At 35.4% G+C, this 212765-nt stretch overlaps 1 protein-coding gene across 6 annotated transcripts; it reads right to left on the bottom strand.

Moving 5' to 3' along the window:
• Positions 1-13310: 13310 nt before the first annotated feature.
• Positions 13311-196152, bottom strand: cadm1b (cell adhesion molecule 1b). Of its 6 annotated transcripts, none has more exons than XM_058745271.1 (11): positions 196015-196151; positions 80487-80507; positions 72924-73070; positions 67017-67169; positions 63268-63405; positions 58128-58286; positions 55642-55726; positions 54935-55107; positions 38298-38351; positions 17396-17521; positions 13311-17310 (listed from the first exon to the last, which is right to left on the bottom strand). In XM_058745271.1, the coding sequence occupies exons 1-11, from the start codon at positions 196088-196090 to the stop codon at positions 17192-17194; spliced, it is 1251 nt and encodes a 416-aa protein (XP_058601254.1). In that variant the 5' UTR covers positions 196091-196151; the 3' UTR covers positions 13311-17191. The 6 variants fall into 6 exon arrangements, with proteins under 6 accessions (XP_058601254.1, XP_058601252.1, XP_058601253.1 ...); XM_058745269.1 differs by having other exon boundaries at positions 55642-55738; positions 196015-196148; XM_058745270.1 differs by lacking the exons at positions 80487-80507; positions 196015-196151 and adding exons at positions 115402-115474; positions 115777-115822 and having other exon boundaries at positions 55642-55738.
• Between the last annotated feature and the right edge of the window lie 16613 nt (positions 196153-212765).

The raw sequence follows: 212765 nt of genomic DNA, 5'->3' as shown, positions 1-212765 counted from the left end.
ACTAGTAAAATATCTATCCTAATAAACTGTCTTTGATCAGAATACGCGGCTACTTTTTTAATGGCTGTCAGTGGAGAAAGATGCTTTTTGCCAGCATTATGATAGTTACTGCATCTACCAGCCAAAGGGAACAAACTGTGGCTCATCAGTCATATTTTGATGTTCATGACTGTGCTAGAGAAAAAATAAAAATAAATTAAATGATTGTTAATGACTTTTATGTGTCCTTATTGTCAAGGACAAGCTTGACAATGATTAGCTTTATTAATCCAGTTGTCCACCTCTGAAGAAAAGTATTGCAAGGTCTACAAAGGTGCTCAATATATCTTACCAGCACACAAGACTGTAATGGTCCTCAATTCCATTTGTTTTAGCTGTGATAAATTGCACACAGTTTTCCAACTCAAACATCCATAATTTGACAAACAGTGTCTTTATATGACCGCTAACTAAACAAGGTAACATTGAGTAGCTTACATTTGTCACTACATTGCCAATTACTTTTCTCCACCAGTGAAAATTGTTGAACAAAGCCACACACACAACTTGCATTTCTAAATGAATGAGTTTAAACGAATCGGCTGAGCGAATGATTCAAATGACTCACTTCTAAATACATTGTTATCCTGCAGAAAAATCCCTACCACTAATGCACAGACTAACAATCTGTTTGGAAATGACAAACACAGACAAGTGAAGTGACAAATAGTGAAAAGTCCATGCTGTGATTCTTATATCAACACTTCTGGAACATCACTTAGCCAATCAAATTGATTAATTCATTCATTTAAAAGTAGTTTGAAGAAGTTGAATTACACATACAGTATGTGAACAATGAATACAGGTCATGCTTTTTATACTACAATAGGGTCGGAATTCAAAAAAAGAAGTGAATATGTTGAATGTTCAATAATCAGTTTTGGCAAGCATATTATAACTTATACAATATAGACAATTGTTCATGAGCTTAGTCATGTGATCAGCATAAAAAAGGATGCTTTTTGACTTTTCTCCTCAGTCATTATCACCACCTATTTTCATGTTGACTTAGACTGACAAACTGCACCCTTACAAATAGTCTTTTGAATAATAATGGTGATGGGACGCAAGAAAAAGATCTCAGAAAAGATGACAGGATGTTTTTCCTGTGCTGTGTTGGCTAATAGTGCTTTGTATTAGATGACAGCCGATGACTATAACTTGGCATAATTCAGCTGCAGAATATGTCCATAATGTTTTTATATCAATGCACAAAGAAATAACACATGCATCTTTCCAGTAGAAAATCACCTCTTTTTCAGTTTTTGAATCATCAGATTCATTAAATAATTAAAATAGTGAATAATTTTCATCTAATGCATTGGTGCATAAGATGTTTTATTTTTGTTTTTTCCTTTGACAGACATTACATTTTTGAAGAGATTTTTTGTTATATGAATGTTATACTAAGATCCAGATACACATAGACAATTTAGGTTGCTTTGGTAATTCAGAGTGTGGGCAAATTTATTTCATCTCATTACTTGAGAAACCTGCATAGATAGATACCAGAAACTGAATTTTAATTGTGCTAATCTGTGATGAATGTCTTGACTCGCCAAATTTACATGCATCTGGCCTGAACCTTGTTTACTTTATGTCAACTCTCCCTTCACTTTATATCATAAATTATCTCATTATGTATTCTTAATGATCAAAACGTAAGAAAACTTGGTGATTTAGAAGTTGTTTTCCCTCTGCCAGCATCAGTTAGAGTAAATTGAGCATTGGGAAGTTTATAGGGGGGAAAATTGTCATATCAAGGACTTGGGGAAAATGTATGGCCTCGGTTTCCCAGTGCGTTGATGATTTTGTAATGCTTTAGTTCATAGTTAGCACAAACATGTTCTACAGAGAGATGAATGTTGGGATGGCAGCAGGACTTGTGTATTCTGTACTGTTTTCACACTGCTTGCTGAAGTTCACTTGGTAAATCTCCAAAACTTGCATTTTATTGTCTTATCTGGCTAATTCTGAAGGCAAACAAAGGATCTTGTGTTTGTGCCTTTGCTAAAACCAAAGTCCACAATGATGAATCAGCCAAAACTTTGCACATATGAGAGAATCAAAAAATAAGACAGGGATTTCTTATGAAACCTGTCATTTTCAGCTTTGCCCAAAAAATGCTTAATGGTCAAATGTTTTGAGTAATTACTACTTTTAATGTTTTTGAAAGACATCCTTATGCTCACCAAGGCTGCACTTATTAGATCAAAACAGCAATACTGTGAAATATTATCACAATTTAATATGTGCTTGAAGGAATAAATGTAATTTATCTATTTGATGGCAAAGCTACATTTTCAGCATTACTTCAAAAAGCACGCTAATATCCTGATTTTCTTCTCAAGAAACATTTCATATTATTATCAATGTTGAAAACTGCTTAATATTGCTGTTTTCAAAACTGATAATAACTGAGCAGCAAATCAGCACATCAGACTGATTTCTAAAGGATCATGTGACACTGAAGACAGGAATAATGATGCTGAAAATACAGCTTTGACATCACAGGAATAAATTACATTTTAAAATGTATTAATATGTTATTTTAAATGGTAATAATATTTCTCATTATTACTGTTGATTTTGGGCTGAAATGTGAGCTGAACCTGTTTTTGACAGGTTTTGTGAGATTCATCCAGATATATTCCTTTCAATACAGGTCAAGTTTCTTTCTAGAAGAAATCATTTAAATCCATTCTGTTTTATTCCTCAGCTCAGATAAAAGAGCACTCGGAATGATTATCCATTTACCTGAAATAACAGAGTTATCAAAAGACTAGCACCAATGGCCTCACAGTTCAAATAGTGCTTTTATTAATGTGCCCTTGAGTGACCAAACCAATGCTGACGGACAGTTAAAGAGACAGAGTCTCACCTTTGGCCTTTGCTGCTGTGTTCCGTCATTAGTGTTAAACGCTGCTATTAGAGCGCAGAATAGAATCCGTCTGAATAGAGCAGGGCCAACGTTTGACCAACATCACTGACGCCCAAAAAGGCATATTACAATGGGACTAAAAGCATGGCATGTAAAAAGCAAGTTCTAGCAGGGAACTTCAGACATGCCATATCACGGTCTGCACTGATCAGTTGCTGCTTGAACATATACGCGCACACACACGTTCCATCCTGATTATACATTTGAGATTGTACCTCTGGCTTTGGCATCTGCTTGCTGATGGCTTGATTATCTATGACGAGCCGAGCTCTGATTCACATTTTTACCCTCGGTGGAATAACTCAGTTGCAAATGCAGGGGTCTGATTTGCCTTGACACCAGGAGTGAAAATCTATCAAGAAAAATGGATTTAAGTTGACAAACCTCTGAAAAGTATTCATCTGCATTGTTTATGTAGTTTGTGGTAATACAACAGAGTAGAAACGGTAGACCTGAATATTTATAACTCTGCGCTGCTGTCCATTTTAGCCATTTAGCCAGATGTCCACTGATATCTCTGTATGCCAGGGCTGAGCACTGCCTGCCAAAAGGTTAAGGGATAATGGATAAATTATGACCGTTTCTACCAGAAATTTAATATATGGCCGGCACTTTCCATGAATATGATGTACCTTGGTGTCCAATAATTATTTTTTTCAAAGTATTAGGAACAAATTTCCATTTTTTCTTTTTGTTACGAGAACTAATAAATGTAAAAATGAACTAGATTAACTATTCTAACTATTCTAACTATGTTGTATAATTGTGATTTTTGCCTCTCTGGAGAATTCTCAGTTGTATCTACAATTAAAAGTCCAATCAGTGCATTTAAAAAGTTTTTCACATTAAATACATTGGTGTTTTCGTTAAGAGTCATCTTATGAGATGTAGACTAGTTTTCTGTAAAGGGATTTAATTTCATACGGTGTGCCTTTCCGCAATGCTTGAAATGACGTGATTGTAGTGTTTCGCTAAACGCCAGAATCCTCGTGCTCATTGGCCGCCGCCTCTGCTGATATGATGGAGTAGTGATATTTAGGAACATGTTTGGTGACCCCTGGCCTAGTGCTTTACCAGCGGAGACAACAGGAGAATCAGTACATTTATGGCTGGAGAAGAAGAAAAGACTGACGAATACAAAAACGATCATAAACATTGGTACGGCATACAAAGATGATGCAGACAATCCTGAGTGCTGCTGATTTTTGTTGAACAGGAATTACTTAATTATGCAGACCACTCCCTAAAACTCATAAATAGTATACCTAAATTTAATTGACATAAAATGTCAATTCTCGTCGATAGAGTAGGCTACAGCGTTTAACACCGTTGTAGCATTGGTAGCAACAGTAAATAACTCCTGATTGCAACTTAAATAGGAAATTGCAACTTAAAACAGGAAAGTCATAATTTTGACAAAAAATCTATTACCATTCAGTTGAATGGAGTTAAACTATTTGTAATTATGAACACATTTTAATTATAGCAAGAATTCTAAAATATTTTTAGTGTAATGTCCCACATTTTGTGTGCAACAATTTAACCGTAGCCTATAACTTTCCCCAGTCAAGAAATAATGTAACATTCCTTAAAATTTTGACACTGAAGAAGTATAATATTTATGTAATTTGGAAATTAATATTCTCAGTTGAATATTGTAATGTTGAATTTTGTCGACTTTTTTCAAATTTGTGTCCCTGGACCACAAAACCAGTCTTAAGTGTCAATCTGAGTAAATAAATAAGCTTTCCATTGATGTATGGTTTGTTAGGATCGGACAATATTTGGCCGAGATACAACTATTTGAACATCTAGAATCTGAGGGTGCAAAAAAAATCTAAATATTGAGAAAATCGCCTTTAAAGCTGTCCAAATTAATTCTTACCAATGCATATTACTGATCAAAAACGACGTTTTGATATATTTACAGTAGTAAATTTACAAAATATTTTCATGGCATATGATCTTTACTTAATATACTAATGATTTTTGGCATAAAAGAAAAATCTATAATTTTGACCCATACAGTGGGTCTATTTGGCTATTGCTACAAATATACCTCAGCGACTTAAGACTGGTTTTGTGGTCCAGGGTCACATTTGTCAAACTCACCGTTCAACCCCAATACTTAAAACAAGTTAATGTAGCAAAAGACTGTGACACAAATATTATTAAGTAATGCTAACTGTAAGTTTATCAGCATTGTTCCCCAAAAGTGTCAAGCCCCTTCTGAGTGACAGCTTCATTTAAGCTAAATTTGCAACCCTTTAAATGTTATGGCAAACAACAACAACAATAAAACATTTATTTAAATAAACTACAAAATAAAAAAATAGGTGGCTCTTCTCATTTAAGTTTTGATGAAAAGAAAAATAGGGTCTATTTTGTACTCAGTCCTTAAATGAAAACATGATTTCCTATGATGTCCATTGTTGCTGTTATAATTGGCTCTTGTACACACAAATGAACACACTCACCTTCTCAGAGGTCACAGTGCAATGAGTGCTGTGATGTTCTATGAACACTATAAACCTCATGTGGTAGACGTTTCAATAAACAATCACCATACTGAAGTGGACACTCAATTTATGATTCCCCAATGAGATATAAAAATAACTTCTCTGTTTGTCTAGACCCGCTGTGGCTAACAGATCAAAAAGATGACTCGCACAACTCGGCTGACATCTATCTAAGCGGCCCTCTCAGGGCTAAAGCGTTCTATTTTCCTGTCCTGTGATTGTCCGCAGGAAGAAGTGATGTGCAGTGAGAAATGGAGAGAAATAAGATGGCCAAAGCAGTAATCACTGAGCACTCAGCTATAGAGAAGCAATAGATGTTGCAGTAACATCTGCTGGAGGAAGTGTTCGCTGTGTGGAGCTCAGTCTTTGGTGTCACATCAAGGACAGTCACGATCTTCTTCACAGAGAGCTGCTCTGTCAAGATGGGTTGAGATAAACCAAAAGCTCTTGGGGGTAAGACACCAGTGCACTTGCAAATGGGTTACAATGTACAAGACCTAAATCCTGATTCCCTTGTGATCATTGAATATCCTAAAGCACTTATTGTTAATTGGTGGAATGTCAGACCCGTCTATTAAATGTCAATTGCTTTAAGTATTTTTAAATCATTGTTTGACTGGTAACAGATTTTCACGTCACTGTTGTCACTAGAGAGTTCTGGATTTCTTTGTTATGTTTCTTAGTTGCTAATGAGACTAGATCAGACAAATGCCCTTCACCGGACTGAAATAGCTCTCAGACAGATTTTGCCCATTTCCCCTCTGCAGTTTAGGTCTACTTTTATAGTGTAATACTTAGATTAAGGTATAGTTCACCTAACAATTTTGTCATCATTAACTCACCCTCAGTGAGTAAACTGTAACACTTTACAATAAGGTTTCATTTGTTAACATTAGCTAACTACATTAGTTAACACGCACTAATATTCTACAATACTTTTACATTATCTTAATATTAATTTCAGAATTTACTAATTCAGTTTTAATATCAAAAGCTGTATCTGTTAATATTATTTATGCACTGTTACATGTTAATCATGTTACAGTACATAATGCATGAACTAAACGTTAACTAATAAGACCTATTGTAAAGTCTTATGAGGGTACATTTACTGAACACAAGGAAAATAATGACAGATTTTTCATAAAAACCCACACTGTAAGAGTTGAGTTTTCTCAACTTGTCGTTTTAAGTTTATACAACAAAAATGTGAGAATCTCCCACAAAAATAAGTTGAGCAAACTCAAAAATCTGCTGAAGCTGGTAAAAAAGTTTTTTTAAGTTCGCTCAACTTTTTTTCTTTTTTTTTTTACAGTGCACTTGCATGAAATATGTTAAGGCCACTTATAAAGAGAGTTCACTTTCATGTGTTTCTTAAAAAAGTGCACTTATGTCAAATTAAATTACATTTTAAATCATGTTTTAATAATCATGGTTTTGTCATGATTTAAAGAAGTAAACTTATTGTTGATGTGTTGACGCCAAAGCACATATTCACTATTACTTTTAAAGTTAATATATTTAAATGTATTAAATTGCTAATTTATCATTACAAATGAGTAATCACAAATATATATTAGCCATGACATGCAAGTTTCAATAGAAATGACATTAAGGTATATTTTACTGTTTGTCAGTACATTCGGCAGTAGGCCTACACTTAAACTATATTTCAAAGACGGTAGATGTAAGTATGAAATTACATATAAAGATGTACTTAAGTTCTACATAAGCAGGTTAAAAAAGCACTCTAAAGTTCAGCTAGATATATACATCTATATATGACAGTATGTCAAGTTCAGCTCATCGTATAGATAACACATTTTCATTTAATTGCAATTAACATGAAGTCCAGTGTCTGAAAGCATTACAATCAGTTTGCTTTTAAGTATAAAGTATTAAAGTATATTATTTGATTTGTAATATTGTATTAACCATCTCCCCTAACACAGTTCACAAAATAACCACTAAATAAACTCATGATACATTTTTGTTGGTGCTATATGGACTATGCTGACAAAAGGGTGAAGAAGTAGCCTATACAATGTGAAGCTTACACTGGCAACGTTTCTAGGAGAAAACTGATTTCATGTTAAGTGATCTAATTTTCAGCAGTAAGAAAAAAGTGTTTTAAAGCTTGTTGTTTTGCAGAACATCGCAGTTATATATGATATGAGAATAGTAAGACCTGTAGTAAGGGAGTACATGCTATTTAAGGAAAATGTAATTATATTTTCAGAATGACATAATTTTTTCTTTCAAACCTAGTCTGTGGGGTAAACGCCTCCAGACGGCATTCCTTCCCACTATCATAATTACAGTAGTTACCATGTTCTGAATATCACATCTTTTGTTTTTAATTTATGTAATTTCCTGTAACTAGGTGGTTGAATAAAAATATTTGAACTTTATTTAAAAAAAAAAAAAACTCAAGTTTGCATCAGCCATTTACTTGGCTAGCCAGTTAGCATCAGCTAACAATATTTTTCAAATAGGCTGATTTTTAACAAGGTCCATTTATAAATATTCATATTAATCTATGGTTATTTATCTTGTCTTTTTCATTTTAAGCTAAAACTGCTTGTACACTGATTTTGCTGTGAATGTATTGCTTTGTCAGAGTGGGGGCATTTTACGCCACCTCTGGGGCAAAACACCCCCTTGGTACAAATCAAATTTTTGTTGAAAATCTAATAACAATGAAAAACTTTGGACATTTTTCATACTTGGTTTATAATTCATGTCATTGTCACTGAAAACTATTCTAGACGCATTTAACTTTTGTTTAAAAGGGATCTCTTTAAAATCTGCCATTTGTTATGTTTTGGAGTCTTTCTATGTATTAGTTATTAGTGTAAATGTAACATTTCAAGTTGTCTGTCACCCTAATTGAGACATTGCCCCCTATATATAGCTTCAAAGCAGTTAGCTACTTTTGTTTTGAGCAAGTGGATCTAACTGCTTTTTTTGAGTAGTAGCTTAACTGCAGTTGAACTACTTTAATTCATGAGTAGCTTGTCTTGACAAGCTATTTCAAAGTAGCTTCCACAACACTGTTATCAAGTAAAACCCATTAGGTGAAAAACAAGAGGAGAAACTGCATCGACTGCACAATGGAAACGCTTGACTACATGCTCCAACAATGCTGTCTTTATAGGTGGTAAACTCCTTCTTTGCCTGTGTAGACAAGTATACTTCCTTTAAAACCTTAATTAATTTGAAAACCAATTAGACTTTAACAATACCAAATAAGATGGCTAAAAGATAGGCGGTTAATACAAGCGCTGTGAGATTTGATTCTGCCAGTTAAACTTTCAGACAATAGTGGATGTGTCAATCTCAGATAACAGTGCCAGTGACTCAGCTCTTTTAGTCAGAGCTGTTTGTGTGCAGGGAGACATTGTACTGCCGCTTTCCGCTAGACCGAGTCGCACACACAGGGAAAGCTGTAGGTAGAGATCGGTTACGAGCTTTTCAATAAAATCAATTCCACATCCTATCGAAACTAGCGCTCTCTGAAGGGAACAGATCGCTGATAAACTGCACAGTCAAACGTGACATTTACAGCTGAGAAATATTGCCTTGTATCTGAAACATAAAACATGCCTGGGGGGACATTGTCCGAGAGTGATGTATGAGACTAATGCTTGCATTGGTTAATGTCATGTTGGCCATTTATCAAGGATTATTTTCGGAGCCGCCGCAATCTTTTGACGTGCCATTTGACATGTAGCCAGTGCAGAGAGTTTTCCCGCTGTTGCGCCCCAGATGTGTTTCTTGTGGTTAATAAAAAGGCCGGTGTAGTGTCAGCTCATGTAGCCTCCGGTCCATAACCCCAAGTATCAATTATTGCCATACAGTTTTTTGAGAAGTTTACTTTCTTCTCTCCCAGATATTTTGTGGCTCACCACATACTGTGATGACTCACCAGCAAACCTCGTATTCCCACTGAGCCGAGGCAGGCTGCCTCTCCCACTGACAGCAGCCATGGGAAAGATCAAGCTCTCAAACACACAGCCAGTGACAGCGATGAAGATATTTATTTGCTGCCTGCTCCGTCTGAGAATGTGGGTCAGGGGCAAGGCAGTAGCACACCCCCAGCTAAGCTGCCTGCTGCAGCTCCTCACGCACCTAAAAGTAACATTAACCCTATGTTGCCAAACAGGGAAGGATGCTGCGCTCCTCTGTTTGGGCACAATGGTGTGGTGAGACATTTGTTCTGGATCTGAACACAATCTGAGATGGTTCACATGTTCTCGGCTGATGAGTCAGTCTTAAAGAGAAAGTTCACTCAAAAATGAAAATTCTGTCATGAGTTACTCACCCTCATGCTGTTGCAAACCCGTAAGACCTTTGTTCATCTCGTATTCTCGTAGCTTCATAAAATTACAGTTGGACTATTTGGACTATTTTAACAATGTCCTTACTACCTTTCTGTGCCTTGAACGTGTCAGTTGCCTTGCTGTATATGGAGGGTCGGAAAGCTCTCGGATTTCATAAAAAATATCTTAAAGGTGGGGTAAGCGATTTCTGGTAGCCAATGTTGATATTTGAAATCACCAAAACAAACACGCCCCTACCCCAAAAGGGTCTCGCCCCTATTTTGATAGCTCCGCCCCACACATACGTAACATTACGCAACCCAGGCAACGATTAGTTCTGTGAAACAAAGTAAAACCAATGTTACTCACCTATCGAGGAGAAACAAAGCAACCGTGGCTTCCGATTGCATGCCTTCCCGCTCCATTAGTTCTCTCCAGCGCTGGAAAGCTGATCCGATATTTACACGGGTCGTACTTATTGTAACACCGTGTCTACACCGGACGCGAGTGGCGCGGTGCGACAAAATATTATAGAACTCATTATAACCCACTAAATCCTGTCTACACTGGATCCCAACAGTAAACTGCTGCCGCAGTATGGGTGTGGAACGACAAAAGGGTGAGTTATTAATGACAGAATTTTCATTTTTGGGTGAACTATCCCTTTAACTTACCATTTTTCAGTTAATTTTTGTAGGCAAAATGCAGTCATTTCAATAGGAATCTGCACAATCTGGAATTTTGCTTGAGGCACATAGATTTACCCATGCAGATTTCGCGACTGGTCATGTGGATTTGTTGCGTCGACCAACAGCTTGGTTTGAAAGTGACTTCTGTGCTACATACATGGATACACTATTGACAAGAGACAATGGACCTTTTTGTCTGCAAAATGTCACTAATACGATCGTACCTTTAAGATGCAGCCACACTTACCATTATTCAGCGAATTTTCATTACCGAAATACCGAAAATGTCATGAGAGGGTCAAAGATTTCGCAACAACTTCAAGCTGGTCACTTGGACTCTACGTGTTGACCAACAGAAAGCTGCTTGGTTTGAAAGTGAATTCAGTGAGCTGTGCTTCATTGCTACACTATTTGACAAAAGAGAGTGGACCTTTTTTGACTGCAAAATGTTATTGAACCTTTAAGATGCAGTCAGATTTACAATTGTTCAGCTAATTTTCATGGGCAAAATCCAGTTATTTTAATTGGAATTCATGTGAGCAGGAATTTTGTGAGGGCGTAAGATTTCACAACGACTTGGATCCGCCATGTTGACCAATAGAAAATGCTTGGTTTGAAAGTGAATTCTACGTAAGCTATGAGACATACATTGCAACACTATTGACAAGACAATGTTCCTGCAAAGGTCTGATTGTACCTTCAAGATGCGTTCACATTTACTGTTGTTCAGTGAATTTTCATAGGCCAAAATCCAGTCATTTAAATTGGAATCCACGTGTTTGGGAAGTTTGCGCGAGGGTGATCGATTTCCCCATGCGTATTTCGTATAGAGTTAAATTTGGCTGCACAGATTTGCTGCTTTTAATAACAGAAAGCTGCTTGCTTTGAACCTGACTTTTGTGTGAGTTGTATTACATACATGACCGTATATTGAGATAATCAACCTTTTTTCTTTCTGTGAAACGTTGCCAATTGTTTTTACACAAAACTTTGCCAATGATGTGTAAATGACATTGTTATTTTTGCTGAACGCTTTCTGCAAAAGAAGAAATGTTTCTATGTTCATACAGTGAAAGTCAATGGGGTCCAGTGTTGTTTGGATGTGAGAAATTAATCCAAATTACTCAATCACTTTGTGTCAAATTAAAACATTGAACAATGCACATATGCTAAATCAAGTGGCGACACTATGACTTGGCACATAGGTAAAATTTCACAGGCAAAAAGATCCATTGTTTTTTGATAACAGTGTGATGTACAGTATCAATCACATCTCACACAGAAGTCACTTTCAAACAAGTAGCTTTGTGTCAACAAGATGAATCCGTGTGACCAACTTGAACCTGTTGCAAAATCTGTCGCCCTCACATAATTTGTGGATTCCTTTTGAAATGCCTGGATTTGTCCGTGAAAATTCTGTGAACACTGGCAAATTTGCACAGTTTTTGTGTATTTTTTAATCTGAGGGACATTGACATTATCAACTATAGTTAGTGATGATAATTCCTGTAGTGTAAACAGTAGCACATGGCAATAAATTTGCCAAGGTCAAGGCCGGGTCTGATTCCTAGAGAATGGATGAACTGATCAAATGTAAAGCAATTTGGATAAAAGCGTAAACCAAATACATAAATGTAATTGACAGCATGTAACAGATGCTTAACTTAATTTAACACAAAGGTGAATCAGTGGGATGATTCTGGAAATCACCTCTGTGGCTCTTACAAATAATAAATAAGCGGTAGTACTGTAGCGCAGCTACGAGAAAACTGTGTGGTTCTTCTATTAAGACCACAATTTTTTCACCCAGGAGGATATTTACCACAGCACTGAAAGCATTAAAGTTATAACACTTGTATTTTGCGCTGACCTACACTTCCTAAGAATTTATGACCAATCAATGACCCTCTCGAGAGGAACTTCATGCATGAACTTAAGAACAGCAACTGAGAGACCGTATATAAATAACACCAGTGCTTTTTCTCATGGGCGGTTTTGCCTTTTTCATTAGGCAGAGATGTTCACAGTTATGCTTATGAAATGCACTGAAAATTAATAAAGAGTTGAACTGAATAATGTAATCAACACAAATGTGTTCTTACTTCACAGTAAGCGAGAGGAAGGAGTTGATGCAGATGTTATCCACAGCGTATCAGCTGTAACATTTTACAAGACAGTGTCCATGTTACACAAGTTACAGTAATTATAACTAATTTGAACTAATTTTATACATATTCTGAATGTTGCTAAAGGGCTCTGGGTGGTTTCATGGTAGTTGCTAGGGTGCTCTGATTGGTTGCTCTGATAGTTAATATCTAGGGTTTGCGTTTGTTTAAAATCCTTAATGCTAAGAACGAGCAATGTTAATAGTACTGCTTTCCTTAGCAAGCACTACTAATTATAATTGGATTAAATGGATTAATAGTTTCTTATTAGTCATAAAGGTTCTTAGGTGCCAAAAGTAGAACAAAAGTGCAAGTCATCTGGCAAGTCTCCTCATTCCAATGCAACACAAGCTCAATTATACACTAGCACGCTGCTGTTTCTGCTCAGTTTTTCCTCATGTTTCACTTATTGTAATTAGGTTTGGCACAGAATTTCACAACATATGTTTACAGCATTGCCAAACCACGAATCTCGATGAAATGTGCTATCAGGTAATTCAGTCTCAGTATGACAAATGAGACTATTTTAGCAATTAGAAAGAAATCGAATGTTTCTATATAAAAAGGTCTACACTTCATGGACACTTCATGTGACAGTAAACGTATAAAACACAATTAAACTGCTTTTTGAACATTAATACCTCTTTTTATTAAGACAGTACTGCTCCATTTCTGTAAAAATGTATTTTCATGGTCAAATACAAAGTGTAATCGGGAACATGTAAATAACTTTAATTACACAGGAATACAAACTACAGAGATGAGAAAATATCTGACATAAAACCTATGGAAACAATGAAGAATGGCTCTGGTGGTACAGGTTGTCTAAAAATGGAAAATGCATTGTAAATGTATGCACTAAGATTCACGTCTTAGATTTATTTTCTTTAAATAAACCTGTCATCTGCTGTGACCTATCTATACAAAGTAATATGAACATTTACACAGTGCACAGCATCTGAAGTACAGATAAAACATGTCGAACATGCTCTATTCTGCAGGATTTTTTGATAATAACTTAAAAGTCTTTTCTTTCAGATATGGGGCATCACTTTTGCATTCTACCTGAGATGCAAAAAATGAATTCATAGACAGACCTGAGACAGGGCAGAATCAAACCTACACTGAAGGTATGTTTGTGTGTGCATGTTTTTATTTTCTCTTCAGGTTTGGGCAGTTTTAGATCACTTACCATTTCACTTGGAAATATTAAAGTAAACATTAGAAAAGAAAGGAAAGGAGTGATCTGGCTGTATAGGTTGGTGGATCCACTGTGGAAACCCTCACCATCTTATGACTCTTTGTAGCCCTCACTCCATATTTGACATGTGAAAGTTGGAAATAGCTTCATGCCATTACAATTATAGTATGATAATTGAGCGAAATGATATAGTATATATTTATAAATTATTTTTTTTTATTCACATGCTTGGAATGTCAATTGGATGCACATATTGATCTTTTTTTATGTACACTACAGTTCAAAAGTTTGGGGTTGGTAAGATTTTTTTATGTTTTTGAAATAAGTTATGTTTACCAAAGCTGTGTGTATTTGAATAAAATAATGTATTTATTCCTGTGATGGCAAAGCTGAATTTTCAGCAGTCTTCAGTGTCACATGATCCTTCAGAAATCATTCTAATATGATGATTTGGTGCTTTAGAAACATTTCTTATAATTATCAGTTTTGAAAACAGTTTTGAAGATGCTTAACATTTTTGTGGAAACTATGATGCATATTTTTAATTTTTCAATAGACTGTTGAAAAGAACAGCATTTATTTGAAATATAATTTTTTAAACATTATAAACGTCTTTACTGTAACTTACTGTCAATGTCATATTTGTGGAATAATAGTATATATAAAAAGAAAGAAATAAAATCTTTTAAACCCCCAACTTTTGAATAGTAATGTATGAACTTGGGGCCAAAGTTTTTTTTTAGGGGCCATAATTTAACTTTCATTTACTTCGTTCTCAATCAGTTTAGTGTTGTAGGCGTTCAGAACATGATTTGTTTAAATAAATCTGCTGCTGTATAAAACCACAAAATTCTGTACAACACACAATGACAATCAAAAGGAAAGTTTCTTTCCATATAACCAAGTATAAAGAGTGGTATTAGCTACAAGAGCCTCGCACGAATATACCATAATTTATTAGCGTTTCAAATCTAAATAATGCTCACCTGTCAGATAATCTCAGGAATAACACTAAGAAAAACAAACAAACAAAAAATAACACTTGATAATACACAAATTCATGTAAACGCTATGACCAAACAATTTTGTCACAAGGATTTTACAATGTTAACCGCACTCTCACCATAACTCCAAAATGCCCCCATGTAGTTAATCACAAACAATACGCATCTGTCCAACTGTCTAGGACGCTGAATGAAGGCCAAAGATATGAAACAATGCCTGATATGAGCGTAATATTTCACCAACTATATACTAACTCTACGATAATGTAATAATTTCACGTTCTATACATTTATAATACACTTAGGAGTGAGGAAACGTAATACGTGTCCCTGGTAAAATTCTCCCTCGCATACATCACCTGAAAATAAAGCATGTTTGATGAGATAAACAGAACATTCAGGACTCACTTTTATAAACTATTGCATTATTGTAGAGTTATTACATTCAATCTGGCATCTACACATAAACTGGATTGAAGGAATCGAGAATAAGAGCTGCTAACCGAAATGTGTTGGAGGGCACAACTGTGAGTATGGCTTACAACATACAGGCTCCATCTATTTCATTTAGTACGAAAGTTTTTTTTATGTCACTATGAGAAGCGCACAGAAGCACTAACAATATTCGGAGAAACTCACTGACCTCGACCTCATACTGAGCCTACTGAATGAGAACAAGCTAAAAATGAAAGCTATTTTACACTCTGATAGATATGTTGTGTTTCGTAGAAGGGGACATCTTTGTGACGGCCTTCCTGTACAGCTGAGCCAGGTGCCGATCTGCTCTTCTTTGCTTTGGCATTCAATTTTAATGCTTGGGCGTTAATTACAATAAATTAGTCTGTGAGTGAAGCTGGTATATGGATAATGCGATACAAGCCGGAATGAATATCAACACAAGCCGATTATAATCACATACAGTATATCTAAGGAACGATTAGGGCTGTCAATCGTTTAAAAGTTTTAATCAAACCGACTATAAACGTATGCTGATGAATTAATCAAATTAATTCAAATTAGGCATAGGAGGACAATATACTGTTTGTTTCATTTCCATATCATTGAATATAAGTCAATCAGCCTACAGTCAACAGTAAATCATTTTAGAGCTTGTCTTGTCTGGTTGTTCAGTCTGTGATATTTTGTTGAAATGGAATTTTTTTTTTTTTTTTTTTTTTTTGACACCTCACGCCATGAGCACCACATTTTAATGCACCATGTGAGTAGTTAAACTTTGAAAAACAAATCTTGACATGAGTAAACAGGGTCAATTTAATTATTAACCCATAAATTAATTAATTAATTAATTAATAAATATCATTACATCTTTGGGGAGTTACATTACTTAAACTATAAATGATCTATTTTTTGCATGTTCATTGCACTTTGAATACAATTTTTTCATATATATATATATATATATATATATATAAACAGTGCTGCAGTTTTGATATTTATTTTTTTATAAAAACATTAAAAGATTATGCCTAACAATAATAATAATATTATTATTATTTTGAATGAATAAATAGATTAGACAAAATGTGTAATATCATTGACAAAATTTATATATAGATCAGGGGCATTATTGACTTGACTATTTTTTATATTTAATGGCACTGAAGTAATGTGTTCAATTGACAGCCCTAATATCAACACAAGCCGATTATAATCACATACAGTATACCTAATAAATAATGCAACAACACAATACTGCTGCTGAATGTTGTTGGCCACAACAAAAGATGTTTCTCTCTTCTCTAAGGGACTAAGGAGAGCAACAGGCAATTTGCCAAATAAATTACTTGGAATCAATCCATGAAAACAACCCAAGCGATCGTTCTGTGACCGAATCTTACATCGAAACTTTGTGTGTGGCTTTCTTTCAGACCTGCAGACAGAATGGCGTGAGAGAGAGCGTGAAGATGTACTGGCAATTAAAACCGAAATGAAACGAAAACAAAACAACTGTGGGTTCAGACTGTTCGAGAGACAGTAGCTTGTGGGTGTCCTGATGAAAGTGGGAACTTCAGTAAGAACAGAACAAGGCACAAAATTCTTAGCAAATGTTTAAACTGAACAAAACCGGCCCCAGCAGGAGGTGTTGGATGGTGAAGCGGTCTAAAATTGAGCTCTCCTAGTGCTCTGCCATCCCACACCCCGTCCGTCTCGATGGCAGCACCTTCTCCTCACCGTCTCTTCAGCTGCACAGGTGTGAATCCAGCCTGATTGAATCCCACAACCCCTACCTCCCAACCCAGCAGTCCACAGTTTGCTGTTCAGCACAGGAAACTAGCAGGTCTAGTCAGAGTTAAATGTAGTACTCCTTCTTGTCATCCGAATTGTTGTGTCCCCCCTCTGCGTTGATGATGGCAGTGTCGGCGTCCGCGGCATCGTCCGCTCCTTTGGCTTCGTGGGTAAAGTAGGTACCTTAAAACAGTAACTTTTGTCATTTCCACAGATAAAAAAACAACCCAAAATCAAGCCGAAGCCAGAGTCATGCCTTTTGATTTACCTTTGTGTCTTGCAAAATATCGTCCGAGAACAATCAGGAGACAAAGCATGGCGAACACAACCACTGCGACAATGCCACCAATGACGGCATGATCAATTTTCTGTGGCGCTCCATCTGCTCTTGAATCTGCGTCAAAGAGAAACACAAATGTAAAGAAATTAAGGCACCTTGTCGGTTTGTCATTCCCTGCCAAACGATGTTATTCTGCTTAAAATAAATTCATTAATGCCATCTCCCTAATACATTCACAGTCATCCTAATTCAAATCAACACATGCCTGATAGCACCAAAAATGCAATATTTAGACTAAAAACACCTCTCAGGGAATCTGGCAGACGGTTTTCACATGCTCTTGTTTGTGACATTTCCTGTAAATGTGTAAATCGCATGACACAGACTAGCAAATACTCAAACACAGTTTGTTTGGTTTGATCCTGAAACATCAGCTGTCTGAGCCAACACTGACACTGGGGAGATAAAGTTGCCACCCTAAGATAGATAGATAGCATTTATCCACATAAAAGAGAGAATGCAAATAACAGTTCTACCAATCACTATGGTAAAACACCCCCAATATGCATTTATAAAGACTGGCTTTTTTTGCTCATTTAGGCTGCATTTATTTGATAAAAAAATCAAGTAACAGTAATACTGTGAAATATTATTAGAATTTAAAACAAGTTTTCTATTTGAATTTTAATATGTAATTTATTCCTGTGATGGTAAAGCTGAAACTCCAGTCTTCAGTGTCACATGATCCTTCAGTAATCATTTTAATATGCTGATTTGGTGCATGCGGAAACCATGATAACCTGATAGAGACGTATATTAGCACCATATTGATTACTGGCTGACATTAGAGATTTATTTGTTTGTTATTTTATGGTGTTGGTCTATTTTGGTGCATTGGCACCAAATATCCATTTTTGATGCTGGACATTATAATGTCATTATTCCTAAATTCACTTGAGGCTTTTATAGTGAATGCCTTCAGCTTTTAATATTTTATTTTTAAATTATTTTTTGCTGGTGCATTTCTCCATTTATGTATGTAGCAAAAGACCTTTATTTGAGCTTTTGGTGCAGTGGCTCGTATGGTTGAAGACATGCTTTGTAAGAGAATAAACCCTGCACACATTCTAATTACACATTAAGTTTCCTGATGAAGTGCCTAGCAACCAAACCACAAGAAAGAATGTAGACCTGAGAGCAAGGACTGAAAGTGCCTCAACAGAACCCACACTGTATATTCCCCTCAATATTACTCATTCAGTTTTGTAATCAATAGCTTTTCATCAGGCATAAGAGCGATAGAAGCTGCCCTTTTCCATTTTCAGAATCAACACAAGCTAAAGCTTCAGTGACCGACCTACCGTTTTTCATCAAACCACATCTGATCCACAACCAGCGTTTCTTTGGATTTAATAAGAACATGTAGAGCTCTAACCAATTAGCCTACCTAGCACATTAAATGACTGAATACATGTCAATGCCGACGACGGCGTGAAAACAAGATCTTTTGATAAACCCGTTTCTGCCTGCAGCATACCAACAGATCCAGCCCAGCAGGATGACACAGTCTACTAAGATGCAGCTTTGATATGAACCACAGAGGTTTCTGCATTGATATAGGACAGGGAAGCCCTGCATTGCATCATGTTGCACCAGAGGCACCTCTCATGGCTCTGGCAGCCTGTTCCCAGTGCTAATTAGCATGAGACTAGGAATGAACACAGCGGAGAGGAGCACTGTCACATTCCATTCTCTCCGCAGTGCCGCCCCCTCCCGCTCTCCGCCGGCCCGGTTCCGCCCCTCCTCCCCCTCCTGCCTCCTGCTTGACACCAGCAGATAAATTAGCTGTCCAGGGGCATGGATATCTTTGCCTGCTGGAGGAAATTTTGGGGTGAACACAATTTTCAGTGACTATAATGCACACGTGTAATGGAAAGCTCATGTTAGCATTTAAGGCGAGACACTACAGGCAAAAACGTTGTTTTTCATGCACTGGTCAATTTTGAGATTTGGGGCTATTTGGCTTTTCATAATGTGTTTATTCAGACTAGTGGGAAGAAAACATGCAAAATACACTTAAGTGTTTATTGTATTGTACCATATCTATTTGCATCTGTAGATTTCAGTTACAATACATATCTTTAAAGGCTGTTTTCTCAAAATGAGGCAGAAATCTCCACTTCAGTAACACTTACATGCACCAAACGGTTTTGACAGAGGGGGTTTGATTATATATAATATTCCTGATTTTATACAACATTTTATTCCTAAAAACATGGTGAAAATGATTTATTCCCCCCCCCCCCCCAAGTCGACAGTATTTTCTGATTTAGGTTATAAAAAGAGATATCAAAAATCCCTTCTGTAAACACCTTTGACTCTAGTATGTCAACAAAATGAAACAGGAATTTTGAACCTGGCTTTATTCGATGTTCAGATTTCTGTTCTGGAAATTTATTTCAATTAGTACATATTTAATTAGATGTCTCACTTGCATATTTAAACATAACATTTCAGGGGGGAAAAATTGTAATTTTTATAATACTTTTTTCATGTAATCAATCAGCCTAGGAAGTATGGTGATATCTATTAGTTTATTTATTTTTATTTTATTACCCTATTCATCTGGGGTGTCTTGTCTCAAAGGAATATATCACTCAAAAATGAAAATTTGCTTAAAATTTACTCCCTCCTCAAGCCATCCAAGATGTAAATGATTTTTTTTTCTTCATGGGAACAGATTTGGAAAAATTTAGCATTACATCACCAACTGATCCTCTGTAGTGAATGGGTGCCGTCAGAATGAGAGTCCAAACACTGATAAAAACATCACAATAATCTACAAGTAATCTATTAATAAGACGTGTTTAAATTTGAAGTGTTGCTTCTAGCAAAAATACGAGTCCTCTAGCCATAAAGTTGCTTTTTCTAGCAAGAAAGCCATCTTGTCTGAATCAGGGGAGAAATATGCACATATCAGCACTATTTACAAGCACAAAACGGTCCAAAACAGCTATAAACAAATATCTCGGTGGATTCGGTCAGTGGACCTTTTTTCACCTGACGAAGTGTTATTATGAATTATTATGAACAGCTTTTTGCTTTACAAAACATTAACCGATAGACTGGAGTCATGTGGATTACTTCTGCATTATTGTTTGGGCTCTCATTCTGACGGCACCCATTCACTGCAGAGGATCCATGAGCAAATGATGTAATGCTACATTTCTCCAAATCTGTTCTCATAAACAAACAAACTCATCTACATCTTGGATGGCCTGAGGGTTAGCAAATTTTCAGCAAATTTTCATTTTTTTGGATGAACTGTTCTTTTAAGATGTGACCTCCCGACCCAAGCTGCCATTTCATAATGTGTATTCTGGACTTGGGAACCACAAGTCCAAACGTGCCAGCTTTAAACGGCACGTGGTGGGCTTTACAAACCGTGCTCGTGTTAAGCAGCCGGTGGGATACGAGTGGGATTTATTGGGAAATAAAGAGGACTTTTGCCTGATTTACAGCCGGGTGAGGCGGGGGGAAGACTTATGCACTGCTGCAGGGCCAGAGAGCTCATGTTTTATGAGTCTCATTCTGCATCTGTGCTGAAGTGACTAATTAAACTGCAGGCCACTGTCATTGCAGCAGCTGCGGACCAAAGTAGAACAGCCATGCGCTTATGAGCAGCGAAGACATGAGAATACGAAGCTTACGCGTGACCGGCCAATATAGTGTGGTAGTCTTATAGCCTTCCTGTCTATTTCTGGCATTTCCTGCTAAAAGGCACTTCAAAAAGTAATCAGGGAAATCTTCAGGAACAGAGCTCACAAATCTGTTCTCCGGCCCGCTTTTATTGGATTTTTAAATCTAGATTCAAGTTTCCGCACAGGTCATTCCCTGGAGTTTCGTCTCAGGGCTACGAGAGAAAGCCACACTGATGATATGAAAAGGGAAATTTCTTTTTAAACAAATCACAGCTCACCCAAGGACACCTAGGCGAAACAATGTGGCTAAGAAACGAAAATCACACGGCATTTGACTGAGGCACTGAACGACAGATTGTCTTCTGGCGAGATTTAACAAGAAAAAACATTAAGGAGAGGTTGAACATGAACTCATTCGGATTCGGGCGAGAAAGGACCATGGTCCCGGGGTACAAAGGGAGACCTTTCCAAACAAAGATTGGACCCTGAGCATGTGGAGCCTTTGAAGCATGTTTTCCTGATAGAGTCTCTAAATTGAGCTCGCAGGCCACAGGGGTGACAAAGACATTTGCGACTATCTGCGACACTCTGTGAGTTAAATCACATTCACATAGTGAAGTCAGTGAATGCAAAGCACTGCCAAAATATACTTTAAAAGCAGCCCGCTACATGCCACAAAGCATATGGCTGGTGACATTTTCCCCCTGAATTGTGTAGATGGAATGATAAATATGCCAAGAGTCCGGAGCAGACATCTACAGTGTGTGTCGGTGAGAGGCCTTTTCATTTCAAACTCGCAGTCATTCAGCTTTTCTGAGTGAGTTGCTGCACACAACCGGCTTGGTTTGTAATCACAAGGAAACATTAGTCAACTTCAAATAATAATTCATTTCCTTTGCACCGCAATCAAAGTGGAAAACTCTCGATCGGATAGAAAGCCGCTTCAGTGCATTCCCGTCCCTAAACCTCTCAAATGGAGCGTGTCCTTTACGTCGGAAAAGAAAAACAGGGGCTTTGAACCAGGGAAACTGTAGACGTGTCGTTTACTCCACAATGAAAAGAAGTGGCATCTTTGATAAAATCAGCCAGACTTATTTTGGCACCTCGCCGCCTGCTGAGCTATCTTTGGCAATTGGACTAAAGAAGTGTTGAAGTTATGTAGCGTTTTTACAAGCAATGGCAAACTTCACACTTTCACTGAATGCTTCTATTTCTGACCTTTATTTTGGCATTACGCTGATGCATTATTACTGGGTGAAAAGCCTCTCTTTAGTCCTGTTGACATGGATGATGATGATAACAGAGCTCTTTGCTACAGTGCATTTGGCTCTTTATAGCTCTATTTACTATACTTTTAAAACTCAAAGATATGTTTTATGTTACGTGGCTATCCACTACATCATACTAAAAGCCCCATCAGAAAAGGCTCAAGTACTCCATCAGCAACGGCAATTTTTTATTCGTATATTATACTGATATCATTTATCATTAATATTACATTATATTTTTTAGCATTATTATTTATATATATACGCATAATAAAACATATATAAAAACGTTATCCACATTAACTGTAGAACAATTACCAACTCTAACAAATATATATATACTGTATATTTTTTAAAGTAACTAAATGTTAAAAAGAAATGCATACAACAATTACACAATTTTTACAAGCTAGCCATGAAGTTATATTATCATCATCATGAATATATACACATGTACACACAATACACATATTTACACAATAAATAAATATTTATTTATACAAGTCTTACAAGTCAGTAATCTAATTTTTTCTTTAAGACTGTCCATATTGGTATATTATGTTATATTATGTTATATTATATTTATACAAACACAATAAAATATATACTCAGGTGTTATCCACATTAATTGCAGAATCCAACAGAAATATTATTTGTTTTCTTTAAAAAGTGAATATGCTAAATAAATAAATAAATACAGAAATAAAATGTTACACAAGTCTTACAAGTTAGCCATCTGCTGGCCATAACTGCAGATAAAAATGCAGATTGATTCTGTATTTTGTCAGAATGCATGGCAAGTTCATGAATAGTCCTTTTCATCTTCTATAAATATCGAACTACAAACATCAAAACATCTATTATAATAATCGTTTTAATATATCATGCTTGCAAAAATGTATTTTGTCAGGATGCATGGCATTATTTCATTCTAGGTTTTGTTATCGTGTTTTATTTACATCTTTTTCTACCTGCTCAGTGAAAGCTACGCGGTAAACAGATTCTCTTGTTGCTATGGTAAGCAAGTCTCTAGCAAGGAAATGTAAGTGTGAATATCTCCACAAAATACAATGTAGAAACAGTCACACACACTTATTTAATTAAACTTGACAAATGCATGCACAAATTGTGAAATAAATCCAAAGTAATGAATTCAGTGTTACTGGCATCACAATATGCGAAAAATAACAGCTTCAAAAAGAAGAGTTGCATGGCTGCCTCTGTTCGTACCCAAAAACAAAAACCCCGCAACTTTTTGTACCACGTGTAAAATGCATAATTCATGATAGGGCTATTAAGAAGAGCATGTAGGAGGTGTATTCCACATCTGGCTCTGGCCTACATTATGACTAACATGCACACAAGCCCAACAGCATGAGCACAGCTATAGCCTCAGATTACCCCACCTCAGATGAGTGTGCTATAACCCACATTCACTGCCAGCTGAATGAGGGCAAGATGAGGACGGGAAAGTTCAGAGACTCAATGTAAAATGTCGACACATTTTACTTTTTAAACTCACTGTAATAAGTGCTAGAAATAAGGCTGAAGCCACAGGGATCATCTCAGTGGATGAGAGTCTCTGCACTCAGTGCATAACTGGAGGATCTTCATAGATAATGTAAGAGCCGCTGCACTGTTAGATTGTTGATCAGTGTTGAGGTGTAACTAACTAAAAAAAGTAGTGAGTTAAGTGAAGTGAACTTCACTTTTCAAAATCATTACAGGCCTGCTGAAAGAAAAATACACCTACACCAGCCTGGTTTGCTGGCTTTAGCTAGTTTAGGCTGAATATAGCTAGTTCACCAGCTGCATGCATCCTAAACCACTCAGAAATACTGTATCTCTCTGTAATATGTAAGATTTGTTTTAGTGAATCAATACATCCTATATGGTTACTTTGGTCCATATGTAATGTAAGTCTAAATCATTATAATAAATCAAGCCATTCTAATGAATCGATTCATCCTTAACTCTCATATGTAGTGCTAGCAGGTCTGATTCAGTTTATTGAATTGTTTCATCCCAAACTCTTACATTTGTAGCGCTGGAAAGTCTGATTCATTGTGATGAATCATGAATTGTTTCATGTTAAACTCAGATTAATGAAAAGTCTCATTCATTCTAATGTATCAATCCCAATTAATAGGTTCATCCCAAACTTTCTCATATGCTATAAATTCTGGTTGATTCTAATGAATCAGTTCATCTTAAACTCTCTCATTCAGAGTGCTGGAAAGTCTGATTCATTCTAATGAATCAAGTCATCACAATGAATTGATTCATCCCATATTCTCTCAAATGTAGTGCTATAAATACTGGTTGATTCTAATGAATCAACTCAACCTAATGAATCGATTCATTTTAAACTCTCTCATTCATAGTGCTGGAAAGTCTGATTCATTCTAATGAATCAAGTCATCACAATGAATTGATTCATCCCATATTCTCTCAAATGTAGTGCTATAAATACTGGTTGATTCTAATGAATCAACTCAACCTAATGAATCGATTCATTTTAAACTCTCTCATTCAGAGTGCTGGAAAGTCTGATTCGTTCTAATGAATAAAGACATCCCAATAAAATGATTCATCTTAAACTCTCTCATACAAAGAGCTGAAAATCTGATTCATTCTAATGAACAGTTTATCGTAATGAATCGATTCATCCCAAACTCTCATATGTAGTGCTAATTCTGGTTGATTCCAATGAATCAATTCATCCTAAATGCTCTCATAAATAGTGCTAGAAAGTCTCATTCATCCTAGTAAATTAACATTTTGACAGTAAATTAACATTCAAACACACTTTCCAGAGTCAAGACAGACTATATATTTTTAAAATAATGTAAAGATTTGTTAAATGCTATAATAAATATTTGTGCACAATAAATTTGACTGTTTCTTAGTTTTAGTAGTTAGTGTTTGATACAAACACCCTAATTAAAATCATTAATGTATGTAATTTACATTAATAAATTAAATAATATTATACTAATTATATAACTATATAATCGAAAAATAGTCATTTTAAACATAATATTTCACCCAAAGCTTCAATATCGTAAGCTACTTTTTGGGCAACTTGTAATTTAGTACCGTTTCAAAAGAGCAGCTCAACTTTAGATGAACTACTTGAATTTCTGAGTATTTTGTAGTTTGACAAGCTGTAATTTCAAAGAGGCTTCTCCAACACTGTTGGTAATGCAGGGAAACACAAAACTGATCCACAGTAGTGCTCATGAACACAAGTGTACGTTATTTGCTTGTCATTATGCTGAAAAGATTAGTTTACGGTTTGCAATTGAGCTAAATTAAAAAGACAAAACTGAATGGGTGAATATTTTGGAATACAATGCAATTCTAATTATCTAAAACACTGAAGCACATGCAAGACAACAAACACCTGCTCAACTCAATTTGCTTTTGAAATCTCTCTCATGGGTTCATCTCATTAACACACAATTACCTCTCAAACAAAGCAAGACAATGGCACACAGCGAAGAGTTCAGCGCTCCTCTTCTCACATTCACAATGGAGAAAAAAAAATTGTTCATCTCACATCGGCTAATGCTTGAAACAATTCTGTCAGTTTTGGTTTGATTTCAGATAACGCTTGATTCATCCCAGCTGCAGACTGCGGTGGTCTGTGTCGTGAAGTAAAGTGTCATTTTTCATTGATGTGCCGTGTGAGTAGTGTTTTATTATGGCAGAATTCTGACAGTAGAGTGATAGAAAGGGAACTAAACATTGACACTGACATTGTCACAGGAGAGCGATGAGTACATTCATCCTCCATTGATTCTCTGCAGTTGCGTTCCCTCTGGAGGCTATATACACTTCTGCGGGAACCTCTTCAACAACAAGAAAAAACTTCACCAATAACTGACGAAATCCCTCTTTGCTCACTCGCATAGCACCCAGCATTGTGCCAACTGTAGAGTCAATTTAAACCAAATATTACTGAAAATATTTTAACAATTAAATTGGCATGTGGTCCAGACTGGTTTGGGTTTGACCAGCATGATTTTTTTCTGAAGCTGGTTGGCCAACGAGAGTTAAAGCCAACATGGAATCCAATTTACAGTATGTTTTTGGTGTTATCGCGAAATTTAATCAGTATTTCAAATGTCTAATCAAAACATTTTAACTTGCTCTATCTTTTGCAATTAACTATTAAATATTGTGTAGAATGTAAGGGCATCTGAGTTCAAATCCTATATGCAGTATGTATATGTGTGTGTTTGTATAAAATAAAATGCGACCCTGGACCACAAAACCAATCAATTTTTCAAAATTGAGATTTATACATCATCTGAAAGCTGAATAAATAGGCTTTCCATTGATGTATGGTTTGTTAGGATAGGACAACTATTTGAATATCTGAAATCTGAGGGTGCAAAAAATCTAAATATTCAGAAAATTGTTGTCTAAATTAAGTTCTTAGCAATTCATATAACTAATCAAAAATTAAGTTTCAATATATTTACGTAGGAAATATACAAAATATCTTCATGGAACATGATCTTTACTTAATATACTAATGAGTTTTGGCATCGATAATTAAAAATTAAAATCGATAATTTTGACCAATACAATGTATTTTTGGCTATTGCTACAAATATACATGTGCTACTTATGACTGGTTTTGTGGTCCAGGGTCATATGTAATAAACCAAGCAAAACACCCACTGAACATTTTCATTGTATGGAAAAACAAAAACAGATTTGACATTTTCATAATAACTCTGTTTCCGTTCCGTGAGGAAAAAAGTCATCCTACCCATACCCTCATAAAAAAATAATACATATTATTTATTATAAAACTCTGCAAAAGCCATTTTCACATAAAGCTGACATTTAAATGGATATATAATAAATATATCATTAAAAGCTAAAACTCCTCTGCGTTCTTGCACTGACAAATTAATCTTGTGCAAATAGTTAATACATACATTTATTTATTTCGCTTTTTGAAAGTGCATTTTTAAATAGGCATCCTGAACGTCAGGGCTTTCACGTTGACTTTAAGAAGCCTGCTGAGGACACTCAAAACACAACATTTACATGAGTTTATTGTTCTGAGCAGATGCTTTCTCACCAAGGTGACCTACAACAAACAATACGGCACTAACGCAACAATATAATTCACACCGAAATTGGCGAGGTAAACACCAACCAAAATCTCCCTCCTCTTCTTTCTTGACAATTTAGAAGTCATTTCTTTATAACAGGCAACTCCATCAAACTACGTTCTCCTCCTCCGCTATACTGCACTCCTAATGCCTAAAACCACACCGTATTTCACCAGACGGCAGAATTACTCTTGACAGAGAGCAAAGACCTAAATGAACACATAAACAAATAAGAAGTATACGAGGGGAATGCGAAGAGGGCTCGGTGCGCTCTTGAGTCATGATGACATCTCATGGGAGATGATGGGGGCTGTAAGCTGTGCTGGCACTCAGGTGAACACTGCCAAACGGGACTAAATTACAATCCGGGCGCACTGACTTGACTCCGTGCCATGAATTACTCATCTTCCCTCCATTTGCACCCGGCACTCATTTGCTCTCGTGCAGCATATGTGCTCCATGTCTGAGTGGCTCGCAGACAGTCGTGGCCTCAGCCGCTCGGCTTGCTGCTCCCCCTCGGCAGACAGGCGTAATTAAAACCGCACTGCTAAATGGGAGCTCAAATGGTCGCAACCTGTTTGTAACGGCGGAACAAGTTTCATTGAAAATTAATCACCTGAGAGAACGCCAAACTGTGCTATGATGAAGCTGAAAGCACTTTAGTTAAACCGCACTGGCAGAAGGTACTCGGCCATGTCTAATATGACTAGTTATGGCATTAACCAACCCTCTTATGCAGATGGATAACTTGCAGATGGTCCCTTTCCTTTATCTTATTTTGGCAGTTTATTTCAGAATGTTGCAGGCTGGACTTGAACCTGCATCTTCCACATGAGCACCATGGCTCAATGTCCATGACTCAACTCTTTAAGCATAATGTTTACACTATCCTATTATTTTCTAAAGAAAAGTACATTTTAAGTAATCACAGAGGACGTATGTGATGTACTGGATTTGGATTGTAATTTTGAGCGTGACTATTTTCATGTGCATTTTAATTGTAATAATATGTGTATCAGAAGGAATGAATGACATTGAGGATCATACCTGACATGACGCTGCTACTAGGTTGCCCGTTCTGAGCAATTTTTGTGATTGGACTCGCTTCAGGATTTCATTCTCTTTTGAAATCGGATGGGATGCCAGCAGTGCTTGAACCACCAACTGTTATTTTACACAGAAAGTTGGCAAGAAGGTATAAATTGATAATGAAGGTGCACTAGGCAGCACAGGGAGAAATTTAGCTTATAGTATTCAATGAAGGTCAAAATGAATAAGGAAAAACAATGTGAAAAATAATAATATACCTGCAATCACAGACTTTCCTATCCGGATCTGATTAGATTTCTTACGAGGAGTAAGAACAGTAAGTCATTTGCTCTGTAAGAAATGTTACAGTTTGCTCTGTTATTTTTACCATTGTGTGAGAAAAATACTGACATGTTTGATTCGGACGGGTTTAAAATCATGAAGTATGTCTGTGAAACATATTAACTAGTGTTGTTATAGTTAGCTAAAACTAATTGAAATAAAGCTGAAATGAAATAAAATAGAAATATTTAATGACACTTAAAATTAAATAAAAATGAGAAGTTCTGCCTTGGCAGCTAACTGAAATAAGTTAAAGCTGAAGTAAAACTGAAATAAAAATAATAAAAACAAAGACAATATTAACATAAAATCACATAACAATCGAAAAATAATTACTAAAACTTAAACTAAAAGTGAAAATATAAAAATAAAAGAATTCAAATTATTCATGAAAACTTTAATAGAATATAAATAATACTAAAATAACAGCTGTATTAAGATCCGATTCGAATAGGGTTAAAGATTAACATCAGTGTAACGTGGGGTTCTGTTTCATGTTCTTGTTTTCATGTCTTTTATTTTGAAGTTTAGTCACAGTTCCTGTTTGTTTCATGCTTCCCTTGCCCTCATGTCTTCATGCTATTGGTTCCCTTGTTCTTTGTATCATGTTCTGATTGGTTGTCCTAGTCATGTGTCTTGGTTCGCATTGGTTTGTTCATGTCATGTGACTGATTGTTTGTTTGAAGTAGCCATCATGTTGTCATTGTTCCTGTTCTTGTAGTTGAAGTTGTATCCTGCTGTCCGTGAGTCTAGTTTGTCCATGCCAAGTCTGTTCATGTCAAGTCTCGGACTGTTTGTATTTTGGATCACTTTTGTAAATAAACTGCACTTGGGTTCATCACTACGCTCTTCTTCAGTGGACTCCCATTACAATCAGCAAATATGAATCACTCTCATGCTTAAATAACTTCACTTCCTTTACTAGAGTGTAAATGAAACACTACATTTATGAATAAGCCTTAAATATGTTTTAGCAAATCCCTTTACTAATGGTACATATGGATGATATCTTAATTTCTCCCAAGAGAACTGTACTCACAAATCCCATGACACATGTTAGCTTTCTGAGCAGAAACAAACTCTGGAGGCTTTTAAAATGCACCGAACACATTAAAAGAGTCTGCTGTGTAAAGACTGTATATATAATGCACTATCTAGCTATACTTTGGATAACCAGAACAATCATCTGCACTTCAGTTGCCTGAAATGCTAAATTAAATGCATGACACCCAAACATCTGCTACCAGACACAGCTACCTGCAGGCCAACCTCAACTGAAAAAAAACTGTGAATAAACTGAATTGGCATAGAAAATGTTGCTAATCAGATCCATGTGTCAGTAGCGACTCACAATCTGGAGTTATAAAAAGAAAACATAACTAGGAAAGGATCACACATAAACTTCCTGAGGAAAAAGAAGAGCGACTGTTTACCTTAGCTGAGGGTTCACCATTATCCATCATCAGTGTATCTCAAAATCACACCTTTCCTGTCTAGAAATTAGCTTCCGCCTCACCTGAGGGATCTAAATCCCTATCTGCAGGAAATCTGCTCGGACTAGAAATAGACAGCTGGAGCAGAAGCTGTGAGGTAAAGTCCCAGAATTGGGTTTTGTAAAAGCACCGGGGATTTGATCTATCTGTCTGGTTGAAGCCGATGTCCTCAGAGCGCAGGTGATTGGTCTCTCTGGGGCAAAAAAAAAAAAGTTCCAACTTTGTGTGAGTATTAAACACAGGACAAAAGCCTGTCTGAATCGTGTGCTCACTGAGCCCTGGGGCTTTCTGGAAAATGAAATAAACAAATTGTAGAGGCAGGTACTGCAAAAGATGTTTGGTTCCTAAGATGTTTAACTTACTAAGTGTACTTCACCGTGGCATTTGCTCCTCCTCCATAGAAAACCATATTTAGGCCTTGAACTGTTGCCTGCTGCCTGTTGCTAGGCTACACAGTTAGGGATTGAAAATAAAACACTTATCAAAAAAGAGAAAAGTGCACTCGGGGTGTGAAAGCATAAACTGCGAGAATGAAAGGCTAAATGTCTCACGTAGCAGTGACAAAACCGAAAGGAGGATGTGCTCTTTGACACCGGTAAAGAAACCTCAATTAAAATCAAGTATGCAGAGGCTTCAATGAATAGAGTGTTACTCACACACAAAACATTGCTGTGCTAAAATGACAGTGCAGTGAAACTGAAAAACGCTCATCTGATTATATATTCATTAAATAGTATATATATGTGTGTGCGTGCATATCTGTCTGTCTGTTATTATATATTATTATATATTAAATAATTTAATTTTCATTTTCATCACAGAATACTGGGATTAATATTACATAATAATATAATTATTAACATATAATAACTCATGTTTTGTTACATATTACCATAACATCCAAAATAATGAAACTCCTCTGTTGTGTTGATTTTTTGGAATTTAAATTCAATTTATCTTCCTGTCATTCCAATTCCAATCTTGTAGCAATTCATTTCAAGTTTTCAACCAAAGGATGTCATTTATTAAATTCAGAATTTTCACTACCACAGACTTTTTATTTTTCACTCATGTATATATTCAGATGAAAATAAAAGGCCTAAAACTCACTGAAGCCTGTGATTCGAAATGTGGCCTCCTACAGCTCGCCATTATGCATGAAGGGAAATTACAAGACATGTGATAATCACTTATCTTCCCCTTACACAACAAACTTGAAATATTTTGAAACACGATCATGCACGTGCACTCGAGGTGGCCTTTTTTTTTTTCCTGTGAACGCACTGCAGCATGATCGCACGTCGCATCTTCTCATCAGCCCCTGATGGCAGTTCATTCACCCATTATTTCCTCCACTGAAAGAACGAGTTTCCTGCACTGAATTAATTCGCTGGGCTTTCATCTCAGTGTGTTTAAGCAAAGTGACATTCTCGCACATGTATGACTGCGGCATGACGGTAGACTGTGATATAAATGTGGCGCTATGAGAGTGGACATGAAAGAGCAGGAGCAGCAGGAGCGCAGAGCCGGCTCAGATGTATGCGTGAGGGGTAGCGGCTCTGAGCACGCTGGGCTGTCTGGACTCATGAGGAGGGCAGAGGAGAGAAGAGGCAGGTAGGAGGAAAGAGCGTGCAAAAAGAGATGAGATGAAAATAAACAGGACAAACAACAAACACCGACTGGGCAAAGCCCACTGATGCACTGAAACAACACGATGCAACTTCACAAACAGCAGTGTATAAAGGCTTAGGGTAGGGGACTGAGGGGGGTGAGATGAGCTTGGTGGTCTGCTCGGCTGCGTGGACGTCCAGCCCAAAGGAGGCCACTCAATGTCAATATAAACACAGAAACACAGGCATGTTTGAAATGAAATTTAGCATACTGCATGCTGCGCTATATAGAATGTCAAATAATGCACATTATAGAACGAGATATTTCGCCAACTTAAAGCACACTTCACAACCTCCTTCCATAATGTGATTGAAAATGGATATGCAACGAGATAGAAAAAATGTAGAGGAGAATTATGTATTTGGATATATTTTATATTTGTTACATCAGTCAAAAAACAAATATCACTATTTCGATTAGATGGATAGAACAAAATGATAGATACGTACATAGAAAAACAGAATGATACAGTATATCAATAGAATGCAAGATGATAGACAGATAGATAGATAGATAGATAGATAGATAGATAGATAGATATTTTCTATTCTATAGCCTACTTTCTGCAGAACATCTACATGTATCATTTAATGAGAGCATTGGAGAGTAAAATCCAAACAAAGGGTTTTTAACCATCACTCCGCATGCAGTAATCACAGTGGATTCAGCTCTGAAAGAGGCCGCACGGTTTGTGGCATTTTTCGTGTTTGATGCCATTCTTTGTTCTCCAAAAATCAACAGAGGAAACTTCTCTGAGTAGCTCATATGGGGTGACCAAAGGCAACATCTGGTACAGTGTTTTCACATCTGATTAGTACAACTGCATCTGGAGGGAATTCACAGTGATTTACTCTATGTGTGTACTGTGAAGCTTACTGTGTGACACCATGCTGTTACAACGAATGACGCCTGATAATGAGCCACCGCTGTGCATTTCATTAAAAAAAAAAATACATATATATCTTTAATAGACTCGGCCTTGTCTAAAGCCAAGTGCACACTATGTGACTTTTTTTTTCTGTCCTTTGCATTTGTTGCTTGTCAGACTGTACAATTTGAGCCCGGTGAGATCTTGGGTAGAAGCCAAAGCAGAGTGTGCGACATCAGCTCTCTTTTATGTCAGTCTTAGGACTTTGTTCGCAACTGACAGGGTTGACTGGTCGTTTTACATTATCAACTGTGTCACATTCTGACACTTCTCAAGAAAGCCATTGTGCTAATGTTGAAGTCTGTCATGGCTTAATGAAAGAGTGAATTTGTCGGATGCTTATTCTTTAAAGCAAACTCAAGGTATTTGTAATACTACGATTAAAACGGAAAGGGAATGATATATAAGCAGATAATTACATTGCATATCATACAGACAAGCTAGCATCAATGTTCATTACATGGTCAGAACTTCATTTCGCTGCAAGATTCATTACAGTTAATCACAGTACAATTAGCTCATTAGGGCTTTTCCAGTGTAGTCCAATTAATGAGCAAATGACTCTTTTAAACCAACTCTTTTGAATCAGAACATGGCGCAAGTGTAATGAATCTTTCAAGATGACCCATGAACTCAGTTTGAACTATTCTGAGGGATCCTTTAATGATCGAACTAGCAGAATGCTTACTAAATGAACATCACGTTATCATTACTCTCAGTGATGGAATATTTTTCCATCATGAAAGTTACCTTATTTTACTGAGCAGTTCCTGTTAATAAAAAATGTAACATATGAAGAGTTCATTTGCAAAAACCGATAAACGCCACTTTTAAAAAAAATGAACTGAGTGCCACATATAGTGTGATCTGAACCCTAAACACGTTTTGTCATAAAAAGCCTGTATTGTCCACTTTCAAGACATCGCGAATTCACGTTTTACACAAGCGCCCTTGTTGTTTGTGAACAGAAGCCGATAAATCAATTTGAGCTAATCAGAGCTCTGTATTCAGGTCAGGTGTCAAGACTGCTAAAGACTAGCTGAGAAGAAGTTTCGTCAAAGTTGACTAAAAGTGATCAAGGATGGATAATTTCATCCATCAATTTTTAATACCAGAAATGAAATTTAAAGTTTACTTCATTTGGTTCAATGAGCATTTTTTGGTTTAATCTGTTAAACAGCAATTTAGTGCATTGTTTGGGCTCTCTTGTTAATTTGTGTAAACTAGTTAATTAGTTAAATGTAAAGGTTTTTTGAATAATTAAAAAGAATTGGCTGAAAGAGATTTTTTTTCTCTAAGCAAGATTAGCTCTAATTCATTACAATTTATGTATACACAAAAGAATCAGAATCAAATCAAAACGATTCGGAAATAATCAGATTAACAGAATCGAGAGAATAGCCTATCCTACAATGTTTTGCAATCATCTGTGAGAGTGCTGTCGTTTTACAAAACCCACAGTTTGTCTCCAAAACCGTAAAGCGTGCATCGGGCTTAAGTCAGCTAAAGAGCCAAAAATGCAGCTGACAACAATGCTAGAAAACAAGATGCTATGTGCCTCAAGTCAACAAACAGTAAGAAAGGTCTAAAATTAGCCCATCTTGGCATTGTGTTGTGAAAGAAGATCGTAAGGTGGGAAGGAACGCAGTACATTCGTGGTGACAAATTAAATCACAGCCGAAGCTGGAGAGCTTGTTTTAAGACTAATGATACACAAAGTCTTCAGTGTGTTGTTTGGCCGGCAGCAACTCCATCATTCCCACGCAGAGCTGCATAAATGACGCTCAGCAGACAGATCCATGAGCCCAGCACCCTCCGCTTTACCTGCAGGCACAGTGAGCTCAGCCAGGACATATTGGATAGGCCTTGAAAAATTTCTGAGGAGGAACTCATTATATAGGAAAACATTGCTGATGTCTACATATAGAGCAAGGACACATCATCTTTTGTCTGTTCAAAGGGTTTTAAAGCAAATCTGGTAACCTTTAAATGTCTGCGTCGTTCCGCCGCAAAAACAAAGCTTCTGAAAGTGACTGAGTCAACAATCGGATGCGTCCGGCTGCCTGTCTCCACGTTCCGCTCTTAATTGGATTGTTTGGGAGATTCATGAAGGAGATTTCTAGGACAGGAAAGTTTGAGGTGGCAATACCGGATAACAAGAGGAGAAAAACATCTACAGATGCTGATGAGTATGTGCATTCATATCTAGCAGCAGTTTTCTGCTCTAACTTGACACCATCTTATAAAATATAGACCCACCCTGCGGCGCACCTGATCTAGAGCTCAGCTGTCTTCATTGTTTTATATTTCATCAATACCCAGCAGGGCGTCTATATATCCAGTTGGATGGTACACTTTTTGCCCTTTGACGAAAACCAGCTTGGCACACACTTGCACCTATCAATATTAATCTCTGATCCATGGCAGATCCAATCCCCTCGAAATCAAATAATGCTGACCGACCTCTCATACTCATAGACTTAACTCGCAGGCCTGGTCAGTGGTGTAGCGCAAATCTTGAGAGACCCTCCCACAAGAATGGGATGTCAAGAACAAGTGTGGGTGCAGTAGTAGCCTACCTCTGATGGAGACAGTTCTGCTATTTTGGGCAGTTTAGTAAAGACAAAATATAACTGCACTCTCACTGAAGCATTTTATTATTACCAACGTTTCAGCAATTTTGGGCAAGTTACATATCGATTGCATTAAATTTATATGACTAAATATATTTGTAAGGTTACATTTCCGTTTAAATACATTACAAGCAGCATAAAATGGTAGCAACTGTAATGCATTTTATTTGTGCATTATATTCCAAGTCTATTCAATTTAATACTTTATGCATATTGAATATTCTACCAAAATAAAAAAAATAGAAAGGACTGTACTATTATCTACATTTTCTACATTATCTACATTGGTAAGATTTTTTAATGTTTTTTAATGATTTTCTTTTTTTAAAGTTGAGGCTGTTTTACACAAAACTTTTGTGTACATTTTTCTTCTTTTGCCTAAATATCATTTTTTTCAGCCCTGCAGAAGCTACAGAAGATACTTACATGTTTCACAGAAGACAAAATAAGTTACATTTACCCTGATCGTCAAATTCAAAATATATACATATATAATGTGAACAGGCTGCTTCATTACTTTTCAGCCTCTACTTTGCTAAAAAAAAAACTTTTATAATGTAAAATCAGTATACAGTCAGGTAGGTAATACCATAATGCTGTGAAGCTGAACCATATGTATTCATACATTATATCCACTTGTATGGCACACGTTTTTTGCCCTTTCACAGAAACCAGCTTGGCACTCATTCACCTATCAATATTAATCGCTGATCCACAGCAGCTCCAATCCCCTTGAGCCAACCCCTCACACCCGCAGACTAAATGTGCAGAACCCAGGGTCACGTTTCTCCAACCGTAGCCGTCCACAGGCCCTAAAGACCAGACTGCATATCAGATAAAACACTGTGACTGTTTCAGATGTCTAGCAGGTCCCCCGAGTTCTCCTGTACTCACCGTGAGTGGATTACCCTCCGTGTCTGCTTGAAAGCAAGTTCTGCTCGAACGGTAATCCGAGGTTAAGACGGTTATACCAATAAACTTCTTACATGCTTACTCTGCATGCGGCGTAGTTAGGCCTGGGAATGAACACAAGAGAACGGCTCTTCCGAGCGAAAACCAGACATGACTTAGTTCAGCCTGATGATCACAGAGAAGTCCTGAGCATAGATGATTCCTCTGAAAGGCTGACACTATCACGCTCCTACTCGCTGTGCATGATGATTTTGCGAAAGAGGAGAAAGTGCGGCATCTGTTAAAGGTGCCACTATCGGTGCTTCCATTTAGCCATTTATTTTGTGTTATAAATGGCAATCATCTCTAAATGTCACCCCCTAAAGCTACTGAGCGTTTCAGCAAGACATTATGGCTTAATTGATTTTTTTTGATAGTAGAGTGCAACCCTATCCTTTCTCACTCTTTGCTAGCTCATCAAAAATGTATTACATTTCTATATAGCACCAATTACCTGCCATTGATTTATTTGCTGGGAATTCCTTGTCCTGAGCTTTCCTTTGCATGTTAATAAACATGGATTGGTAGAGTATTTTTAAGAGCTCAAGAAAACCTCATTAGGATCAGAATAAAACAGCTATTGGAAAATTGATAGCGACAACTGACAACAGCATTTATGAAAAAACACGATAAATCGTGGTTGATACACTAATGAAAATTTGGTGTAGAAAAAATTTTCACTCAGAAATTGCTAGTCAATTTCACAAATAATTACAAAGAAACAAAGTAATGCAGAATTAAACGAGAAATTTTGAATTAGAAATAGTATGAATTAGTGAAATTTGTTTTAGATTTTCTTGTAAAACATACTCCAATAACCCTGAACCTCTGCATAGTAAAAAAAAAAAAAAAAAAAATTATATATACTGTATGTAGAGAAACATCAACAGATATAGCACATTTGCATTTTCTTCCATTACTGGCCACAATTCTGACCTTGAAATCAGGATTAGGCATAAGACTACGTCTTCTGAATCATTTATTCTGTACACTTGAAACTCGGAATGATAGGAAAAATGATAGGAATCATGTGTTTGTGGCAATTTTTCTGGTTATTAAGTGATAATACAAGACTTGTTCAGCTTACAAATGATTGTCGAAAGCAAAACTGCTACAAAATGCATCATACTTTGTGAGAAAGTGTGATGTGTTAGAGCAAATGAGACACTATTTTTGGAATCAGCACCCCATAATTAGTATTGGATTTCATTCAGCAATTATGATGCAGGGCACTGTAATCTTTGTTCTTATTTACAACTTTAAAAATATTTTTTTTACAGTGTGTTTCATCAGAGCATTTCAAGGATGTGTTGATGTCATTCTTATGGAAGGCCGAGGATATTTGTAATCGTAATCTGAGGCATGGACACTCTGAGATCCTGATAAGATTTTCGCTCCAAAATGAATCTCTACGGTGAAAGATCAAGCGAGTGACAGAAAAGGATTTGACAAGCACAACCTGACAAGTGACAATGATGGCGAGGTGCCGCAAGGCCACTGAGTCCACTATCTGCGTCGAGATCTTATTAGGGCGGCCTGCCCGTCTCTGCACGAGCCCCTGCACTTTACCCTCTTCCCGCTGTCTTTTTTAGCTCATGGACAGTAACATGCATCAGTGGCATACTTACACTCTCTCACACGCACATACACGTAGATGCACAAGCACAGCAGGACACAGGAAAAATGTAAAAAAGGGTGAGATGGAGTGAGAACCCTGCAGCTCAAATGGGATACTGTACCTTGGAAAGCGTTGATGGTGGTAGTGGTGGGTGGGGGGGTTGTGGTGAGAACATCTAGATGGAGAAAATGAAAACACACATAAGAGGTATTAAATGAAGGAGAGAAGTCACAAAAGCCATCATGTTAGTATGATAGAGATATTTGAAAGAAAGAGGAACATCTCTTTACCTAAACCCCCTTTACACCTGGGAGCATTTTTGTCATCATATCATAAACCTGACTACATTTACTGGGCCATCTTTACTTTACGTCTTGTCTTCCAAGACTTGCCTGCATAATAACAGATCAATATGTGTCATTTTGATGGAATGATTTGTACATTTTCCAACATGCTGTTCTTTTATCAGGTCTTATGATCTGGCCATCCAATTTAATGAATATCTCGTTTTCTCTTTCCAGATCCTCGCAGGGGCAATTCAAAACTATTGTCTCCCATTTTCTTCACTTCTAAGCCTTATTAGCATCCTTTTACTGTGGGAATGTTTCTAAAGCAGGGAAATGCAATAGAGCGCAACAGTGCCTGCCCACTTGTTAAGCCGTCTTGGTTCCGGAAATATTTTTACATTCATTTTTTTTTCCATAGGGATTTAAAAAAAAAATCTTCATCAAAGAGTTGAAAGATGTGAACCCAACCAACTAGCTCTGAGATTAATCAAAACGTTACAAAGTCTGATTTGAAACAAAAATGTATTTGAAAACTGGACAAAAAGGGAAATGTACAAGAATATGCATTTAATGGCTTTAATGAGGGAATAAACTACAATCCCATGAAGCATTGATGAATGTTTTTAAAGTCTAAAGCTGCATTTATTTGGTCAAAAATACGATAGATCAGTAATATTGTGAAATTAAATTAATTAAAGTTACATTTTAAATGCAATTTATTCTTGTGATGGCAAAGCTGAATTTTCAGAATTTTCAGTGTCACATGATCCTTCAGAAATCATTCTAATATGCTGATTTCGTTCTCAAGAAACGTTATTATTATCAATGTTTAAAACATTTTTTTTGTTGTTGAAATTTAAGTCTTTACTGTCACTTTTAATAAATCTAATGCATCCTTGCTGAATACAATGATTTGTTTCTTTAAATCTTAATGACTCAAAACTTTTGAAAGTAATTAAATGTGTAATTAATGTGTAATTAAATGTAATTATGTAATTAAAAATAAATTCTCCCAAACCCAACCGTTGAGCTCTATAAATTGACTGTCCCTATTTTTTAATCTGTCAAAATGACATAAAATGTTTTAAACTATCCGTTAATGTAACGGATTTGGTAAAACATGGATAAGTTGCGTTTTCCATTTTATGCGGGTAATTGCAGACTTTTATTAAATCACGCTTGAGATATACTGTAATACAAGGAGTAAATGCACTAAAGAATGTCCAAATGTAAAGGGGACCTAAGACAGACAATAGCTCATAAATATCCTTGATTGAAACGAAAATGGCCTGTCATTTTGCTTTTACATGAAATTGCATGTCTGACTGTGAAGCATTTTCCTGCAAAACAGTGTTATTGAAACAGCTGAAGGCAAATTGGCCAGCTAGAGATATTTGATCAAATGTAATGTAAGAAACATGTAAAAAAAATGACTTGAATTGAAATGATAGGCTTACTACCTGCAACAATAGAAAACGACAGCTTAAGTAATATAGAATTAGACGTCCAAGCAATAGTATAAAGCCTGCATTTCAATGGGCATGACACTGGCCGACACGACACAAGCTGCATGATTAAACAAAACGCGCTGTGCCAAAGGCTTTGTTCAGACAGGCAGCAAAAATCCAATGTTTTGGCATATCTGACTCAAATCCGTTTAGTTGTTTTGTTTGTAGACTGAACAGCGAAAAAACCCCACATAAAATCCGATGTTTACAAAGTGATCTAAACCCCATCCAATCCGATTAAAATCAGACTTTTTTGGAACGCATCCGATCTGCTTTTGCCGACACAATGTGTATGCAGTGTCACACAAAAGTGTGCAATACAGTCTGCAGCTGTGTCCGAATGCACTGTATAATGAATGAGCGAATAAATCAGCAGTATTTGCATGAATGTGCCATGTGATTTCAGCTCTGCGGTGAGATGCAGTGATGGACGTGAGCACAGGCAGAATTTCCCAGTTTTCCATCCTCTCTGACAGCTGCACTCAGATGTTGTATGAGAAAGTTTCACGGCATCTTGCTGACGCTTTCATCATTACTACAGCAACTGATGTAGATGTAGCAGATATTGACTTACAAAGCCAAAACAAACGGATCCGATTTCATCGCTCGGATGGTCAGTCCTAAAGTTTGCATTCAAAAACCAAATGGGATTTACGTGCAGTGCAGAAAACCAAAAAGGTCCACTTGACTTGATTCAAATCTTCCCTATCATGCGGCGAGTATGGAAACGGGAGAAAAAGAAAATGACATTATGAGAATCATTTATTAATAAACACACAGTCATATTGGATACAGCCATCGCACAATCAGTGGAATAATGGGGCGCTGGCAAATGCGGCCGAGCTATTGTACTGTGGCTGTGCGATGTGACTATCATTCCACTTTTTAGCACAGATACTCAGGCGCCTTGCTGGGGAACAGTCGCAGCAGGCAAAATTGGCTGGCTGTCTCCATCACTTTATTGTCTGTGCTCCATCAAAAGATCTCAGTAGGAGCCCAAACACTTCCCAACTAATGATAAAACATCAAGGACAGGATAATGTCTCTGAATGTAGATGCTGGGAGACGCATCGCCTGATGAAAATATTTCAGGGATTTCGTGCGCCGTGACCGATTGCAGACGGGTTTTGGAAATGTCATAGTCTCGTGGCTGAAATTGTGCATGCAGGGGATACGGCCAACACAAAGGTCTGAATAGGATGTGGCATGCATAATAGTCAAGCAAACAAGAATTTTCCACGGGCAATTTGCAGGCTGGGTGACTCCTGGCTCGATGTTATGAGCGGCGAGATGCGAATGTGTTTGGACGTGCAATATTTCCATTTGTATGTGAAGGACGGAAAATATGAAATTCCAATCACGCGGTGAGAAAATGGACGATACGAGTACTTATCGCAAACGGGATTGTCCTGACAACACTTGCGAGATGTGTCCTCATAAAACCCATTGGCTCTGTTCCACTGTCTCTCAGCAATGCTGAATGTGTTGAATCTCTGGGTAATGGTCCAGATTTGAGCTGAGCCGGCATGAGTCAGGCCGACCTGCCTTTATTTTCTGTTATTTATGGTGAAAAAAAATCACACCAGGAGACCTGTTTGCAGGTGAAACCACCTCAACGACTGTGATTCTTAACATTTTACTGATTGAATAAACGCTGTAAAATTCAGGATGGGAACTGACATATTTGTCCTTTAACCAAGTACTATGAATGAAGGACAGTTATTAATTTTGGTTTGGTATGTGTGGAAATGGGAATTTGCTTATTATAGCACCACCTAGTGGGATTTGAGACCATCTCACTAAGTTTGACTTCTTTATGGTTTTTTGACACAAACAGAAAAATAGATAAGACATTTTATATGGAACACTGAAGAAGATACCCTCACTGGCCACTTTATTAGGTACACCTTGCTAGCACCGGGCTGGACCCGCTTTTGCCTTCAGAACCTCCTTAATTCTTCATGGCATAGATTCAACAAGGTGCTGGAAGCATTCCTCAGAGATTCAGGGTCATATTGACACTATAACATCACACAGTTGCTGCAGATTTGTCAGCTGCACATCCATGATCCAAATCTCCCGTTCCACCACATCCCAAAGATCTGGTGACTGTGGAAGCCATTTGAGTATAGCCAACTCACTGTCATGGTTAAGAAACCAGTCTGAGATGATTTGAGCTTTGTAACATGGTGTGTTATCCTGCTGGAAGTAGCCATCACAAGATAAAGGGATGGATATACCTGTAGTCAGTAACAATACTTAGGCAGGATGGATCCATGCTTTTCATGTTGTTTACGCTAAATTCAGACCCTGCCATCCGATTGTCACAGCAGCAACCTTTTTCCAATCTTCTATTGTCCAATTTTGGTGAGCCCATGCCAGTTGTAGCCTCATTTTCCTGTTTTTAGGAGTGGCACCTGGTGTGGTCTTCTGCTCCTCTTGCCCATCCGATTCAAAGTTCAATATGTTGTGCATTCAGAGATGCTCTTCTGCATATTTCGGGTGTAACGAGTGTTTATTTGAGTTATTGTTGTCTTTCCATCAGCCTCGAACCAGCCTGGCCATTCTCCTCTGACTTCTGGCACCAAGGCATCTGCACCCACAGAACTGCTGCTTACAAGATATTTTCTCTTTTTGGACCATTCTCTGTAAACCCTATAAATGGTTGTACATAAAAAGTAGATCCCAGTCTATCAGCAGTTTCTGAAATACTCAGATCAGCCCATCTGGCACCAACAACCGTGCCACATTCAAAGTCACTTAACCTTTCTTCCCCATTCTGATGCTTGGTTTGAACTTCAGATCTTCTTGATCATGTCTCCAGTTGCTGCCAAGTGATTGGCTGACTAGATATTTGTGTTAACAAGCAGTTGAACAAGTGCACCTAATAAAGTGGCTGATGAATGTATTTTGAACATTTGTTTACTGTTTAAAGAGAAGAAGTGTTTTTCTCCAACAACACTGGACCCCGCTGACTTTCATTATCTGGAAAAAAGAAGTTTTTGTGCTCCACAGAAGAAATATTTGGAATGACATGAGAGTGAGAAAAGATACACTGATCACCTGTGTAGGAATAAGGTAAAAATCATGAGGTAGCAAATATTACTCTAAATGAAACGTTAAATGAGCTCTCCTTGTGGTCTCCGACCCAATAAAATGAAAAACCTTTGAGTGCATGATAAATTATCTATGCTAATGTATAAAAAGCCTTAAACATACGCAGTGGCTCCCTTTATGTGGTGTATCAGTCCTATTCTCAATGTCAAATGTATTATGCTCAGCAGAAATTAAAGCAGTTGAAAGGCTGTCTAATATTGTCAAATATACAGTACACAGCTTTCATACTGCGTATTAGCGGTCTTGACAGAAACTTTGGCCTCATATCAAACATTACAGAGTAGTTGTAGTCATTCAGCGTCTGAGGCAGTCAAGAAAAAACTGATAAGATTGTATGTGGCATGCTGTGACATCGAGTCTAAATTTGCGTTTTAACAAGAGCGAATGTTACATGGGTTTGGCTCAGAGAACATCTCCCAAAGGAGCCTGAATATGGAGGTTAATGCTGGACATGGTCTGTGTCGATACTTATTCTCTCCCAACAGGCCTTCGCACAGAACATCAAGTGACTGTAATTGAAACACACACAATTCCCACTGGGAGTGACGTTGGTTAAAAAGAGCGGTAAATAACAGCACTGCCAACCTAGATGTAGGTGGAAACACATAGGGTGCCGGTTTAGAGGTTTAAACACACACATTAGAGTCTGTCAGTGGTGTATGGCAAATGCAAAAATAAAATACCATAACAGCCTGAACTTCAAAGAAATCATCTGCCACGAACATCAATATAAATTAAATGTAAGTGATAAACAGTCATAAATGAGATAAGGAAAATTAATGGTGTAAATAAATAATGAATAAGACTAATGATACAAACCTAATACTAATATCAATAACGTTATAATACAAATGCATTGTGATATATTATTGCAGTAATATTATATACTCATATGAATACATTAAATTAATATTAAATGCATATTAGTATTATTATGATATTATGTTACAATACTATTAAAATAATATTAAAAACCTACATTTATAATTGGAAAATGTGATTTGCACTAAGGAGGTCTATAATAAAAACTTTTTTCTGCAGCTTACATTCATATGCCACTAGATGGTAACAAGTGACATTTATCGAGTCATTGAATCGTTCGTTCAACCGATTTGTTCAAAAATACCGATTTACTTAGGGACAGAAAATTCTATCTGGATGCGAAATAAATGATTTGTTAAGTCATTGAATCATTCACTCAACTGATTTGTTCAAAATTCTGATTTATTCAGGAACAACAATACTATGTTGCTTAGAGACACACAAGAAATTTTGATCAAAAATGGACAAAGTAACCAGCAATATTATGCTTGAAAATGATATTAATATAATATAATAATTCCTATTAATCAATGGAACAATCATAGCCCTAACTCTTAAATCATAGAGCAATGATTGATTGATATTGATAAGATTGTTTATCTATGAACATATCCTTCTTGTTTGAATCACATAAACCATTTCTAATCATAATCCAGTGACTGGAAATTCAAAACAGGTGAACAGCACCATTTAAAACTAGAGACAGACTAAAAAGCAAACATGCAATTAGCTGGACTAGATTGATTAGCTCCACCAATGAATTAAATGCACTGCCTGAACTACACCTGCAAGCAATATTCCACTGTGAATGCTATACTGAAAATATGCAGAGAGGGTGTTAATAGGTACACACTAATTAATCTGGATGCCATGATTAGTGGGGGAAATCAATTCTCCTGTGAGCACCAACGTGTATTTAGCTATTTTTGTTAAATTTTAGCATGCTTTAGGTCAACATAAGAAGCCTCAGATGTAATTAAAAGCTCTTATTAAGCCATTCAAATCTCTACAGCTTTATAAACACTTTCACTTTGTATATTGTTTTCTGTTAATAAAGAGTAATGAGTCACTGAAGGATTTGCAAGATGTAAACTACATTTACATCAAAGATGAAATAAGACTCAGGGGAAAAGTAAGGATAATGAAGGCAAACGTATACAGAATGATACAAAAGAATAGAGCATGAATTCAATGTCAAGGCTGCAGACCTTGAGCATTTAAAATGACGTGCCGTTTCCTTCAGTGTCACATATTCCCAACTGCCAAATCTCCAGATAATTTAAACAACTTCATTATGATGATAAATGATAAACTCAGATAAACGTACATGAATTGCATTAAAGAAGTACCTGATCAGCAGGTTTTGCAGTCAGTGGAACAATCCTGCGGGCAAAATCACCTACCTGGAAAACCATTACAACTAGCCTGTATCTTTCTGAAGGAAAAGGACCATGAAGTGAACTGAACATTTACTAGAGAAAGTACTTTTCTATAGCTAGACGAAAAAAAAAAAAAAATAGTAAAAAAAAAAATACTCTATGTCCTTTTTCAGTTAAATGCTCATGTGAAAAGATGTAAGTGACCTAGTTTAAAGAACTAGGACAATTGACTCAGTGATCTATAGTGTTTTAGGACTGGCAGAAGGTATTGCTAGGTCTCTGTAGAGTAATATTCAGCAATGTCCATAAAAGCTTTCAGGTCCATTTAGTTGGCAATGTGCAGACGAATATTTCGTCATTAAAAATGTTGACTGCACCTCCTATGCACGCTTTTTTACTGTATATTTGTGATCACAAACAGAGATGAAGGGCAGTCATAGGGTGCCCTTGCAGTGAAAGGAGGTTAAGTGTCTTGCTCAAGGCCACAATAGCTAACAAAAGTGGCTTTAGAAGGACTTAAGCCTTGGTCTTCCAATTCACGGTGCAGATGTTTCCGGACTGAGCCACCCACAACCACTAGAACTGGGATCAAGTTGGATTTTAACCCTGTATCTCTTCACCCCGAAAAATACTTATAAAGTCATGGCATAGACATCCCCTGCAGCAGAGCAGTTACATCACATTTACCAAAGAGAAGATATTACTTCCGTCCTTTTCTTGAACTGGAGTTGACTTTAGTTGTATATCACAAAGCTTTTAAACTAGATTTGCAGCCCAAGATTTTCCTTTGTCTGGATTGGGACTAGAGAAAGGAACAAAGGGATATAAAATGGAACAGAAAATAGAAAAAATTGAGGGTAATCATGATGGTGCATTAGTGCAACAAACAAAATTGGTATCATTACAAATAAAAGCATATATACTGTACAAATGATTTATCATGTAACCTAAAAAGTGCTAGATGTGGTAAATTAACTGGTTTTATTCATGTCAAAAATACTATTAAATGTGACTGACTCATCCTGCTGCATTAGGTCACACCCATGAAACTCATTTTTAAAAGGTCAGAGCAGATAGAAATAACTCTTTAAGATAACTGTACAGTTTCATTTTGTGCAGCTTATATAGATGACTCTGCAAAAGTTTGGGGTCAGTATGATTTTTAAAAAGAAATTATGATTTTAGTTGAGCAAGGATGCATTAAATTGATCAAAAAATTGCATTAAAGAAATGAATAATCTTACAAATCTTACAAGTCCGGGGAGTGAATTTCGAGGGGGGATAGTGTTTCATTTCCAACTGGTTAGGTTTATTTTGAAATTAAAGTGATTTCTATATTTTATCCATTCAAAAGACTACGAAAGCGATCCCAGTTCTGCATATAAACGTAGCTCTGTGTTTATGGTTTGCTGCACAATGCCGTCTTTTGCCATTTAATACCTGCAGACTGCAGCCAATAGAAATGCTTTTCTATTGCTGCGCGTCCTGCTCCTCACAGCACGGACTGTGAAAGCAGGCTGCAGTTGTTGTCATTCATTGTAACAAAGTGAAGAGATGATGTAAATAATATATTCAGTGTGCAGTGTAGAGAGCTTCATTCATTAAAATGGAAGTTTGTGAGATAGCGATGAACGGAGGGTAACAGCTTTTTAATGATTATAGAGAGTTTGCAAATGTGAAATTGAATTTATACAACAGTTTATACATTTTTTTATTTTATACAAACGTTAATATTACGTGACTTACATTTTAGGAACACTGTTGTCTATTTTGCTCTATTTCATCAACAAAAATATAGTTTAAAAAAAGTCACAGCTGAGCCTCTGCGCAAGTCTTTGACACATTGCTGTTTCGTTTATGAATGAATCTTTACTTTTGAACAAATCTAGTGAGTCAATGATTCAATGACCCATTCATAAAGAGAGCCACTTTCTTCGTTCCTAAATGAATCAGCCATTTGAACGAATCGATTGAATGAAGGATTCAGTGACAAAGACAGTGGCTGCATCCGAAAACTGAAAAATGCTGCCTTCCGAGACGGCTGAGCTAAAAAAATAAAGATGGCGGCTGGAAGTTGCGTTTGGTGGTTAGTTTGTGTATAAATGTATATTTCTGATTAACTTTTTGCACTTTTGGTGTTATTTCTAGTGAGAAATGAGTATTATAGTAATTAAATATTCATTTAGTTATCACCAAAACTCGTTCTATTTTGTTGTAGATCGTTAAACCGTTACGCTGCCTCAGAAGCCTGTCCGAAATTAGTTTCGTGTGGTGCCTTCGTGCATAAACGCTGCCTGCAAAGTCATTGCCTCATAAGGCAGCGAGGAAGCAAGGCAGCTGCCTAAGTTTTCGGATGCAGCCAGTAGGTGCGTTCGACTTCATGCAGTACTGCACAGACCGATCGGCGGCTGACTTGAAGCAGTGCATGCCGGTTAGAAATTTAGTTTTTTACATTTTTTAATGCAAAACAAGACATGAATGTATTCCTACAAAGAACAAACATAAAAATAAAGACAAAAAACGAATATTCTGGATTTGCGTACATCAAATTATGGAATTATCTATACAGAAAAGTGCAAAAATAAAATCACGGTTAGAAATTTAGTCCGACTTGAACTGGCGCCGACGTCACGTCACTGTCACGTGTGGCATCAAAGTACCGCGAGAGCATTTCAAGAGCAGCCGGCTGGCGCAGCTTTTTCAGAGCGACTGCAAGGAGCGCTGATGACGACACAGCTTTTTCACGATTGGCCAAATTCACCACACGACAACAATGACGTGTGTTTCTAACATCTTCAAATCCAATATTGCTTACAAATCCGTGTTTTTTGAACAGTAAAAGCTTTTTTACTGTAGTCGCAATGTTGAGTTACGTTTATCATAAAACACTGATGAAAGCATATATACCCCCACTTTATTAGTATTTAAATAGTATATATTTACGTTGAACTTTATTCTTGAACTGATGGCGCTGTATTAAGCAGTATATAAAAAGTGTTTCTGTTGCTCATGAAAACGTTTCTGAAACGTCTGTGTATTTCACAAATATTGCATTTTATTCCCTTCATCTGTGATAGAGTATGCAAACACGGCGAGAGCGTCACTAACTGCAAGTGGCAGTTAGCGGCTACTCTCGTTGACCACCGTCTGTAGCCGTGCTTCAAGTCGAACGCACCTAGTGACTTGCTGCCACCTACTGGCAGTTTCTGTTTCATTTTTAAAGTATAAATTGAGTCATTTAAATAACTGAAATTTCTATATTTAAAACATTAATCGTGTAAAAGTGTAAAAAAAACATTAATCGAGTCGTGTAAAAAATTTCTTAAATTCTGTAAATATTCCTTAATGCCACATTTGCGCTCTTCTGTGCCATGCAAAGATGAATTGTTGATGCTGATTTCATTTGACTGGAAACTTATTCTTCCTGATTGTATCTTATTATTTTAATTGAATTTATTGTTTAGTTAGAATTTTTTGATAAAAGTTTATAAATCTAAATTTTTGTTGGCACAAAAGATGACATACATTTAATAAAGTTAGAAAAATGGCATTACAAAGGTTTAAAAAAGAAAAAAAAAAAAAGAAAAAACTTTAAGGAGTCAAATATCAATAGGAAGGCTAATTTTTGGGTCATTCCTGGGATTCAGTAATATTTCAGTCCCCCAGAGTTCCTAAAGTGGTGGTTCACCAAAATGAATTGTTAGAAGCTTTTCACAAAACTTTGGGATGCCCATTATAATTAATAAAAATAATTATTGCATTTTTATATTTTTAGCATAAAATAATGTCTTATATCTATCTTGAACCAAGCATTTTGTAATGTCCCTGAGTTTGTACTTAGAAAATTATTAACAAAATGTGCATAGTGTCTGTGATTTTTGGCAACAATGTAAGCATTTACTTCTGTTCCTTTCTTGTAAAAAATATTTTTCTAAAAAAGTCTGAACTCAACCCAGTCACACTAACCATTCTACGCCCATAATAATTTAGTCTCCACTCATATGTGACTTCATTCAGGTCTCTTTAATAGTGATGCAGAAAATGGTTAGTAAAATCATACTTTTTATTCATATTTTTGAGGCATGTTATAGTCAGGGAGGGTACTGTCAAGCTTAACAACTCAACCCCGTCATATAAAATTAAGATGGAAAATTATTACTTTTTCAACATTTTATTTTAATTCATAAGTATATACAATGTGTTTATTTTATTGCTGCCATATATGGTCTACTCTCCTATGCTACATGAGCAGCAGTGGCCATTTTGTGTGAAAAACCACAACCCCGTCACCATCAACCCCATCACAAATATATGTATTTCTCATTGTTACGGGGTTGTAAACTTGTGACAGGGTTGAGTTATTTGCTTGATTTATTAATATTTTTAATGAAAAAATATAAAATAGTCATGGTTTCAGTAAATATATATACTCCAAAATCATGACAACTCATATTTTTGTTTTAAATAGAATTTTTGACGTAATATATCCACTTAAACGTTCACAAGCATCATACATCAGAAACTGCACCCACATTTGCAGCAGAAAGACAATGTTGGCCATGCAGATATGTTGACCCAGAAACAAGGGGACAATATGAGAGAGAAACAAAACCAAAAATTTAAATTTAAGGCAATGTATTCCTTCAAATGTGTTACAGTCTTCAATCCCATCACACCTTGTCACATTAATATTTTTAGAAAAATATAGGGAAGACAATTAAGAACAAAAGTATTTCTTGCTGATTACCATCTGACATGTTAAGGGCTAAAACAATAAAATTGTGGTTTTAGTTAAAATTTTTAATTAAACATATTTTTTACAAAAATAAAGAGACTGTAGACACAATTTGTGTATTTTTAGCTTCAGTCCTATAAAAATGTGAAAATGATGATAAATGTTACTTTTGTTATCATTAAGTTGTTATCAGGGACACAAGAGCAGTTGGTAGATGTTTGCTTTATAACGATTTCTGTGTAAAATCCTTTTTAAACCAATCCCATTTTGTCTGTTACGGGGTTGAGAGAAAAAAAAAAAAAAAAAAACAGAAAATAATAAAAGGTCTTTAATGCCTGAGGTGGGAAAATATGATGTTTTGAATATGATATATTAAAATATGATGAATATTTGTTGGAGGTTTGATATGTGCCTAATGATGTGGGGTATTTAGAAGTTGAATCACATGTAGTTGAAAAACATGTATATTCCAAGTTGAAATGTTACCGAATCCCAGGAATGACCCTCCTGTCATTGATCAGAAGGTCTGTTCCTATTTTTTATTTTATTTTTTATTTTTTTTAAAGTAGGAGCACTAGTGCTCCTGAAAAGAAATGTAAGCATAGAGTCCTCAAGAATGTAATATTAAAAACTTACTGCAAACATTTTTGCAAAGTAATATGTGCAAATTCACACACAACGTATCTTTAATTTGGTCAGAATATATAGATATATATATAGATATATATATATAGTCATGGCCAAAAATATCGGCACCCTTGGTAAATATGACCAAAGAAGGCTGTGAAAATTAATCTGCATTGTTAATCCTTTTGATCTTTTATTTAAAAAATTCACAAAAATCTAACCTTTCATTGGATAAAATGGGGGGAAATATCATTATGAAATAAATGTTTTTCTCTAATACACATTGGACACAATTAATGGCACCCTTTTATTCAATACTTTTTGAAACCTCCATTTGCCAGTTTAACAGCTCTAAATTTTCTCCTATAATGCCTGATGAGGTTAGAGAACACCTGACAAGAGATCAGAGACCATTCCTTCATCCAGAATCACTCCAGACCCTTTAGATTCACAGCTCCATGTTGGTGCTTCTTCTCTTCAGTTCACCCCACTCATTTTCTATAGGGTTCAGGTCAGAGGACTGGAATGGCCAGCAGAAGCTTGGTTTTGTGCTCAGTGACCCATTTTTGTGTTGTTTTTGAGGTTTGCGTTTGGATTATTGTACGGTTGGAAGATCCAAACATGGCCCATTATAAAATTTCTAACAGAGTCAGTCACTTATTGATTTTTTATCTGTTGGTATTTTAAAGAATCCACGATGCCATGTGTCTAAACAAGATGTCCAGGACCTCCAGCAGAAATATAGGCCCACAACATCAAAAATACAGCAGTATATTTCATTGTACACATGGGATACGTTTTATCCCTGTGTTCACCAAACCCATCTTGAGTGTTTGCTGCTAAAAAGCTCTTTTTTTAAAAAGGTTTTCTGACCCCGAGACTCAACTATTTTCTGCAATTCTCCAGCTGTGGTCCTTGGAGTCTTTAGCCACTCAAACTCTCCTTCTCACTGTGCTAGGACGATATAGACACACATCCTCTTCCAGGCAGTTTCGTAACATTTTATGTTGATTGGAAATTCTTAATTATTGCCCTGATGGTGGAAATGGGAATTTTCACTGCTCTAGCTCTTTTCTTAAAGCCACTTCACTAATTTATGAAGCTCAGTTATCTTTTGCTGCACATCATAAATATATTCTTTGGTTTTTATCATTGTGATGGATGATTAAGGGAATTTGGGCTTTGTTTTCCCTCCTATTTATATTTCTGTGAAACAGGAAGCCATGGCTGGATAATTTCATGTTCATAATCACCCTGGAGTGCTCAAAATTGTGAATATGAATGGGAATATACTTCAGAGATATTTTACTCATAAGAATTTCTAGGGGTACCAATAATTGTGTCCAACGTGTATTTGAGAAAAAAACATTTATTTCATAATGATATTTCCCCCCATTTTAAATTCTTATCCAATGAAAGGTTAGATTTTTGTGAATTTTTTAAATAAAAGATCAAAAGGATTAACAGTGCAGATTAATTTTCACAGCCTTCTTTGATCATGTTTACGAAGGGTGCTGATATTTTTGGCCATGACTGTTTATATATATATATATATATATATATATATATATATATATATATATATATATATATACACATACATACAGTATATATATACATACAGTATATATACTGTATATTAGAACTAGTGTAACTTTTAAACAGGTCTTTTTGTAGAGTTTTGTATTTGAGAAAGTTTTCTTTTCAGCTAATCCATAAAATATGCTTAATTTCTTATCGGACAGAAATAATACCCTGCCTATTTTTTTCTATATAATTATTGTTATTGTTGTTATTATTATTATTACATTTGTTGTTTCCATCCAATTCCAGTTCCAAGTTCCAAAACAAATAAAGCCTTTTTTCGAGCAAATTAACTGAGTACTATCTGTGCCAGAGGCTTCGGTAACACAAGATGGGTTTTCACTCTCAGCATCTCCACTACAAGCTTATCAGGTTGTGACATGTATCTGTCCCATTGCAAATTCACATTAGCCTACAAAAACATTTGATCTGACATCAAAACAGTCCCCTTTGTTAAGGCCATGAATGCAGTAATGGTGTAAATGGAGAAACTGTTACACTGCCTCCATTGTCTTGGCATGCCCAGTATTACACTACACGCTTTCTGCAGTTTTAGGAAATGAGTGTCTGCTACGTCCACATCTTCCTGTTCAACGCTTCATGAAAAAACAAACGAAGTAAAAGACTGAGGAGCTGTAAGCATTTGCTCAACACAAGTCACTCTTTTACTGTGGCAGTAAAAGGAAATGCTCTGTAGCAAAAGCAAAGCTGCCATCCCCCGAGGAGCAGCATTAAAAGTAACTCTGACAGGCTGGAGAAGTATAGTGTGCCCAGGATTATCAAGCTACAAGAGGTCTTTCCACTTGTTTTAGTCCTCTGAGGTAGTGCATGCTCGACAATTGCCAGCGTAAATTGATTTAGAAATGCACCACAAGACAATGATTTTATTTACTGCGAAGCATGAGCGATTTGAGCCGTACTAAAGAGAAAAAGCAACTCTCAGGGTAACACTACAAATGCATATAATTTCCATTACAATAAGGCTTTTTATGGCTGAAAATAATTTGCAAAGTCCTCACTCACATATTACACAATGCTTGGGAGATTATAACTAAAAACCGCCACTTATACCAAGCCAGACGGCAATAAATCTCCTATTTTTCCGAGACGCCCACTCGGCGCAAATAGACCCAAACTCCTCGAGCCTGTGAAATGAGAGGAAGTGGAGTAATCAGCAGGTGGTGCTCGCACAGGTACATGTGACAGACATCGAACTAAGCTGGAAGTGGAACCGCTTCCAGGCATGAGATGCACACAAACTCTCCCATCTGCAGATGGGATGCTGATGACATCATTCCCAAACACCTGCCTCTGATATCAGCATTATCAGAAGCTAATAACTGCGACGCCGAACGCCTCAATGACGAGCCACTCTCTTCCATCTCTTCAGGCTAATGTCTTGGGCTCGACAGGACTGCCTGTAATAGCTGCAGCTGGCGGGCCGTTAGCGCTCCTGAACACAACCTGCTTTTAACAATAACAACACTTCAATTCTTCTATAGCAAAGCAAAGCTTTGTTAAATCCCAGGCTTCAAGTGCCACTGTCATAGCAATTATTGCCTTGGCTTTGAAAAATCCAGCTGTCAGCCCTTGTTAAGGATTAAACATGCGCTGAACACAATGCACTTCCTGTGTTAATAAGACTAGTACTATGAAAAACTCTCAGGTGACGTGTATTCAATAAAACAATTAACCCTCTATTGCATGCTTATTGAAAACAATGTTGAAAAAGACATTTCTGATTCACTTGTCTTGCATAAAATGGACCTCATTAGTAAAATCAAACACAAATAATAAAAAAAATTATAATAATAATAATTTTGGGATGAGGACAGTTTCCTTTTAGGTATTCTGTGCAACACTTAAAAGAAATTATTCAAAGACAGGTTTTTATTCATTTAAATATTTGTGAATAATTCTGTGAGACTTTTTAAAAATTCTTTTCTTTTTTTAAACAGATGTCACAGTCCTAAAAATATTAGAAATATTAAAGAACAAAGCTATTAAACTATTACATTCGAAATGAAATGTTAAAAAGGTTGCTACTAAAATAATAACTACATTAAAGTAGATGCATATCCACTACATTCATATACAGTACATGCCACTGAGTTGCTTCAGGGCAATAAACATATTTAAGCAATTCCTCAAAACATACAAATAATTTATGTGCCTCTAAATGTTTTAAAATAAAGCCTACTCACTAAGAAATGTGAATAATATTTTTTAAGGATGGAAAAAAAAGAAATCAATAAAAATGCTGTAATGAAGGCAGCTTTCCAATGCAAAAATGTGCATCCTCTACATGGTGCATTATGCCAGAAAAATATGTTGTATGACCAAAAAAATCATCCCTTCATTATTACCCATTTTATTAGCATCAAATGAACAAAACCCAGAGGCAACATTGTGCAATAGAGGGTTAAAAGCTTCTTTCTTGAACAAAACATCAAGCTTCTTTGAAAAGCAAATGCATGTGGAACTTGAAACCCTTAAGTCACAACACAACATTACGCAGCTAATTACATGTAGACATCAAGGGCTGGTTGTCCAGACACAGATTAAGCCAAGACTTAGACTGATACTGAAAACTAACCATTAACAGTGTCATTTTGTCCAAGACTATAGATTTAACTGTCTGGGAAACACTGCTCTTATGGATTGTTGTTTACAGACGCAGATTAAGTTGAAGTGCATACCGTATACATAAAGGATGTAATCATCGTAGGCTTCTCCCACTAAGTTAGATGCCACACAGCGGTACGTTCCATTGTAGGACTTGTTAAGGTTTTCGATGAAGAGATCAGAGCCAGTAATCACGGCGTGGGAGGGGAAATCATCATCCACTTTGAGCCAGTTAATTTGATGAGGCCTGTAAAACATCAGAGTAATCATTTAGTGCTCAGTGTGAAAATGCTCAGACGGAGGCAGAGAGGAGAGAATAATGCGCTTTATTCAGGGCAACTTTAGCACTGCTGTAAAATCAACACCTGTGCAAACAAATGAACATGATGCTATCAAAGTTCAGCTGCAAAGTCTTGTTTTAGTTCACATATGGGTTGATTTCTATTCTTTTTAGTTACTGGATTAAATTTCCAGTATGCAAATCTACAATTTTAGTAATCTATCTATGTGTCTGTCTGTCTGTCTGTCTGTCTGCCTGTCTATCTATCTGTCTGTCTGTCTATTCTGTGTATCTATCTATTGTGTGTGTCTGTCTATCAAAACAACAAAACAAATACAAAATAAGTATGAAATATCAACACCAAACCATGTACATATTTGCATACCTGTCTGTCTATCCAAGTTATTCTTGTTATCATCTGTTATTATCTGCATGATAAAGCAACCAAACGAATTCATATGAAATGAGTAAAGTGGCCTGAGGGCCCAGCGTTGGACTCACTGCGGTTTTCCTTTAGCTTTGCATGTCAGCTCGAGATTTTCCCCTTCTCTGGTCAAACCCTCAGGGAATTCCACCACAATCTCCACTTCTGGTTTATCTGTGCATTGGACACAACAAAGACACAAACACACACTCATTTACAGATGCACTGCAGTACGTTGATTCAGCTCGGTCCCCTTATCGTATCTATCTAATTATCATTCTAAGGCCACATACCTGCCTCTCAGTCTGATTAGAAAACATCCCCGGCAGGTTTGGACATCATTTGTGCATTCACATTTACATTCATGTGTATTATGCATTCATGCTTAATACAAAGACCTGTATAATGAAGGCAGCATATCTTAGCTGCTCTTCTGGGCTTCACTCTTCACGTTGCATTATATTAAGCCAACCTAGTGAGCCTAAAAGTGTGCGAACATGACAGTACGTGATTTTTATAGCCTGGGTAAAGCGTGTGAGGAAGGATGACACTGCTATGAATTTAAACAGTCAATTTAACAGTACTGTAAAATGTTTTTTCTTCTTCTCTTTTATCTATGTTAGTCAAAATGTCAAGCTGTTACAGTTGAGCTGATCCCTCCTGCCTTTTCTTCTCAAAGGTCACCCTGAGCAGTCAGCTATCTGAATAAATTAATATTCTGCCAAGATTACAAAAGGGTAGGTTAACCTTTCCAGGACTTCCCGTGCCACAAAAAAGCATGTGGCAAACGCTCTTAATCAATGCATTATTTGGCGGACAGCATTTCATGCTTACGCATAACAAGAAAGGGTCTGTTTTAATTAAAGCAAATGCCTAGACCTCGGCCGGGTTAAAAGGAATAGTTCACTCCAAAATTGAATTTCCGCCATTATTGACTCACTTGATTTCTTTCGTCCAAAACCATGTGACCATTTCCTCTGTAGAGCAACTAAAAATGGATCTTCTCCAATTTTATAGTGAGCACTGACACAAAAAAATCACCATTAGAACAATCCATATGATTTATGGACTACATCTGAATCCACGTAATATCTTTGGGAAACATTTAACCTCTTATTCACATAATCATCCCCTCCAGTGAACTGTGAAAACTGACCGGATCACTGAGTCACATTGATTCATGAACAAATCGTTCAGTGTGAAATAAATGGTTCATTGAAAAGAATCGGCTCACTGAAAAATGATTTGTTCTCTGATCTAAACTCGGTTATCAGGTTATAGCTCACTGGAGGGGAGGATTGTTAATCAAACAAATTTCAGTGTGTTCCTCGCATAAAGCTATCATGTGACTCAAAATGATATTTTGTATGAGTGTATGAGTTATACAGGCCACTTTGCTGCTGTTCATTTTTGGAGCTTAACAGCTGTGTGGTCACTAAGAACCGTCATTTATGGAAAACAGCTGCATGGAGATGCTTAAAAACATGAACTATTGACCTTAGTCAGGCTACATTTGACAGGAATGAAATGAGGCTGTGAGGACTTAAGTTCAGTGCATTCAATGGACTGTACTGTTGCTTAACAACATACTGATTGTTCAGCTGACGGAACATCTTTCTGAAAAAACAGTACTTTCAATAGACAAAAAATTCCATAAAACAGTTGGTGAAAATTACATGATCTAGTACCTCAAAGGGAGAGTTCACCCAAAAATTAAAATTCTGCCATTAATTACTCACCCTCATGTTGTTCCAAACCCATAATTCATCTTCGGAACACAAATTAAGATATTTTTGATGAAATCTGAGAGCTTTCTGGCCCTGCATAGACAGCAACACAAGTACCATGTTCAAGGCCCAGAAAGGTTAAAATCATTAAAATAGTCCATGTGGACTAAAATAGTCCATAGTCACATACAGCAGACTATTTTAATGATGTTCTCACTACATTTCTGTGCCTTGAAAGTGTCAGTTGCATTGCTGTCTGTGCAGGGCTCTCGGATTTCATCAAAAATATCTTAATTTGTGTTCTGAAGTAGAACAAAGGTCTTACAGGTTTGGAATGAGTAATTAATGACAGAATTTTCATTTTTGGGTGAACTATCCCTTTAATATTGTGTGCTATTGTAAAGACTGTAAGTCTGTCCCTCGCAGCCTCGTTTTCATCTGTGTTAAATTCAATATAGCATCTAACCTGACTAAAATCTATTCCTATAAGCAAATTTCTAGGCTTCACTCGTGTTAATTTCTCTATAAACGGTCTAATTGTGGAACGAAAGGTTCAACGTCAGTCAAATTGCTGCTTGAAGATGCTTAAAATGTTTCCTTTTGTGTTCCACAAACAAAACAAGTGTGATATTAGGGTGAATAATTTCATTTTTGGGTGAACTATTCTTGCCTAGGCCTCACTCCTGTTCATTTCCTCATAAACGGTCTAATTGTGTAACAAAAGGTTCTTTAGTTCATTACATTGTCAGTCAAATTGACCTCTGCATGCAGGTGGGAAGATTAAACCGAGGCTATTTTACAGCTGAAAGTTTTCTCCTCATCTTGAGATGACTCACACTGCACTTCCAGGTATTTCTGGGCCTGGAAGTCCTTCACGGCTGGGTGGTCAATGATGCAGATGACGGCCACTCCATCGTCCTCCTTAGAGACGGTGAGCCTGAGCCGGCTGGTGACAGTGAACATCCTGTCGTATAACTCCTCGACAGTCGCCTCACCTGGGAACGGCCGAAAGAGTGACATGTCAGCCATAACAAGCGAGCTCTCTCCATCCCGGCCTGCTCATAATAACACAGTGTCACCTAGAGAGGGAGGAGGGTCACGAGGAATGATACCATCACCTCCAGACAAATTTCACATTCATTTATTGTGGGAGACAGGTCTTTTGAGTGCACACCGAGCAGTCATGCTTAATACAGCGTGTGTAGGGCACATTCTGAGCCATGTGTGTGACGTCCAAACATCACAACAGGACATAAAACACAGGGTTGCATGACAGTTTGTTCACCATGTGAAAATTAAATGCTTTTTATTGGGGGTTTGCCACTTTTACTGATTTAGCGATGACATGAGCTAGACTACTGTTAGCTTTGCTGGTCCAAGGTGGTTTAAATTGGTCTCCAAGCTTGGGCAAGCTGGTGTTGCACAGGTTTAAAATGTGTTTGAATCTCAAGATCTCATGGCAATTCATAACTACTCAAGTTTTGGTGAATTGGTGGGTATTTTTTTATTTTTTTAATGAGCTGAACATACAGCACATCTTTGTACTATTTACATTGTATGACTCATTGTGAAATCACCACTTCACAAAATAGTTGTTTTCCCTTGAGATTGGGTTGAGTTCGGTCACATTTACTGTTGTTCGGCAAAATTTCCATGGCCATAATACTGTAATTTCAATAGGAATCTATGCAATTGGGAATTTCGCTTGGGGGCGAACGATTTCCTCATGCAGATTTCACAATGGGTTCAAGTTTTTCACGCAAAATCATCATGCTGACTAACATAGTGTTGGGAAGGTTACTTTGGAAATGTAATAGGTTACAGATTACAAGTTACCCAACTTAAAATGTAGTGTAACTATTTCAATTACTTTATTAAAGTAATGTAACAGATTACATTTGATTACTTTTGGATTACTTTTCTAAATTTCTAACAAATACTTTCAACTGTTAATCACTTTGAAACATTTAAACTAGGCAGGGTTAACCTTACAGTAGTATTCGACACTGATTACCGACAGACTTTCAAAATACTTTAGTACTTGAATTAAGATTATTATAATTTAATTTTAAAGCACAACCACCACAAAATTAGAATTATGTGTGTGAAAATATTCAAATGTAGCCCCCTTTGTAATCATTAACATTTTCATAAGTAACTGTAATTTAATTACACATCGTAATTAACTGTAACAGATTACAGTTACATTCATTGTTAACACTTTATTTTAAGGTGTCCATAATACAGAGTAATTATCTAGTTAAGTACTTAGTAGTAGTTGTTGTACTTACATGAAACAAAATATACTTACCATGTAACTAAGTTATGGAACTGCATGTACTTACAGTTTGTAATTATGTAGATGTAATAGACCGAGTCTGTTACACAGATACTTATGTAACCAAAAGATTGTTACATATGTGTTGCAGACTTTATACAACGTACTTATAAATGTAAGTACACAGACATAAGCTACTTAAAATAAAGTGTATCAAGACTGTACTTCATGTGTATCTGTACTGTATATCTTATCCAGCTGCACCTTAGTTTGATTTAACCCACCAGTACACAGCTAAAATACATGTAATACCTTTCTAATTACATTAAAATGACAAAATATTACACAGGCATAAGCTACTTAAAATAAATTGCATCAAAATTGTACTTAAGTGTGCACGTAGCTGTGTAACAGACTCAGTCTGTTACATATGTGTAACAGTAGCTGCCTATTACATCTACATAATTACAAACTGTAATTACAGGCTGTTCCATAACTTAGTTAGTACTTTAATTAGGTAATTACTCTGTATTATGACACCTTAAATAAAGTGTTACCCTGCTGGGTTTAAAAGTGAGTTGTGTGAGCTGTGTTTCATTCAATGTTATGCTATGACAATAGATATTTTACATTTTCTTGTCAACAAATTTCACCGAAATGTGACCCCACCTTTACACAACAAGCTTACATGACAAAGCTGTTTCCAACTTTCCAACAAACAGTATTCAAAATCTAAAATTTCTAAAAATGAATGCTGTAATCTATGTTTAGTAGAAAACAACATAAAAACTCAGTTGAGACTTATTTATATGAAACAGTGCTATAAATTTAAATATCTCAAAATGTCCTTTTATAGTAATTTCTAAAACTGTTGGTGTTTTGGTGCACCTGTTTCGCACCAACTCTTTTGGTGGGAAAATGTCTTTATCTGCACTACTGAGGCATTCACACGCTGCAGGTGCTGAACTTAATAAAGAGCTTGTTAATTGCTGGCAAACCATAGGATGCATTTGCAGGTTTGGCTCCAATTGATTGCAGGTAAATATTCTGCTTCATCCAGTGCTCTTTTTGTCCTCTGTGTTTTAAAATATTCATTTTACTGTCTTAATAAATGAGAAACCGCTTCAAATGTTTCAGTGTGTGAGCAAACTGTCTGAAACATGACTTGATTGTTCAAATATTGATAGGGAAAATGTAACAGCGCTACCTTGCTACTTAAAAATATAGCTTTGATACTGATATTAAGCGATGCTACCATCTTGATACTAAGAAATGTAGTTCAACTAATTGCTTAAGCTCAACACTGCTGCTAAGCAGTTTAGCTAAAACAATAAAAACATTTTGAAATAAAGAAATAAAGATGAAATAAAAAATAACTATTAGATGAAAAACTGAATAAGTTCAAATAACTTTAAACATGAAGTAAGTTTAAGTACTGAATTAATGATTTTATATAACACGATTACCTCTATGTGATGTGATATCATAATAGTAAACAGTAAAATTCACAAGATTAGCATTACTTATGATGGATGGCCAGGACATAAGACCATGATGAATTCATATGAAGCAGCTCTGAGGTCAGTAGCTGCCTGTAGGGTTACTGCCCATCATGTTAGCCCTCATCCTAAGACAATTTCTAGACTCAAGGGCATTGAGCTAATTGCAGCACAGAGTATGACGGTTTACTTGGACCTAATGAAGTGGGAAATAATTACAGCTTGGATCTGACCTATAGCTCATCTCCCTTCTCGTCTGTCAGCGCATACTAAGACACTGTTACAAAAAATACATCAGCTACTGTACACCAAAGACAATTTAAATCCTGATATTATCACCGTCTTTCAGTTAATGAGCACACAAATACCTTTCATCAAGGATTGTACAAATTTTGAATTGATTAATTGAAAAAAAAAAAAAAAAAAAAAAAACATAGAAACCATAATTTCCCAATTATAGGAAATTATCATAGGGTTTGGGACAATGTTGCCTGTTGCAGTTTAATCATCACACTTACACAGACTAATCAATGGACCAATCAATGATTTATTATCATTCATAATATGATATTAATATTCATTATATATTTTTTTTATTTATTAAATAGAATTGTGATCATTATAATGTTTGTGGCAGTGTGTTTATTGTTAACTAAAACTAAAACTACTAAAAAACATCTTCGGTAACTGAAATAAAATAAAATTTAAATATTACATTCTTTATTTGCTTATAATCTGTAAAATCAAAAATGTTTTCAATTATTAATTAATTAATTAAATTATTTTATTTATTTTAATGCACAATAAAACTTAAACTAAAATTTAGAAATGTTGCCCTGAAATAAGTTTAAGAACTAAAATGACTAAAACTAAAACTGAAATAAAAATAAAGCTAAATAAAAAAACACTAATAAAAATAACAAAAGCACACAAAAATGAATATATCTTTAACTAAAATGAAAAAGAAAACTGAAAAAAAAAAAAATTATATATGCAATTATATATAAATAATACTAAAATAACGTATTGGTTCATATTGCTGCAACTGCATATGAATATTTTTTAGAAACAAGTGATGGTTGAAATTTGTAGACCAGAGTGGAACGATAAGCTGTTAATTAAATATTAAATATAAAATGGTAACACTTTAGTATAGGGACCAATTCTCACTAACTAGCTGCTTATTAGCATGTCTATTATTAACATACTGGCTGTTTATTAGTACTTATGAAGCAAATATTCTGCATGGCCATACTCCACATCCCTACCCAATATCTAAACAAAACAACTTCCCTACTAACTACTAATAAGCAGCAAATTAGGAGTTTATTGAGGAAAAAGTCGTAGTTGATGGTTTGTTAATAGAGAGAATTGAACCTTAAAATATTGATATATCTTTTATTTATGGCAAAACATTCACACGCAGTATATGATTTTTGGTAAATAAAACTATTATTTTCCAAGGCAAGTCATAATAATATCCTCCAAAGCTTTACAATCGATGGTGTTGTAAGCAATATGTAATGACAACAGATTTCTTGTGGTTCAGAGTAACACTTTTTAATTACAAACCAGTCATTACTACCTTAATGTGTGTTTTCCGTGATCCTTACTGCGTACTAGCTAGTATTTGATCCATTTAGCTAACGAAATCTCTTGCCTTAGGCCACTGTCTGACTGCTTTCACTGCAGTTAATGAAGCTGTGATGTTTGTAATCCATAAACAGTTGACACATCAAACTTAGATTCTGTTTAAATGCGCCATATCATCTGCCATGTTTGCCTCTGTTTCCCCAGGTAGTCTATCTGAATGTTATTCAACAGTCCCACCCTGCTGTCTAATGGAGAAAAGCTGTTTATAAGCACATTAACCAGCCTGCACACTCTCTCCTTTATGCCAGCCCGCACTGCCTTAACCAGTGAGAACTAATATGTGGGCAGCATTTGCTGAGTGGGAGGTAAACAGTTGGAGTTCATTCAAAGCTACTTATTTAAGCTTGACTGAAAGCACCAAAAATCCTCTTTCAGAGGCCTGCGTGTTGTGATCTTCTTGTCAATTCACCGGATACACCTTTTGAAGGCTTAATTAAAAGTCATTACCAAGTCAGAATCTAGACCACGGTGTGTTGTGTGCAGATCAGAGGCATCAGTAATCACAGCAGACTTATCTGAACAATCTTGCTTGGATCTGAGTCAGACCTTGCAGTGGTTGGTCTCCTTTCATCCATTTGATGGTGGAAGCAGGTTTGCTGCCCATGGCGGTGCAGGTTATCTCGGTCTCATTCCCCTCGCTCACGATTTCCTCGCGGGATTCTAAGATTGGGTTGCCTGGTGGAACTGGCAGAAGATCAACAGCAGGATTAGAGATGGTGCGACAGCTCTTCAGCGTTGGATCAATGTTTTTTTATCTGTGTGCTCGCTAAAGGACAAACTGTTATTTTACTAAGATCTGACGATGACTATCGAGAACTTCAATTCAGTAATAAAGCGCACTGTGGTGGAAAAAGTGTTGTTTTTGAGACAATCTTGTTTTTTTTCTCAATCTGAAAATACCCTATAGTCTATGTTTTGGATTGGATGCTGGTTTCCAGCATTGATTGCTGGTGTGCCGGTGTCCCCACCAGGCATTTTAACAAGCTAAACCAGCAAGACTTCCTTAGTTCTTCGCAAGGTTTCTACCTCAAACCACCTAACCATGTTAGGGGGTTGCCACTGTTGCCTGTGGATTCCTCAATGTGGTTCTGTAAGGTACTATTTTTGCAGAGCTTCTGTAGAACAATATGTGTTGTAACGCAAATACACTACATTGCCAAAAGTATTGGGTCACCCCCTTCTAATGAACAGGTTTGACTACTTTAGTAATTTCCATGAGTACAAATCTTGATGTTTAAGCATAAAATCATATTCTAGGGAATTGTGTGCTTCTAATTTTAAAGCAACAGTTTGGACAGGACCCTTTTCTATTCTAACATGACAGAGCCTCTGTGTATAAGGCAAGGTTCAAAAAGAAATGATTGATTTAGTCAGTGTGGAAGAACTTGACTGATCTGCAAAAAGCCAAGTCCTAATCCCAGATGAACACCTCTGGTGTGACTTTAAATGCAGATCTTGAGCCAACAACTCTTTACCACACACCAATGACTTGTACATACACTATATGGACAAACGTATTGGGACACCCCCTTCTTTAGAACAGAAAAAGGCACTTCCAAAACTGTGGCATCAAAGATGGAAACATAATTCATGTATTTCAAAATTGTATTTCCATCTCTTTTGGAAGTGTCTAAAATGACTGCACCCATACCCACTGCGCCATGTGACGTCGGAGTGACGTCTTTTCCATGTTATTTTTGGACGTCCAATTTAGGTCCACTGAAGGGGTTGTTTTGTAACGCCAGGCGACGTCTTTTTTCGACGTCTACAGCACGTCATATATTGGCGTCCGTGGGACTTCCGTGTAAGGGCTATTTATAGTCCAAATGTGGTCGTTTGTGGACGTCTTTTCAACGTCAAATTTAGACTTATTTTATATATAATTTTTACTTAACTTCTATAACTGTAGTCCTATGTTTTGTTTGGCTCAGCAGCTAGATTCAACAGGAAAATGTAAAAAAAAAAAAAAACATGGCCTATTTGGCATACACATAATAAATCGTGACTGTTTATTAAAAAAAATCTGTATTCATATGTATCAATCATGTTGATAACAACAATGTTGATATTTGTAAATAAAAAAAATATTACATACAATCATGTAAATTTCCTGCACCTAGACGTCCAAATGACGTCCAAAAAAATACCCAGTTCAAAGGTCAAATGTCGAACGTCAATCTGACGTCCAATTTGGGTCATGGTTAGACGTCCAAATAGAGGTTGGACGTCTAAACCTAGTTTGGACGTCGAATAGATGTCCAGAATTGGTCATGGACCGACGGACCCAATATAGACATGATCTGCACGTCTATCCGACGTCCAATGTTTAGTGGGTATGTACAAGTCATTGGTGTTTGGTAAAGAGTTTTTGGCTCAAGATCTGCATTTAAAGTCACACCAGAGGTGTTCATCTGGGATTAGGACTTGGCTTTCTGCAGACCAGTCAAGTTCTTCCACACTGACTAAATCAATCATTTCTATTTGAACCTTGCCTTATACACAGAGGCTCTGTCATGTTAGAATAGAAAAGGGTCCTGTCCAAACTGTTGCTTTAAAATTAGAAGCACACAATTCCCTAGAATATCATTATATGCTTAAACATTAAGATTTGTACTCATGGAAATTACTAAAGTAGTCAAACCTGTTCATTACAATGTAGTGTATATAAACAGAGCTGGGTAGATTCCTTACAAATTGTAATCCATTACTGATTACACATTACATAACGAAAGTTTTAGTTAGTAACGTAACCTAGGTTACTCGTTCTGACTACTTTTTCGATTATTTTTTATCTAACTTGTTTTAAACTTTGTAAAGCACAAACCATAAAACAAGGCATTTATGGGTTCAGAAATGCATTAAAAAAAAAAAAAGTAATTTATCCCTGTGATGCAAAGCTACATTTTTATAAATGATTCATAAATGCCTTGCCTTCATAAATGATTGTAATATGCTGATTAGATGCTTAAAAATATTTCTTAGTATTATCAAGGCTGAAAATATTTTTCTTCTTAATATTTTGTGAAAACCACTATCCATTCAAAAATGTTGGGTAAGTAATGTTACAAAAGATTTCTATTTTGAATAAATGTTGATTTATTTATTTATTTTTTGCATTTTCTATTAAAATAATCTAGAAAAAAAGAATCACAGGTTCGACAAAAATATGCTTCAAGCAGCATTACTGTTATTTTCAAATGTAATAATATTTCACAAAATATTTGGTTTTAAACAAATAAATGCATCCTTGTTGAGCATCTGATACTTCTATGAAAAACATTAATTCTTAAATATTCCAAGCTTTTGGCATTTGTATGGGAGAAGGGGGTGGAGGGTTGATGAATAAAAATGCCAAAAAGCTGAAAACCATCTACAGCTGGTTTAAGCAGGTTTTCTTCAGCAGGATAACAAGCATAGGTCAAGCTGGTCTTTTGGCTGGTTTTAGTGGGTTTTGAGCACTTTTTAGCTGGTCAGGATGAAAACAGCCAGCCAGTTGAATACCATCTTAATCTTGGTCAAGCTGGTCTACGCTGGTTTTAGAGGGTGTTTGGGTACTTTGGGTTTTGGATCAGCTTCATCAGCTCAATTATGCTGATGAACAGCAGGGCTAGATCAGCAACAATCCAAACGGTTTCAGCTATCTCCGAAGCATTCAGAGGCACATACAGAAGCATTTCTATGTTTTGATGGTCTCATTGTGTATTTGGACAGTGCAGGACCCACTCCACCAACTGACAAGCTGTTTTACTCATGTTTCACTTCTTCATAGCACATTAACTCATATGGTGCTTTGCTGATGGCACTAAAGCGTCTGTCGCTTACGAGAGCTGCCGTTTGAGGGCTCTTTTTCTAATATCTTGCCTCATGCTTTCATGTCCTGTGGTTAAGAGTCCATGCTGTGACGGAACACATATCCTCATAAAACTCATGCTACTTTAGAGAGCACTCAATTCCATTCAGCTCTCCAGGATGTCCAAATATGCCGCATAATAAACCTCTAATGTTAGTGTCATTCAACGCAAGAGGCGCACAAAGCTAACTCCCGAATCGCTCGATGTAGCCTTTTCAACATCTAAGAGGAATTCAGTCAATACGCCTGCCAAAAGCGATCTACCAATATCAATAGCGCAACATCTGTTCCTTTTTGTTTGGCTTGTGTTATTGGAAATGGCATGAGAGTAATTGGTTGATATTGTGTCATGGTGAGATTCAATTAGACAAGTTCAATTGAGTGAAGGAATCAATTAGGTCAATCGATAATCGGGATTTTAGCATTCTGAAGGTAGACGTCATACCCAGCACAGTGATGTCTGCGTAGGCTTCTTGCGGGGGATCCGTGTAGAGCTGGCACACGTACCGTCCCTCGTCCGAGAGTGACACGTTGGACAACGACACCAGCAGCTCGTTGTCTGAGAAGTTAACCAGCTGAAACCGACTGTCCTTCAAGGCTGAGAAAACATAAAGAGTGAGGCGCGTACAGACGTGGATGAGTAGGAAGCAGACAAATCAGTTGTGAGTGTGATACAGTATTACAATAGCATAATAAACAAGAAGTTCACATTGAAAAATGTGTAAGATGAAATTTGGCCGGTTTGTTTGTCTTCTTTTATACGCCCACTAAAATAGCTCCTAACAGAATCAAAATGTTAAGCTTTTTCCCTCTGTACTGCTCACTTTCACTCTGTATGTTTCAATGCTTTTTGTAAAGGTTTTGCGTTTCCCTTGAGAAACTTTGTGTTTAAATGTAATTTTCCTCTCATCTCATTTTTTTTCCATCACCGTTTCCCTTTAGGGACTTCTTATAAAGCAACAGAGCAAAAAAACAGTAATGCTATACAGTTATATAAAAATACTTAAAGTGTTCCATTTGATCCATATACACACATTTATATACAGTACAATGACTTTTCACCTTTCAGCATGTTATGTAGATTTAATTTTTGAATTAAATTGCAAATATTTTTGTTTTTTAAGCATCATATTGTTTCAAGCTTATATTAGTTTACCAAAAGCTTTAATTAACAAAAAGTTCATGTCAAGAAATGTTTCAGGTGAAATTTGGCCATTTTGCTTGTTTATTTTTATCCCCACACTAAAATAGTTCCTAACAAAATCAAAATGTAAAGCTTTTTCTCTCTATACTGCTCACTTTCACTCACTTTGCGTTTCCCTTGAGAAACTTTGCATTTAAATATAATTTTCATGATCATTTCCCCTTAGGGAATTCCTTATAAAGCAAATGTATAGTATAATAATATATATATATATATATATATATATATATATATATATATATATATATAAATTTTTATAAAAAAATAATGTATTTTTTTTATATAAAAACTTAAATAGAATATAGGTAACACTTTACAATAAGGTTTATTAGTTAAACATTAGTTAATGTAATAACTAACATGAACTAACCATGAGCAATACATTTGTTACTGTATTTACTAATCTTCGCTAACGTTAGTTAATAAAAATACAGAAGTTCATTGTTAGTTCATGTTAGTTCACAGTGCATTACCTAATGTTAACAAGATTTTAATAATGTATTATTAAATGTTGAAATTAACATTAACAAAGATTAATAAACGCTGTATAAGTGCAGTTCATTATTAGTTCATGTTAACTAATGTAGTTAACTAATGAACCTTATTGTAAAGTGTTACCAGAATATAAAATATACTTAAAAAGTGTTCCATTTGATTCATATTTAAAAAAAAAAAAAACAACATAAAAACAATTATGCCTTTTCAAATTTCAACGTTATGTAGCTTTATTTTTTTTATCCATTTTAAATATGTGATATACATGTAGAATATTTGAAAAATACAGTATTTTTTATAATAAAAATATTAGATTTTTTTAAGCATCATATTGTTTCATATTGTTTCAAACAGTTTACTGAAGGCTTCAATAAATGTTCAATAAATGTTTCAGTAGAGCTGTTTTGAAAGAAATTTGGTTAGTTTGTTTGTCTATTTTTATCCGTGCACAAAACAAACAAACAAAAAAAACCTAACAAAATAAAATATTTTAACTTTGTATTGCTCACATACTCTGGTCTGGAAAGTTGTAAACACTGTAAAAAATAGTGTTTTTTTAGAGGTTGTAAATAAAGATTATTACAGTATGTTTTACAAGATTATACTATTTCAGACTTTCTACGTCAATATTTCATGTTTAATTCAATGTATTACTTGCTGTGTCAATGTAATTATTTATGAAATTTAGTGAAAATTGTTTTTTAAAGTACAGTTCAAGTTTGAACAGAAGAACTTTTGGAACTCCTTTCAGCCAATCAGATTAGAAGATCAGAACTACCTATATAATACTATATCATGAAGTTCTGGAGAGTTTCATTTAAATGAGCAAACTCAAAAACCACGCTTAAAGTTCAAGAAGTCAAAGCTCTAATTGAGCAACTCCATCAGAAGTTTAAGACCTTTGATGGTGCATTTTAAGAACCTCCTCTTAATCCCAACCCTGAACCTGGGAAGTATTTGTAAGTCTCCTTCCTAAGAATAATGATGAGGCCAGCTTGTTTTGCGCAGAAAGATGGTGGGTGGGGAATGAAAGGCCTGATTTTCTTAGTGCTCGGACTGAATTGCAATTGATATGGGGAGTTTATGCACTATGCATCAAACAGATCTATGACTTCAGACCTAAGGTAATGCCAGAGGACTGTAATTTCTCTACATCAGTACAGTCTATAGTAGTGCTGCAGAAGTCTGGGAGAATATGAAGGATATAAATCTCTGCAAAGCAAACCTGCGCATGAACGGGGCTCATTAGAGCGCATTATAAATTCTAAAGCATCAGAGTCCGTAAGAGGTTGACAGTGAGTGAATCTGATTGTTCTGTGTCCCAGCTGGCTCGAGATGCTCTTCAGCTGTCCTAGCCTGCTATCTCAAATTGACACACAGATTGGAGAATGAAAAGAGAAGGGGCACAGGAAATTACATGTAGTATGTTAAATGAAACAAATACAAATTGGATCATCTTGCAAAACAGCATATATCTTCTTATATTGATGGAAATGCAACTGGTAGAACATATTGTCTGTAATAAGCATATATGACCACACATGAACCGTGCTGTCTTCTAGACAATTGTTTTTTTCTGTTTTAGGAAAGGAGTGTACTGTAAACGCCGCACTGTTTTTGGACAAGACTTTGTGACATTGTCAAAAATATCTAAATAAGCACAATTAAAGCTGCAGAGCCTATAAAGGGACATGGTGACGGGGAAAAATAAATGAAAGGGAAGGAAATATTATATTTCAGTGTGTTTTGTGTTTCACAAAACTTGTGTTTTCCCTGAAAAACACTGCGTTTGCATTTAAATGAAATTTTCTTCCCATCTCATATTTTTTCCATCACCATGTCCCCTTAGTGGCTCATTATAGAGCAAATTTTTAAAAATGTTTTATTTAAAAATAATAATAATAAAGTGTTCCATTTGAACCATATATAAAAAAACAATTGCATGCTTTTTTAACTTATGTCATGCAGTTTTTTAAATTCATAAATCAAATTTGAAAATAATTGATACATAATATTTAAAATATAATTTTTTTTTTTTTATAATCAGTGTGTGTGAGTGTGTTTTAAGCGCCATAATGTTTCAAGCCCTTTAAAATAGTTTCTTAAAGTTGTCCTGGTGTAAAAAGGCTCTTTTATTTTCTCCTAAAACACTACATGCACTCTATGGCAGTGATGCCATAGAAGAACCATTTTTGGTTCCACAAAGAAACATTCAGTCAAAGGTTCTTTAAAGAACCATCCCTTTCTAACCTTTTTATAATCTGGAGAACCTTCTTTCGCTACAAAGAACCTTTTGTGAAACAGAAAGGTTCTTAAGATGTTAAAGGTTCTTTATGGAACCATTTAGACAAAAAGGTTCTTCTATGGAATCGTGAAGCACCTTTATTTTTAAGAGTGTGGAAACAACAACAACAAACAAACATAAATAAATTAAACAAATAAATAAATAAATAAAACAGTGCTTTGTAGTACTGCAACAAATAGCTTGGCATAAGATGTGCAAAGGGAACCATATTGACTTGAACAAGCTGTATTGTATCTGTTAGATGCACATAATCCATTTACTAATAGCAGAACAATACAAAAGTGGTTATAAACTACATAAAATATCATAAAGTGCCAAATATGATTGAAAAAAAGAGAAATGGGACAAGTTGCATCCCAAGGTTCTTTAATATTTAGGGGGAAAAAAAACATAAAAAAAATAAAATAAAAAAAACACATTTTCCTTTAGGTGAGACCTGTTGTACCCTAATAATGAAGTCATGAAATTTTAATGCCAGCAATGTGGGTTGCATTTTACCCTAAGATCCCAAGTGAATGAAATTTCCTAGGAGAACAGGAGAATAACAGTACGCTATACATACAGTAGACACTATAACACGACACTGAAACAGTCATCATCCTCTTGGCATTAATAGTATTATAATTTAGTTCACTTGAGTATACTGAAAAGGAAGTTCACAAAAAAAGTGACAAAAATATCTTTGAACGGAGAAATGTAATTTGTAGCGAATATCATTAAGTCTTGAGAAAATGAAAATGACAGTTTCTCCGACCGTCACTGTTAAAGTCACTGTTTAATTCTAAGTTGCTCTTAAAAGGCTTATAGAGCAGCTCTAGCATAAGTGACAGGAAATGAGAATAGCGGTCCGAATGTAATGTGATAAAACCTTAGCCATCGCTCCACGGCGGCAACAATAAACCGCCGCCGAATCATAATGCTAATATATAACGAAACGCACCATGCAATATATCATCGGCCGGCATCCACAGGTGCATGCTATATGCGCTAAGACACATTCACATTCTTGTGTCATTTTGAATGCACAGTGCCAGCCATCTGTGCTGAAGGGATAAAACTATGAATTGTTCAAGTGGTCATACTTTTCACAAACAGAGCTGGCAGCCCAGTAAACATTAGACAGAATAATACATTACAGCATTAAAGAGATTGAAGGCTGAGCATCCCTCCAGTCACATCCATAGAAATAATGTCAGAGCTTGAGGCGAGAACGCTCACTCTCCCTCTCTTTCTGTCTATCTTCCTCCCTTAAACCCCAACCCATATCCTGCCTTTCCCTCTCTCGCAGAACACAGCGATCAGAAAGCTTACGTCGGGTGTAACTGGTGCTAAAATATGCCCATTGGGAGAATTAGGTACCACCAGCACATTAATTAAATTAGATAAAGTCATGACAAAATTCCAACCTGACCTTTCATCAGTGTGTTCGAACGCTGATACGAGTGAGCGAGCGGAATTATAACGCAACGTAAATGTGTTTCTAACTCCAACATTCAATCACTGTGTTTCTTTGAAGAAAGGGGGTGTAAAATAACCCCGTTTCCCCCGAAGCTATGAAATCTTGGCCGAAAGGTCGAGTAGAACTGGAAAAAAGCATTACCGACATATGGCTGTGCATAAATAAAGAACAAGCATTAATCCCGATAGCAACCGAGAACATAAAATGTCTGTTTTCACAAAGTACGACACTGTTATCAGAGTATTACTTCAACATTTACTTGTCAAGAGGAACAAGACATCTACAAATACTTCAAACGTCCTTGAATATTTACTCGAACTGCAGGATACGGGATCCCGCGGAGAGACAGGCCAGCCGCACGTGTAAATTGCATTTGAAATGTCATGGAATACCTCTGAAAATGTTGATCTGCACACGCATCTTAGATTACCTCAGGAGCGACTCGTATGGAGAACGGAGGTTATTCGCACACATTAGTTAAACTAGGTTCGGATCCCGGGTCAGACCCTCACTTAGCAGCTCATCAAGGCCCTTATTTAGCAGGGAAGGCAAGATTATATGCTTTGCATGCAGAGCGCCGTTGAGCTTCTAAACAATCTCAAGGCTGGAATCTAAACGGTCCGCTCAGAGGACTCTAATCAGCCTGACACAATTACACTCTGTCACTCAATTATTGAAAAGGACATTGTCAACAATGCAATGCCTTGCTGCTCCTTTAAACGATAGGAAACACGCTTAGTTATGCCGTGGTGCCAAATTATGAATTTGCATGGGGTTACAGGGCCGTTTTGGTGCGTAAAATCAGAATGTTCTGCAAAAAACAATGCGGCTTTGGGCGGATTATGCCACTTTCTGCCATGAACATGAAAGAGAAGTCAGTACTGCTTACGTCTAACGTCTCTGAAGTAGATGGTCTGTCGGTTGGGGTTGAGCAGCTGGATGACAGAGTCGTCGTTGTTTTTCACCCGGCAGCTGATGATGGCCGTCTCGCCCTCGACCACCGAGACATTATTCGTCACCAGGTTCTGACCCTGCACTGTAAACCAGAGAAAACACATACAAGACTTACAAAACAGAGCAACAGAAGTATGAATCCCATTCATTTTCATCATATGGAATAACATGAAAACCAGCGTGAAAGTCAGTGTGATTTAGACTTTTTAGATTTTTTTTAAAAAACCAACCAGATTTATAATGAAGGACTACACTACCCATAATCCTGGAACGAAATCCACCAATCAAAAAAGACTCTGTTACTTTGGAAACAATAATAGTGGCAGATAGATCAGCAAAGACTTCTCATTGCAAATGAAATAATTAATCCCTGTACACACAAAACACAATAAAATTGCATTTGACATTAAAGGTAATATTGATATATTGAATGTATATTTTATGGTATTTAATTTTTTTTTTTTATATATATATATTTGTTTATAAAATACAGTATATTTGATATTTATTGCGTATATAAATTGATTAATTTTAGAGCTTAACATACTTTCCAGAAGGCCAACAATTCACTAAAAATGTTTTTTTTTTTATTGGTCTTATGAAGTATTCTAATTTGTTGAGATAGAGAATTGGTGGGTTTTTGTTAAATGTGAGCCAAAATCATCACAATTAAAAGAACCAAAGACTTAAACTACTTCAGTCTGTGTGCATTGAATTTATTTAATACACGAGATTCACAATTTGAGTTGAATTACTGAAATAAATGAACTTTTCCATGACATTCTAATTGATTGAGATGCACCTGTATGTGTATATATATATATATACAGATATATATTAGATTTTTAAAATAGTTATATTTAATAACTATATAACTATAAATAAATTTGAGGTCTACTGTGTATCAATAACTAGCACATTTTTTATTTTATTTTATTGCATAATTTTAAATGGTTAAAAAAAGTTTAAGTATACAGTTTCATACCTTTTACCTTCAATTTTCATATACTTATTAGCTTAAAATTCACGTTTGCCATTCTGTGATTCATCTCAAAGGCCACTGCTTTGGTTTATTGCTTTTTTACTGCAGAACTTTTGAAATCCCTCTGGAGAAAATGAATAAAAAATCCACTTCCGGAGCCAAGCCCGCTAAAAAAGTGAGCATCACTGCCATACCTGAATAAGGTTATTACATTTGGCATGTCTTATCACAATCTGGATTGTAATTACAATGCATCCACTGAACACAATTTTTCTCATTTGGCTGTTGCCTTGCTATTCAGTCAGAGAGGCAATCATGACACTCTTTCTTTAAGTACAAAAAACCCAGAAAATACTATTACAATTCAGATCCTGTTTCATTCTGTTCTGGTATCATGAAATTGTAAAAGTTGAGGCTGAAGCTGAATAGATGACTGCCATGATAATGCGAATCCTCATGAGGAATCCTTTGAATACTGATGTTTTTGCATAACACATGCATACATTTGCAGGGCATGAAAGAAACTAAGAGTGACGTGCAAATAAATGTAACAAGCAACAACGTTTGGAGAAGCATGTAGACGTCATGCAGGCGCGCGATGTTAAGATGTAGCGGCTGGGTTCTCGGTTTGGACGTATTGATTTTATAGCATTGTGTGTTTGTGGTGTGTGTGGAACACCCCGGCTACAAGACTGCAGCTCTCAGCAACCGAGAGGGTAAGGCTGGTAATTGCTGCTCACGGCAGAACTTTATCAAACCTCTCCATCTAAACACAAGCTGATGGAAGCTGGCAATCAACAGCGGCTCTCAACAGCATAATACCCAGACCCGAAGCTCTGCAAACACACAGGCAAGCACAACGTATCTGATACACTTCACTGCAAGCCAGTAACAGCTGATAATTAGAGGCTGCATCACTCCCTTATGGTTTACATTCAAAATGGGGATCCATTATACCTTGCAGGTGAAGACAGCAGAAAAGCAAAAGTCACCTTGCTGTATATTTATATCCACAGAGCTGAGAGGCATAAAAAATGACCAAAGAATGCTTTTAAACACTTTCTCCTCGCACGCAGAGTAAAACACTACTTTTAGCGCCGCCGTGAGACAACACCCAATGCAAATTTGTATGGTTGAGCAATCAGACGCCTTCAAGCGCTCATGACATTTACAGAGACCCGAAAAACATCTTAATTTCCCCACTACAACTGTGCCTGGCTCAGCCCCGCGTGTCCCAGTCAAGAACAACAAATCGGCGTGGAGAAACAACACATTTAGCTTGTCCTCCCGAGTTGTGAACGTTAGGGATGATAAAGCATCGTCCACTCCATGAAGGAGCATTAGCAGACAGGCATGCTGGGAGTGTTTGTGTGACCACAGAGGTGCTGTGCCTCCACAATCTGCGGCCATGGCGGACGCTAAACATCCGTGAAGCTAAGTTTCACGCTGCCGCAATCACGCCAAACAAAAGAAAGGAAAAAGCACTAGCTGGAAGGCCTGGCTGGAACTGAAAAGGCTCATAAGAAAGAGTTGCAGCGCATGTACGTCGAGGAAATGTCACTTTAAATTCAGCTGTTTCTGAAATGTTATGAAGCTAGCTGTGCTACATTAGCATAAGGTCATAAGTGATATTAGACTCTGGAAATGCATAATTTGGAAGGTTTTACAGACTGATGCTGGAACTTCTGTAAATGAGCGGCAAAAAGTATTAAATTAATGGGACAGTTAATTTAAGAAATAACAATCTGTCATCATGTTGTTCTAAACCTGTATGACTTTTGTATCTTTTCTTTTCACAGTTGCTTTCAACCTACTAGTCTCAAAGTGTAGGTGGAAAAATCACTGCAAAAAGAAAAGTTGTGAAAAATATTCCAGCATCATTTGACATTTTCTATGTGGTGGACTGAATTTCATACATTAAATATCCAAAAATCCCAAAATCCAACTATCCAACTTTAAAAGCCAAAACGATGATATGCATAACCCCCACCCCCCTCCCCACACACACAATAAAATAGCCAACTCACTGTCCATGTAAAAAAAAAAAAAAAAGAACATTACAAAGAAGCTCTGAGGAACCTGTAGGTGAACATGACAGATAGACTGCAGTCACACGAACGTGTTTTATCTTTGCAATTGCAGTCTACCTCATCTACAATGTCACCTCAAGCAAGCCAAAATGTGATTGGCTAAAAGACTGATTGTGATTTAACTCATTCATTTAGCCTTCAAGGCCGTGATAGTCTGGTTCAGTTCTGCCCCATAACCCCACCAAGGTGTCCATCCCTCACGTTTACAACGAGCTCTATCTCTGACCTCCCCTCAACAGCTCTTATTATATGATTATTCCTTAAAACCAAGTGTGCTGCCTATCTAAACACCATAGGTAGGCGGCTCACTAGATTTTGGCACACAGCCATATACATGAATAGAAAAGTAAATGTTCTTTATTACGAATATGCTATATAATAGGTGCTCGGAGGATTGGAGCATGCTACAGGTTGAGTCACATGACTCGGAAATGTAATTAACTCATGTGAAGTTTCATGACAATAGCATATCTTTCATTCTCAAAGCCTTTTTAAGAACAGATCCCATGGGTAATATTCGCATTTCCTGAAGCGAAGAACTTCTCAAAGTTGATACACATGAAAAGGTACTCTGGGAATGTGTTTTATTAATTTTATATTATATTAGTATTATTAATTATTATATATGCATTTTAATGCGAGAGTTGGCTTAATAATTCATTTAAAGAAGCAATTTTTAGAAGGTTATTAATGGCTTCTTCACTTCAAATATTCATTTTCATTTGCACTTCCAAGTCATGGCTGCTTGCCAACAGGTTGACGTGAAACTGTCTAAAAACAGACGATGGAACGCAGTTGTTAGGCAAACATAAACCTGTCCAACAGCTGTTTAGACAGCATCCTTTCCTGTCAGCCAGTGAAATTGAGTGCAACTGGGAAAGGAAATAGCTACTTTTCTGTTGAATGCACAACTTTACCATCTCAGATGTACCTATTCACAAGCACGCGGTAGGTTTGAACTATGCCCCTATTAAAGAAAGTTTTGAACTGGCTTTGTCAGAATGGCATAGGCATAAAAGAATTACTGATTCACTGACTGCAGAGTGTGGAGGCGTGCAAGTGCAGTAGTGAATGTCTTTGCATTGTGAAGAAGTCATTTGAAATAGATTACACGTCTGAATTTAAACCCATCTGTATGACTAGAAAAATTTCTTTTATGCCTTTTTTTCTTCACAAAATGGTTTCCTCAAAGTCACTTCCTTTACAACTGTTGTGTTTCCAGGTTTTTCTTCACTGTGTGAACGTCACAAAGCCTGTCATGAAAAAAAAAAAAAAGATTTGAAAAACAAATTATATTCTGCAAAAAGAAAATAAAGCCTACATTTAAAACCATTACGATTTCTAAAATTGACATTATTTCAAGAACATTTTTACCCCAACTCTCATTAGCATAATCTGCCCTGATGTTTAACTTTTACTATTCCTATTATGTTAAGTGATAATTTTCTTTATGTAATACAGTAATTTTAACAGTCAACAGTCAGTTTTAACAGTTAAACAAAACTGTTGAACAATGAAAGCAGTACCAGTAGAATTATGTATTTGCAATTTATCTCTATGAAATTTCACATTACGCTAAATATGATAACGAGAATCTTTTATCTCATTATGCTAATGATAATTGAAGAAGATGTCATTAAATAATGTAAGTGCAAAAAAAAAAAAATTCTTAATGGTCATAAAAGAAGCTTCATTTAAGCAAATTGCATTCTTTGGATTGTGGTGATAAATTGACTGTGACATGTGATTCAGGCTACTGCCGTTGATATGTTACACCGTGTCCTAACCAGACACGACACGACAACGTGAATTGACAGACTTTATCAAATATCACAGCCATTCAGAAGCAAGAAGTGCACTGCACTTCCAACGAAATGGACAAGTTTATAACCTAATTGATAAATACTAAACCTTTTTAACATTATTAAAAGTACGTAATGAGTGACCGATATTTTGGATATCTTGGACCGATATATGTGACCCTGCATCACAAAACCAGTCTTAAGTCGCTGGGGTATATTTGTAGCAATAGCCAAAAATACATTGTATGGGTCAAAATTATTGATTTTTCTTTTATGCCAAAAATCATTAGGATATTAAGTACAGATCATGTTCCATGAATATATTTTGTAAATTTTTTTACGTAAATGTATCAAAACTTAATTTTTGATCTGTAGTATGCATTGCTAAGAATTAATTTGGACAACTTTAAAGGCAATTTTCTCAAAATTTAGATTTTTTTGCACCCTCAGAATCCAGATTTTCAAATAGTTGTATCTCGGTCAAATATTGTCCGATCCTAACAAACCATACATCAATGGAAAGCTTATTTATAAATGATGATTTATAAATCTCAATTTCGAAAAACTGACACTTAAGACTGGTTTTGTCGTCCATGGTCACATATTGTCACGGAAAACACTTGTTGGTTCACATTGAGTTCGCCTTTTCGTACATGTTTGCTTAAATTTAGCTTATTTTCAACATCTGAGGTAAACTATCTATTGTTGCTTTCCATATGGCTGTAAATGTCACACAATATGAGATTCAAACTCAAATTAGACACTTTTAACATTGAATAAAACACATAGTTAGTACCTGAGATCATCATTGTAATAGTTTGTATGTTGTTGTTCCTATAGAAACAGAAACAGTTTCTAAAATAGAAACTTTGCATGTCGCTGTCGCAACTGGTTCGGACAAAAACTTAGATAAACATGGAAAAGATACATTTTATTGTGTGTCGCGGCATGGCATCGCATTGCGTGTAGTTAGGACACGGTGTTTCCCTTCACCTATTAGAGTAGAAGTGTAAAGTACAGTGACACTGTACTAAACTTTAAATATGGCTACTATAATAATTTAACTAAGTCAATTAAAGTAAAGTAAAGTAGTATACATTTTTAGACACATACCAGTTTTGTACTGGATAGTTAAACAGTGGAAGGTCGCTTTTGATAACATAGACCTTTGTCACATATCTATACGTGAGTGTTATCTAAATCCATTACCTTAAATTACTGATATTTATTGTAATTTTAAGATTCATGCCATTAAAAAAGTCAGCGGTTATTTTCACTGAGTGTAAATAGCGATAGAGGCTATTTACACTCAATGAAAATAGCATGTTTTCTTAGCAATATATGCTATTTACACTAAGTAGAAATAGCTATAGATTCTATTTACACTATTTTAAACTAGCAGGATTTTCTGCTATTTATACTACTTATTGCAAATAGTGGCAATTATTTGCACCTCAGTATTGTACTACATTAAAAAACGAGCCTGTCCGCCAACAAAAAACGACCCTATAGGTCGTTTGTGCAAGCACCTTATTACGACCTATATTTACGTTTTAAAGTTAAGCGCCCTCTAGCGCGCGTAAAAATAATGACAGTGTCGTTTTGCGTCTGTCATCATGAAATGACATATGACTGTCATTACCAATCAAAATGCGTGTTTATTTAAATGCAATGTGTGGACTTTTTACACCGATCTCACGATAATTCATACATATTTTACTAGGTGGCTAATTCGTACGAATGACCACACCTAACCCCACCCCTAAACCTACCCCTTACAGAAATCATGCGAAATCTTTCAGGGATTTGGGCAAACGACCTATACGGGCATATTGGTTGGAGGACAGGTTGAAAAAAACAGTATGTAATAATAACATTGAGTGTAATTTATCATTTTAATTCAAATTATTAAATGGATGCCACCTTATTGGGACAATACAAGCCCTCCCTACACCTACCCTAACCCTACCCAGTTTTTATTGAAAATAAATGCCTTTCCGATGTGATATGAGATTTGAAAAGAGACTATTTGCACTTAGTGTAAATAGAAATACCGATTTAAAAAATGCCAATAACAAACACTTGAAACAGCTGAACGAGAATTACTTCTAAGGGTTATGATAAGGGTTACAAAATTATACAGTTTGTAAAAAGTTGTTATTAAAAAAGCTAAAATATTCCATTTTAAGAGCACTTGAATAAGGTAGAAATGTTAGTAACAGTTCTCGATATCTGTGAAGAACTTGGCCAGGAACTCATGTGGGAAGAGAGTGTAAAGGTTCAGGAAGATGAGTCTTGCGTAAATCAACCACGAGTTTCATCTAGAATTATTCAATGGAAATCTGAAATGTGCCTGGTCCTGGGTGTTTTAATATTGCACAAGCGGTTTTGATGAAAAACTTCTAAAATGTCTATAACTTAGAGATAACAAAGCAGACAAGGTATGTCAGATTCTTAGGATCAGAAAAAAGGAACATTTAAGGTTGAAAAACATGCAGACTGCCTCAACGGCCAGCTGTAAAACCATGCAAAACTGGAGGAAAAAAAAAACGTGCAAAGAAAGAAAAGTTAGGAGTAGGAAGACGCTGAAAGGTGATGAGATCCAGATAGAAGAAGAACAGTACCTGATATGGTCTGAGCAGCTCCTGAGCAAGCGTAAGGAAAAACAGGACACATACAGTAGTGTTAAAGCAGGAAACTTTCAACTTTTCACTTCATCAGATACTTTGCATGCATCAAATTTCATTCAGGCCTGGATTTTAATCTTCTCGTAGCATATGTTAGATGACATGACACTACTGAGTGAGATCCCACACTTCTTTCTTTCCCACATTAGCATTTCCTTCAAGTCCTGTGTTACACTGTCCTCTTTTGATGGCAAACTGCCATCCCTGTCAAAGTCAAGGAGACTGTTGTAGAAGAAAGAGAGCTATAGAGTTTCCACTGCTGGACATCACAGACAGAGCAGAAAGACAAGAGATATACTGGCTGAAAAGGCGAGCTGATCTCATTTGTATTCGTAGGGATCCGTATGTAAAGTGTGCAGGTACATTTTTTGTACAGCTGAATAGACACAGAAACATTCAGAATCATTTGGACACTTTCTAAAATGTAAATGCACACCTTTTGAGAACCTTTGTAAAGTTCTGCTGCCGGTCAAGTACAAACTTCATGCTTTGCTTATGCTTGCTTTTTAAAATTGAGTGTTGAATGAGCATGAATCTATTTATAATAGCTTTAAAAAGTAAATGATGAATGCATTGTAAAAAATTCCAAAACAGATTTAATTTGACTATCATTTACTAAAATGTTTTAATTAAAAGCAACATTCTATAGTACCTATATGTCAGCACCCATCAAAAGTCTTATTTTTTGACATTATAAAGAGTTCTGCATGACTCACTAGAAAAGTATGAATCTGCAGGCTCTCTCACATCATTTGCCTTGAGGGAAATTTCCCAAAAATGAGTGTTAGGACTAGCATTATTATAATTAAACATCTCAAATACTGCAACAGATGTCCAAGATCTCAATATCTAACTAACAATCAAGTTTGCAGACGTTTCAAGATTGTAAGCATATCAATTAATATGGAGACAGTGTATGATAAACAGCATGAGGCTAATGAGTCCTGTAAAAAGTCTCCTCGATTCATCCAGCCTCTCACAGCAGACATACAGCGCTATAAATAGAGGATCCTCATGTCAATAAGCTCCTCAGCCTGACGTGTATCAGACGGGAGTTATGGCATGTCAGTAGGGCAGTGATTAGATGTCACCGCTGTCAGTCTTCTTACAAGATATTGATGGTCAGATTTCAGCAGAAGCCCATTTGATGCCATCCGAGTGTAGACAGCTGTGCTAGCAAGGCATCGTTCAAAAAGGATGATTTTGAAAGCTTATTCCTCTCAAACAACAGTTGTGCAATATGTTACAACTACAAAACTGATAGATATTAGGATTTGAGGAAATGACTAGAGTAAATCACATTACACCTTTTTGGGATCCTCATTTACTCACCCTCATGTCGTTCCAAACCTGTATAACTGTCAGTGGTACACAAAAGATTAAAAAATATTTTGTTTTGAGATTTGAATTGACCCCAGACCTGAAAAAATAAAAAAAAATAAACAAAATATCACATTTGGATTAACATGGGGGTGTATAAATGAACAACAATTCAAAAGCCTATAATCAGGAATATATATATATATATATATATATATATATATATATATATATGTGTGTGTGTGTGTGTTTTTTTTTTTTTTTTTAAATGCTTTTTTAAAAAAAAGATGCATTAAAATTGTTTTCTGAAGCTATATGAGACCTTTGTGTGAGGAACAGATAGATATTTAAGTTGTTAACCCTTGTAAAAAAAAGTAATATATTTAAAACACATGTATTTCACACCAAGTATATTTCAAATCTATTAAAATATTTACTGACATATTGCTCGAGACTTACTGATATAAAAATTATAATTAAACTTTATTTAGAGTACTACTTGTGCACAATGCACATTTCTTAATCTTAAGTCTAAAATGTGTTTTAACATCACTACTGATGAGGACTGTAGGATCTTTGAATGATAAATGAAAGATATTTAAAGTGTACCTGAAGTAGACTTGCAATAGTTCCACTTTGGCACAATCAAATATACTTCAGTATACTGTATCTTTAGTATCTTCAGCACTACTGGCGCACAATTAAAGTGCATTAAACTCAAAATTCACTGAAAATCTGCCTAGTATTATCCTTTCCTTGAATGGTTCGTAATAATTCATAAAAAAAGTATTGATGTCTGAATACATGGAAGAACCACAGACTGTATAATTTCAACTTAACGATTCGTCATTAATCGCAACACTACATAGCCAGCTCAAGAGAAAGATTTCAGTGAGTTACAACTAACTTTAAAGGAACACTCCACTTTTTTTGGAAATATGCTCATTCTCCAACTCCCCCCATTAGACCAGTAGCACCGCGTTCAAAAATGACCAAAGAGTTTCGATATTTGTCCTCTTTGGTCATTTTTGAACGTGATGCTAGTGGTCTAATCGGATTCAATGATCTATGCTAAGCTATGCTAAAAGTGCTATCGCCAGATCCAGAGATCAGCTGAATGGATTCAAAAACGGTAAAACTCAACTTATTAACTCTGGGGGAGTTGGAGAATGAGCCTATTTCCAAAAAAAGTGGAGTGTTCCTTTAAGCTATATTATGGTTTCATAACACTTGAAATATAGATCACAAGTCATGCAGGCCATTTTTATGATATTTCTAAAAGCTCTAGACACTATTCATTGTAAATACCTGCAAACAGAAAGCAGAACTTTCTTCATAAATTCTCAGAAAGAAAGTCATACATGTTTGAAGCAACATTAAGGTGAGTAAATGAAGACCAGATAAAGAATTCCATTAAGTAGCTAAGATCAAGCTAGTGTTTTTGACTATTTATTTATAATATGTGCATTAGTAAATCACATTAGGAACTAAAGTTGACCTCTGAATTGTGCCCTGCAGATATTCAGCCCCATTTCCCCTTTAATTTCACAGTTATATTTCTGGTTACCCCGCTGAGCGGCCATATTTGCGTATTCCGACCATGAGCACAATGCTATGTGCTTCTGTCCGTTTCTGTGGTGTGACTTTGAGCTTGTATGTGACCCGCTGTGCTTTCATTTAATTAAAAGGGTAGGGGTGGAGATTCAAAGTGTACCTTAACGGGGATCTGATGGAAAAATCTGTGCATGCCATGTGCGCCCAAGGACACATGATTAGGTCCTACGACCACCACAAAGCTCCTGGCTGGAAAACAATGACATTCTTTCTTGGACCATTTGTAAAAGTGATTCTGTGCTTTAATAGTGCCTTATAAAACTTTATATGATGCTACAAATAGACTTTTAACCCAGCTCCTTCATTACAAGGTAATAATAAATTCTACATTTAAAGCATTAAAGAAATAGTTCATCAACATTTACTGACCCATCATTAACACTTGCTGTTACTTTATTACTTTGTTTCCACAACTTAATTTGTATCCATCCATTTTTTTTCTTTTTCACAGATGTGTAGAAAAATTTGCATCATGTCACTTGATCACCAATTCATCCACTGTTTGGACTCTCATTCTGACGGCACCCATTCAGTGCATTGGTGGATCCATGGGTGAGCAAGTGCTGTAATGCTAAACAGTGTCAGGGAGTAAGTTACATGTAACAAAAATAAAAGTAGAAATTTTGAAGCATAGCAGCTGGTTTGAGCTGGTCCTGAGCTGGTTATGAGCTGGTCCTGAGCAGGAACTAGTTTCAGTAGGGCCAGCACATAACCAGCTTAAACCAGCCCATAACCAGCTCAGGACCAGCTTAAACCAGCTCAAACCTCCATTCTTCAAAACATACCTAACCAGCATATGCAGGGTTTTTTTTGTTTTGGTTTTTTTCTTCAAGAGGGATGAGTACATTTTCAGCAAATTTTCATTTGTGGGTGAACTATTTGTTGAAGTCAATTAAAATGAGTGAACAAATTATTACGATATGGCCATGATTTCCCTAATATAAGGGAAGGAATTAATTTAGTTAAATACCAGCAACTACATAAAACTAGGAAACAAATTAGTTGTGGGAACAACTTTCTAATTATTATTATTATTTTTATGTTTTTGGCCCTTTGACAGCCCCTGGTCTCTTTAAACCTTTGTTAAAGACTTTCATAAAAAGAAAAATCTTCACAAAAGTATATATTAAAAATCTAAAAAGGTGAGTAAATGATGATACAATAATTTTGGAGTGAACAATCGTTTTAATTATCATGTTGTCATAAAGCACTATGATCGTTCATGTTTTGTCTCGCGTTCTCATTTCACAATCCCTTCCTTCACCAGTCCCAAATGTGTTTTTAATGCCCATTGAGCATAAAATATAATTAAACTGAGAGAAACAAATGAAAGCACTATCGCCTGTAAGTGTTCTGTATGGTCACGCACTCACTACACTAAAGAAACATTTGTATAGACTTTCCATGAGATCAAGCAGAAAGAGCTTCTCTCTCCAGACGGCATATGTACTGATATCAGCCTCTTAGATATGTGTGAATAGTTATCAGAGAGTGTGAAAAGAACCTATTCTTGCTCTGTTGTTGGCCATTTTCCACTGGATACAAGATAAACGGTAATATTTATTCCAGTTTAAGTCTTAAAGCTTAACCCGCACTGTTGAAATGCTTATTTTGTGGAAGGTGCACCTATTAGCTTATATTCTTCCCTTTTCCCCATAATGCACTATTTCTTTATATAATAATCTGTGGTGGATGGCTGTGTGCTCCTGTCCCTGAGTCTGTCATTTGGAGCATGGGGACAGGAGGTGGATAATGAGAACATAAGGGTGAGAGGAGCTGACAGGGACATCATCCTCCCACTACGACCGACAGAACACAGGTCACAGAACAGTCACTAAACCTGCGCTCACCCACCTGGACTTCACATTAAAAATCTCCCTGCAGTGGACCAGGTCCACTCTGACTTTCTCCAAATACTGAGAAAATGCAATCGGTGGCACTGACTTCAAAATCACAAGATAATTACACCGCTTTGCATGTAATGATTCAGGAAGACGATTCTTAATCAAAATGCAACTAACTCTATTTAGCATAGCAGAATAAATAAGCCCATCAGATTTTAAAAAGCAGATCTTAGTGAATCAAACACATACTACAACAGTTGTAGTTTGATTCCTGAACATACAGTATGACTCTTATGAGCCAGTTAAGTGTGATTCCCAAACATGACTCTTATGAGCTACTTTTTTATTAGTATTTATTTTTAAAACAAATGCATACGGATGAACGAGTGTAGTGTGATTCAGAAAAAAAATGACTCTTTCAGTATGAGTCAGTTCTTTCAGTGAACCAAAAACATGCAGCGCAACAAGTGTAGTCTGATTCCAAAACGCATGACACCACTGATTCAGTTCTTTTCAGTGAATCAAACACATACACTACAATCGTAAGTAACTCCCGGGTAAGTGACTCTTATGCACTGGTTCTTTTTAGTGAATCTAACCAGCAGTTGGTGCAAAAGAATCGACTTAAATCAAAAGCTTGTGATTCAAAATCAAACTGATTCATGGAATCTGTCACTCCATATGGTTCTTTTTAGTGAATCAAACACATAAAACACAACCTGTGTAGTGTGATTCCCAAACAAATTATTCTTATGAGCCGGTTATTTTTAGTGAATTAAAACATTACAGTGCAACAAGTTTTCGATGCTTAGGAAAAATTGAATAATAATGAAAAAAAATAAATAAATAATAACAATGTTCAATTTTATGTTTCCTTTTGTCTGGTAAACAATTTTGGTACTGTGTTGTGCTCATTTGATGACCAATCTGTGTCCTGAAGTGAAACCAGTTAAGGACCGCTGATTTAGGTTTGTCCAATTTGCGAGGAAGGCTTCATATGCTCCATTCATTATAGATATTATAATTCAATCATAAGTGTCATACTATGGGAAATCATCTATCCATTTAAAAGGTTAAACCAATTACACTGCCATAGTGAACCGTTCTACAGAAACACTTCAGAAGATCACGATTCAAGCAAGAACGTTCAGCGCAACAGATACACAAACTGCTCTCCCCAAAACACCTGTGCTATTCAGTCACTGCGTCCCGCCAATCAGATCCCTGGGTAATAGCATCCATCAGGCCCAACTCCATTTACCATGAGAGGCACAAAAATGCATCAATTTGTTTGCTTTTTTAATGTCTTTTGTAGCACGCAATCAGACACCTGTCAAAAACACCTGCTGCCTATTTGTTGGGCTACAAAATAGAAAGGTGGCCCCTTTGTCTCGCCTAAGAGTTTATAATCAACGCTGTGTTTCCACACTGCAACCAGCATTTTTCAATTTCCCCTTCTCCTTTTCTTAATAAAATCACAGCAATCAATCAGCTGTGGGTGGGGGGGAATGAATGATGAAGCAAACATCTCGGCTAACCAAGCCTTCATTTGTCTAGCATAAGAGGAAATGTGCACCGCGAGGCGCGCTAATAATTACTTTTATTCAACTTTTGGCAGGTCAAGGTCCCTTTCTGGATGACTTTCCATTTGAGACCTATTATTTACAACATATCATATGATTTTTCACCTGGTGGTCCTGGTCTCTTGTTCCTATTGATCGTATTGCAATTACATATTTAGATAAATTAAGATAAATATTTAAGAAATAGCACATAAGCAAGAGTACATGGAAGCTCATTTTCTCACAATTCAGACTTTTTCCTTGCAAGTTTATATCGCAATTGCAAGTTAGAAACATCTCGCAATACAGATTTTTCTTCTTCTCTGAATTCTGAGTTTACTGTACAGCACATCTAGCAATTCTGGGGTTTTTTCCTTACAATTTGTTTCTGCCACTGAAAAATAACTAAAACAAACAAACAAACAAAAAGGTAATTGTGACTTTCTATTTCACAATTCAGATTTTTTCCCCAGAACTGAGAATTTATATCTCACAATTACCCCCACCCCCCCCCAACAAGAGACCAGGATGTGAAAAAAAGAATTATGAGATAAAAATGAAAGATGAAATGTCAGATACTGTCACAATTGCACAATGACAGGATTCATTGTGAATTTTTGTATTTTATTTTGTGCCACAAATAAGCTTCCATAAGAGCATGCTATTGCTTTTAAACAATATTTAATTACATTTCAGAAAAAAATTTGGCCAGATAAATGTCACAGCTAGGAAAGTACTAACTGGTAAATATTCACATTATTCTAGACTATTGTTTTGTGTCGTAATGTTTGCACTCTATTTGATTCAAAGGACCAAACTGTATATTTGTTGCAGGGATTAGGAAACGATCACAGAACATAAGCGATAAAACAAGCAAACAGTATTTTTGCAGGTCACAAACAAAACAAGTGTGGCAGGAAAATAATTTTCCAGTATGCTGGTTTGACAGTGGATAATATCTTTTTACTGGCTAATATCCTTCATGTAGGCGGCTGAGCTAAGCATTTCTAACCCTGTACAGTATACAGGGTTGTCATAACCCAGTGGAGCTAATATAACATTTATCTTTAGTATCTGTTATACATTACAAAACATGAATCAGAGCATTAAAAAATCTTTAGTACCTTTTCCCCCAACAAAACATATACAGTATTTGTTTTGACACGTTCTTTCTTTTAATTTCCATTTCCTTCTACTTCTGAAAATGAAGTCTCACCCCTGAGGAGATGCAAAATAAAGTGTTTGATTAGTTGTTGTTATTCACAGGCGACTAGAGATTTCTTCCTTTGTGTCTACACCGGTTCGGCTCCACGCAATATTACTGACCAGGATAACACATTAAACATTCAAATATCTTTATTTGAAACTAAAAGGAAATTATATTATTTATATTATTTAATCATTGCCTAAATGATTTGTGTGGAATAAAAAAGAAGAAGCATAAAAGCTGTGTAGAATAAAAAATGAAATTGTTTTATTATAATATGTATTCATCTACTTTTTTCATATAATTAATACTTTTATTCAGCAGGGATGCATTGAAACTGATCAAAATTGACAGTAAAGGCATTTACAATGTTACAAAAGATGCTAATCTTTTCTATTCATCTATATATTCTATTTTCTGTTTGTATTCATCAAAGAATCCTGAAAAAAATGCATTGTGGTTTACTCAAAAATAGTATGCAGTACAACTGTTTTTAAGAATGACAATAATAGGAAATGTTCCTTGAGCAGCAAATCAGCATATTAGAATGATTTCTGAAGGATCATGTGACATGAAGACTGGAGAAATGATGCTGGAAATTCAGCTTTGCCATCACAGGAATAAATTACACTCTTTAAAAAAAATAAATAGGGCTCAATATACTATATAATTTGAAGGAGTTTTTCATATTATTTTTTTACAGGTGTTTTACCAGTATGTTGAATTTTACACCTCATTGCATTGTGTTTTAGAGTTAATAGAAATGTCTGTAAAATTAATGGATAATGTCGTTTGTAATGAGCTGCCAGTACTTTTTCTGTTATTTTACGGTGTACATTTTAAAATATACTGTAATATGGTACTATATGGTAGAATATATAGGCCTATATATACATACCCAATTACATGCCTTTTGCTGTCATGCTATTGAAAGAAACTGGTAAAATGACAAGAAAATGATGGGGACTAGGACTGTTAATTATCATGTGTTGTGACCAGCGTGTCTCACAAAGAGTCTTTAAAGCATTTCAGATGACCTGAGAAGAATGTGGGCTGTTATGGCCTCACATCTGACATCGCACATGAAACTTCATATTGCTATGAGCATACAAAAGGATCCGTGAAGCGATAAACAATTTGAATATTTCCAAAACATGTTTCCTCACTGAAGGTATTCATTGACTGAGTGGCATTTTCCTCCCACAAACAGACCACAACTGTTATGCTACACCTGAGCCCATGTCTCAAAGGCTTATGGTTTGGACACATACGAATATTAAACAGCGGCACACTGCATTGTGTCTGAATTATAATCATTCTGAATTATGACTAAATGATGTGTAGACTGCGCTAGTATTCCAGTGCTCCTCCACTTGTAACGAATGCCTAGAAATGTTATGCTATATTAAAAGAATAAATGACATTCAGTCACTTAATGTTTCCAGAGTGTGAGCGAGCTTCATTCTCCATGCATCATAGCAGACGTGATGACGCAAACAAGTTGCATGACGAACTATGTGTCAGCTTAATGATTCACCTTGTGCTGTGGAGACCTCATGCAAAAAAAAACCCTCAGGGGAAACATAATTTATATTTCAGGGACTAAAATCAATATCATTACTTCAAAATAGTTACGGCTTTAAAACTGGTTTAAATACTAAAAATAATTACATAAAAGCCACGATTGATTATTTACTTACTCTAATGTTGTTTTGAACCCATATGATTCATTTTCTTCTGTGTAACATAAAACGAAAAATTCTGAAAAAAAAGTACTTATGTGCACTGTTTTATTTGCGCCTTCGATTTTTATTTTTTATTTTACAAATAAGATTATTTGAGTATGCTTTACAAGAAAATACAATTTCAGTTTTTCTATTTCAAAAGAAAGATCCATTCAGCTTGTTACCTTTTTTTTGTAATATTTGATGAAATTTACTAGCAATTTCTGAATGAAAATCAATTTTCTACATCAATTTTTTTTTTCTGTGTACCATAAAAGTTTCCATATGACATCCATATTACTTCTGAAGAGATGTTTTAAAAGATGTATTTGTAACAGTGACTGATTTGCGAAGGAATTGTTCTTTTAATTTGAACTTTTTAATGAATCAATGAATCGAGTTCACTGAACTGATCAATGATTCAGTCACCGCTAACAGTTTGAAACTTTGAATGTTTGAAAGAAGCCTCTTTTGCTTACCAATGCTGCATATATTTGATCAAAAATACAGTAAAATAGTAATATTGTGAAATATTATTACAGTTTAAAATGACTTTTAATATATTTTAAAATGTAATTTATTCCTGTGAAATTTCAGCTTCATTATTCAGAAATCATTCTAATATGCTGATTTGCTGCTTAACTCTTCGGGGTCTGAGGGTGTTTTGGGGCCCCGGAGAAGTTTTGACATGCCCTGACATTTGTGCTTTTTTCAGTTGCTTATAAACATTTTAATGGCTAAAGTCTAAAGAAACACTTATCAATGTTGAAAAGTTTTTGCTGCTTAATATTTTTGTGTAAACTGACTCTTTTTTTTTCAAAGTTCAAAACAACTTAATTTACAGTTGTAACATAAATGTCAATTTTGATCAACTTTAATGCATCCTTGTTGAATAAAATGATTAGTTTCTTTAAAAAAAACTTACTAACCACATACTTTTGAATGGTAGTGTGTATATATATATATAAAAACATGCAAATAAAATATATCAGAATTTCTCCTTTGGTGTTCTGCAGTACATTTTGAAACGAACCGTTTCTTCAAGTCTGTCTGGCATATGTTGTACGACGTTCAAAAATCAACAATTTTAACAGTAGTTCAAATTGTGCAGATACAACAGTCGTTTGTCCTTATGGAGGAAATTCAAATCAATATTAATTCATTCCAGTTTGCTATTTATGCTCCATTTTACCTGCTGCCAGTGTAAAGTATGTCTTATTGATTGACTGTGTAATTACCCAACTCGCTTGCTTAATTTGTTGTTAATTTGCCACTGATGGCAATCACATTTGACTGGCGAGAAGCCTGGTGCTCAGCAGCTAGTGTTTATCCTCCATCTGGCTTCTGCGTCGCCGTGTGTGTGAGTGTGTGTGACTGAGAAATATGTCTAAGCAAAAGCCATGGCACTAAAATAAGGTTTTAAAGCCTGGTCCATAAAGTCAGTAGCGTCTGCCAGAATTCATTGCTTCGGTTGGACGATCACTGAAGTGCTGCAGAATGCTGGGCGACGACGTGGCAAGTGGGGCACGTTTAAGATAAAAAACTGTGTTATCCGTGGTTTGTCATTTAGGTTCTGACATGCAGGAAGTGTGATATACATCTTTGCTGCTTCAAAGCACATGGCAATTTACACACAAGCGCTTTCTTTTACTGGCTTTCAGCATCAGATGTAGCACGGCTCACGCACATATTACGCATACTGATTTAGTCCATATGTATGTATACATGTATTCTATTACGGTTGCATTTCATTCGTTTTGTAAATAACCTGATGTTTCTGTTGTCTGCTATGACTATCGGTTATCGTTTTTTCTCTTTTTCCTGCTTGGTGCTTATTTAATCATGTTTTTCACATGCTAATCATAAATATTCTATAAATGAGTCTCATTTAGGTATATAACTACCCCCTGTGAGGCAAGAGCATATTTTCTAGAAAAATAAAAGAGAGAGAAAATGCTCTGCAGTGAAGAGGCGTAAAACATATATTCCCCAAACTAAAGTCCCACTTTAAGAGATGTTCTGGCTATTAAACAAAAATGGTTTCACTTACTGTATTTTTTTTTATTTCTGTTCTTTCTTTAAAATTGTTGTTTTTTGGTATGTTTTTAGAGATGCAGTAAGAATAAAAAAAACGATGCAGCATATATAAATATGAAAGGATGGTTCTTATGTAGATACTGACTATTTACATACAACTAGAAAAAAAGAAAAACAAATATGTAAATTGGAAGTAAAAATATAAAGTTTTTTTTTTTTTTTACATTTTAATGATAAAGTATAATGAATTCATATAATGACTTTTTTTTTTTTTTTTTTTTAACTGTAACACTACTTTGGAATTATTTAAATGAATGAGAAATTATGTAAATATAAATTTAAAAAATTTAAAGTTGATCATTATTATTATTTATACTTATGTATTTCAATTCGATGCAAAACTTTACATGCTAATCATGAACGCAACACAAATTTAATTTTGGAAGAACAGTTATGTAAACCAATTAAGAAATTATGCAAATTTGAATGAAAGAATTCAGGTTTCAAATTTTAGGTTTATACAACTTTTTTTTAGGCTTACAATAAAACAAACAAACAAATAAATGAATATTTACAATAGCCCAAATAAATTATAATAGTCATATAAATACATCAGAAAATAATGTGCATTTGAATTAACAATGTAAAGTATAAAAGACTACTTCAGAACAGTAGTTATACAAATGAATTAGGATATTATGTAAACTTTCTGTATGTAGAGCCCATTTCCGCCACTGAATAAAAAAAGAAAAAAGGCTATTGCAATTTTTAATCTCACAATTCTGACTTTTTTTCACAGAATTTTGAGTTATATAGTCAGAATTAGTCAGAGATATAAACTCGCAATTCTGATTTTTTTTCTCGCAATTGTGAGTTTATATCTCGCAATCTGGATTTTTTTCTCAGAATTGTGAGATATAAAGTCCAATTTTGAGGGGGGAAAAAAGACTGATATGTTCTCAGAATTGCGTTTTAAAGTCAAAATTGCAAGATATAAACTCGCAAAGTTTAAAGATTATATCTCGCAGTTCTGACTTTATTTCTCGCAATTGCAAGTTTCATATATCACGCAATTCTGTCATATATCAATATCACGCAATTCTGAGAAAAAAAGTCATAATTGTGAGATAAAAAGTCGCAATTACCTTTTTTATTTTTTTATTCAGTAGTGGAAACATCATTTTCTTCATGGGGTCTAAAAAAATGACAAAATTTTATGGTTTTAATACACTTGTGGGGACATTTGGTCACATAACATAGAGAATACCAGGACCACACATACACACATTTAAGTGCGTACTTTAAAAAAATTAAAAATAAATCCTCACATCCTTCTACTTCCCCTTCCTAAATCTACATCTATGCACTAAAGACCTTGGGCAATCAGTGAGAGAAAAGTGTAAGCTGTGATGGTGCTCGTCTCCGTGTTACCGCTATTCAGCGCTTAAACCTGAGAAAGAGGTCTAAAGTGAGGAAGCCACATGAGCTCTCAGTGAAAGGCAGGAAACTGGGCCTTTGATTGTCACCTGGCATATCAGTGCCTCCTCCCCAGGGGGCCGCCCATCGCACGTATACACACATCTGACAGGTGGGGAGCGGCTCCATACGCTCACTATGAGGAGCTCCGTTCAGCCAACAACAAACCCGGCAGCACACAGTGCTCTTTTATTAGGGGACTTCAGCTCTGAGTAATGTATTCCACACTCTGTATGTGGTATGAGGTTACAGGTGAAATACGAAATGAGGCTGCATCTCTGATGCATGTGTGTAACATGGAGCCAACTCATTATCAGTGCATTAGAGCTGCATCTGATGTGACGATTTACATGGGAACACCTGACACGTCTCTACAGCGCTCGCTGTACGTCATGCCGTCTGTTCCGCAAAGAAAAGAAAGAATGAAAAACAGAGTCAGTTCTATCACGGCTCTCTCAATATTGACTTATTAATTTTAGTATATTCAGTACCGAATGCCATTTCAAATAAGAATAAGTCCCTGTGTTCATGATGGTGCAGATGAAAACAAGGTTGAGGGATTTCCTCTGGGGATGTTTGTCTTTCATATCTCTCTCTGCTTTCTGAGTGGATCAGATTGCTAAGCCAAAGACATAAGCACTATTCTGAGGGGAATTGTTTCTCAAGGTGACGTCTGTGAAATAATATTTGCATGGCCAAGGGCTCAACAATGGATTTTTTTCCCCCGACGGCCCTATTGGGCCATAAGTTCACATCTCTGCTTTGCACATCATTTTACCTGGCCTCACCACAAACAAAAATATAAACAACATATTTTGAGAAATGTCTGGAAAATATTATATTTAGACTTTTTATATTGTAGCATTTAAAAAAAATTAAATAATCACCCCCCCAAAAAAATCGCAATTAAAAAAACAACAAAAAAAAAACAGATTTTTTCATAATTCCCACCAATTTTTAGCAATACTTTCAAGACCAAAACAAAACAAGCTCCCTTTGTGTCAAATACCCAAATGCTGAAGCATTACAGTAGCTCAAACAGTAGAATATGGTGCTAGCAATACTAAAATCATGAGTAAAAAATATAAATGAGTAATATAATGAATAAATTATAAATAAACAACACATTCTCACTCACAACTCGTCACATATTGACACTTGGTCAGGACCCCTTTGGCATCGTTTTTCCTGTCCTTGTTTAGTTTGATTGTTTATGATTTCGTTCAGCTGTGTGTGTAATTAGCCTGTGCATTTAGTTCCTGCCTGTTCAGTTCCTTTTCGTCTGGTCTACTTGTTACTCCCGGTGTTCCTGTGTGTAAGCCCTGCCTTGTCTTGCCCTATTTGATTTGGATTAAAGACTGTATTTGAGTTTATCCTTGTCTCCTCGCTTCCCTCGTGTGTGTGCACACCGTGACAATTTCCATTATTGCATATATATTGGGGTGTGATTTTTCAATGTAAACAGTCACAACAGTTTTATTTATATTACACTATTTACACATCTATGAGCATGTAACCCAACCCCTACCCTTAAACCTACCATTTGTCAATAAGACAAGATATAACAGGCAGATACAACTGCCATCATAATTTATTCAAAAAGTATTAATATTCCAAGTCTTCTGAGGCAAAATGATTCATTTGTGAGAGGAATAGACGCAATCGTCGTCTCCATCTGCCGTAAAGCTCATCCTGTGTGCTGCAGTTTGTGCGCAAATTCAAAAAATACCTCCAGAAGAAGCCTTTTTTTGAATGAGATGATAGTTGTCATTTATAGGCATCATTTACCGTGGGGATGTCGCTTTAAGCACGAATCAGATGGTAATTATTTCTTATGGTTACGTAAGTTATTTTCAACATTTGCAGTAGTTAGCCTGTGATTTTATTGCCGTTCGAATCCAGAATGTCTGTTTTTCTCCCAGCACCTGCATAAAAAAACCTGTCTGAAATAACTACTGTTTTTTGACAAACACCAAGGTTCTGTGGTAATTTAATTGCCGCCTGAGTTAAAAAAAAAAAGATTCAAAATTCTTTGACCACATTTTTGACAACTGCCGAGCACATTCGGTTACTGTTTCGCTTTACTGTAATTTGCATATTTATTACTGAAAATGCTGGGAAGTGTTTACATGAACAATATTTCATAACTGCTCCACCACAGCGAGTGGGAGCTGTTAAGAACAAAAAGAAGAAAGATAAGAAATGCATGTAAACATTTGAAATGGGTCATTATTATGGCACCAACAGGTACGCAATAGGCCTACAATTTAAAAATAGGTATTATATACATTTGTAAAAATACCTAAAAATATAGAACAAGCAGCTTTGTGTTTACCTCATGTAAATAAGTGGTTGCAATAAGTTATTTCAGCTAATCTCCACATTTTTAATGACATCCATAATTTTGAGAGATAAAATGCAAGACAGAAAAAAAAATTACTAAACTAAAGTGCATCTATTTTCCCATTTTTAAACAAGAGATTTATATTTAAGATTATATAATATGCAATCTTTAATGTATAATATAGATTATATAATATATAGGATATTATTAAATATGAGTTTATTTTCATTATTCCAAGCATGTGACATTTTATTTACAGCAGACAATCATGTGACTGGCAACGTGAGCATTAACTCCCTTCTCCACTGTGAATAAACTGCCATCTGAATCCATGAGTTTTATTGCAGAAAAAATATATTTTTACAGACCTCCACATGAGAAACAATTACTGTCCGAGTAGGGCTTTAGTGTCGTTTTTGATGCTTTAAAGCTAAAGCTAAAATAAAACAAAATAAAATATAAAAAACTATAAAATAAAATAAAATAGCATGCAAAGTTCTCTGAAGCAAGATTATTTTGAGCCAAATATCCCAATGCCAATTCTGAAGCGTTCCAGTAACTCAAACAGTAGAATATGGTGCTAGCAATGTTAACCTCATAGGCCTATGTAAAAACATCTGCCAAAAGCATAAATAAATATGAATACATATAAAAACCTGAAAAATGTCAAACACCAGCACAAAAGCATGGTAAAACTAGTGAATTTGTGTCCTTTTTGAAGCTTTAAGGCTCCAGTCCTCAACTGCAAGGACCAGTACTTTCTTCAAAATCATCTCCTTTTACACGAAAGAAAGTCATATAGGTTTGGAATAACACTAAGGTAAGAAAATGACAGATTTTTCTTTTTTTTTTTTTCTGAGTTATTCATGTAAAACAGAGCCGACACCCATTGAGAGCGAGCAGAGAATCAGGCATCCACAGGCTGACTCTGACAGAGAAGCCAGCGCTCAGTTTGAACATTGATGTTAGTTAAGTGAGGGCAGCCGTGGCGTGACTAACAGCTCAATCTCCCTGACTCAAGGTGCAGAGCATTTCTGTACCAGAGATCTTTCACTGACGTGATGGAAGCGCAGACAGCTCTGAGATATCAAGCCTCCATCATCTGAGGGAGATGAGCTGCTCCAGCGGCCTTTGAAGTGACAAACATGCTGCCGTTCTCCTCAAACGCATCATCTGAGTATGTGCAACCTTAGCAAATGTACACCGTTAACAGCTAGCAACATGTTTCCGACATGTTCTCCATAAGCTGGATAGAGTATCAAGTGGCAGTTACCACATCAAGATTAGTGGTCCTCATCGGCAGTCGAAACCCACAGCGTTTCCAAAAAAATGACCCTCTACCAGCTAAAATGGAAATCAAATCATTCTGGCAGCCATTACGGAGCAACCTCTGAGGTTCACAGATGCTAATGTGAAGGGAAGTGGAGTTAGTAAGTGGTGTTTATCACTTTAAAATATTGCCCTGTCCTTTCACTGCATGAACGGTGCAATTACCGGCTCAGTGGGGTGTTGTGCGGAAGAAGGAATGCTGGGATCCAATATATGGTGATGGTGACGCAGCCTCTGATTTTTGGCTGAACTGAATTGGATTTCAGTGACAAAATAGCTTCTGTAAATCATAAGAAAAGGCCAAGTAGACCATCAAATAAGAAGAAGATAGGTGATTTGATTTATTGCTTTAATCCAGGAGAGATTACTGCTGTCTGTGAGCAATGTAGTCAAAGATCTCCATATTTCTTAAAAAGCTATAAACAACCAGTTTGCACTAACAAAAGGTGTTTTGTTTTGGGCATTTATTATGTTACTACAATGATACTATAAACAGGGGTGCATATAAATATTTCAGTCTGGTTCTCATGAGAGTTCCTGGAGATTTGGTTTGGTGCTCACACTGCACATAGTGTGAACCATTAAATACAACTAATATATATATATATATATATATATATATATATATATATATATATATATATATATATATATATTAATAATAGTAATAATAATATAATTGCACTTTGTTTATTTAGTTAAAAAATAAATAAACAAATTAAGAAAGTATAAAATATTATTATTTTAAAATAAAAACCTGCACACCGCTAATGCGCACCCCTGATTATAAAGTACCTTTGAAGTGTAGGCCCTAAATATCATGGTATATGAAGAAGATCATATTAGACATGCACAATGTATCAGTACCATATTGCTTGTAGTCCATTCTTAGAGATTTTTCATATTTAATTGAGGATGTTCATGTGTCATCTTTTTACATTTAGATTACCTTTGCCATCATCTTTAAGGGATAGTCCACCCAAAAATGAATTGAATTCTGTCATCATTTACTTACCCACAAGTTGTTCCAAACATGTATGAGTTGCTTTATTCTGCTGAACACAAAAGAAGATATTTTAAGAATGTTGGTGACCAAACAGTTGACGGTACCCATTGGCTTCCATGATATGGAATACTAATACTATGGAAGGCAATGGGAACCAAAACTTTTCAGTTGCCAGCATTCTTCAAAATATCTTTGGTAACACTTTACCTAAAGCCTTTATATACAATGCATTATAAAGGGTTATTAAAGGCTATAATGCACTATACAGTCGCTTTGGTGCATTTCTCAGATCAGAAATGTTCAACCTCCACATCATCTAGTCACTTGTGCACATCATAAAAGCAGTTTCTCATTCTTTTAAACAAGTTGCGATTGCTTTGGTACATTCATGCAACCAATCGTATACATTTGTCTGCGGTTTCAGTTGCTAATATCATGTTGCTCAAAATGCATTATATAGTTCTCTGTGCTATATTCTTACCTCTGAAAACATCTAGTCATTAGTTCATCGTATAAGTCATTAAACACGAAATGGTTGACCTAGTTGTCAAGGATATTTTCTACACATTTCTATTAGTCTTTTTCTTGTAAATTTGCCATGAATTGTGCAAGTGAATCTTGACTCTCACTAATGAAGAGAATGTAGATCAACCAATGATAAATTCTCTGAAATAGCTCAAAGGTGCATCTCATGAATCTTCAATTGGAAAGCATATATAGACAGAGGACAACACAAGAGTTACAAATTCTGACGATGGATGAACATCCAGAAAACGATCAGGGTCAACAGCCGAGAGGAAGAAGAGGAGTAAGGATGCATGGTGGAAGGATACAGAGGCGAAACAGAGGAAGAGGCAGAAGAGGCCAAGGACAGAGGCGCATTTCATATGAAATAAAGGCCACTATTGTCGACCACGTTGTCAATCATGGCCTTACAATGGCTGAAGGGTGCAGCTAAATATTGGGAGATCGACCATATCCTCAATAATTCAAACATTTCGAAACAGTCTCTTTCAATCAATATCCCACATACAGTAATGTGTAAATTTGTACTTTTGAAATGGCTATATGGCATACATAAGAAGCGCAGCCTTCTGCATTTCAGTACAGTAACTGTCATCCAAACTGTTTCCATAGTTTACATCAGGTAATACTAACAGAGTGCACTGTTATATTGACAACATGACTAAGCATTTTGACTATCTTGTTTGTGAACAATGACACAAGGACTTTTCAGTCTGATGGCACTCATATGTTCATTGACATAAATACTTTTGAGAAATGAACTAAAGATTTTGAGTAAGTTACAGGCTTTTGCATGTAATCCATTGTGTGGTGCTGTTTGTACAAATAGTTTCGAGAGATGCACCGAAGCGACTGAGAAAAACTGTAATTATTCATTATGTGGGTTGTAATATGTTATATCTTGTCCTAAATAATTATAACCGAATTTAAAATGCATAGTGTAACAATGAATTGATAAGTGTTATAATGTATTAACTGGTTACAATTATCCATCAGATTGTACAATGCATTATAAGGTTCATTACAAGGCATAATTAATGTATTATAACTACTTTTATGATGAATTATACATAAAAGCTTTAAGTAAAGTGTTACTGCTTCTTCGGGTTTCAGGTTTGGAAAGACATGGGTGAGTAAATGATGACAGAACTGTATTTTTTGAGTAAACTTTTCCTTTAAAGTTCATCTTTAAAAACCCAAACAATTTAATATCAGTGTACAATGTAATATTCAGTAAATCATTTATTTTCATTCTATCCCTAGTAAATATCAAAGTACCATCATATTACCATCTGATATATCACTGTACTGTGGTAGCACTATGGTATTTTTTCAGAGTTTGACTGGTAATGAACAGTAAAAAATAAATCACTGTATTTTGTTTTATTAATTAAACAAAGCATAGCCGCTCTGATGCAGCAACTATCACAAAATTGCTAATTAAAACATATTCCTTTTCTTGGTTGTCATTAGAGAGGCATGCTTAGGTAATGATGGTGCGAAGTTGCCAGCCTATATCTCCAATGTCTGCAGCCAATTAATGAGTAAATAATTATGAACTAAGCTGTGGGAAAGACAGCCATTCTTTGCAGACACCACACTGAGATCAGCAGAATTAAAGACTCACCGCCCTCAGTTCAACAGATCCACCTACAGAGCCCATTCCTACTGCTAACCCAACGAGTTGCCTTGGCAACAAAACAATTCCATTTACTTCAAGTTAATTTGCATTTGTTTTGTTGTGTTAATATTATGGGTTGGGTTACATGTGTTAAAGAAATGTTAAAGAAGGAAGTCTCTACATTTGAATCTAACAAACTTGAACAAAATACAAATTTATATAATACCTGTATAAATATAAATATATGTGACCCTGGACCACAAAACCAGTCTTAAGTCGCTGGGGTATATTTGTAGCAATAGCCAAAAATACACTGTGTGGGTCAAAATGATCAATTTGTCTTTTATGCCAAAAATCATTAGGATATTAAGTAAAGATCATGTTCCATAAAGATATTTTGTAAATGTATTACCGTAAATACATCAAAACTTCATTTTTGATTAGTAATATGCATTGCTAAGAACTTAATTTGGACAACTTTAAAGGTGATTTTCTCAATATGTAGATTATTTGCACCCTCAGATTCCAGATTTTCAAACAGTTGTATCTCAGCCAAATATTGTCCGATCCTAACAAACCATACATCAATGGAAAGCTTATTTAGTCAGCTTTCGAAGAATTGACACTTAAGACTGGTTTTGTGGTCCAGGGTCACATATGGTATATAAATATTTTTATTGTGGTTATAACCAGAGTTCTGTCATGACAACTCTCAGAGAGTTTAGCATGGTAATGTACATGGCAATGTTAATGTGTTTGGTATTGGCGGAATAGATTTGCTACACTGCTGCTGCTGCTGCTGCACCAGAGAAAGTATCGAGACTTGCTACTTCCAATACATCCACAGACAAACTGTATAACATAAACATATAACATATACAGTCATGACCAAAAAATATTGGCACCCTTGCAATTCTGTCAAAAATGCAACCCTTCTCTCAGAAAATTGTTGCAGTTGCAAATGTTTTGGTACTCACATGTTTGTTTGCATTGGAACAACACAAAAAAAACAGAAGAAAAGTCAAATCTGATACAATTCCACACAGAACCCCAAAAATACACTGGATTAATACAAATTTGTTTTAATACAAATTATTGGCACTCTTAACTTAATATTTGGTAGCACCCCCTTTGGAAAAAATAACTGAAATCAATCGCTTCCTGTAACCATGAATGAGTTTCTTACACCTCTCTGCTGGAATTTTGGACCGTTCTTCTTTTGCAAACTGCTCCAGGTCATTCAGATTTGAAGGAGGCCTTCTCCCAACTGCTGTTTTGAGATCTCTCCACAGGTTCTACGGGATTCAGAACCATTTCAAAACTCTCCAGCGCTTTGTTTGTAACCACTTTTTGAAGTGTTTCGGGTCATTGTCCTCCTGGAAGACCCATGACCTCTGGTGGAGACGCAGCTTTCTGACACTGGCCACTACGTTGCGCCCCAAAATTCTTTGGTAATCATCAGATTTCATGATACCGTTCACACAGTCAAGGCATCCAATGCCAGAAGCAGCAAAGCAACCCCAAAACATCTTTGAACCTCCACCATGTTTGACTGAAGGGACTGTGTTCTTTTCTTTGAAGGCCTCATTTCTTTTTCTGTAAACAGTGCCATGGTGTCCTTTACCAAAAAGCTCTACTTTTGTCTCATCTGTCCACAGTACGTTCTCCCAGAAGGATTGTGGTTTTGTCACATAAGTTCTGGCAAACTCCAGTCTTGCTTTTTTATGCCTTTGTGTCAGCAGTGGTGTCCTCCTGAGTCTGCTACCATAGCGTCCCTTTTAATTCAGATGGCGACGGATAGTGCGAGCTGACACTGTTGCTGTGTCTGCAGATCAGCTTGAATTTGTTTGGAAGTTAATCTGGGTTCTTTATCAACCATTCGAACAATCCTTCGTTGTAATTTTTCATTAATTATGCTCTTCCATCCACGTCCAGGGAGGTTAGCTAGTGCCATGGGCTGTAAACCTCTTGATGATATTGCGCACAGTGGACACAGGAACATTAAGATCTCTGGAGATGGACTTGTAGCTTTGAGATTGTCCATGTTTTTCCACAATTTTTTTCTCTCAAATCCACAGACAACTCTTTACACTTCTTTGTTTTCTCCATGCTCAGTGTGACACACAACACAAAGGTTGAGTCAACTTTTGTCCATTTTAACTGGTTGCCAGTGTGATTACTATATTGCCTACATATGTTACTTGCCACAGGTATGTCCAAATACAAATTACAGGAGCATCACATGCTTGAAAAGCAATTATTTCTTACAATTTTGACAAGGTGCCAATAATTTTGTCCAGTCCAGAGTTCTGTGTGAAATTTTATCAAGTTTGATTTTTCTTCTCTGTTTTTTTTGTGTTGTTGCAGTGCAAACAAAAACAATAAGCACGTGAATACCAAAACATTTGCAATTGGAACAATTTTCTCAGAAGTGTTGCATTTTCTGACAGAATGGCCGATATTTTTGGCCATGACTGTATGAAATAACCCCCATATATAAAGTGAAAGTGAAAGTGAAGTGACATACGGCCAAGTATGGTGACCCATACTCGGAATTTGTGCTCTGCATTTAACCCATCCAACGTGCACACACACAGCAGTGAACACACACACTGTGAACACACATCCGGAGCAGTGTGTAACATACACGAATCACCCCGGGTGGAGCTGGGGAAGGTGGAGGATTTCTGAAGCACACTGCAACTGCTACAGCAAGCACTAGCCAAGAATTTGAATGTTGAAAACTCATTGGCTGCTGATGTCAAAAGAAACCAATCAACTGCACCCTGTGAATAATGATATAATCATATCACACTGAGTTAGAACTTATCAGCCTGCATCTAGAGTTTCATGACCTAGCACAGCCAAACATGCGAATTGTGAAGTAGTGAAGTCCTCTTGCAACTTCTGGACAAATAGCCTAAACTACAGCTTATTCTTATTATTATGTTTAATGTACGTACCATTCAGAGGTGGGGGTTAGCTGAAATAAATTAAACCACAACTATACTTAAGTGTGAAAAATGGATTTAAATGTATATACACTACAATTCAAAAGTTAAGTAACATAAGAATGTATATTTTAATTTGGCAAGGATGCATTAAATTGGTCAAAAGTGACAATAAATACTTTCACATTGTTACAAAATTTGAAATAAATACTATTCTTTTGATCTTTCTATTCATCAAAAAATCAAGAAAAATATTTGTGTATCATGATTTCCATTACAAATATTAAGCAGTACAACTGTTCTCAATATTGATAATAACAAGAATGTTTCTTGAGCAGCACATCAGCATATCAGAATGATTTATGAAGGATCATGTGACACTGAAGACTGGAGTATTGAAGACTGGAGAAGACTGAAAATTCAGCTTTGCATCACAGGAATAAATTACATTTTAAAATATATTCAAATAGTTATTTTATTCAAACTGTTATTTTAAATTGTAGTTATATTTCACAATATTACAGCATTTACTGTATTTTTGAATCAAATAAATGCAGCATAAAAGACTCTCTCTGCATAGCAAATCTCTCTCTCTCTCTCTCTCTCTCGATAGATAGATAGATAGATAGATAGATAGATAGATAGATAGATAGATAAATGCATAATATCCAAATAGCCTATAGTGTAATATTAAAAATTAATATATATAAAAAAAAATTAAAAATAATTTAATGCATTTAATTCAAAGCTAAATTCTCATTGCTGATGCAACTGGCACAATGCTGGCTCTGAATGTGGAACTTGTTGACTTATGGAGGAAGACGGGGACTCTGGGAACGGAGCGTTTCAGGTTCAGCACATCCTGAGGAAGGTATAACAGTGTCCCCATTTCCAGTGCTGCTTCAAAGTGTCTGGTGTAAGCAAGCCAACACATGAAAATTTCCACCCCAACACCAGCGAAAGTGTCCTGGCCCGCGGCGTCACTGTCTCATCTCACTGTCTAGCACTCTGAAAGCGCAGGACAAGGAGGTCAGGAAAAACTAAAGAGACGCAGGACACTTTCCATGACCTCCTGTCACTGCTGCCATGGCAAATCCCATGCTTTACTACAAGATCCAAACCACCCAGGTCACAGTCTGTTCACCCCACAGGGTTTGGCAGAAGATCCCACAGCGAAGGACCGCAAGCCACAGTGATGATTTATACATGTCCTGCAGCAAACCCATGACTGAAATAGACAACTGCCTATTTTCTAACGCTCAGATCTGGCAAACCATCCATCACTCCACTACTGCTCAACAGTATCCTACTGTCTGTTGTTTACAATGTGCATTTTGTTTTGTACTGTGATATATTGTTTTACAGAACACATTGCATTTTGTAGTCCTGTGCTATTTTAGTATCATACTATATACTATTCATATTATACTATACAATATATTATTTGTATACTAATATTATATACTTATACTATTATAATATTATACTTTTTAGTTTTATTTCAATTACAAAAAACTTTATAAACATTATACAGTATCTCACAAAAGTGAGTACACCCCTCACATTTCAGCAAAAATTTTTGTATATCTTCTCAAGGGACAATACTACACAAATGAAATTTGGATACATTTTAGAGTAGTCAATATGTAGCTTGTATAGAAGTACAAATTTACAGTCCTCTAAATATAACTCAACATATGGCCATTATTGTCCAAATAACTGGCAACAAAAATGAGTACACACTAAATGAACATGTCAAAACTGTGTCCCAAGTGTCAATATTTTGTAGGGGCACCATTGTTATCTAGCACTGCCGTAATACTCCTGTGCAGGTTGTTGCTGGCATCCTCTTCCACTCCTCCATAATGGCATCACGGAGCTGCTGGATGTTAGACACATGGTGCTTCTCCACCTTCCGCTTGAGGATGCCCCACATGTGCTCAATAGGGTTCAGGTCTGGAGACATACTTGGCCTCTCCATCATCTTCAGCTTCATCAGCAAGGCAGTTGTCATCTTGGCGGTGTGTTTGGGGTCGTTATTATGTTGGAAAACTGCCATTCGGCCCAGTTTCTGAAAGGAGGGTATCACCTTCAGCTTCAGAATGTCATAGTACATGTTGGAATCCATGTTTCCCTCAATGAACCTCAGCTCCCCAGTACCAGCAGCACTCATGCAGCCCCAGACCATGATGCTACCACCACCATGCTTGACTGTAGGCAAGATACAATATTCTTGGTACTCCTCACCAGGGCGTCACCACACATGCTGGACACCATCTGAGCCAAACAAGTTTACCTTAGACTCATCAGACCACAGGACATGGTTCCAGTAATTCATGCTCTTGGCCAGGTTGTCTTCAGCAAACTGTTTGCAGGCTTTTTTGTGAGCCAGCTTCAGAAGAGGCTTCCTTCTGGGACGACGGCCATACAAACCAACCTGTTGCAGTGTGCGGCGTATGGTCTGAGCACTGACAAGCTGACCTTCCACTTCTGCAACCTCTAAAGCAATGCTGGCAGCACTCATGCGTCTGATTTTTGAAGCCAGCTTCTGCACCTGACGCACAGCACAAGGACTCAACTTCTTTGATCGACCCTTGCGAGGCCTGTTCCGAGTGAAACCCGTCTTGGAAAACCTCTGTATGACCCTGACCACTGTACTGTAACTCAGTTTCAGGGTGTTACCGAACTTCTTATAACCTCAGCCATCTTTGTGGAGAGCAACAATTCTAATTCTCAAATCCTCAGAGAGTTCTTTGCCATGAGGTGCCATGTTGAACATCCAGTGGTCAGTATGAGAGAACTGTACTCCAAGCACCAAATCCATTTAGACAAATGGTATGCAAAAATGTAAACAATGTACAAAACATTTTAGTTATCCATTAAATAAACTCTTTTAAATAAGGCTATCCAGATATATACAATTTGCAGCATTAAAGAAGACATTTACCACTCATCAGAGAGGGTTTTACCGCACAAATTGTCTAACAGCTAAAGAACAGTAAGCTGTTAGCATGCTAGTAAATGCACTGCTGCTAAAATTTCCTTCACTTGAATAGCAAGTTGTCGGATGACTAGTCATCTAAATGCTGTTTCAGGCACTACATGTTAATCTCTATCCATGGAGCCTAACAACTTCTCAATCGGTTAATTGAAAAGCTGCCTTTATTGAATCTTGAGAATCTTTATTTACAGGTATAAAAAAGAACATCAAGAATGAAGTGACAAGGACAGGAAAGTCGTATCTGCTTGTGTTTTCCTCAACTATAAAACAAAACAAGAGCCATTAAAACAGCAAGTGCTTTTACAATCACAGTCTATTGTGGTGGGTAATAAACATTCAGGCAGGAACCTGATGGTGCTTTGTCAATGTACCACAGCAATAGTAGATGAAAGCTTGATTAATTTGGTTTATTAAGTAAGCAATTCAATTAGGCAGTTTCATCCTAGGCCATCAGACGGTCAGATCCTTTGGATTGCAGTATAGAGAATTTGGTGATGTGGCTTCACAGGAACTATTGTCCACTTTAAAAAAAGAAAGAAAAAAAGGCATTCTCAGTCTCCTTTCAGGACAGCTGTTCTTTCATTTCCAAATTACTAGCAGATTGCACAGACAGATGACACAAGTGCAAATGCAGAGTGGCTAAAGAAGAATGACAAATTAGCTGCAACACTGTTGCCTCTCAGCGCAACTTCTTTTTGAAACTAAAGGCGAAAGGGGAGGAAATTACCCTGCTAATTACTGAAAATTACAGCTGCTCCATTTATGCCGTTTTATGAGCTTTCTGGAGCCAAATCGCGTGACTCTTTAAAAACTGACATTTCACAACGTGCAACAGGCTGCATGTTATTCAGCTCAGAACTGGCAACAGGCTACAGAAATAACATCAGTGATTTATAGTCTTTAAATAGTTCAACCATTAACTAGACTGTCTATCAAAACATCACAACGAGCGTTAGATTAATGTGGCAGATCTTATACGTAAGATTAACCAAACAAAATCTCAGCGCCATATGCAGATGCATCAGACCCTTTGTCTTTCGATTCAGCTAGCATCTCTTAAAGCACTTCCACACGATCAATTATTAAAATCAGCCTTAAATGGCTCCCTTTGTCAACAATTTTCGAAAATCTGATTTATTCTGTGGTTTAACAGTTTTGAGAGGTAATTTTTCATTTAAATGGCCTTTAGCATTTCTTATTAAAATACATTATTGCTCTTGTAGATTTATTTATTCAATGTGATAGATCATTAGTCAGATTAATGTAATGTGCGTTCTTTCCATTAGAACCGGTGGCTTTGGAGAGCAGCTTCCACAAATTTCCTTTGCACTGCTGAATGAGGCAAGAAGGATCCAGCCCGACTGAATTTAAATACATGTGCAACACTATATTCTATTATACCATTTTCAACACATATTTCCTTAATACTTTACAATAAGGTCCCTTTAGCTAATGTTAGTTACAGTAATGCACGAACTATCATAAACGAAGTGCAATACATTTGTTACATTATTTATTAATCTTTGTTTCTCCCATGGATTTTTCTCCATTTCTGTCACCTAATGGAGCTCAGGTACCTAGCCACTGTCGCCTTTTGACTTCTCAACTGGGGTACTTAAAGATTCTTAAAGTGATATTTCACCCCCAAAATGAAAATTCTGTCATCATTTACTCCAAACTTGTTTAAGTTAGAGATATTTGCAGACAATTTGTCAAATTGCAGAATGCTGGTAACCAAAAAGCTGAAAACAATGACTTCCATAACATGGAAAAAAATACTATGAAAGTCAATGGCTGGGTGAACTGGGTGAACTATTCCTTTAATATTTAGTAATATTATTGATTTGACAGCACTGATACTATTGGATGAGAACAAAACTTGTACTAATTTGAGCTGGATGATAACACTATTCTTCTATCTTCTGTAGAGCTGCTTTATAGCTGAATCAACTTTGTCTCATAACTGTACAGCTGCTTATACAGTAGCTGAATTGAACTTGTTTAATAATGAATGAACTTTTTAAATACAGTCGTTAAAGTGAACTGAATCAACACTGAACTAAACTGAGCTGCTTTAAGGCAGAAGTTGAATTGGTCTCATATTTGAAGAAGTTTGCATCACTGTTATTTTCCTTTTTATTATACTGTGAAGATGTTTTGAAACTTGTTTTTTAATAATCTATTCCTATATGTTTGAAATTGACGTTAACTAATATTAATAAATGCTTTAGAAGTATTTTCATTAGTTCATGTTAATTCATGTATTGTTACAAACATTAATAAATGGAAACTTATTGTAAAGTATCACCAAGATATTCATATTTCATCACGCTAAGCTAGATAACCTTGATTTAACTACTACTAACCCTTTATTTCACCTCATCTTCCAAATAAACGGGCAACCTAAATTGCACACAAAGTGCATTTTAAACTCAGTCGGATAAATACTCCCTTCTGAGACCCTCTCTGACATCGCGCATTACCTCGTCCCACTAACCTAGAGCATTTCCTGCTATCTGCAGAAACGGTGGGTTTAGTCCCCACTCGCCTTTCTTTCTGCTTCAGTATCTCATGCTCTTCAAACAGCCTGACTGTCAAGGATCCAGCAGCCTCCACTAGAGAGAATTAATCACTCTTCATTTCCATTCAATTCAGTGCCCTCCGCGAACACAGACGGCAGAAAACCTCCGCCGCCGCCTCGAAATGAGCTCCTCAATCCACTGATTATCCAAGCTGAACTTTCAACCTCCAGAGAGCCTCCATCCCTCCACTCCAACGCCGAGACCAGGGCAGGAGGGCATCTCTTTCTTGTTAAAAAAAACCCGGTGGTAGTTAACACTCCGACCCGCTGCTGACATTACGCGCGAGCGAGAACGCAGAGTGACAAATATGTTTCATTTTGTTTGAAGTGCCGCGCGGGCCGCTGATGGCAGGAAAACGGCGCTAGAATGCCGCCAAATGACCATCAGCTGGAGGTGTTTCTGTACAACAAACGAGGTGGTTGCAAATGCTCGGGCGGAACATTTTTTTTCCGTTTAAATCGGCAACGGGCCGCCCAACAAGGCTCATTTCTCACCGTCTCATATCCTTACACGCCATGGCCCCCAGCGCACCCTCCTGTCACCTCGGTGTTTGTGTTGTCCAAACCGTCCTCCCGCACGCCGCCCGCGGCCCATCCATTTTTCCATCCAATCGATGCTGTGCTCGGACAGCATGTTCAATCAGAGGCCGAGAGCGGTACTTTTCTGCTAGCTGCGAGAACAGGTGGCCTTTAGGGCCAAGTTTAGAAAATCTTCTCCCTGTGATTATGCCCGCAGCACTGACAGCTCCGTTTTTACCCTGGCCCTGATATGCCACCCTCGCAAATTAACACAGGCACGACGAAGCAGGCAGCACCCAGCCAAGGTGGCCCCTCGAGGGCCTTAATCCTTGCACTGACACTTTAAAACTGTTTAATTTAGATTCCGCTCCCTGGAGAGCTGCCATTGAGAGAGCAGGTGTCTCCAGCCACGGCGAGCTAGATTTCCTATCATAACGCCCTTTCTGACAGGAAAATCAATTTCCCCCTCCCCAGGTGTCAGCTCACCCTTTCGTGGCGGTTATGAAATGAGCCCTCGGACGACTGAGTTTCAGATGTGAAAGTAATTAGCGGTCTTGGACGTAACGGGACAGGAGCTAGCGAAAGTTCATGCGGATCTGTGCTAATTGCTCATATCCTGGTTAGTGTTGGATGCTGGAAATAAAAAGACAAGGACTTTGGTGCAGGAAAGTACTTACAAGGTGAGACAGATTTGTTGCTTTGAGACACACTACTGTATATTCAGACAAAAAAAAATAAAAATAAAATAGCCTAATTCATGCACTTTGAGTGGGGGAACTTAGAAAAGATTGATTTCAAACTAATAAAAGACTGAAAATACTGGTAAGTTAATAGTTTTTTTTAGACAGAATTCGATCAATAGTGACAGTAAGGGCATTTATAATGTTACAACAGATTTATAAAACAATGAATGGTGTTCTTTTGAACTTTCTATTTCATAGAATCCTGAAGAAAATGTATCACAGTTTCCACAAAAATGTTAAGCAGCACAACAGTTTTCAACATTGATAATAATAAGAAATGTTCCTTGATCATGTGACACTGAAGACTGGAGCAATTTGGAGCTTGTGAAAATTCAGCTTTGCCATAACAGGAATAAATTACCTTTTGAAATATAGTAAAAAACAAACGAACAAAAACCCTTCAAATTGTAACAATATTTCACAATATTACTGTTTTACTGCTTTTATTATATATATATATATATATATATATATATATATTTGTATGTGTGTGTGTGTGTTATTATATTATTATTATTACATGACATTTTTATTTAATTTCAATTTATGGGAAGGTGAGTATTTTACAGTAACACAGTGTGTATGGTAATTTACAATTTTCCAATAAACAAGTTACTGTGTTACCATTTTTTTTATTCAGTCTATCTATTTATCTATCTATAAAATCATGGCAGCTATGAGGCAAGGAATGGAGAGTTAAAAAAGTCTACTCTAGGCCAACTAATTCCCATCCCAACCTCCAGCTCTTTAACAGTAAGAGAGTGAAATAAATGAGGACCAGCAGACATCGGGGAGCAAAGAGAAGCTCGATATGCAACATTACAAATGCAGCTGCATGCCCCATCCTGTCAGGCAGGGACATCCAGATGGGATTACTCGAGATGTGAAGTACCATATCCAGCCCTCAGACTGGAAGGCACAATTAAGAGGGAACTTCTGAACTGCATGGCAAATTGCAATGAGACTCAAAACATTTTATTTTCTGCATAATATTAGGGATTTCTGATTAATAATTCATTAAGAGCATGCCTTTCTAGATAGAGACTTCGTTTTCACTGGCAGGTTGCAATTGAAGCTATGAGAGGAAGTTTGAGATGGGAGAGAGTTTGATAAAGATCACGTCCAGAGTTTCATGCAATCATCTACGATTTCAACCTGTTAGCAAGATATGATGGCACTTGAGGCTATCAGACATTTTTCCTGTTAATGCAAAGCTGTTCTTTGGTTTCTCAGACAGTTGAGAGGAGAAAATGGAAGAAATGGGCAGCTCAATCTGATACTTTTGATGATGTTGCATCAAGAAGTCAATTCTCAGATAAAATTATTAAATCAACAGAATGTGAGGCCCTACTATAAAGTTGAGTGGATTACTTGTGGATTATTGTAATGTTTTTATCAGTGGTTTGAACTCTAGGATCCACTGGTGAGCAACTGATGTAATGCTAAATTTCATAAAATTTGTATAGATGAAGAAACAAACTCATCTATATATCTTGGATGGCCTCAGGGTGAATAAGTTTTCAGCAATTTGACATTTTTGGGTGAACTATTTCTTGAAGTTTCCCTGGGTCAGGTAGGACTATTCTACTCCAAACCAAGTCCGAGGTAATTCAAAAATTCAATCACAGATTGGATGCGTTTGAAGAAGTTTTCTCCGAAATGTTGTGATTCCACAAGAACACAGTTTGATAGATTCACCTACAACATTGCAGATGATAAATGCACTACAAATGGAAAGTAAACATGATGCATAGACATGTTTTTTCAGAGACTGATAACTGAGTGTTTTACGGCACATTTGCCAATTTCCTTTTATACATATTTGCATTTCAAAAAAGCACAGAGACAGTCCCTCAGGCATGCCACCAGGAAGGCATTTTCATAACTGCATCCACTGCATAAACCTGCAAATTCTTCCCTTAAGGAAGGTCCCTGACCTTTGGCCACACAGATTCAAATGTCTTCCGGCAACGATCCAGAATTACAGCTTTGATAAGTTAAATGACATGCAATGAAGACTCTCCACAAACAAAGCTCTGTGCCCAGGGCAAGATCTCGGCCTTGGATCACCAACGTGTCCTAATAAATACGATGCCATTGAAAACAAAAGTTCCAAAGTTCCTTGCCACATTTTTATTTCAAACTAAAATCTAGTTGAAATTCAACCTGCGTGATGCATTGTTAAAATCACTCTGGTGCGGTTCTGGTACGGTTGCTGAAAATTCCTGTCAGCAGAGTAACCATGCTTGAGGCTAATGCTCTTTGTAAAGAATAAAAACACAAGGAAAGTATCTTAAAGGAATACTCAGTTCAGTTTCAGTACAAGTTAAGCTCAACTGATAGTGTTTATGCTATAATGTTGATTACCATATTTTCCTTTGTTTCTTAAAAAAAAAAAACTGTTACAGTGAGGCACTTACAATGGATGTGAATGGGGAGAATTAAAAAGATACAGACACAAATATAAACAATATGCATGTTACACAATTGCTTACTAAACTTTTCTGTGCTCAGTAATATCATTTTTTTTTACATTTTCATTGCCACAACAATGTTAAAACACTGTAAAATAATGATTTAAACAGCTTTATAGATCAACTAATATCAAATAATTTTAAAAGAACAATTAGCTTCAATTATCAGCTTTACATTTCTCCATTTAAATCTTTCAAAAATGGTCTCCAATTACTTTGATAGTAAGTGCCTCACCAAGTGTTATTTTAGTATTATTTATACACTTTTGTAGTATTTATTAATATTTTAAATTAGCTTTAATTTTTCTATTTTCAGTTTCCATTTTAATTTTTATAATGTGCTTTATATATATATATATATATATATATATATATATATATATTAGATTTCTATTTATCTTTATTTTTATTTTATTGCATTTTTAGTTTTTTTTGTTTTGTTTTTTAAATATAAATTCTAAAGTAATTATTTAGTAATTATTTTATTTAAGTTGGCTGCCGAGGTAATATTTCATTTTTTAAAAATCTAACTGATATTTTATTTTATTTCATCTTAAATTATTTTAGTTAACAATAACACTGATTATTTCTGCCAAGAATGAAAAGAAAGAAAGAAAGAAAGAAAATGACTGACCAGTTGATAAAGCATTACACCACAAATGCTGTGGATTGAGTTTAACCTGAACTGAACCTTGAATATGCCTTTAATGTGCTCCATATGAGAAATCAACTGTATCAACTTTAATTCTCACCACCTTATCAAATCTGTCACAGGTTTTTGACGACCATGTGCATCTGACCAATGAAGAGCCCCTGAAGTTGAATCAGCAGATCGTGGCGTGAAAGATTCTGATAAGGCAGCCGTTCATGTAGAAAACTGAGATTTACCGGCAGAGTTCTGAGAAAACCATCTACACATCAAGGTCAAATGGCAGCCAGCGCTAGAGGAGCATCTCTGAGCGGCTAGTTGGCATACTGCATCTTGCTAAACAGTGTGTTTTGGACATTCATTGATGGCTGGGTGAAGATACAGTTTGTGTTTTGATCCATTGTTGGAGTCGACATGCGTTCCCCCCTGATGCCCATAACTCGTTCGTTATCCGCTGAGCTGCCGCCATAAAAAATGTAGAGCGAGCGCTTGTGAACAGACTCTTCCTAGATTGACCTGTCAATCCAGTCGGTTTCCTGACATATCAGCACCCCAGCTAAAAAAGCGCGACGTTAGCCGCTCGATGCATCCCGTCCCAGCTGAAAGTTATCAAGCGCACCTTGGAAAAGTGGCACTACGTCCTTCAAGCGCCAGGCGTGATCAATGGGCCCAATGACCTGTGCGGCCAAACATACCGTGTCGTTTCCAATGTGGTAATGTCACGGAAGACCAATAGCTACCCATGGACGCTTTCTCATCTGCCTGAAGAATCACCCGTTCAGCCAAGAGTTTGTGTGAGATGGTTTACACACAATCCCGTCCATCACAGACGTCCACTTTTGACCTGACAAGCCATCAAGAATGCCACACAGACATATTCGACGATATTCCACTGTACATTAGCGTAGTTTAATATGAATATGGGCATAATGTGCATTCATTAATTATTTACCTGCTGCCACCCAAGACTGATGTGGAACATTCTGGAGTCTGTCATTACTGCGCCGACATACAGCTGCTGACAGGAAACCAGAGCTTCTGAATCCATCTGTGCCAACAAATCAAGCCTTTCCCAATAATCACAATTGCCTGCAATCCTGTGCAAATCTGCTCTCCAACAAAGAGATTTCCCGTTTTGTCAAAAAAATCCTGATGGCAAGCTGTTGAACATCAGTGTGCTGATTATTACCAGAGGTGGAAGGAGCTTTTTACTAATCAATGGCAATTTTTTTTCACTTTGATTTATTAATATTTTATTATCATTATTTTGTTGTTTGTAATGTTGCTTCTAAAAAACTTCTCAAAAACGACTCCTACACAACTAAATTACTTTTAAAAAAAATTTTTTGATTGCATTGGTATGGAGGACATAACAAACCTCTTTACTGCAGGGGGCGATAGAGTTACCCTCAAAAGACCAGTGGTGGAATACATACTGTACTTCAGTTTGAGAATGACTGAGCTAAACAAAGAGAGAACAAAACGTTTCTTTTTTAGAGCAAAATCACTAAGGCTTGCAGATGTGGCATCAGTTCCTATACGAAAATTAACCATTGTTTTACTTCAAATAAAACCAAAAAACCATAGTTACTATAGTAACCACAAATTAACCATGGTTTTGCTACACTAACCATAGTTTAACCATGGTTTTTGTAGTAAAATTGTGGTTATACAATGGTTATGCATGTGTGCAAACACTGTTAGTGAAGAGTTTGAGAGGAATTATGAGACGTGATGGATGAACATCACTTTTAAATAGAATTATTTTTGTTTTTTTGTATAAGTTTCCAGTCAAGCTGTAATTTTACTTAATTACTCAAAAGGTGTGAGAATATTATCTATTAGCATACACACTTAAAAAATGTGAAAATATTATCTAATTTTGTGTATTTAGCATGCACACATAAAATTATCCTCAGCAAAGCAGAGGAGTTTTCAAATTCCAAAAATGTTAAAAATGTCATCTCCACCACCATCATTTCTACCACAGAATGCTGTTAAATATAATAGGCTACATCATTAGGGAAATTGCAGAAATGATGGAAATTTGATGGGAATAGTGCAAAACTTAAAGATAAAATACCAAACTCTTCTCTGACACTGTTGTCTCCTTGGTGAACAAGTGCACCAACTTTTTGGAGGGGAAAGAAAAGAAGAAAAAAACTTTACTAGCAACAACAATTGTTAATTGTTAGCAGTTGAATTCGGTTACAAATTGAAACATTTATACAAATCATTTTCACACAATAAATATTTTCTTGTTTATTTCAATCTTAGTTTAGCTCAGTCATTCGCAAACTGAAGTATACCCACTGATATACATACTGTTCATTGATGCCTCATTAGTTGCTGTTTCTATGGGCCACCATGAAAACTCAAGAGCGAGATGACTCTGCATCTGCAACCATAGTTATATGCATGTATGAATAACTACATTTGCAACAGAATTCAGTAGATGATTTTGCTAAACTAACATATCACAAGACATTAGCTAACATGACATTAAAAAGTTATCATGGTTTAAAAACCTGTAATATTGAGGTACTACATACAGTATATATAAATGTATGAAAATACAACCCAATACATTCTCACATGTGAAAGTTTATACCACTTCTTTGCGAAATTTGAATCTCTGCAGTTTTTACAACCAGAGGCTGTGCGATATTGTTGCATCTTGGAAAATGTATTAATTTTTACCATGAGTGACAACATGTTGAGCATTTCAAGATGGCGGACGCGTTGACATGTCTGGAGCTGTCAAATGTGGAATCTACCTATACATCTACAGTTGTATTTGTATACCACCAGTGGTCTTTTTAAGGTAACTCTATCGCCCCCTGCAGTGTGGAGGTCTGATACGTCCAGACCAATGCAATTGTAAATTTTATAAATACAGTTCTGAGCTTAAAGGGATAATTCACCCAAAAATGAAAATTCTGTCATTAATTAATCACACTCATGTCGTTCAAAACCTGTAAGACCTTTGTTCATCTTCAGAACACAAATGAAGATATTTTTGATGAAATCTGAGAGCTTTCTAACCCTGCATAGACAGCTATGCAACTGACACGTTCAAAGCCCAGAACGGTAGTAAGAACATTGTTAAAATAGTCCATGTGACATCAGTGGTTGAACCGTAATATTATGAACGTACATCGAAGACTGACATGGGAGAGGAGAAATTGTTGAATAAAGTCATTATTTTTGTTTCATAAAGCTTCATAACTTTACGGTTGAACCACTGATGTCACATGGACTATTTTAACAATGTCTTTACTACCTTTCTGGGCCTTGAACGTGTCAGTTGCGTCTATGCAGGGTCAAAAAGCTCTCGAATTTCATCAAAAATATCTTAATTTGTGTTCTGAAGATGAATGAAGGTCTTACGGGTTTGGGACGACATGAAGGTGAGTAATTAATGACAGAATTTTCATTTTTGGGTGAGCTAAACAATTCAATTGTTTAGTAGTAGTTTTAAAAAAACAACTTTTAGGAGCAACATTGCAGACATCTAAATAATAATAAAAATACCACCGATACGTGAAAAGCTCCACCACCACAGGCAGTGAGCAGCACACTGATTATTAAACAAAAGATGAAAGTGAGTCAAAAAAAAAGAAAGCAGTTCTTCCTGTACAGTCTTCCAGCAATCGCCAGTGCTAAACTACAATGATTCTCATTTCCTTTGCAAAATTAAAATGTTTACTCTGATTACACCTCCTTTGGAGTGGAAAAACAAGACAGCGCCAGTCTAGGAGGAGGGATCCCACTAAGCGCAATGGCATTCTCGCAGGTTTGTGTGACTGATGAAAGCAGCACTGTAGCCGTCACAGCGCACTCGGCGCACCCATGCAGGCCTGTGTGTCTGTCTCCCGGCAGCTCTTCATTAGCCACCTGCCTGTGATCAGACTTCCACTGTACCTGCAGTCTGCTCTGCCAGCCTTTCAAATGCCAGCGATACGGTGGCAAGAAAGACCTACTTACCACTCATCATTATGTCTAACTACCTCTGAGATTTCTTTTCTGCCGTTTAAACCGAGGAAGCACGTTATATAATTGGCCAGGCGACTGAGTCTGCGGTCTGTATTTTCAGATGACATGGAAGAAGAAAGCGTTTTGCATAAAACAAGAAAACATCCCACTTTGCATCTCCAAGAGATTCCTCCGAGTATTCGTAGGTCATTATCCAAACAGATATGTGCATATTTGTGTTGACATGATACACATTTGGCATACAATTATCACATTTAGCCGTGTGTTTTTTCCCCCTGTAAATGTTCCATAAATACATTAGCGCTAATGATTCTTGATGAAATTTGATTAAATCCTTCTACTCCACTGTGGCAGTCTTATGACTTTTTTACTTTCTGCTATAGAGGGCGGATTTTAATATAAACATAATGCCTCCCACACGATTACTTGCACAAGATGAACAGTCATGACACATCCTTATCTTAAACAAAAAATAAGTGGTATTCTGTGCTGATAATGCTAACTTATATTAAACATGACTTGTGTTACCTCTCAAATGCAGATGGATGGAAATTCCTACTGCAAACAGCCACATTCTGTTTGGGCCTGACAACCCCTGTCAAACTGGTTTCACCCATCTGTCATTGGTGGTTCAGTTCCGCCTCACTCTCACACCATTGAGCTGGTTGGGATGCTCAAAGGTCAATGACAAAGAGCTACTGGAAGAGTATTCATGAACTTTCAAAACCTTTTGGGACATTGCCTGCAAAAGTTTAACTTTAAGGACTTAAGTGTGGTGTAACTGTGGTGTCATGTGGTGCAACTAATGAAAATATATTAAAAAGTGTAATCAATTAAAAGGTAAGATACCTTGAATACAGCAGAATTTTCTTCTCTTTTTTTCACAAATATTTTTGACCTTTTTTTCAAATATTAATAAAAATATTCTTATTCTTATTATAATTATTAAATAATGTACTATATTATTTTTAATTAAAATAAGTGGTTAAAAAATAAAAACTATTATTTTATCAATATTAAATATGTTTTTGGGGTGTCAGACCCAATGACATTTTACAAAATGAACTAATCTTATCTTGTCATTAAGAAGGTCAGTTTTTCTACCTTTTGACATGATTTTATATGACAATATTTTTAAATATTTGTAATAATTGAACAAAACTGTTTCACTGCAGACTAGAAAAATCTATAATATAGTTTTGATTAGAATTTAATATTACAATTAAAACAAAATAATATAAATTATTATTATGTGTGTTTAAGATAAAATAAAGGAAAAACATGAACTTTCAAAAACTCTTCAACAAAAGTTGAATGACTCTAAAATGCTATTGTATAACTATTAAAAATAAATAAAAATATATATATATTTATATATTAATTACTCCTAATATGATATCAATAATTATTAATTATCAATTATTTTAACATTTAGACATTATTTTATAATTATTCACATAAATATAACATTTTACAACCTGAACTAACCTTGCCTTAATCATAAAAAAAACAAAAACAATTATTTGATATTTTTATGCATGTTGGTGAAACCACATGAACTGACTAGATGGATGACAATGTTTTCAAAAATACTATCATGCAACATAATAGAAAAGCTGTATTCAAATCATTGCATTATGAAGCGCATTAGACAATGTGTGTGTTTTTTTTGTTTTTGAGCCTTAAAATGTCCACTGGTCATTATTTAATTTAGCAATTTCTGTAATGCATTAGTTTTTAATAATTCTCATGGACATTTAATAATTTGTGACTTTTCAGTGTGACTTTAATCTTTATTTTTTGGCACATTTTACCTGTAAAAGTGTCACAGCTACGGTGAATGAAACGCACGAAGAAGACGATGAACAATGCAAATAGTCTTTAATAATCCACAATAGGGCAAACACAGGACGGACAGGCAGGATGCACACGTAGGGACTAAGGCTAAGCAGACCAGACGAGGGAACACAGGACTGAACACAACTATATATACTGAACTAAATGACACAATCAAACATGAGGGAAAACTGGGTCACACAGAGGGATGAAAACACAACAAAACAGTTCAAAGGGGTGTGACAAAAAGAAAGCCTGCTTAATAATTATGCACACCTGAGTATAAGGCATTTTTCACTTCCAGCCCATGTTAATAATTATATATTACTTATAAAATATTAAATCTAAAATTAATAGCAGTTATTAAGATTGATGTGGTGTGGAATTGGTAAAATGTGCTTAAAAAATATGACCAATATATTAACCTGCACAATACCTATGGACACTGTGCACTTATATATATATATATATATATATATATATATATATATATTTATTTGACATTCACTGCACAGGTGCACTGTAGGGGAAATAGGTTATGCTCAGCAAGAATAAAGAGGGACATTGCAGATGAAAAACAGGTGAAATTAGCTCAGGAAAAAGGAACATCAGTCTCCTGAGCAAAGTCAGGGAATGAAAAGACAAGAGCACATGGCCGTCTATCATTCTGGGCCAGTTTATAGTGGTATAAAGTAAGCAGTGATGCATAATTCATCTCTCATGTTGACCCCTGTCTGCTGACCTGGCAACACACAGAAACCACACCCATGATGGATGCTCGCTTAAGTCATCTATTGGCGCAGTTTTGCCAGAGATAAACTCTGTAATTAATGTCTTAATTTTGTTATCTCTCATTTATTTCCATGGCGTAGAGGTGACTCTTGCTGCGGATGGAGAACAATGGGCATCTGAGGAGACGGGCTTTTGGCAGAAAAGCATGCAGGAGAAATGCTGAATAACAATACCATCATCCATCATAACATGCTGAGAGTTAGCAGACTACAATCAGCCAATGGTGGACCTCCTGGGACGGAAGCAGAGCCTGAAATAAGCAAACTTCTCACAGCCCTGCAAACTTTACACTCCAAGAGCAGAGGAACATTCATTGGAGTAAATCATATGTGCCTGCTGATATTATGGGTGGAATATGGTTGATGACCAGTTCCTGAGAACACACAAACAGCTTACAAAACAAGTCCACCAAGCAGAGTACTAAACGACTATAACAATACTCAAATAATGCTCGCAAAGATGATGTTTGTGTGAATGTGAACCTGCAAAGTGCTAAAAAATATTCAGCTTGTTTTTCTTTATTCTTATTATTATTATTACATTTTTATAATAATTACAGTACACTGTTTATTCATTTGCTTTAAAAAAAGAAATGGATCTTTAAATTATTCTGAAACAATTAAAAGGTAATGAGGCTTAAAGTTTGGGAATGAAACAACATAATTTGAATTAAAACAAAAATTTTATTAAATGTGATGAGATAAGCCATTTTTCAAAGAAAGATTTTTGTCTCTCTTTTTTATCTCCTACTTTTTTTCTTCTCATTTACGTAACATCAGGCAAAATGATTGCTGATGAAAAGTAACACGGGTAGATTTACATTTATTGTAACACAGAAACAAATAAATATATTTTTTTAATTTATTTTATTTATTTGTTTGATCCACAAATAAATTACCTGTATAAGACAATTCTTTTAATGAATCATTAAAAATAAAAAAAATAAAACAGCAATTAACAAATTAAATTAATAAAATTATATATTAATAATTAAAAAAAAAAAAAAAAGGTTACCAGGTTCAAATCAATGTGATGAATCCCTCATTGAATTAAATGAAAAAAAAAAAAAGTCATCTTTATGAAAAAAAAAACAAGGTGTTTTATTATTCTGAAACCTTTAAAAGGGTGATTTTGTAAAGTAAAATTTGGTAATAAAACAACAGTTTCAATATTTTGTAGTCTGAATTGAATTTGATAAGACAAAAAGCTATTTTGAAGCTTTTTTCTTCTCTCTTTTCTTCTTTGTTTCTTTCTATTTTTTGAATGTTGATTTTACAATAAATAAAAAGTATAAATAAAGAATTTTACCTAATGAACAAATTACTTTCATGAGCAATACTTTTAATGAATTAACGAAACAAATGATTCACCGAAAAAATGTCCTGTATTGTTATTTTATGTTATTAAAAATGGCAAACTCGGTCTTCGAATCTGTCTGATGAATCCATCATTGAATGAAAAATACATATACAGAGACATTTAAATAATTACCGTATTAAATAAATATTACCATGCCAAAATAAATATTAATATATATATATATATATATATATATATATATATATATATATATATATATATATATACTGTATGTATATCACTATTCACTTTGCTGCAACACAGCATAAACCAGTGTGGCATCAAACACTAGAACTGAATGTTATACTTTCAGAATTTTTAAACCAAATACAGTTTTTCCAGTAATGGATTACTTGCTTACTAAAAGTTAGAGTACACAAGTACAAAAGCCATCCCGAATACCCAGCTCTAATTAATATGCACCTCCTTCGGTTCTCACAGAACAAGGACGTGTTCACAGTGTGTCCTGTGAATTTGCTTCTGCACTTAATCTTTTTTCAATTTACAGGTAAGTTAACAGAGCCATCAAGCAGAAGCTACGTGGGTTAAGAAAGTGATAGCCATGCTCGGGAACGGCCAAATGCAATCACTGACTGCAGCACAATACAACAATGAATCTGACAGAGGGCAGGAACCTTGACAGTGGATGGAGATGGAGATCAATGAGAATTCTAAATGGGCATTGTGCAACACCGAGCACCAACAACTGAATGCAGCACAACACCCAGAGTTCAGACACAGGCAAAGGGGCCACGGCTGCCAATCCATCTAATCAGAGAGATCAGCGGTTGCGAGATGCTGGGTGCAGTTTAAAAGTGTCCATTAACGCTAAATGGCTATACATTCTGACTGAAGCCTTGAAGAGTAAAGCAATCAGATACAAAAGAGCGCTTCATGACGACATGGCTGGTATTATACAGAAACATAAAATTGTGTGATGGAGATGATATTGTTCATGTCTGGCTTGGTGGATCATGATTGAGAGAGTGCTGAAAATAAATGATAAACTGATAGCAGATTCATTGTCCAATACATGGTGTTGCAAATGCATTTTGATGATTACAAAAGACTTAAGAGGGTATTTTTATTTTCAAAATAAAATGATTTTGGAGTCAATTTTGTGTAGATTTTGTCTCCATTTAATTGCAGCAATAGTGCTCATAGTGACAGCTCATTTTTTAACAGCCAATTTATAAAAGGAAAATACATTTTATTTAAATACATTTAAAAATGTAATTCATTCATGTGATGTAAAGCTGTTTTTTAGCATCGTAACTCCAGTCTTCAGTGTCACATGATCATTCAGAAATAATTCTAATAGGTTCATTTTCTGCTCAAGAAATATTCTTATTATTATCAATGTTGAAAAAATCATACTGCTTATGGAAACCATGATACATTTATTTTTTTTTTTTTGATTCTTTAAATGGATAGAAAGTTCAAAAGAACATATTTTATTTGAAACAGAAATCTTTTGGATTAATATAAATGTCTTTACTGTCACTTTTGATCAATTTAAAGTGAAAGTCAAATCAACTGAGCATCTTACTGACCCTAAAGTTATGACATACTGTATGAAAAGAGGTTGAAATCACATTGACTCGTGTCTTATACAAAACACATACTATACTAGTTCAGAGTTCGTCTCTCTGGAACGGTTTATATGATATAATTTCTCCATGGAGAAAATAAATGAGATTTTTACTTCTACTAGAGTGTGACCATTGCACCTTATTTTATTAAGTTGAATGATATAATTTATGTACTGAACATTGGTATTATGTCAGATATTAGTCACCCTGAACTCTATCCACATCAATCATTGACAAAACCCATCTTAGATGAAGACTACTTAAAGAGACATTTGCACCTGGTCAATTTAAATCCAACGTTTAGTTGAATGAAGACTTGAATGTCTGTCCAATGAAATGAGATTCAAGGCATGATTTTAGCAAGGTCACTGATCACACCAATTATTACATATTTGAGAGCATGGGAGGGATATCAAATCCTTATATTCTCAAGTTCTAGTCCTATTAATGCAGTCCTTGTACTAATAAAGGAAAGCAAATTCGTGCTGTATAATGATGCTTGTCCCTAGGCTCTTTTGACTTTTTCCAACACCTAAGCAAACCCTCGCCCATGTTCATTAAAAGACCTAGAAGTACCACAAAGCCACTGCTACATTTGTGAAGGTTTCATTGTGGGCTTGTCTCCTTCTGTTGATCTAACCTTTATTGAGCCTTTATTAATTCAGAGTCCAATTCAGCTGTATTAGATTGTCATGAGAAGGTGAAATTAACAAGGTGAACATAGCAGAGACTAATGCCTTGAGCCCGGCTCATGCTGGGATCACACCGGCCTGTGAGTAATTACTTCAGATTGGATTGCTTTAAAGCAAAGGTTCTGCTCTGGAAATCTCATTTTGACGTCAGCTTCATCAGTCCGTAGTTTGGATTTGACATCCTGAGGTCTTCATTCTGAATTAAAATGATTGATAACTGACTATAGCAGAGCACGATATTTAAAAGAATATTTAGAGTGAAGTTCAGTAGCATATGGCTTACATGTTGACTACAACAAAATAGAATTTCCACTTTTCTCTTATTTTCTTTAAAAAAAAAAAAAAGTTAGTTAACAGTGAAATACTTACAATGCAAGTAAATGGGGTCAATTCATAAACATAAAAAAACGAAGTTAAAACATATGTTAAGAATAAAAAAATGCTAAAATGTTACTAAAATGTATTATTCTAAGAAAAAAAATCGAATTGACATTAAAATCTGTTATTTTATTTTATTTTAAATTGCACTATTATTTCTAAATATTACTTTTCATTGTATTTTTGATACAAAATAAATGCAGCCTTAGTGAGCATAAGATACTTGCTTCAAAAACATTAAAAAATCCAACTTGATCTCACGATGAAAACGTACCTATGGGAACTTTTTGCAAGACGCAAAATACGTACAAATAAGTACATATCACTGCAGTTTCCAACAGAAATGAACACTAGAGGTGGTAAAACAGCAAGCACTTGTAATTGTTTTCGTACATAGTACACATATGTTTCGTTTTCTGACCACGACAAGCTTGCTCAGTAGCTCAGCCGGCACGGAATTGGATCTAAGAAGCGGAATCCTTGGGTACGAATCCTGTGAAAAACATGACTCACGATGAAAGAGCTCAAAGATGAGAGATCGAAAAACAAGCTAAAGCGGCATGCTTGCGATTGTGTTTTTACTTCACATTCGCTTTTGTTTATACTATCTGTGAGGTTTAGGTGTAGTGCAGAAGGTACGTTATTTTAAAATGCCATGAAGTATTATAGTGCTAAGGAGTTATAGCGCCACTCAAAGGACATTTCAAATCAGAACTGCGGTGACACGTACAAAACCAACATCACATAAAACATACCAAACGTGTGTTCATCTGTTCCGGGGGAAAAAACAAACTCTCTTTTAGCGCCACTTAGTGGACATTTCACATCAAATATGTCACGAAACATAAATGGCGCTACCCATTTCTCGTCTTGCAAAAAAGTTCCCACATGTAAGTTTTCGTCATGAGATCAGGGTGAAAAAAAAATCGTACATATCCCAAATGTTTGAGTATGTATTTATGACTACTACTACTACTAATAATAATAATACAGTATATCCATCCATACATACAGTACAGTACTGGAATGTCATTTCAATTAGTTTCACCCTTGATTGTGTTTCAATACAAAAAAAGATTCCTAAAAGATGAGATTGTTCTCTAAAGAAAATATATACTCCAAAAACACACAAATGGATTATAAAAATACTGCAAGAGCTTGAAAATCCCCTTCTGGAAAAGAGGTTAATGGTTAGAATTCCAAAGGATTGATATGTAAGGAGAGGAATAGAAAAGATGACGAATAGTCACCAGGAGGGAATCAATGGGCAAGTCTGGAAAGCAGAACAGAAGTCTCATTAAATTTCTAAATAACACTATGGAATCTCGGCTCAAACCGACCCACTCAAAACTTCTCTCGCCTCTCAAGCTTTCAAACACAGAGACAGCCTGCGTATGCCACTATATTACATCCACAAGACACTGGAGGCTTGATCAAAGCCACGAGCAGTCGAGACGTGTGAGTGTGAATGGAAGATGCTCCTGTGTGCAGGAGGCCAGTGCGATGTTCTCACCTTAATGAAATCTCATTAGTGGATGGAGCAACGTGTGGTTAACTGTTGTCACTGTCTGCGTACAGTCACAAACTTGAGTGTTGGACATGGCCGTCACTTGAATGGACGTGAGATGAAAATTATAATGGTGGTCCCTCTGATCATACAGACAACCAGAGCTAGAAATATTGACAGATGAAACATGAAACCAATACATACATGATTAAACAAACCACATACATGATATTGAATTTGTTCTTCAAGTAATCTTTGGTTGCATTTACAAAAACAAAGTATTCATGAGAAGAATGCTAGAGCAGGTGTAGCCTTTAACAGTGTACATATAGCTTCATATAATATATTTTCTGCCTCGCTGTATGATCAGAATCTATATTAGATCAGAAAAAAAGTTCCTTTAAACTCGCTGGGGTTTTGAACCGAGTTTTGAGGAGAAGAAATTGTTTCATGTCATACATTGTAATATGTTCAGCATTGTTAAACATTGTTAAATGTTAAACATTGGTGGGAAAAAAAGTGTAAAACATGTTTTGAAAAGACCGATATTTACTGTCAAAAGCACATTGCAGTAGATAAATAAATAAATAAATTACAGATAATATTTTAATCATTGCTTTTGGCTTTAGGACAGGGAAACATTTAATAATTTATTTTTAATATCACACTATTTTCCCCTTATACAGTATAAATGAGTCTCGCTATAGGAATACTATAGTATGGGGGTCTTTTGCAACGGGATCATCATATTTGGGGGCCCTTAGCATCCAAACGTTTGAAAAACCCTGGTCTAGACCGAGTCTAGACAGGGACCAGGGTCCACTAGGGGGCTTCAGCAAACTTCCAATGGGGCCTCAAAATATAAGACAATATAAGACAAAAACAAAAAAGATTTGAAATAAGGTAAAACTACTAAAAATCTAAATTGTTATCAATATTATTTTATTTTGTATTTTACTATTTTATTTATTCATTTATTTTTCAAACTAACTAGGGTCTCATGGTCTTGAAAAACCTGGATATATGAGCCTTATGAGTTTTAAAAGTGGTATTTCTAGACCTAGAAAAAGTCATGGAAATTACTTTAAAAATGAAAACATTATGAGCTATTTTATAATGAATTTTAATCAACAAGCTCAAAAATATTTTACTGGTTAGAAACTATGTAAAAAAAAAAGAAAAAAAGTACATTAGCTTTCTGTGCTAAGCTAATGCTAATTGTCTTGAACAGGGATTTTCCAAACTTGTGTCTGGTGACAATAAATCAATAATTATTATCGTGAACTGATAAGAAGAAGATTCATTTACAGATAATATTTTAATCATTGCTTTTGGCTTTAGGACAATGGAATACATTATTTATTTATCTATATATTTGTTTAATTTTTAATATCACACAATTTTTCCATTATACAGCATAAATGATTAGAACATTATGAGTCATTTTAAAATGAATTTCATCTTTTTTTTTTTTACTTTTTTTTTTCTTGTTAGAAGAAGCTCAAAAATATTTTACTGGTTAGAAATTGTGTAAAACAACAACAACAACAACAACAAAAACAACGAGGGGCCGTGGAGTCATATCTTGCAAGTTGACAAAATGTACAGAGTCCATAAAATTTTTAGCAGCAAGGGCAGCAGGCTGACCTGGCGATTTCGGGTTCTGACATCTAGGCTGGCACACAAGATAACTGGTCCACAAGGAAGAGTCCCGTTTGCTCCATAGGGCCTGTCCATCCAGACTATGTGTTGTAGGGCTGTCTCGACTCTTTCAGGATTCAAATGCCAAGCGATACGCATTCACAATAAAAATTTCCTGTGAAGAAATGTCTTCGTGAGCCTGTACAAATCCTCACAGACAGCCAAATCTTAGCGCGTTCGGTATGCCAGGATGTCTCCAGATGAATCCAAGTCCATAAATTTACTGTGTGAAACTGTGTATATGCCAACTGTGTATTTTACGGTGTATTTGCCAACATAAGATCCTCCCTGGTTGTATCAAGAACAAGCAAAGGCAGGCATTCAAGATTCAGCCAGATCACAATGTTGTATCTTTTTCCCTTTGTAAAACAGTGCTACTAGTGAATCTCCGTCGCTGCCATCTGCTCCAAAAGCAGATGGTGTGTAATGTCAGGTTTACTCACTCATTTCACACCCAGCCTATTACTCCTTCAATTGTTTATCTTACCCCCATCTAAAGGTCACGGTTGCCATTTGGAAATCACCACGGGTCTGGAACATTCATGTGCCCTTTCTCTGACATGATCTACAAGGGGCACGATCTCTGCTTGCCTTCTCTGACTGGACAGCTAATACAGCGAGTACAGACAGGCTTCTGGAAACGCTCTGATGCTTGACTGCCCCGCTGAAAAATCCAGCATTGCTGGTCACCAGCATATAGTATGTTTTGCATGCTGGGACCAGCATGGGATGCTGGTTGCTGGTTTGCTGGATCCCAGCATGGGATGCGGGTCGCTGGTTTGATGGTCCCCAGTACGTTAAGCAGGTGTGCTGGTGGACCAGCATAAGGTATGTTTTGCATGCTGGGACCAGCTTGGGGTGCTGGTATGATCCCAGCAAGACCGTAACAAAACTTGTGTATGTGTTACATATCCCATTTCTTTTGAAATTGGTTAGTTTTTGTAGTTAAAGACCAACACAATTTTCCAAATGAATTTAAATAAACTACTTAATAAAGAAAAGCACATGTTGCTGGTTACATGTTTACAGTGTAAAATCCCCAGTGTTAAACAAACACTGGTCAGTTTTCATATGGTCCTGATCTATAGAGCATAAAAGTGAAAGGAGTGAAATTGTTTCCTTTATGAAATGAATTCCTTATGAGGCCAAAACTCAGGAACTCTCGCAGCATACACGACATGCAATAAAACAATAAACGTTCTAATCTGACAGGAAGATCTGGGAGAAAGACCATTTACTCATCTGTCCCCTGACCCATCCTTAGGCTCCCTCCTTCCCCCCTGGGCATGACATAGAAGTATCAAGAACTCAAGTTGCCAGACTTACAAACTGAATTTATTATATCTTAAGAATTAATGATCTTAACCCTTTCATGTTTGATATCATTTTAAAGGTCTCTGTGCGATTGGTAAATTGGTCTCAATTTCACAGTAGTCACTTGTATTATGATATAAAAATGTAATTGTGTTAAACACATTGTGCCCATAGAGCACACTGTATAGTTGGTTGTGCTACTACATGTGCACATAGGCTGATTAAGTTTAAGAATGCTTTGCTATGCATTTTAGACTGTGTGTCTTGTGTTAAATTAGGATAACTGTTACATACGTGACTATGTTAAATTTGTTTGTCTCCTGCGTAGGTCAGTTGGCTATTTCCCATATAGCCACAGTCTCTATGTACAGGAGCAGGGTTGTCACGTGGTTATAATGTGATTCACAATTGCCTTATCCTTTCTAAATTTGCTTCTAATTTTTTCATTATGTAATTGGCATGATATAACTTTACCTGACTAATAATAAATTGTAATATTTGATTTATTCTGAACTGTCCTGAAATCATTATGACTATTAGACTGTGAGGAGGCTTTTGTTACCGCAAATCTACGGCCAGGATAGGTCAAACTGAAGGCTCATGAACGAATGGAGCACTAGGCACGTCATCTGAGACCTCAGATTTCTGTCTATCACTGGTGCTAGAAAGTTGTACGGGACACGACTAAGTAAACTACTCTTTTTGTCATAAGCAAGCAGTTGGCGGCAGACAAGGTATTAGTCTACCTACATCCTCTGACTAACATTGGACTGGCCAGTATGTGTCTGTGAGATCTACGCAAAACCCAGGGTGTGAGACTCTATGCGACATTAGGTCCCCAGTGAATGGATAATTGAAAGTATGGGATGTCTAGGATAATTAAATATCTAAATTAATATATAAGTGATATTTGTGATCAGTTTTTAATTAGAAGTACAGTCTAAATTTAATGATCACTTAGAATTGGAGTCAGATTGAGCACGGAGCTAGACCAAAATTGAAACTAAATCCTGATGAATTCAGAAGCGCAAGTAAAAGACCGAATGCGCATTAAACCCTCGACCAGGCCGCTGGATTCCGCTGTTTGGACTAGCAGGTGGATCCTTACAAAAGTAACACTAAAGCAGTGTTGTAGTTAGTAAAATAAAGTAGATTCACTCTACAAGTGATGAGTGAGCATTAGTGATGACACCTGCAGTTAACAAGCAGAATCACCTAGGATAAGAGGAACAGCAGGAACAGAAAAAAAAGTGAAGAGGTGAGCAGAAACACAACAACTACTTACAGCCACAAAGCCTTAGATTAAATCAATATTGCACCAGAGGATGATTAGACAACTGCAAAAACAGAATTACCATATTCCCTTATTGCAAACCAGTTTGGCTTTATTTCTTTCATATGGTACATGCACAAAGATTGCTAAAGCCTTTTACCATTATGGTGATTAGTGTTTCCTTTAGTTGAGCACTTGTCCATTGACTTTGGTTGAATTAATTCTGTTTCAGCAATTGTTAAAAGTGCGCGCTATCATTATTTTCAAGAATATTTTATGGTCCTGACTGCACTGACATACCTTGAAATCAGTGACTGACTGCCTGGATTTGGACATACAGTATGTGACTTCCCAGATAAGTATGAAAGTCTTTAAAAACAACAACTTTCAGTTTTGAACCTTCAATATAAAGTCGTTATTAACTGTCCCATTGAAAGAGCTCTTCTCATAACCCGTTATCCAATGGACACAAGCTCTTTTTAACTGATTTTTACTGGCAGCTGGTCTCCTGACACTCAACCCTACAAACCAGCATCACCAGCTCCATTTTGCTTGAGAACAGCATGCATGGATATGCTTGTCCACCAGATAGACCAGCACTATACCAGTATCAATCAGCCTGGACCAGCACTATAACAGCACTAACCAGCATAAACCAGCCTAAACCAGCACTATACCAGCATAAACCAGCACTATACCAGGACTAACCAGCATAAACTAGCACTATACCAGAATAAACCAGCCTGGACCAGCACTATACCAGCATAAACCAGCACTATACCAGCATAAACCAGCCTAAACCAGCACTATACTAGCATAAACCAGCCTGGACCAGCACTATACCAGCACTAACCAGCATGGAATCCATACTGGTTTATGCTGGATTTTTCAGCAGGGTGTACCGTTTAGGTGTTTCAAATATTCCCTGTCAAGCAAAGAGTTTATCAGTAATATGATTAAACGGCGCCTCCTCTGAAACCTCTTAAGATTTGACAAATTAGAACAACTGCTGGGTATCATATTAATAAGTACGGAAAGAACTTTTTATGAAACAGTGCACTTTTCATCTCCATTCTAAGCCTATTTACTATTTCAAAGAGTTGAGAAAGCAGAGTATGGAGTTAAGCATTCTATCCAGTGGCTCCAGATTGAAAAAGTTCTTACATCACCATACTAAATCCTGCATCTGAATATGGGTTGTTGACGTGACATGGCATTTTCACTGTCTCACAAGATAAAAATGAATATAATTAATATTGTCGTTATTTAAAATGCTGTAAATCATTAAATATTTCTTCGTCCTACATGGAACTGTTGTTAAAAAGCTGCAGTGTTATTTGATTTTTTTTATTTTTGAGTCAAATGTCAAAATTGTCCTATGGTGTGACTGTCCCAAGCATGGTTCAGTCAATTACAACTTTTATAAATAAAAAAGAAAAGCATAAAAATGTTAAGAAATACACCCAGCATAATTGTACAAGTGTCTGTTTTAGTAAATGGCAATAATTTTTTTTTCATCTATATATTTCTGAGAGTGTAGGAACTTAATACATTTTGTCTCTGAAAACCATGTCCTATGGTGTGACACCATATCCTGATTTTAAATCGGCCAATTCCAGAGAAAGCTTTAATTAGTTGAAGGACCCCATTCATGGTCGTGTTACTGAAGCCCCCTGTGAAGCCCATGACACGTGCAAATGGTCAAATTTTGTCTCAGAATTGTTCAAATATTTAACTTTTTTGGAACCACTATAAAAGTGTTACATTTTGTTGTCCTTTGGTGTGACAACCCTAAATTATATTTTTTTAATTAAAAAATGTATGTTAAACTACATAATCATGGAAAATGATGCAGATGTGTCTTGCAAACCGCTAATGACTGGTTAGCTCAGAATAGCAAGGTCATTAATTGACAGAAAAAGGCTGAAAACGTCCTATGGTGTGACAGAAAATGTCCTCCGGTGTAACGCCTGTACTGTCGCAACACAGGACAAAGATGTCACACTACAGGACAAGGTCTCTTTAAAAAGCATTTTAAATAATTAAATAAGAAAATAACTCCTTTTATTATTTTTTTGATCATTTTCAGTGTTCTTAAATGCAATAATTACATTAACTATTTTCTGATGTTTTTACAGAAAACTTGTACTTGTACTGTATAAAGTGTCATGAAAATAAGTATAAAATGTAATACTATGTTTTTGAAACAGAAAGAATTAAGGGAGAGATATTAGTGGAAGAGAGAGGACACAGAAATATAGACAGAAAATTAACAGGGATCCACGCAGAAAGGAGGATATTCTAAGAGAACAATGCAGAAAGTAAATAGAACAAAAATGATGCCTTAAAATGAGTAGCTAAATAGTTTAAAAAATTTATTCACATCTTAATGAATATAGTTTGAATATCAATCATATTTAGCTGTGCCACACATGCAGAGTTTCAGTAACATACTGACTGACTAAGAGACTGAATTTTGTTGATAAATTATTTTGTTTTGTTTAAAAAACATGTTGATATTGTTATTGATATTGATATTATCAAAATATTATCAACATAAATATCCTTTGACGTTCAAAGTTAAATATACCTACTTTAGTAACTACCATTTCTGTCCTTTAGTGTGATGTAATGTCCTATGGTGTGACGTAATGTCTTATGGAGTGACACACATAAAAGAACCACAGATTTGTTTTAATCTCAAAATATCTTTAAAAAAAAACAGTTGAGTATTGCAATAGGGGAGATACAAATACCACTCAACTTAAAATGGTATAATTTTCAGCAGTTTTGAATGGATGACAGCAAAGTTTATCTTGTTGTCAAAGTTTGTCTTGAAATTGTCCAACACGTCATGGGGGAAAAAATTATGTTAATTATAATTTCATATTAAGCAAATAACGCTATATGAAAATAAGTGTCTAACAATAAAGATAAATCTTTCTCATGCTATTTATATATTATTAAGAGTTTTTTTTTTTTTTTTTCTTAACATTTGCTATGTCACACCATAGGACAAATTTATGGTACAGTTCAGTAAAAATGTTTAAAAAAACAATGAAAGAATTCACGAAGTTTGTGACCCTTTATATTTTGTCAAAGATCAGACTTTACATAAATATATGCATTTCTTCTTCAAAAATGGTATTTTGCAAAAAAAGCATTTTTTACTGGCTATTTGTCAACTATCCATATGCCTACTTCCCGCCTACAGTAGTACATCCAAATATGCAGTATGCAGAAAAAAAAAAAAAGTATTCACGAAAATATGACGTATGGCTGACAGTTTTCATCAAATGCAGTATGTAATTTGGCATTGCATAATTTCAGATACAGCTAATAAGTTATTTTTGGTACCTCCTTATCTCAATAGCCTTGGACTTTGTACTGCCACCTGCTGGTGTGGATGTATAAAGTTTATTACTGTAACTGCTGCTTCATATCAGAATGGCTTTTGTTTGTTTGTTTGTTTACATGTCTAAGGGTTCTATAGTAAATCATATAGAAATTGTAAAAAAAAAAAAAAAAAAAAAGTATGGGAAACTACTGCAGACTTACAATATATTTATTGTGAAAAAAACTGCACAAGTAAATATTAATTTGATTAATTAAAAAAAAGTTTCTAGATTTAATACAACAAAATAAATACTGTTTTTACATTTCAAGATCACACTGTTTTTCCCTATACCGTGCAGAGTCTTAGAATATATACACTAGCTGCCTTTATATTGTAGAAGGGGTTGCTTTGCATCAAAACTTTTCATCTTTTTTTACAACATAGTACATGTACATTTTATATTCTTGTATTGTACAAAGCAGTACAAGAATATAAGTTTGTTTTTGTTGTGTGCTCACTTCCTGCTTGTGTGTGTGTGTGTGTGGCTGTGACTTGTACAGAGATATTTGATGGTGTGATGACTGTGGGCGTTGTTTGACCACACTTTCCGCTTGAGGTCCTGCTGTTTGTCCTCACTCTGTGGATTATTGCAGTTTGTTTCTTTGCTCCAGTGGGCATTACTTAGTTGGAAGTGTTATTTTTGCATTCTTATTCCATTTGGACTGGTGGATCACACACACACACACACACACACACACACACACACACACACACACACACACACACACACACACACACACACACACACACACACACACACACACACACACACGATCACTACAGCATACATGTGCATTATGTTGTTGACTCCAGCTGTTATGTTTTACATTTACAGTACATTTATGCATTTGGCTGACGCATTTATATAAAGCTACAAGAACACTTTTTTTGTGTGTTCTTAGTTTTATGTTTATGTTTCATACCAGTGATGCTATTGCTAACTAAAATTAAAACTATTATTATTATTATTATTATTTGTAATTGAAATAAAGCTAGAATAAAATAAAATATAAATATTAGATATTCAGGTGTTGCCTTGGCAAATAACTTTAAGTTTAAGCTGAAGTATAAAATTCTAAAAAAGCTAAATAGAAATATTAAATGGTACGATAAAAGCTAAATAAAAATATATAAACACAAAAATAAATTAAAAGGATGAATGAAAATGACAAAAGCACATAAAATGAATAAAACAAATTAAATAATAAAATAATACATATTTTAAAAATAGTAATAAATAGTATACTACAATAAAATAAAAATACAACTCTTTTAAAACTGTTTTGTAATTGTTATTATTACTATAATATTACTATAGTAACTGGGTCGAACTGACATAACTAGTCTTGTGTAATACAAAATGTCCCAACTGGCAATAATCAAATATTCAAACTGACCTGACCCATGTTTCAAGTCAGTTGGACTATTGAAATAAGCATGATTATTAATAAATCAGTTATTAAAATGACATATGGTGCATTATTGATAAAAGATCTTTGAAGGGGCTTTTCATTCAGCTGTCAAAAGGCCCGTTTAAGACCTCTAATGAAAGTCTTTGAAAGTGGCAGTACCACACCTTCCATTTTAAACATTGGAATGTTGAAAGCTTGACATAAACTGTTGTGACAAGTGCAGATATGGTGAAAATAACTCAACAATCCTTCAAAGATGCCACGCTATCTTTTTTATGTGTATTACTTCAAGTGCATGCTTGACCTAGTTCTGTAAACAAAGAGAGCTGAAGGTTTTGCCGCACCGGAGGTTCTGAATGAGAGAAAATTAGTTGCATAACCAATTAGTTGAATAAAAGCTATGCAAAAGAACTATTAAGAGGAAACAAATTAAATCCTTTAGCCGTACAGTTTCGTCTATGGCATGCTAGTATTGACGAGAACATTTCAAGAGGGCACTGGTTAAACACACTGATTCTAAAATGAAATAAAAACATGATTCAGGTATAAACCAGGCAGAATTCATAGACATTGTATCACGCTGATAAAGCAGCCTTAGATAGGCTTTTACTGTCTAATATAATTAATGAATCCGTACTCCCCAACCATTATATTCCAATTTATTGTACAGGAAGGCCATAACGGCCCAATAACTTCACGGCAACGAGAATGAAATACACTCAGCTTCCAAATGAATGGATGTCTTGCTCATTTGTTCATCTGTACTGTCAGAGATATAACTGCTATTAAGAGCAGGTGCTTTAAAAAACCATTTACATGTTTTACAATTGGTTTTTGATGCTTTCTAATATCAATAAAAGTAGACTTTTGATGTTCTCTCATTGAAATGTCATTATGATCCTGATCTATCACACTGGGAGATTTCATTGCTCCTTATTCCTCAACCAGCGCTGGTGAAAACAAAAACCCAAGCATTTTAGAAAGAGAAATTTTTCTACATTTGTCTGGTGAATCAAAAGAACTTTATGGCACAGATTTACTTATGGCACAGATACCTAATTAGTTTCCATAAGTGGGCAATAACAAGAACATGGCATGTGGACAAATGCACCTCCTGCATTCACAGCCATCTGTTTGAGCCCCAACTTTTGGACTAGTTGCAGAATGGATAATGATGTGGATACTATTTGACAGCGTTCGTCAGAGAAAACGTCTACTAGATCTTTAAGATTCAGAGACAGATGGAGATTATTGTCATGTGCAGTCAGATAAATACTGATTCATAGAAATGAAAACAAATGGCACACCTGGGCAGTCTGAATTGTTCGGAAATAGCAACAGCAGCACAATATGTTCGTCACATTAGCTAATTACAATGGGTGATAAAGTTGTAGGACATTATTAATAATAATAATAATAATAATAATAATAACATTATTGTCACAATAAAAAATGTAAGATACCAGTGAAAATTTGACCATTCTCGATACAAAAACGTACAAGTTAGAAAACAAACTCCTTTGTAAAATAGTTATTATATTGTATTATATAAAATAATATATACATTATATATTTTGTGAGAATATACTATATGTATAGGCCTATGAACATTTCAATTTAATTTTAGTATTTTAATGGATTTGACAATGTATGAAGATCTATCTATCTATCTATCGGTAAGATTTTATAATGTTTTCAAAAGGTTTCTTATGCATTTACTATATACTGTATGGTGTACAGTGTACAGTAAAAACAGTAATATTATAAAATATTAGTATAATTTGAAATAACATTTGTCTATTTTAAAATATAATTTATTCCTTTGATGCAAAGCTGAATTTTCAGCATCGTTACTCCAGTCTTCAGTGTCACATGATCCTTCAGAAATCATTCTACTATGCAGATTTGATGCTCAAGAAACATTTCTTATTCTTATCAGTGTTGAAAACAATTTTGCAGCTTGAAACATTATACATACATTATAAATGTCTTTACTGTCACTTTTGATTAATTTAATGCATCTTGCATAAATAAAAGTATTACTTTCTTTAAAAAAATAAAATAAAATAAAGTTTGAAACTCAAAGAAATACCTACATTGAGGTCTTATGTGCCTTAATGCTAAAACAAACCTAGCATATTCCCAAAGGAAGCAGTAGCCATTTTCATAATGGAAGACATTCATCTTGAAGCTAAGCAAACACCTTTCAGTTTCATAAGGGCTCTGAATGAGTCAGTGGTCAGCTCTTGATGGGTGGCAATACCTCATACACACTGGGCTGCAGAGTCAGCACCTGCTAGCATGTGTACACATCCATCCAGAGTGCATTAAGTGTTCAGTGCTGCAATATGTTGCCTTAATCAGTCTTGCTTTCTTTCATTGGCACCAATCAACTGTAACCACTGTTAACAAAATGAGAAATGCTTGCCAAGTGGAAAAGAGAAGGAAAATATTATTAAATCAGCTCTACAATCTACACGTAGTAGGCATATGTGGAGCTGAGCTTATGTGTTAACAAAACAACATGTAGACAAATAGAATCATAAACAGTTCTGGTTCTGATTCCTCTTACCGATTCAGGTTCCTTAACAGTAACATTAACAATTGTTGGTACTTTTGAATGGGTGGCATCAGAAGGAGATTTCAAACATCTGATAAATACATCACAATCCACAATAATCCACACGACTCCAGTCCATTGTGTAACATATTATGAAGTGAAATGCTGCATGTTTGTAAACAAACAAATCTATTATTAAGGCATTTTAACTTTAAACTTCTGGTCACTTCTGGATGAAAATAGTCCAGAATTCATAATAATGCTTCCTCCAGTTAAAAAGATCATCCTGTTGTCCTCTCACATCAAAATCCACTGACACATAGAACTGTTTTGGACTGTTTTCACTTGTAAACGGTGCTTGATCTGTACACAATTCTTTCCTGATTCAAGACGATGTTTTCATTGGAGAAAGCAATATTATTGATATAAGACTCATATTTTGGCCGGAAACAACCATTTGAAGTTAAACATTTCTACATGATGGATTTGTTTAGTAAAAACATGTAAATTGTGGATTACTTGCATTACTTGTGGTTTATTGTGATGTTTTTATCAGCTGTTTGAACTCTCATACTTACGGCACCCATTTAATGCAGAGGATCCATGGTGAGCAAGTGATGTAATGCTAAATTTCTAACAAAATAATCTACATTTCAGATGGCTTGAGGATAAGTACATTTTCATCAAAGTTTCATTTTGAACTATTCCTTTAAATAAACAAAACTGAGTGTGCCACAACTTCTCAGCTCAGAGTTGGCTAATATATACCCGTTTTATACCAGCAACATTTGTCACACGCTATGAGAGGACAGGGTTCAAATGAAACCTATGCCATCGGTGATTATGCACTGCATTGCTTGCTGAGCACCTCATTCTCTGCAAGGACACTGATGCGTGCTATTTTTCGAGCACTATTCATACAGTAAATGTGTTTCTTAATAGAAATGTAGGGACTCTTCTAGTGAGGCCGTATATACCCTCACAACCCAAAAAGAAAAGAATGGCACAACACATTTCCACATTCCTCTTTCCAAGTGTGAAAAAGTGCAGTAAGAACTGCACTTGGAAAAGCCACAAATAAAGAGCTGTAGCTTTCACAGCAACCTTAAGGTTGCCATTAAAGGTTTTAAGTGAGCACCCATTTGCTGTGCCCAGCAATCAAGAGACAGAACGCGGAATACACAGACTGTGCTCCTCAACATACCTAGATAACAGACTTCACACTATTTTAGTAGCCAGAAAACACTTGCTCCTTGGAAAAGACACCTCTCATTTGGCTGAGAGATCAAAAAAGTCCAGGCAAGTGCTCCATTTGAGCAAAACTAACCGTGAGAGACATTTTGACTGGCTAACAGAGTGTCGTGAAAAGAAAATGGTCATTCTAAGAGACACGGATAAGTGTGCGCCTGGAGAGGACTTGGCATCTCAACAGCCTAGTTCTAACATCTTTTTGTGCCATTTTATTGGGGAATACTTTACAGATATAAACTCACAACCACAAACATGTGAGATAAATGTTTTAATAGATCAATTTGTGTGTTTTTTTTTTTAGATTGTTCTGTCCAAGAAGAGAAGGAAAAATTCCCCAAAATCTAAATAAATGAACTAATGAATGAACGAACGAACGAACGAACAAATGAATGAAAAGTGAGTTTAAATAGTGTGTAAATCATTTTTCAGTGATACAAATAAAGTGTGGTTAAAGTGACTAAAACTGATTCATATGATATATAATCTAAATAATGATATTAACTTTAATAATTTTTACAAAATGTAAAATGTACAAAATGTAAAACATACAGTAAACATCTCATCAAGTGTGTGATTTTTAAAAATTGTGTGAATATTTTTTATTTATTGATTGCAAACATCAGCTACTAGCTCCGAATAAATAAATAAAGATTGCATCAGATATGATCCATATAATAATAATAATAATAATAGTAATAATACTTGTTATAATATTATATTATCTGGATCATATTTTATACAATCTTTTTGGATTTTTAAAAAAATTAGTAGCTTGTTTGCAATAAATAAATCAATACATAAATATTATTATTATTAATATTATTATTATTATTACATAAAAATCTCAACTGACAGTTATCAATTGTGTGGTTTTTGATTGATTGATTGATTGATTAATTGACTGATTCATTTATTTTCCTTAATTACAATTTGTATTTGTCACTACTAGCTGTTATTTATTATATATTGTATAAACAAACAAACAAATATCATGCACTAAATGATTGACACTTAATTATGTGGCTTGGATTCAATTAATAATGTGTTAACGAATAAACAATACAAAATATAATAATACTGTTTTCTTCTTGATACAGTAAGATAATGGTGTTTCAAATGCCTTTAACCCATAAAACATTGCATTAATATATAATGGACAACAAAAACTCATATCCAGAGAGGCGATTATCCTGCTCACTTCAGAAGCCCACTACACACAGCAATCAGACGTGCACCGAATGACTCCAGCACTGGAATAAGACGGTAAATTTCCATTGTTATTCCGCATCCATTATTGGCAAGCCGACCATTTTAAGACAGCTTAATTAAGTGCCCCAACTCCGCACGGACACCAAGTTCATTATGTATATTGATGTATCTATCTCAGCTCTCCGGTGAATATTTCTGAGTAGGCCACAGCTTCCAGCTGCAAAGGACTCTCTCTGGACCCATTCAAAGGACACATTCTCCATGGATCTGCCTCTCGATGGCCACAGGCAACGGCCAAAACACATCTAAGGCAGTACTTATGTTAATAAAGCCTCATATGAAGGATTTCTACGTACGGCAACAAAATCAACAACCCGGTAATGATCCCTGCTTGGCTAGAATGAAACAAACTCAGTCCTGAGGCTGCTATAAAGAAGGTCAGGTAAACCCACAAGCCGCGAGACATGTGGCAACGCCAAAGACGTCTAACAAAAGCAGCTGGGTAAATTAAGGTGAAAGGAAAAATGGAAATAAGACCCTTAAGACTCTGAAAAGAAGCGCTTAGGGGGCAGTGTCGGGGGTAAATGAGGAATGGTCAAGCGAAGGGAAGGGGGCTGGAGAAGTGATGCAGACACCGTCCGTGCCGCTCGTCGTTCACATTCACACTCAGCCACGACTGCAAGCCATTTAATTAAAAGGAGCTGAGCTGTGACAAGAAAGAGAGGGGACCTCAGCTTCTGCAGCGCCTACAGCCTCAAACACAATCCACTCGGCACAATCGATACGCAGCCTTTCCAAAGCTGCTCCTTAACCACGCGCACACAGTGTGGCTCTGTAGCGTATTCTTAGCATGTTGACGTAGGCTGGCTTTTCATGTCAGGGTTTACTTGGTCGAAAAAACATTCCTCTGCGTCTCCGCAGGGATGGGCTTTGACTGAAACACAGATGGCTTTAAATATGCTTAAAGAGTACCCACTAATTTACGGAGTGTTGTATGATGCATGTCTTGTCCACAGCACTAGTGATTACACTCTTAAAAATAAAGTTACTTACTAAGAAAAAATGGTTCTTTTAAGAACTTTTAAGTGAAAGGTTCTTGGGGGAACCCAAACTGGTTTCGTCTATATGGCATTGCTGCAAACCTTACCGTAATGGTGTGTGCACACCAAAAGCGAAGCCAATATTTGATAGCATTACTCGCTCTAAATTACTTGCAAGATGTTTTTTGCAACACTCACAGCAATAAAAAAAAAAAAAACCTCTCCGCCATTTGCTGATACAACCAGATGTGTCGATAAGCTCTTTGCTGATTGGCTTGCACGACAACGCGTCATGCAAATTTCCTGCTCGAGTTGGCATTTTTCAACTTGCGCGGAAGACGCTATTGAGGTGAATATCACATGTTCGTGCCATTCGCTTTTAAGATTGTAGAACCTTTCCATTGCGCAAAATGTTCTTTAAAGTGGACAAGCGGCAATGCATCATGCGAATTTCCCGCTTGATTCGAAATTTTCACATCTATTCGCATCTTTGCATTGACTTTGTATATAATCAACTTGCGCAAATAATTAAATCTGCTTTAATTAAACTGAAGCGAATATTCGCATTGTGTACTCACTCTAGATTACTCCCAGGATGTTTTTCGCGTCACTCGCATGAATAAAAAACATAATAATGCTCTCCTCCATTTCCTGATACAGCTGGACGTGTCAAACCGGACATGTCAATAAGCTCTTTGTTGATTGGCCTGCACAATGACGTGTCATGCAAATTTCCTGCTCAAGCTGAAATTTTTCATCTTGAATATCACACATTTGCGGAAATCGTGTTGCCTCAGTGTGAATTCGCATTTTTGCATTGACTGTAATCTACTCATGCAAATAAATTAATAAGATTAATGTTTTTAATCTTATTAATGGCATGTTTTTCAAGTCATTCACATGAATAAAAAAACATAACATGTGTTCTAAAATGTTCTTCACACTAAGAAAAAACGGTTCTCTTTGGGGGAACCAAAAAATGGTTATTCTATAGTATTGCTGTGAAAACCCCTCTTTTGCTCCTTTATTTTCAAGAGTGTTGCTGTAAAAACACCACTTTTGAACCTTTACTTTAAAAGTGTAGAACCTTTCTGCACAAAATGTTCTTTAAAGTGGAAAAAGCTTCTTCACTGAAAGGTTCTTTGGAAAACCCTCAATGGTTCTTCGATGGCATCACTGCAAAAAAACTGCCATTTGCCATCCAGCGACGCAGGCGGTTAAGGCAGGAAGTGATGGCAAGACGACTTGTTTGCACTTTCCTTTTTCCCCCAGCATTATGCAAATAGCTGTCACCCCATTGCCTCTCAATCTTCTGTCTGCGTTGAGCTGAGAGCTCTCGCTCATCAGGGGACGGGCTCACTTGGGCACACTCGGGATACGAGAGACAACAGCATCACTGAAAAATACTAAACAGACTCTGATCACACAAGATGGTGGATGAGGAATTTGGCACAATTTGCTGGGCTTTATTCGTCCAGTGCTATTCTAAACAACTATCAAGAGTATTCTCTAAAAACAACATTGTGTTGTCAGATTTTATTGCTCACAGCTCAGGAGATTTAAAGGGATAGTTCAGCCAAAAATGACATTTCTGTCATCGTTTACCCAAATCTCTATGAATTTCTTTTCAATCTCATTTGCGTCATGTCTATGACACTAGACGGCATTGCTTCTTGGGTATCTTGTAACCAAAAATGATGCATCAATTTTAAATAGACAGACATCAAATAGAGCACACAAGCTTTTTTTGGAACTTGAGAGCCCACAGCCAATATTTTATGGAAAAGAACAGTGTAAACATTTTTTCAATAATCTTCAACACACACACACACACACATATATATATATATATATATATATATATATATACACCACTGTGCTGTAAAAGACTGATCTGTATAGTTACCAGAAAAGTTTGTATGCAGTTCTTGCTGCTAAAGGTGGCACAAACAGATTTTAAGTTTAAAGGGGTAATTCGTTTTTCAGATGGGTGATAGGAGTTGGAGAACTATTTGTTTACATTTTTACAACTTCTTTATTTTTTTTTTTTAGATACAATATATATATAAAACAAAACTCCCTGTTGAAAAATTGCAATAAACATGTATTTTCATTAGTGTATTTGTGCATCTACAGCTGACTATGTTTTATAATCATTAGAGAACAAACAAATAGATTCGATGTTAATATTTACTTATAATAAAAGCATTGCTAGAAAAAAATTGCAGTGCTTCATTTTGCAGTAAAGTTGAACTGTTTGGTTAAGATCATTTTGTGTTTGGATGGCTGTGCTAATTGTTTTGAGAACAAATACGTTGCATTGGAGAAAAGTGTCAAATCGACTGAGAAAAACTGTAAAAAGCTGATAATCAGAAGACTTCAACAAGTCCGCTTGCTCTCCATTTAATCGCATTGCTGTCTAAGAGAAACAATTAAAAGCATAGATTAGAGAATTAGAGAAATTATGATATTAAAGCCAAGATACATGTCATAAAAAGCTGTGCTTCAATATCATGCTTTGCACGATTATTATTCAGAGCCTAACTTGCTCAGATTTTAGCACATTTATTTATTTGTTCAGTATGTGTGTGTTTAGTTAGCTAATACCCAAAGCGGGTGATGTTTTATTAGTTTCAGTATGTCTGTCAGCCAAGAGGCCTGGGCATGGCTCTTTCTGAAATTTCCCTCTAATCAGGCAAAATGTACACATTTGTTGCATAATGATGATGGGCATTTTTAAAGGGGCAGTTCACTCAAAATGAACCTTTCTGTAAAAGGAGAGCTTTAGCAGAATGTCCTAGCAGCACTTTTTATACACACAAATAGAAAATGGTTTACAACATCAAGCTTTAAAAATAAAATAACAAGCAACAAAAAAGTAATTTATTTTTTTTTTTTAATGAATGAATGAATGAATTGTTCCTTAAGAAGAAGTCATGACTTGCATTCTCACTTTTCAAACAACTATGGAGAATCCAGCTGATCATATTTAGCAGTTAAAGACAGAATAGGTGTTTGAAACTAAAAAGATAAGAAGTCTGTCTACAGGATATTTCCAACAGGGCACTTGAGTACAGTATCTTATCAATTCATCATGAGCATAAAGCTAATAGAGCTTCAGAACTCCATTAATGATCACCGACAGGCTCTGTAGAGTAGATGAAAGGTGTAACATAACAGGCCGGGCTCATAAAGGAGGACGCCATGCAGCTAATGAGGATTTAGACTGTCTTATAGAAGGGCAGGCAGAGAGCCAGAAGGCCATGGCTTTCAAGGGTTTCAATACAGGCTCGCCACTAATTACACATGTACTAATGGCATAGATTTTCATTAGAGATAATTTAAGTCTGCTCATCCGAAATACTGTCTGGACAAGGCTGTGCTGCATGTACCGTGCCAAATGCTTGGCATGCTGTTACAAATTCTCACAAACTCGTCTTCATCAAGCTGACTGGATATATTATTTATCAAACAGGATTGTTAATCCAATTATCATATATTATTTATCAAAAGTGTAGCTGGTAATTTGCTAATTGCTAGATTATCAGTATATGAGAGTTTAATATAGTTTTTGAATAGTAACAGTGGTTAAATCTATGTAATTACAATTTATATACTCTGTAAGAAAGCAAATTAAAGTTAACCAGAAACTATAACCACAACTAGCATAGGTCCAAATATTTGTAAATAATAAAATGTACTATACAATATAAAATAAAAAACATAATATCTAAATAATTTTGTAAGAGATAATTTAATAAATACAAATTATTTTTTCTTAATTCTAAAAATTATTCATTCTTTGAAGAAGACAAAAATATATATATAAAAATAAAAATAGCTGAATATTTAATTATTGATATATTTTTTCCTAATATTCTAAAGAAATACATTTTGTAGACTGTTGGGATCCAAACAACACTGAAGCCATTTGACTTCCATTACACTGACTAAAAAATATATATTATGATTTATTAAAACATCATCTCTTATGTTCCACACCAACATGATCTCACAGAATTCCGTGTAATGTTCACGGACTTAGACACGGGAAGTCCTGGCCTAATGGTTAGAGAGTTGGACTCGTAATCCAAAGGTTGCGAGTTCGAGTCTCGGGCTGGCAGGAATTGTAGGTGGGGGGAGTGAATGTCCAGCGCTCTCTCCACCCTCAATACCACGACTGAGGTGCCCTTGAGGAAGGCACTGAACCCCCAACTGCTCCCCGGGCGCCGCAGCATAAATGGCTGCCCACTGCTCTAGTGTGTGTGTGTGTGTGTGTGTGTGTGTGTGTGCGCATGTTGGATGGGTTAAATGCAGAGCACAAATTCCGAGTATGGGTCACCATACTTGGCCGTATGTCATGTCACTTCACTTCACTTAATTAACCTCTGAATCTGTGGTGGCGAAATTGCCGAAAATTCTGTGATGGGCTCACAGAAGTGATACCAATTACCAATGTAAGTCAGTGACAGGCATCAGCCGTGCTCCATGCATGGAAACCCTTAGCATCAATATGCCGACGCGATACTGGGAAATTTATCGTCATCATTATTGTTCAGAACTGGGTAGGTTTAGGGTAGGGGTGGGGTCAGGTACGACAGTGAAAGTATAACTGCATCGGAGTCACTCTTTTTACGTGGTCCGATGCAGTGCTGGTGCTGGTGTTGAACCAGTGAATCCGTGCGTGGATCACGGCTGATGCCTTCTGTGAGCCCAATTTTCGGCGATTCCGTGATGCCACCACAGATTCGGGGTTAATTAAGTCCGTGAACATTACACGGAATTCTGTGAGATCAGGTTGTCCACACACACATTTGTTTCTTTGAATTGTGGGGACTTTCCATAGACTTCTATTACTTTTGTACTGACCAAACAATATTTTCTATCCCCTAACCCTAAACCTACCCCTTAAAGAAAACCTCCCCACAATGTCAAAAATTTCAGGTTTTACTATCCTTGTGGGGAAATTTGGTCTCTACAATGTAGCATAAACAAGTACACACACACTCACACATTAGGGAAAAGACGATTTCATGGTGACAGAATTTTAATTTTGGGCTGGACTGTCCCTTTAAGGCCATGAATAACATTGCAGACCAAGACATAAAACACACCGGCTGCCACTGATCTATTCCAATCGACAATTACTTTAGCAAGTTTGACTATTAGGAAGTTATGTAAAGACCATATCTAACATTCTCTAGACCTCTGAGCCGGCACAGCCAGACGAGCACCTTCTGCGCTAAGCGTACGGCTTAGTAATTAGCTTTTGTTCATATTGATTTCAGTGGCAAAGGAAATGTATGCTAATGCAAGGTGGACTTAGTTTAGCTTAGGAGTGCTGCCAGCTGCCAGACTGGATTACAGACATCTCAGAAACATGTCAAAAACTGAGCTGTCTCCCCAAGGGCTCTGCACGCTCTGTGCCAGCTCTGTTAGTGCATTTTGTTTCATTGTCATGGCAGCAGAATAGTGAAGCCTTGAAGGATTATCCAGGAACACACGATTGGAAAGACTAACTTCCATGAGACTCTCGCAATTTCATCGAAGGTGGATATAGACCTGTCAGGCACAGACAAGAACAGGACATACTCCTGTTCAGTGCAAAGGCAAAGATATGTTTTTTGGTTAAAGGCCTTAAGCCAGCCAACAGGAGCTGTGTTTCTTTAATACTGCTTATGAACTGTCAAAACCAATAAGCCATGTCAACTAATGAATCTGAGAACGCTGAAATGTGAAACAATTGTGTTATCACTGTAAGAGATACACTTAAAGTGACAGTTCACTTCAAATTAAAACTCTGTCATCGTTTATTCACCACCTTGTGAAAGAAAAGTACACTTTAGCATTCTTTTATAAAAGAAATAAATTACAGTATACATAAGTGTGACCTGAATGTAATATCTTCTGACAATTAATTGCATATCGATTCCAGTTAAATTAAAATGTTTTATAATTTACATTTATATTAAAGAACACCTATTTTAATTAGAACTTAAATACATAATTTCATAATTCTAAATTTAATTTACTGACAATGCTATTGTGGTAAATGTATTTATTTAATTTCTATTAAAGTTTATATGTCATATTTTTTAAATAGATTTTTAATTACACATTTGCAAGGATTAAGTTGCAATTTAGTACATTTAAAATATATCACTGTGTAAATGTCAGTTAAAATTATAATCAAGGACATTACATGTGCTTTAATAAGTTAGTCAACACATCAAAATAATTGTACTTTAAATCATAGCAAAAAATTGAAAATGTACTTTAAGGTAAAACTTTTAATTTGACATTCATAAAAAAATAAAAAAAATAAATAAAAAAACTCTCTTTAAGAACACTTAAGTGGCCTTTTATTTTATTAACATCATATAATCAGTAAATATAATTTATATAAATTGCATGTAAAATGTATATACTATTATGATTGACTGTTACAGTTTAAAATTACTTTGTGTTTAAAAATAATAAACAATTATGATTTAAAATGCACTTTAATCTGACATTCACAAAAACTCTCTTTAAGAACACCTAAGTGGTGTTTTATTTTATTACAGTGTTTGTCAATCGATTTGACACATTTCTCCAAACTCAGGTCACTGTTCTCAAAACAGTTAACACAGTGATCTGAACACTTTATAATTGTCCTAAACAGATTGTACGTTTTTATTCATTTCATACAAATTACAAATCATGCAAATAATTTTCTCAAAACAAAGTGCACAAAACTCTCAAATGTTTAACACAAATCACAAACATTATGTACCATTTGTCCAAACACAACAAACAAAAATCTGTCATTTGTCATTCTATCAAATGAACATGGTATATTTTCGATTGGCCCTAAACTGAAAACTCGGTTAATCATACACTCAACACGGGAAATGCAGTTTTCCTAACAGTTTACACATTTATCATAATTGCTTTAGAGTAATAATAAAAGGAAAAGTATACAAAAATAAATAAATAAATAAAAAAAAAAAAAAAAATGGGGGCCGTTAAAGAAAGAGGTGTAAGTCTATAAGGCGGTGGAGTGGGTAGAGGAAGGGGTGTAATGAGAGAGAAGTTGAAAAGTGTAACAGGTAGAAAAAGATGAGCAGAGAGGAAGACGTGAGAAAAGAGGAGGAGGAACTGGAGAAGAGTAAGAGATGAGTAGAGAGGGGGGCATTGGTTTAATGGAAAGAGCATGAGGAGAAACTGTAAGAAGACATGGACTTAGAGTACAACAGGGTGGAAGGAGAAGATGAATTTCAAATGAAATCAGAATTAGCCTAATTGACCATCATGGCATCTCCTTTAGAGACTTGTAATGGGTTGTACTATGATTTTTGATTTTTAGATTTTTAGTCCTCCTGGGACAACCTCTGTTATTTATTGTAAATGTTCAAAGATTTTTCAGAATTTAAGTTTGAGATCATTCAGGTGGACAATCAAGATTATTTTGAATGGAACAGCAGCATTGTTGACATGGTGGTCCAGAACAACATCACCAGACACAAGGAAAGAGGCCTGTGGAGATGTTGAGACAGAAGCTTGTCAAGCACGGATTCAACCTTCTTACACTTTTTCTCCTATGATGCAAGCGCAGCAAATATGAAAATGCAAATTCTCTTCCAGATGTAAATGAAAGGCAAGATGTGTGTGTGTGTGTGTGTGTGTATGTGTGTGTGTGTATGTATATTATATATATATAGACCACTGTGCTGTAAAAGACTGATCTGTATTTACCAGAAAAGTGTGTATGCAGTTCTTGCTGCTAAGGTGGAACAAACAGATTTTAAGTTTAAAGGGGCCATTCATTTTTCAGATGGGTGATAGGAGTTGGAGAAATATTTTTTACATTTTTAGATTTTTTTTTTTTTTTAGATATACCCAATATATATATAAAACAAAACTCCCTGTTAAAGTATTGCAATAAACATGTATTTTCATTAGTGTATGTGTGTGTACAGCTGACTATGTTTTATAATCATTAGAACAAACAAACAGATTTGATGTTAATATTTACTTTTAATAAACGCATTACTAGAAAAATTTGCCGTGCTTCATTTTGCAATAAAGTTGAACTGTTTGGTTAAGATAATATTGTGTTTGGATGGCTGTGCTAATTGTTTTGAGAACAAGTACGTTGCATTGGAGAAAAGTGTAAAATCGACTGAGAAAAACTGTAATATCATATAATCTGCAAGCACAATTTATATTAAATGTGTATACTATTATTTTGTGCTTAATGGATGAACTTAGTTTAAATACATACATACGTTTCCCCCATACGTTATTTAAAAGTGTACTCTCTTTAAGTACTTACATAGCCTTTTTCATGAATATTGTATTATCTGCAAGCAGGTTTTACATACAAATGATATAATAATATAATTTCAATATATGTAGTACACAACACATGCACATTTCATACAGTTAAGTGCACTTCTTTTTCACAAAGACCCTCATACAGTTATACACCTGTATGACTTGTTTACGAGAAACACAAAAGGAGCACAATGTTCACACTGCTCTTTTTCACAAAAGGACAGTGAATAGAGAGAGTTTTAACTTCAACAAAACTACAGCACATTTAATTTGAATGGATTGTAATTAAACATGAGAGAGTGACTGATTGTCCTGCGTGAAACAATGTTAGCAGAAGCAAAAATGACAGCGGCGCACAACAGGGTCAATTATCTCTGAAATTGTGTAATGAAAATTAGGTTCGCTAAAGGGAAAATCATTAGAATTGTTAAAAACGACCTCCTGAACAAAGTGTTTTATGAGCAAGCCTTATGCCAAACACACATGCAAAGCCGCCCCAGTTTCCCCGTCACATATCAATTGAGTTAATACAAGCTAATGGTAATAATTTGTCAAGCTTACAATCTTGTCTGTGCAGTTCTAATAATGAGTGAAGCCGGTCTGGTCTGGCCCTACTGCAGTTATTACTGGTGTAATTTGGGCCACCCTAGAGAATTTTTAGATTTAATTTAAGCATTTGGGGATGATGCCTAGCTGTGACAATAGCGATCCATCTTTTTTAACACTCCTAATCTTCACGGAGGATCCGAACCTTAGTTGGAGCCTTTGATGGATAACCCCTCCTCCTTTTCATATCTCCCTGTCTCTCTATCTATCTATCTCTCCTCCTGCGCTTCCTGCAGAAATACTATTATCAAAGAGAGGGAAGCAAGACTGGAGTGGAGCCACGTTGTCCGATGCAGTTTGTGGGTGGACGTCATACTGTATCTGCAGCCAGCGTTAAGAGTTTCTGAACAAAAGTCTGCTCTTGTTAACAATTCTCACACCATACAATTCATCTAATAGTTCAAATCCCCACTCAGAGCTCAAAGATACAGAGTTTGAGCCAGGATGAGAGCTCACTCACACATAGAGCAGGAAACCTGTAGATTCATCCATACTGTTATGAAAAAGATCAAAATGGGCGAAGATGCAAAGTATGAACCTAAAATTTACCCTATTTACCACCTTAAGCTCTAAACGACTTTCCTTTTTGAGTGACATCACCAAGGCCTCTTGAGTTTCGACCAATGAGTGCTGCCGATGTTTTCGATGTAATGAACTGCAACACCCTCTTTTCATAATCCGACTGATTTCTGATGGCTACAATCTAGTATAAAAAATATAAACAGAGTCTGGCGTATTAAGTATTTCCTGAGTGTGTAATTCACATAGTAGAAAACAACATGGAATGCACACATCAATTAAGTTGAAAGTCCAAGATCCACTGAGAAACATTTTTTTACTGAATATTTTCATACAGTGACAATGAGGTCCAAAGTGCTCAAAAAAAAAAATAATAATAATAATAAAAATAATAAAATAAATAAGTGACTGTGCAGAAAAAAAAGGAAAAATATAAAAATAACATAAAATAAAATAAGTGACTGCAGAAAAAAGGAAAAATAATAATAATAATAAAATAAAATCTAAAATAAAATAAGTGACTGCAGAAAAAAAGAAAAAGGGAAAAATTCAAAAATAAAATGAAATAAAATTCCAAAAAAGGAAAAATACTGGAAATGTTTCAGTCCATCCTGCACTATCTTCAGTTTTTCAAGCAATGCTTGTCACTTTATGAAAATTTAAAAAAAAAAAAAAAAGAAAATAAATCTTTTTGAAAATTTATGAAAAAATCACTAAATAAAATTGTATTTCAATGGATCTTGGATTTTGAACTTGATTGGTGTGTGGGTTTTCTCGTTTAATATCCAGTTTGACACAAAATACATCACAACACAAAATAAAATTGATTTTTATTAAGTTTCATCACCAGCAACATCAATAAATAATGTCTATTTTGCACTTTTTTTCTTCATAAAGCAACACGTCATATAAAATAAAATAGATTTTGAACAGCTTATTGTATTTAAGTTTCATCATCAGCAAAGTCAATCCGATTTAAGTCTATTTTCCACTTTTCATCATAGAGCCGCCTGTCAATATTAAGCCTGCTGAATGCTTCCTTTCACCTATTATTTACTAGCAGCAAAAAGGAGGCCATGTCATGTAGAGGCCAAATATATTGTGTTACGCTGTAAATTGAGTGGCCTGTCTGTTTTATCTTTTTGAAAGTAATTACTATAAGATTACCATCTTATATGCCTGACTCACTAGAAAATGACTGGATCCAGTATTCATCAGAGATCATTATGAAAAACATAATTAAACATTTTGGGGCTTTTAACTATGAGTTGCTAGTTATTATTATTATTATTATTTTGAGGTATTTTGGAGACTATAATAGGATACAGAAACCATCCAATCAACTTGATCATTCTTACCAATGGCTGATTGACAGATGTATCGAAATTAGTAACTGGTTTCCATATACAAATATATTTGACGTTATATGAAAATATAAAAGTATCTTACGTCATGAAAGGTGAATAACAAAGTATACAATTCAAAATGTATGGAATTCACCAAAACGGCATGATTGTAAACATAAAACTGCTTAAATATACCTATAAAGCGATGTCGCTATTTAATATGCATGTTAATATGACGTTTTATTCAATATCAATAAAAAAGAGTCCCCGGGATAGATAACATATTCTGTAAATTACCATTTATCATTCACGCTGCTTACCAATTAAGGAATTACAGCGAGCTTCTGATGGCATAAATAAATAAATGACGGAGTGCAGTTATCCATCACAAATCATCTTAGACCTCCTGTCATCTCACCCAGCATGTTCCCTTTCCTCAGCTTTAATTAACTTATTTTGGAAGTGCTGACAAAAAAAATAAATATATAAGAGTTTAAAGGGAGAGGAGCAGTGTGGGGAGTTGTCATGGAGACCTGAAGCATCTGGCAGAGTCCCAAGAGTTTAGCAGCCACTTCTCTCTCTCTCTCACTTTCATTCTCATTGGAGCATGAACATCTGTCATGGCCAACACAACATTACCGATAACTGCACACCACAATCAATCTACTCAGCGCATAGGCCCCTGCAATAACACTAGCAAAATACACCTACAACTGTTCGTCATCACTGTAGATCCCTTATCATATTTAATCCAATACATCATTTTAAGAGCAGAGATCCAACACACAAATGTAAAGAGGATGTATGACTGAAATCAGTCTTTCCTTGATATTCCTTTAACATTTACAATAAAAGATCTGCAGAAATTAGAAAAAAATGTATATATATGAACAACAACATTTTTCACACCCAAAGCGATTAGTTAATCATAACAGGTCATTTACAGAAAAGTCTTAAAGGTACAGTAGCATTTAATTAGCTGACATGAAAATTAACATTTTGTGGGAATAATGAGCTAGATATTGACTTATAATGCTTTTAATGACTAATATGATATTTTTGGGTGTGTTTATGTTATAGATAACCGATATGCAAATTTTAAATCAATTTACTTCTGTTTTGACTCAATAATATTACAATAACAATCAAATCAAGTATATTTATACTACGAAAATAAAAACAATATTCACTATGAATATAATATATATATATATATATATATAGACAATTTTTTGTGCGTTTACATGCTAGATAACCGATATACAAAACCTTTTTTTTATTTTTTTCAAATCAATTTATATAACGGTGTGTCAAGGCAGGAAGGCGCTGGAGACATCAGGAGGTTTCGTAAGAAGTAACATTTAATGGTAAACTCAGGATAGTGGAAAACACACACTCTAAATGTAACTGAGATCAGACAAAGACTGCAACGAAACTGAATGCTTATAAAGAACAGGAAACAAAGGAGTAAACGAGATGATTAATCCAAAACAGGTGGGGATAATAAACGATGATTAACTAATGACAAGAACCGGAAAAGCCAAAACCAAATAAGGGCAAACAGGAAACTGGAAGGGCAAACACGTAACAATTTACTTCTGTTTTGACACAATAATATTATAATAACAATCATGGCAAGTATATTTACACTACAAAAATAAAAACATAATATTCACTGTACTGTAAACAAAATGTTGGAAGGGCAAAAATATTTAAGTTGAACTAATTTTATTGCTTGGCCTTAGTTGAGAAGACATGTTATATTTAGTCTGCACAAATATATTTTAAAAACATTAAATGAATGGTTATTTTCAAATCCAGTCAACATTCAGAATGCTAAATGTTGACTAAACTAAAACATTTAGAAAGTGTTTTATGAGTTGTATATGGCTATAAATGTATATGGCTGTAAGTGGCTATAAGACAGTGTATGTCAAGTTCAGGTGTCAGGTAAAGTTAAGTCAAGTGGCACTGAATAAATATTTGTACTTAATGTTAGACTGAATTTATCAAAACGTATATTTAAAAGGTGTAAATGTTTTATTTAAAAGGTATATATTTATACACAAACGTACAACATATATAAAAACATTGAATAAGTGTTGTATGATTTAAGTGAAGGGAATGTGGTCTTTCACCTTGTTTAATCCATAAAACATTTAATGTCAAAAGATGTGAAACTATAATGAATTTTAGCTAATATTGGCTTGTTGTATGATTTTTTTTGTGTTTCCGTGACGTGAAAAGATAATAAATAGATTGTCTTTCTCCATTATGCTTAATACGACTAGTGTTAACCGAAATCTATGAACCATGTAACTAAATGTAAACCACAGTAATGCGCTCATTTGAAGTTAACATGGGTGTGTTGAATGGGTTTTTGCGTGTGTAAACTTTTGCAATTGTCCCGTGAAGTAAAAAGACGACATTAAACGCGACTAACAACCAGCCACGGTGAAATGTCGCTCTTTTCAAACGGAGCGGATTAACGTTACACAGCGTTTCTGGTCTCATGAATGGCGCTTCGGAAGAGAAGTTCGTAGTAGTAGTGAATCAGTAGATTCACTACAGACCGTGGCTTAGTAACCAATTTGGACACCTGATCAATCAATTTGTAAAACGTCACCACTGGTATTTATCAACAACAGGCAGGACCGTTATATTTTGATATTATTTTTATGCTACTTCAGGTAATTTAGCCCTATAATATTAAATGTACATGTTCTATTACAAATCCAGTCAGCATCAATGCTCCCTGCAACTTTTGCTTTATCACACTGATATTGATACATTGTAAATGATTTAAAAGGCATCATTTCATTTTTTTTTTTTTACTTAAAATGTACTTTTCTTTCTCCATCAGGGTGTGGCCAAAGGTTTCATTGCTGCTTTGTCATCATTGCAAGATTCCAGATGCAACCCAGTCAGTTCTTCCAAGGCACCAAACACCAGACCGCTCCACACTACATAGTGTGTGTGTACTTTCAATTAGAGTTTTTACTACAATTATAATGAGCTTTATGTTCTCAGTGGCATCTACGCTAATATTAGTCTGTTTCATTCTTTTTCCGAGGTCACCATAGCCACCCAGATCCAGTCTGTATCCAGATCAGACAGTGGATCAGCACCTAGAGTCCTGATGACCTCTACAGCCCTGAATGTCAGCGGAGACCATGTCAGCTAGATGAGCTCCAGAGACAGATCCCCTCCGAAGACCTCGTTGGCCATCGGGACAAGACCACGAGAAACAGACAAGTCCTCTGCTCAATCTGACCTGTGTTGCAGCCTAGAATTAAATGCCATGCTGGTTTCATCTGGTCACTGATGGAGTTTTGGGTCCTTGCCACTGTCGCCTTTAGCTTGCTTATTTGGGGACGCTTGGCTGATTGCACAGACATTATTGGAAGAGCACTGAACTGGATGATGTCCTCACTGAATCACCAATGAACTGACTTTAACTGGAAAAATGACTTGTTAATGTCCTCTTGCATTACTGACAAACTATTTTCCTGTTTGACTCTGTAAAGCTGCTTTGACACAATCAGTATTGTATAAAGCGCAATATAAATAAAGTTGACTTGACTTGATTTTATATACTGTAACTTTTTTTTTTTTGACTTCTGCCTCATTTTAAAAATGTAATTGTGAACAGTAATAATATTTGTAAATGTTTGTTTGCTGACATTTTGTTTAGCTTGTTTAGTTTTTTCTTAGTTCATTAAACAAAGTTTAAACTGAATTTTGCAGTTGTATTACAGATGCAATGTGTCAACTGGAGCTTTAAAGGGATAGTTCACCCACAAATGAAAATTTGCTGTTAATTTACTGACCCTCAGGCCATCCAAGATGTTGGTGACATTTTTAGTTTTAGACTGTTTAGTTTGTATGAAAAATGTTATAAATGAAGATTGTTATTAAATAAAGGCTATTATGTGTTGTAATGTGTGTGTTTTTAGTGATTGATAAACACCAGTTAATCATTTTTAATAATTTTGTTAAACTATAAAAATATATGTTTATGTAGTTCCCCAGCAATTTCTTATGACGCCCAAATAATAAATCTTAGTTGAGGTAACACATAAAACACATAGAGTAAAAGGTTAAATTTTAATTGACATAACTCGCTGTAGTCTTCTAAATGTTTGACCAATTAAAACATTTTAGTTGAATGGACTATAAAACTAGTTCACCAAAGGTTGAGCCAACTAAAAAATAACAATTCAGATAACACTTTGAAGTCAGAAATTGACTGAACGTAAAATTTCTGTGGAACTAGTTACTAAATAATAATTAGTTGAACCCGCTTGAATTTTTTACAGAGTATGAATATAATATATATTTATTCATACTCACCACATATAATATAAATTGTGTTTGTTGTGGAGTGACAGGAAATAAAATACATATTTATAGTGTTTTTAATTTGTGTAAAAGTTTTGTTTTATTTACCAGCATTTTAAATTATTTCTGAAAAAATAAAATAAAATAAATAATAATAATAATAATAATAATAATAATAATAATAATAATAATAATAATAATAATAATAATAATAATATGACTAATACAACAAGGTGATTTATCAGTGTTTTCTTTTTTTTCTCTCAACAATGCAATTTTGACCTGGTGTAACTTAAGGTAAGGTGCAACTTATTTTCTGGAAAATACAGCATTATTATTATTATTATTATTATTATTATTATTATTATTATTATTCAGTGCATTAGTTAATTTACCTGCATGTGAATACTAGTTTTGGATGTTATTATTTAGAGACCAATTTAAATATGTCAATATGGGCCAAAAATACTAATATCTACATTGTACAAACTAAAATGGGTTTGCTAACAACATTTCACATTTTTCCATTTACTAACAAAGCAGACTTCATGAAGGGAAAAAAGCTACAAAAGAGTACATATGATCAATTCAAGAGCGTTTGAATGTTTAATTCTGCATGTCTTATATCAGGGCTGTAATTACTTCAGATCTTAGTATATTGTATGTAAAACACATAAAGTCATAAATATTTTTCAGTGAAACAATCTCCAGGATATGGGAACCATCATTACATATTGTTTCCATAAAGTGTGTTTCTGTGAAAAATGCACAATTTATCCATTTAGCTACAGCTGTCAATGTAGGGACATATGTTGAGCTCTCCCTAGATACCAATTAACTGGCTCTTGCCCATTATGAGAGCTAAAGAACATGTTCACATTAGCTCTTTTCTACACAATAGCGTGATTTGCTAAAGAGATGATAGCGAGGCTCTCTGTCTGTGGTAAATACATTAATGAAGACAGCAATTAACGCAAGAGCTATAAGAAATATAAACGAGCGCTCGCATGAATGAGAGTCAGATAAAGAACCACACAGACCGGTTCTGCCAGGCGGGAACGAAACCGGCTTAGAGCAGCATCTCTTTATCTGAGCATTTAAGCAGAAAGAAAACCTTTAGATGCCAGATTGTCATTGTCGGGAGCCGTCTTGTTCCCATTATTTATTTATTTTTTTCATGAGGGAAGAGAAAACAATGTGAGCTTCCATTATAGTGGCATCATTTTCAGGAGGATGTGTTATTACGGCCCTTATTCACACAATGCCGCCATTCATTTCACATTCATGCTTCTACTTGAGACGCGAGGCAGATGTTGCAGCGAACCGCAAGCTGGACGATGAAGTGCATGGAAGGAGAAGTCGGATGCGAATCACAGACACCTTTTGTCGTCAGCACTCTCTTTTAAGAAATTAACAAGGGACTGTGAGCGAGGCGGACAATATAGAGACAAAAGAACCTGGTTGGCGGCAGCAATTTGGTTTTTTCTCGCTGACTTTGAGAAAGCAGCAGAAAATGGACCATCTGTTTGAATTACTAAGGTAACTCTACAAGGAAGTGGTGAGGGAGAATGCAGACTTTCAACTGCCGAAAATTCAGGGTGCTGCACAGCAGGAGCGATTCTAGGATTTCAGGTCCCTTATCTAAGCATGAGCTGATTTGACTCGGTGGAATATTTCTTGCCTTAAAGGGATAGTGCACACAAAAATGAATCATCATTTACTCAATCGTTCCAAACCCGTATGACTTTCTTCCGTGGGACACAAAACAAGAAATTCTGAATAATGTTCTGGTTCACGTAAAAAAATAAATAATGCTAAATAGCACTAAAAGAGGTTCATTGGCTTGTAATCATAGGGGAACCACTTTCAGTGCTATATAGCACTTATCCTTACCATAAGAGCAGGGATGGGCAACTTTGGTCCTGAAGGGCCACTGTCCTGCAAAGTTTAGCTCCAACCCTAATCAAACACATCTGAACAAGCCAGTCAATAGGAAGCTTCAGACATGTGTGTGTGATTAGGGTTGGAGCTAAATTCTACAGGACATTGGCCCTCCAGGAACGAAGCTGTCCAGCCCTGTATGAGAGGAACCCCATTTTCCTCCTTTGATTTTTAGATATGTCACTCCACTGCTACAAATGGGAATTTACTATAAATGGCAAAAGCCGTTTTGATTCACTTTTCGGATTTTCTGAGGTCAAAACTTGGGGCGTGGGAGCACTCTGTATTTTAATGTCATTTTTTTTATCCTTTCCCCAACTAAACTAAAATACTAAAAGAGAGTTAGAGAACACTTAAAGAACTATGGAGGGCCTTAATGGGTTCTTTTTATGGCAGTGGTGATATGTAGGCCTAGTACCTCAACCACCCCAAAGAACCACTGAAGAACCCATTTTTGTGTGTGTGTGTTGCTCTCTTCTGACTTGTGCACCATAATTGAAGTCCTTCATATGTCAGGTAATGTAATCTTTTATGAAAAGTCAAGCTTAGTTCTGGTTGTCCAAAACCACATAAATCCAACATGAATACATAGAGTTATGAAGGACCTGGCACACCTTTTTCACTGATAGGTTTATGAAACACATTTTTGGTGACTTGCAAGGGGAAGAATGAGAATTCAACAACCTTTGTATAATTCATGCACAATTCACTGTAAATCATTTGTCAAGTCATTAATCAAGTGAGCTTAAAATGAAAACAAGAAAAAAAGCTGCCAAAGTAGTAAAATAAATAAATAAATAAAAAATGATTAATAAATAAATTCAAAGAAAAAACTAAGTAATTCCCCTGGAACGCATTCTCTCAAAATAAGTATATGCTAGTTTTGCTTCTCAAAGTAAGTGTATCTCTCTTTAATGATTTTTAGATATTTTACAGGAAAACAAGATAGAAATTAAGAAAATGCTTTTTTGCACTGTATGATACACAGAGCTAAGTCTGCTTCAAGCATAGCCTGGGGCGTACAATATGTGGGATTGGTTTTAAATGGAAAGTACCCATATCCATTTTATCATATGTGGCTAGTCCGACATTCTATTTGAGTCGATGGATAGGATTGCATAGGTGACAGAGCCATAATGTATGTGGGAGAGACATTGTGCTGTGCTGATAGCATCCTGTTCCTAAGCAGTTGGAGTGGGCAGTGAGCGCTAATGTGGTACATTTTTCAGGCAATGTTCTGATGAATCTGATTTTAATGGTAGACATCACGCTGTTTTTGAAGAAAAACACATTCGGTCTCGCAACAGCTCTCCTGTAGAACACGACAGTCACACTGAATATATTACGAGCCATTAGACAGTCGCACTGACATCAACAACATGGCTTCAAGACGTGCTGATTCAGTCTCATACCCGACAAATCGTGTCTGCATGTTATAAGTTGTAATGCTGATACCATATAAAATGCAGTCAAAGCTCACATTATGTCTATGGACTCCCTTGCTCTCGTGTTATTAATGAGAAGTGGGCAAATTAGTCACCCGTGCAAACATCAAAACAAACCTCTCTACTCTATTAGATATTAAATTCACACTAACAAGCTCAGCTGATTTTGTTAAAGAGTGTGAAAAAAACAAGGCCTTGCAACTAAATAGTGCTGGGCGGTATGACCAAAAATTTATATCACGGTATTTTTCAAAATTATACCGGTTTCACGGTATATGATGGTATTTATTTTTTTCATGCATGACCGGGTGTTAACCACATTTTCTGCTGATTGAGAGAGAAAAAACATTCAAATTTCATTCTTTTAACCCAAAAAGCAAACTATGCTCCCTTCGAACTGGTTGTCTTTAAAATACAAATGTTGTGTAATCCCAGGCTATCTGTAATCAGAAGCACATTTAAAACTGGAACATAATTAAATTTCATTCACATGTGTTTCATAAACACATACAATCCTTTCTGTATTACAATCCGCCATCAAAATGATACATTTAAATTATTCTAGCTGCTGTGAGAAAAGACTATAAATGATCTGTCACCTGCAGGATCCTCACATGCGGTAGCCTAGTAGCCGAGACAACTTCTTTATGTTTATAGACGTGACGTAATGATGCAGCAGCATGCTCGAATTTCCCGAGAAAACCTACCCGTACCACTCAAATTAGAAAACATTATTATAAGCTAACCGTTGTGAATCGTAAGTAAGGTGATTGTCTTGAACATTGGCTGGTTATGTACTTGCTCAAATATTGATTTCGGATCATTTTTAACCCAAAAACGTTACGGACTGCAGCTTTAAGCTACTAAAAGTAGATAATTACTGATAAAATAAAAGCCTTTTTTCCTATTGTGATCAATCAATCAATCAATCAATCAATCAAGCAATCAAGCAAAATGATGGGAAACTACCAGTAAAGTAAGAACTACTGTTATCTCAAACAAAAATTAACAAAACAAACACTCATACTAAAAGAAAAAGAAAAAAGAAAGAAAGAAAAACAGAAATAAAAATGAACAAGAACTATATAGACATTAAACTGAAAAAACACTGCATAACTAATAATGTCAAAAACACACAACAAAATTAAAACTTTAACTAAAATTAAAATGTAATAATACAAATTATTTCAAATTATTAAAAAAGTAGTATATCAGTTATACTAAAATATCCTGTATTAAGTATACCAGACTTTATTTATTTATTTGTTTGTTTGTTTATTTATTGCATAAAAATAAGTTAAGTTTGCGCTTTAAAAAGGCACAACTGCAGATATTTATTGCAAACATGCACTGTAGGTAGAAAAAATACCCTAATTCTAGATATTTTCTGGGCCTTTTAAAAAATAAATAAAATAAATATTTATTTATTTATTTACTTATTTTATTCTACACAGCTTTGTTTCTCAATTGCAAATTGTTTTCAGACTATAACTATGCCTAGAATATATGTTTTATTTTTCCTAGCTATAATTTTATGAGGTTAAAAATAAAAATAATAATTAAATGCAATGACTTAATGAAAAATAAAATAAACAAAGTTATGAAAATATTCTAGATAGATAGATAGATAGATAGATAGATAGATAGATAGATAGATAGATAGATAGATAGATAGATAGATAGATAGATAGATAGATAGATAGATAGATAGATAGATAGATATTTTAAGATATTCTCACTGGAAAACAAGACAAAAATACTAATTAAGATAATGTTGTTTGCTGTGTACATCATGACCGTGAGACTTTTTAAAAAGCTCTCTCTCACACACACACACACACACACAAATCCCATGTACAGTACAGACGGAGCAAACAACAAAGGCTCTTTCTATTCCCTCGAATGAGAGCAATCACACTTGAGAAGGGGCAGCTGCTGTATCTCCTTTTGTGTGGGCATTTTAGACAGCTCTTCAGCGGGCCACAACACAAAAGGAGTCAAATGTATTTTCTGACCACAGAGGTGAGACAGGCCCACCATCAGCAGCCATCTTCCTCACAATGTCTACGAGAGCGGCAATCATCCAGCACGAAGCTCACTGATGGATGAACTGAGAGCCCCAACCTCCCTCCAGCCCTCATTCACCGCACGCTGCTATGAGACAAAATAGAGCACAGCTCAATTATAAACAGATTGACAGTCACATTATGCCATAACAACAACCCAGTCACTCAGGGCAGGGATGAAGCGAAGAGCAGCTCAACCCCACATTACTACGATGTTGATGACGGATTGATGCTCGCTAGATCGGCGAGAGTGTACAGACAAGGCCGACTGAAAGGGGCGAGATGTGCTATCAGCTGAGAGGAAATGGAAGCCTGACGGGATCTGACCTTTCCCGACCCCAGTCGGTCTTCCAAATGCTGTGTTAGGGTGCCAAGCTCATGCAAATGTTGATGAATTACGCTGCTCCTGTCTCTCCTGGTCAAATCATGAAAAGCATCAGATTCTGTTTGAAGACATTTACCGTCAAAAGATCAAGGGTCAACCACTGTCTTACACTATCAAAAAAAAGTTTAAATTCAACATGAAATGACATTCTCTGGCCATTTTACTTCCATAATATGATGTATTTCTAAAATTTGATAAAAAAAAAAAAAATGTAGGGCGGGACCTATTTTTATTTGTAGAGAGGAATTTTAATTCATTTTTAATTAAATTCTTAAATGAACAATTCATATATTGGGATTTCGTCTTTTGATTTGTAGGGAAGACTTTTCTTTGTTTCATTTTAATTAAATAAAACACTTAAATTAACATTTCATATAATGGGATTTCATACTTTTATTTGTAGTGAGGACTTTTATTTATTTCTTTTTTATTAAATAGGCTAATACACTTAAATTAACAATTCATAAACTGGGATTTTGATAAGTGGGTGTTACACAACAGAACGGACCAGATCTGAGTGTTTAGGCATTATTAACAAAATAATGCCTAAATGGCTAAATTTAGCTAACATTGGCTAACATTATTCAACAAGTGACATTAGAAGAAAAGTCAGACAGAGCAAGTTGTTACATTTTGATGAAATAATACAAAGACATTTTTCCCTTTGGAACAGTATGCACTGATGAATGAATGTACAGAAACGTGTAATAAAAAGTATCAAAATACATACATACTAGGGGTGGGAATCACCAGAGGCCCGATACGATATTATCATGATACTTGTGTCACAATACAATATTATTGTGATTTTAAATATATTGCGATATTTTGCGATATTTTGCGATATATTGCAATTTATTACAATTTATTACCTTTTTCCAACTTCAAATTATGTCCCCAAAGGAAAACTTTGACAACATCTGTTTTAACTAAAAAGAAACATTTCTCAGTTTGTTTATCTCACACTGTAAAAAATAAAAAAATAGTAGAAAAGTTGAGCGAACTTAAAAAAAAATTTTTAACAGCTTCAGCAGATTTTCGAATTGGCTCAACTTATTTTTGTGGGAGATTCTCAAATTTTTATTGTATAAACTTACAATGGCAAGTTGAGAAAACTCAAAAATCTGCTGAAGCTGGTTACCTTAAAATTTTAAGTTGGCTCAACTTTTTTTTTTTTTTTACAGTGCACTTCAATTTTATTGCTGCAGTGCAAAATGGGATTGTCAAGCAGACAAACTGACTCAACACTTTATGTCAAAATGTCAAAAATGTCATAAATGTCAACACCTGCCATAAATGTTGTATGCAACTGTCAAACTCAATTATTTGTATTACACTCTAGTCTAGTCCACCTTAATTAAATGTAAACAGGTATGCACTGCTGTGCTATTACAGGTATTTTGAACAATGCAACTTGAACTTTTACAAGAAAGTTGTGCAGACCCTTCAGCAATTGGGGCATTTGAAAGTAAATTACTGTTAAATTTAAAATAAATAAAACATATTCTTACATCTGATTTAAATGTGGATGGCGCTTTCCTGATAACTTTCCGCAATGCCGCCATCTTTATTTTAAGTTACTGCATGCTGAAGGTAACCCAGCTGACCTCACCAGAAAAAAAAAAATCAACACCACCATCTAGAGGACTGTAAAAAATATATATATATTTTATTATTCTACTAAATAGTGTAATAAAAGATCGTTACTTGGCGTCCGTGTATCGATACAGTATTGCCGCAGAAAATATTGCGATACTATGCTGTAGCAATTTTTTCCCCCACCCCTAATAAATACATACATACATAAATGCCAGTAATGTAAGATGTTTTTTTTGTTTTTTGTTTTTTTACCTCGTTAGCAGGTTTTTTTCTTGTATTAAGCATAACTCAGTTAATTTAGATTCCTTATGCAAAAAATTACTTACCATCTTATGTCATTTTGCTTCTTATTTTTCATCAAATAAATGCAGCCTTGGTGAGACATTTCTTTCAAAAAATTTAAAATAATGTAATTATTCCAAACTTTTGACCAGTAGTGCATAAATCCTAAAAAGCATATAATTATTTGGAAAAAGAAATGGTGAAATGAGATCGGGCATGATATAGGCAAGATTCAAACCTGCATTTCCCATACGAGCACCATATGGCTCAAGAATATGCCACGGCTTGAAGGCTGGTTCATTTTGATGGCCTTTCCGCAGTCGTTTCTAAGAGAGCAGCAGAGGACGGCTCACAATGGATGAGGAGGCTCACTTGTGTGCCAAAGACTAACATTGAGGAATTAACTGTGTGTCTCTATTTCCCCTGGCCTTCTGCTAAAAGCCCATTAATAAAGAACATGACAGAGTAAGGAGGCTGATGCCTCCAGCCACCAGCAGGACCTAGTTTGACCTAATACACTATCCAAGAGATGCAGCCACACTACAGCTCCCTACAACTCAACTGTATCCTACAAGAAAAACAAAAGAGGAAATCAAGACAATAAGGCAACCAGAACTGCCATTTTTTACAGCTTCTGTCATTGCTAGAGTTGTTATGCAAACCACACAGTATATTTTCCAGATGATATACTTTCAAAAAGATCATTTTCAGTGGGAAGTGAGGTAGAAATTTCATTGTGAAAACGAGGTGATCCTTTTATTTATAACCCAGCGTGAGAAACACAACACATTACAAATTAGGTGATTAATTTGCTGTCATATTGAGGGAAACTTAAGTGAAAAGCTGGGGGCATTGTCATTGTGTTATATCATGTTTTTGTAAAGCATTACAAGGTTCAGATCAATATTTTCTTGTCCCTCATATAGCGCCACGTACTTTATTTCCAGCAGGAGTTTCTCATTGAAGTAAATGTGGCCTATTAATACCCATCCCCGAAACATCCTCATTATACAGCGGCACCGATGTTGTATGTACAGTTATTGGTCATCAACACAAAGTGCCACAAGATGTTATGTGTCTACATTAGAGTTTGGTTTGTGAACCACAGACACATAGCAGATAAAACCGTGCACTGGGCTCCTTTGATCAATATCCTGCATCTCTGGCGGTGATGAAACAGGGAAGGGAGTGAAATTACTCTGACATATGAAAGGCCACTACATCTTCTTCATTTCCTGTCCTTTGGCAATGAAGTGGCCATAAAGGTAGTGTAAATACACAGCCTCATTACACAAAAAGTCTCACATTTTCTGAAATTATCACCCATCTCTTTTTACACTCTCAGTGTGAAAAGTAGTTTTCAGAGAGGTGTCTTGGTTGTTTATTTCATTCAGTGTGTTTCTACTCACCGAAAATTTTGAGGGATAGTTCATCCATAAATTAAACTTCTGTCATTATTTACTCACCCTCATGTTGTTCCAAACCATAAGTTGTTTTTTCTTCCAAGATAGACAGACAGACAGACAGACAGACAGACAGACAGACAGACAGATAGACAGATAGATAGATAGATAGATAGATAGATAGATAGATAGATAGATAGATAGATAGATAGATAGATAGATAGATAGATAGATAGATAGATAGATAGATGGATAGATGGATAGATAAATAGACAGACAGACAGAATGAACAAATGAATGAACGGAGAAACAGAACGATTGAACAAACAAACAAACAAATGATAGATACTGTATATGACAAAGACAAAAACAAATACACTTGTCCAAATATTACCATTTCATTCTGGGTTTTTTTAACTATACGTATTTATTTACTTATTGATTTATATACTAATGTAAAATTTAAAATAAATAAAACTATACTTATTTATTTATATACTAATATAAATATCTAAATATAAATTAGCAAACAAAAACAACATTTACATTCGCCACATATTCAAATATCACAAAATCATTCTGCTTCAAAAAAAACATAAATATATATACAAAATCAATCTAATATTATAATACTGCTTATTACACTCACCAAATGTCATAATATTTTTCTGCTTTAATAAAGAATGAATGAAATTCTGCATATTTGTGGAAAGAAATTACTAATTGAATAATTAATCTTAGATATGCAGTTAACAATTTGCTTTAGTACAACGACCATATACAGCAAAAGCCAATTATTTCATTTTAAATTTAATTGTATTTATTTTGTCGTCTTTATATTATAATATTATAATTCTCACACTGTATAAACGTCTTGTTTTACATTAATACATTTATATGCTTTTAACAAAGGTTTTACGAAGAGGGTCCCTGATAAGGTGATCATCAAGTCCTTCATATCAAACAGTTCAAACGAAGCCAATATAATGTGTGTTCATACCGAGCCTTAATACTCCATGATGCCAAGAGTGTGTGTCCTAGATCATACGCGTGTCCTTTGATGAGTGTTCTGAGGATGCTGGAAAACTCTGGGAAACTACATTGAGGGCACTGCTTTATGACCCATTTTAGCACAGATATATTTGGGAGCAACAGGAGTTGAACAATGAACAGAGTACAACTGTGTATCTGTGTTGAAGAGACCCAGTTTGATTTCCTAACTGAATTCTACTACACTGCATGGAGCGCGACAAAAAGCTAGACACAGCGGTTGGCAAAGCTCGCTATTAAAAGCAATAAAAGAGAGGTGAAGAGGGGTGAACACAATCTAAAAATTCAGCTTTTGGTTAATATGTCACTTTTCTGGCTTCTAAACGTCCATCAGCATTTTTGAACGCAACTAAATAGCATCATGCCGCTGTATACGAGCAAAGGTTATCCCAGAAATGGATACGCTGGGGCTGTGATAATGTGTTATATATGACACGAATTTGGCGAACTTGAACCTGTTTGAGTGACTGACATGTCATTTAACACAGGCAGTAGGGGAACACAGGTAGAAAGTGTCTATTTAACTGGCTCGTTTTTAAAAAGTGCCACTCTGAATAATTTACATCTAACATTTTCATTCGACCCACTTAAGTTACAGAACCGCACTGAGGTGGAGAAGCAATGAGATGAGAGTTACTGGCCGTAAAAACTCCCTCCAGAGATGGAAAATATCACAGGTGGCGGAGACGGTAGGGGACGTCCAAATCTCCACTTCCAAAGTGAAGCCCGTCGGCAGTGGGAGAATAAAGGGGGATGAACGCAATATGGTGTGTTTTTCCCTTGGCCTAACAGTTTGACCTCCTTGTATGAGTCAAGTACCAGGAGAGCTTGAAAATAATTAAGGATCAAAAGTGACTTACAAATCCCTAACACTCCACATCGGCCTTAAGCAGACTTATCAGACTGCTTCACGTCACATTATATTTCATATCCAGGTACAAAAAATAAAGGAAATACAAATAATCAAGAACTTCAAATTAGTTTTTTTTGTTGTTTTTGTTTTTGGAAAACTGCACAATTTAATCAACATTTTGTGATCATCAACATGGCTATAAATTATTATAAATTATATAAATTATTATGGCTATAAATTAATATTATTATTATTACAAAATAATTGCAATTACTACTTAAGTAATAAAAATAATACCACTATTACATCACTATTAAATACACATTATAAAAAGAATAATAGTAATAATAAAAATAATTATTATTATTAATAATAATAAATATTAAAATATTAAAACATAAACATAGAAATATTAAAAAGTATATTATACAAATACCAATAATTAATAATACATTATTAATGATAAATATTATGATTATTAATAATTTACATAATAATTTAATATTTATATGAAATGACATAATTATATAAAAATATTATATTAGTATATTATTAGTAGTAGTAGTAATAGTTGTAGTATTACTAAATATAAATATAAAATAAAATCCACAAAATCCAAATGATAAATATTATAATGTAATCATCCACTGTAAAATAAAAAAATTATAAATGCATATTTTAATTTAAAATACCATATACTTTTTATATTATTATTATTATTATTGCTGCTGTTGTTGTTATTAGAAAATAATAGAAATAATTATTAATTAATTCATAAAATAATATCACTATTATATCACTAGAATAATAATGATAATAATAACTAGTATATGATAATTATAAAAAAATATTGTTAGCAATATTATTATTATAAAAATAACAATAATTACAAAAATACTATAATGAAATATTTCACTGTAAAACAAAACAATAAGAAAAGTATATTTTAACATGTACACACACAGACACACACACATATGGTGGCCAAAATTGTTAGAACCTGACAGATCTGAAAATATTGACCTTTTTTGCCTCCAAAACATGATTTCATTTCATAATGTTCATGAAACATGCAGATGGATGCTCTGAGCACAACACATATCAGATGAAGTGAGTCGTACTGTTTTTATCCACTTTTAACTTTAATATTTGGTATGTCCACCTTTTGCAGCAATTTAAGCAACACATCTCTCTGGCATAGTGTCAATATATTTCCTGAGAACTTCAACACATGTTGCGCTCCCAAATGTACCCAAACTCGGAGCAGATGCAGAGATGAGTTTGTGTGGCACAGCATTTACTGCAAACTGATCAAACACTGGCAGATCATTTGTTTTTATTCTGTTATGTACAATGCTTTGGCAAAATGTATCTAAGTATGTCATGCCAATAAAGCAATATGAATTGAAGTAAAACAATAAATAAATAATAATAATAAGCTGCTCGTGTAATAACACAATGGAGTACTTTACGCTGAAACATGCAGTGCATATATTTATTTAATTAAATTGCAGCCTTTGCAATATGAAAATCGCCTTTCGGTTTTAATTTCGATTAAGCATGCAGGTCTACTACGAATGTCTGTCTGTGTTAGTGCGGCACCGAGAAGGAGTTTGTATCGGAGGTTGTCGGTTTGGTGCTGCTCAACCATGACTAATGTTGCAGCCCATGCGGCCCGGCTCTCCGGCACCTCCTGCCTCATAGATCTCAGGCTCAGGGGCCTGGAATCTGTGTCGCCACTCCATCTGCTGACCCTCCTCCTCCAAGAATGCATCCCACCCCCCCATACGGTCAGCGAGCGGGACTCTCCTCCAGCTGGAGGTGAACTCAGAGGTCTCTCTTAATAAGTCCAGTGCCAACGTGACGCCCAACCCACACCTCTACGGCGCTGACGCAAAACCAACGGAGACTCCATTTATCCATCTGCCTGCCTAGCTGACAAGACCAGCATGAATTTACAAGCTGGTTTATGCCGTTTATCAGGAGAAAATGCTAGGCAACTAGCACAGTGTTTCTGCTGAAGCTGGTTGAGAGCAGCATCCCAAACACAACATATGTTGAATTTTGACAGGGTGATGAGCAGAAGTCAGATCTGACAGCGTCTTACTGAAGCTTCACTGACAAACACTAAAAATTAGGGCTGCCAATTAAACATTACTATTTATATGGATTAATTATCAAGAAAATAATGCAGAAACATAATAACACAATTAATCATCACCCTGGGTGGTATGTAAAATCCATATTAGTGTTTCTGTGGATTGCTGTTGAAAGCTTCAGAGGAAAAAAAGGGCTAAAAATGTTCCTGTTTTTGAAAGAAGTACTTATTAAATATTAAATATAAATATTGTTTAATATTATTACAATGAAAAATAACTATTTCCTACTTTAACATATTTAAACATTTCAACAGCCAATATCGCATGATCCTTCCGAAATGATTCTAATATACTGATTCGGTGCTAAAATAGCATTTCTTAGTATTATTAATGTTGAAAACATTTTTTTTGCTGCCTTACATTTTTTTGTGGAAATTTACACATTTTTAAAGGATTCGTAGATAAATAGAAGATTCAAAAGAACAGCATTTCTCTGAAACATTTTTTTTTTAGTAACATTAAAAATTACTTTACTGTAACTTTTAATCAGTTTAATCTGTGCTTGTACAAAGTATAAATGTATTCCAAAATAAATGTATAATACATATTACTGTAGTATATGTGTGTAATTTTCAAAAGAACTGCATGTATTTGAAATAGAAAATTTTAATAAAATTTCTGAAATCTATTCACACTATTGTAATTTTATATATATATATATATATATATATATATATATTAGTGCTGATGGGCAATGATTAATCGTGATTAATCGCATCCAAAATAAAAGTTTTTGTGAACATAAGATACGTGTGTGAATATATGTGTATATATATATATATATATATGTATGTATATATATATATATATATATATATATATATATATATAGATATATTGATATAGATATATATAGATAGATAGATAGATAGATAGATAGATAGATAGATAGATAGATAGATAGATAGATAGATAGATAGATAGATACACTTGACAAATTCAAAGCCTTTGAATTATCTTTATTTGGGCAATTTTCTTACTGATACATGAAGCACTGATAAATGCGATTAACTGCAATTTATTAATCAGCGTATCATGTAATAGATTAGATTAAACATTTTAATAGGTTGAAAGCTCTACTAAAAATATAACCGATAACCAGAACTTCTGTCTTGCAGCATTCTATGACCTTGTTTTTCATATTCACTAACTGACAAAAAATGATATTATAAAACAATGAAAATGGGTTGTTTGGCTGACTGACATGAAAGACAAAGTTCAAAGGGATGGAATATTACAATGAATTGCATCATATGAGACACTAGAGATTCAGTTCCTGAGGAATATGACTCTCAGATATGAATAGAGGACCATGAAAACCTCAGAAGCTGTCTTGATCACGGTTTGTTTAATCCAGTCTGACATGAGTTAGATGACAAACAACACAAGAGAAAGGGAGAAGGAGAGCGACTAAAGAATATTTATGCACAAACAAACACTCTTCTCTTTGTGACGCAAACACAAACAAATGTTATTGTTAAAATGATAACAACAAACCAAAAACATTCCGCTCAGATTCCAGGACGATTGTTTACTGAGGAGTTGATACAGCATAAATCTGAATAGATTTTCAAGGCCTGACCATGACAGTCTAATTTGAGCTTTATTTCAAAACGAAGAACCACAAGAACATACCCTCTGATCACCACAGAGCCGCAACACCAGGCTAAACACAGGGCGTTTCCCTCTGGCAGGGACATAATAATACCCTTCTATTTTGGTACCAGCAGATGGGAGGTTATTATAAGTTACGCTCCAATTTTCCTCCCTTCATTTTCAAACTGACTGTAGAATTGAATTTGGTAGGGACGCTACATTTATTCGAGCTCAGGTGTCATTACAAGGTCTCTTAACTTTCAAAATGAGCCCAGTATTGAGCCAATCGCATGCTGCGCCTCAAACATTACAGTAGAGCTGCCGCATTTTACCAAATATGCACAATTACTCTGTATATTTGTTATCTGGCTAAAATATATTTCATATATACAGTGGTGTGAAAAAGTGTTGGCCCCCTTCCTGATTTTTTATTTTTTTGCATGTTTGTCACACTTTAATGTTTCAGATCATCAAACTAATTTAAATATTAATCAAAGATAACACAAGTAAACACAACATGCAGTTTTTAAATGAAGTTTTTTATTATGGAGGGAAAACAAAATCCAAACCCACATGGCCCTGTGTGAAAAAGTGCTTGCCCCCTAAACCTAATAACTGGTTGTGCCACCCTTTGCAGAAACAACTGCAATCAAGCGTTTGTGATAACTGGCAATGAGTCTTTCACAACGCTGTGGAGGAATTTTGGCCCACTCTTCTTTGCAGAATTGTTTTAATTCAGCCACATTGGAGGGTTTTCGAGCATGAATGGACTGTTTAAGGTCACGCCACAGCATTTCAATTGGATTTAAGTCCAGACTTTGATTTGGCCACTCCAAAACATTAATTTTGTTTTTCTTGAGACATTCAGAGGTGGACTTGCTGCTGTGTTTGGAATCATTGTTCTGCTGCAGAACCCAAGTGCACTTGAGCTTGAGGTCACAAACTGATGGCCGGACATTCTCCTTCAGGATTTTCTGATAGAGTGCAGAATTCATGGTTCCATCAATTATGGCAAGTCATTCAGGTTCTGAAGCTGCAAAGCAGCCTCAGACCATCACACTACCACCACCATGTTTGACTGTTGGTGTGATGTTCTTTTTATGAAATGCTGTGTTAGTTTTACGCCAGATGTAACGGGACACACACCTTCCAAAAGTTCAACTTCTGTCGCATCAGTCCACAGAATATTTGCCCAAAAGTCTTGGGGATAATCAAGATATTTTTCTGGCAAATGTGAGACGAGCCTTTGTGTTCTTTTTGGTCAGCAATGGCTTTTGCCTTGGAACTCTCCCATGGATGCTGTTTTTGCCCAGTCTCTTTCTTATTGTTGAATCATGAACACTGACCTTAATTGAGGCAAGTGAGGCCTGCAGTTCTTTAGATGTTGTTCTGGGTTCTTTTATGACCTCCTGGATGAGTTGTCTTTGTGCTCTTGGAGTAATTTTGGTGGGCCGGTCACTCCTGGGAAGGTTCACCACTGTTCCAAGTTTTCTCCATTTGTGGATAATGGCTCTGACCATGGTTTGCTGGAGTCCCAAAGCCTTAGAAATGGCTTTATAACCCTTTCCAGACTGATACATGTAAACTATTTTGTTTCTCATCTGTTTATGAATTTCTTAAGATCGCGGAATGATGTGATGTCAGACAGGTTCTATTTAAGTGATTTCTTGATTCAACAGGTCTGGCAGTAATCAGGCCTGGGTTTGGCTAGTGAAATTTAACTCACCTTTCTAAAATAACGTGGTTAATCACAGTTCTTTCATGATTTAATAGGAGGGGGCAAGCACTTTTTCACATAGGGCCATGTGGGTTTGGATTTTGTTTTCCCTCCATAATAAAAAACTTCATTTAAAAACTGCATGTTGTGTTTACTTGTGTTATCTTTGATTAATATTTAAATTTGTTTGATGATCTGAAACATTAAAGTGTGACAAACATGCAAAAAAAAAAAAAAATCAGGAAGGGGGCCAACAGTTTTTCACACCACTGTATATATTAAATATATTTTAGCCAGATAACAAATATACAGAGTAATTGTGCATATTTGGTAAAATGCGGTAGCTCTACTGTAATGTTTGAGGCGCAGCATGCGATTGGCTCGATACTGGGCTCATTTTGAAAGTTAAGAGACCTTGTAATGACACCTGAGCTCGAATGTTTGATGATCTGAAACATTAAAGTGTGACAAACATGCAAAAAATGTAAAAATCAGGAAGGGGGCCAACACTTTTTCACTCCACTGTATATATATATATATATATATATATATATATATATATATATATATATATCTTTAAAATTTGCATTTCTTTCTGGCTACTATGTATAGGTTTCTATGAAAGTACGGGTACTTCTGAATGGGTTGAGGCTGGGATTTAGTGCATTTGAAGTGAAAGTACTTGATGAACATATACTATGTGTGGAGAGCATTCACTCAGCATCGTTATCTCATTTTTGACCAAGATGGCTTTTAGCAGCTTTTGCATTGTACTCTTCATATATATATATATATATATATATATATATATATATATATATATATATATATATATATATATCTCATGGCCAAAAAGGCACCCTTGGTAAATATGATCAAAGAAGGCTGTGAAAATTAATCTGCATTGTTAATCCTTTTGAAAAATCACAAAAATCTAACCTTTCATTGGATAATAAGAATTTAAAATGGGGGGAAATATCATTATGAAATAAATGTTTTTCTCTAATACACATTGGCCACAATTAACGGCATCCTTTTAATTCAATACTTTTTGAAACCTCCATTTGCCAGTTTAACAGCTCTAAATTTTCTCCTATAATGCCTGATGAGGTCAGAGAACACCTGACAAGAGATCAGAGACCATTCCTTCATCCAGAATCACTCCAGACCCTTTAGATTCACAGCTCCATGTTGGTGCTTCTTCTCTTCAGTTCACCCACTCATTTTCTATAGGGTTCAGGTCAGAGGACTGGAATGGCCAGCAGAAGCTTGGTTTTGTATTTGTATTTATTGTATTTAGCATCTATATTTACACTATGGTTCAAAGGTTTGGAGTCAGTATGCTTTTTAAAATTTATTTATTTTTTAATTATTATTATTTATTTTTTTATTCAGCAAGGTCCAAATAAATTTACTTAAAGGACAGTAAATACACTTTTCTAGGTTTTCTATTTCAAATAAATTCTGTTCTTTTGAACTTTATATTCATCAAAGAAAAATGGAAAAAAATGTATCACGGTTTCTACAAAAAATAAATAAATATTAAGCAGCAAAATGTTTTAACAAGGCTGAATTAATGGCTACTGAAATTTTCAGCATCCATTACTTCAGTCTTCAAGTGTCACATAATCCATCAGAAGTAATTCTGATTAGGTGCTCAAAAAACATGTTTTTTTTGTTTGTTTGTTTTTTCATATTAAAAAAACTATTTTTTTTTAATTATTATTATTTTTTTATTATTATTATTATTATTATTATTTTTATTTATTTGTTTGTTTATTTGTGGAAACTGTGATACTTTTTTTCAGGACTCTTTGATGAATAGAAAGTTCAAAACCAAAAGGTTTTATTTGAAATATAGGTAACACTTTACAAAAAGGTTCATTAGTTAACTACATTAGTTAACATTAACTAATAATAAACTGCACTTATACAGCGTTTATTAATCTTTGTTAATATTAATTTCAACATTTACTAATACATTATTAAAATCTTGTTAACATTAGGTAATGCACTGTGAGCTAACATGAACTAACAATGAACATCTGTATTTTTATTAACTAACGTTAGCGAAGATTAGTAAATACAGTAACAAATGTATTGCTCATGGTTAGTTCATGTTAGTTAATACATTAACTAATGTTTAACTAATGAACTTTATTGTAAAGTGTTACCGAAATATAAATATTTTGTAACATTATAAATTTATTTAAATTAAAAACTGACCCCAAACTTTTGAATGGTAGTGTATATTAAAGCTGTTTTTATCGACAAAGGCTATTTCAATTATTGTTGACTAAAATTAGCAATATCAGAAAGATTAAAATGGCACTTAATTAAAACACAGACGAAAAACAAAAACATAATTTACTTTAGTGGAAAAAATGCGTAAACAAATAAAAGTGAAAGCCATGGATGAAAGCCACTGGTTCCTGTGGTGTTCAGTGCTGCGATTTTAATTAAGAAGTGTCGAGCCACATTAGATATGATGATCTCCAAAAGATACATACAGTTTTGTATTTGATAAATGTGCCATTCCTCTGCACGCACACCCAACGTAAAGTTTCTGTGCACAGCATCCTTATTTTAAAGCTGATGCTGAAAATATTTCGCCCTTAGAAACAGGAACAACAACTCCAAAAATACTTCCAAATGGGTGGTTTTCTCACTGAGTTCCCTTGTTACCACAAAGGCTGCCAGTGAAAAGGTTGAGGAGCCATCTGTCAGCATTTGTGGTCTGCTGTAGCAATCTGCTTTGGTCTTGCAGAGACTGCCTCCTATCCGGTTACAGAGCGGGTCGCCACCGCGAGTGCAGACCGCCGAGGCTCACACCTCAGCTACTGGGAGGACTAATAACAGGCTTGATCACATCTGTTTACCATCGCTGAACTCCAGGGGGGCTTTTCTAGTTTTAGGCTGTTTAGTTAAGACGGCAGCATCGCTTAATTAGTTTATTCATGTTAGACGGAAAGAGAAGAGAAGAGGTAATTAGGAAACTGCGCGTTCGTGGATTTATTTTCTTTTTTTGAACTTCACATGGATTGACAGCTGTTTGATGTGCACGGAAATGACCATCATGCATCTTGCAATCAAGCAAATATGGTTTTTTAAGTGCTCCTGCAGTGTATTGATATGGTAGAGTGAGGGCTTGATGCTTGTATTCTTTCTGTTTCATTATCTGTAGAATACACCAATATTTCTTTAAATCTGAAGATGCATCAAGCTTTTTCAAATCTCACAAAAGTAGTCTAAAATATCTGATTATAAAGAGCACATTTTGAAATGTATATATATTATATTTTCAGATATATTTTCAAAGATCTTTTTTTTTTTAATGGACAGATGTTGATAATATATTATATATATATATATATATATATATATATATATATATATATATATATATATATGACAAGTTTTAGTTATATAAAAAGGCCAAAATATCTATTGAAAATATAATGAAAATATATTTTAAATGTACATACAATATACTGTATTTACAATACATTTTATTGTCCAGTTGTGTCCATTATACAGTTGTGGTCAAAATTTTACATACATTTTGCAGTATTTACAAAATGTTAACTATTTTACCAAAATAAGAGGGATCATACAACATGCATGTTATTGTTTATTTAGTACTGACCTTAATAAGATATTTCACATAAAAGACATATAGCCCACAAGAGAAAATATTTTTTATACTTTATTTTTTATATTTTTTTATTTTTTATTAATAAAATTTATACAAAAGACCCTGTTCAAAAGTTTACATACACTTGATTCTTAATAATGTGTTTTATTGGTTTTGTTTTGTTTTGTTTTGCGATAGTTGTTCATGAGTCCCTGGTTTTCCCTGAACAGTTAAACTGCATGCTGTTCTTCAGAAAAACCCTTCAGGTGCAGCAAATTCTTTCCAGCATGTTTTGCAGCATCTTTTGCGTATGATTTTGAAATCCATCTTTTCACACTGAGGGACTTACATGCAACTAAAAGTTCAAATGCTCACTGATGCTCCAGAAGGAAAAACCATGCATTAAGAGCCAGGGGTGTAAACTTTTGAACAAAATGAAGATGTGTACATTTATCTTATTTTGTCTAAATATCTTCTCTTTTTTTCATTTAGTACTTCCCTTCAGAAGCAACAGAAGACACATGTTTCTTCAAATTCAAAAGGTTTTCACCTCCAGGCTCTTAATGCATTGTGTTTCCAGCATCAGTGAGCTCTTGAACTTTTTGTAACAGCTGCATATAAGTCCCTCAGTTGTCCTCAGTGTAAAGAGGATTTTAAAATCATAGTCATTGTTGGAAAAGGGTATGTATGGGCATATATGTACATATAATCTCACCTATTGTGTTGCAAAATAAAATCTAGCCTAAACTTTGACTTCTCTCAGTGGTTCCTGCAGCATTTCTCCTCCACCCCATATTTTCAGTTTCTTTCCACACTAAGATCCTGAGGGGACAATTTGTTCAGAGTTCCAAGCTCAGGCACTGTCTATTGTGGACATAAAGCCAAATATGTGGGAGTTTCTTCAACTTCGGGCACTTTTTTATGTCCCAGGGGTGGCTTTTTATTAAAACTACCAGATTTCAGCTACTTTCATTTTGTTATATGTCTTGGAAACATTTTACCATGTCTACATCAAGATTTTCAATCTTAAAATAATTGAAAATTGGAAACAAATCGAATCTAAAGTGAAATAAACATTGCATGCATTTTTTCAGAAGTTGTACTTGTTTACCAAAGCACAAAGTAGTGCCAGTAAAGAGCTCCATTTTATGGTGTTTTACATTTTGCCGCTGCCAAACATTTGTAATTTTGTGAGGGAAAAGAAATCGATTCATTGTGTTTATTCAGAATAGATAAAATGAACATCTGACCACAGGAAGACCATTAGGAGCCTGAGGTCTTTAAGAGGGCCGGCCTGTGCTGTGTAGACATTTCCCTCAACCCACAGTTTAAACAGGCAGCCAATGTTAGTAAAATGAAATACTCAAGGAAGACATAAGTCTCATTAAGGCTCATAAAGGACATCCCTAATAAGATCCTTGGCCTGACATTAAGGAGCTCTCTAGTGATGGCTGATTAATTGCAGGTGCAAATGAAAGCTTTGGAGAGAGCTTAGGTTCTGTGGATGTAATTTATCCTTCTATGTCCTTGCAGATAGGAAAATATCTGGCAGAGCTACGGTGGGTTCACCTGGGGAGATGCGCTCCCACCTTAAAGGACAGCTCCATCGTTTTAGCTCATAATGGGCTCTTTCCACAAAAGGAAGTCAGGCCGGGGCATGGGCTTTATTTGAGAATCCATAAAGCCAAGAGTCAAACGATCTTTAAGCGGCAGAGGGATGCTTGAACAACAAAGCCCTGTAAAAGAAGATGTTTGTGAAATATATGTACATCCCACCAGTGAATATTTCACACAGCCCTCCAAGAATTCAGAGAAGAGCTTAACGCAGCTTCATGAATGATTCTGTTTCTTTGAAACACAAGCAAACACGGCAGAGTAAAGAAAGCGAAAACACTGTAGAAAAAAAAAAAAAAAAAAAAGTTTAAACATATTCATTATGAGCTACCCAGGATTTTGAATGTGATTTTAGCTGTTTTTATCTGTCTTTCTGTGCCCACGAGCTGTCGGAGAAACAACACAGCTAAAGACACAGGGGTCACAAAGAAAGGCTGGCGCGGAATAATTTGCGAGGGACCCATAAGAGTTGTCCAGAAAAGGTCGACCTGAAAATACAAAGCACGCATGAAAGGAGAGATCAGCTGCTCGAGCATCATTATGCAGTTCCGTGAACCTACTGTGCCGTCCCTTCAAATGAACACAGAACATTACAACAATAAGCATCTCATTTGTATCTTTGAGAAATATAAGGAGAGTGGGGTAAGATGTGTCGCCCCTTGATTTAGCAAAGTTAAAAGCAGATTTTATACTAAAAACATGGCAGGTAAAAGCTAAATAATATATATATATATATATATATATATATATATAAAATATATATAGGCCTATATATCTAAAATTCTGTCACGAAAATCTAGATGAAGCAGGTTGAGGTTGATGTCAATCTGACATAATGACATCATTATTCACATGGAACAGCTGATTGGCTTGTTTTTGTATCAGCAGCCAATGAGCTTGCTGCTCAACATTCAAATACTCATCCTCAGCTAGTGCTTACTGTGGCAGTTGAAGTGCATTTAAGAAACCCTCCACCTTCCCCAGCTCCACCTGTATATATCTGCTACAGGGCAACTCTTTTCTACATTATATATTTTAAAATGTAATTCATTGTTAAATAATCTTATCATTTTGCTTACCCCATTGGCAGATTATTTTGCTTGTTTCGAGCAAAAACTCACTTAATTTGGGCCCGAACACCAATGGTGTGAGGACCCTCTTGGAATTGCTCCGTTTATTATTTTGACTTGTTTTTGCTGAAAACAAGACAATAATTTTTACTTGTCTAGAAAATCCTTCTTGATTTAAGAATTTTTAGATATTTTGGCTGGAAACAAGACAAAAAGCATTTTTTTGCAGTGTATGACTAATAAATTACAGAATGTTTAGCAAACACTGAGGAATCAAATAGCCTAAATAAGAAATAAAAAACAGAAAAATTAAAGAAAGCCTCCATAGCGTAACGTGAGGTAAACAGCAAAGATAACAAGCTTTTTAAAACGAAAACAAAAAGAAAAGTAAAACTAAACTGGCTGTCGATGACAGGACTTGCATGTTTTTTTTTCCCCCACAAGAATACCAACATGTTCACATTCTCTGGTTTAAGAAGCGGTCTTTTACATTACTTTAGTGTGTCTGCCATCATTTCCTCAATATTCACGGCATTTTCACTAAAAAACACATTTATTCCTCATTTACATTTGTATTCATATTTGAAATGCTCATATATTCCCCAAAAAATGTCCCTTGACATGACACCACTTTCCCCTGTGTCCCCAATTTCTATGGCTATTTGTTTAACCACTAGTTTCTCCCTGCCTGGAAGACAAGTTAAGCAAAAAGTGGCACAGCTTACCCCCACCTCCCCGACTTGGCAGACTCAAAGTCACTCTGAGGGGCCTAGGTGTGATGTATACATTATACGTCATGTGAACCAACCAGCGGGACTGATAATGATTTAAAAGGCTCAGGGAGACAAGCCCCTCTAAAAGGGTTGTGACAGCCCGCCGGCAAGCGGCTCGCTTCTGACAGGATGTTTACATCATAGAGCAATACATCCTGATGTCACCTTCAAATAGGCCGTGCTTGACTGAAAGCCTGATTGGTCCCATAAATTCTGGCTCTAATTACATCTGCGAAAGAACACGAGCCCTCTCGCAAGCCTTTTCGGACAACTATTAAAAGAAACAATGAACGGTACCGTCACACCACTTTGCATACGGTGACAAGCTGATATGTCATTGTGATGGCTTAATGCACCATAATTAGACCACTGTAAAACTCTGATAGCACCCGAACGGCGACGCACGAAGCGATCAAAAGGACAGAGATGTTTCTCTGGGAGAGATTGAATTGATGTCAGTTAAGAGAGATAATGAATAATGGAAGGTGACTGACTCACACAAGACAAATAGCAGGAGACAAAAACAAACATACATTTTGTCTGCAGCTGATGTCCCCCTGTGTCTCTGGAAGCATCATGCATAATTATACATAATCACTGAACAAGGAATACCTTGCACCACAGAAATCCCACGCCACCTAAAACATGTCATTCATCATAATAATAGCTATACTAACTAACCAATTTAGGCCGATAAAGAACGAGCCAAAGGTCCAGTGTGTGCATTAAACTTTAAGTGGAAGCTTTTGTGCTTTGTGCAAGCCAATGTAGAGACCCCTGATAATGAATAAATCATATCACACTGATGACAATTGCATTAACCTTTTTATATCAAACTGAATGCTGCTTATTACTTTGGTGTCATTGTACAAAAAAAAAAAAAAATTTAAACTGACTGATACTGATTTAAGACATTGGCTTTATAGTAAATAAAATAAAATAGTTAGTTATATTCAAGGACCCTCAAAAAGATTGATCTAAAATGAATAAACCCCATATAATGATTTTGTGTGTGTGTGTGTGTGTGTGTGTGTGTGTGTGACAATTGCATTAACCTTTTTATACCAATACCTTTAGTGACATTTTTCCATGCTGACTGATACTGATTGATAAAATAAAATAAAATGATAACCGTTTTATTCGGGATCTTAAAACGATTCATTCTAACAGCCATTTGCTCCCACCTGAACTAGGTTTATGATGTTAATACCAGACAATCTCAAATTCACCCCGTTAATTATCTCTGTCAAATAACTTGTTCGACCATCAATAAACAAATATGCTGAAGCTGTGACGGCTGGCAAATCTCATCAAATGATTTAATTACCAGTTATTGGATGACCATGTGTGTTGAACTTTAATTATCTAACTCTTCATGGTCAGACAGTTGCAATTTTTGGTTTGCAGAAAAGATAAATGTGCTTCTGCCGAGATGTGACGAGCAAACAGAGATGAGGAGCTGTTGAAAAACACACATTTAAACTAACTTAACACCCCAATGACACTGGAATAAGAGGATTTACTTACTATCAAGTAGGGGTGGGCGATATGGCAAAAATGTAATATCACGATTTTATCACGATTCTTTGTTATGTTGGTTTTACTATTTTGCAAGTTGTCTGAGCAGTACAGCCAAACCAATTTCCCTATTATAAAGACAAAACCTTTCAAGGTAACAAAAACATTAAAAAAGAATGGCGGATATTTAGGCCAATGTGTCATTATTTTATCTTTGTTATTAAAAAATGAGAACAAAGATACACATTACACATACACGTACTATACAAATAAAACAGTGTTTTATTTTCAGGTACAATAGGTGTATTTAGCAGGAGCATTCGAGAAATTGAATCAACAAATATAAAAATAAAACACTATATAGATTGATTCCCATTAAATCAACTGTATTAATGTTTTTCAGTCAAGAGTAGTGAGTGATTTTTCTCTTTGTGTTTTGGTGTTTTATTAACATTGAAGGAATAATTAACCCCAAAATAAAAAGTGTTTTATATTTATACCATCATTTACTCACTCAAAAGTTTCTTTAAACCTGAATGAGTTTCTTCTTCTAAACATAAATGCTATTTTGAGGAACATGGAAAACCAAACAGTTGCTGGTCCCCAGTGACTTATTCCATAGTATTTTTTTTTCCTTCTATCAAAAGTCAATGTGGACCAGATACTATTTGGTTACCCACATTCTTCAAAATATCTTCTTTTGTGTTCAGCACAAGAAAAAAATTAATACAGGTTTGTACTTTAACGCGTACGATCACACCGGTGTGATTAGAACGTTCAGTGCGTCACGTCATCAACTGCTGAATTCAAATCTGCTTTCTGGCGCGGAGCCAGATCAGACGCGCGAGCGCTTGTCATATTATCACTTATTCAGTGTTTTCAACCATATCCCACTAAACATTGGACGTCGGATAGACGTGCAGATCATGTCTATATTGGGTCCGTCGGTCCATGACCAATTCTGGACATCTATTCGACGTCCAAACTAGGTTTAGACGTCCAACCTCTATTTGGACGTCTAACCATGACCCAAATTGGACGTCAGATTGACGTTCGACATTTGACCTTTGAACTGGGTATTTTTTTGGACGTCATTTGGACGTCTAGGTGCAGGAAATTTACATGATTGTATGTAATATTTTTTTTATTTACAAATATCAACATTGTTGTTATCAACATGATTGATACATATGAATACAGATTTCTTTTAATAAACAGTCACGATTTATTATGTGTATGCCAAATAGGCCATGTTTTTTTTTTTTTTTTTTACATTTTCCTGTTGAATCTAGCTGCTGAGCCAAACAAAACATAGGACTACAGTTATAGAAGTTAAGTAAAAATTATATATAAAATAAGTCTAAATTTGACGTTGAAAAGACGTCCACAAACGACCACATTTGGACTATAAATAGCCCTTACACGGAAGTCCCACGGACGCCAATATATGACGTGCTGTAGACGTCAAAAAAAGACGTCGCCTGGCGTTACAAAACAACCCCTTCAGTGGACCTAAATTGGACGTCCAAAAATAACATGGAAAAGACGTCACTCCGACGTCACATGGCGCAGTGGGATAATGCTAATTTTAGATTTCAGACATTTAAATACACATAAGTTCTAGCAAAACCATACATTTATAGTTTGTAAAATACACGCTGATGTCTATGGAAGCAGCAATAATGATCCTTACAAATATAATCTGACGACATGTTTTATTGATATCATATACAGATTGTGTAGATAACTTTAAAGTTTACTCTTCTCCCAGTTTACTGGAGACTTACTTTAACGTGTTTCGGGAGGAAAGGATGAATTTACGTGTTGTAAATCCCACAGCTGGGATTCAGCGCGAACAAACATGGCGGCGCCCATCACCCGGTATAGATCAACTAACACGGTCATTATAAAAGTGTTTAAACAACCAAATACATTTAATTGCACATATTTCAGAATCGGAATATCAGATATTTCATAATATAGCGAGTATGTTTGTGAATATTAATATTTAAAAAAGGAAAAACTAAATAAAAGCAATCCATGTGTCATACAGCGCTATTAGAGCTGCGGTGTGTCACATGACAAGCATGAAGCGTCGCCATGGAAACAATAAGGCTATAAATTCTAAAATAACGGTCGCCTAAAAAAACTCACGCTGGGGGCTCAGCTAGAATATTTTAAACTCAGGCGCGAAAGGGTTAAGGTGAACTATCCCTTTAATGACAGTCGGCAGCATGTCCAGTACTGCCCCTTTAAGACCTGCAAGCATCCGTTTTCTCTCAGCTGTTTACTTACTCATTTTAGACATAAGCAACGGAGTCTATACATAAACCTTGTGTGTTTTGACAGTATTAGTGCACAAGATAACTTCAGTAATCAGGCGCTTTTTGACAGGCTTTAGCTCGCGCGCTTCGGGTGTACGGGCTCAGAAAAAGCGCACGTCAGCCAACGCGTGATAAAACATTTAAGGCTTTAAAGCAGATCCGAATAATGTACAGTATATTGAGACGGAGGAATAAGAACTGCAGCTGATAGAATGTGCGCTGTAGCACGATACTACGATATTTCTTCAAAAGCAGATCGTGGAGACATTTTTATCGTCCACGATCAAAAATCGTCATATCGTACACCCCTACTATCAAGCGATGATCAAAAGATACATATGAACAAAACTTCATTAACTAATTAAAAACAGGCAGTTTGTAAAACCTTCTATGCAGAGTTCCAGTACGTCTTATATAACCTTCCCTTCCCGGTTTTCTGTCTGTGCCACACGACTGATAAAATGTGAGGGGCTGAATGGGGTTTTACAAATAATCCAACTTTCATGGCAGCAAACCAATTACTGAGGCTAAGATAACCTCTTCCCTGTCAGGAGAAATTAACCATTGTTTCACAAAGGCCAGTCAGCGCTCTTGAGCATCTGCTTCACACTTGTTGCCTATAATGTAACATTAATGTGGCATGAATCATTTGCAGTTCTCAATGCAACACACTTAGTTATTACTTATTTTGAATGAAATGCCAAATGGATAAATGTTGTCCCTGGCTCCCAGAGAATACTTCATGATTCTTTCACTTTAATGTAGTTTTACTGCTTTAATCACCTCAAGCATCGTCTCCAGGGTGTTTCTATCTCAACACAGACCTTTATGCCTTCAGCAAATATTTATGTATCATTAAGCAACATCAACAATTCATAACGTAGCACTCTTTGCTTAATTAAAATTAGGGAAATTATTAATTTAATTTTTAATTAGGGAAAAAAAACCCTACTTCTACAAGCTTCTGTGTTTCGTATGTTAGAAATAATTGATGACAGACTTCTGAATTATTGAAAATGTGCTTCTCACTCAAAATGGTAATGCATAACAGTCCAGAGACAATTATTCCACTTGCACCACAGTTACCATAAATACATATTTATATATAAGAACTTTCAGGTTTGTAGAAGTACTTCCATATTCCACAAATTATGTATCTTGTTCAGAAACAGCCTCAGATAATATCACTTCTGCCCAACAGCTGAAATCTCCATGCTTTATTAAAAACATTTTTAAATCAAATAATAATTTTGTGTATTGGAGAAATTTTAACCGTTTCATGGTAGTTTTTCGAAATAAATGTATTATATTACATTATATTATTCTCAGAAAATACACACATATACATATACACTATCATTTAAAAAGTTTGGAATCGGTAAGATTTTTAATGTTTTTTTGTTTTGTTTTTTTTAAGAAGAATCTTATGCCCATCAAGGCTTCGTTTATTTGATAAAAAATACAGTAAAAGTAGCAATATTGTGAAATATTATTACAATTCAAAATAACAGTTTCTACTTTAATATACTTTAAAATATAATTTATTCCTGTGGTGGCAAAGCTGAATTTTCATCAGCCATTACTTTGTGTCACATGACCTTTTAGAAATCAGTCTAATATGCCGATTTGTGCTGCTTAATATATTTTTTTAAACTTCTGATACATTTGCCAGGATGAATAAAAAGTTAAACAGAAATCTTTTGTAACAATATGAGTCTTTACTATCACTTTTTATCAATATCATTGCTGAATAAAAGAAAGAAAAAAGCAGCGTATATTGTTACAAAAGATTTCTATTTTGAATGAATGCTGCACTATAAATGCACTGTACTGTAAGTTGTCCGACTCTTTGGCACAGCCATGCATTTACAGAAAATTACTAACGTGCTAAAATTACTAACATGCTATCAAATCACAGTCAGGAATTCAACAGCACCTCTATTTAATAATTATATAAAGGTGTATGCTACAAAAAATACACAATCCAGAAAACCTCCTTTCACCAGCCTTTTTCCCTCAATCCTACTAAGTGGATTCTGTATCTGAGATGTTCTTAGGATTGCACTCTCCTGGATTGAGATATTGAGTTTTTCCTGGTTTCTGTTAAAACCATTTTCCAGCACAGCGCCAAGAGCCCATATCAGCAGTGGATCTACTTGGGTTCTCTGGCTTGTCACTTTCTTTCTAGCTTCTCCTTTAGTTCCTGATATTTCTCAAGCTTGTCATCCAGTTAGATATCTATCACTGCAGCTCCATGTTTATGGCACCTATATGTAAACAGCAGATGGGGAAGCTACTCTGAAACTGACACTTATCAACCTACAATCGAATCATAATTCAAGGCATTTCAACTGCAGTCAAGCTAAGCTACAAGCCACTAAGAAAATGTTGCACAAAGATGACTACATTTGAAAGCCAAACTACAAATTATCTCAAATTGTGCTGTTGCTGAAAACCTACATTAATGTATAACATCCCTGTCCTTGTATTACACAAATATCACACAAATCAATGGCCTTGTTACGTTAAAATCAAATGGTGCTATTGTGTGAAGTGATCACAGCTCCAGATGAGAAAAGAACTTGTCAGCTGATGTGTAGAGTAGAGGGATCACATTCCTATTGTACAGATGTAAACCACTATAAATACAAAAAAGAAAAAGAGATTTTGAGCCAAACCCAACACATGATGGCTCAGATCCTGATGTTTATCTTCTTAATCCCGTCTGAGTCTCTGAAACCATCACAGACTTTCATCAGAAGGGAAAAATATGAATGTAAACTTGATTTATTTAAGTGACGGCATCATATTTTTCTTTATTTGTTTTTATCATCATCATTAAAATGAGGGAAAGGCTTTACTGCTGTGATCAACAACAACGGTTTTAAACTAATGAGGTGTATTCTGAGGGTCATGTACACCAGGAAAAAAAAAAAATAATAATAATAATAAATAAAAAATAAACATGAGAAAAAGCTTTTGTTCACAACAAAGCAATACTTTTTATAAAAATTAAGAAATAAAAATATAAAGGTACATTTTCAGGTTCACATCAGTGTTACTTTAGCATCACTGAGATACTACTATTGATTTTATTAATATTTTGAATGTTTTTAATTTTATATTTTAGTTTTAATTAAAGTTATAATATTTAGTATTTAGCTTACGTATTTATTATTTTTGTCACTTTTAGTATATATATATATATATATATATATATATATATATATATATATATATATATATATATTTATTATATACTATAAAACACTGTTACTATATCTAACATATATAACATTATACTATATATAACGCTAATACTGTTTATAAAACAGTATAAAATTGTATATATATTTTTAAATATATATTTTATGTATTTTTGTATGTGCAGTATGTGTGTATATATATATATATATATATATATATATATATATATATAAGGAGTTGAGCGATTATCCGCCTGGCCAAATATCGGCGCTGATATTAAGCATTTTTATGGTTATCGGTATTGGTCAAAATGATTTAAAAAATAAAATAATTTAAAAGCATTTAAAGAAAGTTCTTAACAGAGCCTTAGTTATTCTTAATTTTGACATTAATTTTCATTTTTACACCAGACATATATACATCAGTTTAAAATATCGGTTACCAGTCTAATGGACCTGTAATAATCGAAAAACACTTATCGGCCAACCCCTAATATATATATATTGTTGTATTTCAGTTAATGTTTATTTTATTGTTTGTTTTAGTTAACTATAATGACTCAGATTCAGACCGTAATAATTTTGCATATTATTATGCCTATGAAGGTAAGGCTAATTAATTAATTTTAATTAATTTAATTTAGTTTTAGGGCATTTATGTATGATAAACAAATTTGCTACTGCACTGAATCACTTATACAATGTAAAATCTGGTTTATGAAGTGAAACCATCTGAGAACCATTGATCTACAACACCTTCCAGGGCTTGTTATTATCTGAATGGTTCTCTTGCATTAACCCGTCCCTGTGAAAAGAGCTAGAATATTGTTCAGAGACCTTCACAGAGACATGCTACATCATGTTAACATCTGTTTAAATGGATGAAACAGGCTCTCACCTCAAATATGAGCTTTAATAGCTACCGCAAGCGCAAGGTTTCAGCTTTGCTCTTAATGCTTTGAGGTGACATTAATAACACGTCATTCCTAACAAACGCCTGTGCATCAGGCAAAGCTGACTGAAGGGAAAAAAAAAACATCATGCTATTCTGAGGACCGATATGGAGATTCAGTCTGACACATTTGATACTGTGCTTTTCTTCAATCAACCACAAAGGGGGCTTCATTACATGGACACCTTTCTCCCACCGGACCAGCGATCAATAGATGGCTGATTCGGCTGAATTAATATGATTGCTCGGGGTGCATTGTCCTGATTCAACAGTGACAAATGATAAATTAAAGTCCTATTGTACAACAGTAATTAAGATAGCGTGTCTCAATAGGATAAAGAAAGCGCAGAGCTTTTCAGCAAAGTTAAACCTTTTAAAACCTTTGTTTTTATGCACCATTGAGGCTTCTTGGCAAAAAAAAAAAAAAAAAATGCAGAGCAATTTAAGGAGCTAAGATTTTCAAAACAAAGACTTAAGTGTTGATACGTGTCTACATCAATATGTAAAACGTTTTTAAAATTTACAATAAAAAAGAAAAATATGAAACTAAAACTAAAAATAAAAAAAAAAACTGTGTAAAAATAAACAAGGCTCTAGCAACCAGGTTTATTATTGTTAACTAAAACTAAAACTATTACAAACACTTTTATTCATCAAAATAAAGCTGAAATAAAAATATAAATATTAGATGAAAAACTCCCTGAAATAAATTCAAATAAATTCAACTCAATTTCAAAGCATTTCAAAGCAGCTTTAACATTAAAATTAAAGGTGATTTGTTATCAGAGACGACTGAAACCTAACAGTAATACAATTAAAATAAATAAATAATTAAATAAATAAAATGCCAATAACAACATTACTAAAAAATTAATAAAATATAAAATATAAAAATATAAGAAACTTAATCCCACCTCAATAGTGGCAAAAGTGTTTTGCTATACATTATGACCACAATAAGTACATTGTACTTATTTGAATTTTTTTTATGTAAGTACATAGTAGTTAAGGCCACCTAATATAAAGTGTGAACAAATGACTTCAATGTCCTAATTGAACTATTGCCTAATCCTGGCTTAACCTAAACCCTGTCTGTGAAACCAGGCCTTAGTGTATTAAACGGGCATATTTCGATTTTACTACCCCAAAAAAATGACACGCACCACTGTTAACGGCCCAAATCAATGGCGCTCATTTTCCAGCAATGATCCCAATTTAGCACAAGCGGATGCGAGCATGACTGTGCAGACAGATGTTGCTGTCCCAGAACCTCGTTTTGCTCGAGGTGATGAGATCAACCACTGCGAGTATCCAGCGTCCTGACATTCTTAAGTATTTAGCAGCTCAATTGAATAGCACCTCCCCTCTGAGCCGCCATCTGTACGTTCTATTGATTGGTCACTCTCTCTTACTCCGACAGCTGGAGTCCCACTCTACGTCTCGACTGATCGATGGTGATGCGATCAGCAGTCGAGACCGCATTCACGATGTCACTGTGGTTTCTAACCAGCTCGCACCTCGCCAGTTTAAATATTAAAAACACTGAGACTGCGATCAATTTTTGCTTAAAGGGAAACGGAGGAAGAGAAGCCGCATTCTCTAGCATTCGTGAGAACAAAAACAGGGAATGAGTAAATGCAGGGGTCTCTGGAGATGATGCTGAGACCTTATAGGTTCCATCAACAGCTCTGTTTGTAAGTGGGTCACATCTCGTTGAGCTTTGGGGGCATGTCACCATTCATATGTTTCTGAACATTTTTCACGACAACTCTCAAAGCATGGTGAGATGAAGTAGGTCATCACGACACACGTACTGTATAAAAATATGTTTCAAGAGTCTATTGCAAACACAAGCTGTAAACAGACTCTAAACATACCTATCGGCGCATTATAGGAAGAAACTGGAATCTGTTTTTATGGGTTTTTGGGAACAATGAGTGCAAGGGTGGAGAACAAATGATTTGTACTGTTATTATTTGAGGTCAGCATGAATCACAACCTTTTTTGCTTTTTGCACAAGATACTCATTGAGAAAAATACAAGAGTGAATTGATGTGATTTTATCCATTATGGATTGTAGACATAAGGTGGTTGAAAACAAAGGGTTGGAAAGTTTCATGCTTGTGATAAAGTTGTTTCAGAGGACGAGAAGTGCTAAAAGTGCTAAAAGAACTAAGGCATATGATAAACAGTTCATAAAAATGCTAAATTTGGTATTACAATGGGGTGAACTTGAATAGGTTTGGACTTGGTCCTGGTCCCCAATGTACAAGGCAAAGGTGACACCAGAATATACATTTTCATAATTCTGTTTCACTGAAAATACAAAATGTTATAGACATATGCTCTGTCACTGACATTCAAAAGTTAAAAAATATTGTATTTTAAAAACAATTTTCACTTATTTTATAACCTTGTATGTTAGTGAATGACATATGTATGCAAAAATAAATTATTATTATTATAGGTTATCATGGTAGACATGGTTTTGAAGATATATTTTTATTGCATACATTAAAACTATGCAAAAAAAAAAAAAATGCTGCTGGACTATAAAGTCCAATCATCTGTGCCCTTTGGATGCTGGATTTCTAAATTCATCAAAAAGCAAATCACTCCAAGGCACTCGAAATGATAGTAAAACAATTTAAAAAGCTTTTATTCACATGGCTTCAGGGGCGGATTTGGGGGTCTTAAGCTAATTTCAGGCACGGGGCCCCAACACAATAACTATATGCTCTTTTACGCCTAACCCTTATTTTGCTCGCTAGCTCTCTCTCATTAGAGCTATAACTATTATTTATTATAACTATTACCCCGTAACAACTTAGGTAGCCTAAATAATTAGTCAACCTGATGCTATTCTAAAGCCATATTAAGCTACCTTATTTTTTTCGGATCACAAAAGAAGACATTATATTAAGAAAATGCTTGTACTTGTCCATTTAATGAATTGTAAACTTCTTCAATCTTTTTACAAAAAGGATTAAAATGTCATAAAAATGATCCCATTCAACTCGTTCCGTATTCCAAGTTTTCTTAAGGCATACGATAGGGTTTGCCGAGAAACAAATCGAAAATGTAATCTATTAAGCAAAAATCTCCAGTCATTGCATTTGTGTATTTATACACGTTTTTAGTGTATAGTTTAGGAAAACATACAAGAGAGTCATTTTGAAACATCAACACAATAATTTCTTTACGGAGGTGAATATACCTGTTCTGAGACAGTCAAAACAGCTTAGAATGCGCACAAAGAGCGCGCCGTCTATAATCACTAAAAGCTGTCACTCACTTCAGTTCATCGCGTTCTCACAACGTTCCGTTAATAAGCTCTCTGCACAATGAATCTCTTATTTACATCTTATCTACAAGTTGTTATAATGAGTGGATTCACAAGCTTGCAGAACTCCGCACCTGACAAAAACTTGCCGTTTTGAGTGGTGAGTGAACATTTGACACTCTCCATAACACAAATAGGCTACATACTGGTGCATTTGCCAAGTATGTTTCGCGAATATCAGACGGGGCCCCCTGATTCCCCGGGGCCCTAAGCGGCCGCTTACCTCGCCTATTGGTTAAGTCTGCCCCTGCATGGCTTTACATTAAAAGCAACACCTTATATTTTTTATATAAATCCATGTGAATAAAGCCTTTTTATTTTTTTTTCACTATAATTTCGAGTGCTTTGGAGTGAATTTTTTTAATTTATTTTTTTAATAGTTTTATTGCATTTTTTACATCACATATGAAACTACTTATGGAGGTAGACAGAATTATGCCGAATTATGTTTTTCAAAAAGATGCTGCAGAGTATGACCTCATATTATGGCTGTTTTAGTGTCCACAGAAATATAATTTATAATATAATTAAATGTATATATAATTATTTAAATATAATATCATTTAATATAATATCATTTTTGTAAAGTATGTTAAAATAATAATAATAAATATATACATATTATATAATAAAAAACAATTGCATTATTATATTATAACAACAACTGTAACAAACTACTATATATATTGTTTGTTTCCAATATCTTTATTATACTGTAGTGTGTGGGTATGTGTGTGCGTTTTTGTGACAAATGAGGACATAAATGTGTATAATGACAAGGGTATGACATAGGTATTACAAGGAGAAGGTGACTTTTCAGGACATTACCCCATGTCCCCACTTTTCAAAACGCTTATAAATCACACAGAATGGAGTGTATTGAAAATCTGAAACAGCACAAAGTTTCCTGTAAGGGGTAGGTTAAGGTGTAGGGCAATAGCACATACTGTTTGTACAGTATAAAAACCATTACGCCTATGGGATGTCCCCACTTTTCACAAAAACAAACGTGTGTGTGTGTGTCCTTGTGCATGCTTATATAATAGTAACTTTAATTTAAAAAATATTAAATTCCGACAATAAAGACTTTGGAAGCAAAACACTGACATTTGAAAGGTGGCATAATTCAAAATCCCTCCCAATATGACAAGCACAGTTTAAAACCGGTCAATCGTGTCAGCAGCGTCGCAACGCTACAAAGGTTTCTGCAGCTCTTCAGAGGCTGGTAAAGCAAGCAAGCGGTGCACTTTGCGCCCTGAAAAACAACATAATTTGATTTTTTTTCATGGTCAGTGCCAAAACAATTCTGCCAACTAGGACAGACAATGAGCTTGGTCCATGAAAGACAGGGCAGAATGAGAACAATGACAATATTTATCACAGAAGACAGGAACCCCCTCCCCTCATCATATTCCACTCTCATTACTCCAGCAGTGTCATGAATGAAGCATTCTCTCTCCACTGGGGCTTCCTTCAATCTGTTACCACTAATTGACTGTGTGCTGCTGCATAGCGCTCAACTGGTATCTGTCCTACAGAAGCGATAGTCTATCTGCTTCAAGCATCATTTTCCTCCCAGTCTAGCACCGGCAAGAGGATACTTCAGCTCTGATGTTTAGTAATACGGAGGTATAAACAGAAAACTAAGACAGGAGAGGTCTTCGTAGTGCTTCACATCAGCCCCTGTACTTGTGTGTTGACTCACTAGAGAGGCTTCTGTTGTGAAGTTACATAAGTGGATGAGCAATATGTAATAACCCCAATGGAGTCAACTAACAGATTGTGGACTCGTATTTAAATATGGTTGGTCTATTTGCTGAAATACACAAACACAAAATGAAGCAGAATTGTTGAGCTTTCAAAATTATATAACTTTAAAGCCTGCTTTGAACTTCGTCTTAAAAAGACTCCTTTGATGCGAGATGCGGTTATTCTGATTCAAGTTCCTTAATGACATTGCCAAAAAAAAATAGATTAAAAAAATCTCATAATTGTGCTCAGCAACATCATTTTCTCACGGCATATCATCACCATCTTCACGTCTACACAAAGATCTCACATTTCCATCTCGACAACTTTAGCATCTGGTAGGAGCATAATGTAGTGCTGTGCATTATTTAGCAATCAGCACAAGGCTTATTAAGCAGGGATAATGTAAATCTAATGAGCTATAAATTCTTCGCTTTAAATAGAAAAGAAAATTATTCCAACAAACGATCTTAGAAAGTTAATGCACCAGGGGTAAAACGTTTTAATTCACTGCCAATCAACAGTTTGCTGGAATTCAGGAGAAACAAATACGTGACAATCTCAGCAGAAGAGTGCAGAAATTTCCCAACAAATGACTTTCAGTGCAGCTCCTCCGCCATATATGAGCAGGTGTCATATATGAGCATTAGTCTTTTCTCTGCGGGTATGTTTTACAAGGTTTCTCGTTTGATTTTAGAGGGGTTTAAATTAGTGCTGATTGTTGTGGGGAGTGTCAGACCATTCATCTTCCATAACATTCATCACGGGGCATCGTGAATTATGCAAAAGCTGCAGTGTGTTTCTAATATTTACAACTCGAGCTCCTCACACTGATGGAAACTCTACCTGTGAGTCACGCAGACTGAAAATTACCCTTGACATGAAGCAATTTACATGAATATCCCATCTCATTACAAAAGTATTGTTTGCCAGTGAGAATTGCCCCATATCAGAATTGTTATTATCTCTATTATTTCTTCTAAGAGAATATATATTCCCTCTCAAGCCAATGCAGTTCTCCTGTCAGCTCACGCTGTTAACTGCAGTCGACACTCTAACTGTTGAATGACGATGACTTGCTGCTTTCTAGCATTTATGTGTTGGTATGATGGCAGAGCATATTGGATTAAAAGTTATGTATATATATATATATATATATGGAATATATATATATATATATATATATATATATATAAAATAGTTGAATCTCAATAAACATGTGCTCAAAACAGCTGCAAGTAATAACCAAAACATGCTGTTGAGATGGATTTTAACATGCTACAATGCAGGAAAAATCATCTTCCACAAAGTATTTCATCTTTCAACTACCTGTAAGTATATATAGAATGGATGGATATCCAGTCAGAAAATAGCACGTCTTGCATTATACAATATTCTAGGTGGTTATATGAGGATTCAAGAACACTTACAGGAAGACAAGTGGCTTTGAATTCTCCTACAGGAAAACTTATATATACCTCTTGCCTCAGACAAAAGCATCATTCACACACAGAAAAGCCTCTGTTGTTAATACAGGCAGCGCCATCCACAAACGTCTATTACAAAGGTGGTTTTAGCAGTGAATAAATTGGGTAACACACAAAATAATCACTCAAAAAAAATAAATAAATAAATAACAGGACTATAAAAAATAACTCAATTCTAACAGAATACTGCAATCTCACTCCCAGAACACAGAATAAAAAGCCAATATCTTACGGAAAACCTGTTGATGGATGGGAGGCAGAAGGAGCTATCGTGGCAAGCCATTTAAACATTTATTCCTTAAAGCTAACTAGTGTATATTTTTGTTTCTAGTATAGTATACTAGTGTAGAATAGTGTTTTCTATTATTATTAGCAAGTAATTCAATAGTGATAGTGTCTTTTTCAGTTTTTGCATTTCTACTTTTCCTGCTTCCTAATCTATTTAATAAACCTGGCATTGTGTATTATGAATATTATTGGCTCTTCGATGAATTGCTATGTTCCTCCTCCTTAATGATAAACACATCTAATAAATTAAATGTTAATTTCACTAACGCTTGTTCCTTTGCCACAAATCACTTTCCTGATAATGACTACTTGGGACTACCTGTGGTTCAGATATAAACTTCATTTTCCTCTACTATTTAGACTTCACTTTCAACCAACTTTACAACTAACTATTCATTAGGCACTAATGATTCTTTATAAGTTACCTTTAGCTGTTCAAACAATAAGTAAAAAAAAAGGCAATTTTAACTTGGTAAGAAATGTCATTAGTAACAATTGGAATAGATATTATTGTTTTGTGAATAGATAGTAGTATCTAATAAATGCTAGTCAAACTGGAATAGATGATAGTAGCTTTTGGATAACTACTACCAGGCCTAACTTTTGGATAACTACTTTCTGGATATACCAGAACTTTTGGATATCAGTTATCTAAATAATATAAGCACTAGTAAAACCCGGAACAATCACTTGTACCAACTAATCCTACTAGCCAGAAGTACTGTAAATAGTTGATTTACTTATGAAATCTTATGAAAATTAACCATGTACTGTAAAAAAAAAAAAAAAAAAAGGTTGATCCAACTTAACATTTTAAGGCAACCAGTTTCAGCAGATTTTTGAGTTTGCTCAACTTATTTTTGTGGGAGATTCTCAAATTTTTGTTGTATAAACTTAAAATGACAAGTTGAGAAAACTCAAAAATCTGCTGAAGCTGGTTGCCTTAAAATTTTAAGTCGGCTCAAATTATTATTATTATTTTTTTTTTTTTACAGTGTGGTTTTATTATAGTAAAAGTTTAGTAACTATGTTTTTTTGGCAAATTGATTATCATTTGTATAACCACAGTTTTACTACAAATACCATGGTTAAACTATGGTTAGTGTAGCAAAACCATGGTTAATTTGTGGTCACCATGGTTTAACCAACAAATTAACCATGGTTTATTTATTTATTGGTTTAATTTGTAGTAAAACCATTGTTAATTTTTGTAAGGGCACTTATTAGGGCACAGATCCCGATAGAACTCAATAATGATTAAATCTATACTTGTCAGAACTGGGATGTCAAGTATCCAATGAATAATTGTATTAACTGAAATAAGTACTAATAACATAACGGTAGATTTTAGCTAGCAAAAAGCTATAAATGTTAAAACAGCTTGCCATAAGCGATTCTCACAGCATGCTCCATCCACACAGGAGCGTTAACCACGTAAGCCAGGAAAACTACAAATGAAGCTGAAAACAGTCTTTTTAAGAACACTAACACCACATTAAACCACTCAACAAAATGACAATGCCAGTATAAGATTTCAGAGAGATCTAAAGATGACCGGTATGTGTTCACAGACACATTAGACAAGTGCGCGCAATGTCACTCCATGAAGTCAATGCATTAGTGCTGCTATTCTGCAATGTGTGCGTTATTTGTTTAAAATCTACGTTAAACATGTGCATTAAATATACATAAGCACTATTTTGTATTCATTTAACCGTTTTCAGATCACCAGAATGGAATACTGACTTCTGGTTGTGAGATACGGACTTGCGTCCCTCTCATCAGCAGCACTAGGGTACTGTACTTTTCTCCAGCTAAACAACCAAAAACACCATCCAGAACAGTCAAACGTGCTGAACAACTCCTCACATGACAGCTTTTACCATGTAGACAGTTGCAGATAAACTATGAGAGCTTTGAGAGTGGTGCATATACTGGGACCGCACAGCATCATTGACGTGCGCAAGTGTTACATATGTTGTTTACACACTGCTCTCGCTTCGATACTAAACATAAGCTTTCACACATACTCCGCTTGTCTTACCTTTATGCAAAAACGTTGCGAAAATTACGTAGAAAAAGAGTGAAATAGAGTGAGATCCGAGTCCCGAGATCGCCATGTTGAACACCTGCTTCAGACTGGCGGCGCTAAATCACCTAGAGACGCTCGCAGGATCATGAGATGCGGAGAATCGGGAGGGAGTAAACACGCGCGCGCGCGCGCACGCACGCAGACACAAACGAGCGCGAGCGCACAAAGTATGCAATTCTACTGCAATTGTCGCCTGTTAATTACAGAAAGTGTATGTTTCGTTCAAACTGCGCGAAATATCTATCTATCTATCTATCTATCTATCTATCTATCTATCTATCGTTTGTTCGTTCATTGGTTCTGTCTCTCAGTCTGTCTGGATTCGTTCAATCTGTCTGCTCATAACTCCAAGGTGAGTAAAGCATTAATAAAAAAAAATGTTTTTTTTTTCCCTATTAATCAACTTTTAATACATTTTAATCATCTATCTATCTATCTATCTATCTATCTATCTATCTATCTATCTATCTATCTATCTATCTATCTATCTATCTATCTATCTATCTATCTATCTATCTATCTATCCAAGGTGAGTAAAGCATTAATAAAAAAAAAATTTCTTATAATGGATTTGCAATATTTAAATTTTTGAGCTTTAATTTTAACAAAATTAATCATTTGGGCGGTTTGTGTTTGTGTGTGTGTGTGTGTGTGTGTGTGTGTGTGTGTGCAAAGTGTGTGTGAATTAAGCATTTCTCTATCGCATCACAGTGTTTCACACACAAACAGCGCCCCCTATGTTCATAAGCGAGGCAGAGCAGCTTCAACACAAACCAGTATCAGAGGCGATATTTAAACTGTTGTTTCATTAGCTCCTCACCATTATGGCATATTAAGACAAAAACATATTTGAAATATGGATCCAGACACAATAAACATAGAAAGCTTTTAAAAGAAGAGTAAAAACAAGCATATAAGTGACACCGCAAAATACAGCGATGTCATTGCAGTTGTCCAGCTGCCCACCCATAAATCACGCAGAATACTCATCCATCTGTGTATGAGTATTTGTAGTGATTTATGAGTGCAATCATTTTGTAGCATTCCATTGCATTAACCCGTCAGTCATCTTAAGTTAGCAAAATGCAAATGAACTCCTGAGCATTTTCACTTTCTTTGCTGGAGCTGACCGTTAGTCTAAATTTATTTGAAATGTCTTCTCTACAATTTGGTGACCGTGTACATTACGTTTTGCATAAATATTACTATAGTTAACTGTAATGGCAATATGAACAGCTGTGTGCAGGTGATTCTATAAAATAATTACATATTAAGCACATGTTGTTCATTAAAATTATTTAGTAGGGCTACTTATTAATTTATTACACTCTAACATAATACATTTCAGCTTCATCCTACAAGGCTCAAAGAAAATTTAAATAGGCTATTATTAAATGAATAGATCATCCCCCAAATTAAAATTTTAGATGGTTTAAAGTTAAAACGCCTTAAAGATAGATTAAAGAAATAAGCCCAAGAAGCCGTGGTTTACAGTGAATACACTGTATTCGTGCCTTCAACCCCCTTAGCTATTATAAATTCACTGTAAACCACGGCTTCACGGGGCTGATTGCTTTTATAAAACGGTTATTCCATATACGTAGTAAGGTTTCACAAAATAAAACAGAGCAAATAAAGTGCAATGATATTAATAAAAACATTACTCTTCCGCCAAAAAATGTAGTTCCTCTGAAACTGTTGTGGTTCCAACAAAGTGGTTGCTGAGCAACACACAAATGTAAACAAAGGTGTATGTTTGTAGAGTAATAACAGCTTCGAACTTGGCTCAACCAATCAGAATCAAGGACCGCAACTATCCATTTTATAATTGTTTTTTTAAAAACATGCAGATTTTTTATAAACATACAGATGTTATATGTGTGGGCGAGAGTTCTGTTGACTATTGTGATGTTTTTATCAGCTGTTTGGGCTCTCATTCTGACGGCACCCATTCACTTCCATTGGTGAGCAAGTGATGACCTGAGGGTGAGCAAATTTTCAGCAAATTTTACTTTATGGCTGAACTATTCATAACTTATTACCTAGTATTAAAATAATATTGTAAAAAAACAACTTTCAGTATTTATAACTAGAAGTAAACTGTAACCAAAACCTAACCAGGTTTCTTTGGCCACCAATTTGTTATCTGGACTTGGTAATACCATGGTATACCTTAAATATACTTTGAAGTTATACGTAAATATATTATTATAATTATTATAATCATTCAGAACTAGAAAATACTAAGTTTTTCCATCTAATATAGTGCTCTAAAGTTTTAAGAGGATGATGAAGAGGAGAAAAACACTGTTAAACACTTGTTAAAGTTGTTTGAGTGATTTGTAGCTCTATTCCCAGAGGATGTCAAAATGTTTTTGCTCCACACTTCTAAATAAGCACCAATTCAATGAAGTGTATCCCAAGGTTGCAACCAAAACATTCTCTTTTTTGTTCATTTAGGGTTTCTTTGTTTACCCAGCAGTTGCTATCAAGAATTATGAATAGGCCGAATCATTAATTATATTGACAAATACTCATTCAACAATACTTCTCTGGAACACCAAAGTGAGGCAAACCTATCCATATAAATAGCCTTATTCACAGTGGACCTGAGAGACCAAAGCCTAGACTTCGCTGTTTAAATCTCGAGTATAATCGAATTCTTAACTAAAGAATTGCAGCATATAGCTGTGTGCTAGTAGTGGTATAAAAAAAAAAAGAAAACTAGGGAAAAATAAACCGAAAATTACAGCAGAGAAGTGCAGGGATTGGAACAGTGTAGTGTATAATCTGCCCTGTCTGTATTGCCATGGCAGTACCAGTAACCGAGCAGACAGAATGCCATCTAATTGCTCAATCTATTTGCATCTTTTTTCCAAGTGTTTCATGTCAATCCTCATTCTACGGCAGACACAGATAGCATTTAGAACCTAATTTTAATCTCCCAGCCAGTTTTCTTTGCAACGATTGAATTCCACGCATCAAATTCACTTTTGATATCATTATCCGTGGCAGGCTGCCAACTCTAACGTTCTTAAAGGTAGCAAATGCTACAGTGAGATATTGTATAACAGCATGATAACAAGCTTTGGGTAATACCTGTCTGGGCTGTTGTATGTGACACAGTAGTAGGATTGTTTTTTGCGTCCCTGGCTTCATTTTTAATCAATAGAGTTCAGTTTCCAAACACAGTAAAAGGCTTGCTGAGGATCGGACCGTCTAGTTTATAAAGCAGATAGTTAAGAGTCTGAATTCTGATTCACAGTCTTCATTAATGAACAGCAACCGTAAACAGCATACAGTAATACTAATGATATATATATATATATATATATATATATATATATATAATACTAATGATCATTTGAATCAGGATAAATTGTTGTTTTCCCCAATAACAAATTAATACATTTAGCCTAATGGTTTTTGAATGTAGGTGTCATACTTACACATACTTAGTGTTACTGCCAATAATTATTATCATTATGATAACCTCTGATAACATTAAATATGTATCACAGATATTAAAATTCAATTTTGTAAATACATTTTTAAAAATTGAATTAATTATAAGTGCTTAATTGGATTTGAATTTAGGCATCACACCATTGTATACAGTTTAAAAAAGTTATAATTATAATTATAAAAATTATAATAATATAATAATAAAATTATAATAATTATAATAAATTATTATTTGCTAAAGGTAATCATTATATTTAATAATTCAGTTTTTTTTAAGGTTAAAGGGATACTCCACCCCAAAATGAAAATTTTGTCATTAATCATCTTCTTTCATCTTCGGAACACAATTTAAGATATTTTAGATGAAAACCGGGAGGCTTGTGACTGTCCCGTTGACTGCCAAACAATTAACACTGTCAAGGCACAGAAAAGTATGAAAAACATCGTCAGAATACTCCATCTGCCATCAGTGGTTCAACCGTAACGTTGTGAAGCGACGAGAATACTTTTTGTACGGAAATAAAACAAAAATAACGACTTTATTCAACAATTTCGGCAGTGTAACGTCACCGTAGCTCCATTTTGGAGAGTATCGCTGCACGCAAAATGCATACGCCCTTCTGTGTCAGCCGCGACATAGGGATGCACTGTTTGCGTTCAAATCAAAGCGTAAATCCACGTAGAAAACGTATCCTTGTGTCGTGGCTGACACAGAAGGGCGTACGCATTTTGCGTGCAGCGATACTCTCCAAAATGGCGCTACGGTGACGCCACGGTGCCGAATTGTTGAATAAAGTCGTTATTTTTGTTTTATTTCTGTACAAAAAGTATTCTCGTCGCTTCATAACGTTATGGCAGATGGAATATTCTGACGATGTTTTTCATACTTTTCTGGACCTTGATAGTGTAATTTACTTGGCAGTCAATGGGACAGTCACAAGCCTCTTGGTTTTCATCTAAAATATCTTAAATTGTGTTCCGAAGATGAACGAAGGTTTTACGGGTTTGGAACGGCATGGGGGTAAGTGATTAATGACAAAATTTTCATTTTGGGGTGGAGTTTCCCTTTAACTCAATGCTCAATGTGAGCTTTAGATGATGGCAAAGGTGCACAGTGTAAAATATTTAATTTTCACAGAAAAAGACTTTATACAGTCAAACAGTTATACAGTCATTTTTACATTCAAAACCTTTTTCAGGGCACCTTTGACCTTAACTCACATTAAGTAAAAAAAATAAATAAAATGGAATCATTAATTACAAACAATTATTATAATTATCTTTAGCAAATATTAAAATTATTAATGGCCACAACATGGTACCAAATTACCATACCATATATGGTGAAAAACTGTAAATAGTTGGACATGGCATTATATGTAATTTTACTGTAAAATACTTTCAAAGTTATTCATTAAAACTAAAAATTATGTAATTTATGGTGAAAAACAATGAAAGGGCATTCCAAGAACTCCCTACGTGATTTGTGTTACATTTTCTATATTATATAATGTTTTTTTGGTTTTTTTGCATTATGTTTGTGTCATGTGTTACCCTGATAGTGTTTTCTTCTTGTCTGCATAAACCTATGCACCATCTATAATAAAACACGATCAATAGTCATATATAGTTTGTATATATGCCTGCTAGCGATGTTTTATGAACAGACCACTTACGATTCATTATGTGGCTTTCTATTAGACCACCTGTGTTATCATGGTGGTCATCTGTACATTTGAAGGAAAAAATATTTGGTATATTAACATTATGTCACTTTATTATATACTGTAAAACACACAGGCACCAATGTGCCATAATACAGGAAAAACTGTCACAGTACTTTTAAAGGTAATTTTTAAGGTGTAATCTGAAATGCATAGATGGGGAAATGAGCATGAACAATTAAATATCAATGATCCTGATAAAAAAATCTAATAAATAAAAAATAATAGTGATTGATAATAGTGCCACTATAGCAGGTTAGTTTGGAAATGTAATAGGTTATAGATTACATGTTACCCATAAAATGGTATAAGTAGTGTAACTATTTCCATTACTTTATTAAAGTAATGTAAGTTTTTGATTACTTTTCTAAATCTCTAACAAATGTTTTTAACTGTTAATCATTTTGAAACATTTAAAGCAGGCAGGGTTAACTTTACAGTAGTACTCAACATTACTGTCACACTTTCAAAATCCTTCATCACTTGAATTTAGATTATAATAATTTAATTTGAAAGCACAGCCACCACAAAATCAGACTTTAACACCTCTTTTAACTTTGAGATCATTCTGAGGTTAAATACAGATTTCAAATCATAACATAAAGTTTAACAGTTATGATACTGTTTTTGAAATCAAATCCTTGCATAGCTACGACAAGAAACACTGGCATCTAACAATGCCCTGAAAAAAACAGATTACAGTTACATTTCTTTTTTAATTAAATTATGTAATTCCATTACGTATAATAGTTACTCCCCAACACTTACTATATCGCACATGCCTAACTCTTCAGGCACTCTGACACATTCAGAGATCGCTTCAAGAAAACAGTCCATTCAGACAGTTGGTTTTCTACGAATTTTTCCATCTTTCTAGGTCCAACATAAATCATACAAAACAAGGAAATGTAGGAGATGGTATATTGGATGATTGAAGCTTCCCTGTAGTGCAGGCTGGTCACAGCTCAGCCTGATCCCTGTAGCACATAAGAGCACTGAACCGCAAATCCTGTCCACTGGTGAGCCCGTGTATAAGTGTGTGTGTGTGTGTGTGTGTGTGTTTGTGTGTGCAGGTTGACCGCTGTGTGCCATTGAACTCTCCGGGGAACCACAGGAGGAACAGAGAGCCAAGACAGTTGAATTCCCTTTGTTTTGCCTTGAGGCTACGGCCGTAATGAATGCTGACAAAACTCATAAATTCCTCATACTGGGGTGCCACATATTTCCTCTAGCCCAATGGTATCAGTGCAATGGCAGTGGCAGATTTAAAAGGCATTAAGCAATTTATCAGGCCTCCACGATAGACATGGAGGCATGAATCAAAAAAACACAAAGCATTCTGGGCTGTTTCAAATCACCGCTTCAGATCATCCTTGCTTACAGAGTTCTCTATCAAAAATATCGCTACGCAGAAAGAACAGTTCACCGTGTCTGGGGACCTCTCTGTTGAGATACTCTGTAGAAAAGACTGATTAAATGTGATTCTGCAGTGCATATAAACAGGTTTTTCAGAAAAACTAGGAGTTGCATCACCAAGGTCATGGGTTCGATTCCTAGGGAATGTGAAACTGAAAAATGTAAGCTTTGAATACACTTACAAGATCCTTTGGATAAAAGCGTCTGCTGAATGCATAACTGCATAAATGTAAAACATAAATAAGATCACTTGTAGATCGCTTAATGTTAGGTATGGTCTCAGTATGAAAGGACTCTTTTTCAAAAAGGTAAGTAAGTGGTTTACAGTAATTCAATGGTTCCTCATTAGAAATGAGTTTTGAATATATACCATACAAAATAACCACACAGACTCAACTGAAATACCTCTTGTTGTGTAACATGTAGTGGAAAAATACCAGAACTGATTCATGTGCTCTTCAAGTGAAGATGGAAACATCGTAATTATGATTTATGAGCACATAAATGATATGATCTGTATAGATAAGTGAACATAAATGAATTATAATAAATAATTGATTTATTAGTTGTTTTGATTTTGCTCTATTTCTATCATTTTAAAAGCTAAAGTTGATAGAACTTGACTATTTTATTTATTTATTTTTTGCTATATGCAACAAATATTTTGTTTTGATACAATATAAATAAGTAATAGAAATGAGTAAGTTTCATCATTTTGAATTAAGATGTATGGTTGGGTTTACTGTTCACAATATAATTCTTTTGTTTTGTTTAGGCTATAACTTCTGTTTTGTGTTTCCGACTTGAATGCATGCCATGTTGTAATAATGATCCGACCTTCCAATATGCACTTGAAAGCAGCATAAGCACCACTAAATTTAACTAACATAAACAAATCTCTTTCAGTTCAAGCACCAAATAGAACATAAGCATGCTAAATGCTAATGCATCAACATTTACTAATTCCTAGGAACAAGAAACCCACTGCCCAGTTTTAATGGAACAAAAGAGATTGTAGTCCCAGTATAGGCTTTCATTTTACAAAATGAAGTGGATTTAATACAATTAAATTATGGTCACAAAAGAAATTACGAATTGTTGCATTAGCTCATTTTAATCAAGTAAATTGAACAAGCAGGGGAAAAAAATCATGTCTTGAGTGTAATGTAATTAAGATGTCTTATAATACCTTGTTTTTGTCGAATTTGAAAGCAACAACATGCATCATTTGCAGAGAAGCCAATCCCAAAATGCACTGCCACAAGCTCTGTGTGAAACATCCACCTAAAATGGTAAAATAGAGAAACTGTTAAATGATAAACAAACATTTGATAAGAAAAAAGTTCCAATTTTAACTATAAAATAGATTCTTGTTTTGGCTTATTGGAAGATCAGGCTGTTAGCTTAGCAAAATGCTAATGACAAACTCTATTGAAATACAACAGTCCAGTCTGCCATGTGGGATGATTGTGTTAGAGTTGTACTTAAGCTATATTGCATACTGCAAAATGATTACTTCCCAACATATATTCTGTTCTATTTTCTAGAAGAATTCATATCAAACACAATGCATGTAATTTCCTGTAAGTCACGTTGATGAAAAAGCATCTTCTATTTTGTACACAACATGCAGAACATATAAATGTGTGTGTGTGTGTTCTAAGAAGGCATTTACTTCAATCATGATGACAGTCTCAATGATAAACTACACCACATATTCACTGACCGAGTGAAACGCAACCATTTCACTAGTTTTTTTTCCCCCTTTGCTAACTGCAGTGTTGTATTAAAGTGCAGCACTCTGGCAGATACAGTGAGTCATTCTCTGATGGAATAAAATAAACCACCGTGGCTGATCGTAATGCGTGCCCTCACGTCTTTATGATCCTGTCAGCTTCTCTTTCAAGATTGACTGAATGTAATGTCTGTTACATATTTTCAGAAATCTGTCAACATCAAAGGCATCGTGGTATTTATTGCCTTTATTTGTGTTTTCTTGCTGTTCAGGGCTGTTATATTTTAGCATAGCCCAGGCAGTTATACTTGTCGAAATAGAAATAGGTTGTCCAATGTGTGTAGATATAAAACAGCACTGTTTTATAACAAAATACATAATACATTTTATTTACCGCTTTGCTAATTAGCTTTTGTTTAATTTATACGATGCCTCTAAATGGGTTTCGCCTGTAGGGGTATTTTTATGGATGTGCAAAGAATGATCTATTGAATGCTGGTGCTGCAGTCTTCTCTCTGCTGAAGAGGCAAGCGCAAGAAATACGCAAAAGTTCTTGCTGTGAGTATTGATTTAACTGCGTTCTGTTAATATTAAAAAAAATCTCAAAAGTACACACTGAAGGATAACCCTGTCCTGTCAACTGACCAGCTTCAAAAAATACTTTTAGGTTTTAAGAATATAACCTAGATCACTGCTTCTTAGCTGGGTCCCAGTCTGTTCTGATAAGGCAGCAGACGGCAGTAACAAAACAATTCTAGATAAAAAGTAGATAAATAAATGGGTTTATTAACTTTTAAAAGGGAAAATGCTTCCTATGTCTTTTGTTTTTGACATCAAATGCTGCACACAAAATCCTCATCCTCAAAAACCATGAGCAAAACTATAATGTAAAATAAATAATGATCCAGTGACAATGAGATATGAAGTCACATTATGATATATGAAGGGAAAATGCTTCCAATATATTTTGTTGGTGACATCAATGGCTGAGCGGCCAATCAACTCTAGGCAAAATCCCCATCCTCAAAAGCTATCAATGAAACTACAAAAAGTAAAAGGAATAATGAACCAGTGACGTGAAATCACAATTAATTGCAATTGTGAAAAAGTTAAGAGTTAGAAAAATAAAGTCAAAATTCTGAGATATACAGTGCGATTATGACACCAGGTGCCACTTCTGTCAGCTAAGAAGAGGAATCCTGTCCAAAAACCCACACTTGCGGTCTTGATCACTTGAGAGCCCGTACATGCAACAGGAAGTAAGTGGCGCAAGACTTTCCCAGGTCTTAAAAATGTCAAAGTGCAGTTCCCTTAATGCACACTAAATGGTATTCAAGAGTATGTGTCCCATCATGCAGCATGTTCTGGAAATAAATCAACTTTTTGCTGAGATCTTGTGAGATGTTGAGGAAACCTATCGTTCCAAACACGTAAAACCTCCGTTCACTTTCGGAACACAAATTAAGATATTTTTGATGAAATCAGAGAGCTCTCTGACCCTGCAATGCAACTACCACATTCAAGGCCCAGAAAGGTAGTAAGGATATCGTTAAAATAGTCCATTTAACATCAGTGGTTCAACTGTAATTTTATGAAACTGCGCCTTGTTTACAAGCAGAGGAATGCACACACATGCATCGTGGTACTAACGTGAATAGCGGCGGAGACCCGGACCCGGAAGAGAAGAGTCGTAAAATTCTTTATTTTTGTTTTCGCTGCACACAAAAAGTATTCTCGTAGCTTCATAACAATAAGGTTGAACCACAGATGTTACATGGACTATTTTAACAATGTCCTTACTACCTTTCTGGGCCTTGAACATGTCAGTTGCCTTGCTATCTATGCAGGGTCAGAAAGCTCTCGCATTTCATCAAAAATATCTTAATTTGTGTTCTGAAGATGAATTAAATGACATGAGGGCAAGTAATTAATGAGAGAATTTTCATTTTTGGGTGCAAGTATCCCTTTAAATATTAATAATAATAAAAAATTACATATAATTTTGATGTAAAAGGTAAAGTGTTGTAAAGTGTTTATTGGTATAGAGTATGTGTATGATAATTTGCATTTATGCAATATTTGCATATCACTTGGCTAATTAGATGCACCTGAACTGTGTCATCTGTTATAGGGACCACTAAACAGACATTTAGAAGCTTGTTTTAAAATGCCAAGTATTGAAAATCAAAACAAAGCTCTGTAAACACTTAAATTTTACAGCATCATAAAGGCTGGAAAACACTACTTGACTTTTAAAATCTGAACAGATTTTAAAACACTGGGCATCATACAGTTACCGACTTTGTGAACAGTCACAGAGGAAAAACTGGTCATCATCATACACTAAACGACTGAGGATCATACACTAAAAATTGTTCAAATCACAACAAACACGCACAGAAATGTGCACCTTGCTAGGAAATGCCTGACAAATGACAGTATGTGTTCTAAAAATCAACCCAAAATATATACATTTTTTATATCCTCCGAATGGATAGAATCATATGAAGCTAAAAAAAAATAAAAAGTTCTGTGATCATCATACTGTGACTCTCTGAGAAAACGTTAACTCAAATCTGCAGACTGGCTCTGACATTCGGCAACTAGCGTCAACTTCTCCGGACTGTAAATTGGGGCAAAATTGCATAGTATTCCAGCCTAAGGTGTGCCCCATTGGCTAGTGAAAAGTTCTACATACACCTCTGATCTTCACAACCACTTGAACACTTGGGCGAGAAACAGGAAATACGTCATGTAAGTATACAAGTGATCAAGTGCAAAGCCTGCAAGTGTGGGTATTTGGACAGGCCCTGAGGCTACAATTCACACGGGCTCCGCAAAAATTGGACAACTTTAATGAGTCTCAATTTCTGCTGTGACATTCGGATGGCAGGGTCAGAATTTGGTGTAAACAACATGACGCAAGAACCCATCCTGCCTGGTATCAACAGTTCAGGCTGGTGGTGCAGGTAGAGTGGTATGAGGGATATTTTCTTGGCACACTTTGGGCCCCTAAGTACCAGCTGAGCAGTGTTTAAACCCCACAGCCTATGTTTTATTGTTGACCATGTCCATCTCTTTATGACCACAGTGTATCCATCTTTTGAAGGCTACTTCCAGCAGGATGATACACCATGTCACAAAGCTCAAATCATCTTAAACTGGTTTCTCGAACATGACAATGAGTTCACTCAAATGGCTTCCACAGTCACCAAATCTTTGGGATTGCATCATGAATGTGCAGCAGATATGATGCTATCATGTCAATATGAACCAAAATCTCTGAGAAATGTTTCCAGCACCTTGTTGAATCCATGCAGTTCTGAAGGCAAAATGTGCCCCAACATGGTACTAGCAAGGTGTACCTAATAAAGTGGCTGGTAAGAGCATATATTTTTGTTTACTTTTGTATGATGAACAATTTTGGTTCTGTGTTGGGTTGCCACTTGGTGTCCACATGTCTAAAACAAATTAAGTTATGACCTTCATGTCAAAATTAGATGACGTGAACAACCTTCTTGATTGAAATCAATGTCCATAAGTGACATCTGCAATCAGTGTAAGGGTCTGTGATTACAAACAAACATTTTTGGCTTGTGGTTTTGGTCCTTTTATGCTGGACTGATAAGTGTATTAATTATTTAGTTGTTATTTTGAACTGTGATATATACTGGGGTGGACCAAAGTGTTTGTTTTATTTGAGAGGATTTTTTAACTGATGACCAAGTAACAATGCACACTGATTGGAGGGCTTTCGAGGTAATCATAAACAGGGCATTTCAGAGTCAGGCGGAGGTAGAAGAGGGTTCACCGAGCACACTTAGTGTGTCCCTTGATGCACATATAACCATAGATGCATTTTCAGTATGTGTAAGTTTCATAAAATGACATACACGAGAGAGTGCCATGGCAATATTGCAATAAAATCTTTCAAGCTCATTTTTTTCCCCAGTGCATTGCCAATTCCAAACTCTAAGTTTCTGTTTCGGAGTTTTAGGAGTAAAGTATAGAGTATTCAAATTCAAATTAAAGAGTGAGATTGTAAGGAAGGTTAGGTATTTTAATTGGATTAATTTGCATAAGAAAATTAGTTTTATGTATCTTCAAACATCATAATCCATAATTACTTTACCATTCTTTCCTATGCCATATGTACCCTTGTATTTGCATAATATTAATTAGAGAACTGTTCTGTCACAAAGGGTCAGTTTAAATGAACATTGTTGAGCTTCTTGTCATTTGAATAGCAGGATAATTACCTATTGCTCGCTGGTCAATGACTATTTTAAAAAAGAAAAAAAAAATCAATATTAGACCTACAATATGACCTGAAGACTAGACCAGCAGAAAAAGGTTCTGGAATTATGAAGCTCTGCACTGTTTTTAGGCCAGTAGTCAGCAGTGACAGTGATGTGTAAATAAAGTTTAGAGCAACGATACTGCATTCTAGGGACATGGAAAGTGAAAGCAGTAAATGTCCTGGCTTGTCAGTAGTGGAGATTGTACCTGAAAGACTTCAAGTAAACCAGTTTTAAAAAAGCTCTATTTGATTTGAGTGAAGATTCAGCTCCAAAACGAGGCTGCAATAACAAATGTTTTGTGGGACAGGGAACAATGGTTCTGAGGAATTGAAAGTGCACTTTACAGTCCGCTCAACAGATTTGGTCAAAGGCAGGAGATAACATTCAGAAAGTGGAGCCATCACTCCGATGTCCATCAAAAGGTGTGTCTACTCTCAAAGAGAGCGCAACCAGGTTTGAAGAATGCATTCCCTAGACAGCAATGCAGCCTCTTTTCTAAAATCTGTACTTTGTCATATTTTCTTGTAGAAAAAATAAACATCCTAAAAGAAGATCAATTTACTTTCTAACAAAGTAGTGAGGTTTATGATTTTTTATTTATTTATTTATTTATTTATAAAAATGCCAGTGTGGTAAGAAGAATAAACTTATTTCAAGATATATTCTCAGAAAATTTAATATCTTGCATAAGAAAAAATATTAGCTATATTAAACAGGTCTTAATCCCTTTCTTGAAATAAAAACAAAAACAAGACAAAACACTGATTAATCTATTTAGACAAGTTCAGAGACTTGCTTTCAGATAATGCTTGGTGAATTATTTTTCTTTTATCTTAATAACATTAATGTTAAAAAAAAAACAAGTGACAAGAAAAAATATATAAATATTTTAATATACAGTAGCAGTAAACAAGCTATTAATGTATTAATATATATTGATAGACAATGTCTGTAAACAAGTATTGATATCACCTTGTTTAACTTCTCAAGTAAATTTATCTTGTCGTTTAGATATTTTATTGGATAATTGAAATAAAAATGGTTAATCTAACATAAACATTAAGATAAAGACAAAAACTATATGCATTTACTTGTTGTTTACAGAGGATATTTATTACATTTTTTATATCCCATTGGTAATTTATTTTTCTTGTTCTACGCATACTTCTAAAAAAAAAAGTATGCTTGAAACGAAAAGAATTTGCCAATGTCTTCATTTCTTAATGTAATTTTCAAGTACATTAGTACTGATTTACAGATGTTTAGATAGTTTCATAAAAATTTTGTTTAAGAAAACGATTTTTTTTTTTTCTTGTTTTTGTTTTATTAATGGCTCCAATAGCCTCATGGGCAGCGCACTGACGCGTTGTTGTGCTTGGGGCGTCCCAAGTACGAGTCACGGGTTGCATACCAAGTCCAAGTTTAGCTGGCTTATACTACAAAAACATATCTTTCCATCCCATTACTAATTCCAAGACATTTTATAAAACATGTAAAATACTCAAATTAAATGCTATTTTTTAACTATCAGATCAGATTACCAAGGTTCACCTCTCTGGGGCATTTCAATGCTGTGTGGCTCATTACACTGTGCTGACTGTGTCTGGCCCAGAGATAAACATTAGCTTCATGGCTCACAAAGCAGAACTGCAGTCCTCTGGCAATTTGGATGTAACAAGTTCCTCTTCATACCCTCGAGACCATTTTAACTGGGTTTTTCTACACCGACCTGCCAATCATATACTGCAGAGGGAACTGTGGATAGGTCTACTATTAATCTATTTGCAGCAGAATCTATCCAATAATCAGGCAGAAATGTGCGAGTCGTTCATGGACTGCACTTTTATAAGAGGTTTGAAAGGAAGATATTAGGCTGGTACTGGGGTGAGAGTATTCAGTCTTCTAAACAGTATGATTTATAAAAGAAACTGTTTTTCAGTCACACACACACACACACACACATATATATTCTCCAAAGAAATTTTATAATGCAGCTGGGTCCTACCCAACAGAGACTCAATGTCAAACCCCCAACAAAACATTCAAACCTTAAACGGCATTAACAATTAAAGAGAGTCGAGACTTATAAATGTCATATTAAAACCCACACCATAGATACTATTTTCTATTTGGTGTTATTCGGCAAGGCCATATGTAGTGCGTATTAAAAATACACGTGATGTGGCTTTTCACAAAGATTTAAAGAAAATGTTACTCAGATAAAGATCACATGGTGTAACAATACACCGCAAAATCTCAAGCCTGGAGCTCTTCAAACATTAATTGGAAAGGATTATTCGATGTGGAGCATTTAAAGGATACACTCCAGTAATCAGTGGGGAGCACTCAACACATCTGTGTGAATGCCTCGTTAGAGGTGAAGATTCCCTTTATTGAAGGTTATCGCATTGTGTTTAGTTGTTTGTTGTATGTTTATGCAGTAGCTAATAATTGAAGGAATAGATATTTATTTTATCATCCTTTAGACAACCTCAGGTAATTCCAAACTTGTTTGACTTACTTTCTTGTGGAACACAAACGGAGGTATTTAGCAGAATGTAGATGCTGCTCTTTTGCATAAATAAAAAGTTATGTGGGTTTGTAATGACATATCGGTGAATAAATGTTACAAGAATGGTTATCCACAAAAAGAAAAGGATAAATATGTTAAAAATCTTTACCAACACTCTGCCATGGTATAACCATCACGTAAAATTAAACATTTTTTCCTACACCTTGAACACACATAAGTGCATCCCTCTTAATCAATATTTTCCAAAACATTTAAAGTTAAAAAAAAAAAAAAGAGTCATTTTTACAAATATTATATATTACTACATAAATATCATTAGGGTTTTGAGGAGTCGCACCACATGACATTTTACTAACCTAACCTGAAATAACCTTATTTTGTCATAAAAACTAATAAAATATATTTCCCTAAGAAATAATATTAAAGTGCCCCTACTATGGGTTATGAAAGGTTCATATTTTGGTTTTGGGAGTCCCCAACAACAGGTTGACATGCATGCAAGGTCAAAAAACACTTTCATTTTCTTATAATATGCATTTATTTTTACCTTATTTGCCCCAAACGATTCGCTCAATGATTCATTTTTCCAAACCCCTCCTTTGCCTGACGCCAATCCGCGGTGATTGGTCCAATTGGTCGATTTCAAATAAAGCAGAGAGCAGTGCTGCTTTGTGTTCAGCCGTTATTAGCTATTTTTAATGCTCCAAAAGCGGCACCTAGTGGTAACAAGTGGGCGGGCAATATGCTAATGTTTCATGTTGACGTCAAGATGAAACGGCTTAAGATTCGTTTTAAAAACGACTCGTTTCAATGATTCGGAGTCGACTCTTTCTTTTGAGAGATAACTTTATACACAGTGCACTTTCAGATTTAAAACTTTGTAGGATGTTTTCATTCACTTAGAGCTGTGTTACACACTGCATGAAAGGTCATTTTCAAAAATTCATAATAGGGGCACTTTAAAGCATTGTGCAAACTACTTTATGTTTTCTTTTCAATAATTGCATTCTTTTTATTAAAATTCTTCCATTATATCATAACATTTTTTCATCTCATTAAAAATGTACTCACCCTCAGGCTATCCAAGATGTAGATGAGCTTAAAGGAATAGTTCACCAAAAATGAAAATTGGCTGAACATTTACTCACCCTCAGGCTATCCAAGATGTAGGTGAGTTTGTTTGTTCATCAGAACAGATTTGGAGCAATTTAGCATTTCATCACTTGCTCACCAATGGATCCTCTGCAGTGAATAGGTGCCGTCAGAATGAGAGTGCAATTATGTCCAATTCATTGATGGACTGGAGTCATATGGATTACTTGTGGATTAGTGGACTTGTGGATGTGATGTGACGGCACCCATTCACTGCAGAGGATCCACTGTTGAGCAAATTTGCTCTGATGAACATATAAACTCATAAACCTCTTGGATGGCCTGAAAGTGAGTTCATTTTCAGCAAACTTTCATTTTTGGGGAACTATCCTTTAACAACATTATAGAAGAGACAAAAATAATGAATATCATGTCTT

The sequence above is a fragment of the Onychostoma macrolepis genome, chromosome 15 (assembly GCF_012432095.1).
Source record: "Onychostoma macrolepis isolate SWU-2019 chromosome 15, ASM1243209v1, whole genome shotgun sequence".
NCBI classification, from domain to species: domain Eukaryota; kingdom Metazoa; phylum Chordata; class Actinopteri; order Cypriniformes; family Cyprinidae; genus Onychostoma; species Onychostoma macrolepis.
This window is presented reverse-complemented; position numbering and strand designations above follow the sequence as displayed.

Excerpts from the sequence above, each read along its gene's own strand:
- cadm1b (XM_058745269.1), bottom strand. The coding sequence starts at position 196,090 with ATGGCGATCTCGGGACTCGGATCTCACTCTATTTCACTCTTTTTCTAC. Across the intron at positions 73,071-80,486 it reads AGCTGCTCAGACCATATCAG|TGCAGGGTCAGAACCTGGTG; the intron begins GTACTGTTCTTC and ends TCTGGTTTACAG. Across the intron at positions 67,170-72,923 it reads CTACTTCAGAGACGTTAGAC|CCTTGAAGGACAGTCGGTTT; the intron begins GTAAGCAGTACT and ends ATGTTTTCTCAG.